The 272,613-nt window shown below is 42.7% G+C and overlaps 1 protein-coding gene and 1 long non-coding RNA gene across 7 annotated transcripts; both read right to left on the reverse strand.

The window, feature by feature from the left end:
• Positions 1–39,834: 39,834 nt before the first annotated feature.
• NEDD9 (neural precursor cell expressed, developmentally down-regulated 9) lies at positions 39,835–238,687 on the reverse strand. 6 transcript variants are annotated; one of them, XM_063812771.1, is made up of 9 exons: positions 238,363–238,651; positions 196,831–196,907; positions 162,537–162,700; positions 69,784–70,230; positions 50,111–50,212; positions 48,883–48,984; positions 46,491–47,732; positions 44,745–44,834; positions 39,835–42,211 (listed from the first exon to the last, which is right to left on the reverse strand). In XM_063812771.1, exons 3-9 carry the CDS (start codon positions 162,546–162,548, stop codon positions 41,702–41,704), a joined length of 2,505 nt encoding a protein of 834 aa, XP_063668841.1. In that variant the 5' UTR covers positions 162,549–162,700; positions 196,831–196,907; positions 238,363–238,651; the 3' UTR covers positions 39,835–41,701. The 6 variants fall into 6 exon arrangements, with proteins under 6 accessions (XP_063668841.1, XP_063668842.1, XP_016810391.2 ...); XM_063812772.1 differs by lacking the exon at positions 196,831–196,907 and adding an exon at positions 172,861–173,073 and having other exon boundaries at positions 238,363–238,530; XM_016954902.4 differs by lacking the exon at positions 196,831–196,907 and having other exon boundaries at positions 238,363–238,687.
• On the reverse strand, positions 127,569–128,902 carry LOC134810262 (uncharacterized). The gene is made up of 2 exons (XR_010157891.1): positions 128,705–128,902; positions 127,569–128,381 (listed from the first exon to the last, which is right to left on the reverse strand). It is a non-coding gene; the product is annotated as an uncharacterized LOC134810262 (long non-coding RNA).
• Positions 238,688–272,613: the final 33,926 nt, after the last annotated feature.

The raw sequence follows: 272,613 nt of genomic DNA on the forward strand, positions 1-272,613 counted from the left end.
GGACTACAGGCGCACCACCATGCCCAGCTAATTTGTTAATTTTATTGTACAGACAGAGTCTCGCCATGTTGCCCAGGCTGGTCTCAAACTCCTGGCTTCAAGCAATCCTCCTGTCCCGGCCTCCCAAAGCACTGCGATTGCAGGCGAGCGCCACTGTATCTGGCTCCCCTAAGTAGTTATCTCTGTGACTTTGCTGACATAAAATCTGAAGGACATTCTCGAGCCCTCACCTTTGACCTCCGGCAGTGTTTGTTGTGGTTGCTCATCCCTTGCTTGAAACATTCTTTTCCTTGGCTTTTATGACACTAAATTGCCCTGATTTTACTGATTTTATTCCTGTCTGTCTGGTCATACTTTCATCTCACTTATAGGCATATCTTGCAAATAAATGTCAGAGTTACTCAGGGCTAAATTCTAGCCCTCTTTTTCTTACTCTGTGCTGTCTCCTCAGGCAATTTTATTTGTGACTTCAACTACCATCTCTTCACCAGTGGGACACATATTTCTATCTCTCTCTCTCTCTTTTTTTTTTTTGAGATGGCTTTCACTCTGTCACCCAGGCTGGAGTGTAGTGGAGCAATCTTGGCTCACTGCAACCTCTGCCTCCTGGGTTCAAGCGATTCTCCCGCCTTGGCCTCCCCAGTAGCTGGGATTAGAGGCATGTGTCACCATACCTGGCTAATTTTTGTATTTTTAGTAGAGATGGGGTTTTACCATGTTGGCCAGGCTGGTCTTGAAATCCTGACCTCAGGTGATCCACCCACCTCGGCCTCCCGAAGTGCTGGGATTACAGGTGGGAGCCACTGTGCCTGGCTCCATATTTCTATCTCTTGAGCCAACTGCCTTCTCAGTCAGTTAAACACTGGTTAAACTCAGCATCTGCAAGGTCAAGCTTATGACCTTCTCCAAACCTGGTGTTCCTCCAGTGTCCCTATCCAGTGGCTTAAGTCGCCAGCCTGGGTATCATTCTTGATACTCTCTGGTGTCCTATATCCAGCACATCATCATGTCTTGTTGATTTTTCTTCTGAAGTAGCTCTTGAAACCATATACTTTCTTCCATTTTCTTATTACTGTCTGTAGGCCAGGTAATGTAGTGGTCATAAAATTAGACATAAATTGTGGTCTGTGAAATTAGACTTCTGTATGCCTCTTTTTTCATCTGTAAAATGGGTATTAATAGTAGTACCTATCTCATAGGGCTTTTGTAAGGCTTAAATGAGTCAATACACAAAGCATCTGGAAGTGTGCCCAGCGTATATCGGTTATTCCCTACCATGATAATGCTCACTTGGGCCACTGCAGTAGTGGCTGTTTCAAATCACTACAGCCCATCTTTAGTATTTTCTCTTATCGTTACCGAGAATGAGCTTTTCACAACTCAAATTTGTCTTCTTGCTTAGAACATGTGAATAGGTTCCCATTGCTCCTAGAAAAAAGGTAGAAAAGCTTCGACATGCCAGTGACATGCTGCACGGCTTCATTTGCTGCCTCATCATCCTCTTACTCTACATGCTCATGGCCACATGAGTCATCGTTCAGTTGCGCAAACATGCTGTCCTCAGACATCCCCACCCTACTCACTGGATCCTTCCACTGGCTGTGCCCCTTACTCACAGACTTGCCTTCTCTCTCCTTATCTTCCAGTCCTTCTTTCAATTTCAGCACACAAATCACTTTCTCAGGGAAGTGTTCTTTGAACACAGCCCCCTTTCCAGACAAAGAGTTTGTCTGGAAAGACAAACTGTCACAGAGAAGTCTTCCTTTCCCTCAGTGGCCTGATCCCAGACAAGAATTGAACATTTGTTGGTGGATTTCTTTAAATTAAGTGCCACCATTCCCACTATGTTGAATTAATTAAACAATATTTCAATATAAAGTAGAACTTATATCAAAATAACATTTTAGCCTGCAATCTTTTTATTGGAATCTGAGAGTGTAAAATATAAAAGATGCCTTATTCCTGCCTAATGAGAATCTCCTGAAAGTGGCGATTTTCTTTAATCAGCAAACACAAAAGTGTATGTTAATGAGATACATATTTTTCAAGCCCCTAATTCTGCATCTTCTGTGTCCATTTCACTCCTTCATCTCTTCTGCAAAGGTCAAAGGATCCTGTCCAGTGCTGCTGGAACAGCAGCTTGTGACCACGAGGTGGCGACAGTTTTCAAGAGTTGGCAGGTGAGGACGCCTTCTATTCAGGTCTGGTCAGGGGTGTGCTCCTTTAGAAGGGTGTCACTGGATGGAAATTTGTTTGGTAATTATGTGGCACCCTGTTTTGTGTCATAGGCATTTTACCTAGCCTTCTTTACCTAAAGCGGCTGGGGCGAGCATAGAAGCTGTTGATCAAACTGGAGCACTTGAGAGTGAATGGGAGGAGAGTGGACTATACATCATTGGGCCAGGACAACAGATACAAACCAGGATTGTTCTGGCCACACAGGGGCATCTTTTTTCTCCCTCTAAAGCCAAGTCAGGGGACAATATTTACAGTCTCTCTGACACCTACTGATGAAGGCTTGAAGTTGGAGAGAAAAGGAGCGCTCCCAAATAGCATTTGAATTTTATCTCCCTGTGTAGAACTCCAGAAAGCAAATCATTTCAGAAAATGAGTGAGGAGAGGATGATTGATTCAAAGGCTCACATATTTATTTGTTGGAGTCAGAGAAACCCTACCTTTGGTGAGATGTCTTGAAAATAATAAAGTTTATTATTTTTTTTTAATTTTGTTTTGAGACGGAGTCTTGTTCTGTGCCCAGGCTGGAGTACAGTGGTGTGATCCCGGCTCACTGCAACCTCCACCTCCCAGGTTCAAGTGATTCTCCTGCCCCAGCCTCCAGAGTAGCTGGGACTATAGGCATGAGCCACCACTCCTGGCTAATTTTTGTATTTTTAGTAGAGATGAGGTTTCACCATATTGGCCAGGCTGGTCTCGAACTCCTGACCTCAGGTGATCCGCCTGCCTCGGCCTTGCAAAGTGCTGGGATTACAGGCGTGAGCCACTGTGCCCGGCCTAAAATAGTAAAGCTTTGTATTGAAGTACCTTTCATTTGCAAACTCCTTTCTCGTATACTGCCTTCATTGAACTTCACAGCTCTGTGAGGGGTAAGGAAGGAAGGAAAAGTCTTATCCTTACTTTACGGGTAAAGAAATTGAATTGCAATTTCTTGGCCATGGATGTGATAAGTGCAAACCCTGGGCTTCTGCCTTGTTGCTTAGAGAAGGGGAGATACTTAAAGCATTCAAATCACTGTATGTCATTCAGCACAAAGGAAAATGAACGCATATTCAAATGCAAACACAAGATGAAACCCTAATTTATATGAGCATACCTGGCTGGATAAACTAATGAGAGAGTATTGGTGTAGCACTGGCTTTCCCTCACTCCATACGGACTCAACAGGTTTGGGCTCACTGGGGTTCTAAATCTGGATTGTCCAGCAAGGAAGACTTGCAAAGGGTTTGGAGGAAAGGTGCATTTAACAAGAGCAAGTGGCCTGTGAGCAATGTGGTTGGATTCCCAGGGGTTAATAGTAGAAACCTGCACCCCATGTCCACATAGTCTGGAAGGTGGTAGGTCTCTAATGAGGGTGGCTTGCGGATACTCGGGATCTGAATGCTAAGCTCTGGCTTTGGAAACTGTAGCCATGTTTTCTGTGGCCACCTTGGACCCAGGGAGTGATGCTTTGAGCAGTAAGGTGGACCCCATAGGGCCGGATGACGAGCATCTCAGTGACAGCGCTGACAACCTGAAGAGCGCAGGCTGTTGCTAAGTTTTCTGGATTGTGGAGGACCCTTCAGGCTCTTAGGGAGAGGGAGATATGTTGCCAGTAATGACTTATATTGAATGTCTCACTAACCCTGGTAAGTAGACTCAGAGTCACATTTAATTTGATTGAGAAACAAAACAAACCCAAATACATAACAAATCTTGCACTGAGTGTTGTCAGGTTAACTCATACTCATTAGTGATTACATGTAAAAACAAGTCCTCTGCTCCTGTCCAGACCAAAAAATGAAACACAGAAAGAAGCCCAGGGCCCTGGCCTGTTTTCCAGGCTGGTTCCTTCCTAGCCCACACCATCCATCCATCAGTCCTGCCCCATGCTGCTGCAAATGCCAGTCACCTTGCCTGGTGACCTCTCACCTTTAACTCAAGGGCCACCTCTTCCATGCAGCCTTCCCTGGTCCCCTGTATCCTGTGGCTTTCCATTGGCACCTCCAGGAGATCTCTCACTTGTCCCTCCTTCTAGACAAGTGTTCTCAGCATGCAGAATCACCTGGGTACTTGCTAAGTGCAGAGTCTTGGCCCTTTCTTATTGAAATCCACTGAATGAGAATCTCGGGAGGTCTGGACTAAGAAGCTGTATTTTTAACATGTGTCCCTGCAGGTGATTACTATCCTCTCTGTACCCCTTGTGCTGGCTTGAATAGTGTCCTTCCAAAATTCATGTCTACCTGGAACCTGTGACTGTGACCTTATTTGGAAATGGGGTCTTTGCAGATGTAATCACATTAACAAGAGGTTATACTGGATTAGAGTGGGCCCGAATCCAATGACTAGTGTCCTTATAAGAACAGGGAAATTCAGAGCCCCAGAGTGGCAACACCATATAAGGACAGAGACATTGACAAACCGTGGAAGGCCACAGACTGCCCACGCATTGATTTCAGACTTCTGGCCTCCAGACAGTGAGAGCATAAGATTCTGTTTTTTGTTTTGTTTTTTTGCGATGGAGTTTCACTCTTGTTGCCCAGGCTGGAGTGCAATGGCGCGATCTCAGCTCACTGTAACCTCCGCCTCCCAGGTTCAAGCGATTCTCCTGCCTCAGCCTCCTAAGTAGCTGGGATTACAGGCATGTGCCACCACGTCCGGCTAATTTTTTTGTGTTTTTAGTAGAGACGGGGTTTCTCCATGTTGGTCAGGCTGGTCTTAAACTCCCGACCTCAGGCGATCCGCCTGCCTCAGCCTCCCAAAGTGCTGGGATTACAGGTGTGAGCCACTGCGCCTGGCCAAGATTCTGTTGTTCTAAGCTGCCAAGTGTGTGGTACTTTGCTACTGCAGTCCTAGGTAACAAATACTACCCTGCACCTCTCTCTTCCTATCTTCTTTTGTCTTAAGTTATCCTTATTTCACCTTCTCCTCTACAGGAAGTTAGATTTCTTATTTAAATTATTTTCATGTTGTAGTGGACCTATGTCAATTTTTTGGGGTGGTTCAGTGGATGATCGCTTGAGGAAACGCGTGTGTCTACCCACCTCATGTGTCTTGGGAGGCCAAGCCCATCTCTCTCAGTAAAGGAAAATTAGGCTGAGGTGGGTGGATCACAACGTCAGGTGTTCAAGACCAGCCTGACCAACATGGTGAAACCCCATCTCTACTAAAAATACAAAAAAAAAAAAAAAAGCCGGGCATTGTGGCATGCGCCTGTAATCCCAGCTACTTGGAATTGCTTGAACCCGGGAGGCGGAAGCTGCAGTGAGCCAAGAGTGTGCCACTGCACTCCAGCCTGGGCGACAGAGTGAGACTTTGTCTCAAAAAAAAAAAAAAAAGACATAAAATTCCAGACCTTGTTTTCCTTCCCTGCACTGCAACGATGGTGCAAGCACATCACCTTGTCCCTACAGCCATATGTTCCCACCCATGCTTGAGGGGGTAGAAGCTCATAGCCCCAGGAGGCTGCCTGACAGAGACATTGCTCCGGATCTGCAGTGGCAGCTGCAGTGGCTTGAGTTGCCCACCCCGAGGGGTTCTAGGGTGGCGTGTGTGCTGATGTGGTGTGGGCCATGCAGGAGGTGAGGGCTGTCGTGTCATCACCAGGCCAGCTCCGTGCCCTGACCGTGGTATTGGTCCTACTAGTGCTTCCTTTGACTATATTCCTACTGATCCTGTGAGATATCCAATATTCTCTCTCTCTCTTTTTTTTTTTTTTTTTTTGAGACAGGGTCTCACTGTGTTGCCCAGTGCTGGAGAGCAGTGGTGTGATCTCTGCTCGCTGCAACCTCTGCCTCCCAGGCTTGACTGATCCTCCCAAACAGCCTCCTGAGTAGGTGGGACTACAAGCATGCACAACCATGCCCAGCTAGTTTTTATATTTTTAGTAGAGAGGGGGTTTCACCATGTTGCCCAGGCTGGGCTCAAGTGATCCGCCAGCCTCAGCCTCCCAAAGTGCTGGTATTACAGGCATGAACCACCATGCCTGGCCCAATATTCTTTCTAATAAACCTCTTTCCTGCTTAAATCAGCCCCAGTGAGTTTCTGTTGCCTGCATCTAAAAAGCCTGATTGTCACTGGTAGGCCTTTCTTTCTTTCTCTCTTTTCTTTCTTTCCTTTTTTCTTTTACTTTTTTTCCCTTTCTCGTTCTTTTTTCTCCCTTCCTTTCTTCCTTCCTTCTTTCTCTTTTCTTTCTTTCTTTCAACAAAGTTGCTCATTCAACAAAATCTGAAGACAGACAATAATGTTCGCTCCTCAACACCAGGACCTCAGGAGGTAGTAAACGTTTCATCCTATCCACCTTTCTTGTGATTGGGGTTGAATACTTTTGTTCACCTTAATTTTAACTAAGTAATTACTATTAGTCATTAGTTAGTCATCATTATCATTTTTGTTGCATATTTAAGAGTTGAAGCTTCTTGAGCTATACCGACATGTTTCCCGGTTTCTTTGCTCTCCATTGTTTTTGTTTTGTTTCGAGACAGAGTTTCGCTCTTGTTGCCCAAGCTAGAGTGCAATGGCGCAATCTCGGCTCACTGCAACCTCTGCCTCCCGGGTTCAAGTAATTCTCTTGCCTCAGCCTCACAAGTATCTGGGATTACAGGCACCCACCACCACGCCCAGGTAATTTTTTGTATTTAATAGAGATGGGGTTTCACCATGTTGGTCAGGCTAGGCTGGTCACTATGTTGCCCAGAGTGACCTCAAGCAATCCTGGCCTCAAGCAGTCCATCCGCCTCAGCCTCCCAAAGTGCTGGGCTTACAGGCGTGAGCCACCGCGCCCAGCAGATTCTTTACAGAGTCAAATATACTATTGGTATTTATTAAACAGCTCCTGGATTTGTAGTCTTGATTAAGAAAATCTCTGCCACCCTTACAGTGAATTCATACTTGTTTAGATTTTCTTGTAGGATTTTAATCTCACTTTCATATTTAAGTATCTAATCTATTTTGGGTTTATTTTTATATGATGTAAGATAGTGACCTGGGTTTATATTCTTTCACATCCACATATGGCAGATGCCTGGAATGTTTATTTTAGACAGGGGATGATTTTCCCCTTATCCTAGTCCCTGCACAGATGGCCACCTTTCTTCTATTTCCTGGGCCAGTGTGAAGACATTTCTAGTCCACCTTTCATAAACAAGGCTCAGGGATTCATGCCAGGGCTTGGTACATTTTCTTTGCCTTCTGCAGTCTGGAGGTCACATCTGTCCATGTGAGCTTATACGCCAGGTCCTAGGGCCTTTATCAGGGCCCAACCATAGTGAGCCACGAGGCACCAGGGATGCGTCTACTTCTCACTGCTCTGGGTTTGATTTCTATCTTTCTTCTGGCTCCTGGTTACCTCCCATTCTTTCTTTGTTCGGCTGGATTATGAATACTGCAGTGAAAATATTGCCATTATATCCAACTCCTCTATGGTTTGCAGTAGGAGGGAAGACCTGTCTGCATTACTTTAGTCTGTGGTATTTCCGGAAGAGTTCCCTAATATTGGATATATATTTTGAACATTGGAAAGCAAGTGTAGAGCACCTCTGGGTCCTATGTGAAATGAGTCCCTCTGTACCCGTCACCCCCATGGGGCTCTGCAGTTGCCACCTTCAGGTGCCGTTCTGTACTGCCAATTCCCATTAAATGTCAGATCCCGTTCCAATTGTATTAGCCAGCCTCCTGCCTGTAATCTGCAGGGTAGTTGCTTTTTTTTTCTTTTTCTTTCTTTTTTTTTTTTTTTTGAGACAGTCTCGCTCTGTTGCCAGGCTGGAGTGCAGTGGTGCCATCTTGCCTCACCGCAATCTCCGCTTCCTGGGTTCAAGTGATTCTCGTGCCCCAGCCTTCCGAGTAGCTGGGACTACAGGTGTGCAACACGAGGCCTGGCAGATTTTTGTATTTTAGTAGAGATGGGGTTTTGCCATGTTGGCCAGGCTGGTCTCGAACTCCTGACCTCAGGTGATCCGCCCGGCTCGGCCTCCCAAAGTGCTGGGATTACAGGCGTGAGCCACCTCGCCCGGCCAGCAGTTGCTTTTTAAACTGGAACGAAAGCAGCTGGTTTGAGTTTTTAAGTATTGTTGATAAGTGTATGAGGCATGGCTTTTGAGTGAACTTTGTGCATGAAAGAAATTAGATTGAGAAACCTGAGGATAGAGTCCCATGAAAATGTATATAGTCCAGGCAAAGGATCTTACATCATATTGTATTTGCTGGGACAATAAAAAAACACCAAGCATTTTCTTCCGTAGGTCAGAACACTAGAAGTACCCTATGCTGTTTTTGTTGTAGTTTCCTTCTCTCTCTTTTTTTTTTTTTGTTTGTTGACTTATTTTGCCTGCATTTGTGAGGAGAGTGATTGCCGTGAGGAAATTTACTTAGTAACAGATAAGAATCAAAGAATAGCTTCGCATTTTCTCTTTCTTCCCCCACCCACCACCTCCTCTTTTCACAGGTATTGATAGCTTCACATGTTGTAAGGAAAGAGTTCAATTTTTTATAAAAGAATAACATTTCCTGTGCCAGAAGGTAGGCCAAGGAGAGCCTAGGTAATATGTAAATTGGGTAAAAAGTAAGGTGTGGCTCTAAAGTTATGCTACTTTGGAGGACCTCTTATGGAAATAAATTTATTTTCTTAGTCATATGAATTTCATGCTGTTAGTGGTCTTTAGAGAAGTACCTGTTTCTAAAGGTAGTTTAGACACATCTGGAAATCTTTCAAATATTAAAAAATATGATTTTAAAAAGTCTGTTTGCTTTCTTTTTTCTCTTTATTGGTTTTAAAAGTTGTTGTCTCCATATAGGAGTTTCATTTTTGGCAATGGAGGACTAGGTAATTCGGACCAGATCTCTTGTTCATGATAACTAGTAAAAGCTAGATGCAATCGATAATTAAGTTTTAAAATCAAGAAGAGCAAAAGGGTCATAAGGATTTATTGGCCAAGATCTGGGAGAAGACACAAATCAGGAGAGTGAGCCTCATATTTAAGGCTCCTTTTGTCCTGGGGAACATTTGCAGATCTTCAAAGGGCAACTGAAAGACAGAGTTGCAGTTTAAAAAACCCCTTGAGCCAGAGAGAAAGAGCTGTGGTCTGGAGCCTGCCAGGGGCAGAAGTCTTGGGAGGTACCCTACACCTTGGGAGTAGAGCCCTGAAGAGCTGGCCCAAGAAGGAAGGGTGAAGATAACTGAGTGAGTCTTTATAAGACTCATAGCCTCTCTTCAGGTGATTCTGCAGGCCTAGAAAATCTCAAACTCTAAAATAAGAATAGGGCAAATCCAGATTGCTAATAGTGCCCCTGGGATTACGGAATAAGCAACAAGAATCCTCTCTGGAGCAAGATATATCATTCTAGTCCTCAAATTATTTCTGCAAATAATTTTTCAAAACCAAATGTCTAGCACACAATTTAAAAAATAGCACAGCCCTACTTCTTTAACATAATAAAATGTGTGTTTGTGTGTGTGTGTGTGTGTGTGTGTGCGCGCATAGCAATCCAAAAGCCAGCCTCATACTTAATCTTCAAATGTCAAACACTTTAGGGAAGATTCTCCTAAAGTCAGGAATAAGACAAGGATGTCCACTATCTCTACAATTGTTGAACATTGCACTGACATGTTAGCTAATGCAATTAAACAGGAGAAAACAATTTGAAGCATAGAATTGGAAAGGAAGAGACAAACTGTCTTTGTTCACAGAATTTAACTGTATAGTTGGAAAACCCAAAAGAATCAATGGAAAAGTACTAAAACCATAAGATAATAAAGTAGCAGCATATAAAATAAGCATACAGAAATCAATAGCTTTCATATATATAAACTAAGCAGTTTGATGAGAACACCCTATGTATAATAACAAAAATGTAAATATCTTGACATAAACTTAATAAGATAGGCAAAACAATAGGAAAACTGTAATACATTCTTGAAGGACTTAAAAATTTTGAACAAATTGAAAAACATACTATATTTCTGAAGGAAAAATTCAACGTGATAAAGATGATACTTCTTCCTAAAATAGTTATAAATTTAGTGCAACCTTAATAAAAATCTCCTCAGATACTTTTTTCCTGGAACTAGACAAGTTGATTAAAAAGTTTATATGAAAGAATAAACAAGTGAGAATAACCAAGAAATACTTGGAAAGAACACTAATGTAGTGTGTGGCTAATCTGGCTAATCCTATTAGAATGTACTAAAACATTTTAAATCCTCTAAATTAAAGCAGTGGGATACTGGCTCAGGAAAAGACTTATAGACCAGTGGATCAGAATAGAATATACAGAAATACATGTAAGGATAATTTAGCATATGACAAAGCAAGCATTGAAGTCAGAGGGAAACATTAACTTTAAACAATGTTTGGGCAGCTGGATAGCTATAAAGAAAAAGATAAAGTTGTATCTTTTTCTTAAAATATACTCCAGGATAACTTACAAATGTGTTAGAGGTCTAAGTGAAAAACAACAACAACAGAATCCATATAAGAACTAGAAGAAAACATGTATTTTGTTTTTATAATCCAAGAGTGGAGATTTCTAACTATGACTAAAATAAATCTAGAGGTAAGAGAAGAGATTGATAAATTTGACAACACTGAAAAACAACATAAGGAAAGTCATAAGATAATTACAAATTGGGAAAAATTTGGCAACCTTTATCACCAAATATTAACATGCTTTAATATGGTAAGGATTTCCTAAAAATTGAGACGAAAAGGACTCCCTTCTACACACACACAAAGGGCAAAAGTATGAATAGAGAGTTCACAGAAGAACATGCTAATCACCCTCATGCACAGTAAACAATATGCATGTCAAAAATACTGAGATACTGTCTCATCTGTCAAATTGACAAAACTCCCTGTTTGACAATGTAAAATTTTTGATGAAGCTGTGGTAAAACAGGCCTTTCATATACACTGCAGACGAGGACATAAAATGGTACAAATTTTGTGATGGGAAATTGGCAAATCAGTATATGCAAATTACATATGCACGTGCCCTTTTATCCACCAATCACGCTTCCAGGATTCGATCTCAAATATCCAATGGCGATATACGCAGACATGTGCCACTATACTCTATGGCCTTATCTGTTATAGCAAAAGGCTGCAAAACAACCCAAAGGTTTTTCAGCAGAGAATGGATTGAATAAAAACTACAGTATATCTAGAAAGTGAAACAAGGAGACACTTTCCATTTTCAGATATGATGGAGTGGTTAGTAGAAAACTGATGCTTCCAGTGAGAACAACAGAAAAAGAGAGATCCAATTGAAAGGGATCTGTTTGAAGTCTTCAGAGAGTCACAGAGACACCCCACAGATGAAGGGTCAAAATACTAGAGAGAAGGGAATCCCACTGAAGTGAGCCCAACATTCTGAATGTTGATTTTCTCCCTTGGCATTTGCTAATTCTTGGCATGAAGAAAGAGGTTGAGAGGCTTGGTAGAGACTTGGAAGGGGAGGAAAAGCAGCAGAGTTCTCACGGTCTTACAGTTTGAGGTGATAAAACTTGGAGTGTGGAGTTTCCAAGTCGGCTGGGTTCAAGAAGTCTTGGTTCCAGAGAGAAGGGAGGTGCAGAGGAGTGAGCCTGACATCTGACGGTTTCTCTCGGAAGTGCGTGGTGTTAGTCATGTAGAGTGACAGTCAAGCTGGGAAAAGCAACTGGAAAGCAAGGTGGAATTTTAGCAGTCTTGTGTTGTAACGGAGATAAAAACTAGAGTTTGGGAACTGACAAGGAAGTAGCGTTTTATTTTATTTTTTTGAGACTGAGTCTCGCACTGTCGCCCGGGCTGGAGTGCAGTGGTGCGATCTCGGCTCACTGCAACCTCCGCCTCCCAGCTTCACGCGATTCAAGGAAGTAGCGTTTAGCAAATGCGCCAGGCTTTCAGGTGAGACCATTGGAAAGGGAGTGCATGAGTGTTGATCAAGCCTTACTGCAACGCAGACTTCGTCGTCTTAGTCCCTGATTGGATTGAGATAAACTGACCTTACTCCAGCAGCCTGTCAGACCACGGGGTAACCCTTCTCCAGAGGAAAGTAACTCCATCCAGAGCCTCTAGACCCAGTGATCAGCATTCAATTCAAAATTAGTAGGATTCAAGAAAGAGGATCAAGACACACATACTCACATGTGTCCTAGATTGTTGTAGCTATCAGATGCAGACTTTAATTGTAATTATCGTGATCAAGAAAATAAATTACAAAATGAAGAATTTTACTAGAAAACTGGAATGTATATTTTTCTAGAGAGAACTGTAAAGCTTTTTTGAGAGAATTTAATAAGTCAAAATTTCAATATAACAACAGCATTTGTGGCCTCAGCTTGTCTTCTTTTTAACTTACAGCTGCCCATCCACCACCTTCTTCTGGAATTCTAGCACACTGTAGGTTAGGCAGAATCTTCCTTTTCACACTGAGGCCATCTGCATACTCACTCCCACTCTTTCCCAGACCCATTTCCTGGCAGTCACCTTCCAGTTCAGTTTCCTCCTCACCTTCAGCTACAGGTGCTCCTTCTTCTCTCTCTTGTCCAGCTTCAACATCCTGACTCTCAGCTGGTGGTTCCTCTTGTTGAGATTGTTAATCATGGCCTCTGGGCAGCCACAGATCCTTCTGGCCTGGAGGAATCTTGACCACCTCCTCTTCTGGATCCTGATTTTACCCATGCACTCATATTTTACGCTGCAGCTAGAAAACCATGAACTAGGGGCTGGGCACAGTGGCTCATGCCTGTAATCCCAGCACTTTGGGAGGCCAAGGCTGTCAGATCACTTGAGGTCAGGAGCTCAACTTGAGGTCAGGAGATCACTTGAGGTCAGGAGACCAGCCTGGCCAACATGGCGAAACCCCATCTCTATAAAAATACAAAAATTAGCTGGGCACGGTGGCAGGTGCTGGTAATCCCAGCTACTCAGGAGGCTGAGGCAGGAGAATCGCTTGAACCCGGGAGGCGGAGGTTATAGTGAGCCGAGATCACGCCATTGCATTCCAGCCTGGGCGACAAGAGTGAAACTGTGTCTCAAAAGAAAAAGAAAAGAAAAGAAAATTATGAATTAAAACCCCCTCTTGCTACCTAAATATGACCTCTGCAGTGTCAACTGCACCAGCTAATCTGGAATCTATATTTTTTAAAAAGCAAGTAGAAATTCTGGCACTGAAGAAAAAAAAATACAGTAAGAAAAAGGAGAACTCCATAGATGTGGTTTAACAGCAAGTTGGTCACAGCCAAAGAAAGGACTGGTGAGCTGGAGATAGGTCAGTAGAAAATATCTTGACTGAAGTACAGAAAGAAAAAAGGATGGAAAACACAAAAGTGTATAGGAGACATATGAGACATGGTCTATCATATGAAACTTTCTAACCTGTGTAACTGGAGTTCAGGGAGGGAGGAAGAAAAGAATGTGGCAGAAGCAATATTAGTAGAGATAATAAACAAGAAATTTCCAAAAGGGGTAAAAAATATTGAGTCATAGAATCAAAAATTACTAAGAACCTAAAGCAAAATAAAGGCAACAAAAATAACGCCTTGGCATACTATAATCAAATTAATAAAAATTAAAGACAAGAAAATCGTAAAAGCAAGTAAAGAAAAAAGATACATTACTTCAAGGAAGCAATGATAAGATTAATAGCTAACTTCTCAACGGAAGTGATGAAAACTAAATGATGGAATGACACCTTTAAAAGGCTGAAGAGAGACAACAGCAAGCCTAGAATTCTATATTTGGTGAAAATATCCTTCCAAAATAAAAGCAAAAGAAAGATATTTCCAGAAAAACAAAAACTAATACTAATATGAGTGTATGTCACCAATAAACTTCTAATAGAAGAAATGTTAAATGGAGTTATTTGTGTTTTGCATCACAATTGTTGTAGGGCTTATACAAATTTATACATGCATTAAAATTCATAGAACTGTATGCCAAAAAGTCAGTACTTCTTTTTTTAAAGAGGTGCTTTAGGCACAAGGAATGTGGTCCCAGATGGAAATCCAGAGATGTAGGAAGGAATAAAGAGCAACAGAAAAAGCAAATATATCAGTAAATATAAGTGACTATTGACTATCCAACAATAATAATATCTTTTGTGGTTTAAAATTAATGTTGAATTGAAATATATGACATCCATAAAACGAAAGACAGCATGGGGCAAATAGAGAAAACTGTGCTGAGGAAAGAACATTATCCAACAATAACGCTGGATATTGTGGTTTAAAATTAATGTTGAATTGAAATATATGACAGCCATAAAACAAAAGACAGCATGAGGCAAATAGAGGAAAGTAACCTAAGGAATGAACATATTCTGGGGAAGTGTAAGTACTAATTTGTATTTAACAGTAGTAAGTCAAGGATTCATATTATAATCTCTAACATAAACACTAATATATAGTAAAATACTCTATAATTGAAAAGCTAATAGAGGGAGAGACTATTAATACTTAATTCAAAAGAAGGCAAGAAGGGAAGGAAAAACATAAAATGAGCTAAATATATAACAAATAATAAGTATAAATGAGCCCAAATATATCAGTCATTACTTGATATTTTACTTGGGGTAGTTTATAGGTTTATATTACTGAGATAAACACATGAAATACCCCCATATAAATATATAAAATACCCCAAGTAAAATATCAAGATTGTCAAACTAGTTTGAAGAACAAAGCATAACTATATGCTACATTTTTGGATTTATTCCAAGAATAAAGCTTGATTAATAGTTTAAAAACTAATCAGTTTAGCTCACTACATTAATGGAATGGGCAAGGAGGAAACATTTCTAAACTCTTTTTATGAAGCTAGCATAATGTGTCAAGGAAATTACAAAAAAGGGCATTCCTGAGTTAGTCTTTCTCATGGACATGGATGCAAAAATTCTAGACAAAATATTGGCAAATTGAACCCAGTGGTATATAAAAAGGATAATACGATACAGCCAACTTGGGTTTAAATAAGAATGCAAGGTTGGCTTAATATTTGAAAATCAATCAATGTAATTCCCCACATTAAGGAAAAAAAGGGAAAAAATCATATGATCATCTCAGATACAGAAGATATATTTGCTAAAAATTGACACCTATTTTTTATTTAGAAACTTTAAGCAAAAAAAGAAACTTTCAGCAAACCAGGAATAAAATAGATTTTTCAAAATCTGATAAAGTACTACAAAAATTATTCAGAAAACACTATACATAATGGTGAAATACTGAAAGTTTTACCTTGAATATGGAAACAACTAAAGAATGTCAACTCTTGCCATTTCTATTCTAGGTTGTACTGGAGTACTTTTCAAAAAGAAAAAAGTTGACAGTTAAATCAAAACTAATAAAATAGTTACTTATGGGGAGGGTAGAAGGGACATGAATGAGAGTGAACCTCTGTGAAAATAGCTTCTTATAAAACCCTATAAATATTTAATATAATTAAAATACAAAAATTAAGTTTTAAAGAAGTGAAAATAATCAATAAAAATGGTAAATGAATGGAAACAAACGAACCTGTCTATCAAATTGGTGCAAGAGTCATAAAGAGGAAAACATTCCAAGTGAATTTAGGATATGGTAATTTGACTGTACATCTCAAATAATATATTCTAATGATGAGAATAACTACTAAAAAATCTCAAATGGCATTCAGTATCTAATTGTTAGTAGTAATATTGTCATTGTTGCTTGGAAACTGCTATATGAATATTCAAACTGTTACTTTGAGACTGTTATATGACAAATAAATAATTATATTACTCCTAAAAGGAATCAAGGTTTTCAGTGTACAAGAAATGAGATCAAGGTTTTCAGTGTACAAGAAATGAGATCAAAGGATAAAATAAAAGAAAATAAGTAAAACTTTATTTTTTTATTTAAGTTAAAAATATAACTATGAATTTGTGGCTTTTCCCTTTTATTAAATAACAACATCACCATCTTATTTCCTAGCCTTGTCAAATATAGGATCTAGATGCAATAATTACTCATAGCACTGGTCACTTCTAATATCCAGATTGTGGTCTCTCAGTACTGTTTCCAACGTAAAGGAAATGAGTTTTTGGGAAACTGAATGATGCTAGGTCTGGGGCAGGAAAACACTAGTTGGATCTGGGGCACACTATTGCACCAGAAAGTGAGGAAGCAATCAAAGACTGGTGTGATTACATTAAAAGACCATAGGAATTAAGTAGAAGAAGCTCCCACTGGCCAAAAAATGGGAGAATTTGAGTTCACAAAGAGAATAATGACTGCGATTGATAGAAATATATCAAATATCTAAAAATCAGTAAGTTCAGAACAGGACAAGGATGTCACTCTTTCCATTTCCACATTGTACCATAGAACATTCTGGCTAGGACAGCTAGGCAAAAAAAAAAAAAAAAAAAAAAAAAAAGAAAAGAAAGGAAGATTCACATTGGTAAGTAAGAAGTAAAATTATTTATATTCACAAATGACATGATCTTGTATATTAAAAAGATCAAAGACTCTACTAAAAAACAATGAGAACTAACACACAAGTTCAACAGATCAATATAAAAAATCAATTGTATTTCTATACAGTAGTAATAAATAGTCTGAAAATGAAATTAAGAAAACCATTCTCTTTACATGAGTGTCAAAATGAATAAAATACTTAGGAATAAATTTAACAAAGGAAGTACAAAACTCAAAACTTGTACACTGAAAACTACAAAATAGTATTGAAAAACATTAAAGAAGATTTAGATAAATGGAAAGGCACTCCATATTAACAGATTGAAAGACTTAATATTGTTGGGATGGCAATATTCCAGTTCATCTACAGATTCAACACAATTTCTATCAAAATTCATATTGGCATGGAAGGAAACCAGAATGGTCCAAATAATCTTTAAAAAGAACAAAACTGGTTACTCATATTTCCTGATTTCAAAACTTATTACAAAGCTATAGAAATCAAGACTGTTTTTTACTGTCATAAGGATAGACATATTGACCAATGAAATATAATTGAGAATCCAAAAATAAATTCATATGCTTATGGTCAATTGATTTTTGACAAAGCAGCCGAGACCATTTCATGGGAAAAGAATAGTCTTCAACAAATGCTGGAAGAACTGAATAACTGAATATCCACATGCAAAAAAATCAATTTGTACCCTGAAATCCTACCATACACAATAAAGTGAATCATATATCTACATATAAAAGCTAAAATCATTAAACTCAGAAGAAAACACAGTAGTAACTCTTTATGATCTTGAATTAGGCAATGAATTCTTAGTTATGGCAACAAAAGCACAAGGGATAAAAGAAAAGATTGATAAGTTGGACTTCATCAACATTAAAAAAATTTTGTGCTTCAAAGAATGCCATCAAGAAAGTGAAAAACAACACACAGAATATTCTCAAATCATGTATCTGAAAAGGGACTCATATCCAGACTATCTAAAGAATTCTTACAATAATAAAAGACACATAAGCCAATTAAAAAATGGGCAAAGGATTTGAATAGACATTTTTCCAAAGGAGATAATGAATGAATAATGAGCACATGAAAGATGCTCAGCATCACTGGTCATTAGAGAACTACAGCTGAAAACCCCAAGGAAATACTACTGCACACCCGCTGCAATGGCTGTCATAAAAAAAGACAGCCAGTAACAAGTGTTAGTGAGGATGTGGAGAAAACTGGAACTTCATACATTGCCAGTGTGAATGTAAAAGGTGCAGTCCCTTTGGAAACGAGTTTGGCAGTTCCTCAAAACCTTAAACATAAAGTTACCATATAACCTAGCAATTCCACTCCTAGGAATCTACCCAAGAGAAATGAAAACATGTCCATACAAAAATTTGTACATGAATGTTCATAACAGCATTACTCACAATAGCCAAAAAGTGGATACAATCCAATGTCTATCAACTGATGAGTAAACAAACTGTACCATATCCATGCAATAGGATATTACTCAGCAATAAAAGAACTGAAGTACTTACATATGCTACAATATGGGTGAGTCCCAAAAACATAAGTGTCACAAAAGTCCACATATTGTGTGATATCATTTATATGAAATATCAGAAAAGGTAAATCTTTTTTATCTTTTTTTTTTTGCTAGACTTTTAAAAGCAAAAATCTTGGTTTTACTCATCAATTCTACTTTTTGTTTGTTTTTAAATCCCTTACTTTTGTTTTTATCTCTACTAGTATTTCTACTTTGTTTTGGTTAATTTTGTTGTTTTTTCTTACTTTTGAGTGAAAATGAATTAATTTGGTTTAGTTTCAAGTTTCTAAATTTCCAGTTGCTTTTTGGAGGGTGCTGTCTTAATTTAAAATATGAATATGAAGACAGATACCTTCTTGAGAGACCTGAAAATGTTATTTCCAAATTCCAAATATGACACTGTATTAATTATGTTGTTCTATTGAAAGAATCAATCTGAGATAATTCACATTAAAATATGAAGTTGGATCTGCAGGAGAGAAGATTGTAGTTAGTCTTGTAAATTTAAAAGTTGTCTTTCCATGAAAACATTAAGAAAAGCCGATGGCCATGTTTTCTTTCTATTATCCCTGCTTGAGCCTAGGATTATCCAAATTCCAATTTCCCAAAACTGCTAATACAAAAAAGGTATGCGCCTTCAAGGAACGTCTTTCCTTTAAAAACCTCATCCCACTCATCCAAAATCTTATTAAAGTCATTTGACAGCCTTCATTCTTTTTTGACCAATCAGTTCCCCAAGCTCAACCAACTTTGTTCAGAAACCTTTTACATTTCTTATTATGTGGGAAAATGATTCATTTTAATTGAAGAGAGCTTGTTCGGCATTTTCAAAATGAAATTTGAGCTCAGACAAAGAAAGCCTCAGACAGAAAGGGTAATTTTTCATCAACTACTGAAACCAGGGGACATAAAACGAATGTCTGTCTATGCCCTTAGCATTCATGGTTTCTGCCATGGAACTGAATGCCCATTCTTCATTGTTGATCTGTGACTCAGCCCTTGTGCATGAATGCTTGCATGGAACAGAGACACACAGCAGGGCAATTCTTCCCTAGTTTAAATTGTTTATGGTGCCTTTTGTACCTATAATTCACAATTTAAACATTCCTCTTAAGTGCATTTGTTTATATGCTACTCAGGCTTAACAATGGGCTTTTGAGAAGCTCTTATGTACTATTACACTACGAAATGTCTCCTTACCATAGAAAAGAAGGTGGTGGGGGAGTGGGGATGGGAATATGACCTTCTGCCCTGAGGACTTGTGCAAAGAACGCAGACTGACTGTGGGAATCTGGGGAAAGAAATGATTCCTCCAACAACTGAAGGAGGAGTGTGAAACAGGTGCTCCAATATTGAGGCTGTACAGGAGGAAAGAGCCTGGGCTCAGGAATGATACAGAGCACGAGGTGCTTCATGAATGTCGTGGAAGAGTTAGGCCGGTGAAGCACAGGTAAATGTGTGCCAGGCAGGAGAAACAGCAGGAACGATTTAGGAAGGTATGGCAGGTCTTGTGCGTGTAGAGGGGTTTCATGCAAGACTGAAGCAGGTGTGGAGAGGACAAGATGCAGGAGATGAGGTCCACTCAAGGAGGGTCTTGTAGGCCACACCAAGAGAGGGCATTGGGGTGCCCTTAGGGGGTGGCAGGATTGTATCAGAATCGGGGGATTGTCTCCCTGAAGCAGGGTGGAGATGAGATGGGAAAGGGCAGGTTGTGTGGAATCAGGGAGGTCAGTTAGGAGGCCTTTGCAGTTGCCCAGCTTGCAATGATGGCACCTGGCAGTAAGGAAACAGCCATGGGAATAGTGAAAGTGAGCAGATCCTGTGATGTTAGAGGCTCACTTCTATTACTCTTGGCCGTTGGTTGGATATGGGGCCTGAAGGAATGGAATGATTTTCATTTCTGCCTTCACAAACTGGGTGGATGGTAGTGGCTTTTGCTAGGCCAGACCACACAAGCAGAGGTTGTCTGCAAAATGCAGGCAGAGTGGTTATGCATGCTGGAAGGTATGGGAAAAGTGGACAAGGCTTGAGACAGATACATAAAACAAGGCAAGCTGACCAAAAGCATGCTCAGCAGTCTTTGGCTCTCACAGAGTATGGAGACCATGACTGGCATGGCCTGCGTGGCTGTAGGATTTTTTTCCAGGCTCATGAGAGAGGTGGGTGCTGACTGATGCCCTGGCTTGGGCAGATGTCCCTCAGATCAGAGCAGGACATACTTAGATGCCAAAGTGTCCTATCTAACAATAGTCAAGAGATGTCCACCAATGTAGGAATAGATAAACAAAACATGGTATAAACATATCATGGAATATTATTCAGTCTTAAAAAGGAAGGAAATTCTGACCCATGCTACAACATGAAGGGACCTTGAGGACATTATGCTATGATAGATAAGCTCGTCACGAAAAGACATATACTGTATGACTTCAAAATTCATAAAGACAGAAGGTGGAATGATGGTTGCCAAGGGCTGGGGCAGGGGAGAGTGGGGAGCTTCTAACAGGTTCAGGGTTTCAGCTTTGCAAGGTGAAAGTGTTCTGGAGGTCTGTGGCATAACAACGTGAATACAGTTAACACTACTGAACTGAACACTTTAAAATTTTCACCACAATTAAAAATTTAAAAAATTTTGGCTGGGCATGGTGGCTCACGCCTATAATCCCAGCACTTTGGGAGGCCAAGGCAGGTGGATCACTTGAGGTCAGGAGTTCAAGACTAGCCTAGCCAAGATGGTGAAACCCCGTCTCTACTACAAATACAAAAATTAGCCCGGCATAGTGGTAGGTGCCTGTAATCCCAGCTACTCGGGAGGCTGAGACGAAGAATCGCTTGAACATGGGTGGCAGAGGTTGCAGTGAGCCGAGATCGCACCACTGCACTCCAGCCTGAGCAAACAAGAGCGAAACGTCATCTAAAAAAAAAATTTTTTTTAAAGAAAGACATGCTATAAGCAGTAAAGAAGTTTAGCTTGACTTACAACTACTCAGGAGGCTGAGGCAAGAGGGTCTTTTGAACCTGGGAGTCTGAGGCTGCAGTGAGCTATGATTGTGCCACTGCACTCCAGTCTGGCAACAGAGGGAGACCAATCTTTAAAATGAATGAATGGGCCGGGTGTGGTGGCTCATGCCTGTAATCCTAGCACTTTGGGAGGCTGAGGCAGGTGGATCAACTGAGGTTAGGAGTTTGGGACTAGCCTGGCCAACAGGGTGAAACCCTGTCTTTACTAAAAATACAAAAATTAGCTGGGCATGGTGGCATTCACCTGTAGTCCCAGCTACTCAGGAGGCTGAGGCAGGAGAATCACTTGAACCCGGGAGGCGGAGGTTGCAGTGAGCAGAGATTGCACCACTGCACTCTAGCCTGGGAGACAGAGCAAGAGTCCATCTCAGAAAAAGTAAATAAGTAAATAAAATGAATGAATAAATAATAAAATTAAAAAAAATTTAAAAGTGTCCTATGAATGCCTCTGAGTGGATAGTCTGCTTCCCTCTCACCTTGTTTGCCTTCGCTGTGGTCCTGAGGCTGGCTCAGCCTGATGTCTGCTCTCCTGTCATCTGTTGACTGACTTTACCTGTGACCTGGGAATTCACACCTGCCTCCTGCAGAGGACAGGATGTTTTCTGTGGCCACTGCAGCACTGACTCAAATAGGGAGAGCATCTGGGTTTGCTCTCCCCACTTGTAGTTGGTGAATGACATGGAGGACTGATTCCTCTTGTTCCCTGCAGAAATCTATCTTGTGCTATTTAGCAAAAGCCACCTGCCAATGTATTTACACACCACCACATTTTAATAAGGGCTGAGAAAGGCTCAATGATGCATTCAGCCTTTTATAAATATTTCTTAAGATGAGCAAATCGGTACAAGAGGAACATAGGAGGGAAACATCAGGCCAGGGCTGCGACGGGTCCCTCCAATGCACAGCGTAAGGTCTGGTGCAAGTAGGAGAAGTGAGCCTTGCCTTTGATCCTAAGTGTCCTAGGGATCATAGCAATGAGAAAATCACACATGGAAATTAAATCTACCATGCTCATAAGACTCATTCAATAAATGCTTGTTAGCAGATATCCTATTCCAGGCACTTTTTGGCTGTGAGAACACAGCAGTGGATAAGACAGGCAAGTTTTCTTCTCTCGTGAGATCACATTTTAGGTGGAAGAAGAAAGAGAGAAAAAGGCAAGCGATGAGCATTCTGAGAGACTCTGGAGACCACTGTGTGCTGCGAGGTGGCTGGGGGGTACTTTGGACTGGGAAGTGTAGGTGTCTGGGCTCTGCGTGACGTTAAGGGGGCTCCTGAGTGGCCAGGAGGGGAGCCGCAGGGCAGCAGGGTAGCTGGTGCAAAGGTCTTGAGGGGAATGCCTTTGGCTTATCTGAGAGACCAAGAAGATGCCCCCGTGGCTGGAATGTGGGAGGCGAGGTTGAGCTGAGGTCAGATGTCAGCGAGGCAAAGGGCAAAGAGGAGGACTGGCTGGCATTGAGCAGGTGAGGCGTGGGATGTGGTTCGTGTTTGTAAAGGCTCTCCTGGCTGCTGTGTGGGACTTGCATTGTATCCGGCAAGTGGGGAAACAAGGAGTCCAGGTGAAAGGCCTTGGCTGCTGTCGAGGACAGAGACGCCGGCAGTTTGGAGCAGGCTGGTGGACTAGGTAAGCTCCCTTAGGGAGAACAGAAGGGGCCACAGAAGCAAGCCTTGGGCCCTGCAGCAACCAACACAGCCATTCAGGAGAGCTTGGCTTTAATTTCTCAAGGGGATCCTTAGAAAGAGACACTGGTGTGTAGCTGAATACTTAAAAGCATCACTCCCTCCTCCCTTCTTCCTGGTGCACCTTCCTTGGCTTCTCCCATGCTCGTGGGGTGCAGACCTGACGTATCTTTTGTGGCGTGGCAACCAACCTCAGCCATCACCACGACTGATGCAAAACCCAAGGAGGGTCAAAACAGGAAATGACATCAAATTCATTAGAAGGAGGTAGGATGGGATCATTCTGTTGAAGAGGAGACACAGAGCACTAGTGACTAAATATAAACCTAGTGTGAAGGCCAGGATTTGTCAGCGAGGCTGATCATATTCTAATTTGGTGGGCGGATAATCAATGAAACAGATGCACCTGCACAGTTGGAAATGAAGGATGAAAATGCACATGATAGGCCGGGAGCGGTAGCTCACATCTGTAATCCCAGCACTTTGGGAGGCCGAGGCAGGTGGATGATTTGAGGTCAGGAGTTCGAGACCAGCCTGGCCAACATGGTGAAACCCCGTCTCTACTAAAAATACAAAAATTAGCCAGGTGTAGTGGAGCGCACCTGTCATCCCAGCTACTTGGGAGGCTGAGACAGGAGAATCGCTTGAGCCTGGTAGGTGGAGGTTGTGATGAGCCGAGACTGCACCACGGCACTCCAGCCTGGGCGACAGAGTGAGACTCCATTTCAAAAAAAAAAAGAAAATGCACATGATTCACTACCTTACACCAGAACCCACAGACACAAAAACACTCTCAGTTAGCAAATTACAGTTGGAGCCCAGCCCATCCTGACTTGTACACATAATTCTCTCTATCCCATCATTTGTTCTCTCCCTTCACTGTACATCAAGTAACTGACATATGTGATCAGATCTATTGTATAACACTATTATTATTTTTTTAACTAAATGGCTAGTGATATAGACAATAAAAGAAAATGAGGTAGAGAAAAACCTTCTTATGAAAGAACCCCTTAGGCCGGGCATGGTGGCTCATGCCTGTAATCCCAGCACTTTGGGAGGCCTAGATGGGCAGATCACCTGAGATCAGGAGTTTGAGACCAGCCCGGCCAACATGGTGAAACCCCGTCTCTACTAAAAATCCAAAAATTAGCCAGGCATGGTGGTGTGCTCTTGTAATCCCATCTTCTCAGGAGGCTGAGGCAGCAGAATCACTCGAACCCGGGAGGCAGAGGTTTCAGTGAGCCGAGATCGCACCACTGCACTCCAGCCTGGGTGACAGAGCAAGACTCTGTCTTGGAAAAAAAAAAAAAAAGAATGCATTAGTGGTGTGCTTGTTCCACTTTTATTTTTGTTTCCCATTTAGTTTTTTACTTTCATTGTTTGACAAACAATAGCAATGACAACAACAGACTCCTCTGCATACTTATTTGATTAGAGAATTCCAATATGTTTCAATTATCATTGTGAAATCAAGGAGAATCTTATGACTTTTTGTACACAGCTGTTACATGTACGGCAATCAGTTTTTAAGGTGGGATAAATTTCTCTAAAATAAATGATCCTAGATAGCTTTTCTTCAAGTCAAGTGTCTTGCTGTTTAAACCCATTTCTTGTTTAAAGTAATAATATAAAAAAGTTCATCACTTTATCAACAGAACAGTGAAGCTATTTCTTATAACAGGAGCAGGGCTGTCATATCATGTCAGAGAGTAAGAGGAATTCTATGAGATTTAAGAGGCCAAGACAGTGTGGTCCAGGTGCAAACTCATGGGTGGATTGGCTTGATCAGGATAAAGCTTAGCATAGCTAGAGGGATGGATGAGTTGTAAATCTTTGCAGAAACCTCTGTGAACGTTCATCACATTTCTTCAATGCAGTCACCTTGACCTGCCATCCACCTGGATGCTTTAGGTAGTAATCTTCCTGGAATCTGGGGGATTAACCATGTGGCTTCCCAAAGATGCCTGCAGCTACCTGACCCTGGGAGGTTTGAAGACAGTGCTCACTCAGGCCCTGCTGACAGGAAGGCTTTCCCGGCCAAATGGCCAGAGACTTTGGGAGCTTTCAAAAGAAACTCTTAGTTGCCCCAACTCTGCTCTCCTCCAGGAAAAAATTATTGTAGAAGCCAAAGGTAGGCAGTTTTTGCCTTTCCTTTTCCACGTGTTTGGTATGTAATAAGTCATTCTCCTGTGAGGTTTAATTACTTTGCATCCTATAGCAAGGCTAGGCCATATAGGATATTATCATATTTCCCCCCTTGATTTCCTGAAAGCTCAGTATTATACCAAAGATGTGTTTGGAAGATTACTGAGTAGTTATTTTATCTGTGCTTATTTTAACTCAATATCTACTTAATATATCTCACGGCTTTTGCAAAAGTGAAATGCATGAGTAGCTTAAGCTCGCCCACGTTTCCAACCCTGCTTGATCAACTGTACTTGATTCTGCTTGGTCACCCAACAATTAACACACACTTCATGCTCGATCTATGAAAATGTTGACTTAACATTATTTTAGTCAGTCAGCAGATCCCAAGAGGAAATTCTTAGATTTGGAAAATTTTTGTGTGCTTCTTTTGTTTTCAATTTCAGAATGGTGGCAATATATTTGTTAAACATTTATATGAAGCTGACTATGTGCCAGACCCTGTTCTCAATGCTTTGTAAAGTTTAATTTGTAATTTTCAGTCTTCTAACAAGTCTATGATACAGCGACTATGATTATGCCCATTTTATTGGTGAGGAGATCAAGATCTGCAGAGAGTGAAGTAGCTCATTGAAGAGCCAGAGATGAGATTTAAACCCAGGTTCTATTACTGAGGCCAAACTCTTCTAGATGAGATTGAACTGTTGTTGTTGTTGTTGTTTCGACTTTTCATTTGGAAATAATTCCAAATTTTCAGAAAAGCTTTGAGACTAACAATAGCACACACCCTTTACTGAGATCCACTTACTGTTAACACAGATAAAATTGCTTTTCTAAAACGCGCATGCCTATATAGTCACCTTTACCCTAGAATACTTGAGTGCATCTTTGCTAAGAATAGGAATATTCTCTTACAGAACCACCGAGTATTTATCCACTTGAGTAAATTTAACATTGATTTAATTTATTCAACGGTAGTCTGTATTTCCATGATGACAGTTGACCCAATAATGCCCTTTCTTATTTCCTCTGGGATGGGATCCAGTCTAGGGCCCGACATTTGGATCTAGTTGTCATGTCTCTCTGGCCTCCTTTAATCAGAAACATTCCCACAGCCTTCCTTTATCTTTCATAACAATGACAGGCAGCAGAATAAGTTTCCCTGTGCCTTTTAAAGACAGAACAAATGTTCTTCATTGTGTTTGTCTGATGTTTCCTCACGATGAGGTGAGAAAATGAAATACTGCGTAAGTGATCCTGTGTCCGTCTCAAAAAAGGTCTCATTTCTGGAGACACTGATGTCCTTCTCACCTCATTGGCGGTGTTGATTTTGATCATTCCTCCCCTCCAGGGCGTTGACTGATTTCCCCATGGTGTAAATTACTACTTTTCCTTTGCATCTAATAAGCAGCCTGTGGGGAGCCTGAAATATGTTTCTTGCCAGGTGGAGGCACGGTCATAAGGAGCAGTGTGTGTGTGTGAGGATGGAGAGAAGACCTTCCCTTCTAGGGGAACGTGAGGAGAGTGAAGGGTGCACTTCCTCCACCTGCAGCTGGAAAGTCTGTGCGCCTTTCAGTGATGAAGCTTACAGATGGATGTTGCAGGGCTTTGGGTAGGGCCTGGACCAGGCTCCAGGTAGAGTATTTCGGGCTTGGATGTTTTCAGGCACCAATAAGTCAAGCTTGCATTGATGATATTACAAAGTGGCAGAGGCGCCTCCTGAATGAAAAAGAAATGGAATCCTAACCCTGACTGCTGTCTTTGAGGGTCGAACATATAAAAACATGTCTGATGCCGGATTTCTGGGAAGGGCATTGGTTTCTGGAGGGGAGATTGATAATGGCAGAGATGGAAGTCTGGGCCAGTTTCACACCAGAGGCAGGGGGAAGTTGCAAGGAAAGATTGATTTAGGGTGTGAAATTGCCAACAGATGAAGTTGTTCCACCTGGCACCCTGGTGGTGGATGTATATGGAAGAAAACTTGCTATGAGCCGCAGTTCTGGAGCCCCTCCCTTTCTACTGTGGAACATCTTGGCTCAGCACACGGAGGAGCAGAGCCCATGCTTCTTTATACATTCAGCGAGCATCAGAGCTCTCACATGTGGCTAATCACATGTAATCAAAGATAGTAGCTAAAGGCTGGGCGCAGTGACTCATGCCTGTAATCCCAGCGCTTTGGGAGGCTGAGGTGGGCAGATCACTTGAGGTCAGAAGTTTGAGACCAGCCTGGCCAACATGGTGAAACCCCGTCTCTACTAAAAATACAAAAATTAGGGGGACTTGGTGGCGGGAGCCTGTAATCCAAGCTACTCGGGAGGCTAAAGCAGTGAGGAGGCGGAAGTTGGCGGAAGTTGCGGTGAGCCGAGATGGCGCTGAGAGGTGACAGCCTGCTGGCAGTCCTCACAGCCCTCGCTCTCGGCACCTCCTCGGCCTTGGCGCCCACTTTGGCGGCACTTGAGGAGCCCTTCAGCCCGCTGCTGCACTGTGGGAGCCCCTTTCTGGGCTGGCTGAAGCGGGAGCCGGCTCCCTCAGCTTGCAGGGAGGTGTGGAGGGAGAGGCGCGGGCGGGAACCGGGGCTGCGCGTGGTGCTTGCGGGCCAGCGCGAGTTCCGGGTGGGTGTGGGCTGGGCGGGCCCCGCACTTGGTGCGGCCGGCCGGCCCTGCCGGCCCCGGGCAATGAGGGGCTTAGCACCCGGGCCAGCGGCTGCGGAGGGTGTGCTGGGTCCCCCAGCAGTGCTGGCCCACCGGCGCTGCTCTCAATTTCTTGCCAGGCCTTAGCTGCCTCCCCGCGAGGCAGGGCTCGGGACCTGTAGCCCGCCATGCCTGAGCCTCTCCCCTACACCCATGGGCTCCTGTGCGGCCCAAGCCTCCCCGACGAGCGCCGCCCCTGCTCCACGGCGCCCAGTCCCATCGACCACCCAAGGGCTGAGGAGTGCATGCGCACGGCAGAGAACTGGCAGGTAGCTCCACCTGCGGCCCCGTGCGGGATCCACTGGGTGACGCCAGCTGGGCGCCGCCAGCTGGGCGCCTGAGTCTGGGGGGGACTTGGAGAACCTTTATGTCTAGCTAAGGGATTGTAAATACACCAATCGGCACTCTGTATCTGGCTACTCTTGTGGGGACTTGGAGAACCTTTGTGTCCACACTGTATCTAGCTAATCTAGTGGGGAGGTGGAGAACCTTTGTGTCTAGCTCAGGGATTGTAAACGCACCAGTCAGCGCCCTGTCAAAACAGACCACTCTGGCGCTCTGTAAAATGGACCAATCAGCAGGATGTGGGTGGGGCCAGATAAAAGAATAAAAGCAGGCTGCCCGAGCCAGCAGTGGCAACCCGCTCGGTTACTTTTCCACACGGGTCTTTCTACGCTTTGGAAGCTTTGTTGTTTCGCTCTTTGCAGTGAAGCTCTCTACTGCTCACTCTGTGGGTCCACACTGCTTTAATTGAGCTATAACACTCACTGTGAAGGTCTGCAGCTTCACTCCTGAAACCAGCAAGACCACAAACCTACTGGGAGGAACGAGCAACCCCAGACAGGAGCAACCCCAGACGGGTCGCCTTAAGAGCTGTAACATTCACTGCGAAGGTCCGCAGCTTCACTCCTGCGCCAGTGAGACCACAAACCCCACCAGAGGGAAGAAGCTCCGAACACATCCGAACATCAGAAGGAACAAATTCCAGTCACGCTGCCTTTAAGAACTGTAACACTCACCGGGAGGATCCGCGGCTTCATTCTTGAAGTCAGTGAGACCAAGAACCCACCAATTCCGGACACAGCTCCACTGCAGTCCAGTCTTGAGTGTCTGAGGCAGACTCCGTCTCAAAGAAAAAAAAAAAAAGGATCCTCCAATGTGGGATGGGGCGGAGGGGCTTGGAGGTGGATTCATTCCTTTGGGTTCAGTTAGCCAGTCAACAAACATGAATTGAACTCCTTGTGTTAGTCAGGTAGTGAGATGGGAAAGATGAACTCATGGTCCAAGATGCCCTGTGTCTGAAATATAGAAGAGGCTAGGGAGATGTGCAGCAAGGAAGTAATCGTGCTGCTACGTGGTTGTGGAGCGCTTAAGAATTATTTTGAATGCTTATTTTCACAACAGCGAATCAGGTCTGCACTAGCATTCCTATTTCCCAGGCACGTTAGAGATGAAATCGGTTGTAAAAACCAATTGTCCTCCACCTTTCATTTCCCATCAGACCACAAGGGGGCGCTGTGCGAGGCGAACACAGCCTTAGGTCTGCAAAATGCTGGGCGCTGAGTGAGGGGCTTCAAAACATCCTAGGTGGTGCCCAAAGACCTTGTTGGCTGAGCTGAATAGGTGCTAGCTATTTGCACTGTCAGCGCTCTAAAGGATTTCTGGGGGCCCCCTTTCAACGGGAAGCCACCTGGCACGTGTAAACACCCACAAGTTCACTCCCCTTTGCAAGCGGCAGAGGACCTAGTAACTTTTCTCTAGAGCGCTCTCCTCTGCACACAGGTCCCTACATGTCCCCTTCTCAGTGCTCCTTGCCGATCTTTTGTTTTCTTGCTTGTTGATTTTTCTTTTGCAAACAGGTTTGGGGGACCCATTATTTATCCAAAACCTTCTTTTGTCAAATCGTAGGTCCTTTCCAGTGTAGACTGGATGTCTAGACAGAGAGGTAGAAATAATTGCCCAAGGGCAAGGACAACCTTCACTAAGTTGTCCATTTACATCTTTACATCCTTCTAAAAATACACCCACACCAGCCCTTTGTCTTGATATTTTAACATTGGGCAAGGCTGAAATAAGTTACTTCTCTGACCACTGTTTAAAATGTCTCATTCACAACCATTGTTCTTGGAGACTTCAACTTCTTTAATAGGAATTTAAATCACAAAGGGCCCAGATGGTTCTGAAAAAAAAAAAAAACCCGTTAGGCTGCCTGGGTCATAAAGAAGCCTCATAAACTGCGCTTGGATGATGACTGGGTGAGGGGCTGTGTGGGGGATAGACAATGTCTGGTGTCTGGTGGTCTCCTGACTGCCAGGCAGGCCAGAGAAAATTAGGGGTATGTTTTCATTTAACATCATTCCCTGCTGACTCTTGTCTCTCTGGAAAATTGACAGTTAGGAGACAAAGTAAGGTGCCCTTTCTGTTAACTCAGTTTTCTTAATTATAGTTGTTGGGAGATGACTTAAATCATGCTGTGAGGTATGGTGGTGGTTCCTGCCCCTCAATGCCCCCTCCCAGGCTGCAGAGGAATTTGCTTTAGAGACTGGTAATAGTTGAGTCTGAGATGAAGGTCAGTCAGTGTGCTGAAGCTTTTCAGTTGCCCTTGTAGAGGTTTCTCCCCCTGCAGGCTGGCCTCTACTCATTAAAACCCTTTCTTTCTTTCTTTGTTTCTTTCCTTCCTTCTTTCTTTCTCTTTCTTTCTTTCTTTCTTTTCTTTCTCTCTTTTTTTCTTTCTTTCCATCTTTCCTTCGTTCATTCGTTCTTTTTTTTTTTTTTTTTTTTCTGAGTCTCACTCTGTTGCCCAGGCTGGAGTGCAGTGGTGCGATCTTGGCTCACTGCAACCTTCGTCTCCCAGGTTCAAGCGTTCCTCCTGCCTCAGCCTCCTGAGTAGCTGGGACTACAAGCTCCCGCCACCATGCCTGGCTAATTTTTGTATTTTTAGTAGAGACAGATTTCACTATGTTAGCCAGGCTGGTCTTGAACTCCTGACCTCATGATCCCCCCGCCTTGGCCTCCCAAAGTGCTGGGATTATAGGTGTGAGTCATCGTGCCTGGCCTAGAACTATTTCAAGGCTGTTTTTCTCTTTTCTTTTCCTTCTTTTTTCCCAACCATAAAATAAGCATGTGCCTACACATCCACGCCCTAGGAGGAAGTAAAGTGGGCTTAACTTAGCCTCCTCCAGATAAGAGTCTGGAGGTTCTTGCCCAATGTTGCTCCTCCCTCATGTGCTTTGCTCAGTGCCAGGGAGGGGGAGTGCAGTAAGTGTGGATTGCACCCCAGGCTGGTTCCATGGAGATGGAAATAGTGTTGGCACATCCTAGCTCATGAATGGATCCACATCCATCCAGATGCCCAGCCAAGAAGCCCTTCCCCGGGCTCCTCATCATCATGCACCAGGTGCTGTTCATCACTTTTCCTACGGACTTGCCCTCCCACGTCCCTGGAACCTATCTGCATCTCCCCATCTCCACTCCTCCATTCTAATCCAACGTATCTTCACTGCTTCTCCTAGAACTGATTCAATGCCCTCCTAACTGAACTGCCAGGATCCACATGGCCCCTCTTCACCACTCTCCACACTGCAGCCAGGGAGCTATTTTCAGAGCAAAAATATGATGGTGTCATATAGCTGTTTAAAATTCTTTAATTAGGCCAGGTGCAGTGGCTCACACTTATAAGCCCAACATTTTGGGAGGCTGAGGGTGGAGGATCTCTCAAAGCTAGGAGTTTGAGACAAGCCTGGGCAACACAGATACCTGTCTCTCCAAAAAAAAAAAAAAAAAAAAATTAGTTGGGCATAGTGTCATACACCTGTAATCCTAGCTACTTGGGAGGCTGAGATGGGAGGATTGCTTGAGCCCAGGAGTTCAGGCTGCTGTGAACTAGGGTCTTGCCATTGCACTTCAGCCTGGGCAATAGAGCAAGACTTGTCTCTTAAAGAATAAAAATAGGGCCAGGTGTGCTGGCTCACGCCTGTAATCCCAGCACTTTGGGAGGCTGAGATGGCGGATCACAAGGTCAGGAGTTCAAGACCAGCCTGGCCAACATGGTGAAACCCCATCTCTACTAAAAACAGAAAAATTAGCCGGGCGTGGTGGTGTAGGCCTATGGTCGCAGCTACTCGGGAGGCTGAGGCAGGAGTATCACTTGAGCCTGGGAGGTGGAGGTTGCAGTGAGCCGAGATCACACCACTGCACTCCAGCCTGGGTGACAGAGCTTTTGTCTCTAAATAAATAAATAAATAAATAAATAAATAAATAATCTTTCAATCATTTAATGTGGCCTTGAAGGCCTTGCATGGCCAGGTACCTGCCACTTCTTCAGCCTCATTTCTCACCATTCTCCCACTTCTCTGCTGTGCTCCAGGCACACTGGACTCTTCCTGGTCCTAGAACACAGCAGGATCCTGGGGTTCTCAGGGCCTTTGTCCTTACTCCTACTTCTGCTTGGAATGTCCTTTCCCAGCTTTGCTTAGATAAAGTCCATTCACTCATCAGATCAAACATCAAACATCTTTTCCAGAAGAAAGCCATCCCTGCTCCCCACACTGTGTTAGGATGCGCCAATATTCCCTCTTATGGAGCTATGTATCTTGACTTCATAGTGTTTCATAGAGTTGCGCTTTTCTTTTCTTTTTTGACAAAACCAACATTTTTTTTTCACTCACCAGATTGGAAGTTTCATAAAGCAAGGAATGTATTAAATTTTTATTGCTTCCCTTGTACCCTCAGTGCCAGGTACATAATAGGTGTTCAATAAATATTTGCAGAACAAATGAATGATTGAAGTTGTATTGATAGTAGTGCAAACTTGGAGGAAAGGCTAATAAAGCCTGTCCAAAATATACCACCCACCAGGTGTGTATAACTTACTCTCTGCCTTTCCTGACTTGTATTTTGAATGTCAGAGATTAAGGTGAATAACAATGAATAAATAGGATGAAAGAACAGAAAAATCAAAGATACTCAGGAATGACTGAGTGGCCCAGAGAGGCTGTTCAGGAGAATTCATGAAAGGATATAGTAGGAAATGAGAGTGAAAGAGCCATTTGGGGTTAGATCATGGTGGGCCTTAAAAGCCACATCATGTACTTTAAAGTGTTAGACTTTAGAGAAAGAATAATAGCACATAAGTGATGCTGTATTAGAAACAAGCTGTGGTCTCACTATATTTACCGTAAAGATGATATGTCATGATGCTGTATGATTTACTGTGTTATAGTAACCCGTTATGAAGACCCTGCTGAGAAATCTCTCTGAGGTCCCAGTATGGGAAACAGTGGGCTTGATTTCATTTTATGGATACTTATAAATCATATAACGGATTTCATTTTCCTTCCTTCCTTCCTTCTTTCTTTCTTTCTTTTTCTTTTTCTTTTTTGAGATGGAGCCTTGCTTAGTCGCCCAGGCTGGAGTGCAGTGGCGTGATCTCGGCTCATTACAACCTCCGCCTCCCAGGTTCAAGCAATTCTCCTGCCTCAGCCTCCCGAGAGTAGCTGGGATTACAGGCTCCCACCACCATGCCCAGCTAATTTTTGTATTTTTTAGTAGAGATGGGGTTTCACCATGTTGGCCAGTCTGGTCGTGAACTCCTGACCTCAGGTGATCTGCCCACCTTGGCCTCCCAAAGTATTGGGATTACAGGCGTGAGCCACCGCACCCGGCCAGATCTCATTTTCTTTATCTCATGGGCTGTCCAGAAAACTCAAGGCCAAAGTTCACAGGCCTTTGCAACATGCATTTTGTGTATGAACTACGTTAACAGCTACGTCTTATTTTTTTTACCTTTATTTTCTTTTTATTCAGTTGTCTTCTTCTAAAACGAAAATATTGTATGCACCTTAGTCTTTGTGGGGAGAAAGAGACTAGTTATATGAATTAATAAATAATGTGAGTATTTTACTATTAGGAAAATTAATTGCAAAGAGGACCATATTCAAAATCACATACAAATGTCATAATATTTAAAATTGCACGCGAATATCTTTTGTCCATGCCTCTTACCTGATTTGGGGTAAAGCTACCAGCTAAACCCTGCTCAGGTCATGACTGTAATGCAATTACCCAGAGAATATCCTTTGTACACTTTTCTACCTGCAGCTCCCAGAATGCTTGTGTAGTATAGGGAAAGCGCTACTTCCATTTTCCAGCCTTGAAACTTGGGCCAAGTTGTTTAATTCCCTTCTAGCTTCAGCTTCCTCCTCTGTAAAGTGAAAATAAGAACTATCTATAAGAGGTTTGCTATGAGGGCAAAGATAATGTGCTTGATGTAGTGTCTGCTGACTCAAACTAGACACCAATAAATGGTGGCGATTGATGTCATTTACACACTAGCACATCTATTGATCTTATGCCTTAACATAGCCAGGGTTTAACCACTTAAATCATATTTTTTCAAAGTATGTATTTGTCCTTATCATTCTTGCCACCTTCAAAAGCCTTTCCATGCATCAAGCACCTCTTCTTAGATTAAATTTCTAGCTGGGCCAGACAATGTGTCTCTGACTCTATTTATCTTCCCATTTGTATGTATTTTATTTTTCTTTCACTTTTTTGGTTCTCTTCTGAGAGATATTTTTATTTTAAAACTCTTCATATAAAATTGGGCTTTCCAAAGCATTTCTACAAAAAAATCCTGGTCCCAAGGAGTTGATGGTTTGGGAAAGCTCATCCAAATTAATTATTGGTTTGTTTCCTCCATGTTTATTCTAAGACAAATATTCAGATAATCAGAAATGAATGGGGGAAATAATAAAGTATCTTCACATATTTATTTAGAAGCTTTGTACAGATTCAGGGTGAGTATGGGTGCTAAAGGTCAGAACAGGTGCTGCCCCGTAGCCTATTGGTTCTAAAAGACTGTTAAAGACAGAGGACTTGACCTTGATGAATGTAGTCGAGAACAACGATTCTGTGAGCTGAGTCACATTGGCGGGCCTCACCCTTTTGTTGGGGGAGGAAAACGAAAACTATCTGAATATCCTAGACCAGGTTTTTATAAATGTTAAGAGAGAAAACAGCTTTTAGGGTCAAAATAATTTTGTGAAGTAGTAGACAAGGCAAGTTTTTATATTGTAAGACTTTTTGGAGCCCTTTTTTTTTCTTTTTTTCTTTTTTTTTTGAGACAGAGTCTCACTCTGTTGCCCAGGCTGGAATGCAGTGGCGTGATCTCAGCTCACTGCAACTTCCGCCTCCCGGGTTCAAGTGATTCTCCTGTCTCAGTCTTCCGAGTAGCCGGAATTACAGGCGCCCGCCGCCAAGCCTGGCTAATTTTTGTATTTTTAGTAGATATGAGGTTTTGCCATGTTGGCCAGGCTGGTCTTGAACTCCTGACCTCAGGTGATCCACCCACCTCAGCCTCCCAAAGTGCTGGGATTACAGGCGTGAGCCACCAAACCCGGCCTAGAGCCTTTTACATGCTCACGAGTATTAAGTCTCTCCAAGAGACTGATATACGATGTTGTATTTTTCAAAATGACAATGCAGCCCTGTTTTCAAGTAATATGTACTGACTGTTTGTTTCTGACTATATCTTGAGAAGCTAGATGACCTAAGAACATAGCATTTTGCTTTAGCATATACTGTGTATCTCTTGCAGTCTGTTACTTGTTTCACTGACTCTTTTCTAATCACCCTGTGTCAGGGTCTTTCTTGCTTCTTCTCTCTGTCTCTCTCCTCTGCTCTTTCCTCTCCTCCGCTCTCCATCCCCTCCCTTTTATCCTTTCATAGTCTTCACTATCTTTATCATCTTTGTCTCATCCAGGCTCCCCATCCTGCTTTCTCTCCTTTCTCTTCTTTGAAAGGATATGATGCCATCTAATGCCCAGTTTCATTAGGCCAATGAATATTTGGTATGTCTATTCTGAATGAATTCTCTGAAGGTACAAAATGCAAAGCCAAAGTCGCTGCGGTGTGATTCTAGAGAGCCCCTCATCACCTAAACTCTCCACTGCATCTCTGCAGCATGCCATCCTGGCCACCAGCCTTTGCCAGGCTTTCCTCTGCCATCCAGTTAGCCTTTCTGGTATGGTCTGAATGTATCTCCCAAAAAGCGTGTGTTGGAAACGTAATCCCCCTTGCAACAGCATTTGGAAGTGGGGCCTAATGGGAAGTATGGAGAGCTCCAGCCTCATGCATGGTTAATGGGGATTATAAAATTTTGGGCTTGAGGCTGCCAGTTCAATCCCTTGCTCTCTCATGCTCTCTTGCCTTTCTACCTTCCATCATGGGATGATGCAGCAAGAAGGCCCTCACTGGATATGAGCCCTCAACCTTGAACTTCTCAGGTTCCAGAACTGTGAGAAATACATTTCTGTTCTTTATGCATTACCCAATCTTTGGTATTCTGTGATAGCAGCACAGTACAGACAAAGACACCTTTCTTTATGATGAACCTCTTCAACCCCACCCTTGGCAAAAAGCTCTTTCTCACCAGCTAGATCACTTTGATTTTTCTCATTCTCTCTACTTTAAAGTCTTTGCCTGTAAATTGCTTAAACATTTGTCTATAATCTGCCTTCAATTGTTTAAAGGACATGTTTACTTTTTATTTCAAACAAAGGAAGGCAGAATCCACGTCTCCCTTCTTCTCCTGTCCCTTTGGTCCACAGCACGTTGCTGAGCACACAGAGACACTGGCTGTGAGGTGGGGCCAGCACCTCTGGCGGAGACAGCTGGGGTTCTATTGATACGCAGGGCAGATTTGCCTGCTCTGGCCGGCCAGGCAGGAAATGTTCAAGAATAAGTGAATCCTTGTTGTTTTTTATGTTCTTTGGTGAATGACAGTATTTCTTTTGTCATAATCCCTCAAAAATATAAAGAATGTAGATGTGGTTTATGGGGAAGCATCTAAAACCCAGACAGGCTTTTACCAACTCAGGGTTAGGAAGCCACATTTGTCTTCCTGGTGGGATATGAACGAGCTCAGTATCATTGACTCTAAAGCAGTAGCCTGCTAAGGATTTAGAAGCTTGGCTTTCCAGTTTGTTCTCTTTCTATGGAACTGCCAATGTTTTTGTGAACTGATGATAATATTGACTTGAAAAATTGGAGCATTAGAGTTAGTTGGGAAATGCTTTGCCTCTTTTTAAAATCAACTTTATTCAGGTAAGGCTTATATACAATCAAATGCACCTATTTTTAGTGTATTTTATAATAAGTTTTGACAGATTTATCCATGCACACAATTACTGCAACAATCAAGATATAGATACTGTGCTGTCCAGTAGAGTAGCCACTAAACACGTGTGGCTATTTCAAGTCTAACGAGCTAAAATTAAAATGAAAAACGTCGTCAGTTGTACTAGTTATGTTTCAAATCCTCAGTAGCCATATGTGACTGTTATTCAGCATATTAGACAGTGCAAATGGAAGACATTTTTACCATTGCAGAAAGTTCTGCAGTGTTGGACAGTGATGATATAAAACATATCCATCCTACCAAAAGGCTCCTTCATGCTCTTTCCCAAATAATCACCAACCCCTACCCCTGGCCTTAGGAAATCACAGGTCTAATTTTTGTCACTACGGATTAGATTCCTGCCTTCTGGAGCTTCATACAGAATTCCTCTTTATTTGCCTGGCTTTCATTCAGCATGTTTCTGAGGTTGATCTGCTCATGTTGTTACATGTCTAATTTGTTCACTCCTTTTCATTGCTCAATAGTATTCCATTGTATAAATAGACCACAATTTACTTATCTACTCACCTGTTGATGACATTTGGGTTGTTTCTATTTGGCACAATTATGAATAAAGAAATTAGCTTTTCATATGGATATATGTTTTCATTTTTTGGGGGGGTAAATATCTATGATTGGGATTGCTGGGTTATGTTGAAAGCATATGTTTAACTTTATTAGAGGTTACCAAACCATTTTCTAAAACGATTGCACCATTTTACACTCCTATCAGCAATGGAGGAGAGTTCCATTCTTACCAATTATTACTGGTTTTATTTTGTTTTGTTTGCTTGTTCTATTAATTACTGAGAGACAAGTATTGAAATCTCTACCTATCATTATAGATTTTCTATTTGTCCTTTCAGTTATATCAGTTTCTGCTTCATGTATTTTGAGACTTCGTGATTGGTACATACACATTTAGGAATGTTTTGTCTTTTTTATGAATTAATCCCTTTATCATGAAATGCCTCTCTTTGCCCTTGTTCTGAATTCTACTCTGTCCGTTAATAATATAGCTGCTCCGGCTTTTTAAGAAAAAAATAGAATGCGCATGGTACATCTCTTTCTATCCCCTTGTTTTTAATTTATCTGTGTATTTTTATTTCAAGCGAGCATCTTTTAAATAGCATATAGTTGGTCTTGCATTTTAAAATCCAGGCTGAGAATCTCTAACTTTTAATGGGAGTGCCTACACCATTTACTTTGAAAAAATTAACAAAGAATAAACTGTACATATTTAAAGTGTACAATCTGAAGAGGTTTGGCATGCATACATCTGTGAAACCATCACCACAATCAAGACAATGGACATTGCTTTCATTCCCAAGTTTCCATGGACTTCTTTGGAATCCATTCCTTCCACCATTTCTCTCTAGGCAACCACTTATGTGCTTTCTGTCCCTATAGGTTAGTTTGAATTTTCTAAAATTTTGTATAAATGGAAACATAGCATATGTATTCTTTTTGTCTTGCTTCTTTTTTGCGTCATAATGATTTTGAAGTTCATTCATGTTGGCTATTTGTTGCAATATTTTTCCTTTTGATTTCTGTGTAGTATTCCATTGTGTGGATATACTGCAGTGATTTTATTCATTCATATAGATGAACAAACATCTGGGTTCTTTCTAGCTTTTGCTATTACAAATAGAGCTGCTATAAATATTTTTATGTAAGTCTTTGTATGGACATATGCTTTTATTTCTTCTGGGTAAATACCTAGAAGAGAAATTGCTAGGTCATAGGGTAGACATAGGTTTAACTTTTTAGGAAATCACCAATCTGTTTTCCATAGTGTTTGTACTGTTTAACATTCTTACCAGTGATATTCAAGAGCTATGTTTGCTCCCCTTTCTTGCACCAACACAGGGTATCATTTGTCTTTTTAATTTTAGTGATTCTATTTGGTGTGGTGTTTATTTACTTTTTCCATTTACCTACATAAGTCTTCTTTTATGAAGTTTCTTCTCCAAATTTTTGCCGAGTTAAAAAAATTTAGTTTTTTTGTCTCCTAAGTCTGATGTAAGTCCTTGGCTGATAGATGTGATGTATTTTCTCCCATTTTCTGGCTTGACTTTTGGTTTTTTAATGGTATCCTCAGAAGAATAAAGGTTTTTAATGTTGACAAAGTCCAATACATCATTTTTTTTCTGAGTTAAGTTTTTAAAGTGTTTCAAATATGGAAATTTTGTCTACCTAAGATAACAAAGATTTTCTCCTATGTTTTCTTCTAGGAGTTTTAAGTTTTACATTTAGGTCTATGATCCATTTGGGTTAATCTTTGGGTGGAACGTAAGGTACGCATTCATTTTATTTCATAGATCTAGTTGTTCCTGCACCACTTTTTTTTTCGGAAGAGTTTTCATTCCCTCCTTGAAGTGCCTTGACATTTTGTCAAAAATAAATTAATGCTTATATGTGTGGGCAAAATGGTACATGATACATTTAAATAATTTGTCTGTAAATCTCAGTGGGATACCTGAATAAAAGAGTGGGCCAACCATTAAAAATGATAATTAGATGATTACGAATCTCTTATTTTCATTAAATATAGTTTGCTTTAAATTATTTCTTTATGACTATTCCAAAACAAATAGAAAAATTTTCTTTGATTCTAAAAACCACATGACTGGTAACATCCATATTATGAAAACAAATCATCCTATATGTTACTGAATGTATGGGTTTTTTGGTGAACACAAGTCTTGTTGCAGATATTTGAATTTGATAATGTTCACAGATTCTAGAATTTTCTTTGAATGCAAATACACTTGGAAGTGACACATATACAGAAAAAACCAAACCCTCAATTTTCCTAAAAAAATCCAGACCTATAGCATTGCTAAAATAATCATAATTTAACTTTTTATATTAGGAGTACCAAAGTAAGCCAATATTTAATTCTGTGACAGAGGAGTATGAAAAAGAAAACCCAGTGGCTATGAAAACAGAGATCTAAAAATTTAATGATTTAAAAATAGCCTCTACATACAAGATGGCAAAGAGTAATACAGATTGAACATTTGGTTTTAAAAATGTGAAATGTCTCCACTTAGCGTAGATCAATCAAGTCAGCCATCTCCTAAGAAATACACATTATACAATGAAATCTACAAAGACACACTTTTTAACTTCAAGTGTTGTTGATTTTCAGCAACCCTCTTCCCACATGAACATTACCTTGTCATGTAATGTATGACTTTTAATCTTCTTTTGGCAGAGTAGGACTTTGAGAATTATAATAGCAGTTGTTTTGAAAAGCACCTTCTATGATCATTTATTTCCACTGATTTTTTTTTAACCACGCTGAGATCATGCATTCTTGTTTTTTAAATCCTTTTCTGTTCCAATGATTTGGTTGTTTAAAACAAGCAAGCTTAATTCAGTCAGGCATATATTGCAAATAAAAACATGTTTCCAAGTAGGCTGGAATAAAAATGCTAAATAAGAACTGGGCCAAAAGATCATAGATAATGTGCTTCTTCTCTTGGTAATATGTGAATACATTTACCCATGGGGTAGAAGTATTTCACCTGCCCCATGAAGAACCTGATGGCTTGTGGTGTCTGTGCTGTGTCAATACTAACAGATGTGAGGAGACAGACTATGGAATGGACGCTGTGACTATCTGTGAGATAGTGGAAGGGGTTATACACACTGGCCACAGGAAGTTGCAAAAATTAGATGGACTCTGTGTAGCTAGCCACTCTTGAGTGTCAGGTCTGCATATGTGAGTTTTAAAGAAGGTGCAAGATAGCAATAAATTCCCTTAGAGAGCAGGATATGTCCTGGTAGCTCTATAGTTCCATGATCAAGGACCTGGCCAGTTTCCCTCAGGTAATGGGGGTAGTAGCACCAAAGTGAATATTAAGAGTCAGAAAGGCCTCTACTTGCAACTGGCGGATCAAACCATTCCCCTATTTTGGTGAACAATCATAGTCTGATAAGCCTTTGTAAATCCTTGCTGCAAATATGGTTTTTACAACTCTAAAAACATCTTTTGGAAAACCTCATGACTGAACCACTCACAAATGCAGAAGATTGAACAGCCCCAGGGAGGCAATTGCTCTTCTTTTATTGTAGCTGTCTCTCAGTATTGAAACAACCCAATCCTAACTGTGGTCCTGGCCTCTAAACACACAGGTCTCTCTTCCCTCCAGCACCTGAACTATCAGAGCTTGGATCCACATATATATTCTGAAATTTGCTCTGCAAGAGGGCTTTTGGGCACTTGGCCATCATGTGTTTAAGATGGTCAATTTTGAAAAGAGTTTTCAAAACAAGAATAAGTCATGCTATGCCTCATGATTTGGAAGGTGAACACTTGCAAATAAACTATGCTTCCCAGATTTGGGAGTGCCAGGCTCAGAATCATCACAAGGACATGGAGAACAATATTATAACCGGCTGGTATGTTTTTAACAACAACAACAAAAATGCAGCATTAGAAGGTGCTTACTAAGGTGCTTCTTAATTCATGTTTTTTTTTTTTTTAATGAAATGCATCAGACAAACATCTACAAACAAACATGAATACATGGGCATACAAAAGCACGTGGACAAGTTTCTGTACAGTTTATGTCTCAGATACTTCTATGTATACATAAGAACCACTCAGGGGGGAAAAAAAAAGATTTCCCTCTCCAGCTCCCTGAATTTCTGAAAGTTGTCTAACCCATAAAATGTTAAAATATTTCATTTTTATATAAAATATCTACAAAAATAGATAACATTTACAAAAACCAGACAGTATTTCCAGTTTTCCTTAGTAACCGTTAACGCAGTCCCCTTCCTCTTTTTTCTCTTCTCAGAACGTTGCCATCTCCAGCAAAGAGCGCTTGAACAGCTGGGCATTTCTAGAAAGGTCTGTCACTTGGTGCACCATTTCCTGCAGGGCCGTGGTGCTGGGGTAATGGAGGGCGGCCATCTTGGTTGCCATGACTATAGTCTTGAGCTGCTCGCAGAGCTGGTTGCTGGAGTTCATGACTTTGTTGCGAATGTCCTGGGCAGTCACCTGCCGTGTCAGTGTGTCTCCAATGAACACCAGTTTGTGTGCACTGAGGATGACAAACTTGCTGTGTGCCACGAAGATTCGCGGGGGCTGGGCCGAGCTGACACAACTGAAGAGTGCGTCAATGGCGTTGAGGAGGGAAATGAAATGGGTCTCACATTGGTCATAGTAGAAGCACAGCAACTGCCGATCCTGAGCACTCACGCCACTGTTTGTGGTGGGTAGGCTCTGAGAGGGCTTCCACTTCGAGATGTCATTCTCCACGGGCTTTGTAATCTCTTGTTCCAACAGCTGGAACTGGCTCAGCTGCAAGGAAGACGAAAGTAGATCTCATTAGAGCAAGGGAGTGTGTTGCAATGGAAATTCACCAGGGCTTGGAGTTAAAAGACAGGGATTTTAGTCCCTAGTAACTCTCAGATGCATGTGAGCTGTAAAGCCTGGGTCAAGCTGCCTTGCTTTCCTAAATTGTAAAATGTAGGCGTTGGGAAAGATGATCCTCAAGCTCAGACCTTCTATGATTGGACCACTGGTCTCTTGTACCCTCTGGCTAGAAGGTAGCATAGTGTTTAAACCGCAGCCCTGTTACCTACACCTTTATGGAGGTTAAATGAGTTAACGTTTACAAAGTGCTTATAATAAATAGTTTGGTATGTAGTAGGCTCTATGTAAATGTTTATTAATGTTGAGGGGTGGCAAGGGAAAACCAAATGTAGTGACCTCCTTGTCAAGTAAGTCACTGACAGTTTGCTCCTTCTCGGAGAAAGCCTCGACTATCTCAGGATGCTCAGATGAAATGACCATTCATGACCCCTTTCTGTTTATCCTACTCTTTCTGTCAAGATTGATAGACATGTTATGATGCAGCACTACAGGAAGATTAATGCATATAAATATATGAGCACTTAAGGAAAAAAAGTTTCTAAGGCAGTCTGAATGGGAATTGTGCATCATAATATTTAGTCCCCCAGAGCTGTTAAAAGAAGGGGGTTTTACCCAGAGCCAGATGCATCAGGTGCTGGCTTTCTTCCTTCTTTCCTCATTGCTACCAAATGGTGTATTATTTAAATTGCAATTATAATAATTTCTAGGGATTCCACTAAGACTCAAGAGAGACCTCTCTTCTGCAGATAAGGACTATCTGTGACCTGAGCTTCGGACTCAGTTAATCTCCCACCTGGACATAGAGATGAGCTGGAGCAGTGATCACCTCACCCAGCTTCCCCAGCTTCTCTGAGAGATGCACAGCCAGCTTTACTTTACTTTTCTTTTTTTTTTTGAGACAGAGTCTTGCTCTGTCACCCAGGCTGGAGTGCAGTGGCACGATCTCGGCTCACTGCAAGCTCTGCCTCCCAGGTTCACACCATTCTCCTGCCTCAGCCTCCCAAGTAGCTGGGACTACAGGCGCCCGCCACCATGCCTGGCTAATGTTTTGTATTTTTAGTGAGATGGGGTTTCATTGTGTTAGCCAGGATGGTCTCGATCTCCTGACCTCATGATCCGCCCGTCTCGGCCTCCCAAAGTGCTGGGATTACAGGCGTGAGCCACCGTGCCCAGCCTTCAACAGCTTTACTTTTCTAGAATCTGTTTTCTTCTTAGCGAATGCTATGGTTTCTACAAGTTCCCCAAAGCCCTGTAGTCTTACCTTGCCAGATGCCAAGGCAAACATAAATAGGTACAAGGTGATATTCCAAGGTATTTAATCATAATGGATTATATTTTATATATCTTAGGCTTTATGCAAATATGTTCATCAATATATCATGTCATTAGATGGGGGGGGGGGTACTTTCCCATTTTATAGGGAAGTAACTGAAGCTCGGGGAGGTTACCTGACTTGACATAGTTGGTTGGCCAGAAAGGATTAGAACTCAGATTTCCTAAATACAGCATGCCATTTTACTTCATTTCATCTTAAAAGGCTTGTAAATAAATCCTCAATCCATCTCTCTTTATTTTTATGCCCTTGTTCTAGCAATACTCGTCATTATCTCCCCTACTCATACCCAGCTTTTGAATGAACATGCCCCGCCCAAAGTCCTCAGTAGATAGGCCTGGATATATGTTGAAAACATTGAATTCTGCTCTCCTACCTTTAGATTGGACCAAGGCCAGCCAAACCATAGGCTTGTGTTGCTGGCGAAAGAGAGACAAATAGCGAGGTAGAGACAGAGAGAGAGAGAGAGAGAGAAAGAGAAATGGCCCAATCAAAGTGGCCCAATCAGACTCTTTCTTGGGAATCTGATGAACAAGAGAAGGGAGCTAACCATCGGAAGAGGAAGCCGAGATGAGAAGCCATCTATAGAAGTTCTGAGTGGCCATTTATGGGTTCTGCAAAGTTACAGGGGAGCCAAATGAGTAGATAATTAGAGAAAACCAGAAAATAGGGGAGAGTGAAGTAGATTGATAGAAAGAAGCAAAGGAACTACAAGAAGGGGAGATAATTTACAGTTCTAGTTCTCACCAGACCTGGCTCTATCTTCACTTTCTGTTACTGAATTCCCCTACTATGGCTTTACTATAAACCTGCTTGCTTAGGCTAGCTTGAATGGGTCTTGTTTCTTGAGACCAAATGCCTTAACCCAAATAGTCCTCATATGTTAGATATGCAGGTTTAGCCTTTAAAAAAGTTGCCGTTTAGATGGAACCCAGGTACACCCAGATGAACTAACAAGGTCATAAACCTTCTCTTTGCTTTTAAACCCCATTCCGTGCTTTGGAGCTGATTCCTGCCAGTGAGCTGGAAGAATCAAAATCATAATCTCTTGAAGTGATACCTTTCCTTAGTGCTAGGTGGGAAATCTTTCCAATGCCAAGCAGTTTTTGCTCTGATTGAACTTACCTGATGATGTTCCAGCTGCATCTTGTTCTGTTTCATGATATTCTCTTTTTCCAATAGCTCTTTCTGTTGCCTCTCAAACTCCTCCTTACCCTGTTAATTTTCAACATAAAGAACATATTATGTCATCACTGTGATTCACTTATGCTAACAATTTCATTGACAGATGAGTAAATGCTCTTTATTTTCCACTGCCTTGGCAACTTCTCAAATGCCCAGTGAGGCACTGTGAACCCTAGACGACAGGGGTGGCAGAAAAATAAAGCCCATTGCCATATAAGGTGCCAGCTTTCTGGGGCACCTTAAAATTTTCGGAGAGCTGCTCATGATTCCCTTCAAATCTCATATATAAATGTTCTTTTTACAGTCTCTGGGTTCTTTTCTCATAGATTATATGTGAACCTGTAAACCCCCAAATGCAGGTCTAAATGTGGTCCACCTCTCACTTCTGGTTCCCTCAAATCATCTATAGATTTCTGCTCCAAGGCAGTATTTCCCACTGTGCAGGGTCAGACAACCAGTAGGATGAATGTTCAATGCCTCCATCCTCTCTCTCTCCACTCCCTTCCTCAGCACCAGGTGGGGCTCAGTTCTCCTTGCCACACTTTCTTGCGCTTGAGGGAATTTGGCATAATAGTTACGTAGTTCTCAGTATAATCTGTGACTCTCAGTCAAATTAAAAGAATGGCAGAATAAGATAGTAAGCCTAGTCCTAAACAATGGATCTTGGTAGATTTTTTTTTTTTTTCTGAGACAGAGTCTCGCTCTGTCGCCCAGGCTGGAGTCCAGTGGCACGATCTTAGCTCACTGCAACCTCCGCCTCCCAGGTTCAAGCGATTCTTCTGCCTCGGCCTCCCAAGTAGCTGGGACTACAGGCGTGCATCACCATGCCTGGCTAATGTTTGTATTTTTAGTAGAGATGGGGTTTCACCATATTGGCCAGGCTGGTCTTGAACTCCTGACCTTGTGATCCACCTGCCTCAGCCTCCCAAAGTGCTGGGATTACAGGCGTGAGCCACTGCACCCGGCCAGTAGAATGTTTTAATCCCTCAAAGTGGAAGGGAAAGCTGTCGGAATCCCAGGTCAACTTGGAGCTTGGTAGAATTCCCAATTGTAGGAGGCCAACTGTGACTATCCAATGTCCCATACACAGATTAAGCTCCTAGGACAACTAGCTAATGCCCAGTGGTCCTCTAGGTAAGTCTGAGATGGGGCTAAGTTTTAAAGCAATTATACACACACATACACAGAGTAGGGCTAGCAGGGGCCTTAGAAATTCTCTGGTGCAAAGGTCTTCTGTTCTTTTTCTTAATGACGAAAACTTTTTTTTCAAATAAAATATTGCATGGAACTATACATCAAACACAAATAGAAGTGGAGCTGGTATTATTATTAGAGGGCCTATTATCCTACTTGGTGAGTCTCCTCTTACCTGAGGTATATCAACGGGATCTAATCCAACCCCTTACCCCATTCATTTTGCAAATGAGGAAATTAAGGCCCAAGGAGGCTGAATAAGTTGGTCACACAGTAAATGTCAGAGAAAGGGCTAGATCTGAGTGAGTACCCAGGACTCTCAGCCCAGCGTTCTTACTACTCTACAACACTCCCTCCAATTTGTGAACCATGTAGATTAACATTAATTATGTTCTCTCCTTTGGCAGTCCAACCCGACATCCTTATAGGCATCTGTCTCAGGCTCCCTGCATGTGAGTGAGTGTAGGTGTTTTATGAGTTCGGCTGTTTTACCTGTAGGTGGACATAATCGTAGTCATCCATCCAGCTCCTCTCAGAACCATCACTGCTGCTACAGTCAGGGGCCTGCTCCTTGCTCAGGCCTGGGGGCAGTGCCTTGTTGTGGGCCTGGGCCTTGTGGTCACCAGGATGCAGCAGCTGCCCCTGGGAGCCACCGTGTGGGTACTCCGTTGAGTTCATGATGCTCTCCGGCCCGTTCTTCAGATGCAAGCTGCCAGGGCCGGGTCTGAAGAGGGCCTCTGCGTTGGTGTTGATGGTTGTGGTGAGCTGCTTGGCGTCATCGGGCACCGTCTTTGCCACCATCACAAACCGGTCCAGATCGTCACACTTGTTCTGGGGCTTGTTGATGGCCAAGATATTCAGGGACCAGCTGCACTCATTTAAGTCATGGCTGGTTTGACTCAGGATCTGGTGGGAGTCTTCGACTCGTTGCAGCTCCCGCTTCATCTTGTTGTGGAGGATGAGTTCCGGGAGGCAGGCAGCATTTGCAACAGCTCCCTTGACAAAGTGGAGGTACTCCTTCAGGAACAGCTCCACCTTGTCCACTGCTGTGCGTATCTCATTGATGTGTCTTTCCATATATCCGTAACACCGCCAGTCGGTAGTGACCAGTGCCATTAGGCTGGAGACACCCATCTCAAGGGCCTGCTGGAGCCGCTGAAGTCTCTCAATAGCTGTGTCTGGATCCAGTAAGAGCCTTTTGTCCTGAGCTGGGGAGGCTGACAGTGAGGACTCCTTGGAGGAGGTGGAGGACGTGGACATGTTACTCCGGGTGCTGCCTGTACTGGAGAAAGACAATCGGTTGATCCCATCCACCAAGTCCCGAGAGCCTTTAGCATCTGGCGGGTTATGCAGAGGGACATCATAAACACCATCCCTTTCTTGGGGGTTTGCTTTCTCACTGGTTTCTGCTGGTGGCTCAAGAAACTGAACGCCTCGGGGGACATCATATGCGTCGTTCTGAGAGCCCACTGACTGTCCGAGTTGCGGGGGTGGGTGATTCGGGGACAGGCTCTGGTGCCTTCGAGCCACCGGTTCTGCAGCTCCTGGAATGTCACAGTTGTATTTTACATGAAGGTCCTTCCCTGCTGGCTTGGTGCAGGTTGGAGGAATGTCATAAACCCCCTCCGGTCTGAGGTCCGGCCTTCCAGCTTGTCTCATGGGAGGGGGGAAGTCATAGTCTTTTTCCCTAAGCCCTGCTTCATCCCGGCAAGCAGAGGGCGGAATGGCATATACCTGCAAAGCAAGTAGAAAGCGAAACGCTATTTATTGAGTTGGTTCATGGGAACCTGTGGTCCCATGTGCTCAGTCCTATTTGCTGGCACTTTTTCGGTCGCCCTCCCCCGCCCCAATGTGAGGCACTTCCAAGGTTCCCCGCTATTCTGCTGTCACTTCCCTTGTCCTTTGCCAAGTGTGTCCAACCCCACGTTCTTGGCGCAGACTCGTATGTGCAACCCTCCTGGCTAAATTGCTCACCCCTGTGTTCCGGTCCTGTGTTTCTGACCACCTCCTGGGTATCCTTTCTCTGCTGATCTGTGCCGAGAGGCAGAGTAAGACCAGAGTTCTCCCCCGGTCTTTTCGGTTATCACACCAGCTGTGTGATGCTGAATGAGCTGCATAGGCGTCTGAAACACAGTCCCCTTGTCTGTAAAGTAGGGATTACTGTGCTTTCTGCGCAGGCATACCCCATAGGGTAACAGAGTGAGTCAAACGAGTTCACTCAAACATACACACTGAGGAAACTGTCAAACCCTCTACAGGCCAGGCGCGGCTCAGCCTGTAATCCCAGCACTTTGGGAGGCCAAGGTAGTAGGATCATTTAAGCTCATATGTTCAAAACAAGCCTGGGCAACATAGGGAGACACCGTCTCTACAAAAAATAAAATTTATCCAGTCATGGTGGCGTGCACCTGTGGTCCCAGCTACTTGGGAGCCTGAGGTGGGAGGATTGCTTGAACCTGGGAAGTAAAGACTGCAATGAGCTGTGGTTGCGCCACTGCACTCCAGCCTGGGTGACAGAGCGAGACCCGGTCTCAAACAAAATGTAACAAAACAAAACAAAACAAACCCTCTACAAATATATATTAGTACTTGCCAAACTGATCTAATTATCTTCCCTGCCAAAGGGTTATCCTTATTGGCCACCTAGTGCTTTTTAGTTGGGGCTCCTCAATATGAAGTCCCTAGAGCTATCTTTAATTAGTGCCTTTCCTTTTTTGCTTCCTTCCTTTGCTCTCACCAAGACTACATTTTCCCCTTTTGGGTTTGCCTTTCTTGTTTTATTCCAGTGAACTACTTACCCACCCTCCCAACCCTGCACCCCCCGACACACAGACACACACACACACTCACACTCCTCTTTGCTGCTTTGTAGTCATTCACTTACCCCTTTTGTAGGCGGGATATCATACACCCCTTGAGGTTTTATCTCTCCCACTGGAACTGAAAACACAGGGCCTTTTGCTGATGAGGGAGGGATGTCGTATACCTGAAGAGAAACCCGTGAGTTACCCAGAATGGAAATGTCTTATACTTGTCATTTTTTATGCTCCTAAGCACTTAATTATGGATTTATTTACCAGGTTATGTGCAAGCTTGATCTTTGGCAGTGCTCCATGTTATAACAGATTTATTGCCTTTTTAAAATACATTTTATGGTTTTTAACTTACATTTAATATAAAAATGATTTTGGCCAGGCACAGTGGCTCACGCCTGTAATCCCAGCACTTTGGGAGGCTGAGGTGGGCAGATCACAAGGTCAAGAAATCGAGACCATCCTGGCCAACATGGTAAAACCCCATCTCTACTAAAAATACAAAAATTAGCTGGGTGTGGTGGTGCACACCTGTAGTCCCAGCTACTTGGGAGGCTGAGACAGGAGAATCGCCTGAACCTGGGAGGCAGAGGTTGCAGTGAGCTGAGATCGTGCCACTGCACTCCCAGCCTGGTGACAGAACAAGACTCTGTCTCAAAAAAAAAAGATCTTATGTGAAATATGTACGCTGTCTGTACTTTAAAGTGTAGTTTAAATTTTCTACTTTCCGGCTGGGCGCGGTGGCTCACACCTGTAATCCCAGCACTTTGGAAGGCCGAGGTGGGCAGACCACTTGCAGTCAGGAGTTCAAAACCAGCCTGGCCACCATGGCAAAAGCCTGTCCCTACAAAATACAAAAATTAGTCAGGTATGGTGGTGTGTGTGCCTGTAGTCTCAGCTACTTGGGAAGCTGAGGCAGGGGCAGGAGAGTTGCTTGAGCCTGGGAGGTGGAGGTTGCAGTGAGCTGAGATAGAGCCACTGCACTCCAGCCTGGGCAACAAAGTGAGATTCTGTCTTAAAAAAAAAAAGAAAAGAAAAAAGAAAAATCTACTTTCTGAAGCAAAATTGTAGAAGAACATAAGCTCTCTTGGGTGAAATACTAGGATTTCCTGATAAAGCAAATCCAGAAAACATAATTTAAATAGCATTGGCTAAAGTGGCTACTGGGTAGTCAACCTAAATAAAGCTTCATATGACATATATTAATACGTAATTTGTGAACTCCCTTTTCTCTACAGCCCTGAAGGAACGCTACCCTTAGAAGCGCTTCTCCTCTTGTGACCATGTTCTGGTACTCACCCCTTGAGTGGTATGAGAAGGAGGGATATCATAGACGTCCTTTTGGTATCTGGATGGGTACTCGTATACGTAGCCATGGCCTGTCCTCACGGGGGTTATCACCTGTGGGAGAGAAGGCACAGAGGTGTAAATTTCCAAGCCTGAGTCCTTGAATCTCCTTGCCTCCTAACTAAGCACTCATCCCTCAACTCTCCCTCATAAAAAGATAGAAAGAAACCGAAGAAAGAAGACACAACAGGAAGGAGACAAGTAGACACCACATTAGTAAACTTTTTTTTTTTTTTGAAATGGAGTTTTGCTCTTGCTCCCCAGGCTGGAGTACAGTGGCACAATCTCAGCTCACAGCAACCTCCGCCTCCCGGGTTCAAGTGATTTTCCTGCCTCAGCATCCTGAGTAGTTGAGATTACAGGTGCATGCCACCACGCCCAGCTAATTTTTTGTATTTTTAGTAGAGACAGGGTTTCATCATGTTGGCTGGTCTCAAACTCCTGACCTCAGGTGATCCACCCACCTCAGCCCCCCAAAGTGCAGGGATTACAGGTGTCAGCCACTGCATCTGGCCCAGGTTAGTAAACTTTTAAATCCCTCTTGAATCCCAATGAGAAAAAAAATCCCTAAAATATCTCTATCACCCTTAATTGTGATCATCTCAAAGTTCATCAGATAGAGTTGATGCACTGCAAGCATATTTCTAAAATATACTTTAAGGGATACTTGTGTGTAACTTATGAAAGTCCTAGAGGAGCATTTTGCATCAAAGTACCGCATACTGAAATTTGCTTTAAGGCTCTGAAACGATTTGTAAAATGAATAATGCAAATAGAGTTTAGCCACTTAAAATTCCTCTCATGCCTTCCTCAGTATGCCTCTTCATTGCACATTATTATGATGATTATAACTGTAATTCCACGGGTCACCAGAGTACTTTTACAAAGCCAATGCTCAAACTGTGCTGTCCTTAGAAACCTCTGGAAGCTTTCATTCTAACTTATCAAACAAACAAAATACTGAGTCAGGGAGGCACCAGGAACAGAGTTCAGGTCTCCTGACCTCTGGTCTCTAATCATTTTCCCATTTCCACCAGGAAAGAAAACATCCCCAACAGTACCTACGTCAAGGGATATCAGAAGTCAAATAGCGTTCATCGCGATGCTGGCATCTGGAACCAGTGCCAATAAAATGAATCTTACCTAGCAGCCTCCTGTTTTCATATCTACATACTTCATTGGTGTGCTAAGCACCAGCAAAAAATTATTTGAACTTAACTCATTTTGAAATATATGTAATAGTCCAAGGGCTTCTAAACGCCCAGGGTCTTGTTTCTGCCTAACCCCCACCCTTTGAGTCATTGAGTGCCCATCTCAAGCGTTGCCCACGACATCTTCGAGGAGAACAGACATTGCAAATGAGGAAGAGTTGGTTGTTCCCTAAGAAACCGTCAACTTTTATCCTTTCTGTGAAGTGAAAACTCTGGCGTCAGGCTGCCTACAAAACTATGTGAAAAATGCTCCACGTCCATCTTATGCTGAAATGGGTGGAACTCAGCCAAATGCACCAATGCCCTTCTCCCCAGGCGCTCTCAAAATGCCTGAGTTCAATTTGGCTTTAAATCTCTAGTGCTTACAACTGATTGTTTCTTGCAATGAAGTAAAAGAGATTAGTATGCACTCAAAATTTCCATCAAGTCTCTCCACTGTCTCGGGTTTAAAAAAGGAACCTATTGCTTTGAGGTCTGTTGGCATGGAGCATACGGAACCACTTTATAGAATGGCCACTGTATTGTGCATAGCAAACCTTCCTTTTTAAAGCAGGATGCTCTTTGCTAAAGAAAAACACACTGTGTTCCTAATGCCCTTATATGATTGTTTTTTTTTTTACTCGCTATTGTCCAGGAGAGAAATGAAGATCTCCCCTTAGGCTATTTCATCAGCCCCTCTACTTAGAGCGCTGTCTTGGCTTTATCATAGCACCTGCTCATAGTGCAGCTTTTGTTCAGCTTAAAAGTGTCCAAGAGTGGATTTTATCCAAGGTTGCCAACTTAGCAATAATGCTAATGGAAAACCAAGGCTAAGTCCAGCTTAACTGTTCATCTTTCGTTTAAAAAACAGAAGGGGGCATGTTGGGTGCAGTGGCTCATGCCTGTAATCCCAGCACTTTGGGAGGCCAAGGCGGGAGAATCACCTAAGGTCAGGAGTTGGAGACCAGCCTGGCCAACATGGTGAAACTCCGTCTTTACTAAAAATATAAAATTAGCCGGGCGTGGTGTCATGTGCCTGTAATCCCAGCTACTCGGGAGACTGAGGCAGGAGAATCGCTTGAATTCGAGAGGCGGAGTTTGCAGTGGGCTGAGATCTTGCCACTGCACTCCAGCCTAGGCAAAAAGAGTGAAACTCTGTCTCAAAAAACAAACAATCAAACAAACAGGCTGGGCGTGGTGGCTCACGCTTGTAATCCCAGCGCTTTGGGAGGCCAAGGATCGCGGATCACGAGGTCAGGAGATCGAGACCATCCTGGCTAACACAGTGAAACCCCATCTCTACTAAAAATACACAAAATTAGCCAGGCATGGTGGCGGGCACCTGTAGTCCCAGCTACTTGGGAGGCTGAGGCAGGAGAATGGCGTGAACCTGGGAGGAGGAGCTTGCAGTGAGCCGAGATCGTTCCACTGCACTCCAGCCTGGGCGACAGAGAGAGACTGTCTCAAAACAAAACAAAACAAACAAACAAACAAAAAACCCAGAAGGGGATTGGGAGCTAGAGTGGGTGGCGTTGGTGTCTGAAAATAGCACTAGGTGACATATAAACACATAGCACGACCTCAGAAAAGGAAGGCAGAGTCACCGCTAAAGTGTTTCCTTGCCTTTGTGGATCTTCCCTGGCAGAAAGCGCTAATGCTTCCCGGTATTTAACATTTCACTTCCTGACAAATGTCACAGAACCCCAACTTGCTCTCTCTTTCTCATTTAGAGGATGCCTGTGGTCATCTGGTTTTTTGAAACTCTGCATTCCAAACCAGTCATTTTCCTTGTTTATGCATTCAAAGAAACAGATGGCGAAAACCACAGGGGGAAAAAGTCAACCAAATACAGCACCCCCTGCCCGCCACCACCGATTCCAGCCTTCCTGACGTTACCATCTAATTCACGTTGGTCCACAAATGGCATTTAAATGGGACCAGGATGCAAAATGCTGGTCCCATTTAAATGCCAAGTCCAGTGCAGCAATCCGCATTGTGACGTATGGAAGATCAGGGAGCTGGAAGTCTTCTACTTTTGGACATTCTCTGCCTCGACCTGCTGCTTGGGTCACTTTCATGCCAATTGTGTGTTCTCTCCTCGGAGGAAAAGTGCTGACTGAGCTGTACCTTACAAAGTCTCCAGTTTTGTGGTTCATTAAGGCTTTTTCTTGCTGCTTGACATAAGTACACAAAAACCTTCCAACGATCTCTCCTCATTCCACCTCCCAGAACTGCTGAATTTCAGCCGAAGACGCACACCAAGGTCTGGTTAAGGGGACCTCAAGTTTGGAAGAATTCTCCTAGGCATTTGTTCGGTGAGGCATTAAAGGAATTGCTACACAAAGGACATTTTTAAACTAATTTTCTCAATGAAATCAAGTCAGGTTTTTCATTTCCTTTCCCCCTCTGTTTGCTTTTTTTTTTCTACGTTCCTTTCATTCTATGCATTTATTTATAGTTACAAAGGCTTAGCCTTTGGAATTACCAAACTGACCTCTTAATTCATTAGTGTTGCCAGGAAGGGGGCTGAATTGTGAGGTCTCCTGGGGCTCTATGATCCAATGCTACTGCAACTGCTTTCGTGATTACCCGGCACAGGATTTGCACTTTCCATATGTGGATTTTCTGTCCCTAGGAGGAATCCAACCTTTCTCAGATGTTAGTATACCATTCTCAGTAACTAACGGGAGGGTCCAAGACAGAGACTTTGAGAAGAGCTATGAAGCCGAGAAGGGCAGATTGCAGACATTTAGAAAAGGAAGAATCCATTTAATACATCTCCAAGTCTGGGTCCTGGCAGGATAGGATCAAAAGCCCAAAGACTGGCGTTATGTTAGTTCTCTAATTAATCTGCTTACATAAAAACAAGGAAACAAACTCGAATTGCCCCACCCCACACTTTGATGGTGTTTGATCCACACTGTTTTGAGTCTCAGATCCTGGCGGCATGAGTTTCTGGAGATGCTTTTGACACTTTTCATGCCTCATAATTTTGAAAGCCATGTATGCTGAAATTTTAAAGAAGAGGGTCTGTGTTTGGGTAGCAGAGAGAGATAGGGAGGTCTGAGAACCAACATGATGACAGTCAGCAAGTTGGATGAGAGGCCCTTGGGATTCTTTCTGATGTTTCTGCATCTGTGTTCCCTGAGCTGGTACCTATAGCAGAGCAAGGGTCCTATACTCAGATGCTCACGGACCGAGCAAGCAGGGTGTAGGGAAGAAACAAGCCAGGCTTTGGTGCCGGGGAGACAGAACTCCTTCTACCGAAACAGGGAAGACATTGCGCCCTGTGTTGCCAGATCTTTCACGTTTTCAGAAGCCAGAAATTTGGAATTTTATGTGAAACCTGGTTTTCAAAATTGACTTAAATTTTAAAAACAGTGTCTTGGCCAAACTAAACGCATCTTTGGCCTCCGGGCTGCCAGTCTTTGCCTTCATCTGTGTATTTTTGCCCTCCTTCCTCTTGGAAATCTTCTGAAGGCAGGGACCCCAGGGTCTGCACCAACTCCCTCCCTCGGCGAGAACTGAGCTGTCCATTTCCACAGATGCCCTGCACGCCCACACCTCTGTGCCTTCATCCATGCCATGTCCTTGTCTGAGATGCTCTTCTTTATTTCCTCATATTCAAACCTTAATTGATTTTCAAGGCCAGGCTAAATGCCTTTCCCCCACTAAGCCCTTCCCAAACAGATAATATGTCTCTATCCTTGGAACTCCCTGAGCCAGTGATCCACACATCTCTAACGGCACTTTTCACTTGTGGTTTGACGGTCTTGATGCATCTCATCTCTTCTTCCAGCATTTTAAAGTCAGAGATCATTCCCTCTTCATTTAAATATAAACCACAGGGCCTAGTACAGTGCCTAGCAGAGTAGGTCTTGCATAATCTATTGAGTGATACATTAATCAACTAAAGGAAAACTGAAGGCTATTAAGCAAGATGGCGTGAGGTCTGCCAGTACAGAATAAGCTTGGTTTCCAGGTAAGCCAGCTCTGGGTTAAGTAGAACCCATGGGATATGGGGCAGAACAGTGCCCTATCAGCCATGCATGGTAATGTTGGGCAAGAGAGGGAGCCAAGAAGGCAAGGGAATGTTAGGTGAAGTTGAGAAATCAGAAACCGTAGAAGAATGCACCCCAAGTTGGGTGAAGCCACTATTGGCGGGCAAGGAGGGCTGCTGGATGGTTTCCTTTTCCCCAGTTGAGCTCATATGTGACATGAACACCTGGGTTCTTCTTAACCACAAGCCAGAAACATGTGGGGGAGTGTTTTGGAAAAGGGAAACCAAAACAAACCCTGCTTTTTACCTCAACATCAGAAGGAACATACGCTTGCTGTAGTTCTGGGGATGTGTGATAGGCTCGTTTATGAGAAGCTGTGTGCCAGAGGCCATGGCCCCACTGGGTCTTTTTCTGTTGCTTATTGGAAGAATTAGGTCTGAAGAGGGAAGTAATTGACAAACAGAAGCTGGACTCAGGCAGAGCTGGATCTAAATCCCGGTTCTACCACTCACAAGCTATGAGAACCAAGGTTCCATTCTAAGCCTGTTTTCTCATAGGTAAAATAGAAATTATACTTCCCTCATAGGCTATATGAGTATTAAATGAGATCAAGTGCATAAAGTACCTGGCATAAAGCCATAATAAGCCTTAGCTATTGTTATTGTTATTGTAATTGTCACCTAGGCTATATAGATTTTACCTTTTGACTTTGACTTCCAGAAATCATGGACTAGGTAATTGAGATTAACCATCTTGCTGAAGACAACTTAAAAAAATGAAGAAAAGCTAGGAAAGATCTTTTTTTTTTTTTTTTTTTTTTGCGACAGAGTCTCGCTCTGTCGCCCAGGCTGGAGTGCAGTGGTGAGATCTCGGCTCACCGCAAGCTCCGCCTCCTGAGTTCACGCCATTCTCCTGCCTCAGCCTCCCGAGTAGCTGGGACTACAGGCACCCGCCCACTGCGCCCGCCACCGTGCCCAGCTAATTTTTTGTATTTTTAGTAGAGACGGGGTTTTACCATGTTAGCCAGGACGGTCTCGATCTCCTGACCTCGTGATCCGCCCGCCTTGGCCTCCGAAAGTGCTGGGATTACAGGCGTGAGCCACTGCGCCCAGCCGAAAAGATCTTCTTAATAGTGTCAAGAGTTAAAGGATAATAAAGAATTACTAGGTCAAACTTTGGGAGAAGAGTTAATAGAGGTGAGATTGCTTTTCAAGCCTGGGGGCATTTGCTATTTTTTGCTGATCTGAAACTGGTGCCTGGGAGGCTGTGCTGGGTTTTCTACAGCTTCTTTGGGTAAGGGGGAACATTGGACTATAGGGCTCACCAAGGTAGGGACCCCAAACCACCCCCGACTTTGGGTTGGAAACCTAAGGACTGTATCCAAAATAAGGATTAACTGGAAGTAAACCCACCCTTGCACAGGCTGAAGACATCAGGGTTGCCAGAACAGCTCAAAGCATGGAATCAGGTGTATGCTTGCCTATGAGGCTGGCAGAAGGAAACAAAATTCTCTCTGGAGGCAGAGAACATCTTTATAGGCTTCACATTATTTCTACAAATGTACTGAAAATACAATGCCCCACATACAATCAAAGATAAACAGGAATTCAGGGGACAAGACAACAGGAACAAGACAAGCAACAGTCAATTCTTGCTTTCTAATGTGATAAGAATGTTGTGTGTCTTAGTAATCACAGATCTCAAGGCTATTTCCTTTCAAAATGTTTTAGGATCAAATCATGGGAGAAATGAAGATTTAATCATTCCTAAATTTAAGTCAGATAGAAAGAAATCAATCTTTAGGAATGTATAGTGCTCAAAATGAGATCTACGAGGCCGTGAGAATTTCAAACCAAAGCAGCAAATGGTAAGAGACAGTGGTCCTTGATGATCATCTGTAGAGTTCTTGGGGTTACTGTTTTCTGCTGTTCGTATCAGTATTGGCATTATTACGGTTATCACCAGAGCAGCTCAAGACACGCCAATGGGAAACCCCAGGAGAAAATGTGTTTTTCCAAGTCTAGGAGATGAAGATATTTATCCAAGAGAAAGACGGCAAGGCTTCAAACTCAGGACACTTTATTAAAATGCTCATCAGATGAGATCTTTTCAGTGGAGGTTCACAAGCTGGTTTGTTTAGAGGCTGTCACTAAGAAATAGGACACTTGCCCATCTCTCTGGAACACCTAGAGACAAAGCATTTTCTGTCAAGACAAGTTCTGCTCACATTGTGTCACTTGTTCAAGGTCTCAGCAAGTCTCCTTGGGGGCACTTCTTTCCTTGGGCATCCACTTCACCTCCTTAATGCAGAGCTGGCTAGGTGCCTGGGATGGGACAGAGCAGTGGCAGCAGAGGCCATGTGGTCAGAACTTCAACTTCTCAGCTGCATGCTGCTAGTTCAATGGAGCACTAAGGGAAGCGGGAAGGGAGCAGATGGCTGCCACTCACAAAGGCCAATCCCCCTCCCCACAGCAATCCTCATATCCACCATGTTTTGCTATGTTTCCTTCTGATGCCAGCCCTGTGGGTCACCCACCCACCTACTTATCATGATTTCTCATCTCTCCCCTCACAACACTGTCTTGTTTTGACTACTTCCCTCCTTCCATGTGCTGCTAGCAACCCTAAGTAAGAACAAAGCAGTAAAAAAACGAAGCAGAAAAATCCTACTCTTTGAAAGGAAGAGTTGGGTAGAGTGGATGAGAGACAGAGGGATGGGATGGAGAGGAGACTGGGTAACTTCACTAGTTAGTCATGCTCTAGTGACTTATTATTATTTATACTTCTACATTATCTATCTGTGTCTATCTTTGTATGCATCAAAATTTTAAAAATTACAAATATATATATTTTATCATTTTAACAAGATTTTAAAAGATAATAAGAAATATTACTTGAAAGGTTTTCTTTTAAGAGAATGATGGGACACAGACCTGTTCTAGATTCTATGTCCCGTGATTCCTCTGAGTCTAAGTCTCTACAATCCAAAGCAACATTACAAATAGCCTGAATTGTGCAATCCTTTGCCTCCAATATAGAGATAGTGACTTGATTATTGACCAGTGGAATTTACCCATGAATTTAGTAGAGTACTAATGTGTGGAGTCAGCTTCTTGTGTCCTTCCCTAATGCCTAGTCAGGAGCTAGGTAACCCAGGATGTGCTCAGGAAATAACAATGGGTAATTGATGAGAAGTTAAAAAGTGTCCCCGTGCTGTAATGATTACAGATTTATAACCTCACCATTCATAGTACCTACGATTCTCTGAATTTAAAAGTAGGTTTTACTAAGTAACAGCCATGTATTTGCACTTTTCTTGGCATATGTGGGAAGTAAAATTTGACTGCTTCCTGTCTATCTCTAATTCCTCCCCAGCCGCTGATTTATTTATATTATCTCTCTTTGCGTTTCATGAATTAACAAGAGTGTTTAGCTTTCCAAAACTGCCTGTTGGAAAGGACTTCTTTCACTTAAATGCCCTTGAAAAGCATTAACAGAGCTACCACAGTATTTATTAGACTTTATAATAACCTCTTTGTCTTAAATGAACTATTTGATCCCTTCCCTTTAAAGAAAACCTTAGGAAAAGAAACATTACCATTATCACTGCCTGCCCATTAGAACTGGGATCCAATTTTCAGAAACTGTAAAGCTACAGAGGTTTGCCTGTTTAAAATCCAAGAGTACTAGTTGCTTTTCTATGGCCAGAAGAAAAGCCACATGTTGCCTACCCTGGATTTATTAATTCTCTGTAAATTCATTCTGCCCAGCTTGGGTGTAGCAGTGAGCTCATTTATTTACTTGCATAGCAACAATATAATGAAAACTGAGTCTGGCCTTAAAAATACACCCTCGTAAGCCATGTCCAAGGTTAACTCTTCCAAATGCTTCTCTGGTGCTCATGAAGTTTTTCCCCATGTATTTTTCGAGGTGAATTACTTTCTTTCAAAGTCGTTCTGATGCCTGATTTTATGCCAGAACTAAACCTTTTGCTAGCCACATCTAAATCACAGCCAGCTTCTTTCCCCAATGAGGAAAAAGTCACAAGTGGAAGCTCAGAAGTGGAGCAGTGGTGCTCCTGGGTCACTTTCATTTGACACAGCATTGGGCAGCAAACCCGCTCAATGGAAACAGTGCCCCTATTGTTAAGCCCCTAGCATGTCTCCCCTGCTGCTTTCAGGAAGCTCTTTGTGTAGCAAGTGCTAAAGCAATATTTAGTTATAGAGTGACCAAGCACCAGCGAGCAGCTAGAAGCATTTAACATGAAAGAACACGACGGGAAATGACGTCTGGGTTTCACAAGTGGTTGAGGTCTTTCTCAGAACAATGCCAAATACAAGCCTGTGACAAGTTGGATACAGCAAAGCCATTTTTTTTCTGTCTCATGGACTGAAATGTTCTTTGAATGAAAACTATAAAAAAGCACAAGTATTTTGGCTCTTTTGATGTCCAAATAAATTCAACAGGACTCTGAGCACTACATCTAGATTGGGAAATGGATTATAGAGAGATGCCCACAGACTGGCCTAAGGGGAAAGGGACTGTGAAGAGGAGGTGAGAGACGAGAATTTTGGGACCCAAATGCCGATTGGTATCATTTCTTCCTAAAGAGGAGAACGCTCAGGTTTAGTTGGAAGAAAGGATGCAGTGGCTGATGGGGCAAACCACTCACAAGGCAGAACTCGGTGCCAGCTCTGAAAGTAGTTGTCGTGTCCAGAGACAACAGGCCTAAAACGTCTTCTCCAAAATCCAAGAGGATTACATAGGGGAAAATGGGCAGAAAACAATGAGTTCCAGGATGAAGTGCTTTCTTAGCTCTTGGTAACAAAACAGGGATGAGAGTGCTCCTTAATGGGGAACTCTGGAAGTTTTTTTGGGTACAGGACCCAGGTCTGTCAAACACTGATTCTTACTGGCTCAGCACACTCCAGTCCCTGCCTCCTTGTGTCCCTGCCTGCTCCTGCTGTCTTTTGGCATAGCTCTGTCTTCCAAAGGGCACTGTGGTTCTGGATGGGATGGTGGGCTGGATCCTAAAGGAAGAGTAGGAAAGATCTGCAAAAACTTAAGGGTCAAGTTGAAATTTATAATCAATGCTTGAGTATCTTTTCTTTAAAAAAAAAAAAAACTCTTGATGTCAGGCCGTTTTTATTAAACTGTTAAAGTGATTCTGAGAAAGAATCAGATAAGGATATCTGGATCATAAAATTTTAGCAAAGATCATTAGAGATAATCTAGCGTCACTTGCCATTTCACAGTTGAGGGAACTAAAGTGGAGTTAGTTACTCAGGCTATTAATGACAAAGAAGTGAAGGAGACCCTTGGTTAGCTGGGCCAGCAGTGCAGCGGTATACGTTTCTCAATGCCCTGCGGCCTACGCTAGCAATACATGTTAGACATTTTCCAGAAATTTACTACTTTTCTAATTTCACAAGTAAATACTCTCAAAGAAAGTTACTTCCTTATATGACAGCCACAACTTGAAAGCTGGGTAAGTTGTGTTTTGGGAGGTGCCCCCACCTGGTTAAATGAAGTTACCCATTTGAAGGAATTTGAAGTCATTTGGAAAGACAGTCTTAGGCCAGGCGTGGTGGCTCACACCTATAATCCCAGCACTTTGGGAGGCCGAGGTGGGCAGATCACGAGGTCAGGAGTTCGAGACCAGCCTTGCCAATGTAGTGAAACTTTGTCTCTACTAAAAATACAAAAATTAGCCAGGCATGGTAGTGCGCACCCATAGTCCCAGCTACTCGGGAGGCTAAGGCAGGAGAATCACTTGAACCCAGGAGGTGGAGGTTGTGGTGAGCCGAGATTGTGCCACTGCACTCCAGCCTGGTCAACAGAGGGAGGGTCCGTCTCAAAAAAAAAAAAAAAAAGAAAAAAGAAAGAAAAGAAAAGGAAAGAAAAGACTTTTCCGTGTGGCAGAGAAAGCCAACATAGCAACGTTCTCAGTGGTACTGGAGTCTAGACATCACCCTAGTGACCTGGTCAGGACTCCTGGATCAGCCCACTCTGAAACTGCCCACTACAGCTAGGTGGGGGGAACTTCCAAGCTCCTTAATTCAGATTCCCTCAGTATTGAGGCTACTCCCTGGACCTGAGGTGGGAGCCCTGGGCAGCAACTTTAATTCATCCTGGCCAACAGGGTATGATTTAGCGCCCAAATTGCTAATGAGGTGTCCAAATATGCCTTCTTCTTTAAGGGCTTGGCAATATCATCCTTCAGCCGGGATGTAAAAATCATTAGCATTGGAGTCAGACAGACGTGGGCTCAAATATCAATCCTGCCTCTCACTGGAGGCAGCAAGTTAACTTCAGCAAGTGAATTTCCTTCTCAGACCTCAGTTCCCTCCTCTGAACAGCAAATGCTGTGAGGTGCACCTCACGAGGCTGTGGAGAGGATCAGGTGGTAGTACCTCTATGGGATCCCTAACATGGAGCCAAGGCTCAAGGCGCCTTGGGGTCACCCCTACTTTAGTTCTAACGCTATCTTGCAAAATGAGACGGAAGCATGGGGTAATGACACCAGTGAAGGCTGCACATTCAATTGGTAGTGACTTTGAAAACAAAAACTATTCCAATAAATAACTGGTTTAAGTGTGCCATGCTTTAAGAAAACCAAGTATTACAAAAATTAATCAAATAAATCAGAGGCGATTGTGGCATTGCTAAAGGCTTCTTTGCTTCAAAAAACTGATATACTGTAGGATCCCTTTAAAGAGAGGACTCCTTGGCACTCTTCAAATGTTACTGGAGTTACATCCTACTTTTTTTTTTTTTTTTGAGACAGAGTTTTGCTCTTGTTGCCCAGGCTGGAGTGCAATGGCGTGATCTCAGCTCACTGCAACCTCTGCCTCCCAGGTACAAGCGATTCTCCTGTCTCAGCCTCCCAAGTAACTCGGATTAACAGGCATGCACCACCATGCCCGGCTAATTTTTTTTGTATTTAGTGGAGAGGGGGTTTCATGGTATCAGTCAGGCTGGTTGCAAACTCCTGACCTCAGGTGATCTACCCACTTCGGCCTTCCAAAGTGCTGGAATTACAGGCATGCGCCACTGCGCCCGACCTACATCCGACTTTTGAGGAACACACATTGTCCTATGTGAGTGGCACTGACACACTTTAAACAGGAGCAGCACATCTCTCTAGAAGTTATCTTGACAACGTTTAAGGCACAGCTAGTTGTAATGAAGTGCTTTTGATTGCTGACAGTTTCTAGTTCTGCATTTTGCACAATGTAGTCAAGCAAGTCTTTTTTTAAAGATTTGTACAACCAGGCCGGGCGTGCTGGCTCACGTCTGTAATCCCAGCACTTTGGGAGGCCGAGGTGGGCAGATCACCTGAGATCAGGAGTTCGAGACCAGCCTGACCAATATGATGAAACCCCGTCTCTACTAAAAATACAAAAATTAGCCGGGCAAGGTGGTGGGCACCTGTAATCCCAGCTACTTGGGAGGCTGAGACAGGAGAATCGCTTGAACCTGGGAGGCGGAGGTTGCAGTGAGCCAAGATTGCGCCACTGCATTCCAGCCTGGACAACAAGAGTGAAACTCCATCTCAAACAAAAAAAAAAAGATGTGTTCAACGAATATTGTTTATCATGAAATTAAATAAATTTATTCTGTTTTCTCTCTCTCACAAATACAGTGTTCTCCTACTTAGCCAGACATCATATTAAAGCAGTCTCTTACCTCTTCACTCTGATAAGCACAGTCATTTAGCATGAAATCATTGAAAAAGGAGGGTTAACCTCTGTTTGCTTTGGTGTGGGTTTATAAGAAGTTACTAATGCACTCTTAGAAATATGCATTATCTATAAACTTTAGAACGAAGTGCAACTGAGTTTGAAGGCTTTGGCACTGGCCAAACAAAAAGGACCTTTGTTAATTTTTAAGGAGGGGTGTTAGAGTTTGCTCATTGCTTTGGCTTGGGTGACTTGTCTGAGAAAAGATACTTCTCATTTTCAAAGTGAGCTCATAAAGTCCTGCCCTTCAAGTGCTGAATGACCTCCAGTTTTGTGTAATGTTAAAATGTATCTTGAAACTTCAGGGGTGACATTTTAGATGGCAAGTACAGTTCTCTGCATAGCCCCAAAACCCATGTATCGAGGCAAACAATTCATATACATTAGGATTATCTTTATGTAGAAATGTACAATTCTGGAACATAGTTGTTCTTTATTGATTTATAAATGAGGAAACCGAAGTACCCTCTGCCCTAGGAGTATTTTTTGGGTGTGTACGTATTTTGTGTGTGTATAGGCAAGGAACAGGAGAAAGTGAGGTGAAGTCAGAATTTAACTTTTCTGGAAGCTTTCATTTCCTCTAAACCTATTTTTTGCTTGTTGTTAGACAAGTCATGCTGCTAATATATAGCACTTAGTTGGCTAGTATCTGAGTGTTGCTCTGGGCAACCAGATTGCACAATGCCTCAAATTCCAATAAGGGAAGTCCTTGTTCCTTAGCCAACAGCTTATGGGTGTCTGTGTGTGTGTATGTGTATGTACGTGTATGTGTGTAATTTGTGATGACTCAGTGTCTAGGAAGGTACAAACATTGTAGCTAATCTATTTCTGTTTCTTACATTACCTTTCAGGAATGGGCCTGGAAGACCTGGCTAAAACCTTTGAATCATTTCCTGCCAACATTTGGCCATGACCCATTTTGGAAGGTAGAAAATGGTCCTTAAAGATGATGTTATAGGATCTTGGTAAATCTGAATATTACTTCAGTTTTCCAAGTGCCACCTCAAAGCAATACTTACCCCAGTCCAGACCATCACACACATTGCAATGGCAGACCATTCCATTTTTAAGAAGCCCTTGAGATCAATGGAATATACAACATATTCTGGGACCATAGAGAAGGGAGAAACTGCTGGGTTGCAGAGAGGAAGCTTCATGAAGGGGATGAACCTTGGAGTGGGTTTTAAAGAATGGATAGGAGTTCACAGGGAAAATAGAAGGGAAAGGCATTCTAGGTAAATCATAACATATGCAAAGGAAGTTCTGCCACTCAGTAGAAAAAGTTAGGCCAGGCGCAGTGGCTCATGCTTATTATCCCAGCACTTTGGGAACCTGAAGCGGGCATATCACCTGAGGCCAGGAGTTCAAGACCAGCCTGGCCAACATGGCAAAACCCCGTCTCTACTAAAAGCACAAAAATTAGCCAGGCTTGGTAGCGCATGCCTATAGTCCCAGCTACTAGGCAGGCTGAGGAATGAGAATCGCTTGAACCCAGGAGCCTGAAGTTGCAGTGAGCCGAGATGGCGCCACCGCACTTCAGCATGGGTGACAGAGCGAGACCCTGACTCAAAAAAAAAAAAAAAAAAAAGTCTAGTTTTCCTCCTTAGGTGACCACAGAGGAGTTAACTAATCTTGTCTAAATTGGGCAAAATGCACAGAAGTTAAACTCTCAGATAAGCCCTTCTTTACATCACTCATGCTTTGCATCAAGGTGCTCATTGATTGTGTATGAATAGTTACCCTTACAGGACACAGGCAGTGACATTCTGAAAGGTCTTTCAGCGAGGGAAATGACTGTATATAATCTGACACCTCTCATACCAGATGGTAATGAGCTGAACCATGGGATTCGAGCAGCAGCGTGTGAGGGTGGATGTGTGATAAGATCAGAACCACCTTTCAGTTAATTAAAGGTTAACTCTAATTTAACACTTTGATTCTTGCTTCCACCTGTTCATTAGTTCACTGGGCTGCTATCTGTGGGCTGATGCTCTACCAAGTGCTCAGCCTACAGCAGTCAGGAGGCAGCCATGGCCCCTGCGCTGATGGAGCTTGTAATTTAGCCCCAAACTGATCTTCAGAAAGAGGTACAACAAATAGTTTCAGCAGTTAGAATAAAAGCGACACATCCAAAGAAAAATCAGAGAAGCACATATAATTTTCCATGCAGATCAACTGTGAAATGGATGAACTCAGGTAGCAATTTCACTGATCTTTGAAGCAGAGAAATGAGACTATTTTAGATCTTTTTAGGCTTTTGGTTTTGAACATTTGTAGATTTCATTTACCCCAAACCATAATCCCATATTAAGTAGAATTTTTGCTGTTAAAAATTGAAAACTTTTTTCTTCCTTTATAATTCAGTTTTTCAAATTATTCGACTATGAGTAACTTATTTAATTTAGGATTGCCTGTGGGTTCTTGGCAATCATGATGCATATTTAGAAATCTTTGCAAAGTGAGAAAAATATAACCTACATATTGTTTTCTAATATGATGAAATAGTTATAAGCCCTAAATAAAACAATTAATGGGGCAGACATGATATGGTTTCCTAGACATTGACCTAAATGTTTATTAATTTCTATTTTGCAGTTTTTGTGTTTCATATTTTGGAGTCAAAAGATCTTTTATTCAGCTCCCAAACATTCTTATAGGCACTGGGCATGTTGCCTACAACGCCTAATGGATAAAACAGCCCTGTGCACAAAACACAGAGTGAAAAAGACCAATGAAATTAAGTAAAGGTGTCAGCGTATATGGTTTTCAGATAACTTGGAGAGTTTTTTTCCACCCTTTGCAGAATTCTTGCAGAACCAAAGAGAAAGCCACACACTCAAAAAACACAGCATATGTGTTAGCAAGAAAGCACTTGTACCTTTGGTGTGTCGTAAGAAACACAACAGGGCTGATGTAGTAGGAAATAAACTCTGAGAAAGGAAACACAAGGTGAGGGGAATGCATTCTTTTAAGCCCCTGCCATGCTAAGCACTGAGCCAGGGACTTTCTATGTACGCTTCCGTTTAATTCTCACGACAGCCTATGAAGTAGTTAGTATCATTCCCATTAAACAGATGAAGAAACCAAGGCGTAGAGATGGTCAGTAACTTACCAAAGGATATACAGCTATGGAGAAACAACCCAGCATCAGCTGAACCCTGAAGGCCTTACTCTCTCCACAATTCTCACACTGTCTGCTTGTTTCCTAAAAGGGTGGGGATTTTATGACTATATTTCTTTCTCTAAATGCTGATTTAATATGTGATGAATGTCAGTTAGTGTGGAGGGGACGCAAGAGGGTGGGTAGAGGTTGGAGTTTCCAAGAGAGCAAAGATGAAGTGATAGAAGGCAGAATTCACTGTCTTTTTTTTTTTTTTTCCTTAAGTGATTCATTAGTAGAAAAAAGCAGTGCTGGGTAAAACTTCTGAAGCCCACAGTCTGTAGCAATATCAAGGGAATTTTGAACTATGGAAAGTCCCAAATCATAATCAGATTGGAACATGTCCCAGCCCCTTCATGGTCCCTTTACAGTGTTTCTCAAAGTCTAATCCTAGGCCACCACCCACAAAACTATGCAAGGAGCTCAATAAGATGCAGATTCCTGGGCCCCCAACCAGACCTACTGGATTAATTTCTCCGAGGGAAAGACCTGGGAATCTGCATTTAAACTCACTGTCCCTACCTCTCTGGGTGATTCTATGCCCATTAACATTTTTAAACCCCACCCCGGTGGCTCAGAATAAGATACCACTGCCTCCTTATTTTCTTACTCAAGAGCTTTTAAAGACCATAGCTTAAACTATCAGGCATATCTAGTTCTGGGCTCATATTATCTTACAGATGAAAAATTTAAAGAGGAAACGAGCAAATTGCTTTATTAAGCCAGTCAGTAAAACTACTAAAATGCAAACTCAGAAAAATGAAAAAGCCACGCCTGATCCCCAGTGTGCTGGGATTATCTCTTAGGGCCTAAGCTTAAGTCATTAGAATGATTCCCACCCACTGAGAATATCCTATACCCAGGAAGATGTTGACAGATGTTTTTTAAAGCAGTTGCAATTGCCTGGAAGGCTAAAATCACCTCCTAGCAGCTAAGCCATCTCCACTATGAAAGAAAGGAAGGAAGGAAGGAAGGGAGGAAGGGAGGGAGAGGGAAGGAGGGAGGGACGGGGAGAGAGAGAGAGAGAGAGATAGAAAAGAGAAGTGAGGAAGGGAATGAAAAGAAAGGAAGAGGCAACCACACTCCCATGGATGTGAACCACTGGTCCGGGGTACATGGAGAGAGGCAGCCTAGAGACCCAGGATCAGGATACTGTGGAGAAGCCCTTGGTATTTGGCAGGGAAGGTGCCAGGGCCACCCTCTTGCCCTCCCCATCCTGGCCATGTCACTACCCCAGACCCTGACTGTGTGATGCTTTAGGCACGGCCTACTCTTCAGCCCTGGCTGCACCTCCTGGAAGGGCTGGCACAGGTCATTTTCAGAAGTTGATTTCCTCCTGCAGGACTCATCTACCTTTTGCTAAACAGAAAATGTTCTACTGAGTGTAGACTTAAAAAAAGCAAAACAAAACGTGGAATGTGAGTGCCCGAGGGTCACCCCAGCACCCCAGCCCTTTGACATCAATCCAAGGGAAGATGAGTCAGTATCTCTGCCCTCTGGAAGGACGGGGAGCCATGGGGAAAGCCTGCAGGGCAGTCCCAGCAGATACAAGGGGAAGAAGTCTGAAGGCTTAGGCTTCTCCGACTTGGAGCTGAAAAGGTTGGGTCTAAAAAGGAAAACACGCTACCTTCCTGCCAAAGTCAACTGTGATGAAAGTTTAGAGCCCACCACCTCCCAGCCAAGCATTTCCTGTTCTGGCCTCCCCTTCTGCCTCACACTGGCTCAGATGTGGGAGAGCTATTTTTAAGGTGCAAACAACCAGGACTAAGAATGAGAGAAGTTACTTATTTATAGTTACACCTTTCAACTGTTATTTTTCCCCTCTGGAGATAGAAGCCAGGTTTTGTTTTCCCTTTGAATCTACAATTCCTAGGACAAGGAAGACTGAAAAGCCACAAGTCAGTTTATCACCTCTAGGCAGCATCGTTGTCGTGGGCAGTACAAGTCTAAAAGCTGTGCACCACCCTTGAGGAATCCCTCTTAAGGAACATATGCTCAGTTCATGCCACACGCGTGCTCTTGAGAAGTATTTTTGTAAAACATACTTTTTATATCAAAGGTGATTTAAAAATGCATTAGTGCTTTGTTGTTTAAAGGAATCTACCCACACAGGGTCAGGGTCTGGGGTGGTGACATGGCCAGGATGGGGAGGGCAGGAGGGTGGCTCTGGCACCTCCCCAGCCAAACACTAAGGGCTCTCCGCAGTATCCTGATCTTGGGTCTCTAGGCTGCCTCTTTCCATGTACCCAAAAATGCATTAGTGCTTTCATTGTTTAAAGGAATCCTTTGTTTTTTCAACAGAGGATTCTAATACATCAAATAGATATTCCCTAATTTACAGAGGTTTGTAAAATCAGACTTCATATTAGATTTACTTGGGGCAGGACACATCTATAGTTAGTGTTCTAAGGGTCAACAAGCTCTTTCTGGTATGTAATTGCGTCTTTCCTCTTGTAATTCAGGGATATCTTCTTATCCAGTTAAATTTGTTCATTCCTAATACCAAACCTTGTAGGACCCATTGGAATTTGCCAGCAAATGAAAGAGAAAATCCCTCCCTTGTGATGCTCACATAAGCATCACCTTGGTTGTGGGTGTTACCCCCGATCAGTCCACTGACATTATTTTCCTGATAACACGTGTCCCTACCTAGCATTCTCTTGGTTGCTTCTGTCTCCCCCACAGCAATGTAAGCATCACCAGGGCTTTGTTTATCTTTAATTAATCACTGTATCACAAGCATCAAAAATATATTAGATGCTCAACATTCATTGTTCAATTAGTGAATTTCTACTGACCTCAAATTGCTAAAGTATTTGGGATTACACAGGGTGTTGCAGAGCTCCCCACACTGTATTTTTAAATTAATTCCTTCCTAAATATCCAAGCTCCACTGTTTTCACCCACTGCCTCAGGCATTATTATAAGAATGACTTGAAGGACAGGAGGATGGCTTCATTCCAATTCCACTAGTATCTATGCATTTTTAAATGAGTCAAACTAAGCTGATAACTCTATAGAACGAGTTGGTCAGCATGACATACTCCCAGCTTCCTCACTCTCGCTACTTTGGGTGGGTTCCTTGTCCAGCCAGGCCACTGAGGTCATGATTCAGCTTTTGGCCAAGGGAGGATCCTTGTTGCATCATCAGGCTTGTACGAGATTTGGTGTTTGTTCCACTCAATGAAGAAACAGAAAAGATAGGAAACGATTTGAGCACAGAGTGAAGGCTTAGAAGCTGATATATGAGAAAGATGGAGAGAAACAGTTTAATAACCCTTGTAACCCAGGATGACACAGGAACTTAGGAGGGCTGGAAATCAACTGTACTCAGCACATGGTAGTTCAAAGAAGTTTTGCTGAATGATGGATGAATGGCAAAATCATGCAAACATGATGCCTGAGCTAAGGTATTGGTTATATCTACTTCTTGGCAGCTTCAAGTTATTAATTTGGGAACATTTCCAAATGCTCCAAGTGTAATGGGAAAAAAAATAAGTAGGAACAAAAATTTAGTTAGTCATTTACTCACCTTTTTACCCACGTGGGGCCCACTGGTTCCCCCAATGCTTCTCTGCACTGATGGTGGCACCTGATATACCTCTTGTTCTTGGGTGCTGTGGCCAGTGGGGACTTGGTAAATTCCCTGATTTTGGTAGGAAGGTGGCACTTGGTAGATGGTGTCTCGGGGAGCAGCCTGTGGGTTTGGCACTTGATAGAGCTTCTGTTGGCCAAAGGTCTGCTGCATCAGTCCAGAGGCAGGCTGCTCGTGACTGGAGGCAGTCTCCTGCATGGGACCAATCAGAAGCTTCACCCGGTTGCCTGGGACAATGCCTTGCCGACCGTGTAACGAGCACAGCCACCATCCTTCCAGTCCCCCTGTGTTCTGCTCTATGACGGTCAGGATGTCTCCCTTGCGAAAGGCCAGTTCCTCGGCACACTCTGGGACATTGTCATATAAGGCCCTTGCCATAAGATTCTAGGAGGGAAGGAAGAGAAGGAAACCATGTTAGAATATTGGGTCGGTCCCTTTATCACCTAAGGCCCGTGCTCTTATGGAAAGGCACACTTCCTGGAAAGAGAGAAGCATAAATCTGAACAATAGACTGTAAGGAGAAAAACAGATGGTGCAGACAAAAGACAGATACATATACACTGCATCTGCCACCAGTGACATCAGACTGCCTCCTTGGAAAAGCTCAAAACACCAGAAGAGTTCTTTCCTCTAGCAGGAGATGCCGTGCCAAGGAATTATGAGTAGCAGTGTTACAGAGTTAGAGCATGGTTCACTATACAAAACATTTTTCTTCCTTTTTCAAAGTGAGCTTAAGGAAAAAAAAATCCCGAGATATTCAGATGTTCGACAATGAACATTTCTCAATATTGTTCTATATTGGAGGTGAAAAGAGTAAAAGAAAAATCCCAAATAACACACAGTACAAATAGCATTTATATTTGGAGTTGAAAAGCCAATAGAAGTACACATATATATGCCTTGGCAGGGCTTAGAAATTCTTGTTCTCAGATGACAGGAGCCTTGGATCCAGAGAGAATCCACCAGCAAGGCATGTAGACATGCCATCAAGCATGGAGCATAGGCCAGCAGCCATATACATCTCCAGCTTTGACAACGAATTTATTAACACATAGGTGGATGCCAACTCTTCTCTCTCGGTCTTTTATGCATACCTTTCCTGAGGGCCCCTCCTCGCCCTCCCCTTTCGTCACCTACTTCTTGAATCTCGCCATTCACATCAGAAAAGCTGTGCCTTCCCCTTTCATGGGCCCAACACACTCTCCGTCTTTGTATGAAGGCCTGTCTGGCACATTCAGTACTAAGCAGACAGCCAAAGTAGGCATTCAGCAGAGAGTGGGCAGGCAGTACGTGCTGACATTCTTGGAGGCCTTTCAAAGGCTCAGAAGATTTCATTTCTTGGCATTAGTAAAGTTTCCCAGCACGCAGGCAGCCATTCCCGCATGTCTGCCCCCTTCCCTGAGCTCAGCGAAGTCGGGGACGTTGTTGATTCAGCACAAGCCCTCGGAACACTAAAAGTGAACTCTAATGCTTTGTTAAGATGTTTGGATGCACTTAATGCCATGGAGGTGGGGCTCATTTATGGAAGAAAGGATTATGGATTGGATGGGGCAGGTTCATGACTTTATTTTATACCATGACATATTCATGGGATTTTCAGCTGTCATTGTCTGAACTTTTGCTGTCTATTTTCTTCTCTAGCAACGTGGACTTGATCATTCAGCCTCGTGCTTTTCATTTCTTTGCAGCTGACTTGCACTACTCGCGTCCCCTTGTGCTAGCCCCATTGCCATGGGTCCTGTGTGTTTTCCGCTCTGGAGGGCTGTGCAATGGAAGGGATCTGCCCTCTATTCAGTAGTTGGGACGGGTCCAGTTCTGCTGCTGTGAGCCAGGTTCCTCTTAGCCAGGGCAATTAAAAGAGATAAAGCCACAGAGGACAGTCCTCAGGAAGCTTTGTGATACTCTTCAAGAATAAGGTTGAAGTCCTTTTTCTTGACAGTTATGAGATCCAGGAAGTGTGGGACACAGAGAGGTGAGCGGCCAGGGAAGCTAAAGGGAAACTGAGGAGTGCATATTTCAGGGGAAGGTTTCACTGGGTAGTTAATATTCCAGGAGGCGCTGGGTTTCATCTAACAATGAAAAGTTCACATACATAAAGATAAAATCAGGCAGCAGTTTCCCCTGTTCATGGAACCATTTAAGGATGGTATCATAATCTTAAAATTGTCTCTGTTTCTCTTCTCCCATCTTTTGGGTATTCTGTATTTTACAAGAGAAGTCATAGAGTTACAGAGGACAAGATTCTGGTCCTTTTACTAAAATGACCTCCAGGAAATGACTCCACCAGAGCTGTACTGAGATTATTAAGTGAGGAGATAGCTGACCACTCTGGCCTCTGTCTGTCCCTTTCTTCTGGGCCCATTCAGCAATCGGGAAGCCCCTACATGAAATCAGAAGCAACAGAGTCGGGCTAGTTGTATGGGAGCTGAGGGTTGGTAGCTGTGCAATTATACTGGCTACAAAGAAGGGAAAGAAGAGAAACAGAAAACAGTAGAAAGGCAAAGGGCTACAGATCTAATCAGCATAAATCAGCTCAAGGCATTCGGAATTGGGCCACTTCCAACTCCAAGAGCACCATGAGGCACTGAAGTGGAGCACCGGAGCGTGCTTGATCAGAGGCAGATAGAAATCCCCGTGCGAGAGTCGTCCTGGGCGTTCTTTGTCTCCTGCCCCAGTAACCTTCTTACCACCTGGTGAGCAGCCGGCTAATGTTTCTACACTGGCCTGTGAGCTGCTTCTTGGGGGAAACTCTCAGAGCCCCACAGTCTGGGCTAATGTGGGCACCGCAGGTGAGTCCTCCTGACGGGTTGTCAGGACTTCCCAGCGGTCCTCCTCAGTGCCCATAGAGGTTAGGTTGCAGGCACAGCTTGACAGTGCTGTTAGTAGCCAGGACCCCGGCACCAGCCTATTCACACACCGATACATATTCTCAGCCTTGGCCGAACAGGAGTATGAGTTATTTAATATCTGCGCAAGCTACAGAGAGCCAATGTCTACATCCAGCCACTCTCCTAAACCGAAGCTTACGGCTCCAGGGACCTTTAGAGATCACCTGGACACAATGCCCTTGTGTCACAGATGAGGAAATAGATTTGAAGTTTATCATTTGCCCAAGACCACACTGTTGGCAGCGACGGAAAGAGAATTGCATTCTTTCAGTTTAATCCTCTTTCCAGAACTTTAAGCTACCTTAGCTCAGCCACGCAGCATCCTTGTTACTGGGCTCGGTTCCATTATATGATAAAGTTCTGAAGAGGAGCGGTTCTTCTTTTTGTGTCTATGGAATAAATTGGATATTTGCGGTCTTGGGTTCTAGCTGTGTTACTTTGCCAGGCAACAGCATCCCTTTGGGCCTTAGTTTCCCGGTCTTTGGTAAGCTATGGTGATGTTTTATTTAATTTGCTAGATGGCCCTTGGGCTTCAGGCTCCCTCCCTGCCTTGCCTCCTTTCCATTTGCAGTCCAGGCTTGGTCCTATTCCAATGATGCTATTATATATGTTTTGTACCTATCTGATATTTATCTTGCTCAGGATTACATTTCAGAAGAAGTGTTATCTTAAAGCAGTATATTTCTGAATTATGAATGAGTTCTTGTCACTGCAACCTTTTGTTGAGTATCTGCCTACAAACAGCAATAGTGAAACCATTGGTTGCATTCAAGGGAACTTCTGAGACAACATATTAATAATGATACTACCTGATAAATTATGGATAAATGTCATCAGATTCCAACACAGATAATACATCAGCAGGTAGGAAAAGGCATGAGGCAGGAGTTGGGCTTTCGAAAAGATTTGGTGTTGGCGCAAGGTTTCAGTAAGACCATAACAGCCAAATGAATTTCAGCTGGACCATAAACCATCTCATTCAAAAGTGCACATCACTCGTAAGTAGGAAAATCAAGACTGAATTCTTCTGGCAAGGAAGTGGAGGGACCCTCTCCTTCAGTGCAAAGGTGTGATTCCTTGAGCCACAAAGTCAGAAGCTGATGATCTGCTATCTTAGAAAAACCCCAGAGAGGCAGTTTAATCTACTCAAGATGTACTCTTTCTCCTGCCCACTCACCCCCTTGGATATTTATCTCCAGGGTAGGGAAGGTCAACACAGAAACAAATCAAGGAGAGATAAGAGAGCTATGTAACTCTATATTCAGTTGGATGGTTAGTCTCCAAAGGCTGGCAGTTAGCAGTGCAGCTAGAGCTTGGCAAAAAACCAAAACAGTTAGGGCACAGAACTTGAAAGCCAGAAGGAACTTTAAACAATTACCGTCCAACCCTTTCACTTTACAAAAGAAAAAAATGAGCCTCAAGAAGTTAATGATTTGCCAGCTCATCTGGCAAGAAAGTCTTAGAGCTGAGACAGGAATTCAGGCCTCTTGTCTTCAGGTCTAGAATTAGGACAGAATTTAGTCAAGTGAAATACAGGTGCAACACAAGCTGTGGCTCTAATCAGGATTGCAAATCAGCATTTAGGATCATGAGCCCTATCTGAGGGAACCCTGATTGCAGCAGCCTCTAGCCTTGATCCCCAGCCCAAGCTTCCTTGAAACTGTCTTCTTCTGGCCTCCACGATACCACTTTTTCGTTCTCCCTCTTCTCTTGACCACTCTCATCCTTATTCTCCACTGGAGACTAAATCTTTTTCCCATCCCTAAAGTGATCATGTTCCAAAGAGATTTGTCCTTTGCACTTTCCTCTTCTCAGCTATGTGCTTACGCTCTACAGGAAATCCCATCTATGGGATGGCATCTGAACACACAGATAATTCCTAAAGCCATAGTCTTCGCTGGATATTTCTTCTGCATTCCAGTCCCTTATCCAGTCTAATGGGCATCTTCCTCTCTAAAAGCAAGTGCAAACACCTTTTTCTCCTGCTTTGCTTTGCTTGGTTAACAGCATGCACACAGCTGTGCAGTAAGAGCCGCAGAGGTTTGCTGTGTCTCTTCATGACCTGCAACCCATCTGGGGCCCTGCTTTCCACCTCACTGCCACCCTTCATTCAGGTCTTCAGCAACTTTTTTTTTTTTTTTTTTTTTTTTCTGTAGCACAGAAATTGCTTCCCAATTGGCTTTCCTGCATTAAATTCCTTCCTCCCTCGAAACCCATCTTTCATTTAACCAGAATGGGTATCTATTCAAAGGCTGTTTCCTTTCCCAGTTCTCGATCATACTATTTCTTTACAGTACAACTTGGATTGCCCTGTTCAAGACTGTGAACTCCTTAAGTTCAGAGATGCAAATTCCTTTTGCATTTCCAGAACTTTACCCCAGTATCTGAAACAAAATATAGACTCAGTAAATGTTTGCTAAGTTGAAATGGATTCTGGACTCTGATTTCCTCATTGTCTGCAGGGAGGGTGAAATTGTTTTACTTAGAGAATTCAGCAAGACATTTGGTTAGAATTTTCAGATGGAAGTGGGGAAAATGAATGAACCAGAAAGAGAAATGTCATGTCCAAGTCACTCAAGCCTCACAGCCAGAGACTATGGGAGACAGACAGCAGGAAAGGGCCTGCCTCTCCCTATTTAAACAGGATAATGACGCAGATCGGGAGCCTGACCCCCCTGAAACTAGTGTTCGCAACTACGGAGCAAACAGGAAGGCCAAGAGGAACTGACCATCCCAGTGAGATTAAACACAATGGTCTCTTTTAAGAGCCTTTCTCCCTTCAGTGTAGCAATCTGCTTTTGGCACTAGGTGACAGAGCACCATTCAAACACTTTGCCAGACCACTTGGGTTCTGCTGTTCCTGGTTCCCAAGCTATGCCTGAGGAGTGGGAAGAAAATACTGTACAGTTGACCAGAACGCTGGTACAGAGAGCTCTAGGTCACATGACGACTTCTACTCCTCACCCCACCTCCAACTCCTCCCTGCCTTTTTTCCCTTCCCTCACTGCTATCAAAATGTCAAGAAAGCTTATTACTCCTATGTCAGAGAAACGATCTGCTTTTCCAAATACGGAGGGGTGTGACTTGTAGTTTCCATGACCACTCATGCGGTCGTTTGAAGAGAAATGAGACACAATGTCTGGTGGATCACCCCACTAAGACCGATAGCATCATCAATGGCCCGGCTTCCTCTGATTATTTTTACTTCATTCTATATTTGTCATGCAGGGGATCCTGCCATGGCCTCAGGGTTGCCCCATTCTCAATGACATGATTTTCCTGTACCCAATCCCCCAAAACTTTAGCCTGGACTCTTGTGGGTTTGCATGCCTGCATGCGCAAATGCATGCATGCAGAGGACAGACCCTGAGAAACAGACACATTCAAGGAAATGGCCATCATCAAGGAAGTCAGTCCTAAGGCAGGCGGCTGAGGGATGAACATTGTCAAGGTCAGTCTCAGGGCACAACAGGGAAGAGAAAGAAAGGCTCACGTGCTTTTGTGCATACTGACGAAAACCGGCTTTGGTCTGAGAACTGCAAACCATTTTGGCTACATTTCTCCTTTCCTTCCCACCATCACCTTTGGGATAGAGGGGGATGTGGGCTTTCTCCAGAGAAGGAAACAGCCATAGTCAGAAAACATGGATATCTGTAAGTGTCAGGATTTTAATTCTCAGAATACTTGGTTTACACTTAGGTTCTTGCATCTGAAGATCTGGAATGTTGAATTTTTTGAGTTGGTTCCTCTTGAGATTATGAAGTCACAGGCATGAAGCTTTCAATACAGGAGACAGAAGATATGATAAGTTATGATATAATATAAGATATGCTAATTTTTTCCCAGTACTATTTGTCGACTGTGTTCTGACACACGTTTCACTAGGTGAGCTGAATGGAGCTCACAGAAAGGCAAAAGCAGGACCCCACTTTGTCCCACTAATCCCTGGCATCCTTCTGCCCACTGCTGAGGGGTGTTCAACATTTCCCACAAGGCCTCCTGTGGCACCCAGACTGCATTTCAGGCAGTAATTTTTATTTTCTGGGAAGTGCTTCTTCTAGACCCCTATGACAGTTACAAAGCTTATAGGAGTATCTTGGACCCCCCCCCCCCGAATCTTGACGTCATTCACTTTGCCCCGAGTCCTCAAGTTTTCTTAGATTTTCCAGCTTTGTGAACTTTAGCTATAGCATTCTCTTTTGAGCATGTCTGAGTGGGAGAAGGTTTGAGAAATGTGACATTAAATACTTGCCTCCCGAAGGTGCTCTTTGACATGGCAAGAGAAGCTGTTAATACTCCCTGGATGTGCTGTGGGGCAGCGCCCTGTGTGTGGTTGTAGATCCAGGGCTTGGAATCTTAACATCTCTTCCACACTGGCCAATCCTATCTGATGAAGGATCATTTGGAGCCCAGCACTATTTTGGTGGCTCATATACCAAAGTGAAGTTACTTTTTGAGGACTGGTGAAAAGATCTGATGCTCACTGCAAATTTGGATATTTGGATCTCAGAAAGAAATCTCTCTCTGACCAGATTTGGTAACATGATATGGACAGCGTAGCTGTGCAATTACAAAGGGGTTCCTTAAAAGCTGGGTTCCTCTCCTTCCCCATACTTGAATGAATGCCATCTATTCTTGCTTGATTTAGGGTTCGTGCTGGACAGACACATTCATATGCTAGGATTTGTTTACTATGTAACCAACAAAATCTTAGGGCAAAGAGTTAGTAGGCAGATTTGCATATATGTGTGTATACGTGCAATGTCACAGTCAACTTCTATTATTTCCTGGCCCACGGTGGAAGATGAATTTGACTGCTGAGTTCTTTTTCACTCATCTGTGGTCTTTGGGTTTACCGAAGCAACTCCTGAGAGTCTTAAAGAAGGCGGAGGCTGCGCACGGTGGCTCACACCTGTAATCCCAGCACTTTGGGAGGCTGAGGTGGGCAGATTGCCTGAGCTCAGGAGTTTGCGACCAGCCTGGGCAACATGGTGAAACCCCGTCTCTACTAAAATACGAAAAATTAGCCAGGCCTGGAGGTGTGCACCTGCAGTTTCAGTTACTCGGGAGGCTGAGGCAGGAGAATTGCTTGAACCTGGGAGGCGGCGGTTGCAGTGAGCTGAGATCACGCCATTGCACTCCAGCCTGGGTGACAGAGCGAGACTCTGTCATAAAAAAAAAAAGAAAAAGAAAAAAAGAAGGGGGAATAACACCTAGGTTTTTTATAGGTATTAGAACCAGAAGTCACCCATACCTTGACCAGAGTTGATTAGAGTAGAATTTCAGAGTAAGAAGGAACCATTCTAACCCAATCTCCTTATTTTACAGCCCAGAGGGTCTCTTATTAGATTAGCGGCAGAGCCAGAGCTAGCATCTTGTTCACCTCTTAATCTAGAATTTTTTCCCACCGGACAAGGATGCCCTTCCTGAGAATCTTCTCCATCTTAGAAGTCAGCACTGTTGCTATTAAGCCTTGGAATCTCGAAGCATTTGTCCCAGGTTGCCTGATTTTGATAGATTTCAGTACAGTATCTTGGCAAGGGGTCAAAAATGCAGGGTAGGCACAAGCTCTTTTCAGGGTTCTGTCTGTAGATAAATCTGACAGGCACCATATAATGATGAAGGCCTGACACCCACCCACCCACAAGATAGATTTTATTAACAATAAAACAACCATCTGGATTTCAGCCAGCATTACAGTGTTGGCACTGGATCATATCTATCTGCCTGTCTAGACAAATCCCTCTAACATCCAGGTACTCAGGGAAGAGAAATAAGAATTAAGTTTTAATGGAGTAGGAGACTCCAATCTACTATATTACAATATACTTCCAAAAATGATGTCATTTCTCAAAGTCAAAATGCACAAGTTATAACATCTGATAAGGTGTTTGAAAGAAGAAAAAGAGGTTCCTAGTTTTACACTCCTGTCTATCTTATCTTCCTTCACCAAGCTATGCAGCCCAAGGTTATATCTAAACCCACCAATACAAATGCATACACATCCTGGCAACTGTTGTCCATGTCCCAGCCAGAACCGAGTTGATGTAAATAGGATGCAACCCTACCTGGAACTCTTTTAGATGTCACCTCACCTGGATTTGGTGCCGGATTGGTATTATCTACTTCACTTGTGAGGTCCTCAGAGAGTTTTAGAAAACAGATTCACACACTTGGCTGAGAGATGTTTACAGTCATACACTGTCAGCAATGCAGCCACTAAGCTGTCTCAAGAAAGAGTTTTTGAAGCTGCAGCTTCTTAGTTAGAAGACAGGGGAAAGGTGGCAGGAGCAAAGGGAACAAAAAACCTTCATTGTGAAATTGTTCAGTGCCGAGGTGGAGAGACAAGCTCTTACACGCACATGTTATACACCAGTTTATGAGAATAAAATAGCTTTCTTAAAGACCCAGCTCTAAATGCATGTTCCATCATGAGGTACATATTGTAGAGAGAGAAGCCAGAGAAATACTTTAAAGTTGCCTTAGAGATGGTTTGATGGGTTTTACATTTGACTTGAATGAAACTCTGCGCTTCTTAGTATTTTGTGGTATTCACTGAAACAAACTGGGGCTAGGCCTGTAAGAGGAAGTTGCTTTTTGGTTAGGACCTGTTACATTAAGCTCAACATCAGTAATGATAAAATTATGGCAATCAGTTCTATGGGGGTATTTTTGAGTAGGGCAGTTATTTTTAAGGAGAAGGAGTAGAAGAGATTAGACCACTGCTTCTCAACTAGGAGGATTTTTGTCCCTTCTGGGTACAGGCAATGTTTAGTGGCATTTTTTGGTTGTCACTGTGTGTGTGTGTGCATGTGCACATGCATGCACACGTGTGTTACTGGCATCTAGTGGGTAGAGTGGCCAGGGATGTTGCTAAACATCCTACAGTGTGCAGGACAGCCCCCACCACAAAGAATGACCTGGCCCTAAATGTCAATAATGCCAAGGTTGAGAAACCCTGGATAGAGGAATGGACACCAGACTGAATTAGGAGGGTCTAGCTTCAGACTTCACATTTTAAGACTAATGACCATCAAATCTCTGCCTTTTGTGCCTCTGTTTCCCTGTCTGCAAAATAAATATTAATAGACATGTTCTTTATAAAAATATGAGGAATCATGAGATTATTTACTCCAAATGCTCTGATTTCTTCAGAAAAAAGAGTCTCTATAAAATCAAAGCACAGTTATTATTACTGCGCCAAGATGAGCTCATGAAATTGTGTCTTAAGAACTTTATTCCTCCCCTTGGAAAAAAAAACTTCCTCTAGGAAAAAAAAAAACAACAAAACAAAAAACCCAGAAATGATCTCATCATGATTACACCTGCCACACCAAAAAACAGACACACTTCAGAGGAATGAAATTCTTTCCCTTCAGCAATGAACTAAGCTGAGTCTGTAATTAAGATCTTAATAAGGGAGGCAGGAGGCTTGATTCAGGTGCTGCGGGCTATGAGACGAGAGCGCCCATGCCAGGTTTAAAGCAAGAACAATTGGATGCAAATCCCCCTCACTGCTTAACACTCTCAGGTGTTCCAAACAAGTTCTTATTTCAAAATGGGCATGGCTTTATTTCTAAAAATGCCTATTTCTGCAAAGAAAAGGAAAGAGAGCACCTTGTTATTTACAAGTCAATGAAAAAAAAAAAACACAACATCTTAGATAGTTTCCTGCAAAAGGCTGCTGTAAGGGAGATGGGATAATGCCTTCGACAGTGGATTAATCTCAGGAGCAGCCCTTGATGACAGTCTCTAGAGTGACCATGTGCTTCCGGACTCTCCCAGGCAGTCCCCAGGTTCAAATATCCTTCCCTTTGTCAGACCATATGTCCCATTTTTTTGGTTTGTAAAACATGGATACATACTCACAAAAAAGAAATATTTTTGAAACCAACAACAAAGGATGGGAATGCAAGTATATTTCTTGATTATGGATCTGCCGTGGTTGAATTTCGGATTTGGGAGAAAAAGAGCTAGGCACTGATAAGAATCTTAAATTCAATCAATGTTATGTGTTCTCTAATTGACAAGGTGATGTCTGTAAGGAAATGAGATCTATTCCAGTGCCTCTGGGCCTCTGTGAGATAGCCTAGAAGTCCAGCTCCACAGTGACAGGGGTTATCAAGAGAAAGGAGGCTGTCGGGCTGCGTTCATTTCTGCTGTTCCCTTCCTTGAACCCATTTAAAGGTGTGCTTGTCATGCTGGGCTCTGAGTGGAGAGGGTCAGGGAAGCGGAGATAGCACTGGACTTCTGCCCCCAGGGGAGCACGCAAGGGAAAGAGGGCTCAACATTTTGCTAGGCCCATGCTGCTGTGGTAGTGCGACTGTACTACGGGTCCACGAACCCATTTCCTGCCAAACTCTCAGTCATGCCACAGTGACTAGTAACAAGAACGAAAGAACAAAAGGAAAAGAAAAAAAAATCTCATCGACAGATGACTGATGTGTCCTGACACTAAAGACTCAGAAGTAGCTGGAGTGTCTAGAAGTCCACTTACTGCCATTTTCTGTGTGCTGGCTTTGCCTGTTATGGTTATTTTGGGAGGCGGAGGGTGTTGGGGGGCAGATAAGCCCAGCTCATTCTTAAAGAGTCCTCTAGATGAGTCCTCAGTTAGCCTCATCTCCTGTGGGAGTGAGGCATTAAATTAAGGAAAACAAGTGGACTGTCAGGAATCACTGAGATTAAGGCTAACTCATAGTTACCAAGAGATAGCACAGTGTTTCTGCCTAACCAATAAAACCTAGGAAAAACATGAATGACATATCCTACTATCTAAATGCATAATGCCTTAAGAAGTAGACAGGAGATCTGGTTCAAATCTGAACTTTACATGTGTTTTGGTTACTGCAACTTTCTATTGGGTTTCACAGATAATTAATCCATCCACCGCCCCCCTGCCCCCCAACCACACATACACACAGTAAAAAAAGGAATTCAAATTAATTTCAAAAGGGCTATCAAATATTTTTGTTGCTTGAAATGGTTTCACTTTTACATATTTGTTGCTAAATCTTTGTTTCCTGTGGGCATAAACATAACATTTCACGTGAGGGACATTTTTAGTAACATCATATAACTATTACCTTGATATGTTAGACATATCAGGGGGAATTCTAATTCGCAAGACTGAGATTTGCAAAGAAACATGACACTTACAAATCACTGGATCCAGCCTTTGAATAAGGATCATGAACTACCTACTTAGACACCGTGTAAGCACCAGAAGCACTAGTAGTGGTTAGTGAGGGGATTAGGGAGAAAGAGACTAGCTGTTTTGTTTGTTTGTTTATTTGTTTGTTTGTTTTGTTTTTGAGACAGTCTCACTGTCGCCCAGGCTGGAGTGCAGTGGCGCAATCTTGGCTCACTGCAAGCTCCGCCTCCCGGGTTCAAGCCATTCTCCTGCCTTAGCCTCCCAAGTAGCTGGGATTACAGGTGACCACCACCATGCCCAGCTAATTTTTTGTATTTTTAGTAGAGACGGGGTTTCACCATGTTAGCCATGATGGTCTCGATCTCCTGACCTCATGATCTGCCTGCCTCGGCCTCCCAAAGTGCTGGGATTACAGGTGTGAGCCACCGCGCCCGGCCTTTTTTTTTTTTTTTTTTTTTAAAGAATAACTGGGATTTAATAGTCCATTGTGGGGCCCAGGAATATGTATTGGAAAACATTCCACTGGCAACTTTAATATCTCCATGACAGCTGCCTCCACTCCCTACGTCAACCATGAAAAACTGCTGTCAGCTCCACCACTATCCATATTTCTGGAGTGCCCGTTCTATCTTCCTCAAATTCACCTAGATCTCATTGTTTGGTCAAACTGTCTTCAAAGAGAGTCACCCTTTCCAGTGAAGGGTAGAAAAGGTTACCAACAAGGTGACTTATCTTAAAATGCAGATTGTTCAGGAAAATAATCCTTTGCAGGCTGTCATGTTCCCTAGCTGTGTGGAATCCTCATTAGCCAGCAGGAATTACTGCAGAGAGATGGCTGGAATGTTCAAAGTAAATAAGATGGAGGGGGGTGTTGTTGGCAAAGTATAAACAGGGTTTTTTTTGTGTGTGTGTGTCCCCTTTTCATGCCCGTACTCTTTGCAACCATCTATCACCTAGGAAACCGTCAGTTACTCTCTGGCATTTTAAGTTAGAAATATAGTATTTCTTCCCAATGGCCCTGTTTCATTTGTCTTGGCGAGAAGTCCTGGTAATTCAGCCTATATGTTCTTGCAGAGTATTGCCTTGGTCCTAGTGGTTGGCATTTCAAACCAATTTGTTTAGATTTCTTTCTGACCCTAAAATGATCTAAACATAGACAACCAAGACCTCTTACTTTACATTTATGTCATTCTAATTGACTGCAATTGGATAAGAGAGTTCACCCTGAACTTCTCATGTACTCCCAACTTACATTCTTTGGATTTTATCTTTGGTTTTTTGAATTGATGACTTTCTCTTCCTCACTGATATTTCTGTTATGGGTAAACAATTCTAGTGAATGTTCCCTTTAAACACTTTTATCTATATAAAAATTCCATATCTATATATCTGTATATCTTTGTGGGTATGTGTATATAACATCATATAATAGCTGCCATTTATTAAATGCCTAATATCTGCTAGAAAGGACAATTGTCATATATTATATCCTATAACTATCTGACAAGACAGGTATTATTCTCATTTTATAAATGAGGAAAAGAAGGTTTAAAGTAGCTAGCATAAAATTATACTGTTAGAAAGTAACAAAAGTGGGATTTGAAACAAAGCCCATGTTTTTTGTTGTTGTTGTTGTTTTTTTTACTATGCCATATAGTGTTAAGATCCTCTTAAATGGCTATTTGTGTATACATTTTGTCTTCTATGAGCAAAGTCTTGTAATTTCAGGAATATTGAGTCCAATGAACAACAATGAAGGAATCAAGTCATGAGTATATTAGCAAGTGGGGCCATATGCTGTTAGGGCCCTATGCTTACAATACACATCCAGGCCCACGGAATACTCAACAATATTCAACCATCTCAACCTAGTAACTGGGATTTTGACATAATTCTGTCACCAAGTCTTGAGTACATACCATCCTTTCAACATCTATTGAGCATCTACCATACAAAGAGAGCTGGAGCCAGCTTGCATTGTCTGCTTACTATATGCCAAGAGCCATAGTAAGTACTTCATTCATATATTATCCCAGGTCTTCGAACAATAGTATGAGGCAGTTATTCTTATCCCTATTTTACAGACAATGCTGTAAAATGAGGCTTAGAGAGCTTAACTTGCCTAAGGTCACAGAGCTATAAGCCATAAGGAACAGAAATGCCTTTCTTCAAAGCCCATGCTCTATCATGTCTCTAACCCAAGAGCATAAAACACCAAGTCTTGGCCCCCTCAAAACTTCACAGACCCTAGATCATGTTTTTCATTCAAGGACTTTTTGATCAATCTGCCTCTACATACAAATAGAGGGTGGGTCTCTCATATTCAGTGGGGTTTACTTAAAACTAAACAGGCCCAGTAGGCAACCTATCTGAGTTACAGGTATCCTTTAGATAAGGATTTGATTGAAAGAGGTCAATAAGTAAGGTAGTGCTAACAGAGTAGGGCAGAGGTGAAAAGCATAACAGCCTATTTTAGGGATTATAGGATGGTCCAGGAGACACAGGTTTCAGAGTTTGATTGTTTAAACAGAGTGGATGGCTGAGGAGACTTTACTAGCGGGACTGACAGGCCGCTCAAGTCATGTAAACGCAAAGAGAGAGGCAGATGAATGGGGGCAGTGAGGGACCAAGATTTCCCATAGCAGAGTCTAAGGAGAAGGACAAATGAGGGCTACAGAATGTGCATTAAAGGTGTCACATCTGTGTGTGGGGGGCGAGGGGGCAGCGGTAGATAGGTGCGGGTGGGGGGCCTGGGGGGTAGGGGGTTGGAAGTAAGACCTACGGAAGTCAGTATTAAAGAAGCATAAGGAAAGCCTGAAAAGAAGAAGAAGAAGAAAAAAGGAGAACCAATGAGGTCATAAAAGCACGAAAGTGGGAGGGAATTTGCAAAAAGGCCGGGCGCGGTGGCTCACACCTGTAATCCCAGCACTTTGGGAGGCTGAGGCAGGTGGATCACCTGAGGTCAAGAGTTCGAGACCAGCCTGACCAACACAGTGAAACCCATCTCTATTAAAAATACAAAACTTATCCAGGCATGGTGGTGGGCACCTGTAATCCCAGCTACTCAGGAGGCCGAGACAGGAGAATCACTTGAACCCAGGAGGCAGAGGTTGCAGTGAGCTGAGGTGGCGCCACTGCACTCCAGCCTAGGCGACAGAGTGAGACTTGATCTCAAAAAAAGAAAAAAAGAAAAGTGGAGAGGAAGGTGTTTTTTTCAGAAGACTGGAGTGAAGGGAGAGACAGGGAACCACTGAATTCTGAGAACAGAACTGACGTGTATTCCAGCAAGGAAAGGATGCTAAAGGAATCCTTGGTATGTTACGCACTGTGCAACTTGCTAAATTTGGTATTATCAGGCACCTTCAGTTCTCTAAAGGCTTTTATCTCTGTGTAGGTAAGCCATTTAGCTCTGCAAATGGGTTTGCTAAATAAAAAAATAAATGCATAAATACATAAATAACCAAGCTGATATTTTTCAAACCATGTTTTAGTGATTTTAAATCCATAGATCTCATACAAGGTTTAAAAAGGAAAAGGACAGGAGTCCTACATTTGGATTGGTTGCAAAAATCATATAGAGAAAAATAAAGCATTTTAAACCAAAATATCAAAGCAAGGAAATAATTGGGAATTTTATAGGTTATGCATGACCATATTGACTAAATTAAAGATCCTCTGTCATTATTTTCCTCAGTCTTGCTTGAGAAAATACAAATACTTTCAAAGTCCTTTCCAAACCGTTTCACAGCACACAGGTTCTCCTTTCCCTGACCTACCCCATTCAACCAGAACACAGGACTCTGACTTTCAGAATGCAGCTTTCTTAATGGCATTGTAAGTTCCGTCTGTAATTTTTCTTCAGTCAAAACGTTAAAGAATGAATTTGTTGTATGGTAGACGAGATAAATAATTTAGAATTTTAATGTAGGCACGTAAGGGCTCAGAAATTTGGCAAAACCACAAAAGCGTCTCTGCTCAGCCATTAGCGGCCAGGCCAAGGGGCCGCTGAGCCCCCGCCAGGGCTGGGCCTGAGGTGGGCGGGGCCTCGGGCCTGGCAGGCACAAACGGGGCGGGGTCTCGGGGCTTCTGCTCAAACACAGCTGCGCAGAGACCCTTCCATCACCCTCCTGGCAAACAGCACAGCCATACACCTCCAGACCCTCAGGAGGGAGCCTTCACTGGGTAAGCAAACCAAGGCCATCGAGGCAACCACCTAACCCCGCCAGCCCCCGCCCAATTAAGAACATGCTCTGTATATGATGGGAATTTTGTAGAAAATTCTTAATAAATGAAGCCCCCGTAATTTACTATCACATAACCACAGACTGAATCCCTTCTAAGAGAAATGGAAAATTAAGTACATATGACAGTGACTGCAACCTTCCTGTGGACAAATAACATACAGGGAAATAAAGACAGATTAGATACGTGCTAACCAGAAATGTCTGTCCGGAGTAATAGCTTACATTCCACAGTTCTCAGGATTACTGCAAGTACCTTGCTGCCTGGCCTGAAGCTATGTATATTAAGTGCAAAATAAGTGAAGGTTTGTTGTTCCGTAGTTGTGATCCCTGGGGCAGCCAAACCAGATAATCAGGTTAACAACGACAATCTTATAGGGCCTGATTCATAAGTCTTTCAGTAAACATTTTAAGGTTTGTGCTAAATTTACAGTGCATAGAGCAATATAGTATTTTAGAGATAATTTCTGTCTCTGGGATTTTACCATCTAATAATTATCTGGTTTTACTACCTAAGTGGCTCAAATTAAACAAATAACTGCCAAACATGCATTTCATTTTGCTTTGTAGAGTTACTATCTTAAAAAGAAATTATCCTGCAGGAATACTTGGGATGAAATAGTCTTAAACTTTCTGGGAGAAGAAAACACTGGCCATATTTTAGAGAGGTCAACGATAGTTCTTTCTCTTTCTCTTAATAGTGGTTAAAGTCATGAGTTCTGGAGCCAGATCGCCTTAGTTCTAATCCCAGCTCACCACTTTCTAGCTGTGTGGCATTAGATAAATTACTTAGCCTCTCTGTGTCATTTGAAATTGAGTATAAAAATAATACCCACCTTGTAGAGCTATTGGGAGAGTTGAATATGACAATCTTGTGTTGTCACAGTAAGTCTCAATTAATGTTACTTCATTACTTTTGTGTCTCTCCTCTACTTACAATAACAAAATCCTTTCCTGAAGTAAAGTTGTTCATTATTAACTAGAGAGAAAGAAAACTTTATAAAAAAGGAAAGTGGATTTCTTCAGCTATTGGTTGATTTAATAGTCATCATAGGGCATAAGTCATTTGTTCGGTCGGAGAAGTTAGCTTTTTTGCTGGTGAAGGTGCCTACAAGGTAATAAAAATCATGTATTTACATCATTTGGCAAGGTGTTCAACACCAGTAAGGCCCAGTGGAGAAGCAGGTTTCTCCATGAATGCCAATCGCAGTTTACGCTGTCAGTCACTTTATCAGTTGCCTTTAGATTTTCTTTCCATAAAGAGTAAAGCTAAACACGATGAGATCATTGAATAAAAGTGACTTGAGACTTTGTCACTTTCGTCACTTTCTAGATTACAGCACTCAATGTTAATTTCAGCCATTTATACTTTCCAATAATAGACATATGAACATACTCTCTCTTTTTTCTGCAAGCCAGTTCTTATTCAACAACAGGGAAAGGAAGAGCAAAAAAGTCACTCCAGGCTGAGTAATATCTGGTCCTATCATTGTTCTAAATAAGGAAATATGGGGTGAGCCACTTTAAGAAAGATAACTTTCCTGCCAAGTAGAGGGATTTGTTTCTGGTTGCATCCTAAAGTCAAATATTAATAGTCTTCAGGATGACCCTTTCCTCTGATCTTCCCTACTGATGAAGATAATAGAAAGCTGATGAAACGGAAATAGCTGATACCTGTGTCTTCAGACAGTGGTAACGTAGGCATTACTATAAAGACTTTTGACATTTAGACTTAAAGCTTTTGAATAAGATTCATAGTTTTTGAACAAAAGCTTTATTACTGAGGCTAGTCAGTGGCTATCAGTTAGACCAAGTATTTACAACCTTACATCAAAAAAGGATGGACCAGAAAAATTTAGAAAAAAAGCGAAGTAGCTTCCAGCTAGTGTACAGTTAATATAAATTGTCAATCCACAAGCCTAGCACCCTTGCCCAAATCCATCTTAATAATAACACTTTTGTTTAAAATAGCATAAAATAAAATAGTAGCACTAGCACTCATGTCTATTCATCATTCAAGAAAAATTCATGTCCAATTCATTGCAGTCTGCTTTCTTTGTGTCCCCTGGAAGCTGCTTGCCTCCTTAGATGGGAGTGACTTAAAAGAAAAAGGGGAGGGGGGAATATACGGAGCAAGTCAAAAATCCTTTTGGCAAGAAAAATCCACAAACAATGGTGTAAAATGCATTGGAAAATAATGCTGCTGAAGTACTATGACTATGACACTCTGTAAGCTTTCAGGCACAGTGAGCCAGCCTGAGCCTTCGCACTCTCACCCCATTCAAACTCCAATAAAAATGTTTTCAAGAAATGGCTCATACTTATTTATTCCTACATCCAATATAACATAAGGATGTCAAAATTTTCCATCCTCAGCTGTGTAATCTGGGCTTTTAATTTCTCCCACCAAAAGTGCATATGGCATACTCCTTCCGAGACCAAACGATTAAAGCAAAGTCTGGAAAACTTTGCACTAAGAGCCAGTCTGAGACAGACTATGCAGTCCTCATTCCTCTCTTATTACAGTTCCCCAGGGCAGTGGAAGCCAGGCCTAAGGAAGCCAATGAGACTTGAGCCAATGCCTGCCGCGATTCAAGTCAGACACCCTCTGATCTCCAGTGGCTGCTGTGAAGCGGCTCCAAGTCTTAACTTCTCACCGAGGTATTTCGCCCGGCAACTTTCAGAGCAGATGGACTCGGGTGTACTGTGAACCCCTGGAGTGGGTCTCAAAGACCGGGTCTCTGCTTGCTTGCCTGCTTGCATGTCAACCTCAGTGACCGAGACTCATCTTAGAACTCTCCGGGACACACAAGGGACTGTCACAGTAAGGAACACGCATACACAAGCACACACCCGCAGGCACAGCTTTCAGCTTGCAAGGAAACCTGTAAAAGGCACTCTCTTACCTTATACTTCATTTCGGCAGCGGTGGGTTGAGCCGTTTTCCTACACTAGTTAAGACAGCATTAAGCGCTGCGGTGCCCGCCCCTCCATTGAGTGCAGCGCTAGATGAAAGCGAGAAGGTCCCGGGCAGAGCCGCTTGTCAGTCGCAGCGCCTCCCTAAAGTCTCTGAGCTCACTGTTGTGACTGAGGCAGGCTGATCGCGGACCTCATTTGCATGCCGCCCCGCCATTGGCTAGTGGGACAAGGTAATGCTCAGGCCCTGCCCACCCCTAATTCTGAAAAACTGACAAAGAACTTGTAATGTGATCGCTTCTTTTTGCTTTATCAGACGGTGGAAAATAAAACAGAAAGTGGGGAACCGTCTTGAACCTTACTCTGTCCTCCCGCCCCCGCCAAAAAAGAAGACAGAAAGAGAAAGAACAGGAAAAGGAGATACATTCTTTTTAAGATTAACCCAAATTTTAAAGAAACTGAATTCACAAAAGCAGTCTGACAGTCGCGCTTCCTGTGACCTAGCAACTCCTTCATAAACCCATTTCGTTTCAAAGCCATTCACCTCACAATCTCTACATGAAACGAACTCCGGGAACAAAAGGTTTTCTGTCTCCGGGCCCCTTTTTACTAACCACCCCTGCTGATACCTCTCTCTCTCTCTGTCCCTTTTTCTTTCCCCCTCCTCCCGCCTACTTTTTGTGTGTGTGTGACGGTTTGCTTTTTTTGTTCTTTTCAACGTTCAAAGTACTTTGCGATGTCAGTCTGCAAGGAGCTGGAAGACAATTCTCCCTTAGTGAAAAGGAACCCTCTAGCACACCCACCAGCGTTTTCCTGGACAGCTTCTTACCAGGGCCTCAGAGTTGCGGGTCACACATATTGAGCGACCTTCAGTGGCTTTGCTGAGGATAAAGGTTAGATGTGACCTCTCGGATGGGGTTGGCCAGTGCACGCCCTATACATCATCACCGTCCACTGAGTTCTGTGTTCTTTGACGGCTGGCATTTCTAGCTCCAGCTTTGAACACTGCAGTGTTTTTCCTTCTGACCTCTGTCCTGAGGATGACCCATTAACCCACCAACACTTATTATCCAGGAGAACGAAAATGCCCACTGTTTGATGAGCCTGGTTAAAAAGACCAGTCTCTCTCCAGCGAAGCACAGAACATAATTTCTATAAAGGTTCCATTTTAGGATTTCTATAGAGAAAGAGAATCACCCAGAAAACAGAAATGGTCACCTTCTGCAACTCTTCTCATGGATAGAGCAGTGAGGCGAAAAATTCCTTTTTCCCGGGCAAGACTGAGACTCGGTGAATCCAGACAATAGCTGTCCGCGAGTGGGATGCACTCCAACCAGACTACATGACTTGGATGGAAAAATCAGCCCTTATTTTTTTTTTTCCTGACCAAGTTGGATCAGAATCTGATTCCCTTCGCCTCTAACACACAAATTCCCAATGGATGAAAACTCTACTTTTATGATCTAAGCAAAAGGAATGAGAGAACAGCTGTCCTACAAAAGTGGTTTCCAGATACAGGGTTGGCAGGTTAGTTTGCAGTTCAGTGTGACACTGATTCCAGGGACATGACCCCCCAGGCCATCCTAATGAGGTTGACATACCTGTTCCAGCCTGTATTAGGCCTTGCTTTTCCTCATTTGTCCTTAGAGCAAAAATAAGCCTCAGTGATTGTGCAAGGCCTTTCTGAACACAAATTAAGCACGCGGCATATTGCATTGTAACGATCTCCTTAAGAATCCTGCAGACTGACCAGAGAGTCGTTAGTTTGCAGGAAATTGTTTTTGGTGTCTACCTGGATAAAGGAGGACAATGATTCAAAGCCCTTCCCATCTGTAGGATAAGTCTTGCGGCCTCCAAGAGATCTAGATAACATTCCTTTGGCTTCCTAAGTGGTCAAGCTGAATCCTTTTTCTGTTTTGTTTGATGAATATCATTGAGTAAGTGAGTGCTGTCCCATCCTATTTTAATGTTTTCAAACAGTTTCCTAAAGTTTGTGCTGGGGTTTTTTTGTAATTTCATTCTCTAGCTAGTGGCCCTCCTGCTTTCCTGTTTCTGTCCTGTAAGGTAAGTAAGACACATGTAATCTACCCGAAGTTCATTTCCAGAAGGCTTGGGTCAGTATATAGTTAGCTGCCTAAAGGAAAGCACAAGGGTGTTGGAATCAGGTAAACCTGTGCTGGAACCTCACAACATTTTTAATTTTTTTTTTTTTTTTTGAGACAAAGTTTCATTCTTGTTGCCCAGGCTGGAGTGCAGTGGTGCAATATCGGCTCACTGCAATCCCCGCATCTCTGGTTCAAGCAATTCTCCTGCCTCAGCCTCCCGAGTAGCTGGGATTACATGTGTCTGCCACCATGCCTGGCTAATTTTTTGTATTTTTAGTAGAGACGGGGTTTCACCAGATTGGCCAGGCTGGTCTCGAACTCCTGACCTCAGGTGATCTACCTGCTTCAGTCTCCCAAAGTGCTGGGATTACAGGCGTGGGCCACTGTGCCTGGCCAGTTGAACTTCTTAATTTTGATGTCCTTCAGTATGAAATAGAGAAAATAATAATACCTGCTAGCCTCATAATGAGGATTAAATAAGATAATGTGGATAGAATTTAATAGTACTTGTTACATTGTAAGACCTTAAATGGTTGCTTGTTCTTATTACTGTTGTTATTAGTTATTATTTTAATTAATATCAGATTTATGATATATTATTTTGTTAATATTTTATGACATTATTGCTATATTCTATAGATTATTATTTAATTATTATATTAATTATAACTAGTATTAATATTAGACTACTGTTGATAAGTGTGGTAGGCATTCAGAAGAAGTTGGAGGAACCCCTTCTCTGTGTGCCATTCTTTCATAAGGCAGCTTTCTCACTGAACTGTTATCACTAGAGCACCTAGCATGTGCCAGGTACCTTTCTAGGAGGGGAGGATACAGCAGTAGCCCAGACAAAGTTCCCATCTTCATGGAGCTTACAGTCTAGTGAGAGTTGAGGAAAATAATTAAATGAATGTATAATATGATTTGCAGTGATAAATGCTATGAAGAAAAATTAAGCAGGGAAAATTGCTGGAGGAAAACAGACCAGGGTGGGACAGGAGGTGTATTATTTTAGATAAAGTGGTCAGGGAAGCTCCTCTGAGGAGATGATATTTAAGCAGAAATCTGAATAGTTTCAGGGATCCAGCCACTCAGAGATCTAGGGGATGAGCATTCCGGACAGAAGTGACCCAGGGGAAGGGCCCGCAGTAGGCACGAGCTTAGTGTGTCTAAGGGCAGCAAGCTGTCTAGTGTGCTTAGTGTGGGGTACACAGGGCTGGATGGAGAGGATGAGCTCAGAGAGGTAGGTGGTAGGGAGCTTGGATTTTTTTCCTGAGTGTGACATGAAGCCTCTGCAGTGTTTTGACCAGGGAGTAATCTGTTTCTCTCCGGTTTGTTAAACACTCAAGGACAGCAGGCTACTAGTTAAAATATTGAGCTCTGGTCTTAATGCAGCTTAAATAATGCAGATAGTTGTTACTTTATTAGTGTCATTTAGTATGTTGCCCTTAAAACTCTTCAGGGAAACACAAATTGTCTCAGTGAATACAGAAACAATTCCCTTCCTCATTTATTACTATCAGATGCAAAAATGATGTTTAAACTGGGCTATGTAATTGATTTATGCAGCAGCCCTAGTATTCCCATAGAGACCCTCCTGAAATTGGCTAGAACTCTGGGCCTCCGGTTCCACTTCCTGCACTTGCCAGCACTCCGGTGGGCATCCCCTCCTGTCATCCTTGCCGCCTGCCTGCTCTTCAACCAAGCACTCTTCCTTCCAGATGCTTGTGCAGACAGGAGTGAGGGAAATGACACCGGATGCCATTCTAATGATTTTCCAGCTGCAACTGGGCACTGCCATAAATACAGCAAAAAATCAAGAGGAGGCTAGAAGGAAGAAATACTTCTGTTGACAACTTGGAATGAACCCACGTGACTGCTCTCTAAGAGTGAAGGGCAAAGAGTGAAGAGCATGTGAGGGCAGGAAATGACTTTGGAAATCACCTAATCCAGCCACTCATAGAGAGGGCAGAGCTGTCTGTCGCTCAGAGAGGTTGAGTGCCTCACACAGGGCCCCACCAGTTTGAGTTATAACAGCAATTGGTGGTGAGGTCAGGCCCCTGAATCTCTTGGTCTGGTCTATTCTAATGATTTCTTTTTAGTTTCTTTGCCTAACTCTCTCACTGCTGTCATCTATCTTCCACGTTGCTCACTACGTGTTTAATTCCTGGAATACAGAGTCGATCACATTACTACCATGTTTAAAAACCTCTAGTGACACTTCAATGGCTTAACAAGCAAAATCTGGACACTTTGGCATGGACCACCATCTGAACCCACCCTTTCTTTCTCCCTCTACCCCCGACCCCCATCCCACCCTCTAGCCATACTTGGGAGTGTGGGGTTGCCGGGAACTTACAGATTCCAAGACGGACTTGCACCTTCCTGACTTGCACAGGCAGGCCCCTTTGCTGAGAATGACCCCCCTTCACTCTTCTGCTGTCAAGTTTGGCCTCAACACTAACCCTTTTGTGTATCCTTGTCTACAACCCCCACCCTGCCCACCTCGCCCTTTCAGAACTAATTCCTCCCTCCCTTCACTATGCCCCCATTGTACTGGAACACGGCCCTATTATAAGGGCTTTCCACGTTGTCTCATAATGATTTGTTGATGTCTGTTTCCCCAGCTCCGATGTGTGTTCTTGGGGAACAGGGTGGTATCTTGTTCATCTGTGTCCCCTGTCCTGTTGTATACCTTAGAGGTGCATAAATGCTTGCAGCATCAATGAGTAAGAAGATAAATGTAACTTCAAAGAACGTATGTTTATCATGAGGTTCTGTTTGGTGCCCAGGAAGGGAACAGGGAAGACATATTCCCCCGTGTGTTTGAGTTTAGCAGTGAGTTTTCCATTTATTTAAAATGGTGTTAGGATGCACCTTTTCAGAACCAACTCAAGGCCTGTTGCTAGTTCTGCATCTATGAGCCAAGAATAGCTTTTACATTATTAAGTGGTTGGGCAAAAAACCAAAGATGAGACATGAAAATGATGTGAAATTCAAATTTCGATGTCTATAAATAAAGTTTTATTGGAACACAGCCATCCCTATTCACGTAGGGATGTCTTCTGAGCTGTAATGGCAGACTCTGAGCACATGCCACAGAGATGGCAAAGCCCCCAAAGCCGAAGAAGAAAAAGTATTATTTGGTTGTCTCTAGAAGTTTGCCGACCCACACTCTAGATTAGTGCAAGGTACATCTATGCCTGAGTTCAGAATAAAGTATAGATCTTTCCACATCTATGGGGAACAATCTGGAAGCTGAGTGAGTGCTAGACCAGAGGAACAAGCCCAGTCCTAAAAAGGAACCATTCTAGGGCCATGTTTTATCATTTCTAGTTTGACATTAGTTTTTAAAATCAATCTACATATACCAAACTTATTTCAAAAATAATTAGAGGCAGCAACTTTTCCAGTCTTTTGCAAGTCTCCAGAAACCTCCTCAAAGACCAGCCATTGAGAGTTTTCTCCTTCAATCCAACTGACTCTTGGTTCATTCAGCCTTCACCGAAACCCTCCGAGGTGCCAGGCCCTGTGCCAGATGTTTACAAGCAGGAGTCCATTTAATATTCATCTCACGTAACAGCCCTGTGAGGTAGCTTGTATTGTTCTTACTTTACACTTCACAAAACCAAGACTGGAGAAGTTCTACAGCATGCGCCAACTTACAGGGTGATGGCCCATTTTGTTTATGAACCCAGGCTTTCTGGTTTCTGAGTCTGTGTGGCCCTGACCATGGAGCTATATTGCTGCCATTCTCTTCATATGAATGAATGAATTAATGCACTTCGTTATCTGAGCACATGTTTGTCTGCTCAATAAGGTTGGGTCTCCACCCTTGTGGGACTAAGCTCAACTGAGAAACAGGTATTGTTCTTGAGTTGTGAGGAGGGCTGATGCAGCCGTGTAAATACAAATGCACACACCCCTTACTCACGTGCACGTTGGAGCCTGTGCGTATGTAGTTCTTCTTTCATCACTCTGCCCCACTTCGTGGCTCTGCTTGCCTACATCCTATCGTGCCTCCCGCTTGTACCCCATCTTCTTTATAAAACCTTTCCTAGAAAAATCTCTCCATTGTTGCTCTCCTCCCTCCAATCTTCCTCTGTATCTCTGGACTCCCGTCACCTGTGGCCTAAGTCAATGCTTCCCAAATCCAATTTCCCTTAAGAAACAATTAGGAATGCTTAGGCCTCTCTCCTTTAAGTATGAGCTGCAGTAGGCTTAGTATGAGGCTATGGAATCTACCCGTTTAAAGTGATCTTCATAGCTGTGTGTGGTAGCTCACACTTGTAATCCTAGCACTTTGGTTGGCCAAGGCAGGAGCTTGAGCCCAGGAGTTTGAGACCAGCCTGGGCAATATAGCAAGACTCCACCTCTACAAAAATAAAAATTAAAAAAAATTAACCAGGTGTGGTGGTGCATGCCTATAGTCTCAGTTACTTAGGAGGCTGAGGGGGGAGGATCACTTGAGCCCAGGAGGTCAACGCTGCAGTGTGCCATGTTTGTGCCACTGCACTGCAGCCTGGGAGACAGAGTGAGACCCTGTCTCTAAAAAAATAAAAATAAAAAAAATCTGCATATGCTCTCTAGTCAGTTTTATGTATATAACACACCATTTAGTGCTTGGTATTCCCTTACATGGTTTCTTTTGTGAGAGTTTCTTTTCCACAATGAGATTTTGAGCAATTTATAGAAGAGGGTTCTGTCTTTTCTTTTGTTGTAGCCCGTTTTGCACTTATGTAGGTGACTGAACCCCATCTTTTGTCCTCTCAAAGCCTGTGTCTTGTCTGTGCACACTGCCTTCACTGAATTCAGCAGGGGGAAAAAATAAGCCACTTCTCAGAAGGCAAGGGAATGAGCTCCTCTCACTTCAAGGCAATAAACCTCTTTTATCTGTTGAACTGGTCAAGCTCTTGGAATGAATGAAAGTCTATTATTAGAGAAAAGCCCAAGAAGAGTTTTAATGCTTGATTCTTTATATACTGTGAAATGGGGCTTTCATTCACTTTCCCTCCACTAATATTTTGGCACAAGAGACCTCATGAAGGCTACCCGACCTTACCCCGAACTACCTCGTTAGCAACAGTGTCCTAGGAATACATTCTATTTTCTGAAAGACTTGTTAAGTTCGTATTAAAAAAAATAATAGGCCGGGCACGGTGGCTCACACCTGTAATCCCAGCACTTTGGGAGGCTGAGGCAGGTGGATCATGAGGTAAGGAGATTGAGACCATCCTGGCCAACATGGTGAAACCCCATCTCTACTAAAAATACAAAAATTAGCTGGGCATGGTGGTGCACACCTGTAGTCCTAGCTACTTGGGACGGTGAGACAGGAGAATCGCTTGAACCCGGGAGGCGGAGATTTCAGTGAGCCAAGATCGAGCCACTGCACTCCAGCCTGGGGACAGAGCGAGACTTCATCTCAAAAAAAAAAAAAAAAAAAAAGAAATTTGTTTCTGCAGATGGAGGTGGAGGGTAGTGTCTTCTAAAAAGGCTCCTTGACTCGTGATCCCTGAATTTTTTCTCATTTGGTTCCCTCCTAACTCATTTCGATCTCAAGGACAAGCTGCCTGGGGTGCGTGGGGCGCTAGGCAGCAGAGAATGGAAGCAGTTTCTCTAGATCTTCTAGGTTACAGCGACGCGGTGGGTCTCCACACTGTGAAGACTTGACGAGGACCTGGTGCCTCTTACCACTTAGCCGAGCTTGAGCAGGCTGTCACTGTACAGCCCCTTACAACCACCACTCCTACTGAGCCCTCTTCCTGCTTCCTTCCATCTCTTTGAGGTGGCTTTTAATTATCCCAAGGGTGAAGTGCTAAAATGGGACGTCTTAGGCCCCTCTTAGTTCTTGATAAACCATGAAATAGAACATGTAAAACCGTGTCACTACCATGCTACTAAAAACCTAGCCAGACCACCTTAAGTGGAGTGACTATGGCTAATATCTTGACTTGATGTTTAAAAAACTGTGCGATTGTGAAGTTTTGGTGTTTAGTGTTATTATAACTTTGGAATACTTAATTACTACCTTTTTTTCTTCAAAGAATTGAAAAACGTTGACAGATTAAATTAGGTGTTAAATAAATTCACTCGACTCTAGTGAAATGTGACAAGCAATTGTGACGCTCCATTTTAGCATTTTCTTTATATGAAAGACTTGGATGAATTAACTTAAAGGTGAAGTGATAAGAAAAATTAGAAATGCATAAAGATTTAGGCTTATCTCCATAATTGTGCAAGGTTCACATTTCTACTATTTATGTGTCCCCAGCTAGGTAAAGGCATAGAGTTCAGTGGAACAAAAGGAGTTTAATAGTAAAATTGTGCAGACTGCCTGGCAAAGCCTCTCTCTCCTGTTTTCTCTAGCCGTGAGGTGTTCTGTTATTACATGCTTTAGTTTGTCCAAATAAACAACTTGTTATATGAAACCGTCATGGAAATCTTTTCTGCTGATAGAAACTTCACACTGTGGATTTTTACAAAGGTTGAAGTGATCTGCCAACATCAAATAAACAGGAATGGACTCTCATGGCTGAAATGAGAGTGGCCGTCTCCTCTTTCCAGAGGCACTGCCCAAACACAATCATCTTGGTGCATACTACCTATTAAATGAAGGGGAGCAAAGGCATCAGGTCTTCTTCTTGCTAACCTTTGTGCTTCCTCTATATGTTCTTACATTTGAAAAGTCTTCCTGACTTCTCTGGCATACACTTTCTATGTGATGTCATGTGGTATAAGACATGATCTTTCCTACTTGCCATGGCATGACATCATGTGATATGATGCGACTTTGTAGCCCTCTTCCCCTCTCCACGTCTTGCTATTGTCTAGTTGGACTAAGCAGAAAAGGCTTATGGATGGTGTGCCCTAGCTTCCTAGATGGGCTGGATTTTCTGTTTCCAATCTACTTCCGAGCTTTGCCATTCTCCAGCGCACACTGGCCTCCGGAAGCCATCTTCCACACCAGCCATCCAGCATAGCTCCGGGGGCGGAGGTAGGGACAGTACACAATGGGGGAGAAGGGAGTGTTTTAAACACCAAATGGCCACTAGTAATGCCCAGGGTACCTCATTTCTTCAGGGGTTGGAGATGCATTTTCTCCCCCTTGTGCCTTAAAAGAACCCAGCTGACCCAGCCCTCCAAGAAGGCCTCCCTCCCGTGCCCCGCTGCCCTCATCGGCTGAGGCCGGCCAATGTCCAGCAGGCCCCGGGCCCAGAGCCTCTGGCCTGTCCGGCCAGCCCAAGCAGCCGCCAGCTGGCGCTCGTGAGCGCATGAAAGGAATCTGGATAATACAAGGCCTGGTGGAGAGGCGGGTGAGAGGAATGTGGCGGGAACACAGCACACCCTGCATGGTTCAAGCCAAGCTTTTGAAGAGTTTGACTCGTTTTAGAAAGCAAACAAAGTGCTCCAGCTATCAGCAATCTTTTATTTTGTCTGCTAGAGGAATGCCTTGCCAGTGTGGGCCGAGGACTGGGTGGTGATAAAGACACCAGTGTCCACCCTTGACTTGCCGAACGGAGTATGGACGGAGCATTCCTTTCTGCCCACTGAGCCCGGAAATAAACAGCAGCTCTCTTCTTTATACAAAAAGCCAAAGGGGGTCTGGCAATGAGCATGCACAAGACTTGAAGTCTCGCTCACTGGTACCCCTGAGCTTTACAGGCACTAAGTATAAGTTCTCTTAACTTGCTGAAGGCCTGGCACCCTGTGATTTCAGACTTGACGATGTAGACAAGGGAGTGTTGCAAGGGTGTTCTTGAACCCAGGGCATGCAGTTCTCCTGATTCATGCTCTAACCTGCTTTTGGAGCTTCTGGTCTTAGGAGGGGTGGAGAGTAGTGACAAGAAGAAAGGCTGTGCCCTCCTGGCCCTAGCTGATAGAGGCCATGTCTTCCCCCAGTTTTCATTTTGCCATCTTAAAATCACTCTACATTTTCAAAAGTCATCACCTGTGCAGTTCTGGTCAGCAGGCAAAAAAAAAAAATGTCTTTCCTTTTTATCCAGACAGCTCTGTGCATTTTTTTTCTCTCCTCTCAAGCCCACTCTGGGACTCAGCTCCCTAACCATCCCCTCTCTGATGTGCCCCCTAATCTTTCCCACCCTGCTCTCTGCAAGTAAGTTCTGGCCTTCCTCACCCTAAAAACAGATTCACAGTTCCTTGTTCAAAAACCTGGAGGCCAGATGAGCTTGTGGAATTCAGAATATTTCAGATTTTAGAAAGAGATTTAGAGCATATACCACATATTACAAGACACTCCCAGCAAAATCCATGGCTGCGTCCCATAAGCAAAGGCATGCATGTTTCAGCAATTGAATCTACAAAGAGTCATGCCAAGTGGGTAAAAGAATACATATCACCTCAGGCCAACTCCAATCAGGCTGTGCTGCTGAGTGTGCTATCAAAATACTCCAGATTTTTACATTTTGTTACTGTGGATGAGCGAATATGAGCCACAAACAACATTCTCTGGGTCTTCAGGATCTTCCCTTTGCCACCTCTCCTTCCCCAACACTGACCAAGTGCCCTCTATCTTTCACTTGCCATGACCAGAGAGTGGGTGGTCCAGCATCCTGGCCTCCTGCTCAGTCCTCCAGGCATCTGCTTCTGACCCCTGTTCCATCAATAACCATCAAAGCCATTGATGCATAGAATAGGAGTAGTGTTGAAATTACTAGAAAAAAGAAATGAAAAAGACTGGCAAAATACAAGCCTTGATGATGATGATGATGATCATGATGATAATTGAATTCAGCTGCTAAAAAATCACTCTTGTCTAATGGCTGTCAGAGCTTCTAAGCACTAGCTCTCAATTTCTGCACCTACCTGTTGGTGGGCCTGTCCAGTGTGTGGCCTGGTGCAGGTCTGCAGATCACATTTTGAGGAGTCCTGCTCCAGGGGAACCCCCAGCCTCCATTGTCCAAGCCGGGGACTCTTCTCTGCCTGCCAACTCTATGATCTCCCCTCAACTCCTGAAACTCCTTGTTATTTCCCCTGTTATGAAATCAACTCCTTCGGTTTCCAAAGCAGTGGGCTCTTCTGATTCTTCTACTTCTCTTGCCAATGTGTTTCAGTCTTCTTTTCAGGAGCCTTTCTTCAAGGTTCCATTCTCAGCCCCTTTTCCTTGTGTATTTTCTCCCTTATCTATCTCATGCTCTCCAATGACGTCTACTCTGATGACAATCACATCTCCCAACCTGTGTTCTGAGTTCCAAGCCCTCATTTTCTACTGCACCCAAATATTCCAGAGGCGTCTCATAAGCTCCTTATAGTCAAATATTGGGATGATTAATTTTATGTGTCAACCTGGATAGGCCATGCATGCTACCCAGATATTTGATCAAACACTAGTCTAGACGTTGCTGTGAAGGTGTTTTAAAGAGGAGATAACATTGAAATCAGTAGACTTTGAGTAAAGTAGATACCCTCCACCATGTGGGTGGGCCTCATCTAATCAGATGAAGGCCTTCAGGGAAAAGAGACTGAGGTCCCCTGAGGAAGAGGGAATTCTGTTCCACCAGCCTTCAGACTCAAGCTGCAACATCAGCTCTTCCCAGGGTCCACATGCTGTGGGTCTACCCTGCAGATTTTGGACTTGGAGACAACTCCTTGAAAACAAACCAATCTTTTACTCTCTTTCTCTTTACACACACACACACACACACACACATGCGTGCACGCACACACACACATAGATACACACATGTCCTGGAGAACCCTGATTAATACACCTATGAATGATAAATTCCCTTTAAAACAGTGTCTGTTTTAAACCATTCTCTTTCTATTTATGTCCCTACCAGTCACCTAGAATCAAAACCTCAGACTGATCTTTTATTTCTTTCTCCCACCTGCTTCCCACATCCAATCAGCTGCCAAGGCACATCAATATTTAAATATCAATATTTAAGACATAAATCACCTCCTTTTCATTCATCCACAAAGGGAGAGTCCCAGCCACCTCTCAGGCCTGATTGATCATAGAATACATCCTCTTTTCTACAGTAATTAATCTGAGAACTTGACATGTAACTCAGAGTCAATCCAAGATCTCTTTGAGATTTGTATATGAAGCCTGGGAGAGAGACAACTTCTCTGTCTTTGGATCATAGACTGTAAATGTTTGCTTGGTGGTGAATATGTTTTTCTCCTTGTAGAGAGAGTCAATAGCAAGAGAGAATGAGTCCATGTGCAAAAAGAAGCAAAGGCATTTAGAGTGGAGAGATGGAGAGAACCCTAATCCTGTTGTCTGTGCCTCTGGATCTAGCCATGCCTGAAGTCTGCTCTTAGACAACTCAATTCAGAAGGCCGTAAATACACCTTCCTGACTAACCTAGTATAAGTTAGATTTCTTTTACATGCAATGACAGTGTGCTGACTAACCCTCTACCGGAAAGTATTTTCCTAGAAGGCAAAGACTATACCTTATTCGTTTGCACCCCCTGTGGCAGCACATACAGGGTCTTGGAGATTATAGGCACTCAGTCAATATGCTGTGTTGAACTCCCAGCTTATCTTTCAGGTATTAGCTACATTGTGAACTTGTGTGTGGGAGGAGAGGGAGACATGACCAAAAGGAGCATTTTCTGTGGCTGCTATGATGGCAGAAATAGAAATGAGACTTATGTATTAGGAACATTCCAGGGTGATGGTGGTTTGAAGCATGGTGACCCAAAGGCGAAGCAGATCCACCCTTTTATTTCAGGTTCATTGATTTTAATCCACAGCTTTAACAATGAAAGGAAAAGCAACACATATTTTCACTATTATGTGTGGGACAGCAGCAGTGTTTTGTCTACCTGTAGATCTGTATAAATATTTATATTACATTTCCTTGCCAGTTAACTAGTACTTGTTAATCCCTGCTGAGATTTCATTCACCCATCCACCAATACTTACTAATTGCCCAATATAATGCTAGGCACCTTGGGAGCTACGAAGATGAATAATACCTAGAGGCTGCCCTCCTTCTTAAATACCTATTACAGTAGCAGCCAACGCGGCTGCAGGAAGATAAACTTGCGTTGGGGGAAAAAAAATCACACCGTAAAGTTATGTAAGTTTCTATTTTAAAATCATCTGGTTCTAATTTACTAAATTTAATGCTTTAGAGCCAATGCCAAAGTGCTACATTTGATTTGTGGAAATACTTTAGCACATTTTTCCATCGTGCTCTTGTACAATATATTTACCACCCTTTTGTTATGGTTAGGAAGATTATGGACCTTAAAAAAAACCCTCTTTATGAGCTTGCTGATATTTTGTCATAAAATGCCATAAGATGGAATAAGTCTAGTAAACAATAATACTCACTTAGGAGCATTCCACACGGTTTAGTTTTTTTTTTTCTTTTTAAATTTAACAAGGATATCCATCTGGAAAATGGATGTTTAAAAACTTTCACTATGCCAAACCACTTCTTTTCAGTGCAGACAGTATTTTTTTTGGGTGGGGGAGCGGGCAGGGATGGGGATGGATGTTTAAATAGCAGTCGTACTGAGCTATACTGCTAACACAATGATAATGTTAATAGCAAAGGATAAAAGAATGTCATGGACCCAGAATTCCAAGAGGGAGCTTACAGAACATTACAGCAAAATGGACTGAATGTAAGATATCAACCTAAGTGCCATTTCTGTACTGGCTCGGGGCCTGGCACAGGGCAGCAGGGAAGAGGCACAACTTGCCTCAGGTTGAGAGAGTTCCTGGGCTGCTTCCATCTCTCTCGTCCTCCCTGACAGGCTCAGTCCACTGCTGTCATGGGTTCCAGTGACAGGCAAAGGCAGATGGATCCCAGGGCCCAGGAATGAACCATCACGATGTGGTCCCCCAGGCCCCGGGCCCCACCAGTTACCTGGCAGGGCAGTACGGCCACTGTCCTGTGGCCTATTATAGAAGAATCAAGATCTCATGCCAGCATTTTTGCTGAAGCCTCCCTGACAGGCTGCGGTTTAACCAGTGAAGCCTGCCTCGAATTTTCACAGTGGCATTTAAAGCTCCAGTGTGGACCGATTTTGCTCCTGCTTTTGGGCTTTGCTCAGCTTACCAAAAATGAGAGGTTTTTCACTTCACACCCACAGAAAACAAGATGGCAGCCCGGGAAACTCCCCCTCTCCCTTGCAGTATTCTATTTCTTTAAAACAAAGAAACCTCATTTCTTTCAAACAGAGCTTAGACATCTCTTACAAAGGAAAGGCTGCAAAGGCTGGGCCAGTCAACATGTTTCCTATCCAACAGGCTCTCGTTGCCTCCAGTTACGTGACTTAGGATGCAGGAGTTCAGACGCATCAGAATGAACGACATGTGACTGTTCCTGGCTCCAGGGCTTCAGACGACTGCCCTGCAACCTCCCACATCAAGATAAGGGCTGCTCGTGAAGGGACACTCTAATGTGGCTCTTCCCTGCCCAGCCAAACAAGATTTTGCCTAGAAGTCCAGTCTTCCCATCTCCCCTTGAAAACACTGCCACATGAAATGAAAGTTTAGAACAGTAACCAAGTAAAGAGAGCATCATGATCTCTCCCTCCTTCTGAATTCCTCTTTGGAATGTCTTTTACTTTGCTCTTCCAGTCCATTCATTCCTCCCTGCATACTCAGCTCAAGTCTGTCCTCCTAAAATTGACGCCAGCCTCTCTAGATGAGTCCTTTTTCCTGAATTTGTACTATGCTCAAAGTCAGTTCTGCTAGTTCAACACGGGGTCCTGGTGCCATTGTCTGCCATGTATGAATCCCTAATGCTGCCCCGCCTTTCATAACACTTGACCTTAGAAGTAGGCAATCCACTATTTGACCCAAGCGATAGAAATTTGTTTTTATTGGGACATAATTCACCTACATAAAATTCACAATTTTAAAGTGTACTCTTCATTGTTTTATAGGATAGTCACAGAGCTATAGCAACATCATCACTATCTAATTCCAGAACTTTTTCATCACTCCAGAAAGAAACACCATGCCCATCAGCCATCACTCCCCATTTCCCCCCAGGCCCCAGACCTCTGGCAAATACTCATCTCATTTCTGTTTGGCAATAGCAATTTATAACTGACTTCATGCATTTTTATTTTCAGCCTGATTTCAAAGGCTAACACAAACACGAGATTGGCTATTTACATTTTTGTATGTATTTCAAAAGATGACTTCAGTTGCATGAACACATGTATACATTTAACACATGCAAGGGAACATGGAGTGATAACAGCCAAAAAATGGTAATAAAATAGAAAAGAAAAGCAAAATTTGGGGTGTGTTGGTGATGCTTTAGAAGGCTTTTAGAAAGAAAGGAGAAAGAAGGTCCCATGAAGATGGGAGATTATTCCTTTGTAGGCTTTCCACTGGGACACATCTATTTTTCAGATTATTTTGATTTAGGCCAGGTATATTATCTTCATTTTTAAGGGTTTTTTTAAAACTCATAAAGAGTTAAAAAAAAAGCTCTTCATTTTAAAGAGTTTTTTAACTCTTGAAAGACAATTTTTGGGATATAGAGCTGAAAGTTTCAGGGTGCCATTTTTCTATAAGATCTTCCCAAAAGAAACATTTAAAAAGATGACATATATACCACTGCTTACTTAAAAAAAAATAAAAACAATAGATTTGAGAAGGAAAAAAAAAAGAAAGAAAGAAAGGAAAGCCTTTACCATGTAGAAGTCATGTGCCAGATACAGCTAAGTGCACCATCTCTTCTCCGTAATGGTGAATCAGGGAGGGGTTAGTAATCCTACATATGGAACCTGATGCTCAGGGAGTGACTGCCTTGCTCAGGATCACAGCAAGGATCTAACCAAGGCCCACCTGGCTTCAAACCTCATGCTTATAACCTTGTTACTGCCTTTGAACAAAATTGCAGTTCTATATATTCTCAAACTGGTTCCCCAAAAGTATCCTAATAAGAAAATTGATGTTGTACAGAAAACGGCAATAGGCATTACATCTTCTGGTCTTGGAGAACAGCTGGACAGGGAAGGGGCTTGGCTGTTCTGCTGGCTGCTCAGGGTCCTGGCTTCTGTGGCCCTCCATTCTTCATTGTAGAAGCCATCGGAGCCTTTGGCCTGACACGTCCCCAAGGCCAGGCCCATCCAGAATGGTCAAGCACTGATTGGCACTAAGCCCCCAGCACACCAGTGCTACCCTGATCTCACTTGGTTCTGGAAACTTGCTCGATGGGAGACTGAGGCCCCACCTTGGCCCTGGGATGGCTCTGCTACCTGCACACAGCTCTCCCTACAGTACTGGTATCTGAGGACTCGATGAAGTGTCAGCTGTCTCCTTTGCCAGCTACCTGCCCTCTCCTCCATCTGATCATTGAATAGTGATGTTCCTTAGGCCCTGCCTTCTCCTTCTCTTCTCTCTCCCCAGAGTCCACAGTCATGCCAGCTATTCATATGCCAGTGACTCACCAGTTTTCATCCCCGTGATGGGTAATTTCATATGTCAACGTGACTGGGCTGCAATGCCCACGTATTTGGTCAGACATTATTTTGGATGTTTCTGCGAGGGTTTTTTGGGAGGAGACTTACATTTAAACCAATGGACTTTGAGTAAAGCAGATTGCCCTTCATAATGTTGGTGGGCCTCATCCAATCAGTTGAAGGCCTAAATAAAACAAATATATATTGAGTCCAATAGGGTTAAGTTTGACTGTGAGTAACATAAAAACCCTAGATGAATGAGTTTAAAAAGAAGTTAATTTTCTTCTTATTTGTTAGAATTCCTGGGTTGGTTCAGGGCTGTATAAAGTCTGTAGAGACCCAGGTTTCTCCTCTCTTGTGCTTTGAAATCCTCAGTACAAGGTCCAAGGTGGCTCAAATTCTAGACATCACTTCTAAATAACATCTTCCAGCCAGCAGGAAAGAAGAATTAGGTGAAAAAAGTGCCTCCTCCCTGAAAGGTGCTCCTAGAACCTCCATTCTCATCCCATTAGCCAGATCTTGGTCACATGGTCACAGCTAGCTGCAAGGGATGCTGGGAGGTGTAGTCTCTATTCTAGGTGGTCATTTCATGACTAAGGAAGAGGAGAATGGGTAGTAGAGGATGACTGCTAGTGTTGGCCACAAGTACCTACTAGGTAAATACGTACAGTGGATGCTCCATAACTGTTTGATAAATGTACATGTGCCAGGTTTTTTCTGCCTGTTTGGATAGACCTCTGCTCATGGTAGGTAGTCATGCTAGGGTACTGGGCAATAGAGTGCATTTCCCTCTTCCTGCCCAGAGGTTATGTTCTGTTGGCTCGCGTGGGCTTCCTTCTGGCTCCTGTGTCTGGATCTGCCCTCCTGGTACACACGTGGTGAGTGTGGAGATCATGGTGAAGGGGCCCAGAGATTCCTGCCACAGGCAGGTCCTTTCCAGCTTTCTCCAGCCCACAGCAGTGCCTGGACCATGGCTGTCTGGGTCCTGAAGTGGGCGGTGAGCTCCCCCACTGCCTGTCACTCCACAGGAACAGATGTGCAAATGGCTGGCTGTGGCCAAAGACACAGTCAGACGTCCACCTCAGGAGCACAAGTTCCAGAAAGAGGGAGGGAGAGAGACGTTGAGACTAGAGGAGGAATGAGCCTCTGCTGGTCTTTCTCCCCACTGGCCCTTGTCCTTGGAGGTCAAAGTCAGTGTAAAGTCATAAAATTTTGTGAGATGCTGGCCCTGGGTGAGAGTTAGAGCCCCCATGACAAGCACAGTAGCCAAAACCTAAATCTAATTTGACATACCATGAAAATGAGGCAATTGTATGTTGGCCTTGCTGGAATCCCCATGTCACCCTCCATTAATTTCTTTGTCAGGGTAGTTTCCAAAATCTCTTTTCCTCAGCATCATAAATGCTAAGGGAAAACATCCTCAAGTGTTCTTAACACACAGCAGGGGAGAGAGGCTGCTAACTGCCCAGAATCATGTCCTGAATCTACCGAAGCAGTCTTGCTGCCCGTCCTACGACCAGAGAATTCTCTGGTGTCCCTTTGCCGGCATGCCATTCTCTGCTGACATTCACCCAGTGGGAATCGCTCCTCCCCAGGTCCCCAGGAGACACCTGTAAGCTGAGTCCAGACCTGGCTTTTGAGCTTGACAATGACTGTTCCTTTGGGATAAAGGAGCTGGAAATGCACTGTGGCTTAGGCACAGCGCCCCACATCCCGTCTCTCATTCCTTTACACTTTGCCACTCCAGGATGTTTCAGAGTTCCCATTTGCAAATCAATTTAACAAGGTCCCAGGCTGAACCACTGATTAACAACATTAAAATGATTCTTTTTACTGACTGGGGGATAAAACTACACACCTGCAAATTCCTTACTACCTTTAATTATGAACTTTGAGCCAATGTTCCATATTTTAATTTCTCTAGGTACTGGGCCTGGATTTTCCACCTTTGAAAATGTCTCCAGAATTTTTCTGCTGTAAGGAGACTTAAAGAGATGATGGGGTATAGGATAAGTGGCTGTTTAATTTGAGCTTTAAAGAAATATAACCTACAAAGGAAAGAATACAAAAATGTTGTTGTATAAAAACTGGCTGGCTATTAGTTCATTCTCTTGACCTTAATTCTCTCAACATGGAAAAGTCAATTCAAATGTAACCAATAGGGTCAACCCCATACTAACATTTCAGGAAAGATAGTGGTTCTAGGAATCAGTAAATGTGTTTTGCTGTCGGGGATGGTGGCTGTTTTGATTAAATCACCTTTGTCTCTTGTCCTCTACTAATGAGATACCTATGGTGGAGACATTTCAGAGAGCTTAATATTAAACAGATAGGGATACTGGAGTCCAGGTTGGTTAGGTGAGGAGCATAAATCCATACTGCAGAGGAAATTGACAACCTTCCCTGTGCAGAAGTTATGTCCTGAGGCATCTTCCTCGGTCACGGTCATGGTTTTCTCTCTCCTCTCTAAGGTGAGCAGGACTCACATCAGGATCTCAGTTTTGGTTGTGAGAAAGCTGAGGCCCACTCATTACCTGTAGGAGTGATTTGCCAAGGCGGCAGGGCAGGTCAGACCCGATTCCAGCTTTCCACGTTCCAGTCCAGTTCCTCCCCCTCACTAGGCTCTTTTCTAGTGACCCACGAAAGCTTCTGGCCTCAGACACAGTGCTCAACCACTTCAGGGATTTAGAAACAGTGCTACAAGAGGAAAACAAAGCAAAACAAGGAGCTGGCAAGGTTTAGCTGGAGAATATTGTCCTTTTTCTGGTGTTTCTAAAAACAAATGACCCTTTGTGCTCTAGCTGCCCTCAGAGCCTTTGACTAATTTCTCTGTGGCTCAGTGCCAGGGATGGCTGAATGCTGGGGATTCTGTGCTGCTTCATGCTTTGGCATGACTCTATGTATGTGTGTGTGGGGGGGGGATGGTGAGTGATGGGCAAAATTCTCCCCTCACCTCCTGCTTGCACTTCCCATCAATGCAAAAGCATATCTGGGTGCTTTCGCTCCACCTCAGGGTTGAAGGCTGTGTCGATTCCTGTCACACACAGATTATATTTTGCTGTCCCATGTGAATCAGAGCTTGTGTTAATATCTTCTAGCTGGGCGCTGTAGTGCTCTCTCAGCCAGATCTTCATTTCATGTCTGTCCTGGGGCTCTTAGCTATGCCAGCAGAGCCCTCTGGAGAGCCGACTGGTATTCTCATTTTCTACTAGCCTGAGCATGTCATGAAATTTCTGGCTCACTGGGAGCTGAGAATACAGATGAACATAAAAATTGAGAAGAGTTATTGGAGGGTCTAAGAGGATGCCAGTCAAGCAAAAGAATAGTAGTTTCCTATTGCAATATCGGAACCAGCTCTCACGTCCCGATTTCACAGTAACTCATGTATTATCTCTGCTTATTTTGAATGCTTCAGCAAGATCTATGTTAATAGAATTCTCTATGGCTCTCCATCCTTTAAACAAATTAACACAGCCCACAGCTACCTCCCATGCCTCCTGGAAGCACCCCCCTCCATGGTCAAAGAAACCCTGTAGAGAGCAGAAAGGAGCTGGTAGGAAATAGACACCTTAGGTCCATGTCACTTACACTATTTAGTTATATAGAGCCTTCTGCACAAGCAAAGCATTATTATCCTAATCAAAGTTGAAAATGACAAATAGAGGACAGAAATGAATTCCTAGCCTGCAGTTTCATTTTCCCAGAAAAAAAACAACAACTCTGTCTCTTAAATATAGGGTTTGTTTGTGAGTAAATTGGTTGTATGCCCCAGGGCCTAACTATTCTAAGAAAATACATACTTTACATATTCTAAAAATAAATGAATAAAAATTAGACACAGAGAAATGGAAGTGATAGGAATGTATTTTTTTTTTCTCCTAAACTTCAAACAAGAAATCATTCTTTTGGGAAAATTGGGCTTGTGCTAGATGTTTTTAATGCTTTCCTGGCAGTTGCCTAAGAACAAAACATTATCTTGTGGGAGAGGAGTAGGGGCACGAGAATGTTTAAATATGTCTTAATGATCTAGGGGTCTTACAAACATCTGAGTCATAAAAAAGTCAGGTCATAGTTTTTTAAGAACATCTAGACAAGGATCAGGGTACAGTCAAAAGAAAACGCTTGGATTTTAGTCCTAACAGGTTCCCATCTCTTTGGCACTTTCATGAATGTGCGCAGTCGTTGAACTTACAACCCATGTTGATAAAAAAGAGAAAGTATCACTTTGCAGGATTGCAAAGGAGGAAAAGATATAATGAAATCAGACAAGGCCTCCCCGCTTGTAGGAATCTGGCCTCCTCCATTGAGGTTGCGGGGAGTAAGTGTACTGTAGCAGTTAATATTTCTGAAGGTAAAATTTGATCGGGGATATGTCTCATTCTTCACTTTTATTTCCTCTTGCTTGAAAAGTCACACATCTCCAGGAAAATTGCTGGAGAATATTTGCCTTTTCTTTCCCTGCACAACCCCGTGCCCCAGGACAAACTCACACCACATGGGAATGAAAACCTGAACTTTTATGTTAACTTATTTCAAATGTTCAAAACTAGTTTCCACGTTTAAATTTTATGGTGTTTTTTGAAATGTAAAATTTTAAGTGTGGGAAACTATGGTATCATTTTGGAATTTAAATCTTCTGTGGGAACATTATAAAAACTATTACCAAAGTCCATTCCTTCTTCTGGACATCACAGGCAGCAAGACAAATATGCTTTAAGTGCATATGTGAATGCAACATCAGGATTCTATAAAAAGAATAAAATAGATCCAGCACCCACCCTCTAAGACAATAATGACTCAGGCAGTGATATTATAGACAGGCAGACAAACAAGGATACAGTGAGAAGGAGTTGCACACGTCTGGTCATTTTGTACTGGTATTTTTTTTTAAATGAATTTTCATTTGGAGCCACCAATTAATATTATGGCATCTTCAAGCTTATGCTAAAAGCATGAAATTACAGATAAAATACACGATGGCCAATTACATTTGAATTTCAGATAAACTATGAACAACTTTTTAGTAGAAGTACATGCCATGAAATATTTGGGTTATATTTGTGCAAAAATGTATTTGTTGTTTATCTGAAACTTTTCTTTCTTTTTTTTTTCTGAGATGGAGTCTCGCTCTGTCACCCAGGCTGGAGTACAGTGGCATGATCTCAGCTCACTGCAATCTCTGCCTCCTGGGCTCAAGCAATTCTTCTGCCTCAAACTCCTGAGTAGCTGGGATTACAGGTGTGTGCCACCATGCCCGGCTAATTTTTGTATTTTTAGTAGAGATGGGGTTTCGCCATATTGGCCAGGCTGGTCTTGAACTCCCAGCCTCATGATCTGCCCACCTCAGCCTCCTGGGATTACAGGTGTGAGCCACCAAGCCTGGCTGTTTTTCTGAAGCTGAAGCTTAAATATAACTGGGAGCCCTGTATTTTTTAAAATTAAATATTTCTATTTTTAAACTTTTATTTCAATAATGTTTGGGGAACAGGTAGTTTTTGGTTACATAAATACATTCTTTGGTGGTGATTTCTGAGATTTTGCTGCACCTGTCACCCAAGCAGTGTAAACTGTACCTAAAACCCTGTATTTTTATTTGCTAAATCTGACCATCTTACATGCAGAGAAATAGTTACTGCCATGACAGCCATCTGGAGCAAGAGGAGAAATCCCACTGGGCCCCAAAGGTGGTGGTAACTTACTGCTAATTAGAAAACTCTCACAGCATTTCTAGCTGCTCTCTCCCCATGGAGAGAGACCCTCTTCCCAGCTACATTCTACATCCTCTCTTAGAAGTCGGAGTGGGTGGAATGAAAGTGGCATTGGTGTTTTGGTGTGATCTTAAAGTTGCCACCTGCGATTATTCCTATCACCTGAGCTTTCACAAGTGGTATTTCAGTTCAATAAATACTTATTAAGTACATGCTGCTTTGCAGAACAATATGTTGGGTTGAGTCTCTTTTCTCAAGGAGTTCAGAGCCCCAAAGGGAAGACTAGCATGTCTACAGCTGATGCTATTCAAGGCAAAGTGTGGAAAAATAGAGAAAATGCAACAGGATTCATAGAGTGAGACAAATAAGTTCTGTGAGGAGTAGGAGATGAGAGAAGGGTTCATGGAGAAATGAGTGGATGAATGGGATTGGCCAGAAAGGAAGAATCTTATGGGCAGAGATACAAATCAACAGCTAACCATGCTGAGAGGACAGAACCACCAAAGAGATGGAAGTAAGAATGTGTGGTCGGAGGGATTCTCTGTTCCACCCCAGAAGGGGGTGATTCATTCATTCATTTGTTTATTCAGTAGATATTTATTGAATTCCAATGCATAAATTAATGTAAAACTGCAATTTTGTAAAGAACTACGTAAAAGAAATTCGCGTTGCCATGATAGGTGGTGTATGAGGCATGATCTGGTGAGGGAGGTTGGCCAGGGCCTTGTGAGAGAGGTAAGGACTGAGGAGAATAGAATTAGTCTGGTGACAAGAGGTGGTGAGGGCCTGGGAGGAGAAGAACTAAGGCAGCTGAAACAGCATGTGCGAAGGCCCTGTGGCAGAAGGAAGCTTGGGGCATCCAAGGAAATGAAAGCAAGCTTGGCGCATGGTGGGATGTTAGGCTTGAGAGGCAGAAAATTCCTTAACAGATCCCAGAAGGCCTTGCCTGGATCCACATAGCCGCTGGAGCCACGCGAGGCCTTTTGAGATCTGTTAAGGATTTTTCTCTTAATCCCTGAGCACTATGGAATCATTTTATGTATTTAAGCAGGAGTGTAACAAATTAGCTTTCAGTGTGAAGGAATCCCTCTGGCTGCATAGGAGGGGAGAGATTGGAAGGGAACCAGAGAGCTATAAGGAAACTGGTTAGGAGGCTACTGCAGAAATTTGGGCAGAAGTTGAAGGGACGCTGTATTCTCCTGATCTCCCTGTATCTCTCCTAACACTATTTTTTTGCTACGGAGGAATACAGGAGTAACACCACTAGGCCCCCATCAGCATGCCCACAGAGCATCTGGGTCTTGGCCCAGCAAAGTGAAAAGAATTTCCCAAGTCACTATGTATGGTTTTTGCTAGAGGCTAGTAGGGCATGGGGTATCATAACTGAACAACAGCAACTCTCTGGAGCCCTGAGGGGATATTTCAAGCCTCAGAGAGTTAGGGGAATGTAGGCAGATTCACAAGCCACCTGCCTTGGTGCTTCAGAACCACCTTTCCCATGCCAAGCACCTGCCAAGGCAGGGCCCCCATCTGGCTGGAATCTTCCCGGCGAGACCTTCTCCCGTTGGTTCCTCTCCTGCCAGGTGTACGTGCAGCAGGAGGGCAGGATATTTCTGTAATATTTGGCAAACTTGTGGAAATGCTCCAGCCCACTCTAACACCACAGAGGCGCCTCTGCTCTTGTTGGCTGTATTCACCAAACCATTACCAAGAAGCGTAGGTGGTATCTCTTTCACAGTATTTATTAGTATTTAATTTTTATTTATTTATTTTTTTGAGACAGGTCTCACTCTGTCACCCAGGCTAGAGTGTGGACCTTCCGGCTCAAGTGATCCTCCCACCTCAGCCTCCTGAATAGCTGGGACTACAGGTGCGTGCCACCATGCTTGGCTAATTCTTATATTTGTTTTTGTAGAGACAGGGTTTCGCCATGTTGCCCAGGTTGGTCTCAAACTCCTGGCCTCAAGCGATTCTCCTGCTTTGACCTCCCAAAGTGCTGGGATTACAGGTGTGAGCCACCCTGCCCGGTCGAATTCTGATATACTTATTACAAACCCTGGATTCAATAGAGCCTTTGCAGTAGGCTGTTTGTATCAACAGATGTGAATTGATTTAGCTGACATTCTGTCCTTTGTGCAAACTCAGAGCAGCCCCATGTGGATGGCATATTTGTAGGCTGACCCACTCTCACTCACCTTTCAACTTGAGTGCAGGCCAAGCCTCTCTTAGAGAATCATTTTTCAACCTCCAATGCTCATGAATGCCAGAAAACAGGGTAACATTTATAAGGATCGTAGGTCACTTTGGCCCTCAGGCCCTGGAAAAATGTAAAGTATGGCCATTGGACTCTTGGTCCCAGACCGATACTCTCCTGGGGGACCATCGATCACCTGCATCAGATCCTTCAAATGGTGGAGCCAGGGTTCCTCAACTTTGGCATGATTGACATTCTGGGCTGGATAATTCTTTGCTGTTGGAGAGTATCCTGTGCATTTCAGGATGTTTCACAACAGCCATGGCCTGTACACATTAGATGCCAGTAGCACCCACCTCCTTCAGTTTTGACAGCCAAAAATATCTCTACACATTGGCAAATAACCCCTGGGAGGCAAAATTGCCCCTAGTTGGGTGTCCCTGGTGTAGTCCTCCATCCTCATTGATCTAATGGGAAGACTAGGATCTGGAGAGGGAAGAGAGGGAAGAGTGCCTTCTGAGGGCCCATGAGTACATGGAGGCAACCCTGGAATTAGCCTAGTCCAGGTCTGTCTAACAGCCCCCCAAATAGACCATTTGTTCTGACTTTGCTTCTTTTTGTCAGTGTTCCCGTTCTAGACACTGCTCCTTACTTGTTCCTTTTTGTTCTAATTTTTTCTGGGGTCCCCTTTCTCCCGAGGTCAACCTGGAAACACTGAGATTTGCAAAGTTGAATTCGAATGCAGCAGAAGAGCCTGGCCCAGGCAAAACTCTAAACAAGATGAGGGCTGAGGCTTCTCATTTCTGCCTTCCAGCAGCCCCGCAGAATGACAGAAACAATGTAGATTCTGTGTGTGTGTGTGTATGTGTGTGTGTGTGTGTGTGTGTGTATGTAGTGCGGCATCAAAGGTTATCTTGTCTCATATCTTGTCTCTTTTTATTTCTTGTCTCTAGTTATTTGTCCCCTACTCATAAGCACATGTCCTTATGTCCATCTCTTGTTTTTTGAAACTGACTCTGAAGTTTTCATTTACTGTCAAATATAAATAACTGATCATAATCGCAAATGATCACCTTCCACAGAGTTGGAATATCCCCAAAGAGGCAAAGGCCAGAAGAAAGAGGACTCTATTCTGTTACAGCCATGGAATTGCACTCTTGAAGCACACAATTATGGACTCTTTTCTAAACGAACCAAAGTGCAAACAGAAGGTAGAGAAACTCAAATTTTATCACAGCATCCCATAGCATACTTAACAGTTGATTTCCCATTGTAACTGCATTTTTACAGGGCTCAGAGCATTCAGTTATGGATGTTCTGAGCCTGCCGTGTGCTTACCAGGGAGGCTCAGGGGCTGAACCAGGCCACCAAGGCTTTTACATCGGCATTTTTCTCAAGAGCTGAGCCCCAGCACCCTGGCTGGCTGGCTCTTCTATCAAAGGTGTGAATGCTCTTCTCTGAATTTTGCTTAGATTAAGGTTCACTTAATGCTGTAACATGTTTGGTATCAAGAATTTTAAAGGAAGTGGTTTTGTGGGTTTTAATGCATTTTTTGCATTTAAATTTCAGGTCACTCAGCTATTGGTCTGAAGAAGCCTTTTTTTTTTTTCTATTTGGCCTTCTTTGGAAGCCAATTTATCGTCTGAGTTCTTCTCCTGTAATCTGAACTACAGGTTGCAGGTTCTGAACTACCTGAAGCCATGCAAGTCATAACACATCATTACTGACTTCTAGCTCTTTCCTTCAAGTGAGTGTGAAGCTGAGAGGGGTCATTAAACTCCCCCAGAGGGTAATGTCCATTGGGTTGAAGGACACAAAGCCATAAACTTGTCAGAACTGATTGCACCTCAAAGCAAGGTAATGCTTGTCAAGAGCTGGGGGAAAGGTTGTTTATTACTTCACAGGTCTCTGGCATTGCAGATGTTATTTCTGTCCTAAGAAGAGCAAGAGGAGCTGCAATATGAAACCAGAAAACAGACACACTTCATTTCTCTCTGCTGTTGGTGTTTTCTGGGGAGACCAGTGGAGTCACTCTGGGCAGGACTGAGGGGGACCCGGGTATATGACCAAGCCCTGGACAGTTCATGTGAAGGAGCAGGACCCAGCTTCCAGGTCAGGAGGGAAACATGCCTGACCTTTGTGCTGCTCTGCCAGGTGAGGTGTCCTTTCCTCTCCTCACCCAGTGGCTGCAGGCAGGCTGAGAAGCCTAGCAAAACAAGACCTTCTGGCAGCAGGAGGGCTCTTTCTACTGCCTTTTCGCTGATAACCTTGCAGGGAGTGTTGTTTTGGCAAGTGAAGGTATCTTGGAGTGTACCCTCCACCTGGAGCCTGCTTACTCAGAAATATTCTCCAGTTTACTTAAGCTCAAAGACCTTTCGCTTCCAAAGGCCAACCTGGAAGGGGGCAGCAATGGCTAATCTCAAGTTTTTAACACAGCAAATGATTTCGGATTCCTGTAAATTAAGCATTGGATTGTATCCTTGGAAACAGCAGGACCCTGCAAAGGCTTGAAGTAATAGGGTTGACTTTGAAGATGGGTTCTATCCTGTTCCCTAATACCAGCATTACCAAGGAGTACTACTGTGAATAATTTTATTAGTATGTGTAATAATTTAATCTGAGTGCTCTAGGCATGTGTTATTATTAGCAAAATTGACTGCTTATACAGTGGAATTTTGTTTGTATGCTCTCAATTTGAAGCAAAAGAAAAAACCACCTTACAAAAACAAATAATACACAGACATGTATGGTCTGAAACATATTCATTCACTTCCCTTGGAGTTAGAGAAACAAATTGTATCTTTAGGAACAATAGATATAATTTCTAATTTTCCTATTAACAGAGATAGGTATTGTTTTAAGATAAAGCAACCAAATACTAATATTAATTAGCAATTTTAACGTGTAGGATGAGGATATTGAGAATGATGCCAATACTGTCAAACCTTTTGAGAGATCAGATTAGATGGTTGTCTGCATGGTATGGTACGAGTAGTGCAGTGCTTGACTGCGCCCTTAACACACACACACACACACGCACACACACACAGACACACACCCCACGACAGAAACAAAGATCCTTCTCCATCTGCTAGACTCAGTGTCAGAAATCGTACCATTAGGGATTCATTCACTTGGCTTATAGCATATAGCCTTTCTTTTAAAATACAAATAACCCAAAAAAAGGAAATTAAATAACTGGTAGTCACTTACATTATAGAAATAATTGTTTTTAATATTCTTCCAGGCCTAGCATCATTGGCCATATATAAAAAAGGGTTCAAAAATATATGTTGGTATATAGACAAAAATAAACAGAGTAGAGAATGTACATTGAGAAGCTCCCGGAAGGCCTTGCAAACCTCTGTCCTAGCACACCAAAGATTTCCTGTGATTAAGAACGCTCAGCATTACAGTGAGGTGGTTAAAAACATGGTCTTTAGAATCAGGTGGAATTGGTTTCAAATCCAGAGTCTGTCACATTAGGGTGTGTGCCTTTGGGAAAATTAATCATTCTGAGTCTTGACTTGCCCATCTGCAAAATGGGGTTAATAGTATATATTTCATAAGATGTTGTCACAATAGACAGAGATGATGAATGTAAAGCTACAGAGTAAGTGTTCATGAAATGATGAAGATCACAAAGATGGTGATGAAGAAGGTGATGACTTCTCATCCCACCCGTTGTCACTCCAGTTCTGGGCATTGAGTGAATGGGCTTGAATTAAATGACTTACAGAAGTGGTAGAAGTTTAGCAACATGTATGCTGGGTCCTAAGTAACTTGAAGATCCTGGACATCTGGGGTAAGGATGGTATTGAAGAGGAAGATGATATAAAAAGTGTGTTAGTCACAGAAATAGTCACACACTATTTCTCAGTTTTCTGTGGGTGAGTCTTCACACCTACTATTAACCATTCTCAGTGCTGAAAGGATGTGTGATATTGTGTGTGAGCATGTATGTGTGAGCATGTGTGTGAGCCTGTGTGTGTGTGTGTGTGTGTGTGTGTGTGTGTGTGTGTGTGTGTGTTGTAAAAGAATTCTTCCTGGGATTCATGCTCCATAATTCTCCACATTTGATCATGTCCTGGTTGGCTCACTAGGGACAAAGAATGACAGGTTTTGAGTTGTGTTTTAATGACTATAAAAATGAAGCCATTTTGGAAAGTAAGCTCACATGTGGCACAAGATGTTTTGTGGCTCCCAGCAGTTTTCTTTTTGCAAGATTTGAGAGGACTGAGCATCCCTGAGTACAAGAGCCGTGATGATTGGTAATAATAACGATAATGATGAAAATGTACGTTGGTACGCATCTTTTCAGATTATCAAGCGTTTTCACATTCAGTGTCTCAGGTGGTTTACATAACAACTCCATAACATAAGCTAAGTCAGGGAAGTTATTAACTCCATTTTCTATATGGCAAAACTGAGTCTTTGGAGGATAAGTAACTTTCTCCCTGGTATTCTGCAGAACCACAATTAGAACCTATGTCTTTGCATTCTTAGTGTATGTTAAAATCAGTCATAGAGGTAAAACAATAATGCTTAATACAATAACTATCCTCCCATATTTCTGTTGATTTTCACTAGCATATTTATGTTTCAATTCATTCATTCAACATAAATTGAGCTCTTTGTCATGTGCAAGTAAGTCATTAGAAACACGAAGATAAATATGGCACAATCATTGCTCTCAAAGAACAATAGAGTTCTGTCTTACCTGTTATAAACTATACCAAGTTTATGCTTTTAACTTTTCTAATTCTGGTGAGTATGACTACTTTTATGGGAACAATCAGAGAGATTATATGGATGTGGATCATGGAAAATCCAGAATATATGGCTGTTGTGACAACGTGAACCTTGTTTTTACCTTATTTTCTCTCTTCCCCTTGTTTTTGCTCTGCTAAAATTCCCAAACAACTAAAGTCTGTGTGCAGTGAAAGAGCACTTCAGCCCAGCGGTGAAGCTTGCAGACCACCAGACAGTCATTATTGCTATGATGTGTTAGATTCTCATCTTACCCTGAGGATGTCAAATTTGGAACTCAGCTCCTTGGAATAATTATTCCTAGTGGAAACCTCCACCTTAAACACCTTTCAAATTCCTTAACTTTATCTGACTTTGGAGAATTTCTTTTAAAGAAACAGAAAAATTGAGAGCCTTATGTATTTTGGAATATGCCCCAGTGTAGAAAATTGGTGCCAAACATGTGCCCGGACCTGACTTGCAAAGGGCTGTGGTTTAATGAGACCCTTTGCTTTGCAGCCTGCTGGCCCAGCTTCTATTTGCTGAGAGTTGATGGTACAAAAGCTCTAGCTCTCAGATCGCCAGGGAAGCAGAGGAGGAAATTAGCAAGAAACTTCCAAAAAGAAGGCACAAAGAGCCTTTGCTTTAAAGACTTACTTTCTCGGCAATGTGAAAATTTTGGCAGCTGCGTTAGTGACAGATTGGTGGCAACATTCTACTGGCCTAGCTGAACATTTGCTCTCCTTACCACCCCATACCCTCCCAGACTGTGCAATCAAGAGCATGCGGTCTAAATTCCCTTCCTGTCCTAAGGTGCCAACACACAACCCACACTTTGGAGAGTAGAAGAGGGAAAACATAGGCTTTGTTCACTTCCCAGATTCTCTGTGTGAAGCAAGTTTAGGAATTTATGTGTGGTTGGAACGGGGAAACATGACTATTCTGGAAGCTGTATATCAGTGTGGCTCCACATTTCCAATTTGGCTTCCCTATCCCAGAATAGGGTTCTTAGAGAAAAGCATTTCCATCCTCACATCTCAGAAAGCTAAAATAGAAAAGTCTGAGTTAAACACAGTATACATTCATTAAAAGAATAAAATAAGTTAAAGCTCAGTTAAATACATGGAAAATGGGTATGTGGATGAACAGAGCTATTCATGGAATTCAGGTAAATTATGACATCTGCTTAATGTGAAAATCACAAATAAAATCAGATGACATTTAAAATGCAAAATCATACATTAAAGTGTAAATTCTGGGCCAAATTCTCACCCAATACAATTTGATGGAAATTGTCTTATAGAAAATGAGTTATTCAATTTTTTTCCCATTTCCTGATGGTGAAAATCTGGGGTAACCGTGTTTTAACAGGAAATCTAAAGGAAATGAACAATATGACCTTGGCTAATTTTTAATTCTGATGATTTCATGACATGCATAGTAATTGCATTTTTGGTTTTGTTTGACTTTATTTCAAAGCTATTAAATATATGTTCGATGCAGGGGATATGTTCCAGATAAACCATTGTTTGAATGTTAAAATTCATTTAAATCAGATAACCAGGCAGGATTTTGTAGCTTTTTTGTGTGTGTAAGGGGGAGGATTCTGATTAAATGTGAAACAACTCAAAGAGGTTCAAGAGTCTGGCCTTCATGATTAATAGTCTGCAGTAGATATTAGAAATCCAGACAGACTGAAGGCAAAATGCCTTCTCTTGGTAGACAGACTGTATTCTAACCTCCAAGGACTCTGCATATTTAGCCACTCTCAATTCAACTGCCTTTGCCAGCCCAGGCTTCATTGGATTAGAAAGTAGTGGAAAAAAACCCTCCCAGGAGTGATCGTCTAGAATTCCTTTAGTGTTTAATCTGTCTGGCGCATGGATGGCCCTCTTGAACTGCAGGGAGCACATGGCAGAGAGAAACGTCTTGGGCTGGCTGGCTTGTGCTTGGAAAGTGAAAGCAAGCTGTTATTTTCGCCTTCCCAATTCACATTCCTGGCCTTTGACATCATGAGGTCATTGTTTGGTTGGCTGGAAGGGTGTCACACGTGGATAGGTGCCATGAGGTCACATGTGCATAGGTGCCATTTTTGTCTGGGACATTTACACAGGGTACTTATAACCTCTTTTGGTAGACTGAGCCCTGTTGCCCTCAAGAAAGGAAGTTTGTTCTTAGTCCTAACCCAAATTTTAATGTATGCTTCTGTAAGCCTACATCCTTGCAAACCTTAGTCAAGACAGAGACCATTTATCTCACAATAATCCATGTAGATATCAGAGCATCTCTTAGTCTTCTTAGGTTCAAGTCTAGACTTGAGCTTATTAGCTATCTGAACACAGGCATATTCCTTAATTCCTCTATGTCTCAGTGTCCTCATCTTTAAAATAGGGACAGTGGTAGAGCCTCCTTCATGGAAGAAGGGAAACGGCAACCATCAGAGTTCCCCGGATGTGGAAGGCAGGTCTGGGGCAAGGAAGGAGGGTCAGCCTCTGCTGCCATTCTTGTAGATGGGGAAGGGGCTTTGCAACCGGCTACCTCCCCACTGGAAATGCAGATTGAGCCCAGGGGCTGGGCAGTGGCGAGAGGGGGCCCAACAAAAGCTGGACTTCCATCACCTCCTCGAGGTGACAGGAGCATGCCCAGGCTGCAGTCTGAGTGAGATGGCGCCCCCAGAGGAAGAATCAGGGCTCTGTGAGGAACCACACGCCCCAGCATCCCGCGCTCATAGGTCATTGCTGGGGGAACCACCAGGGATAGTGGAGTGGTGTCTATAAAGATTGAGCAAGAGAAGGGGCCACCAAGAATTCAATCTCTAGCCCAGTTGTTCCTTGAGTAAGAAAGCAGGAGGCAGATATTTAGGAACGAATCAAACCTCAAGGAACACAGCATCCATGGGTTCTTTTTGCAAATAAAAAGTGTGTCTTGAAAACCAATCCAGCCAAATAAAAAATGAATCAAAGAACTCAGAAACTGAGAGGCTGTGGATTCGTTTAAAACAGAACTGAGACCAAACAATTTGGGGAGTAAGGCTGAAAAAAAGAATTTAAAGGTCACAAGTAAGTATTTTAATATAACTAATCATACTGGTAAGAGAAGAAAAGAGGTTGAAAAAAATATGTTAACTGACTTCCTCATCTTTCCTATCAAGGAGTCAACAGTGAAAAGCACAGTTTAAAAATAACAATAACTTCAGCTCTTTTAAGTTTTTCTGTTTTTTTTTTTTTTGTTTCTTTTTTAAGAGATGGGGGTCTTACTGTATTGCCCAGGCTGGTCTCAAACTGCTAGGCTCAAGTGATCCTCTAGCCTTGGCTTCCCAAAGTGCTGGGGTTACAGGCGTAAGCCACTGCTCCCAGCCAGCTCTATAGGTTTTGCACATTTTCTTAAATTATAGGGACCTTTTAAGAACTAATATCTCTAGCAGTGAAGAAATGTCCAAAGTTCATCAGATTCTTCAGTTTTCAGATTTTTTAATCTGTTAATTCAAGGAAAATTAAATCAAATACTTCAAGTTTAAAATTGCATGAGTATCCTCTCATTATTCTAAATGTCAATATGAAACTACAGGATAATGAATCCTGGGTTATTTCATAGAAGAACTTCTTTGTGTCTACCAGGCTTTATATCTGTTATATGGACAAGGAGAGATAAGTGGAAAAACGCTCACCAAATATCAGCAATGGTTATTTCTGTGTGGTTTCAGGTGAAGATTTCAGATGAGTTTTAAATTTTCATTTTTTTCTGGTTTTCTCGATGACTTGAATATTGCTACAGTATTTTCTGGACTTTAACTTATTTTGTTCTTTCAATAAATCTATGCTTAAAGTTTTCCAGCATGTATGGATGGAAGCACTTTTCTCTATCCTGAAAGAACAATTGGATCAATTAATGTATTGTCCTTATGACTAGTAATATTGGCAGAAAAATTGTTCAAACTAAGACTGGTCACCTTTTTACAGAAGAAAAGGCAATTCTTTTGGAGGCAATTCTTTTGGAAGGAAGTACTTTTGGAGAGCAAGGAATCAGGGGAGAGGTGTCATTGGTACAGATGAAATGTGTTTATTAAATAATGCCCTAAAGATAACCGTATTTACATGTTTATCACAGCACTATTCACAATAAGAAGGATATGTGATAAACTTAAGTGTCTATCAATGGAGGATTAGATAAAGAAAATGTGGTATATAAATGCAATGGAATACTCTTCAGCCATAAAAAAGAATAAAATCATGTCTTTTGCAGCAAAATGGATGGAACTGAGGCCATTATCTTAAGTGAAACAAGCCAGACACAGAGAGTCAAATACCGCATGTTCTCACTCATAAGTGGGAGCTAAAAAAACCATGTATGCATGGACATAGAAAGTAGAATGATTGACAATGGAGACTTGGAAGGGAGAGGGGGTGGGAAGGGAGGGGACCAAGAGAAATTACTTAATGGGTACAATGTATATTATTCAAGTGATGGATAGGCTAAAGCCCTGACTTGTCCTCAATGCAATCTATGCATGTAACAAATTTGCTCTTGGACCCCATACATTTATACAATTAATAAACAAATAATGCCCTAAAGCAGTGGTTCTCACCTGTGGGTGATTTTGCACCCCTCCCCCCTCACTTACTCCAGGGAACATTTTTCCATATCTGGAGACATTTTGGATTGTCAAACTTGGGTGGATTCGGGGGGAGGGGGAGACATAGTGCTATTGGCATCTAGTAGCATCTGGGGATGCTGCCAAACGTATTACAATGCACAGGGCAACTCCACAACAAATAATTATTTGTCCCCAAGTGTTAATAGTGCTGATGCTGAGAAACCCTGCCCCAAACTCTGGAAAAAGAAGCCATTATATACACAATTCCCTTACAAGAGTGAGCCTGGAAGCAGATCCTATTTTAGCAACGAAAGCTAAGATGCTAAATTTATTCTCTCTGGCCACTGAAATTTTTAGCCAGGTGTATTTATTATTATTTAAAAAAACTTTTCTGCTTTTTATTGGTCCTTAGTCTTCAACTACTGTATGGGTTTATATTTGTCACCTAGGAATGGGAAGTTGTAACCAGTGGTCTAAGTCTAAGCCAGGATAGTTGTAGTTTCCAATGGTACCTTCAGTGACCTTGATGTAGGGGTCTCTGATCTCAACCCTACTGGCTGAACAAGCCAAGTCAGGCTATTTGAAGTCTCTGGAAAACCAGCCAATGGTCCGGATCAATTGCATTCAGCAAGAAGTTAATGCAAGAAGACTGGGCTCATCTTGGTGTGTGTGTAGGGAATGAATTACCCTCCTCTCATTCACTTTAAGGACCATTTATTGCTGTGAATCAGGAGCAAAGTATCAGTAGATGGGAGTGAGGATTGCTTCTGTCAGGTAGAGATTTTGCTTTTAGCCCAAGAGTTTTTATAGCACCATGTCAAAGAGAATCTGCACATGCTGGAATTACCTGCTGGCTTATGATTACAAACATCCCTCATATGAAAATCTCAGCATTTCTGGCTGCTGCCTTCAATCGCTTTTTCTGAAATAGGTATCCCTTGATGTCGACTATTTGATTTCAGTCAGTCGTTTCTCTCTGGCAGTGCTCCCTGCAAATGTGTCCTTTCAAGAAAACGAAACCTGCAAGTGGCTTGTAATGTACCATGACCTTATCACGTGAAGGACAAATGGCTCTTGTGCTTATTAGATAGCAGATGAACTGATGAACTGAATTCTTGGTCTGAAGCTTTGATAAGGTCAGATGTCTTTGAAAAAAAAAAAAAAACCACCACTTCCTTGGCTGCAGGGATGTAGTTCCCAAGTATCTTTTCATAATGCCTTAAGATTTGTACTTAGACTTTATTTTACATGGCTTAAGAAATGGTTTATTAATAAAATAGAATATTTTGATATTAGAAGAGAAAGCTGGGCTTTTAAGGCTGTTGGAGACATTGGTTTTCAACTAAATACATATGCTGATTGCTGCATATATTTTCAACAACAATCCTAGGGAACAAGGGTATGGGCAATTAATTAGACATAGCACTAATCAGCTAGTCAGAAAAAAAAATTAGGAAGCTATTGTCAATGCCTGTGGAGATACGGGTCTTGTCTGGGGGAGAAAAATGGCCTTTCTCCAGTTCTCCAATAAACTGTTTAAAAAATGGCCTTTCTCCAGTTCTCCAATAAACTAATTACCTTTGAATATTATATCTAAGGCTTATAATAGAAAGTTTATTTCTAAGTATTATGCCGTAAGAATAGATTGAATTTAAGTAGAGAAAAGTAAAAGAGGGCACCAAACTGACCCTCAGGCTTCACCCTACAACAGATTTAGACCATAGCAGAGTTGGGCCTCAGCTTTGCTGGCTCTGAAACTGGATGTCAGTGAGTCAAGGTAAAAACGGCATCTATAATATACTTTTATTTTGTTTCAGACAGGGCCCCACTCTGTCGCCCAGGCTGGAGTGCAGTGGCGCGATCTCGGCTTGCTGCAGCCTCAACTTCCCAGGCTCAGGCGATTCTCCCTCCTTACTCTCCCTAGTAGCTGGGACTACAGGCATGCGCCACCGAGACTGCATGACTTTTGTATTGCTTTTTAATAGAGTCGGGGTTTCGCCATGTTACCTAGGCTGGTCTCAAATTCCTGGGCTCAAGTGATCTTGTCTTGGCCTCCCAAAGTGCTGGGATTACAGGCGGGAGCCACCACTCCTGGCTGAAGTCAGTATACTTATAGAAGCATTCATTGAAATACAAGAAGAATGAAAGAACAGATATATAGAATAAGACTGAGTCAAAATTGTTGGCTTTTAATGATAATAAAGAATTTACCAGCTGGGTGTGGTGGCTCGTGCCTGTAATCCCAGCACTTTGGGAGGCCGAAGCGGGCAGATCACCTGAGGTCAGGAGTTTGAGACCAGCCTGGCCACCATGGTGAAACCCTGTTTCTACTAAAAATACAACAATTAGCCTGGCGTGATGGCAGGCACCTGTAATCCCAGCTACTTGGGAGGCTGAGGCAGGAGAATCACTTGAACCCAGGAGGCGGAGGTTGCAGTGAGCCGAGATTGGGCCACTGCACTCCAGCCTGGGCAACAAGAACGAAACTCCATCACACACACACACACACACACACACACACACACAACCAATATTTGGGGGAAAAGGGCTAAATTTATATTTATTTCAACTGGCCCAAATGGGAGAACTATATCATATCCTAGGTTTTAACCTAGTTTCAGAGGTATTTAAATCAGCTTGATATTAGGAAGAGGGATTTTACTTCTCTGTAAGACATTTCAGTAAAAATGAAAATTAAAATGGGAATTTGTGAACTTAGAGAGGTCAAGCATCTGAAATTTCTTATTACATAAAAGTGCTATTTTCCTCTCATCTTAAAACATTTAACAAAAAACCCAAACGTCTGAGGTTAACTGCAATTCAGTGAAGTTAAGCCATTCTCTACAAACAAAGTATCTGTTAAAGGTTTTGGGCTGGAAGTGAGTGATGGCAGTGCAAGGTAAACCTTCTAAGAACTTCTGCTCCTTCAGTTCTGCTCTGGACTTTGTCTGGTTAGGTGACAGGTCATTCTAGCTGCTGTGACAATAAATTTCTGACTTTCTCTGGTGTCTTAGGCTATTTAGGGAGCTGCAGAGAATTTGGGGATGAGGATTGAGAGAACTATAGCTATGCTATTTGTTTTGGTTTTCTTTTGTAGAGCGTGGAAAACCTTTATTTTACAACATTATTACCAGATTTATAGTCAATCTAGTTTATGGACTATTTCATTCACTAAACACTAATATCTAAGTTGAGATTGGCAGAGGGGATATCACAGATCTCCTTGGGTATCTGAATAAAGTATGACTTTTCTTTCCAGAAAATGCATACACAAAATTGCATACAAACTTAAATACAGGTTTCCAATTGCCCTTATGGGGCCATGCACTCAATTAAATAACTCTTTTTTCTTTCTTTCTGGTGATTTCTTTCCTTTTTAATTCATACAAAATAGATATATGTAGTTTCTGGGTTGTTTCGGTCTGTCATTATTTCCAAAGATAAATGTAGTTTGTAATAGTAAAATGGATCACTTATTAATTGGGTTGTGCCAGGTTAAATACCCAAGGGTGTTCTGCAGAATAATCTCTTTACTTCCTCTGAATTAAACCTAGAGTAAACCATTAAAAAACAAACAAACAAACAAACACTCTTGGGCGGATGCGGTGGCTCATGCCTGTAATCCCAGAACTTTGGAAGGCCAAGGCGGGTGGATCACCTGAGGTCAGGAGTTGTAGACCAGCCTGGCCAACATGGTGAAACCCTGACTCTGCTAAAAGTACAAAAATTAGCCAGGCGTGGTGGTGCGTGCCTGTAATCTCTCAGCTATTCTGGAGGCTGAGGCAGAAGAATTGCTTGAACCCAGGAGGCAGAGGTTGCAGTGAGCCGAGATCGCATCACTGCACTCCAGTCTGGGCAACAGAGTGTGACTCCTTAAAATAAACAAACAAAAAATCCACTCTCTTGTTGATAAACAAAGATAAAACACTCTCCTGATGAAAGGGGTTTGCCATAGGGCGCTTTCTCGCATTCTGTCAACTTCAATTAGCAAGCAAAGCTACAGTGTTCATTACCTTAGATTACAAAATAGTAAGTAGTGATTAACTGTAATTAAAGGGAGCTAGAATTACAGTATCACCAAATGCAGACCATGTGGTTTCTCTCCCTCCCCCCAACCTTTTTTTTTTTTTAAATGTTCCAGGGATCTCAATATATCTTCACAGAGTGATTTCTTGCCCCCGGCTTTTCCTACCATCCCAGGAATAATAGCAACACTTATCTACCTAAAATAAACAAGCAGACACTTTTATGACAGCTGGAGACCTTGAACACACTTGGCCATGGCTTATCAGCCTCCAATGACGTAGTCGTGAAGCAAAGAACCTCTTGGACCCTTAACTTTATCACTAATAGCAACATCCCCAGCAGCCTCACGTCCGCATACAGGAGCTGGCAGAACCCTAGAAAAGCAGCTGCTCTAATGCTCTCATCTGGTTCAGTGAAGTTACTTAACACAGCACTTAGAAGGGTCTGTTTCTTTCCATGCAGATACCCTCATTAGTTATTTACATTCAGTCTAGCAGGACAGACAAACCCAAAGAGACAGCTGAGGCTCCAAAGAGGGAAGTCAAAGAAAGAGAACTGCTTGAGGATTTCAGGGAAGGCTTCTAGGAGGAGGTAATGCCTTAGCTGAGTATTGGAGGAAGCAGAGGAGTTAGATGACTGGAGAAGGGAATTGGGGGTGGGAAATGGAGAATTCCAATCCCAGGTGACGGCACAGGCAAAGAGGAATCGCAGTCAAGTATCACTCTTTTTTGGCCCATTCTTCGAGTTCAGATTCCTTTATTTACTTTTTTTGAGACAGGGTCTCACTCTGTCTTCCAGGCTGGAATACAGTGGTGCTATCATAGCTCACTCCAGCCTCCAACTCCTGGGCTCAAGTGATCCTCCCGATTTAGCGTCTCAAGAGTTGGCACCATAGTTGCCACCACACCTGATTAATTTTTTTTAACCTTATTGTTTTGTAGAAATGGAGTCTCATTTTGTTGCCCAGGCTGGTCTTGAACTCCTGGCCTCAAGTGATCGTCCCACCTTGGCCTCTCAAAGTGCTGAGGTTAGAGAAATGAGCCACTGCGCCTGGCCCAGATCCCTTTGCTGATCCATTTTCCCTGCTTCAGCTGCCTTTGGCAGAACAGAAAGGTCTGCTCAGGCAGTGTGAAGCTGGCCTTGTTGCAGAAAGATCTGGTAGCCTGGCCAAGTCTGGTCTTAACAGTTAGCAGGTGCAATCTGAGCTCTTGCACTTCTTGGAAGGCAACTTTCCAGCAAGAGAAGGGCCAGTAGGTTCAGTCTAAGCATGTACAAGGGCCCAGTGTGGGCAGGGAGTAAACCTATCCAAGGAATTGAAGTAATCAAGATAAAGTCTTGGGCCTCAATGGCTTCATCTTCATAGTCCTGCATTAAGTTTACCCCATACTTCTGTGTTTGGAAGGAAAAATGCAGTCTTGACATGGCGACATCAACTACATGTGGCTGAATCTGCAGCTTCATTCATTGGGGAAGTGGTACGTCATCCATTCCAAGGTTTTGACTTCCTCTCTACCTCTGCTCCCTCCTCTCCAATCTCAGCCATTTTCTCCAGCTGTTGTTGGTAAAGAAATGATAAACACGCACATAGCTGAAGTATGACAATATTATACAGAGCTGCATTTGGGCCCCTGCTATGTAAACTAGGCTCATGTATTGAAAAACCACAGTAAGCAACAAGACACATCCCTTCTCTGAAAGCATGTTTCCGTCTAGTTCTCCTATCAAGGTATTTTCCCAAGCACTTCTTAGGTGGCCCCACCACAGAAGAGAGCTGTCATATCAAAGGACAGCCCTGTGCAGAACTCGTGTGCCAACTCAGAGGACTCTCTCCCTCTGCTCCTTTCCATGGGTGCTGAGCCTGGGGACTTGGTTTACCTTTTCTCTCGTGCTGCAGATGAGGATCTCTGTGTCTGAAGGATTACTCATTATGTGCAGAAAACAAATCAGGTCTTGTCACTCCCTCCACCTGCAAATCTGTCTTCGTCTATCACAAATGGTAGTTCCTCTTGCTTTCTAATGTTCCACAGAAGAGAGGGGCGACTCAGTACAAGATGTAGTATTCACAGTCAGTACCTGATAGATGTTATACTTTTTAAAAAATTCAAACAAAACAAAATGATCACCTTCTACTTTTAAGGTTTCTGGCTACATGCACATTTGTGCGCAGCTTGGTCTAGATTTGCTTTTTACATTTCTCTTTCATTGCAATGTTTCAAATTAAGGTAGGATGTGTGAGCAAAAGAAGGGGCAAAAGAAGAAGGAGAACGCTATCATCTGATGAATTTATTTCAAGATCAGTAACTGGGAAAATTCTCGTTTTGCACTAATAGTAGAAGGTGTGTTTCCTTTCCCCCACCTAACCTCAGATTGCTCAGTTCCTTGCCTCCCCTTCCACCTGCCTTGGTGTGCACAGACCCTGGAGGTGTGGGATGAGAATGGAGCTGCAGAGGAGTCTCCAAGGTGCAGAAAGAAAAGCCATGCCTGGGAGCCGCAGTTGGAAGCATCATTTCTTTGTTTTCGGCTTCATCCTGGTCACACTTCATTGCATTCTCCAGTGTGCAAACGGAGCGTTGTTTACCCATACAGATATTGGGTGGTTGTTGTTTTTATATGTTCTTCATAACTGTTTGCTGGATTTTCCTCTGTCTTCTTCCCAGTTTGATTAATCACTTCCCTCTTGACCCTGAAATCATCAGCCTGTCTGTGCCAAAACACCACCTCCCACAGAGATAGGGTCTGGTGAATATATCCGTCACATAGCTCTGCTTGTTTTCCAGTCTTCATGATTAACAGGGACAAGTGGCTCTGTGCTGGCATCTGAAAAAAAGACACTCCTATTGCTTAACCGTTGCCCAATTTAACTCACTTGAGGAAGTGATTTCTTGGGAATTGGCTAGGTGAAGGTTTATTGAAAGGAGTGTCCAAGATTATGATATTGGGAATTAAATAGCCAGGCAATTAACCATCTACTTTTCCTTATGTGAGTGTACTTTACCTAATAGATACATTCTTGAAAATGTGTATCCAAGTTGAGATTAAAAAAATTATAACTAACACAGAGGTGTCAGTTACTTAAGACTTTGGTTAAAATGAACAATTTGTTTGTAAATGAATAATCCCTCTCTAATTTAGTTTCTATAAAAACAAGCATTCAAAAGGGTTGAATTTGCTAAAAGCAAGGGCAACCTGAATCATGACAAGTGCCACACGGTGCCACCGATGCTGAGGTGCGAACGGCCAAGGACTGCGCCTATCTGTGTGCGTTCACCTGTGTTGCCCTCCACACAGTCTCCGCCTGTGGTCTAGCCTTCTACTCCCTTTCCGGCCGGCAGATTCCATCTTGCCAGTGGCTTGATATGACTTCATTTATTTGAGGTTGTGAGTCAATGTTATCAAGATCCGAATTACCCTGGGCATTGTTCATACAATGGAAGGCCGAAATGGACACCCATGACATGTAGGGCAACCGTGAGTAGAGCCTCACTCAATAAGAGATTGTTCCCTGGAAAATTCCTGTGTTCACCCGACAGCAAGTGATTCAGATATCAAGATTAAGGAAAACGACTGTGGGGGTGGACAGGTACTTTGACATACTCTGACCTCTTTTTATAGGATGGGTTTCTTCTTCATTAGCATTTTCCCAAGTTGAGCAAAGAAATGTTGCCTACCTGAATGTCACGTCAACATCCAAATGTGCTTTTCCTCTTTCTAATGAAAGAATTCAGCCAAAGGCTGCAATGAACATGCTACGAGATACTGTTTCCAGGCAAAATCCAAAAGTTGTTTTGAGACCAAATCCTTTTTCCACTCTCTCTCCCTCTCTATGTCAAGCCCAAGAACCAGATGAGAATTGGAGTTAGTATTTGTTAGGAGCTTTTTGGAACATACCCTCATTTGCACATATCTCAATTTCCAAGTTTTACGGAAGTAATAATAGAGTATTTTGTTATAAAGGGGTATGAGATAGGGCTAAATGACCTGGGCTGTCCCTGTGATCAGGGAGTGTCCATGTCTTATGTTCTGAAGGGTGATGTGGGCCCCACTCTTCACATTCTTCCCTGGACCAGGAAGGGGTACCCAGTCACATCTCACTCACCTGGCCCTCAGTGCAGACAGGGCTACAGCTGGTGCCACACTCTGGGCCCCTTTCACCAGGCTGTGAATGCTGTAGATCAACCTTGGTTTCTCACAAGCACCTCTAGGTCTATCCTTGCTCTCTGGGAGTATTAATGCCTTCCTTATTTCCCACTAATCAGTTATTCAATCAACTCGTTAATCCACTTCTGGGCCTGCTGGGCACAGAGCACTGTACTCTCTGTTGGGAACTGTACTCTCTGCTGTACTCACTGTACCAAGCTGAATAATACCTACTGCATCACAATAATATATGACCTCAGACCTGTTAGAATTGCTATTACCAAAAAATAAAGCATGAAAAAACCAATGATGTGTGTTGGTGAAGATGTGAATAAAAGAACCCTTACACACGGCTGGGGAAAATGTACACTAGTACAGTCCTTATGAAAAACAGTGGGGAAATTCCTCAAAAAATTAAAAATAGGACTACCATATGACCCAGCAATTCCATTCTGGTCTAGATATATACACACTTCTAGGTACAAATCTAAAGAAATGAAATCAGTGTGTCAAAGAGCTCTCTGCACCCCCATATTCATTGTAGCAGCATTGACAAGAGCCAAGTTATGGAATCAACCTAAGTGTCCAATGGATAAATGAATAAATGTAGATGAATAAAGAAAACGCAGGACATATAGATAGTAGAATACTATATATCCTCAAAAAAGGCCATCTTGGCATTTGTGACAACATGGGTGAACCTGGAGGACATTTTGCTCAGGGGAATAAACCAGACACAGAAAGACAAATACAACACGATCTCACTTACTTGTGGGCTATAAAAAAGTGGAACTCATAGAAGTAGAGAGTAGAAAGGTGGTTATGAGAGGTTAAGGTTGGGGAGAGGAGGTACAGGGATTGAGGAAATGTTAGTAAAGGGATACAAAATTTCAGTTAGGAGGAGTAAGTTCAGAGAATCTATTGTGTGTCATGGTGACTATAGTTAATAGTAAAGTATTGCATACTTGAAAATTGCTAAGAGAGTGGATTTTAAATATTTTTACCCTAAAAAAATGATATATGTCAGCTAATGCATATGTTAATTAGCTTGATTTAGCCATTGCACATTCAAAAGATCATGCTGTACATCATAAAATATACGCATTTCTTATTTGTCAATTAAAATACACACACACACACACACATATATATACAAAAATTTTTTTAAGACCTCCTGCATGTTCTCAGCTAGTGAATGGTCTAGCAAGGAGGCCGACATGCCCACAGGCAGCAAGCTCAGCACTTTGTCAAGGGTGCTAGGATAGAAACAAGCACAGAGCAAACAGAGCAGGTGTGACTGATGAGTTAATGGTTTACTTGTATTAATGCTCGTTCAGTATAAGCTGCAAGCTGGGAAATTCTTCCAAACCACTCAAATCACTCAGCATTGGACTTTTGCTTTTCTGGTGACACATCTACTCAAACTGGGGGAGGATGTTCTTGTAGTTATTGGCTTTGCTAAAGCAGCACCCACATTAAAAGAAATGAGAACCGAAGATAGGAAGCACATGTTTCAACCTCCCCGAACGGGAAGTTAGATTCTACTTTAGATAATCACTACTTTAAAGTGTTTTAATCATAAGAAATCATCTGAAGACATCATTAGATACTGATGGATCAATCTATAGTAAATTTGTGGAGATGTCATAAATTCAAAATTTCAAACAATACGCTAGATTTGGAAGTGGGAGACATCTTTCAGTTGTGCAAACAGAAACAGAGATAGATTAAGAAATCTAATTAAAACCTCCACCAATACCAATTAAAATGGAAATTACCTGGGAGAAAATGAGTCTTGATTAAGAGAAATGCCTGTGTTACAGATTTTTAAATGCAAGTTAATTATTATTATTTAGCTACTACTTAATTGGCATTTATTCTATGCTAGCCTGCATTATTGGCTCTGTGTGTGTGTGTGCATGTATGTGTGCATGCATGTGTGTGCACATGTGCACGTGTGTGCGCATGCGTGCATGTGTGTGTGCACGTGTGTGTGCGCGCACACACACATGCTGAGTCTTCTCTCCTTATCTAAAATGTAAGTTCCTTGAGGGTAGGGACTGATGGAATTCCTAGGGCCTAGAACAGGGGTTTGCAGGGAGTGGGTACACAGAGGGTGCTGCTGTTGCTGCTACTCACGCTTTTGGCCCACCTGAACCCAAATCAGTGCTTAAAATCCTGCCAAGTCAAACCTCATTAGGATTTTTTTTAACTTCAAACCCAGCTCTTTCTGGAGGTCCTGGTTCCCTGATTCTGATGCTTTTGCAGAAGGGCATCTGAGTACCAGAGGGGAACAGGATTGGTTCCACCTTCTCTCTTTACTCAGGAGAGCACAGTAGTAACATGTGCCAGGCTTCCAAGGGAAAACAGAGCCAAATAGTGGCCATTATTATAGCATAATGCATATGTGATGGGAAAGAGGGATTCAAAGGAATTTGGAAGGAACATAATGGAGTAAGAAGGATGAATAGTTCAATTAGATCCTGGCAAAGGAATATCTCTTTGGTTACAGGATCTGGAAAAAAACAAACAAACAAACAAACTAGTGATGGAAATGAAAATAGAGTCACTGCAGAGTTTCCAAGGCAGCGAAGCAAGTGTACCAGCACAGTACAAGAGGGCTCTGATGCCCAGGGGGGTGCACCTGGAAGTGACTAATTTTCATTTGTAATATGGTGCAGTGGCAAAGCACGGGGCGGAACTATCACGCTGCATAGACATCCACTGGGAAAGCCACCAGCCACTCTGAGCAATGTCTCTTGTCCTTACACTTAAAGTGGAAGCTGCTGGAAGAAAAGGGTTTCTGCCTCTACTTACACCACTGAGTACTTGATAGGTAGTGAGACTATGGTTTTGGAGAGCAAATGTAAACACAGACAAGAATGGCTACTTAAGTCAATAGTGGGAGGTTGGAAGAATGAAGCTTTTATTAGACAAAAGGTCAACATTCATGAGTGAGAAGAGAGAGGTGGCGTTTGGGGGTGGGGAAGTGGTGGAGGAAGAAATTCCAAAGCATGTTACAAATGGGGCTCAGGAATGTGTTTCAATTAGCAAAGGAAGTGAGCTAGGAGGTCTGAGTTCTGACAGGCATGGGCAGGGGATGGAAAAGAGACAGAGGCCAGCTGGTGAGAAAAGCCTCAGAGAGCAGCGCGAACTAGCCCACAGGGATGAGGCACGTTGCCCTCAGCCCTGAGATTCTCAAGGAGGCTAGGACATCTTAAAAAATTGGACTTTTGCCCATAGCAGTGTTGAACCATCTCAGCTTGGTGCTAAAGGTCTGTGGTGAGGGCACATTTCTTCCAGCATGTGGGAGCTTGAGGGGCAATTCTCTTTCTGATTCTACAGCGGATGTTGTGTAGCGTTCACCCACTCTAGGGCAATAGGGACTTTCTTTGGTGACTTCCCAGCTACGGAATGATTAGTAATAGCTAACTCGGCTGGTTCTTCTCCATTTGCCTGCCTCCCACCCACCCAGATTCATTCTCTTTCTTCCTTTGCTTTGCCTTGCCTCTTGAGAAGCTGAGCCTGAGGGCCACTTCTTTTCCACTCCCTGGCTTCTCACTGGATCCAGCCAGCGGGAGGGAGCCTCCTGCAAGAGGTCGGAGGCTGGAGGGAGAATGGGAGTCGGGTGCTTCCTCTCTGCTGCCTCCCTGCTTCTCTCCACAGCCTCAGCTTTCCCTGGGATCTCATAACACATCTTCTTCCCCTCCCGCTTCCTGTCCAGGCTAGTCAAGCTTCTCACTGTCGCCAGCCTCTGGGGACCACAGTAGCCTTGAATTGCGCTCTTTTCCCAGTTCACACCTCTGCCTCTCCTCCTTGTTCATCTGAAGCGAATTCTGTACCCTGCCAGACCCTGCCTGTAACGCTGACTGTGCTGAGTGTTGTGACGCACCAGACCCTGTCCCCAGCCCTCTCTGTGCACTGACTCACTGAGTCCTTCCAACACTTATAGATGAGGCTGGGGTTCAAAAAGGTTAAGATACTTGCTCGAGGCCACAGAGTTGAGGTTTGAACCTAGGTAATTGAGCTCTAGACCCCAAACACTTAACCACTGGTCCATTCTACCTCTCTCCTAGCTTGAGGTCACATTGCTGAGGTACAGCTAAGAATGAGAAAGTTGCAGATTCGAAGAGCTCAAAATACATGCCAAAGGTTTACACACTAAAGCTTATTTGTAGGAAAATCTCTCAGATCATATTAACTCTTATTTTGTGCACAATTCTAACAGATAAGATACTGGATTTCCCATCCCAGTGGTTCTCAGCCTTGGCTACTCAACACAGTCACCTGGGGAGTTGCAAACTGTCCTCTTGCCTAGGCCAGTGAAAACACAATTCTGGAGATGGGACCCAGGAGATTTCAGCATGCTGCCAACATTCAGAACCACTGTCCTAGCCCACAGCGGCAATTACTAGAAGGCAGGGATTACAGATGGACAGGTCGGGAGATGTAAGTAAAGAGTAGCAGCTGACAGCTACACAAAGGGAGGATAAAGAGTTAAAAAAAAAAAAGCAGGGGGAAAAAGGTTCTGATCTGGGTTCATTTAATGTCTGGGCAAACTACCCCTAGGTCTGCAGACATCTTATTATTTTTATTATTACATTATACTCATTATTCTGAGCCAGTTAAAAAATAGAAATATTGTCAATATACTTGATTGAAGTAAAGGCAATAGATACCTTTTGGAAAGTTGTCTTCACCCTAAAAGGCTACATCATTAAGGATATTCTTTAATAGGGTGAACTTGAGCTATCTGGAAGATTCACTTAAAATATGATATTTCCAGCTGATCTGCTGATGCCAGATAAATGAGGAATTGCTGCAGGACTGCAGATGTTTGTCAGAATACTCACACCTGCTGACTTTCAGCAGATGAGAAGTTCACTTGCTCCTGATTCATGCTCACAGATGACATTTTCATATTTCTTGGCCCTAATGCGGGTGCTTGGACAAACACTAGAGCTCCCCAGGCCATGGCAAAAGCAGAGGACGATGCCAACGGCGCGTTCTCCTGGAAACGGTCCGCGGCACCGGGAAAAGCGAAGGCTTCGTGTGTCTCAGCGTGGGCTGCGGTCTCCCGGTTGTTATTGTTGGTTGTTCTTTTTGGACTGGGGTTGGAATATTCCAACAATCTGTTCCTGACAGCAGACCAAACAACTTTTATTTCTTTCTTATGTTTCTCGTGGCTGGTCTTCTTGTTTACATGCTTGCCTGCGAAAGCTGATGTTGTGATGTGAGGATGGCTGGCAGGATATCAAGGGTGGCTCAGGGCTCCCCCTTGCATTAGTTGAGAAGCCGGGGCCAGGTAAGGGGAAATTCAACAATTGCCATTCCCACTGCAAACAAATAGCTCTCATTTCCTCCCGCTCCCCGCACCCCTGAAACTCCATTGCTGCTTATTCCTTCCCTCCAGTTCTTCAAGGACTCTAGCACTGTTTTGCGTTAGCTTACCTTGAAAACAAAGATTTCAGCATTAGCTCACCTTGAAAACAAAGATGTCCCAGAGAAACATCGTGGGTGGCTCCCGGGAAAGGTCTTGCAGCTACAGCCTTGTCCAGGCTCAGCTCCTGCCTGGGCAGGATTCTCATCCTTGGCCTATTGACATTTGGGGCCAGATCATTCTTCATGGTGGGGGCTGCCTTGTGCATTATAGGATGTTTTGCATCATCCCTGGTCTCTACCCTCTAGATGTCAGTTGCATGCCTTCCACCATTTTTGACAGTGAAAAATGTCTCTATTCATTGCCAGTGTCTTGTGGGGGATGCAATTACCTCCAGCTGAGAAACAACATGCCAAGGGGAAGATGTATGGAGACCTTAGCTTTCCAATTCCATCAGACACTGGGTACCCTGGGGCCAAGGAACTAAACTAACATCTCAAGGTTGTTCGCTCCACCACTTGGCTGTGAGGTGTGTGGGCTGTTGTCCTCTATCTAAAGTATTTTCATATAAGTGAAGAGTTAGACCTGTTTTGCATGGACCCTGGATTGACTGGGAACTTTCCAGCAGTCAGAACTGGCCAGCGGAAATGAGCAGCCTGAGGAGTGGCTGGCCCCCATCATGCGGAGGACTGGGTGTCTTCCATTTGCTCCTCCGGTACCATCTCCACCCTCTTCTCCCCTGCTCTGCACCCCAGAGTCTGACCTGCAGATATTCCACTGGGCGGCTCCTCTGCCCTATGGCTTCCAGTTGAGTGGAGAAGGAAGTAAAGTCTGGACATTTTCCCCTGCCTCTCCCATCCCTACAAGGCCACTGTGGCTTGGCTATGTCCCTCAACCAATGGTCTTGACTCCTGTTGGGGGCCCCACGCTTGGAGCCCTCTTCTGCCTCCTAGGCATGGTGAGGGAGGTTTCCCTGACACTAGCCCTGGCCACTGCATTGCCCTTGGTGTTTGCCAAGCCCTGGCCTCACTTGTAGCTAGTCCTGGCATCAAATCCTCTGAGTTCCTGTTACATTAGGATAATTTGAGTGTGTCCTGTATGTCTTGCTGGGATCTTTTCTAATACAAGAAGTCATGGGGATTTTATATTGAGGATACATGGACCTTCAAGGCCTCTTTGAACCCACAGATTCTACGACATGCATAAGCGTTCAATGGTTGCTCAAACACTAGCCTGAAAAGGAAAACCTTGTCCTCTTGGCTGAGAGATAATGAATATTTATTCATAACTTCCTATATTTGTATCATTGCTGTGGAAGAAAGATAGGCATGTTTAGAATGCCCAAATGCTTGTGTTGCAGATGGTATCAGTTGTTGAACCAAGAACTACCCTTTTAAGTCTTCTTTCTTGCTTACAGAACCCTGACTTCTTCCACCTTCCTCAGAGCAGCCATGTCCTTTGAGAGGCCCTGGGCTCTTCCCCAGCCCTAAAGTGTGATATCGATTTCTATCATTCTGCCTTCCAGGATTGTCGTAGACATGGGTGCATGGTACAGTTCTGGGTTCGTTGAAAAGATAATTATGCAGGAGGTTGCTGGTAAAGTTTCTTCACTCTTAGAAAGAGACACAATGAAAGGCTATTCCCTTTATTCCACCTCTGGACATTGGTGTGAGAAGATGTGATATCTGGAGCTACAGCAGTCCCCCCTTTTTTTCTTTTGTTTTTATCTTTTTAGAGACAGGGTCTCCCTGTGTTGCCCAGGCTGGTCTCAAACTCCTGCACTCAAGGGATCCTCCTGCCCTGGCTTCCCAAAGTGCTAGGATTACAGGCATGAGCCACCACACCTGGCCAACAGGGTGGCAGAGCCCAAAGATGAAGAAATCTTGGTCCTTGATATGTTTGAGCCAATGAGATAACCAACCTCAGGATTACTCTTTTTTTTATATTTTTATTTTTATTTTTATCTTGAGACAGAGTCTCGCTCTGTCACCCAGGCTGGGGTGCTGTGGCGTGATCTTGGATGACTGCAAACTCCTGGGTTCAAACAATTCTTGTGCCTCAGCATCCTGAGTAGCTGGATTACAGGCACACACCACCCCAACCAGCTAATTTTTGTATAGATAGGGTTTTGCCGTATTGACCAGGCTTGTCTAGATCTCCTGTCCTCAGGTGATCCACCTGCCTCAGCCTCCTAAAGTGCTGGGATTACAGGGATGAGCCACTGTGCCCAGCCCTCAGAATTACTCTTCTCAGAGAATTATATTATGTGACATCATGAATGCTTTTATTGCTTAAGCTATTTTTAGTCAAGATTTCTGGTACTTGACCTGTAGCACAAGGTACTTTAATACATGGTTTCAGGTGTTCATCTCCTTTAATTCAGTAATAAATAGTAGAGATTAAAAACGCCATCTGAACCTCTCAGCGACTTTTGCTCACTCCCTCCTTGGAGCATTTTTACAGTTTGGCTTACGTGTTACCATGCTTTCCAGATACTCCTCCGACAACCCTGGCTGTTCCCTCTCACTGTCTTTTCTTGGCTGCTCCTTTTCTCTTTTCTAGCAAGTCACCACATGGTGCCAGTGCCATGGCTTTAATGGCCATGCAGACAGTGATGACCACAAACGGAAGTCTCTCTAACCTTGACTCTTCCTCTGAAGCCCAGCTGTGTGTAAACAACTGCCTGCTCAACATGAACCCTGGATATCTCATAGACAATGCCAACTTCACATGTCCAGAACAGACTTGCTGTCCCTCCTCCAACCTTCTCCATGGTTCTACATCTCAGTAAACGGCATTCTCCTTTGCTATAACCAATTTTAGAGTCATTTTTTACTCTTTTCATGGCATGGAACCTAAACCTTACATCCCATCCTTCAACATATATCACATATCTGTTTCTTGCCTCTTTGACTACTACCTTCCTTGTTCGTCTAAGCCACCAATATCTCTCTCCTGAGCTACGGCAACAGCTCCTCGCTGGCTGTCCTGCTTTCCCTCTGGCTCCCTGGTGATCTGTTCTAGGTATATCGGCCCAAGTGATTTTTCTAAATAAGGTCAGATCTTGTCACTTTCCTTCTGGAACTGTCCAGTGGTTTCATATCTCGCTTGGAATATACAGAAAAGTCATTATGATCACCTACAATGCCCTATATGGTTTGGCCTTTGGATGCCTCTCCAGCGATCTCTTTATTGCAACCATACAGGCTTCTTTTATTTTCCTCAAACACTTTGAGCAAACTTCTACCTTATGACCTTGGCATTTGCCACTCCCATACCTGGAATGTTCTACTAGCTGCCCAGCTGTCGCCTCACTCACTGTTTTCAAGTCTCTATTCAACCATCGCAGCCTCAGAAAGAACATCCTTAAATACCCTATCTAAACTAGCATTCCCTGGCATTCTCCATCTCTTTACCCTATTTTATTTTTATTCTTGAAATCCCTTACTCCTTGACAACCTATTACAACCTTTGTGTTTATTTGCTGATTACCTGTCTCTTTGGCTTGGATATAAGCTTTGTGGGAGTAGGGATTTTGTTTTGTTCACTACTGTGTCCCCTGCTCTTAAAACAATACCTGACCATGGTGAGAGGGTGGTCAGGATTTGCTGAATGCATGAATGAACGAATAAATGGCTCAAATGCCATCCTGTTATTGTAGATCAGGGAACTTGAGTAGAATCTTGGTTACAGAGGAGGGAAAAAGGCATTTGAGACCATTAGATTCCAGAGTTTTCCTCTCTAGCAATAGTCACCACATGGATGATGACCTCACCCAGTGCCATGGCTTCAATGACCATGGCAAACTCTTCTTGCAAGAGAGGAAAGATTTGGGATCTAATAATCTTGAATGCCTCTTTCTTGAATCTTGAGTGCTTGCCTCTTTCTTGAATCTTGAGTGCTTTTCTCTTTCTATTACTTTAATACTGTCTTCTACACACAAAGGTTAATGATTGCTTTTCCTTCAAAGATAATTCGTATTTTTATAGGGAACAAAGTCATCAAGCACAGAAATGGATTTCCAATTAGACAGATTGTGTCAGCAAGCCAGGAGGGAGGGTTCATGTGTGTGTGTGCAAGGGTGGATGGTAGTAGTGGTGAGTGATGAGAGGCACACAGAGCCTTCCTGGGTTTGGAAATCATATCACAATATAAAACCAGTCTAGTATGTATGAAAGGTGATCTGGTCACTTCTTTACTCTAGAGAAAGGGCCAGAGTTAGTGTAGATGCATCCTTATGAAAATGTCATCTCTCTAAGGATTGCAGGAGCAATGAGGAAATATAATTCATACAATCTCCTCCAGGGTTTTAGACCTCAAGATAGGCCAGAGAGAGATTAAGGAAGCCAGTAGTAAAGCTAATTGTGGTGGAGATTTGCCTATCATGGTGAGATCCTGCATAGAGATGTCTGACATAGCATCTTAAATACAGCATCCAAAGAATGGAATGTTCCTGTTCAGGGTCAGGCCTTTTAAGAGCAAACCTACTGGCTGGGCGCAGTGTCAGTGGCTCACGCCTGTAATCCCAGCACTTTGGGAGGCCGAGGCAGGCAGATCACGAGGTCAGGAGATCAAGACCATCCTGGCTAACACGGTGAAACCCCGTCTCTACTAAAAAAAAAAAAAAAAAAAAAAAGTAGCTGGGCATGGTGGTGGGCGCCTGTAGTCCCAGCTACTAGGGAGGCTGAGGCAGGAGAATGGCGTGAACCCGGGAGGTGGATGTTGCAATGAGATAAGATCGCGCCACTGCACTCCAGCCTGAGCGACAGAGCAAGACTCTGTCTCAAAAAAATAAAAAATAAAAAATAAAGAACAAACAGACCTACTTCTAGCAAATTCAGTTCAGCTTCGGTTATTCAAAACAGTTGAGAAGCATACCTGAAGGTGTTAACCACTAGTTTGCTACATAAGCCAATAATATCTACCCTTTATTGGATACTCATTATGTTCCAAATACTATGTTAAGTGCTACTAATAATAAAATCAACAATGATTGCTAATATTTATATATTAATATAATAAATATAATATAAAACTTGCTAAGATTTATATATTAATATAACTAATATTTATTAGTTCTTATATGACAAGAATAGTTCTAAGTCTTTAGTGAGCTTATTTTATTCTTATGAAGACCCTTATGAGGGAGGTGCTAGTATTTTCTGCATTAAGCTGATCAGAAAACTGAGTTCTAGAGAGACCGTGAATTTCCCAAGGTGATTCAGTTATAAGTGGTGCAGCTGGGATTTGAACCCAGGCAGTTTACCTTCACAACCGGTGTTATGTTAAACTGCATAAATGTTAAACTCACTTAACATTCGTGACTTTAGGAAATAGGTGCTATCGTTTGCTTTTTATAGTCCCTGCATTGTGTTGCTGTAAGAAGCCTAAGCCTCTGGTGCCTTTAGCTTGTCAGTCTTGAAGGGGAAATTGATCATTTTCCTGACAGTCTGATACTGAGAAGTGGTGTACTTTGAATACTTTGATACTGAGAAATGATATTTTGGTGTACAGTTCTCTGTACACCAAAAACCATAAAACAACTGTTGAGAAAAATTAAAGAAGATATAACTAAATCGAGAGATATAATGTGTTCATGAATACAAAGACTTATATTGGTAAGATGTCAGTTCTTCCTAAATTGATTTATAGATTTGATATCACCCCAATCAAAAGCCCAGTAGGCTTTTTTTTTTGTAGAAATGAACAAATCGATTCTGAACTTCATATAGAAACACAAAGGACCTAGAACAGCAAAAACAAAAAGCAAAACAAAAATCCTCAAAAACAAAAATCTTTATAAAAGAAGAACAAACTTGGAGGATTAATACTGCTGGATTTCAAGAATTGCAAAACTATACTAATCAAGACAATGTGATATTGGCTTAAAGACTGACAAATAGATCAGTGGAATAGAAAGAGGCCTACACACCTATATGGACAACTGACTTTTGACAAAGGTGCAAAGAAACTTTAGTGGAGAAACATAGTTCTTTCAACAAATGGTGCTAGTACACTTGGATATCAGTATACAAAATAGTGCACTTCAGTTCATATCTTTCATTATATGAATATTAATTCAAAGTGGATCAGAAATAAATATAAAACCTAAAACTATAAAAATATAAGAGAAAATGTTTGTGACTTTGGGTAGGCAAGGATTTCTTAGTTACCACACCAAAAGCACAATCCATAAAAGAACAAATTAATAAATAGGACTTCATAAAAATTAAAAACACCTGCTCTTCTAAAGACATTGTTATTAGACTGAGAAGACAAGCCAGACACTGGAGGAAAATGCTTACAATATATAAATCTGATAAAGTAATTGTAGCCAGAATAGATAAGAAACTCTCAATACTGAATAATAAGAAAACAAACCAAATAGAAAATGGACAAAATATTTGACCAGACATTTTATTAATGAGGACACACACAGATGACAAATAAGCATATGAAAAGATGCTCAACATCATTAGTCATTAGAGAAATGCAAATTAAAGCCACTAGAAGGTACCACTACATACCTATTAGAATAGCAAGAATTAGAAGGAAAATCTGACCATAAAATGTGTTGGCAAGGGTGAGGAGGAACTGGAACTCTCAAACACTGGTGATGGGAACATAGTTAGGCAGTTTCTTAGGAAGTTAGGAATACACTGATCATATAATCTAGTCATTGATTCCTAGATTTTTATCCAAGAGAAAAGAAAGCCTATGCCATGCACACCCTTTTACATAAATGTTTTTAGAATTTTATTTCTAATTGCCCCCAACTGGGAACAAACCAAATATCTATCAAAGGTGAATGGATAAACACACTGTGGTCCATCTGTATAAAGAATAACACTCAGCCATAATGAAAATAAATGAACTATTGATACATATTACAACATAGATACAAATCAAAGTAACTATTCTGAGTATAAGAAGCCAGAAAAAGGGTATATAAGATATGTATCATTTATATAATCTTCTGGAATATCCAAACTGATGTATAGTGACAGAAAGCAGATTAACGGTTGCCTAGGAATGGGGCTGGGGGTAGGAAGCAGCAGAGGTGGGATTACAAAGGGGCATGAGAAAACTTCTGGAGGTGATGGATGTGTTTGTTATCTTGGTTTTGGCGATGGTTCCACCAGTGCATATCTATATATGTCAATGTTATCAAAATTTACTTTAATTGGAGGCTTCTCTACTCAGTACAATCATCATTAATATGGAACTTTTCATGATTATCTGGTTGGGCTCACACAATTTTTAAAAAAATAAAGGTGTAATTACAGATTAAAATAATTTATATTTTCAGTATGTGTAGTGTATTGTATGTCAGTTATGCCTCAATAAAGCTGTTTAAAGAAGCCAAGTAGGCTGGGCGCGGTGGCTTATGCTTTTAGTCTCAGCACTTTGGGAGGCCCAGGCAGGCGGATCCACTTGATATCAGGAGTTCGAGACCAGCCTGGCCAACATGGCAAAACCCCATCTCTACTAAAAATACAAAAATCAGCCAGGCATGGTGGCAGGTGCCTGTAATCCCAGCCACTCAGGAGGCTGAGGCAGGAGAATTGCTTGAACCTGGTAGGTGGAGGTTGGAGTTAGCTGAAATGGTGCCACTGTATGCCAGTCTGGGTGGCAGAGCGAGACTCCATCTCAAAACAAAACAAAACAAAAACCAAGTAGTTAATGTCTGTGGACATAGGTTTATACGTGTGTGACAAGCTGGTATGAAGGCATAGTAGTGCACAAATCCACACACACACACACAGAACACATAAATAAAAAGTGTTATAAGGGCTACAGATAATGGTCTTGAGTTTTTAGGCAATATTCTTCATCCCCTTCATCCATTCTCCTCTACGTACTTTCCCTACACATTCCTACTTAATGTTCTGTTGTAAAGCCTTCTGACTTGGTTTCATGTGAAATCTACTGCCTCAAGTGCACAAGCTTCCAGATGGGGTTGGACTTGGGGGCAGAGAGTAGCAAAGGGATAAGGTTAAGACGCTAACCCATCACCCAGCAGTTAAGAGGTGTCACTTAACCTTCCAGCTTCTGGAAGTTGAATTTTGTAATGAGCTGTCACTGTCTTTATCACCTAACAATTACTGCAACTGAGTCGGGTGGGATAAAACCTGGAAAACATTACTCTGTCAACAGCATTGATATCTTTGATGAAGCTGTCTATGGCGGGGTCCCGGGTACAGTTGAAAATTGGCACATGGCCTGTTAAAACGGTTTAGGTTCTTTCCATTCCTCCACTCTGCAGACTGCTCCTGGCTTGTGATATGGCAATTGTTTGGTCAGATCACTAGAGGTGGTCATGTTGTTAGAACATCCTGATCTTGACTTTATATGTGGCTCAGTCAAAATTACGCAGGCTGGTTCAGCCGCAGTTCAAGTGGCATATGGCGTGTGGCCTGGGGTGTTGCTGGGCAACATTACTGCCTGTCCAGCTGCATGCCGAGGGTGGTGTTTACCTTAAAGAGTACACCCTGGTCTAAGGTCTGTTAGGCTCATAAAAGTGATTTTGTTGGCATGCTTAGGGTGGAGTCAGCACACCACGTCAGATATAATTAAATTAGTCTATACAACTGACAAGTAGACCAGAATGCGTTGAGGCAGAGCTGCCAATAGTCTCACTATGTGAGGAGCCAAATTATCACAAGGTTGCTTGGTGTCCACAGGATCAGAACAAGTGCTCTTAATGGATCTTAGAATGCTGCTGTCAATGGCTTGAGGCACTCTTGCTCACAACAGGGAACGTCTCATAAAGGGAACCATATTTTTGGTCAATACTGCCAAGACTATGTTTTTCTTAGATGCTTCCATGTCCAAGGGCTTTGCCATCTAGAGGGGCTTTCTGACCCTCTGATTCTCCCTCTTTCTTGCTTCTTTGGCTGACCAGCCCCTTCTGTTCACATACCTTTCATCCAATCAGATAACATGGATAACATTTCATCCAATCAGGCACAATGCAGCCACTTGGCATTCTGCTCACTGACTTACAACCATATACTCATCTTCCTCATTACTATACCCCAGATCAGTAGGACTGAAGTTTAAGAAGTTCCCACACTCTTCTATTTTACAGACAGATGGATGTTTTCTTGGTTTACTTCCATAATTGACTAATTGCAGCCCTTTTGTTTTACTCGTGTGTATGTATTGAATGTATGCATTTTGCTAATTTAACTCTGAAATCTTCCTTATGTCCAAGTCCTTTGGAGGTATCTAACTAGCTTGCCTCTCCTCTCCTGCCATTGATTTGAGTCCAGACTTTGCCATAAACTAACCTATGCTCAGCAAACGCATTCATCTTATTGGCTTCAAACAGGCTGTTAATAAAATGGATACAATATTTCTGACTCACAAGAACAAACATTTTTTGAAGAGCTGGAACAGCTAGCATGAAAAGAAGAGCTTGAGATGAAAAAGTGAACAATGAAGGCACATGTGATTGAATTCTTCCGTTGTACTCTTTTATATCTGACCTGTAAAATCTAGGAAGTGTGATTATATTTTGGGAAAAGGCAGCTAAATTAAGTAATATAATTCTGGTACTGCTATAAACCTATTTTCTATTATTATTGTTATTTGATTTTATGTGGTAATATTCAGGTTAAATCAGCACCATACTTTGCAGCCAAATGGCAGATATTTTATTTTATTTTATTTATTTATTTTTGAGATGGAGTCTCGCTATTTCGCCCAGGCTGGAATGCAGTGGCACGATCTTGGCTCACCTCAACCCCCACCTCCCGGGTTCACGCCATTCTCCTGTCTCAGCCTCCCGAGTAGCTGGGACTACAGGCACCTGCCACCACGCCTGGCTAATTTTTGTATTTTTAGTAGAGACGAGGTTTCACCATGTTACACAGGATGATCTTGATCTCCTGACCTCATGATCTGCCTGCCTCAGCTTCCCAAAGTGCTGGGATTACAGGCGTGAGCCACTGTGCCTGGCCAGCAGATATTATTTGTATTTATTTTCTCTCCCTAGCTGTTATAGGTCAGGGGTGGGGAGGGTAGGGAAGGAGAGAAGGAGATCTCAGACTGTTAAATAATTTCTCCAAGATCCTTAAGAATAAGAGGAACAATATGCAGCATTTAATTATTCCATACCAGATCTCCAGGTGAAAATCTAAAAATTCAGGCAAAAAATCCTATAGATATATAACCTCTGTAATGGTAAAGTCAGAGTTTAAAAAAATAGGTATGTAACGAACTGCTCCGTTAGCACTTGTGTAGACGGTTCCACGGGGGCAAAGATGCATGCGGATTTTCACACAGGAGTTCTTTCCACTCGCATTACCTCCTCCAGACAGCCTTCCGATTCCGTTAAGGAGACTCCATTTGCCTATTTGCCTGTGTCCATTTCCTCATTCTTTAGCAGGTATTTGTTGGAAGCCTCTGTTGTTTCTCACATTTGCTCGGAACTATGAGCAGGACAACCTTTCAAGACATATGTTTTCATGAGCCACAGCGACGCTTGCAAGCCAGGCTGATACCATCCAGACCTTCATTCCCCCCAAAGGCTGTCTCCACCTTTTAAGCTCTCTTGACAGAATCAAACACAAAACACAAGCCTTAGTATGTGACTTCTGGCCTCCAAATAAAGCATTATGGGGTATTCTGTTTCTATTTTCCTTGACTTTCCCCAAAGTAATTTTATATCCCTTAGGAGCCAAGAAGCATTTCCCGTAATTACGGTTGGCTACTGGCACTTGCTCCTTGAGGTATTCATCTGTGCAGCTCCCAGACCAAGAGGCATGGCCCTGGAACTGCGGGTTTTGCAGCAGAGTGGTCGTCTTCCTCCTCACCGTGGAGTCCTGCATAGAAGAGCAGGAAACAAAGCTCCAACTGTACCTCGAGACCAAATGAGCCCTTTTATCCATTAATTGGAATTAATAGGGGTGGGCAAGAGGCCCCTGGGTGAACACTGCGCTGGGCTGTCACTGACTAGCTGTGGGTAACATGTCTTCCGAGTCTCAGTTGCCTCAACTGCAAAACCTTAAAAAGGGGTTGAAAGAAAGGGGCAGCTAACATCTCTCCGAGGCAGGCACTATCAGCAGCTGTGCTCATCTCTATATCTCCCTGCTTTCTTCGGATTTAGGTTGATGATGCGATTGAGTGCTAGACGGTAGAGTGCCAGTGGAAGTGATGTACTCTGCTTTCTAGCCTGCTCCCTAACGTGTCCCACACACTCCCTCTTGAAGAAGACGGAGTGTTTCACATGCTGGAAGTGAAAGGCCCTGAGATACTGGAGCCCCATGATGGAAGAGACCCAGATCCCCGAGGACAGCTGTCCAGGAGAGTCCCTGACTGGACCACGAGTGAGAACAGTGTGCTGTGCTGAGCCGCTGAGCTTGTACGATTTCCTTGCGACTGCGGTTCACTGCAGCACTATCCTCGTGAAGGTGCTCTACTGGGTCCAAAATTCTGTGTATCTAGGGAATGGCAGAGCACAGGGCAGAAATAGAATGAGTTTTTTTGGTGGTTTTTTTTTTTTTTTTTTTTTTTTTTTGGAGACGGAGTCTCGCTCTGTCGCCCAGGCTGGAGTGCAGTGGCGCAATCTCTGCTCACTGCAAGCTCCGCCTCCCGGGTTCACGCCATTCTCCTGCCTCAGCCTCCCGAGTAGCTGGGACTACAGGCGCCTGCCACCACGCCCAGCTAATTTTTTGTATTTTTAGTAGAGACGGGGTTTCACCGTAGTAGCCAGGATGGTCTTGATCTCCTGACCTCGTGATCAACCTGCCTCGGGCTCCCAAAGTGCTGGGATTACAGGCGTGAGCCACCGCCCCCGGCCAGAATGAGATTTTTAACACGAGCAGGAAGCACTCCATGTAAACCTACTGTTTAATTGGATATTGTACTCAAAGGTGCTTCTCTAAATGAGCCAGTGAAAACCCAAGTGGGCGTTGGATAATACTTAACAGATAGGGATGCGTAGTTTCAGTGTAACAGTGCCTCTGTGGGTTACAGCACCATGGTCAAACCTGGAAAAATAGTTTCTTAGAAACGAATAAAGGCAAACTATGGGAAAATGGTCATGGAAGGCTCTCTCACTAATAAGAAGAAAACTCAGAATGTCTTGTTATTAGCAACATAGATCTCCAACTAAAGGGCTTACTCATCCCTGCACTTGTGATGTCTGCATGGAGATGGTGAGTATGGGGTCACCTTTGAGTTCTCTGTCATTGTCATATTTTTGCTGTGCTGCTTCCGGAATCTTTTTCATCACATAATCAGAGATAGTGATTAGGTCTGGGTGGTTATTGATCATTTGGGGAAAATAGACTTACTTTAATCCTTCTTCAGAATGGATTCCCACAGATAAGGTTTTCATTTGGACTTATTTTTACTGAGTGAAAGTGCCATTTTCAAGAAACCCCCAAAGCTTTATATTTTACAATAAGTGAGGCCCATCTATGGGAAAAGAAAGCCACAGAAGACACTGAAAAACCACATGACCTGGTGTTAAATCAAGAAAAGCGTCTGGTAGGCATGGGAAAGCCTGTTTAAACTTCGAGGTCACTTTCTGCATCTCAGCTCCTGTTTATTTTCTGGACCTTGGTCAGCGTCTTCTTGACAGTGTAATTTCTGCAATGCAGCTGGACTTTGTGACCCATAATCAAACCCAGAAAGCCTTCAGCAATCCCATCTGGGTGAGGGGCTCCATTTTGTTTGGTTGAAATGAAAAAGTTAAACCTCCATCCAGACATGCCTCTTTGCAGGCCCAATGACTCTTCCACCAGCAGGACACTTCGTCTTTGAATAGGCTTCTCATTTTCCAGACAAGCTCAGGGGATCTGCATCCTCCAGTAAAATTTCTGTCTGCACAAAATTGCCTTTTAGTGGTGATTTATAACTCAATAAAATGACATCTCAAAAAGGAGAATTGGTTTGAGTCTATAACTGATGTGATTTATGCATGTTTTAGTTTTGGAATACACAGAATTTATGCAATGGAGAGAGGTCTCTGTGATGTGATGTGGAGATGTACATCCACAGAACTCATGACAAGGAGGGAGGTGCAAATGTCCTCAGGCATCCTCTAAGCACAGACTTCCCTGCGTTCTAATATAAAGAATATTCTTACTGAGCTCAGCCTCAAGCAGAGGGCTTCATGATTTTCTGGGTATCAGAAACATCCATGGAACTTGCTAAAATTATACATTCCTGGGCTCCACCCTAGAACCCATGAACTAGATTCATTAAGAATGGGGTGGGGTCCAGGGATCTGTAGTTTAACAATCTCTACAGGTGGTTCCAGTCACATACTTGAGAAACCACTCCAAGTTGAGAAACACTTGTAGTTTGTAATCAGTCACCGCCAATGAACTATTTGCTGTAAAACGGGGAAGGGAACAAACGCTTTTTAAATGCCTTCTTTGTGTCAAGCATTGTTGCTAGACAATCCATGTTTTTTTTTCTTTAAATCTTGCAACAGTCCAATAAGATGGGTATTATTATATTCATTTTGCACAGGAGAAATTGGAAGTTCAGAGAGGTTAAGAAATATTAGCAAACAGCAAGATAGAGATTTGAACCCAGACCTTTCTGGCGCCACAGTGCACTTTTCCACTAACCCATGTTAGCAGCCCAGGGTTGGACCAAATATTTTCGAGTTTTTAATATGTTACCCTTAGATCTACTGAGAGACATTGTGAGAAATTTCTTTGTTTTCTATCCCCCACTCTCAGCTTTATCGAAGCATATTTGACAAATAAAAATTGTATATAGTTACAGTGTACAACATGATGCTTTGATATACATATACATTATGAAATAATTACCACAACCAAGCTAATTGAAATATCTGTCACCGCACACCATGACCGTCTATGTGTGTGTGTGTGCGTGTTGAGAATATTTAAGATCTACTGTGGTAGCAAGTTTCAAGTATATATTAAATACAGTATTTTTAACCATGTCACCATGTTATTTATTAGATTCCCAAAACTTGTTCTTCTTGTAACTGAAAGTGTGTACTCTTTGACCAACATCTTTCCAATCCTCCCAGTCCCCCAACCCCTGGTAAGCACAGTTCCACTTTCTGCTTCTATGAGTCTGTCTTTTTTAGATGCCATATATAAAGTGAGATCATGTAGTATTTGTCTTTCTGTGCCTGGCTTATTTCACTCAGCATAATGTCCTCCAGGTTCATCCACATTGTCACAAATGACAGGACTTCCTTCTTCAAGGCTGAATAGAACTCCATTGTGTAAGTGTGTGTGTGTGTGTGTGTATGTGTGTGTGTGTATCACATTTTCTTTATCTGCTCATGTATTAGTAGAATCAACACTTAGGTTGATTCTATATCCTGGCTATTGTGAATAATGTTGTAATGAACATGGAGGTGCATAGAACTCTTTGAGGTACTGATTTCATTTCCTTTGGATATATACCCAAAAGTGGAGTTACTGCTACATATGATAATTGTATTTTTAAATTTTGAGGAACCTCCATGCTGTGTTCCATAATGACTATACCAGCTGATATGGTTTGGCTCTATGTCTCCACCCAAATCTCATGTTGAATTGTGATCTTCAGTGTTGGGGGACGGGTCTGGTGGGAAGTGTTGGATCATAGGAGTGGATTTCCCTTTTGCTGTTCTCGTGATAGTAAGTTCTCATGAGATCTGGTTGTTTGAGAGTGTGTAGCACTTCCCCCTTTGCTCTCTCCCTCTCCTGTTCCAGCCATATAGGATGTGCTGGCTTCCCTTTTGTCTTCTGCCATGATTCTAAGTTTCCTGAGGCCTCTGCAGCCATGTTTCCTGTACCGCCTGCAGAACTGTGAGCCAATCAAACCTCTTTTCTTTATAAATTACCCAGTCTTAGGTAGTTCTTTATAGCAATGTAAGAACGAACTAATATATCAGTTTACATTCCTACCAACAGTATACGTGGGTTCCCTTTTCCCACATCCTCACAGCACTTATTAGTGTTTTTGATGATAGCCAACTGGGGTAAGATGATATCTCATTATGGTTTTGATCTGTATATCCCTGATGATTAGTGATACAGTTTGGCTGTGTCCCCACCCAAACCTCATCTTGAATTGTATCTCCCATAATTCCCACATGTTGTGAGAGGAACCTGGTGGGAGGTAATTGAATCATGGGGACGGGTCTTTCCTGTGCTGTTCCTATGGCAGTGAGTAAGTCTCACAAGATCTGATGGTTTTGTAAAGGGCAGTTCCACTACACGAGCTCTCTTGCCTGTTGCCATGAAAGACATGCCTTTGCTCCTCCGTTGCCTTCTGCATTGACTGTGAGGCCTCCCCAGCCATGTGGAATGGTGAGTCCATTAAACCTCTTTTTCTATATAAATTACCCAGTCTTGGGTAGGTCTTTATTAGCAGTGTGAGAACAGACTAATACAATTAGTGATATTGCACACCTTTGTATGTACCTCTTGGCCATTTGTATGTCTTCTTTTGACAAATGTCTTTTCAGGTTCTCTGCCCATTTATTTAGCCAGATTATGTTTTATTGTTATTATTGTATGAGTGCGTTTTATTTTTCTGACTATTAACCCATTATCAGATGGATGGTTTGCAAATATTTTCTCCCATTCTGTAGGGTGCGAGAAATTTCTTAAGAAGATAATGGTAAGTCCTTCCACTCACTTGAGGAAAGTAAATTTCAGATTTGTAGTGGACACTGGGGTCCATGACCTGACACCCCACTTCAGGCTTAGTCAATCATTCTGTCAGCTATGGAAGGATTGGCACCTAGCAGCTTGCTTCAGAGTCCCCTCTTGAGATTGTCCCCAGCTGAGGCACAGCACGCCTCCTCCCTAGGGTGGCCTGTTTACAGTGACTGTCTAGGAAGGGGCATAAACTTCCAACTACCTTGCCTCAGTTCAGACAACATGGAAGGACATCCCAGCTTTGGAGGGCCTCTGTGACTTGCTGGGGTCTTTATCCTGATTTCAGCTTCCTCCTCTGCCTAATCCTGCTTCCTCTCTTGCCTTGACAGTTTCCCAGGAGCACTCTCCACAAACTTCCAGCATGCCAATCTCCATCTCAAAATTTGCTTCTCTGGGAATGCAACCTGTGGTGTTGCTCAATCAAACTGTTTCTGTAGACACATTACACCCACATTAGGTGTGTGATGGACTGAATTGTGACCCCCACCCCAAATTCATGTTGAAACTTTAACACCAAGGAACTCCAAATGTGACTGTGTTTAGAGATAGGGTCTTCACAGGAGTAATTAAGTTAAAATGAGGTCACATGGGTGGGCCCTAATCCAATATGACAGGAGTCCTTATAAGAAGAGGAGATGAGGACACAGCCACCCACAGAGGGAAGACCACACAGGGAGAAGATGAAGGTCTACAAGTCAAGGAGAGAGGCTTCAGGAGAAATCAACCCTGCAGACACCTTATCTTGGACTTCCAGCCTCCAGAACTGTGAGAGAATAAATTTCTGTTGTTTAAGCCCCCACTCTGTGATACCTTGTCATGGCAGCCCAAGCAGATACAATAGGCGGATTTAGAGGTTCTTCATTTTGATCCTGATTCTTTCACTTTTATACTTAAGGAACAACTCAGAAATCTGAACAGGTTAAATTCTCTTTTAAGTATAATGAAGCAGGATGGTAAGTCTCACTACATAGTGTTTTCATATTCCCTACAATACGTCAGGATAATCATGTTTTTAGAGAGGTGATAAAGAATATGCATTACCTCTCTTCATCACATCTCTCTGTTTACAGCATTTACTACAAACCTGAGGCAGATGTAAATACACGGTGTAGATAAGTACCTTGGAACTGCAGTGAACTTGTATTTAGTGGGAAAGAATGGCAAAATTTCCTTCCTTCCTTCCTTTCTTTCTTCCTTTCCTTTCCTTTCCTTTCCTTTCCCTTCCTTCCTTCCTTCCTTCCTTCCTTCCTTCCTTCCTTCCTTCCTTCCTTCCTTTCTTTTCTTTCTTTCTCTTTTTTGAGACAGAGTCTCGCTGTATCACCCACGCTGGAGTGCAGTAGCGTGATCTGAGCTCACTGCAACCTTCACCTCCCGGGTTCAAGCAATTCTCCTGCCTCAGCCTCCGGAGTAGCTGGGATTACAGGTGCACATCACCATGCCCGGCTAATTTTTGTATTTTTAGTAGAGACATGGTTTCGCCATTTTGCCCAGGCTGGTCTCGAACTCCTGACCTCAGGCGATCCACCCATCTCGGCCTCCCAAAGTGCTGGTATTATAGGCGTGAGCCACCACGCCCAGCCAATTTGGCTTTTTTTCTTTAGATAAACTATAACACGCCATGCCTGGCTGCAGGCTTCCTGCCCTAATGCAAAGGTGAAAAAGCTTTGCAGTTTAATTAGTTTTTTTTTTTTTTTGGTTTTCATTTTTTTCTGAGCCAGCCCCTTTATCCTTTATTGTCTTCAGTGGAGCAATGGTAAATGTTTAACTACCAGCTCTTTGAAAATGAAATAAAACAGAACCATCCTGGGAAAAGAATGCTGCAGGGTGCCAGCCTCTCTGCAGCCAGGGACAGCTCTCCAGGTGTGAGGAGACCTCTCTGCCTTCCTCCTCACACTGATATTAGTGCAGTTCCCTCAGGGCTTGCTTTTATTTGCTGAGGCTTCTTGTATGGGGTTTACTTTTAAGAGTATTTATGAGTTTAGCACAGGCTTCCCCAGTGAATTTTTCTGTCCATGCCTTCACTCATGGTGTCTTCATTGTCACCTCTGGAACCAGAAAAATCACAGCTTAAGGAAGTTCAGGTGAGTGACCAAGTCTAGCCCCATCCAGATTCCCAAGGCTCATTCTCCCACCAGGCCTTTCCTTATGCTCTGCATCTCTCATCTTCTCCCTTCAATGATTTCTTTTAGCTGCACTGACTTGACTTTTTATGTGCTATAAAACTCAGAAAGCTTCTATTGAGGGCTTAGTACATGCCAAACACAATTCTAAGCAACATGCATGTTTAATCATCACAAACCCTTTGAGGTCGGTACTATTCTCATTCTCATTTTGTAGATGAAGAAACTGAGGCACAAAGAGGGTTAATAACTTGTTCAAGGCCCTATTACTCAATAGAGGCAAGACTGGGATTCAAACTAGGCAGTATGGCTTCTAGTCCGTATTTTCTTTTCTTTTCTTTTTTTTTTTGGAGACAGAGTCTCGCTTTGTCGCCCAGGTTGGAGTGCAGTGGTGCAATCACAGCTCACTGCAACCTCTGCCTCTGGGGTTCAAGCAATTCTCATGCCTCAGCCTCCTGAATAGCTGGTACTATAGGTGCGCACCACTACACCCAGCTAATTTTTCTATTTTTAGTAGAGATGGGGTTTCACTCTGTTGGTCAGGCTGCTCTAGAACTCCTGACCTCAACTCATCTGCCCGCCTTGACCTCCCAAAGTGCTGGGATTACAGGCATGAGCCACTGCACCCAGCCCCAGTCCATATTTTTAACCAGCATCCTACCTGAAAAAGAGCAGTAGGAATATATGTATGCGTAGTGTGAAGTGATGTGTGTGTGTGAGTGTGTGTATCTGTGTGTATGAAAAGTTAAAATAAAGTTTAATAATGGGGGAAAAAATCACCCAGAAGTCATGAAATTAAAGACCTCAAAGGCCCTTTTGACTCAACATAGATAATTCTAAAGCAAATTAAAAAATTGAGGTGGTGAAATTATATGGTTTTTAGGTTTAGAATTCCAAAAGTTGAGAATCAGCATGTATTGGAAATACCATAGAACTAATGTTAATTGCAGAGTTACAGCTGGAATGAAATACTGACTTGCTTCAGGGAATGTTTTATCTCCCTGTATCTCTCTGTTTTTGTCTCAGTTTAGTAATGCTGGCTGAGTAGGTATAACAAATGAGAAGAGAGACATTTTTTGTTTCACTATTCATAGAGAAATTGGTATTTATATTGAATGGATTGAGGATTCACAAATAAATATAGTTTGTTCCAGTTTGGATTACTAATTTGGTTTGGTGGAAGCCTCTGAAGTATCCAGTTCTGTGACAGACTTTTGCCATAGAATCTAGTACTAGCGAGGATTGTTAAGAGGTCATTACCTTGACCTTAAAACATCACAGTAAGCGGGCTATTGTCCAAGATGGACGAATAGGAACAGCTCCGGTCTGCAGCTCCCAGCAAGATTGATGCAGAAGATGGGTGATTTCTGCATTTCCAACTGAGGTACCTGATTCATCTCATTGGGACCGGTTGGACAGTGGATGCAGCCCATGGAGGGTGAGCTGAAGCAGGGTGGGGCATTGCCTCATCAGGGAAATGCAAGGGGTTGGGGTATTTCCCTTTCCTAGCCAAGGAAAGCCATGACAGACTGTACCTGGAGAAACAGTACACTCCTGACCAAATACTGTGCTTTTCCCACAGTCTTAGCAACCAGCAGACAAGAAGATACCCTCCTGTGCCTGGCTCAGTGGGTCCCACACCCACGGAGCCTTGCTCACTGCTAGCGCTGCAGTCTGAGATCGACCTGTGATGCTGCAGCTTGAGGGGGGGAGGGGCATCTGCCATTGCTGAGGCTTGAGTAAACAAAGTGTCACAGTGAAAACAAAGAGCCCAGGAAGTACAAACTGGGCAGAGCCCACCACAGCTCAGTAAGGCCTACTACTTCTACAGATTCCACCTCTGGGGTCAGGGCATAGGAGAACAAAAGGCAGCAAACAGCTTCTGCAGACTTAAACGTCCCTGTCTGACAACTCTGAAGAGAGCAGCGGTTCTCTCAGCATGGCATTTGAGATCCAAGAACGGACAGACTGCCTCCTCAAGCGGGTCCTTGACCCCTGTGTAGCCTAACTGGGAAACACTTCCCAGTAGGGGCCAACAGACACCTCAAACAGGTGAGTGCCCCCCTGGGATGAAGCTTCCAGAGGAAGGATCAGGCAGCAATATTTGCTGTTCTGCAGCCTCCGCTGGTGATACCCAGGCAAACAGGGTCTGGATTAGACCTCCAGCAAACTCCAACAGACCTGAAGCTGAGGGGTCTGTAAGAAGGAAAACTAACAAACAGAAAGGAATAGCATCAACATCAACAAAAAGGACATCCACACCAAAACTCCATCTGTAGGTCACCAATGTCAAAGACCAAAGGTAGATAAAACCACAAAGATGGGGAGAAACCAGAGCAGAAAAGCTGAAAATTCCAAAAAAACAGAATGCCTCTTCTCCTCCAAAGGATTGCAGCCCCTCACCAGCAAGGGAACAACGGGACAGAGAATGAGTTCGACTAGTTGACAGAAGTAGGCTTCAGAAGGTCTGTGAAAACAAACTTCTCTGAGCTAAAGGAGCATGTTCTAACCCATTGCAAGGAAGCTAAAAACCTTGAAAAAAGATTAGATGAATGGCTAACTAGAATAAACAGTGTAGAGAAGACCTTAAATGACCTGATGGAGCTGAAAACCACGGCATGAGAACTCATGATGCATGCACAAGATTCAATAGCCTATTCAATCAAGTGGAAGAATGGATATTAGTGATTGAAGATCAAATTAATGAAATAAAGCAAGAAGAGAAGTTTAGAGAAAAAAAGAGTAAAAGGAAATGAACAAAGCCTCCAGGAAATATAAGACTATATGAAAAGACCAAATCTACGTTTGATTGGTGTACCTGAAAGTGACGGGGAGAATGGAATCAAGTTGGAAAACACTCTTCAGGATATTATCCTGGAAAACTTCCTCAACCTAGCAAGGCAGGCCAACATTCAAATTCAGGAAATACAGAGAACACCACAAAGATACTCCTCAAGAAGAGTAACCCCAAGACACATAATTGTCAGATTCACCAAGGTTGAAATGAAAGAAAAAATGTTAAGGGCAGCCAGAGAGAAAGGTCGGGTTACCCACAAAGGGAAGCCCATCAGACTAACAGCGGATCTGTTGGCAGAAACCCTACAAGCCAGAAGAGAGTGGGGGCCAATATTCAACATTCTTAAAGAAAAGAATTTTCAACCCAGAATCTCATATCCAGCCAAACTAAGCTTCATAAGTGAAGGAGAAATAAAATCCTTTATAGACAAGCAAATGCTGAGAGATTTTGTCACTACCAGGCCTGCCTTACAAGAAGAGCTCCTGAAGGAAGCACTAAACATGGAAAGGAACAACTGGTACCAGCCACTGCAAAAACATGCCAAATTATAAAGACCATTGATGCTAGGAAGAAACTGCGTCAACTAATGGGCAAAATAAACAGCTAACATCATAATGACAGGATCAAATTCACAAACAATATTAACCTTAAATGTAAATGGGCTAAATGCCCCAATTAAAAGTCACGGACTGGCAAATTGGATAATGAGTCAAGACCCATGGGTGTGCTGTATTCAGCAGACCCATTTCATGTGCAAAGACGCACATAGGCTCAAAATAAAGGGATGGAGGAAGATCTACCAAACAAATGGAAAGCAAAAAAAAGCAGGGGTTACAATCCTAGTCTCTGATAAAACAGACTTTAAACCAACAAAGATCAAAAGAGACAAAGAAGGCCACCGCATAATGGTAAGGGGATCAATTCACCAAGAAGAGCTAACTATCCTAAATATATATGCACCCAATACAGGAGCACCCAGATTCATAAAGCAAGTCCTTAGAGATCTACAAAGAGACTTAGACTCCCACACAATAATAATGGGAGACTTTAAAACCCCACTGTCAGTATTAGACAGATCAATGAGACAGAAGGTTAACAAGGATATCAAGGGCTTGAACTCAGCTCTGCACCAAGTAGACCTAATAGACATCTACAGAACTCTCTACCCCAAATCAACAGAATATACATTCTTCTCAGCACCACATTGCACTTATTCTAAAATTGACCACTTAGTTGGAAGTAAAGCACTCCTCAGCAAATGTAAAAGAACAGAAACCACAGCAAACTCTCTCTGACTACAGTGCAATCAAATTAGAACTCAGGATTAATAAACCCACTCAAAACCACACAACTACATGGAAACTGAACAACATGCTCCTGAATGACTACTGGGTAAATAACAAAATGAAGGCAGAAATAAAGATGTTCTTTGAAACCAATGAGAAAAAAGATGCAACATACCAGAATCTCTGGGATACATTTAGAGCAGTGTGTAGAGGGAAATTTATAGCACTAAATGCATATAAGAGAAAGCAGGAAAGATCTAAAATTGACACTCTAACATCACAATTAAAAGAACTAGAGAAGCAAGAGCAAACAAATTCAACAGCTAGCAGAAGGCAAGAAATAACAAAGATCAGAGCAGAACTGAAGGAGAAAGACACAAAAAACCCTTCAAAAAAATCAATGAATCCAGGAGCTGTTTTTTTTAAAAGATCAACAAAATAGATAGACTGCTAGCAAGACTAATAAAGAAGAAAAGAGAGAATAATCAAATAGATGCAATAAAAAATGATAAAGGGGATATCACCACCGATACCACAGAAATACAAACTACCATCAGAGAATACTATAAACACCTCTATGCAAATAAACTAGAAAATCTAGAAGAAATGGATAAATTCCTGGACACATACACTCTCTCAAGACTAAACCAGGAAGAAATTGAATCTCTGGATTGACCAATAACAGGCTCTGAAATTGAGGCAATAATTAATAGCCTACCAACCAAAAAAAGTCCAGGACCAGACAGATTCACAGCCGAATTCTACCAGAGGTACAAAGAGGATCTGGTACCATTCCTTCTGAAACTATTTCAATCAATAGAAAAAAGGGGAATCCTCCCTAACTCATTTTATGAGGCTAGAATCATGCTGATACCAAAGCCTGGTAGAGACACAACAAAAAAAGATAATTTTAGGCCAATATCCCTGATGAACATTGATGCAAAAATCCTCAATAAAATACTGGCAAACCGAATCCAGCAGCACATCAAAAACCTTATCCACCACGATCACATTGGCTACATCCCTGGGATGCAAGTCTGGTTCAACATACACAAATCTGTAAATGTAATCCATCACATAAACAGAACCAATGACAAAAACCACACGATCATCTCAATAGATGCAGAAAAGGCCTTCGATAAAATTCAACAGCCCTTCATGCTAAAAACTCTCAATAAAGTAGGTATTGGTGGAACGTATCTCAAAACAATAAGAGCTATTTATGACAAACCCACAGCCAATATCATACTGAATGGACAAAAGCTGGAAGCATTCCCTTTGAAAACTGGCACAAGACAGGGATGCCCTCTCTCACCACTCCTATTCAACATAGTGTTGGAAGTTCTGGCTAGGGAAATCAGGTAAGAGAAAGAAATAAAGGGTATTCAATTAGGAAAAGAGGAAGTCAAATTGTCCCTGCTTGCAGATGACATGATTGTATATTTAGAAAACCCCATCATCTCAGCCCAAAATCTCCTTAAGCTAATAAGCAACTTCAGCAAAGTTTCAGGATACAAAATCAATGTGCAAAAATCACAAGCATTCCTATACACCAATAATAGACAAACAGAGAGCCAAATCATTAGTGAACTCCCATTCACAATTACTACAAAAAGAATAAAATACCTGGGAATCCAACTTACAAGGGACATGAAGGAACTCTTCAAGGAGAACTACAAACCACTGCTCAATGAAATAAAAGAAGACACAAACAAATGGAAGAACATTCCATGTTCATGGATAGGAAGAATCAATATTATGAAAACGTCCATACTTTCCAAGGTAATTTATAGATTCAATGCCATCGCCATCAAGCTACCACTGACTTTCTTTACGTAATTGGAAAAAACTACTTAACAGAACAAAGCTGGAGGCATCCCACTACCTGACTTCAAACTATACTACAAGCTAGAGTAACCAAAACAGCATGGTACTGGTACCAAAACAGATATATAGATCAATGGAACAGAACAGAGGCCTCAGAAATAACATCACACATCTACAACCATCTGAACTTTGACAAACCTGAAAAAAACAAGCAATATCGAAAGGGTTCCCTATTTAATAAATGGTGCTGGGAAAACTGGCTAGCCATATGTAGAAAGCTGAAACTGGATCACTTCTTTACACCATATACAAAAATTAACTAGAAGCATTAAATACTTAAATGTAAGACCTAACACTGTAAAAATCCTAAAAGAAAACCTAGGCAATACCATTCAGGACACAAACATGGGCAAGGACTTCATGACTAAAATACCAAAAGCAATGGCAACAAAAGCCAAAATAGACAAATGGGATCTAATTAAACTAAAGAGCTTCTGCACAGCAAAAGAAACTACCATCAGAGTGAACAGGCAGCCTACAGAATGGGAGAAAATCTTTGCAGTCTACCCATCTGAAAAAGGGCTAATATTCAGAATCTACAAGAACTTAAACAAATTTACAAGAAATAAACAAACAACCCCATCAAAAAGTGGGCAAAGGATATGAACAGACACTTCTCAAAAGAAGACATTTATGCAGCCAACAGACATATGAAAAAATGCTCATCATCACTGATCATCAGAGAAATGCATATCAAAACCACAATGAGATACCATCTCACACCAGTTAGAATGGCCATCATTAAAAAGTCAGGAAACAACAGATGCTGGAGAGGATGTGGAGAAATAGGAATGGTTTTACACTGTTGGTGGGAGTGTAAACTGGTTCAACCATTATGGAAGACAATGTGGCGATTCCTCAAGGATCTAGAACTAGAAATACCATTTGACCCAGCAATCCCATTACTGGGTATATACCCAAAGGATTATAAATCATGCTACTATAAGGACACATGCACACGTATGTTTATTGGGGCACTATTCACAATAGCAAAGACTTGGAACCAACCGAAATATCCATCAATGATAGACTGGATTGAGAAAATGTGGCACATATACACCATGGAATACTATGCAGTCATAAAAAAGGATGAGTTCATGTCCTTTGTAGGGACATGGATAAAGCTGGAAACCATCATTCTAAGCAAACTATCACAAGGACAGAAAACCAAGCACCGCATGTTCTCACACATAGGTGGGAGTTGAACAATGAGAACACATGGACACAGGGTGGGGAACCTCACACACTGGGGCCTGTCAGTGGGTGGGGGCCTGGGGGAGGCATAGCATTAGGAGAAATACCTAATGTAAATGACGAATTGATGGGTGCAGCCAACCAACATGGCACATGTATACCTATGTAACAAACCTGCACGTTTTGCATATGTACCTTAGAACTTAAAATATAATAAAAAAACCCACAGTGATATGAGAATCAAACTTGTTTTTCATGCCTTCCAGGGAAATCCTTTTGTTACTTACCAAATTATTTAAAGAAAGCATTTCTTATTATATTTACCTTGGAACGTTTGCCCAGAAAGGAGATGGGGCTGTTCTTGGCTTGATACGGTGCCCAGAGCTTTTTTATTTGTGTGCAGTTGATGGTTGATTCTCTGAGATACAGAAAACAGTTGATCGATCTCAACAGATAAGGGAATTTACCTTTTTTCGTTTTGAGCATGAGTTACTCTATGTGCATTTTCTCATTTCATCCTCTGAACAATCTTCCTGTCACCATTTTATAAACGCAGAAACAGAGATTCAAAAGGGTCAGGTCACTGGCTCCAGGTCAACTCTACTACTAAACAGAAAAGCAAGGACCAAAATTCAGATCTTTGTGACCCTCAGTGCCACTATGCCATGCGATGATGCCTGCCTCCTTTAGAGGCCAACTAATAGGTAAAATTACACATCATTTCTTCTACTGAATTTTCATAAAACCTTTAGGAAGCCTTGGTTAGATAGAAAAATTGATTATTTTCATCCTACACTCTACTCCAGGCCAACTTGATTTTCTTGCGGAATGGCCGAATGGAAGTTGAATGGTTGAAGGTGACTGGCAAACAGAGAAACAAGGCACCAAGAACTGGCTATTTCCAAACGTGGGCAATCAGCTTCTGAATGAATAGTTCAGTGAGTGTAACTTCCAGGCTTGCTCGGGCACCATTATGTTAAGTGGAATAATCTATCTGCATCCCAGAAGACTGCTTCCCCAGAGATTTCTGGATGGAATAGGATGCCCTGTGGGCATCAGTGCATCCATGTAAAAAATTCACCTAACAGAGCAAAATCTGGCAGTCTAAACTTAACAGTATTTTCCCCAAATGTTAGTTGCAGGCCTGTATGACAAAAAAACGTGATTTGTATTATTATTGCAGAGAATTTAGGCTGAGCAAACTGGAAAAAGGGGAATCACAAATTCTCTGCTTTTTTTCTATCAGTACTCACCCTTGTCCACATTTTGCCCCAAGGAATGATGCAGCTCTGGATGTTGGAAAGGACAATTCCGGCGTTTTACTCTTCTGACCAGTTTCTTCGTTTTCATAACTCTACTTGAAGAACATGTGATGTTTGCCAGTGTCTGACATTACGGACCTCACAGCTTACTGAATCTGAAAACAGGAGATAGAGATGGAAAGGTTGGTAAACTCTGAAAAAAATTGAGATGCTTTTCATCATTTAAGGGTTGCATCATAGCAGTTGGAAAAGCCAAATCCATAGTCTTGTGAATGGAATCCATCATCCATTCATTCATGCAATCAAAGAAAGCATTTATGGGGTTCTTACTATGCTTTAGTTGGAACTTCAAAGACACATAAAATATAGTCCTGTCCTCAAGGATCCCACAGTCTCACCGAACAAATAAAAATACAGCACAGTAAAATGTTACATCATTTCGGGTCAAATGTGCAGTGGGTCTGGTGAGGGCACAAAGGAAGGTCAATCTTGGGTGGAGTCTTGAGAGATGGGTAGACGTTTGCCAGATGTTTTGTATGGATAGTAGAGGTGAGAGTGAAATTTCCTTGCCTATAACCTACAGTTTTAGTCTTGTCATTGATTTCATTGATTGTTTTCTACTCTCCCATCCCTGAGGCCCCACCATCCCCCTTTAAACCAACTTAATATGTTACCGCTTTTATCATTTTGAGCCACAAGATGTGCCTGACTCTACCTCTTACCAGCAGCTGGTGACGGTCACTGGAGCCATATGCTTTTCTGGTTTCCAGAAAAGGAGAAAAACTAGTGTTTTGGAAATGTGGCTTTTAAATAGCTTAGATGCAAAGCCCAGAATGTGATTTTTTGGGAAAAACATGGACTGGGCTTTCGGTGAGTTAGTACGGGCCAATTTTTCAGTCTCTTTCAACATCTTGCAGCTGTAAGGCTGTTTTGAGATGGTGTGTGTGTGTGTATGTGTATGTATTTGTAGGCTATAGTTGGGATATATATCCTTAGAAAAACCCTGATATTTAAACCACACGGGGCACGTGAATATCTTTTTGAGAATTGGTAATGTGAATCTTTGTAAAAGGACAGTGTTTTCCTATCAAGAATAAGTAAGAGTTTGTTTTAAAAGGGGAAGCAGAAAAATAAGAAGTGTGTCTGGCACATAATAGAAGCTCAGCAAAAAAATTAATGAACCTATGCAGCTGCCCTTAGGAGGAAGAGAAGTCCTCCTAGAACTCCTTTCCAAACAGGATAATTGGGAGTTGGTCTCCTTTCACTTCTACCGGGATGGGAACAGCCTCCTGTAATTTCAGTTTGATAAACGCAGTATTTATAGTCTTGGCTAAGAGGGGGGAAAAAGGAATTTTCCTCCGAGGCACTTGCAGTGGCTAGGCAAGGGGACACAGGCCCATGACTCATTTGCTCTGCCTGAACCCATGTGTGGTTACCCCGGTGTCTTGGCCCCACACAGGATGGAGAAACAAAAGGGAGATTTACTGCGTTTCCAGCACCCTGTCTGTCTATTGCTTCTTTAGGTACTCACACCTTGAGGCATTTTAACTGCCCAAGGTGTCTGTGCTTATAAGACAACCTCTCAGAGCTGATTTGTCTATGGGGATACCATAAACTACAGTACCAGAAATTATATATATATATACATACACACACGTCGTTAATTCTTTACTGGGAAATATAACACACATATAGAAAACTGTATAAAATAAATGTATAGCTTAATAAATTGTTATAAATTTAACTGCCACCCAGGTCAAGACATAGAGTACTGCCAGGACTCCAGAAGCTTTCCAAGTGCCCTTTCCAGTGCAACCCCTCTCTTTCCCATAAAGGTGGTACTACCCTTACCCCATGCACCGGGGTCTCTGTGTTGGGCCTTGTGCTTTTGGGCTTCTGGCTGTCCTCCAGCCATGAACTTTCTCAAGGGGAAAGACGTCTGTGGGGCCAAGAGACCATGCCCACCTGAGATCCATGTCTCCCTTTCTAGACCCCGTGCCAAGGACCAGGACATTGGGACTTCCTGTTCAGACGATTCCAAACCTACTTCCTGGTCTTTGTGGGCTCTTCCTTAAGTCCTTATTCCTGACGGGGGGCCTGGAAGCAGATATTCGTAAAAGCCCATGGGTGAAGGTAGACTTGAGGGCTCAAGAGTGATACATATGAGCACCAAGGCCCTTGGGTTATGGGATGGAGCAGGGCTGGGGCATGAGGGTAGATGGCTGAGTCTAGGGGCGGCTTCTTCCTGTGGCACATGTTACAGCAGGAAGACCCAAGCAGTCCAAGAATTCTAAGGTCCAACGTGGTTTCTCAGGTCACTATGAAGAGACATTTGTCCAGGTAGGAGGATGGGACATCTTTTTTTTTTTTTTTTTTTTTTTTTGATACGAAGTCTGGCTCTGTCGCCCAGGCTGGAGTGCAGTGGCGCGATCTCGGCTCACTGCAGGCTCCACCCCCTGGGGTTCACGCCATTCTCCTGCCTCAGCCTCCCGAGTAGCTGGGACTACAGGCGCCCGCCACCACGCCCGGCTAATTTTTTGTATTTTTAGTAGAGACGGGGTTTCACTGTGTTAGCCAGGATGGTCTTGATCTCCTTACCTCGTGATCCGCCCACCTCAGCCTCCCAAAGTGCTGGGATTACAGGCGTGAGCCACCGCGCCCGGCCGGGACATCTTTTATTTAACAGCTTGTTAGTTTAATTTATAATTTTACAATATTTAGACCCATAATATGCAGTTCTCCATCTGTATTTCTACCTTAAGCCCCACAAAAAAATGTTTTTTGTAATGCTCCAAGGAATCCTGATAATTTATTATTTGGGAGAATATCAGGCATTGATCCTTTGTTTTAAACTCATGATAAGAATCAGATAATATACATTTTGAAGTGATGTCAAAGGAAAAGAATAATTCCATATGATATATATTGCAGATTTTTATTTGTATATAAGCAAAGCAGCGTCTAAAGTATATTTATGTGTCCTCAATTACTGAATGTGCCAGTTGTCTGTTAACGGTGGGCCTGCCTACAGGTGACTATCTGGACTGTTCTCATCATTCCCTCCTTAGTTTTCTCTGTGCTTTACTATGTCACTTGGCACTCCTATACAATAAAGTGACTTCCCCTGTTTTTAAACTGGATAAATGGATCACAGCATATGTTCTTTTGTGTCAGCTTCTCCCACTCAGCATTATGTTTGAGCAATGCATCTGTGTTATTGCCTGTAGCTGTAGTTTGTAATTTGCATTGCTGTATGGTATTCCACTGTATGGATATGCCAACATTTTTCCATCCTATTAATAATGTTCACGGACAATTGTGTTGTTTCCAGTACTAGCCCATTATGAATAATAATGCTACGTAGATCTTTATCTGTTTCTGTTGTGTTTATGTGGAATTGCTGGATGATAGGTTTCCCTCCATCCCTCCCTGCCTTCCTGCCTTCCTTGTTTCTTTGTGTTGCCCAGGCTGCCTCAAGGGATTCTCTTGCCTCAGCCTCCTGAGTAGCTGGGACTACAGGCTCACAGCACCTTGCCTGCTTTGTTTTCAGCTTTAACAGAAAATACCAAACTGTTTCCAAAGTGGTCGTATCAATCGATATTCTCATCAACAAGGTATAATAGCTCCCATTGCTTCTGACAATGTTTAGTATTTTTTTTAAATGTTGACCATTTTGTACTAGGAATAACATTAGTGTGTCACCACCCCTCTAAAACATTTATGGGTTTTTCTTCTCCTTTATTTGTATATGAAGATACTGAAGTGAATATGGTAACTTGGAGTTTCAAGTTGACTGCTAATAATATCAGTAGAGGTATAGAATAGTAATATCAATAATATTTATAATAATATCCATAGTTTTTATTTGAAATATGGCAGCTAAGGGAAGATTGGTAGTCTTAGAAGATTACAGTAATAAAATCCAAGATGTAAACAGAGTCAGTCCATACTGCATTTTAAAGTAACAGAGAAATGAGCTGACTGACCCAGGGATACATTGACACGCCACTAGGAAGGCAGCTGGTACCAACCTCATCCTTTCACAGGGGTGTGTGTCCCCAGAGCATGCTCTGAGCGTTGTGGCAGCACTGAGCACAAATTGCTGAATTGCCCAGCTGGGACCAGTCAGGACCACTGCAGAGGAGGGAGACCAGCTGGGGAGCCTGTCAGCCTGCAGCTCATTAGTATGGCACATCTGGCAGCATCTGTTCCTCCAGGAAGCAGCAACAGCCATGCGCTCCGAAAGCAAGGGGCATGAGCAGGCCTCTTCAGCAGAAATAGCCACAGCCTCCTCACATGCCCACTTCCCTCTCTGCCCACTGAAACCCCTGAGCTTCCCTACTTCACCCTCCTCTTGCCAATATGCTCAACCTCCTTGCCGTTTGTCCTTTTAATGCATCGCCCTGGCCAAAGCCCAGCTTTGGATGAACTCAACTGTTTACTTACTCTGCATCAATCACCCAGCTATTGAGCATGGCTGGCAAAACCACACACCCTGCAGATGGTGCCACTGCAACCTCAGGGCCACCAATGCCATCTAGACCCTTGTTACTGTCAGGCAGCCTTCTGTAGTTCCCTGGCCAGCTCACCCTCCTGTTCTCCTATTTTTCTAATTAAAATGAGAGTAGATTATCTTCTGCAATGCTACATTGAATGGGGCCTAGTCTAGAAACAGCAGCCTGTTGCAGTTTATACACAGCGGATGTTTCAAACTTTCCCCATGTTTTTCAGTGTCTCTGGTTTTATTTCCTGTCTTTCTTCTGAGCCCCAATCTTAAACCCTGCTGTTAACCTCAGTAGGCAGTCTCCCCACCTGCTCCACAAAGAAAGCAGGGGCCCTCTGAAATGAACTTCCTCTACTTCCCTCCTCCACATCTGCAGATTCACTTCACATTTCAACTCATCCCTTTTTCCTTCCCTCATCCTTGTAACAATAAGGAAAATGTGTCCTCTCATGCCCAAGTGAATCCCTCCACCTGTCACCTGCCACTGAATGCCATCCTGTCTTGCCTTCTACGGGACTCTTCTCCATATATGACCTCTCTCCTGACTTGCTCCCAGCAGTCACCCCTTTCCTTTAAGACCCTGAAGTCAGGTTTTCCCCTAGCTGACTGAGTCCTTCAGCTCACACGGCCTTCATCCAGGCAGGGCAGGAGGGTTGAATTGTGTACCCCCAAATTCATATGTGAAATTCCTAACCCCCAGTATCTCAGAATGGGACCTTATTTGGAAATAAAGTCATTGCAGATGTAATTAGTTAAGATGAGGTCCTGCTAGAGCAGGGTGGGCCCCTCATCCAACTGGACCGATGTCCTTATAAAGGGGAGCAATATGGAGAGGAAAGCTGATATGAAGAAACATGGGCAGATTCTTTCCTTACAGCCCTCTCAAGCCACCAACCCTACCGACCCGTTGGTCTCTCCCAGCCTCCCGAGCTGTGAAACGATCGATTTCTGTTTAAGCCCTGCAGTCTGTGGTGCTTTGTGACAGCATCCCTGGGAAACTGCATTAGAATTCTCCTTACTGACTTTTCCTTCTTATGCAAGTTAGTTTGTTTCCCTCGCTAAGCTTCAATCTCTTCATCAAGAAAAAGGAGATACAGGAGCACTTACCGCATGAGATGTTTGTGAATATTAAATAAAAAGAAGGAAGTAACATCTTAATCACAGTGCCTGGCTGTATTAGTTTGCTAGAGCTGCCATAATAAAATATTACAGACTGGGTCGGGTGCAGTGGCTCACGCCTGTAATCCTAGCACTTTGGGTTGGGCGCAGAAGAAATTCCAGTTCCTCCGTTTTCACTGGTGACAGTCTGGTGCTTGCTTTCTCTCCCTCACCAACCGGGCTCTTCCCAACATCCCTTGCTCTAAATCCTTTTTCCTAAACCCAGTGGACCACTTTGAGTCTGACTTTACTTGACATCTCTGCAAGATTTCACACCATTGACCATGTTTCCCCTTTTAAATGATGCTCTTTCCTTGGTGCTAGTCTGTCTGGGTGTTTCTCTTCACCTCCCATCATGGCACTGAGCCTCCAGTTCTGTCCTCAGCCTCCTCTACTTTCACCACCTGCAGCCACAACTTCAGTTTCCACCTACAGCTTCAGGACTCCTGAACCTGTCTCTCCAGCGCAGGCCTTCTCTCCAACTGGCCCTGGACAGCTCCCCGTGATGCCCCTCTCCCACCTTGTGCTCCACCTCTCCAAAAGACACACCCCATCTGTTAATCCAAATGGATATTCTCAGCTTTGGTCTCCTCTCAGTGAATGGCACCACCACCCACACTAGATGCTGGGCCTCATCCTAATGGTTTCCATTGTCCATCTTCCCCATGGCCTCATCCTAATGGTTTCCATTGTCTATCTTCCCCATGGCTTTCAAGATGTCCTCTCGACGATGCCTGCTGCAGTGCTCTTGTACCTCTCCATTCCTCTCTGTCCCTACTGCTGTCATGTTCAGGCCACTTCCATTCTCATCTGGATTACTGCATTGGCCCTTGAGACTTGGCTCATCTCTCTATAACCCTTTCTTCATGCTGTAGCCAGAGCTGATGTCTCTAAAATGTCAACTGTGTCATGTGAGTTCCCAATCTCTAAACTTTTTAGTCAGCTAATGAAATTTTTAATATTATGGAATTACTATGGAAATATTTTAAGTTTGATAATGGTATTATGATTTTATTTTATATATATTATATATATATTTTAAAGAGTCCTTGTCTTTTGAAGATTCATACTGAGTATTTGCAGGCCAATAACCCAGTGGGGTGGGGAAAATGGGGAGGCGTAAAACAAGGTTTTCCATGTGCTGAGAATTATTGAAGCTAGGTAATTGATACTACTCTTTCTACTTTTGAAACATTCTACAATAAAATGTTTTTAAAAGAAAATCCCTAAACTCAAGCAAAACAAAAAGTACTGCAATGTCTTTCTTATTGTTCTTAAGACAATGTCCAAAATTCTTAAGGTGACTCATAAGGCCATGCATGGTCTGGCCTCTGTCTACTTGTTTTTCAAGTGCAGGACCCCCAGGACTTATTGAAGGTTTGTGAAGTGGATGGATGGATAGATGGATTAGTGGGTAGATAGATGGATGGGTAGATGAATGGATGGGTAGATGAATGGATGGATGAATAGATGGATGGTCGGTGGATGGGTAGATAGATTAATATCTAGATGGGTGGATGGATCAATGGGTAGATATATGATGGATGGATGGATAAATGAATAGATAGATGGTGGGTGGATGGACGGATGGATGAATAGAAAATTGGGTGGATTGTTGAATGGATGGGTGGATTAATGAACAGATGGATGGGTGGATAGCTAGTGGATGGATGGCTCAGTAGATGGATGGTGGATGGGTGGATGGATAGGTGAATGGGTGGATGGATGGATAGATGAATAGATGGATGGGTGGGTGGGTGGATGAATGGAATGATGGATGGATGGATATATGAATGGGTAGATGGATGGATGGCAGATGAATGAATAGATGGATGGGTGGATGGATAGGTGAATGGGTGGATGGATGGATAGATGGGTGGATAGATGAATAGATGGGTGGGTGGGTGAATGGAAGGATGGATGGATGGATGAGTGGATGAATGGATGGGTGGAAAGAGAATAGGAAAGGATCCTATGTTCCTACCCTCACTCTGCAAGTAACTTTCTTTGAGACCTTTGACCTCTCACTCTCTTTGGATCTCAGTTTCCTCATTTGCGACGGGAAGAGTAAACAAGCTCATTTTTTAGGAGAAAGGTGCCAATTTTAATTCTTTTATTATTTTGGAAGTCACGGTAATATTTGTTTTTAAAAATTGTTTCATTGTTAAAAAATAAAAAATTTACATCTTCTGGATTAGGTGACATTTCAGATCCTTCCCAACTGCAATAGACTGTGATTATAGGGAGGTTTTACAAGTTAAAACATATGGATTTGGAGAACACACAGCACAGATTTTTCTCAAAAATCCTGATTTAATAAAATTTATTTTTTTCTAGTAAAGGAACTTGTTATAGGACTTACTAACACAATTCAATTTGTAAGCCTTTTAAAGACACCCTTATAAAACATTCGCAAATTAGAAAAGCAGTCTTTTCTTGGACCATATGTTGAGATTTGGGGTTTAGAAGTATGCTCACTGTCCACATGGTGCAAGCAAGCACTCTATATAAACAGGACCTTTGGATGAGGAAATACTTGTGGATTATAACTGTGGCTGCTCCGTCTTTGTTACCCCAGCTCAGCGCCTGGTGCATAGTAAGTGCTCAGTAAAATTTTGCTTTAAACGAGGACCTAGGATGAAGAAGACTCTCAGTGGGGCTCTGTTAGAATTTTCAGTGATAGGAAAGGAAAATAACTTCCGTCCAAAGAAAGGAGTGGGTGGGGAGAAAGCTAGAAATATGGATGAAGGAAGGCGTACTCTTGGCCCAGGCATGGGTAAAAATGGCAGGGCTTCTGCCTGTAGGGCGTTTCTCTCTATAGATTGAAATAAGCACAATTGAGCAAGGCAGCTTTTATGCCCTCCTCAAAACAGCCTAGGTTCCTAATTTCCTGGCTAATCCACTTCATTTCCTACACTGAGGCTTGTGGACCATCCAGTCTATGTTTTTTCTCATCTCTCTTTGGATGTTTCTCTAGTCTGATATCTGACCCAGGTTTTCCAAACTTCTGTAACTCCCATTCAACCATGTGCAGCTGGCAGCGCATGATGGTATTCACAGCAGGAAGAACTGTGGCCTGCAAGTCAGGAGACCTGGGCTCGACTCTCAGGTGTGCAACTTCAGGCAATTCAGCCATTCCTGAGTCTCAGTTTCCTCATGCATCAAATAAAGAGATCAGACAAAAATGCATCCTCAGTTTTGTATCTTATTTAGGTTATAACCGGGATATATAATTAGTGGGATACCAGAAAAGGCCTTTATCAGTTATGAATATTATAAATTGAGTGAAGCTCTCTGGTTACCTTGTCGCCAAATGAATAGTGTCCTAAGGGAATGGAGACTGATCTAGCTCTGTCTCCCTGATGGTTCTGCCTTAGGGTAATTCTGGGCCCAGGATCAATGCCGCCAACAGAACTACTTCCTGGGCTGCTAACAATATCTGAAGCAGAGGTCTGTAGAAACTACAGGATCACTGACTTGTCTTCCTTAGCAACTTTATTTCCTCAGGCTGTGGAGCCCTACCAAGATTTTGCTTGACAGTTAATGAGGGAGTCCTTCTACCACGTTGGGATTCACACAGTTTATTTTGGTAGGTAACTAAGGCAGACAGAGATCATTAAACCCTTCACAAAACAGCCCATCAGCCACCTGCTTGCAGAGCAAAAGGCTGCTCTTTGGCAGGAAAGATTGTGTTCTTCAGCCCACTCTTGGGTCCCATGCAAGATTCTAACGAGGTTGCCTGTGAAAACTTTTTGGTTATGATATATTTCTTTCCATTTGTATAAAAGCAACCAATAAATACCAGTGATCTTGTCAGGCCATGCCAAAGAAGAATTTGTTGGGGATTTAATATCCCAATGCATTGGACATACTTGAATTTGGCTGAACAGCCAAATTGGGTGGTTTGGCTCAATTTAACCAGTTTAAATGTTGTTGGTGTATAGCTTTGCAAATGACTTTGGTTCTTACTGAATGATCACTGGAGGGGATTGGCTTATAAATGAATTCAAAATCCTCAGGTGTGTTTTAAAGGTCTACAAAACAAGCCTCTCCTTTGTTGTAAATGGGCAAGACTCAATAAAGAGAGTGAGATGAAAAGAGCTATTAGTTCATCTGTTAGGGCATCCAAATATGCACCCAGAAGGCATAGCAACACATAATTCATGCTTTAACATGTTCTACAAACAGCAAGATATCCCAAACTACTGCCAACCACCTGACCAGGAAAAAGGGCATGGTGGTGATCATGAAATAATTGAGGGTAAAAGGCAGGGTTATAAGTCCTTTAAACCCTTTTGAGCTTAGGTAATGTCTTGCTGGGCACGTGGCTCTGATTCTTTCTCTGGTCTTTGCCAGCAGATTTTTAGGAATCTCCTGGCAGAAGAGCATTGTTTGTGGCACCTTCCACTTCTGCAGCACTCTTGGATGCTGACTATTTACAAGGACTTTCAACTGCCTCCTTCACCCATCTGGTATTAATTTTTATTTCTTCGTTATTGAGTCTCTGATTCATCTCTACGCAGACCTTTGAGTTTCCTGAAGGCTTTGCTTCCCCAGACAGGGTGCCCCACCCAAGTAAGTTCACTTGCTGTTTGCTTTGAGGAAAGTCAGGATCTAGAGTTCCCCAGCTCAGAGAACAAGACTGTGACTCACTTTATCATCAAAGTCAGGATGGAGAGGATTTCCTTCATCTCCCTTTACTCTCACTCCCACGTCTGATCGTCTCATTGGTAATGGGGTCTTGGCATTTCTAGCTTGTAGGATCTCCCAGCTCCCTTCATTCTGTCCTGTGTCTCCATCTCAGTTGCCTCTGTCTTAGCTCACAGTCTCTCTCCCGGACTGTTGCAATTGTCTTCATATTGTATCCTAAAGGCAATGGGGTAGGCTTGGAAATGCTTTCATTGGGAATTAACTCGATCACATTTCCTTGCATAAGAATCACACTGAAAATAGTCACTAATTCATTGAAGGGGCAGTTGAAATGGAGGTGGAGAGAAATCCATTATAAAGCTGTACTCCAGTTGAGAATTATAAGGAAGGTTCGGATTAAGCTGGAGACAGGGACAGTGAAGAGGAGAGGAAATGGATATTTAGCAAGGAGAACCGAAAGAGCATAGTAACTGATTTGAATTACAAGGTGAGAGAGGGAGCCGTTGGTAATAAATGTCTCCTGGATAAAACCTTTGGAGACTGCATGGATGCTAGCATCATTCTGAGAAAGAAGAAATTAAGAATTAAGTCTATGGGGGAAATGGTGAATTTGAATGCGGCATGTTAAGTTCCAGTTTTCATGCGGAGACTGTCCAATGGGGAGAGAATCTGTAAGCAGTTATATATCCCAAGTCTGAGATTCAGAGAGAGAGAATGTTGAAGACAGAGATTTTATAGTCATGAGCTTAGAGCTGGCAGTTAAAGCAAGAGCGCTTATAACATCTGCCAGACAGAGCTTGTTAAGTGAGATAGGGGGCCAGGCACGGTGACTCACGCTTGTAATCCCAGCACTCTGAGAGGCCGAGGCGGGCAGATCACCTGAGGTCAGGAGTTTGAGACCAGCCTGGCCAACATAGTGAAACCCCGTCTCTACTAAAAATACAAAAAATAGCTGGGTATGGGGGTGCGGGCCTGTGATCCCAGCTACTCGGGAGGCTGAGGAAGGAGAATTGCTTGAAACTGGGAGGTGGAGGTAGCAGTGAGTACTCCAGCCTGGGCTATAGGGTGAGGCTCCATCTCAAAAAAATAAATTAAAAAAAAAAAAAAAGAGATAGGAAGATGGTAGGATCCTGGGGACTATCACTCCTAGAGGGCCACACAGAGGAGGGAGGCTTGAAGGAGATTCAGGATGGTGCGTTATTACACAAAGAACAGAGGAAAGAACTTGACAATTAGATTATGGAGATTCTTGAGATCAGTTTCAAGAAAATGATGGGGAAAGGCGCCAACTGCTGCTGGGTTGACTTGTGAATGAGAGATGAGAAACTGCAGACAGAGTCTAGACTTCTCTTTCTAGAAACTTGGCTGTAAAGAAAAGATGATAAACGGGAAACGGGTGATAGCATGCGTGGCCAGTGCACCCGAGAACAGGAAGGCACATGTGATAGTTAATTCTATGCATCCACCTGACTAGGCCACAGGATGTCCAGACATTTGGGCAAACATTATTCTGGGTGTTCTGAGGGTGTTTTGAAATGAGATTAACGTGTAAATCAGTAGATTGAGTAAAGCAGGTGGCCCTCCCGATGCAGGTGGGCCTTGTTCAATCAGTTGAAGGCCTGAATAGAACAAAAAGGTGGACCTTCCCCTGAGCAAGAGAGAAATCCTCCTGCTTGGTCGTCTTTGAACTAGAACATTGGCTTTTTCTCACCTTTGGACTTAAATGGAGATATCAGATCTTCCTGGGTCTCAAACCTGCTGGCCTTTATGCTAGAGATATGTGATCCGCTCTCCTGGGTTCCAGAGCCTCAGACGCAGACAGGAACCGCACCATCAGGTCTCTTGGGTCCCCAGTTTGCCGACTCATTCTGCAGATCTTGGGACCTGCCTGCCTCCATGATCACATGAGCCAAGTTCTTACAAGAAATCACTTTCTAAATATATATGTGTATCCTATTGGTTCTGAGAACCCTGAGTAATGCAGCACAAAATGGAAAAGAAAAGAGAAAAATAGAAAAGAAGGAAGGAAGGAGGGGTGAGAGGAAGGTGTGGAGCGGGGGATGAGAAACACAGCCTCTGTGCTTTGCAAGTGTGGGGAGACGGCGGGTCACTGCTTCATTGTCTGTGATCGCTGACGGCGTTGATGACTCATTCATGTTACATAATTAGAATTCACCTTCAGACTTTGCTGTCTTACCATTTCGTCTCATAGAAACAAGGCTTCCTAGCTTGGCTTGTTTTCTTGTTACTCAGGGGCTGTTGCTAGCATAAGGTCATACTTAGAAAACTGAACCCTCAATAAGATTACTCAGAGACTTGGCAGCTTTTTCCCTGGCCATTTTGTCTTTAAGTTAAAAAAAAAACCAAAAAAAAAAAAAAAAACCAGCTCACTCTTCTAAAATGACATTACACATCACTTTGAAATATGTCCTGTAGGCCAGCCCTGAAATGTATGGTCTTTCTGGACATTCATTGGAGAGAAGCTTTGTTTTCAAAAATGTAAAAAAAAAAATTGTTTTACTCTAAAAGAGCGTCTCTGATAACCCAGTTTTTAGGAAACTATTGGCTGAAAAGAAACAACAGGAGAGGTGAGAATTTGTCCAGTTTATACCTAATTCATTTCTGCCATTATCCCATTCTGGGATAACTTCAGAAACCCCGAGGGCCATTTAACCAAGAGATTTATTGGGCCTTAGAGTTCATTATGTTTCTGCCTTGTTTTTATAATGCTTTTGTTATAATATTAAAGTGACAAAGATAAACAACTTTATTTGTGGTCGTGCAGATGCCATGTGGAATATCTGCCCAGCTTGAAAAGATTCCCCTGGCTCTTCTGCCCACTCAGAACAGCGGGACCCACATTTCAGCTTGGACAACATGACCAAGCTCTGCTGTTCACAGCTGCCTGGCCCAGGCTGGGTGCCTGGCCCCAAGTTCAGGGCCAACGCCCTTTTCTGGGAATGGGGAATCAAAGCAGAAAAGCATCCTGTGCACTCACACTCTCACACACCCACACACTGACATACACACTCACATGCACACTAACATACACACGTCTCACACACTCGTGCACACTCACACGCACACTCACACACTCATGCACACTCACATGCAGTCACGCACACTCACACACTAACATGTACACTCACACACTGGTACACACTCGCACTAACAAGCAAATAATCACACACACTCATGCACACACACTAACATGCACATTCACACACTCACACTAACATGCACACATTCACACACAAACATGCACACTCACACACACGCACTAACATGCACACTCACACACACTAACATGCACACTCACACACTCATACACACTAACAGGCACACGTGCACACACAGTCTCCAACTGTGAATTTGGTCACTGTGAGCTCCCACCTTTACCTGTTGTGAGGATTGAATAGAAGAGAGGAAAAAAATATTTCAAGAAAGAAGATCCGAATAGAAGCAGCAATGGGTGACAGGCACTGTATCCTCGGCTGTCCTGTGGTCTCCCAGCTCCTGGATGCTGTCCCTTCTGGGAGCACGGCTGCACTCCTGCCTACTGTACCATGAGATGAGTCCTTCTTCTTAGAGTTACCACGCCCTGCTGCTCTTTCTCCGGCAGCCCACCGCCAAGCTGAGTTGAACTGTATTTTGTTACAGTCAAAAAAATTCTAATTCATTAGGTTACGATTTTAAAAATAAAAATGTATCTTTCTTGGGTTGTATCATAAAGAATCAGGTTTGAGAATTTTGATGGTTGTGGCTTGGGAAGTGAGAGGGGGAACCTGGTCTTCTAATTAAATAACCTTCTATACTCTCTCGCCTTTTTCTTATCCCAGGAAAGCCTCAGGAACTTGTTGCAATAGGGACTGCCAGGCCCCGTTGCACTATTGGTGGAAGAGAGGTCCACACAGTGCCTACGATGAGCGATTTGTTCATATCTATCCAGACTGCAGGTGCATACAGCCACTCGTCCTCAAATGCCATCCTCAGGAGTTTATGCTGCACACAGACTGGCACATGTGCAGGAAGACATAGTGCAGGGCTACTTGCTACAACATTGTTGGTGATGGCAACATATTGGAAGCAACCTGAATTTTTGTTAATAGAGGATTGGCTACATAAATGATGCTAATCTATACAACTGGAGAACTATGATGCCATAAAAAAGAATGTACAAGGTCTTTACGTTTGGAAAGATCTCTAAGATATAATGGTGAGTGAAAAGTGTAAGATGCAGAGCACTGTGTTTTATAGGCTGTCATTTGGGGGCTGACAACATCTATTCAAATGTGCTTTCATATATATTTTCAGCACTTTGGAAGGAAAAACATTAAATCAGTACCAATGGTTTACTTGTGTGTATGAATGTGTGTATGGCAGGGGTGGGGTGGGGGTAGGTGGCTTAGGTACAAGACAGGAATAGCAAAGAGACTTTTTAACCATATACCTCTTAAGAGGTTAAAAAAAAAACCTGTTGAAGCATGTGTTGTTAACCATGACAGAGAGAGAGAGAATGAAGGGAGGGAGATAGGGAATGAAAGAAAAAGAGGGAGGGAAATGGAGGGGCAAAGAAAGGAAGGAAGGAAGAAGGGAGGGACAGAAGGAAGGAGGGAGGGAAAGAAGGAAGGAGGGAGGGAAAGAAGGAAGGAGGGAGGAAGGAAGGGAGGGAGGGAGGGAATTGGCTCTTTCCTGAAGCTACAGCTTAACAAATAAAAGCGAAGGCCACCAGCAGCGATGGTTTGAGAGGTGAAGGATGACGTAGTCATGACTCCGAGAGCTGAATTCCCTGCGCATAGTGTGAGTGAAAACCTGTGTGCGTTACATCACAGAAAGCTATTCAAAATGCCATGAGCCCAGTGAGGTCTGCAGGACAGACATACAATTGCTTGCAAACAAGTAGCAGGACAATGAGCTTTGTTTCGTGTTTATCGGCAGATTTTCTTTGCCTCTCAAGGGAGCTGGGAGAAACTCAAGTCTGAAACTCAAACCCATCTCAGTCATTCCTTTCCCTTCAACTAGACCTGAACCTCAGGAGATCTGGAGTATGTGCTGAATTCTACTGGGAACTGAGCCCTCTGAATATTATTATTGTTTTGCTAATACTTTTTGCTGGAAAGTACATCAAACCAGGATGTGTTGTACCTCTTGCTTTGCCAGACTATTTAAAAGCAAAAGTGACCAGATATCCAACTTAAGGCTGATCCAGGTTTTTCATGATCTAGCCAGGGGAGACAAAGCTTCCAGGAAAGTCTCTAGGGAAGGCCAAGGATTTTAGAAAGTATCTGTGGACAAAGAAATGCAATGTTAGTGGGCTAATTTCCATAATCAAATGAAGCTGATGCAAGTGCTTTGTGAATTGATGCCCATCAACGAGAGACTGGATAAAGAAAATGTGGCACATATACGCCATGGAATACTATGTAGCCGTAAAAATGAACGAGTTCATGTCCTTTACAGGGACATGGATGAAGCTGGAAATCATCATCCTCAGCCAATTAACCCAGGAACAGAAAACCAAACACCACATGTTCTCACTCATAAGTGGGAGCTGAACAATAAGAACACGTGAACACAGGGAGGGAAACATCACATAGCAGGGCCTGTTGGTGGGTCGGGGGCAAGGGGAGGGAGAGCATTAGGACAAATATCTAATGCATTTGGGGCTTAAAACCTAGATGACGGGTTGATAGGTGCAGCAAACCACCATGGCACATGTATACCTATGTAACAAACCAGTATGTTTTGAACATGTATCCCACAACTTAAAAAAAAAAAAAAGAAATGCTTTGTGAATTAGTCAGGTTCACTGATGGGAGCTTTGGTCCTGGCACCCGAGGACTGAGCTGGGGGAACCCACACCCAGGCTGCCCAAACACACAGAGGCAGGAGAGGTCAAGGGGCATCTCGTGGGTGTGGAGTTTTGGACACGGTATTGCCATTGTCAGACATGTGGCTAAGCCTGCAAGGATGAGAGAGGAAGGAGGAAACCAACTCCTCTCAACCCTGCATCAGCCTGAGTGCTTTCAATCTCTCTCAACCTTTCTCCTCTCTTTTCTCTTCTGTCCTTCCCTCCTTCCCTGATGGTTTGCCAGGAAGCACAGAATAATGGAGTTCAGTGTTACTCAAGGGGCAGTCACCTGCACCGTCATTACCGGAATGACGTGTTTCATCGGATGTTTCAAATCCCGATTCTTGGGGCCTGCTCTAAACCTGCCTACCAAGGCTCTAGGGGCGAGGCCTGGGAACCTGCATTGTTTGCAAACACCCACAGGTGATTCTTACATGCACGAAGCCAGGGAAGCATTGATAGAAAAGGTCTTAGATCAGCGGCCAAAAAACCCAAGTTCAAATCCATTTACTACCTGGGTGGTCTTGGGCAAGTTACTTATTAATTCCCGGCATGGGAGTCAATACTACTTTATAGGAATTTTTTATAAGTTATAGGAGATACGCTGTTATGTTATAGGAGTTATTTTTTTCTCTTTGAAGATTAAAAGAGACAAAACATATGACAAGGCTGGCAAACATTGAGCTCTTGCTACGTAGTAGTACACAGTGCCCTAGAGAGTTAGAAAAGGGATGGTGAGCTCACAAAAATCTTTGTAGGCCTCAGGATATATATATTTTGCAGTGACTTTCAAGGCTGATCTAACTCTCTTTGGATGAACACAGAGCAAGGAGACTTGCCCACTGAGTGACTTTACTATACCCCCAGGCCTTACTAACTTGCCCAGGAGTGGGGAATATAGTGCTAGAAGGAAGCCAAAGCAATAAAGAGACACTTTCAGAAAAGCAGGCACTGCAAAGACAACCATTCCAGCTGGAAGAGCATGTGGTGGGAGTGGCGTCCTCTCAGACACAATCCTCTGCAGGGCTCATGGGCTCAAAGTCACAGGTTCTCACCAAGGGTGATGATTTCCCACAGGGAGCATCTAGCAAGGTCTGGAGACATTTTTGTCACAGGGTAGGGAAAGGGGGTTGCTACTAGCATGCAGTGAGCAGAGGCCAGAGAGGCTGCTAAACATCCTACGGTACACTGGACAGTCTTCCACAACAGAAAACTGTCTGGCCCCAAATGTTCTTGGTTTCAAGGCTGAAAAACCCTGCTCTAAGCTAATGCAGAAGACTTAGTCATGGGTGATAGAAGGAGGCCCCTAGGTGGCTACAAACCTCTGAGGGACAGCCTTCCGCTGTGGTGTTGCAAAGTCTCACAGTTGCACAAGGTCCTGGCGTCCTGCTCATTGGTGGATCACCATTAACCACCTTGCACGTCACATGTTCAACATAGCTAGTTTCCCACCCATTCTTAACGATGATAAATCAGGAAAAGCATTCTTAGAACACTAGAAAAGCAGAAGTGTGGCTCTCTACAGGGCAGCGGGGAGGTTGCCTCAATCCTAGAAGATGTCTTGTTTTTACCAAGAGGGTAGAGGGATGAGAGGAGCTGGAAGACCACGCTGAGGAGCCACGTCCAGACACATGAAACGAACCTCACAGCCCCACAGGGATGCCGGGGAGGGCACTCAGTGCTTGGGATCAGAGCCACGTGGCCACTGGTTTCCGATGCCCCTTTGCTAGTATCTCGCTTCCGTGATTCCCTTGCCTTCATTTTGTGGCTCTCTCCTGACACTGCCGGCTGAGTGTCTTAGTTAACCAGTAATCCGGCTTTTCTCCCTCCACTTTGATCTTCCTGTCTCTGCCTGTCTCCTCTTTCCTGGCATGGCATGTGCTCTCGGGCTGTACCTCTGGTAGTGAATCTCTGGCTGCCCTGGACTCCTGCTGTGCACACTGCCCTGTGTGCAGGTCTGGATGCCTGGTGTTCCTTCTCAGTGCACCGCCCGATCCCCTGGGATCTCTTCACCATTTTCATGCATGGTGCCACCCCACGTGCAGGGCCAGCTCCATGGCACATCACCTGTGTGCTTGCATAGGACTTGGTGCTCAGAAGGACTTCTTGATGGGTTTCATGCTCTGCGGCCACCGTATTAAAATTGTGATAATTTCCTCTTGAAACTTGTATTTTGTAAGTGACTTCTGATGAGATAGCATGGAATGAGCAGAAACACAGGAGATACGTGTGCCTGTGCTTTCTTGTCACCCCATTCACATGGAGCATTCGCCATGAACTCAGAATTCTGGTGTATTCACAATGTGTGGGAGTTCATGAAGCTTCTAAGTGACTCCCAAGTGTGTTTTGTCTATGACTGAGTTAGCTGGGGAGGGGGAGGGACACTGACAGCCCTGAGAGGCCACACTTTCCATTTGAAAACCAAAACTTGCTTCAAACACAAAGGCAGCAGTGGTATTCTAAGAAACACATATGACCAAGGAAACTTGGTTTGACCTTTCTTACTCATGTTACTTCTTTGCATTTGCAAACAACTTAAACTGAAAATGAAGACACAGAAAGAAATAGAAAGATAAGGCAACCCATAGGCCTTTTTTTAATTCTTCCTTACTTGTCAGTAAGCCAAAGGTAGAGAGCATTGATAGAACGTGCATGTATCAGGCCGGGCACGGTGGATTACGCCTGTAATCCCAGCACTTTGGGAGGCCGAGGTGATGGATCACCTGAGGTCAGGAGTTTGAGACTAGCCTGGCCAACATGGCAAAACCCTGTCTCTACTAAAATACAAAAATTAGCAGGGTGTGGTGCCGGGTGCCTGTAATCCCAGCTACTTGGGAGGCTGAAGCATGAGAATCGTTTGAACCCAGGAGGCAGAGGTTGCAGTGAACTGAGATCATGCTACTGCACTCCAGCCTGGGTGACAGAGAGAGACTCTGTCTCAAAAAAAAAAAAAAAAAAAAAAAAAGAATGTGCATTATTGAGAAGTGAAATAAAAGCGTTGAATTAGTTTTGTGCAGCATTTTCCACTGTTCTGGTAAGAATGAAATATGCAAATTGCATCATTTGGAACAATTTAGCATACAAATTAAATGCTCTTATATTTTCTTTTAAAGCTGGCTTTGCACAATATAAAGATGAACGGTAAGATTCATGCTAACAATTTAAAATTTTAATTTTCCTTTACTTAGAGTGGCATTAAATAGCGAATAAGAATGATTTTAAAAGCCTTGTGACAAGTCAAAAGAGAGACTGCAGAAGAAAAAAAGCGGCTTTTATTTTAGTACCTTTCACAGCAGAGGTTGTTTTTGTTCCTGCTTTTGAAAAAGGGCTCCTACGTTTTCGGTTTGCACTGGCAAACCTTTTAATGAAACAGTAAAGCAAAGTTCCTTACATTAAAAAGGAGTCATTTTTAATCTCCCAGTCTACATAGACCCAATTTTCATTTTAACAAGTTTTTCGGCTGGGTGCAGAGGCTCAACGCCTGTAATCCCAGCACTTTGGGAGGCCGAGGCGGGCGGATCACCTGAGGCCAGGAGTTCGAGATCAGTCTGGCCAACATGGCGAAACCCCGTCTCTACTAAAAATACAGAAATTAGACAGGTGTCGTGGCACATGCCTGTAATCCCAGATACTTGGGAGGTTGAGGCAGGAGAATCGCTTGAACCCTGGAGGCGGAGGTTGCAGTGAACCGAGATCTTACCACTGTACTCTAGCCTGGGCAACAGAGCAAAAACTCCATCTCAAAAAAAAAAAAAAAAAAAAAGGAAAAACAAAACAAAAAACAAAAAACCCCCAAGTTTCTCCCAAGTCCGCTGGACTTCGTTATCAGAAGGTCTTATGAGCCGGGTATTTAGCTCTGCTGTGAGTTCAAAGCAACACAGGAATAAAGCACAGCTGCTGAACCCAGGTCCTCCCCGCTCATGATTATAGCTTGCTGTGGGACTCCACCAAAATTGCATTCTGTGTTTATGGCATCTAAGAAATTCTTGAGAGTGGTACTGATCTACCAATTAAACACACTGGTATGTTTGGCCCCATGTGGCAGACAAGGAAAAGGGTTTACATTTTCTTATGGGAAATATTTTCTTTCTCATGCTTAACTTTTATTGTTCACAGAGGTTTTCAAAGTATTGCCAAAGTCTATGAACACCATTCTGGAGTCACCTGGACATTCTAGACTTTCAGAGCAGCATGGGTGGTGTTTTACATTGTATTTTTTTCTATCCAGTGTGGATTCATATTTTTTAAATCATAAAAATTCACCAGCTTCCCTCTGCCCCTCCCGGCCTTTGTCACTGAGAACATAGGAGCACGTGGGTGGCTGTCTGAGGCTTGGGCAAGGCCCTGGGCTTGCCTGGGGCCCAGCTGCCCCTGCCCCGTACCATCTTCCTTCCTCCTCCACTCAGGAACAAAAGGTCCCACGGTTCAGGCCATCTGGATTTGGAGCTGTCATTTATAGTCGCCCAAACTTTGAGGATGACTTACTTGTGAAAACATAAGAGATGCATTCAGATAGGAGAAACAATTTTGAGAACCAGGAAAAAGAGAGAAAGAGGTAGAGTTGTGTGGTGAGGAAAGGGATGAATTGGCAGTTGGAGACTTGGGTTTTAGGTAGAGTGACCATGTAACTTACTAATCAAACTGGATTTCTTTTGAGAGCAACAGGGATTCCTACTGGTGATGATGCTGGGACAACAGGAGCACATAGGGACTGTACTGGTGTGGCATGGCCACCATAGTTCTAGGGCATTAATCATCCAACTGTCAGCAAGTCACTTAACATCTCTGGGCCTCAGCTTTTGAAGAAAGAGACAATCGGACTACAATTTCCTTAGTCCTTTTACCACTAAGGACCTCTTACTAATCTCTCTCCACAGTCTTCCTGATTTCAAAATTATCATATCAATTAGGTACTGAGTGATATATAATGAGTGCAAGTTCTGTCAATCAGAACTTTTGTCAGCATTGAAATAAGCAGTTATTGCACCATGTTCATACAGTTTTAGGCAAAAGAAAGCTTGACATTTTAATACACCTGTGAGTCCTATTTAAAGTACATTGAACAGTTCTGACACCATTTTTGAAAATGATAATAGCTTTTGAGTCCCCTCCAGTATCTTCACAGTCAATAGACCTCGAAGTCTGGAGGTTGAAAGCCACGTTACTCGATGATCTGTTGGTTTATATCCAGTTCTAGTCTTCTCTGATCACCTGATAACTTCAGTGCCTCATGCTATAAAACACAGACAGAGAAAGATGATGGAAAATGAAAGAGGGCCTGCTGGAAATCAGAAGATGCCATCCATTAATGTGGGTCCAGCAAGAGGGCGTGTATGAGGATGTTAGATGGGAAGGCAATCCCTCATGCTAGGGTGCCTGGACAAAGTTTCTGCAGAGGGAAAAGAGGATGCTTTGCCTTGGGGCAAGTTTCCTCCTGGCTTAAGTCGTCTTAATCCACACCTGGGAGAATTCTTAGGGTGTATTCACAACATTAGGAGATGAACAGGGAGCAGGAATGGAACACTGTGCAACAGCTATCTCTTTGCTTCTCTTCCACTTATATGAGCTCACCCTAGGGGGAAAATGGACAGTCAAAAGCCTTCCACAGATCAATAACAGTGGGTAAATCTGAGGTCTGCAGAATCAAAGAATGAAATAAATAAAGAACAGGCCTGCTGCCTGCTCCCGTGGGTAGTACTAGCATTCTAGTTTCTATGGCATTAAGCTTGCAATGTGCTCAGTGGGGGCAGTGCCACCCACCACGTGGTGCCTGGGAATGCGTGCATTGGTGGGTGGACGGTTGTGACAATGACCAGAGGAGGACACCACTTGCATTCTGTGCCCTGTTGTGTGCTGGAGACACTCCCATAAGGAAGATTCATCCCACCCAAAATGTCAAAAGTATCTCCACTGAGAAACGCTGAATACAAGAATGGGCTTTACATTCACACATATCAGGAATTACTTGGATCCTGTAACAGGGTTAAAATCATCCTGGACAACTTCCTATGGTGCCAGACCCTTGGGCAGAACTTCCAGATGAAGCAGATTGATTCTAATTGCTCCTGGATAAAAGAAAAGAGCACAGGTCATCCCAGAAGGCACTGGGCAACCCACCCCAAGCCTAACAATATATTAAGTGTTGGGTGTAGGGATGGCTTCTCTTTTCTCTCAAAGTTGACAGCACTGTTGAATCATTGTCTTCATTTATTTATGAGATGATTGGCATTGTCCTTTAAAGCAGAACAACTTGAGCTAAAGCTAAAGGCCGGTGTGCAGCAGCCGGGTGACCCTTCGTCTCTACTTTGCCTTCCATGCTAAGTGTTGACTTCTGCTGAGTTTGATTTCATTCATTTCAGCTAGACGTGTCTGGTGAATAAACTTCTTACCAATCTTCCCCTGGAATGGTTGAGTCAGCTCTGGTGTGAGTTAGTGGCCCCAGAGGGGAGCAGGCCAAGACGCCCTCTCCATGAGATACCTCCTAAAAGGAAAGAGGTCATTGATGACCCACAAAGGAGGCCAGGACCATAAACATTTCAGAATTCAGTTGTCTTAAAATCTTAAATAATGAAAAACATTTGCTTGTTTGAGCCTTTTAAGTCTTCCCGTCTTTGGACTTGAGCCCCAGTGCCTGGCTGCAGAATTCCATGGTGAGGCACAAGCATGACATCATGTTCAGGAGGAATGCACAGCACGTAAAGTCTTGCCTGGGTCAGAGAGAAGTGCTAAGCCCTCAAGAGGGCCCTAAGACAAATACACAAATATGGCCTAGCACATGTCAAACACCCGTGCAAGGGCAAACATCTTTATGACTTTGGTCCTGGGAAGAGAGACCTGGCTTGGGATTAGAAATTACAGCTGACAAGCTGCTGATGAGGCAGTAATGCCATACAGCGTGGGAATGGTCACTTTGGGAACTGGGAGCTTAGCACACCAGGCTCCAAGTCTCAGAGTGAAGCCCGGGGGCAACTCCTTCACCTTGGCTGGAATAAGTTCACTCACCCCACAACCTGTCCCCCAGGACCTTTCTCTGCCTTCCTTTGCAGTTATAGGCTTCCCTGCAGTTCTTTAGGGTTTCGACGCACATGACAATTTAACATCAAGGGAATGCCCAAGTTGGGGGAAGAATATCTTTCTTGGCTATAAATGTTACTCTGAAATTCTTCTCAACTGTAATGTTTTAAGAGCACTTACAATGTGCCTGACCTGCCCTGTGCAATGTCCCTCCCCTCTTAGAGCTTACCACTCATAAGCACGCTTACAGATGTCCTCCCTGATCCCCAGAGCTCCAGCCAAGTTCAGCGTAGGGGTCCCCTAGGGGACATTTAGCAATGTCTCGAGATGTTTTTTGACTGCCACAACTGGGTGGGGGTGGGGGGGGGTGGCTGTTACTGGCATGTAGGGGATAGAGACCAGGGAGGCTTCTAAACATCCTATAATGCACAGGACATCCCCACCCCCAACAAAGAAGAATCCAGTCCAAGATGGCAATAGTGCTAAGCCTGAGCAACCCTGCACTGGGGAGGGCCTTGCCTTTGCATAAGCCAAGAAGGAAATTATTTAGATTTGCACCATCCAATGGGGAGCTTCCTGTGAGACCAGAAATGATCAGTATCTGTGCTCTCTGATGTGGGAGCTACCAGCCACATGTGGTTATTGAGTGGGTCAAACGTGGCCAGTGTGACTGAGGAAGTGAGTTTTTTATTTTATGTAATTTTAATTAATTAAATTGTAATCGTCCCATGCAACTGGTAGCTACTCTGTTAGGCAGCACGAGTCCATACAGCGGGAGCTTAGACACACTGAGATCACCTGCCCCCTAGTCAGATGTCCTTTCCACTGGTTTATGACTGAGAATCCACAGTTAGACACTCCTTCTTTAGCTAAGACTTTAACCCATGTTGGTATGACATTATCTGTGGGAGGGAGAAGACCTTTAACTTGTAAAGAGCTGTTGCTAATTTAATATGACTAATGGATCTGAAAGATATTTTGGCGGGAACAGAGAGCACTAAGAGGCCTATGGTGAAAAACAGGACCCCGTGAGAATGACCAGGGGGTAAGCTTGGGGAGGGGCTAACTAGGATACACGGGGGGAGGTGGAGACATAGGCTAGACGTAGCAAAGGCAACCAGTGCTTTCTTTCCTCATATACACTCTGCTGAGACTGGAAGCCAATTACTCAGCATTCTCATCAGACTCATGTCTGTGAAAACCAGAGCCAAAGAGTGCCAGGAAAGACAAGGTCCGTGACAAAGGGCAGCCTGTTTCCTGCTTTCTCTCCACCTCCTTGTGGCTTTTAGTCTAAGTCCCCAAGCACTGAAATATTTTGGTGCCTCCTCCCATATATAAACCCAGATTAAAGCAATACTAAACCACAAAACATAAAATGATTTCTTTTTATCAGTTATAAAATTCTGGATAAGTCCATGAAAGCCTCATTGTTCTGACTTTGGCTGGCACCCCAAGCAAGTAAGCACCTTGTTGTTAACCTAGCACTGCTTTAGGGTCTGAGTATTAGGGCTGTTTTCTCCGTAATCCATTGTTTATCTAGTCTATTGTGCAAATTTTCACAGATGGAATATTGTGTAGATACTCTACTCTAAAGACTCTAGAGAAGAAAGTCAGCAACCTCACCTGGTAAGCTCCATCTACCCATGTTTCTAGAGAGGGGAAAAAAATAGCTGAAACAAATCAAACCAAACCCAAAATGCTCTCTTCCTCAATGTTCTGCAGGGCTCAAATGCGAGCTTCTGGTAGTATCGGCTTTGGTGATCTCCATGGGGAACAGTGGAGACTGATCTCAAACAGTGGGTTCACCAGAATTATGGCAGTGAAGGGGAACTGCGGTATAAGAATTGTTAAAAAGATAAACATTGTTCTGTCCAGAGAGATGCAAGTTGAGAGAGATGTAGGGCTGAGAGAATAGATAGTTGTGAGCATTTACTCCTCCACAAATCATGAGTTTTTCTGAAGCAACAGGGTGAGGCGGGGGTGGGGGGTGTGGACAGAAGGTAGATAAATTTAAAACAGTAAAATAGTAAGAGGAAGTATTATATAAAACAGTGCGGTGGTGGTGGGAGTGGGGAGGAGATATGACTTAAGAATTTTTTATCCCAACGCTAAAGGGTGCAAAAATAAAAGAGTTCAAAAAATGTTGAAATGTAAAATGACAGTTCCATAACAAATTATTGACTGGAGGAAACTGAAGATGTTTAAAGCTAATCTCATGAGATTAGCATAGGAGGTGCTCCATCTCCTTCCCAAAACGACCCCTTGCCATCCTCCAAAATGCAACACTTAGACCTGCCTGATCATGAATCTTTGGGTTTATTTCATATGGCCACCCTTGTTGTGGAATAAGGTCAATTAAACCTCACGGGTAAGTTTGCAATTAACTGACATTTGACATAAGCAGCTTTTACGGGTTGGTGCTGAAACAGGCTGAGAAACACAATCCCTCCCTGGGTAGAACTGGGAGCTTTCCTGTGGCAGCAGCAAGCCCAGACATACGGAGGGCTGGAGGGCAGCTGTAGTTCAAATGCAGTAATAGCTGTTTTTAAACTGATCCGCTCTAAGTCTTTGAGTGCAATGGCTGATTATTGGGTCAACAAACATGAAAAGCATTGTCATTGGCCCAAGTTTGAACCAGAAGCAACATGTCTTTCATGAGCATTTAGGATGAAAGATGTAAGATTAGAAAAAAATGTTGGTAACCGTGAGCATCATTTGAGGGTCTTTGTAATGTGTGTTTTGCCCTAAGAGGAAAAGTAAGGCGAGATCTATGAAATGTCCTTGATCTTTTTGCAACCTAGAGTTGTAGGCCCTGCATTACCTTCATGTTTCCATTTCAAGAACTGCCAGGTTTGTTTTCCAATGAAACTTTCAACTCTCAGCTTAATAAGACTGTGACCGTGTGGTGCAGTGAACAATGGTTCAAGGACTACTTCACTGAGTGTGAATTTGACTACATTATGCCTATTCTTAAAATCCTTAAAATTCATCAATGGTTCTCCATTACCTCCAAGACTGGGAGTTTCCTTGCTAGGATGTACCACTCTCATCTCTCGCCTCACATTGCGCTACGTCCACTTCTCCAGATGCTCCAAGTTCTCTTGTAACGCCACAGCCTTGCACGTGCCGTGCCCTCATTTTAGAATCATACATGCCCTCTCTACAAAACCATCCTAAGCAGCTCTTGAATTAGATGCTCCTTTGCACTCTGTGCTTAACTTGTTTACAGCACACGTCGTGTTCTATTTAAGTGACCTCCCAACTAACCTGTGAGATTCCAGAAGCTGGGGGAGTGTGCTCTGGAACTGATTCTTCTGCTAGATGCTGAGAACATGTGGGCAATGGCACATTCTCAGCATCTAGCACCATCCCAGGCACAAGTGGAGCAGAGGTAGATCTGTGCTTGATGATTGAATGGATGAGTTTCAGTGAACTGTGAATGATGGGGAGCTTTTCAACAAAGCCACACCCCATGTTTTCTCTTCAGCAGAATAAATGCTGCATAGAAGCCGTTAATAGTCCCCCTTATGTCAGCTCAGCACATAGATATATGAGGAGTCCCACGGTTTCCCATAAGCCAAATAAGACAAAGTAAAAGCAATAATGGTCCATACACTTCAGAAAAAGGAAGGAAGGAAAAAAGGAAGGAAGGGAGGGAGGGAGGGAGGGAAGGAAGGAAGGACAATTTTCCCATGAGTCTACTGTCAGTGAAAGATATTATTTAAATAGCATTTTTTTCCGAGGCTTTGTCTATGAGCACAAAGAAGAAAGTGAAATATATTGGGTTCCATCCACGAGATTAAAAGAGGAACAACTTTCAGCTCCCAATCAATCAAAAGACACAGGTTGTGTTTCAATCAGAAGCCATTTCTGAAGAGGCACAGGAGCGTAGGAGAGTTGTGTTAGGCAATGGAAACCAAACTGAGCCTGAAATGAAAGCCTGGGTCAATTAGTCAGTTTCTTTCCCAATATCTGCCCTAACATTGTCTTCTAAGTTTTTGGAAATGAATACGCTTTATTATTCACCTCAGTTGGATTTATTGTGCCTCACAGGTATTGACCCCTCTTGCTCTTCCTCCTCTCGCTATGGAAAGACTGAGCAGAGGAAGTGCTCGGACAGGCATGCCCTCCCAGAATGCAAGAAAGCCATCAGGCAAGCGGCAGGTGCAGAGACCACAGCCAGGGCCACACAGCCTGGAGAGGGACTCCCTCCTGGCAGGGAAGGCTGTCTCTACTTGCTCCTCTCTGAGAATGCTCACCAGGTGTGGCTGGGGGTTTTGGCAGCCTGCAGCTGTGTTTAGGAGGGCATTTGCTTTATCTACCACATCCTTTGAGGATTTCATTGCAGGCCATTTTATCCACTTTAATAAATGTTCTGGCAGCTTGTGAACCTGGGGCTGTGTCTGCATGCCCTGAACAGTGCTTATGTTCACCATCGTTGAGGTTGAATGTAATATATATTCACAGATCCTTCTGCCACCTCCTTTTCACAAGATGGACTCTCCAATTCTGGCCAAAACAAGAAGAAAGCTGTAAAAAGAAGGGCTTTAGCCCAAAAGTTGGGGTTGCTCAGTTTTTTTCCTTTCCCTCATACCCCATCAGCTAATAATCACCTCCTACTGCAATTTATAATTCCTTAACAGTTTTCAAATCTGTCCTCTAGATTAGCTAAATAAATATAGCACATCAATCAAAAATCAAGTTCTATAAAGTTACTAATAGGGAAATATATAAAGTGGAAAAAGCTGTTTATAAAAGTCTGAGTAAATGACTATATATGTACATAGATATGATTTTGAAAAGAACTTAATAGGATACACAAACATTAATAAGAATGCTTATTTCTGAGTAATTAAGGGGCGATTTTGTTGTATTCCTTATACATTTTAAATGTTTTAATCCAAAATTTTTTACAGTGAGTATGTATTATCTTTTGTCATCTGAAAAATAACACAAATAAATAAGTTAAAATAGAATTAACTGAATTTGTACAAATCGGGGAATATAAGGGTGCCCCTGTTTTCTCTATTCATGCCACCGCTACCACTGTTTAGACTATTGGTCATAATTTTTTTCTCACCTGCAAATATCTCCTTGCCTGTTACTTTCTCTTCAATTTCTTTCCCCATTATTCATTCTCTCTGAAAATATTAGGTTGGAGCAAACGTTAATTGCATTTTTGCATTGTTGGAATTTGCTGTTTGATATTGGAATACATTCTTAAATAAATGTGGTTATGTTATACATCATTTTAATGGGCATTTCTCGCTTTATGTTTTTTTTTGCTAATGACTTACTACTTGCTGTTTATTTTATGTTTATTTTAGACTATGGAAATGATGTTAAACAAAAAGCAAATTCAAGCAATTTTTTAATTCAAGTTCAAAATGAGTTGTAAAGCAGCAGAGACAACTGGCAACATCAACAACGCATTCGGCCCAGGAACCACTAACAAATGTACAGTGCAGTGGTGGTTCAAGAAGTTTTGCAAAGAGGACGAGAGCCTTAAAGATGAGGAGTGTGGTGGCCAGCTGTTGGAAGTTGACAATGACCAATTGAGAGCAATCATTAAAGCTGATCCTCTTACAACTACACGAGAAGTTGCTGAAGAACTTAACATCGACTGTTCTACTGTTCTTTGGCATTTGAAGCAAATTCAAAGGGTGAAAAAGCTCGGTAAGTGGGTGCCTCATGAGTTGACTGAAAGTAAAAAAAATCACCATTTGGTGGTGTTGTCTTTTCTTATTCCACACAACAACAATGAACCATTTCTTGATCGGATTGTGACATGCAATGAAAAGTGGATTTTATACAACAACGAGTGATGACCAGGTGAGTGGTTGGACCAAGAAGAAGCTCCAAAGCACTTTCCAAAGCCAAACTTGCACCAAAATATGGTCATGGTCACTGTTTGGTAGTCTGCTGCCAGTCTGATCCACTACAGCTTTCTGAATCCTGGCGAAATCACTACATCTGAGAAGTCTGCTCAGCAAATCAATGAGATGCACTGAAAACTGCAGTGGCTGCAGCTGGCATTGGTCAACAAAAAGGGACAAATTCTTCTCCACAACAACACCCAACTGCACGTCATACAACCAATGCTTCAAAAGTTGAGCGAATTGGGCTACAAAGTTTTGCCTCACCCACCATATTCACCTGACCTCTCGCCAACCGACTACCACTTCTTCAAGCATCTCAACAACTTTTTGCTTCCACAACCAGCAGTGTGCAGAAAATGCTTTCCAAGTGTTCATTGAATCCCAAAGCACAGACCTTTATGCTACAGGAATAAACAAACTTATTTCTCATTGGCAAAAATGTGTTGATAGTAATTGTTCCTATTTGAATTAATAAAGATGTGTTTGAGTCTAGTTATAAGGATCTAAAATTCACAGTCCCAAACCACAATTCCTTTTGCACCAATCTAATATATTTCAAAGAAGGAAATCTGACCAAGTGGCTCCTCTAAATCTTCCAGGGTTTCCTGGAGGATAAAGAAGTCCCAAATCCTCAGGCTGAAGATAAACTCCTTCAGAAGCTCGTGGGCACTTGAGATTTACTTCCAACTCCTGTCTCCATTCCTGGTAACCAGGAGTCTGTCTGGGCTCCCCCGCTTGAGACACGACATGCCACAGGACTCCCTTTTCCCTAGTCACCTCCTCCTGCCCTCACCTCCCTCAGAGTCAGCCTTTCACAGTCATCTCTTATGACACTTCTCATAGGGCACCTTCCTTGGCATCGCCAGGTGGAGTTAAGGGTTTTCTTTCTGCCTTGGTCATGGCTCTACATTTACTATACTATATTGATATAATTATAGCCATGTGCCACTTGACGATGGGGACGTGTTCTGAGAAATGCATTGTTAGATGATTTTGTCATTGTACAAAGTGCATAGAGTGTACTCACACAAACCCAGATGGTAGAGCCTACTACTCACCCAGGCTATTTGGTCTAGCCTATTGCTCCTAGGCTACAAAAGTAGACAGCATGTCACTGTACTGAATATTGTAGTCAATGGCAACACAATGGTAAGTATTTGTGTATGTAAATACTTCCTACCTAAACATAGAAAGTGTTCAGTAAGAATATGGATATAAAAGGTAAAAAGTGGCACATCTGTATAGAGCAGCTACCATGAATGGTGCTCGCAGGACTGCAAATTGCTCTGGGTGAGTCAGTGAGTGAATGTGAAGGCCTTGGACATTACCGTACACTACTGTAGACTTTATAAATACTGTACACTTAGGCTACACTACATTTATCAAACAATTTTTCTTACTCCAATAATAAATTACCCTTAGCTTACTACAACTTTTTTTACTTTATAAACTTAAGAAAAATTAAAAGTTCTTTCCTCTTTTGTAATTAAAAAGAAAGACACTAGAACATGTATTAGCCTAGCCCTACATGGGGTCAGGATCAGCAGTATTGCTGTCTTCCACCTACACATCTTGCCCTGCTGGAGGATCTTCAGGGGCAATGACATACAGGGACCTGCCTTCTCCTAGAATGCCTTCTTGGCTGGGTGCGGTGGCTCACACCTGTAATCCCAGCACTTTGGGAGGCTGAGGCAGGCGGATCACGAGGTCAGGAGTTCGAGACCAGCATGGCCAATAGTTGAAACCCTGTCTCTACTAAAAATACAAAAATTATCTGGACGTGGTGGAGCATGCCTGTGGTCCCAGCTACTCAGGAGGCTGAGGCAGAGGAATCTCTTGAACCCAGGAGGCGGAGGTTGCAGTGAGCCCAGATCATGCCACTGCACTCCAGCCTGGGTGACAGAGTGAGATTCTGTCTCAAAAACAAAAATGAAAACAAAACAATGCCTTCTTCTGGAATACTTCCTGAAGGACTTGCCTGAGACTGTTTTAAAGTTAATTTTTAAAAATAAGGAGAAATTGTACACTCTAAAATAATAATTAAAAGTATACTATAGTAAAAACAAACTAGTAACATAGTAATTCACTATCATCAAATATTATAGACTGTACACAATTATATGTCGTGGCAATGCAGTAGTTTTGTTGACACCAGCATCACCACAAACACGTGAGCAATGCATTATTATGTGATGTTAGGATGGCTGCAATGCCACTAGGTGATAGGAAATTTTCAGCTTCATCATAGTCTTGCGGGACCACGGTCCTATATACGGTCTGTCGTTGACTGAAGCATAGTCACTTGGTGCATGCCTGCATTACTTTATGTGTCTTTTCTCCACCTGAAGGGCAGGAGGATGTTCTGTCCAACTCCGTCCCTGGCTCTCAGTGCAGTATCGGGCATCAGTAGGTGTTTAATAAACATTGCTGTGTGCACATGCCTTTAGCTGGCATGGATGGGGAGGGAAGAGCAGGGGATCTGAGTTTTGTTTCATGGATTTATCTCTCCAACAAGCTGTTGTTCTTAGTTAAGCAAGTTTAAGCTCTCTTCTTTCCTCAGAGGATGGTAGTGCATTAAAAAATATTAAGGTTTTCAATCATACCAGCGTGTATTCACTTTATACATCTGGGGCATGAGGAGATGCATGTTACTATCTGTGCTTCATAGACACATAGCAAAATACCTCCCCTCAGTAAGCAGTTTAACTCTGGGTAAGTGTCCCTTGGTGTCATGAGTTGAGTGCTGTCCCCTCCAAATTCTTATGCTGAAGTCCTAAGCCCCAGTGCCTCAGAATGTGATCTTATCTGGAAATAGGGTTGTTGCAGATGTCATTGGTTAACCTGAAGTCACTAGAGCACACCCCTAATCCAATGACTGGTGTCCTTATAAAAGTGGAAAATTTGGACATAAACATACATGCACACAAGGACAGTGACACATGAACATGAAAGCAGAGATTAGGGTGATGCCTCTACAAGCCAAGGAATGCCAAAGATGGCCAGCAAACACCAGAAGTTAGGAGAGAGCCACAGGTTCTCCTTTGCAGCCCTCGAAAGGAGCCAATCCTCCTGACACCCTTGATCTCAGCCTTTTAGTCTCCAGAACTGGGAGACAATAAATGTTTGCTGTTTAAGTCACTCAGTTTGTGTTTTTGTTTTTTAACAACAGCCCTAGCAAACTAATACTCTCAGGGACCCTTAGGTGAAGCATCAGAAAGAAGCACTTTATCCTAAATCTCCCTTATTGAACTATCATTTTGAAAGCCATCATCCGGGATGATTCTGGAGCCCTTTGCAAATGGGAAAGGAATGGACGCATTCCAGCTCTTTTAAAAATTAAATTAGGCTGAGTGCAGTGGCTCACGCCTGTAATCCCAGCACTTTGGGAGGCCAAGGCAGGCAGATCACAAGGTCAAGAGATCGAGACCATCCTGGCCAACATGGTGAAACCCCATATCTTCTAAAAATACAAAAATTAGCTGGGTGTAGTGGTGTGTGCCTGTAATCCCAGCTATTTGGGAGGCTGAGGCAGGAGAATTGCTTGAACCTGGGAGGCAGAAGTTGCAGTGAGCAGAGATTGTGCCACTGTACTCCAGCCTGGCGACAGAGCGAGACTCTGTCTCAAAAAAAAAAAAAAAATTAAACTATGGTTGTTATTTTCTTTTTTCCTATTCTTTTTTAATTTTTTCAACTGAGAAATAAAACTATCTGGATCTAGGTGCATATACAAATAAATTCAAAAGATATAAACTGAAACTTAAGTCTCCTGTTTATCTTTATCTTCAGTCCCAGCTACCCAATTTCCCTCCCCCAGAGGCATCCTTTGTGTGTGCAACCTTATGTATGTGCAGACGTACATTTCATTTTTCTCATAATTGTCATACACTATATAATTATCTATATATTGCATTTATCACTTTATTATAAACATTGGAGATAACTATTAAAATACCAAACATGCCTCATTCTTTTTGATGACTGCATAGTATTTCTTTGATAGATGTATTTTCTGCCTATTTAAAATACATTCTCAGCTGACTTTCTCAATCAAAACAAACAGCATTTCCAAGGTAATCACTTCTCAGCCTGGATGAGGCTGAGCCTTTCCACTGCTCTCTCCCTCATTAAAAAAATGGATACTCTTTTTCTACTTGAGGTTGTTAGATATGCCTCAACTTCTATGAAAACCTACTTTTCTCATGTTTTATACAGGTGTGGCCAAAGCGGAGCAGCTTATGTCTGTTGTGCAACTGGTGCACCCTGCCCCACCAGATCATATTTCACCAAGTTTTTCTCCTCTGATGAGCTATGCTAAAAATGATCAATTGGACACATGTTATGCCAGATGAAATGTGAGACAACATTCATTAATCACAACCTTTGATTAGCGTATTCATTGCCTTCCTGTGACCTGTGGGCCATTATTCACTTTCTCAATTCTGCTGCACTGAGATCTCAGGACTTGACTGGGTCCTCTCTATTTGCATTTCTAGAACCTTTCTTAAATTCTCATAGAAACAACTGGGAAATGCTTCTTGTTAAACAAGACTGTGCTTGCATTTGTCCTCTAATTTCCAAAAATAAGTTAATAAAGCCATTCAGCTGTACGGTAATGATATCCTACTTATGGTTGATTCCAAATGTGAGCTTAAGGGATAATAACCATGTTGAACTCATAATTTTTCACTTTGAATTTAAGAAGCTCTTTAAACATTAGTGATGGCCGCAAGTTCAGGTGACCTTCAGAATTCCCTTCCCTTTCCACAGTCTCTGTATCTAATCCATTCTTCAAACCCTAACTCATTGCCTCTCAATAGTCTTCAAAGATCTCCTCAGCCCGAATGAATAACGCCTCAGCCTTCCCTCCTTATGCAAGAGCTGACAGCATGGACCTCTACTTGGCTCTTATTTCCTTCAGTCTTGTTTTTGAGATATTTTTTCTATGCCAGTTGCACATATCTCTTGAGAATCAGAATTGAGTGTGGTACCCTTTATTCACAGAGTAGATCAATGTCAATGTCCACAGGGTACAGTAATAATCATCAGACATTCAGCCTCTCAGATAGTAATAGTTAACATTTGTAGAACGCTTACTTCATATGCACCAGGTATCATTTAGAGAATTTGACAGGAATTATCTCATTTAATTGTCATAATATCTTTTATGTAATAGGTATTCTTATTATTTCCATTGTATAGAAATAAAGAAAGACAGTTGAAGTCACTTGCCTGAAGTCACACAGCCAATCAGACTTCAGATGATGTGATCTTCCACACTAAGGTACTCTCCTCGTGAGCCCCAAACTCTAGGAAATGAATAAAAACTCAGCCATCGACCTTGAATAATTCAGAATTTTAATTAGATTTGCAAGTTTAGTCAATAGATTCTCTCAATGGCCTTCTAATTCAGCACCCTGCTTTTGTCCTGGAGGTGTTTCCAAGAGCTAGTGTGATTCTGTTAAAACCTAAATCAGTTCTTGGCCCCAAACTTTCCAATGACTTTTCATCTCACTAGAGTAAAAGCTAGAGTGCAGATAATGGCCTATGAAGCCAAACAGTGTCTTTCCCACCACCATGCCTCTCTGACCTCCTGTCCTACTCTCTCTGTCCTCAGCTCTCGTGCTCAGCCATGTTGCCTCCCTACCGTTCTAAGTCAGGCAGGCATGCTTCTGCCTCCCACCCTTTCCATTGACGTCCCCCTGTTTGAAACTCTCTTCCCCTAGTTAGTTATCCCACAATCTTCTTTGGATTATGACCTGAAGGGACACTTCTCAGGCTACTGACTGTGATGGAATGACTAGTTTCAGACTATTTCATCTCCTGTAAACAATTAGAAAACAGGACAAGGTATGTGAAGCAAGATAGTTTTCAGACAATGGAAAATAAACAACACCAGACTGCAAAAATGGGGAGATGGGAGTGTGAGGTGAGCCCCACAGTAGTCCAGCTGTCTGCCTGGAGACTTGAGTTTGAGCAGAGCACAGGACTCTTGCTGGGCTGAAGAGGCAGGGATCAGAGTCTGAAGCAACTGAAATAGCTGGAATCTGTGCAAAGACAAAGCCCTAGAAGTCCTTGCATGCGTATGGGAAGCCCCTCCATCAGTCCACAGCTGAGGGCTTGACTGTATATGTGCAGGGAAAACCATCAGAGGCTTGCCAGATGTCAGCTTCTATGAGGTTGAGACTGAAACAGTATAACAGAGGTTGAGAAGTTCTGGGGGTAAATATGCGAACATTTAGATTAAAATTAAAATTGAGTTCCTCAGTCACACTAGTCACATTGAAGTGTTCAATAGCCACATGTGGCCAGCAGCTGTCCTATTGGATGGTGCAGACACAGAACACTTTCTTCATTGCAGGTACTATTGACGAGTGCTGAGCTAGACCTTCTACAATGTAACATTCACAATGCCCAGTATTCAATGATAAATCACTAGACATAAAAACCAACAAAAACCATACAAGGGTAGTGTAATCCATAGTAAAAAATAAAAGCAAAGGAACTATTCTAAGATGGACCAAATCTTGGATTTAGAAAATAAAGACATTAAAACATATATGTTTTACAATATATATTCAAAAAATATATTAATTAATTAGAGACAAATGGCCCTAAGTTGTGAGTGAATGAGGAATTTTTAGTAGATAAATGGGAACCCTAAAAAGAAACAAATGGAAATTCTAGAATTGTGCAATGCCTGAAGTGAATCATTCACCGGAGGAGCTTGCCAGCAGGTTGGAGATGATAGAAGAAAAAGTGGAGTTGGAGACATAGCAGTAGAAAATATCAAATCTGAAGAACAGAAATAAAAAATACTAAGGAAAAAATGAACAAAGGGTCATAGACCTATGGAACAATATCAGACAGTCTAACTTACGTCTATTTGGTGTCCCAGAAGGAGGAGAGAGAGAGAGAGAGAGCAGAAGAAATATCTGAAGAAATAGTGGCCAAGAGCTTCCCAAAATTTTAAAAAATGACTTAAAAATCCATGAAGCCCAAGTAGGATGAAGATAAAGGAAGCCCCACCTAAGTACATCAGTCAAATGACTGAACACTGAAGATAAAGACAGAATGTTAAAAGCAGCCAAAGAAAAAGACACATACAGAGGAACAAAGTTAAGAATTATTACTAGTGCTCATCAGAAACAGTAGAGGCTAGAAGACAATGAAACAACATCTTTGGAGATGTAAAAATCCTATTCACACAGAATTCTATACAAATTGAATAAAAATAGTCTTCAAAATTGAAGGTGAAATGAAGACATTTTCAGATAAGCAAAATCTGAGAAGATTCATCACAAGCAGATCTGAACTACAGGCAATGCTAAAGGACGTTCTTCAGTATAAAGAGAATAGTACCAGGAAGAAACCACACAAAGAATGAAGAGTATTAGAAACAATAAGTAACTGAGTAAACAAATTATAAAACATTCATACAATAGACTCAGTAATAAAAAAATAATGACTGATAAATGCGGTAACATGGCTTCAACTAACCAAAGGAAGCCACATTCAAAAGACTTAACATGCATAGTTGCATATTAAATTCTAGGACAGGAAAAACTAACCTATAATGATGTAAATAGTATCTGTGGTAGCTTGAGTGGGAGTAGGAGACTAAATATGAAAAAGAAAGAGGGACGTTTCAAGGAAATGGAAATTTTCTGTAGCTTGATTAGGGTAGTGGATGTATACATTAGTCAAAAGCCACTCATCTGTGCACTTCAAATGTGGGAATTTTACAGAAGATAAATTACACCATGGTAACATTGGCTGAAAAAAAAAACCTTAAAAAAGGTAACTTCGGCCCAGTGCCGTGGCTCATGCCTGTAATCCCAGCACTTTTGGAGGCTGAGGCGGGTGGATCATGAGGTCAGGAGTTTGAGACCAGCCTGACTAACATGGTGAAACCCCGTTTCTACTAAAAGTACAAAAAATTAGCTGGGTGTGGTGTCATGCGCCTGTAATCCCAGCTACTCAGGAGGCTGAGGCAGGAGAATTGCTTGAATCTGGGAGGCAGAGGTTGCAGTGAGTGGAGATGGCGCCACTGCACTCTAGCCTGGGCAACAGAAGGTGGCTCTGTCTCAAAAAAAAAAAAGTTCCTTCTCAATGAGGCTTTCCCTGAGTACCCTATTTAAAACTGCACCCCACTACTCCACTACTCCCTAGCACATATCTCTGTCTAACCCACTGGATATTTTTGTCTTGCTTTATATTACCTCCTAGAATGTAACTTCCATTTGGGCAAGAACTTTTGCCTGTTATGTTCAGAGCTGTGGACCATACCAAGAACAGTGCCTAGCACAAAATGCATGCTCAATAAATTTACATGAATGAATGAATAAAGGAATATATGAATGAATGAATTTACCTTCTTTACTGTTATCAGATATAAGATGAGTAGACAGGCTAAAATCATACTGTACTAATATGCTGTGAAACTCAAGACACCAGATTTTAGTCTAATTCCAATTTACAGGGCAAGAAACCTAAGTAAAAGGGTATTAAACATAGACTAAATACACGGGCCAGCAGTTGGCATGCTATGTGAGGTGCTTCATCTAGGCTCTTGGGTGAACTATAGATGTTTACAATAAAGGTAACCAGATATCTGTCTGTACTTTATCCATTGGAAGATAGGAGTGTTTTAGAGAATTAGGATAAGGGGGAGAGAAGTGAAGTTATTTCTCAAGAGACAGGGTGAGTAGGCTGCTATCTATCACCAAGCAATCTACTACATCCTGGCCTCTTTTAAGTTTTCAGGGAATTAGTAAGTCTAAACTCTTAGGTGTAGTGGGCTCATGACACTTGGGTTGCATACATCTCTGGCTACAAAAATGTGCTGATAAGAATATGTGATAGACATAATATTCTAACATGAATGTGAGCACAATTCCACAGTTAGAAATCTCACATAACATCAAATTCCAGAGAGTTAAAAAAATTCACCTGGTCCACTCTGTTGGAAAGTCCCTGTTGTTGAAGATGTTTATCCTGGAGAAAGAGGGCGCCTTCAAAGTGGCGAAAGGCTAAGATAGGAGTGTGGACAAAATATCAGCAGCATCCCATGGCAACACATTCCTGTCGTAAGCATCACACTCTTCCAAAGAAAAGATCAAGCTGCATTTAAGTTTCAGGTGGGGCATGTTTATTTCAGGTAAGCAGTTGATAAAATAAGATTCCAATCTACAAAGTCATGTGGATGACTCTGCAGTGTGTGACCTCAATGCCACCTCCTTCGGGGCAAACTCCAGCCTATGGCTGATCTCTATTGCACCTAGATGGCATAGCACACGCTTTAGCATGTGACTACAATCTGCTTGGTGCTGTGTCCAGGTTGTTAGCCAGCACTGCACCTCTCCTCATGTGTCCATCATGAGCATCAGCCTCTCCAGCCCTGATGTTCAGAACACAGTTACCTTATCTCCTCATTTGCTTTTATTACTAAAAATCCCTTTCATTTCTTGTTTTCCCATCTCTCTTTCTTTTCCCCTACTCTCCACCCATTATAGTCAGTATTCAAAAAAACCTGGAGATTGGGAATCAGGTGTGGAAAAGAGTCGGGAGTACTCATACTTCTCATTTCAAGCCCTTCTGCTGGTTAAAATTATAAATGCCAGGAGTCAGCCCTTTCAATAAAAAGGAAAGGAATCTGGGGGAATTCTTGTGGAAGTAGAGAAGATATTATGGAAGAAAGGTATTTTTGTAAGATCTTGTCTAGAATAGGGTGGCGGAGAAGAGGGCTTAGAAAGAGGGACCGGGGTGAGGCAGGATGAGAAGGGGAGTGAGAGTAAGAGAGAAAATAAACTTACAGATTCTTAGAGAAGAAGGAGGGAGAAGAAATCCACCCAAGGGAATATCAAAGATAACTCAGCAGGGAAGAGCTGGGGCTGGGGAATGAGAGATGAAGATGAGCTGATTTAATGCTTTAAATCTAAGCCAAGAAAACTGAGTGACAAGGAACTGTGACATCTGTGACTTATTTTGACAGTGTCTTGTTTTGGGCAGTGTGAGGGAGTGTCAGGGTTTTGAGTTACTTGTACATGGAGCTGTCTTGGTTCTCAGAACAGCAATAGAAGAGATGGAGCATCGAGCAAGACAGCAGGTGAGAGAGAGAGAGAGTGTGTGTGTGTGCTACATTTGAACACCTTAAAGGAGACTCACCTCCTGCCAACTATATGTGGAGCCAGGATCTCCGCACATCCCTATGCTGTGATAGCTGCAGGGGATCGTGGCTTCACGTCCAGGGGAACCTTAGATCATACAAGATGGGAACTGCTCTTAGCTCTCCTGTCTTCTGCCACCAAGTTTCCAAAGAGACTTCCTGGAGTAGGAATGATCTTTTCACCCTCATCAACACTGGTAGAGGACTTTTCTCTGAGTAGAAAGTACATGACACATCATGCATTGGTTGCAAACACCAATACAGTAGGAAGTAAAGCAGCATTTTAGCTGAGATCAAAGGCCAAGTAAGTGTGAGAGATAGAGCATAAACAATTTCCAAGCTTATCTTGTACCACCATTCCCTGGCTCATGCCTTGCAGGCCAACTGGCCTCCTGGCTGTTCCTTGAACACAACTTCTGCACCTGCTCTGTTTGCGTAAAAGCTCTGATCTCAGACCTCCAGGTACTCTGCCCCCAGGACCTCCCTATCTAAGGCATCTTCTACAACACCATATCTCATTTTCAGGTTCTTCATGGCACTTGCCACTCTCAGACATGGTCTAGTGTGTTTATTTATTTCTTTGGCTTTTTTGTGTCTCCACCATTAGCATATAAGCTCCATGATAACAGGGATCTTGTCTATTTTCTCCAGCACTGGGGACAGTGTCTGGCACACAGAAAGTGCTCAGAAGATGCTCTTTGAATGAACAAACACGGCTGTGAATGTAATATTTGTACCTTTTATGTTCCACGGAAGGGTTTTGTTCTGCACTAGGTACTGATTCAGTACATTCTCTCAGTCCTACTATTCCATGTCATGATGGTGGCAGCCCTTAACTGACTAAAGAATGTGGGAGACCAGTGCTAACAGTTCAAGACCCACCCGAAAGAGCAACGCTGTTAATTAAGGGAACAAATGTCTGTGGTTCACTTTTGTTGTGCTGTTATAAGAAGGCTCGGAGGCCTCCCCCCAGGTGAGTTGAAAGCCCTCTCTTTACTGGGTAAAATAAACCCAATTATGATGGATACACTAGAATTCACAGGCAAAGATGTCTTGGCTCTGTCTTTGATTCATCTCCATAGTTTCTGTTTGAGGCTGGCCTGGACTCTCGTCAGGGAAGGAGGGGGCTGGGGAGGACTGGAGTTACAGATAGGATCTGGACTGACTGCTGGTTGAGCAGCCACTTTCAACTTTTCAAGGCTCTTGACTTGCTTTGATCACTCAGCCAGTAGCTGCTTAGGGCAGCAACCCTGAATTTGTGCTTAGTAGGGGCCTGGCTCATGGGCACCCATGTGGAGAGGATGTGCAAACCTCTTTTCTCTGTGGGAGCTCATGCTCAGTTGGCTTCAGCCCAGAGCATCTTAGTTAGGACTGGCCTGAAATTTGTGTTGTGAAAGGTCAGCCAGCTTCTCCTGTTACCTGCTCCCCAAACTCCATTTCTATGCTCCAACCCCTTCCCCTCATCCTTCATGTATCTCCATGGGCTAAGAGGCCCCAAAGCACAACTCACCAGCTGCTCTCCTCAGCCCTCTCCACCATCCCCTCCACTCTCCAGCTTCACCTCAGGTCCTTGTGTTTCCACCAGAAGAGCAAGCCCAAGAGGTGCAGGGTGGAGAGGAGCACTGGGGTACAAAGTGGAGAGGAGCACTGGGGTACAAAGATCGGATGTCTGGCCACTTCTTTTTATCTTCATAAGCTGCAACTTTGGGCAAGTCACTTCTCTCTGAGACTCAATTTCTTTATTTATAAATCTGGGATAAAAATCCCCAGCCTACTACAAACCAAAAAAAGCCCAGGACCAGATGGATTCACAACCAAATTCTACCAGATGTACAAAGAAGAGCTGATACTGAAACTGTTCCCAAAAATTGAGGAGGAGGGACTCCTTCCCAACTCATTCTATGAAGCCTGCATCATCCTGATACCAAAACCTGGCAGAGACACAACAAGAAAAACAAAACAAAACAAACAAACAAAAATAACCACTTCAGGCCAATATCCTTGATGAACATTGATGCAAAAGCCCTCAGCAAAATACTAGCAAACCTTATCCAGCAGCCATCAAAAAGCTAATCAACCACAATCAAGTAGGCTTTATCCCTGGGACGCAAGGCTTGTTCAACATGTGCAAATCAATAAATGTGATGGGTCAAATAGAACTAAAGACAAGACCCACGTGATCATCTCAATAGATGAAGAAAAAGCTTTCAATAAAATTCAACATCCCTTCATGTTAAAAACTCTCAACAAACTAGGTACTGAAGAAACATACCTCAAAACAATAAGAGCCATCTGTGACGAACTCACAGCCGGCACATCACTGAATGAGCAAAAGCTGGAAGCATTCCCCTTGAAAACTGGAGCAAGACAAGGATGCCCTCTCTCACCACTCCTATGCAACATAGTATTGGAAGCTCTGGCCAGGGCAATCAGGCAAGAGAAGAAATAAAGGGCATCCAAATAGGAAGAGAGGAAGTCTATCTCTGTTTGCAGATGACATGATCCTATAGCTAGAAAACCCCATAGTCTCTGCCCAAACACTCCTTGAGCTGATAAGCAACTTCATCAAAGTTTCAGGATACAAAATTGATGTACGAAAATTACGAGCATTCCTATACACCAACAACAGTCAAGCTGAGAGCAGAACACAATCCCATTAACAACTGCTACAAAGAGAATAAAATACCTAGGAAACAGCTAACCACGGAGGTGAAAGATCTCTGCAATGAGAACTACAAAACACTGCTCAGAGAAATCAGAGATGACACAAACAAATAGAAAAATATTCCGTACTCATAGATAGAAAGAATCAACATCATTAAAATGGACATACTGCCCAAAGCAATTTACAGATTCAATGCTATTCCTATCAAACTACCAATGACATTCTTCACAGAACTAGAAAAAACTATTTAAAAATTAGTATGGAACCAAAAAAAGAGTCTGAATTGCCAAAGCAATCCTAAGTTAAAAGAACAAAGCGGGAGGTAACACACTACCCAACTTCAAACTATACTACAGGGCTGCAGTAACCAAAACAGCATGGTACAAAAACAGACACACAGGCCAATGGAACAGAATAGAGAGCTCAGAAATAAAGCTGTGCACCTACAATCATCTGATCTTTGATAAAGTTGACAAAAACAAGCAACAGGGAAAGGAGTCCTGTTCAATAAAGGTCCTGGAATAACTGGCTAGCCATTTGCAGAAGATTGAAACTGGATCCCTTCCTTATGCTATATACAAAAAATCAACTCAAGATGGACTGAAGAGTTAAATGTAAAACCCAAAACTATAAAAACCCTGAAAGACAACCTAGGCAATACCATTCTGGGCTTAGGAACTGGCAAAGATTTCATGACAAAGATGCCAAAAGCAATCTCAACAAAAGCAAAAATTGACAAATGGGATCTAATTAAACTAATGAGCTTCTGCACAGCAAAAGAAACTATCACCATAGGGAACAGACGACCTACAGAATGGGAGAAAATATTTGCAAACTATGCATCTTACATCTATCTAATATCCAGAACCCATAAGAAACTTTAACAAATTTACAAGAAAAAACAACGCCATCAAAAATTTGGCAAAGGACATAAAAAGATACTTTTCAAAAGAAGACATACATGTGACCAACAAGCATATGAAAAAAGCTTAATGCCACTAATCATTAGAGAAAGGCACATCAAAACTACAATGAGATACTATCTCACACCAGTCAGAATGGCTATTAACAAAAAATAAAAAAATAACAGATGCTGGCAAGACTGTGGAGAAAAGGGAATGCTTATATACCATTGGTGGGAGTGTAAATTTGTTCAACCATTGTGGAAAGCAGCGTGGTGATTTCTCAAAGGCCTAAAGACAGACATACCATTTGACCCAGCAATTCCATTACTGGGTATATACCCAAAGAAATAGAAATCATTCCATCATAAAGACACATTCACATATTATGTTTATTGTAGCACTATTCACAATAGCCAAGACATGGAATCAACCACAATGGCCATCAATGATAGACTGGATAAAGAAAATGTGGTACATATACACCATGGAATGCTATGCAGCCATATTAAAGAATGAGAGCATGTTCTTTGCAGAAACATGGATGGAATTGGAAGCCATTATCCTCAGCATACTAATCGGGAACAGAAAACCAAACACTGCATGTTCTTACTTATAAGTGGGAGCTAAATAATAAGAACACATGGATACATGTGGGGAAACAACACACACTGGGAACTAACTGAGGGTGGAGGGTGAGAGGAGGGAGAGGAGCAGAAAAAACAACTAATGGGTGCTAGGTTTAGTACCTGGGTCACCAAATAATCTATACAAAATCCCTCATGACATGAGCTTACCTATGTAACAAACCTGTATATGTACCCCTGAACCTAAAATAAAAGTTAAAAAAAAATCCCTGGTCTATCTAGCTTAGAGAGGCTCTTAGTTTGAAAGAGACAATGGATGGTGTGCAAATTGAAGGTCACATTATCCTTCTAGGCTGAGATGTTCATAGTTCACAGTTCTTCAGGAGCTGGCCTGGGCAATACAGTTTGATCTAATACACAATAAACTAATTGACAATTGGCTGTTAATGGCCAAAGAGTGCAAGGTTTATACCATTTACATGGCATATAAAAAAGGTACATATATATCTCCAATCTTTTCATGTATATCCAGTCCTAAGGAGGAAATTATTACAGGTACAGGATTTCAGTCTGACCTCAAGAGGCAACACCTTATGGGAAAAGAGGCTTTTGAACACTTAAGCCGTGGTTTTGACAATAGTCCTCTTGGCCATGCTCAAGGGTATACATACAAAGTCTTGTATCATCTGGGCAGGGCCAAAGATGCTACCACAGGCCACCATCACCATTACATAACTCATTATTTTGCAACTCTTGCCTCATCCAAACTGTGTTTTTCTCTCAGTTCAGTTTCTCTTTCAAAGGACCTGATTACAAATTGCAAAGGCCAGGCAGACCTGGGCAACCCCAAACAGAAGTCTCATCATCTGCTTTGGCAACTTCCTCCGTGACTAACTGTGGGAGCAGAAATACAGACTCACAGACTCTCAGAGTGGACAGGATCTTAGAGGTCGGCGAGCTTGGTCTTCCCTCAATGTCACTGGTACATCAACACAATGATTGGCTTATTGAGCCCCTACTTAGTGCCAGAGGTCATGGTGGGTGCTGGAGGGGATATGACTAAGACACTGAACAAGGCCCTGCCGCTGACCTCACAGTGGGGAGACAGGTGAGTGAGCAAGTGGTCGGGATGCCCTGATACACATAGCGTAGGTAAACACTCGGGGGCTCATGTCAGGGAGTGTCATCCAGGGTCGGGGGGTGGTCAGAAAGGTGTCTTGACAGAGGTGCAGTCTTTCCACACCTCCTTGTCTTTCTTGACATATAATTGACAAACACAAATTTATACATGGTAATGTGTACAACTTGTTTTATATATACATTGTGGACGCCACAATGATCAAGCGAATCAGCATTTCTGTCACCTCACAGAGTTGCCATTTTCTTTTGAGAAGTGGATTCTTAAAGGGAGAAAAGAAGTGAGCTGGCAAGAGATTCATAGGTGGAAGGGAGATGTTCCAGGAAGAGTTTGCAGCATGTGCGAGGGACATGAGCCAGAAAGGAAGAGAGATGGGAAGAAGGAGGGGAGAGACAGAGAGGGCCAAGTGACCAGGACCAGGAAAGAAAGCTGAGCTCTTTGCATATTTAGGGAACTGCCAGGAGTCCCCAGGCTGGAATGTGAAGTTCAAGGCCCGGAGCAGAGGGAGCTGAGACTGGAACAGTAGGATGGACCAGTTCAAGAGGGGCTTCATGGAGCTGGGGCTTCATCCTGATGGGGTTCAGGACATATTGCCCCTGAAAATAGAAAATTGGCATTTGAGAAAACAGCAAAAGCAGAAAGGCCACTCTCACCTTCCCTTGTTCTACCCTTCTCTCTGAGGCAGGTCATCAGTCCCAGGAAGTATTTCCTGACTTTCCCCTGAAGTAGGACATTGGACCCTGGTGTGAGTGATGCCCGCATACTCAGAGGAAAGGAACATCCTTTTTCTGAAGACACAAGGACACAGAGGAGAATCTGAGCCAACAGATGTGGTGACATTCCCTCCAGGTTATCACCCGCTTTGCTCGGTCATGCCTCTCCATGACTGTCCACTCTTCATCCAATCTAGCATAGCAAATACACAGGTTTCCCTGTTTCTCTGGTTCTTCATTTCCCCTCAAAGGCTTCTGTGTCATGTAAAACTTATATTCTATGCATTTGTATGTTCTTCTCTTGTTCATCTGTCCTTCATTATAGGGGCCTCAGCCATGAATCTAGCAGTGGGTGAAGACATCTTGCCAGCCCTACAATTCCAAAAGCAACAAAGGACTCTTGAGGGTTGTGAGCAACACAGTCATTGGGGAACACCAGATGGCTACTGAGGTTTCTCCAGTGGTCCACAGGTGCCAGCTTCTTTCACTGTAAGGTGGGTCAAGTGGTTCACCCGTGTGTGTTCAAGTGGGGCCCAGAGCTGCCTCCACAGGCAGGGTCCCTTTCCAGTCTCCCTGCTCTTTCACGGGCCACATTCCCAACCTCTGAAGACTTTCTGAGCCTACCCTACCCCAAGTTTCCTTTTCTTCAGGGTTAACATGTCTAATCCCTTCTCCATTTCTCTAGAAAAGTGAGTTGTCTACACCACAGGCATTCCTTCAGCCTCTGGGTGTAGATGGAGCATACAGATCTTGTCCTCATGGGCAGTGTAGATGTTTACAGACACTGAGCCCACTTGCTCTGCTGTTTCATTATCCAACTCAGACATTTGCTCTTTGGTTAACTCATTCACCCACAGCCGCTCGGTGGCCGGCCTCTTTCTCTTCTGTTTTGCCCATTCCCCCGAGAACATACACTTTTTATATTGCTTTAGTTAAGCCTCAAGTATAATCATTTGGTTTCTTTATACAGCTTCTTTCTCTGAAGCTAGGACTACCCTAGTTTAGATACCCTAATGTCCACCAGCAACATGGCATCATGGTAAGGAATGGTCCTGCCAGTCAGAAAGACCGGAGTTTAAATTTTGGCTGAATTATGTAATACTTGTGTGACTTCAGGCAAGTGATTGAAACTCTTTGAGCTTCTGTTTCTTCATCTCTATAAGGCCATCAATATCTAGCTTTGTGAGCTGTGAAGATCTCAGTTAACATCCTTGGTGTATAGTAGCACAAGAGATCCAATGCCTATTAAAAACAGAAGTGACAGCGGTAATAGCAATCATGATCTCGCTTTTCTACTTATAGGTGTATAATCTGGGTCTCATTATGTAATCAGAGCCTCAGTTTCTCCATGTATTAAAAAAGAATAATAGCAACTCTTTGGCAGAGTTATTTGAGGATTCAATGGGATAAAAGCACATGTGGCACACAGTAGGCTCTTCAAGCACAAATGTGTCCTTGGCTTTTGCCCTCCAGTGGATTCTCCTGCCCTCTTGAGCGATCACCTTTGCTGCTAGGCTTTCACCTCCATCTCCAGATATTCCTGTTGGGGTCCCAGGCTCTTTCTGGGTGAACATCCTCTGAGAACATCAGGATCCCCTTTTTGGTTGACCAAGATCAAAGAGTTATTTTTCTGTCCCTGTTTTTCTCTTTCCTGGCTGCTAGGGGTTGAATTGTGTCTTCCTTCCCCATGAAAGGGTATGTGGGAGTCCTATCTCCTTGCATCTGCGAATGTGACTTTATTTGGAAATAAGATCTTTGCAGATTTCATCAAGTTAAGATGAGGTCATGAAGGCGAGCCCTGATCCAATATGACTGCTGTTTTTGTAAAAGGGGAAGAGAACGCTGTGTGAAAGAGATGCAGAGGGAGAAGGCGGCCCTGTGAAGATGGAGGCACAGGTGTGAGAGATGCTGCCACAAGCCCAGGAATGCCCGGGGCTGCTGGAAGCTGAAAGAGGCAAGGAAGGATCCTCCCCTTGAAGGTTCAGAAAGAGCGTGGCCCTGCCAGCACCTTGATTTCAGACTGCTGGCCTCCAGAACTGTAAGAAAATCTATTTCTGTCATCTGAAGCCACCCAGTTTATGGTACTTTGTAACAGCAGCTCTGGGAAGCTGACACAGTGGCCCCACTACTAGTTAGAGTCCATAGGACTGGAAGTTTTATTAGTTTGTAAAATAAACATTCCTAAAGCCCACCTTTAACGTGGAAAACCTGGTGACTCAAATTAGAGATGTATTACATGATTATATAGAAATTGAAATAGATTGGATGGAATAGGGGCAGGGTGATTAAGAAGAAAAGAAAATTGCCTAAAGAGACCCAAGCCACCACCTTGCTCATGGATAAGAGAAAACAACTTGTAAAAGTTGAAAGGGACTCAAATGAATGTCAGGGCAGGAAGAGTGATGGGGGCCATAATTCAACGGTCTTGGGGGAGCTGGCATTTTCATGCTGATTTAATCTAAGATTTCGGCTTGAACAAGGGATAAGGTTTACAGACTAAAAATTAGCCACAAGGTATAACTTTACCTCTGGCTTAACATTAGACTGAAAGAATAAAGCAAGCAGCTGTGTCAGAACTTGCCAGGCAATGTGAAATACTGTGGTTTGAACAAAGCCGAGTTGGGCTGAGAATGAATTACAGGAAGAAAGGCAGGAAGAAAAAGAAAGAGCTCCGGGGCTATTTATTCTTTGTGTACAGGACGCATTGAAGAAAGTACTGAGTCCCACGTCACCAACCCAGCTGGAAAACGTGGGGGCAACCAAAGCACAGAGAACATGAGTCACCAGCTCCTCACTCTCAGGAGCTCCATATTTGGGGGCCCAGCAAAGGGCTTATCATTTTTCGGATGGAGTCCCATGGGTTCTGGGGCTGCTGCTAGCTTCAGCTAAATGTGGTGCGTGTCTTCAAAATTAGAACTGACAATGATGACCTTGGAGTCTTGCAACCTAGTGTTTCAGGGGAAAATAGTACCTAGATCTCAGCAGAGTGGGGATAGAGGAAGACATGGGGCTGCATGCTGTTGCCCGTGCATCAGCCAATCAGTTGGTCAGCCCTCTTGAACTGTTTAAGACTACCATGGACATTGGCTGTTTTCACCTACCCAGCATCTGTTCCTCCTCTGCTTCTAGGAACCATCTTTTGACTTTATTTTGGGAGACTTGCATTTCTCTCTTCTTAGACCCTGGTGCCAGGGGTGGGTGCATGGCCACAGTCTGGACAATCAGAGTATTCCATTGTCCTGGGGGCTGCAACTGGTTTAGGGAAGGGTCATAGCACAAGTCAGCCCAAACAGAGTTCATCCTAGGGACTTTTACAAAAGCTGCTGGGGACAAGATGCCGTCAGCTGGGTTGCTGGGAGGATGCGGGTGTGTGGAGCTGCATGTGACCATCTTGCTATGGGTTCAAAGAGGGACCATGTTCTGATGAGGTGGAGACCCTGTATCCACTTGTGCCTGAAGCTCTTTTCTGCTACCCAAGCTGACATGCTCCATCCTTGTTTTCTTTTACTGGCAAGCTAAAGAGTTCTGACTAATACACAGATCTCAGTAGGGCACAGTAGGTGCCATAGCAAACATCACACAAATATATGGAAGCCAAAGAGAAAATGCACATGGTGTGGTGGGTCTGAAGTCAGATAGAGGAGACATGGACACAGGAATAGTCCAGAGTATTTTAGAATACTTACAAGTATTTCAAAACACATAAAATAAGGGTATTACTCCCTTAAATCCTTCTGGAATGAGGGAATAAAAACAAATATGGTTTTTAAAAGAAAACCATAGTAATTTAGTAAGAACTTCTCAAGGGGCTAGAAAAATTTTTTTAAAAATTAAAAACCAATAGTAATTTGAATTCTTGCAGTAATATGGCATCATAGCAACAACAACAACAATCATAAATCAGCCAAAACGCAAGAACTGTGGGTGTCGTGACGTCTCCGACCTAGGGTGACGAATTCATCCTGGTTGGTCTGGGACTGTCCCTGTTTTAAAACTGAACGCTCTAATTTCTGGGATGCCTTTAGTCTTGGGCAGACCTGAATGGTCAGTCACACGTTTTCAGGTCATTTTACTTTTCTGAGCCTTGGTTTCTTCATCAATGAATGGGTCCTATGTGGCAGGAGGAGGAGGTGGTGCTAGAAACATCCATGGTTTTCAAACCATATTTTTGAGAGCTTTAGGTTTTTTTTTTAATTATTTTTTTGAGACAGAGTCTCGCTCTGTCGCCCAGGCTGGAGGGCAGTGGCTCAATCTCTGCTCACTGCAAGCTCTGCCTCCTGTGTTCACGCCATTCTCCTGCCTCAGCCTCCCCAGTAGCTGGGACTACAGGCACCCGCCACCACGCCCGGCTAATTTTTTGTATTTTTTAGTAGAGACGGGGTTTCACCGTGTTAGCCAGGATGGTCTCGATCTCCTGACCTCGTGATCTGCCCACCTTGGCCTCCCAAAGTCCTGGGATTGCAGGCGTGAGCCACCATGCCCAGCTGAGAGCTCTAGATTTTTACTAAGGGCTGCAACAGCCACTGCAGAAAGGAAAGTATGAAGCAACCTTCACTCCATTTGTGCTGCAGTTGGAGTTTCTCTTGTATGTGTTTCAATTGAGATCTGCCTAACATTTGTTAGTGGAGTGGGGAAACCTGCTCTCCGAGGGACTTCCCTCTAGAATTCCATGATTTTTTCTCTTTGTTATGGGGCAAATGGCTCTTATAGACCACTGGTTCCCCCACCTGACTGATCCTAAGAGTCACCTGGGAAGTCTTAAAACTAAGTACTGGCTACCACACCTGGATATTTCTACTCCATTGGAATTGGGTGGAGCCAGGGATCTGTATTTTTACAAAATCTTTGCAGGTGACATACATATAAATTATTCACAAATGTCGGTATGCTAACTATCATTAATAATATATTACTTTCCACACATCTCGCAAATGGCCAGGACACGTCATTGTTTGAGACACCATGTTCCCATACATCTTAAATTTTCCGTGCATCAGGAAAGCTTGTTAAAACACAGATGGCTGGGCCCCACCCCCAGGGTTTCTGTTTCAGTAAGGCTGGGCGGGGCTGGAATTTGCATTTCTAAGATACTCCCAGGTGGGCATCTGCCACCTTCAGTAGCATCATTTTAGACCACAGGCTCACTTGAGTGTCTTGACTGGTCTCTTTAATCGTTGTCATCATTGTAACCCACCCCCCACCCTTTCTCCTCCCCCTGGTATAGCACTCAGTAAATTATTGATGAATAAATGTGTGGATAAATGTTTTATGGCCTGAATGACGTGACCTTTCAACCATCTTTCTAAAGAATATTGTGAATTACACCCCTTCGCATGTAAGAAAAGTTTCTGCTGGTATCTAAGGAATATTGTCTCATGGGACCTCAGCTGAGGACATGGGTGGGGCAACAGGATTTCCTGCTCTCAGCTTTAGAGACTGTGCTGAATACAATGAGGTGACTGAGGCCTTCTGTTCCGGAGCCTCTAGCCAAGCCCACTGGGCTCTCGTCGAGCCACCATTTTTTGGAGCTCCATCTTGCTTCGTTTTTCACTTTTGAAGGCCGGCAGATTTCCTTTTCACCCACCAATTCCTTCCAGGCTTTCTTTAGCATGTTGTCATATTTAAGTCTTTAAATTGATTTGCTGGGACATTACACAAGCGTCTTCTGGCTGCTCTAACACTTTACTCCTGTGGATAAACTTGTCATTATCCCTCTGGAAGCCCCAAATGACCACTCCAATCCCTGTGCAGGCCCTGATCACACCCGCATCCTTTGGCTTGTTTTTCTTCTCCGTTGGTGCTGCCACAGCGGCAGGCAGCTTGGCACTGTCTTTCCACACATCTTCCGTAGTCTGAGAAATGTTTCTTGGACTACAGAGACCTATTCATGGCCACAACCCAGACCTCAAGGCTAGGCACACCCCAAATAAAGTTAGAAAGGAAGAGAAAGCCACTGACCGTTATTAACCACTAAATAGGGAGCGCCCGGTCCAAGTTCTGCAGGAACATTCAGAGGGTGTTTAACTGGCTTTGCAACTTTTATGTAACTTGTTGGAATCAGAAACAACACCCAGAAAATAAATACAAATAATAAAGTAACTTTTAAAAAAGATTCACTCTCTTTTCAGGCGCTTGCTTCCGTGCTGATCATGCAGACAGTCGATTAATTAGTATTCAGTCCCAATGCCCCTAAGAAAACAAGATGTGTGCACAAACAGGCAGGAAGCCGTCCTTGGAAAGAGAGTTTGGTTCTGACCAGAACCTATACTTATGGAGAAGTAATCTTTTCTACGTCAGTTCTACAAGATCGGCCTAGCTGAATGGCAGTGAGTCTGCGGTGATGAGTGAAAGCAGCCTTCTCTGCCTTTCTTCCACCCAGGCAGTCCCTGTGGGTCCCGCCTCCAGAGGCAGCCATTCAACTAAAGAAGCTATGGGGCCGCATGGTGGCTCACGCCTGTTATCTCAGCACTTTGGGAGGCCAAGGCGGGCGGATCACAAGGTCAGGAGATCGAGATCATCCTGGCCAACATGGTGAAACCCCGTCTCTACTAAAATACAAAAAATTAGCCGGGCGTGCGTGCTGCGTGCCTGTAGTCCCAGCTACTCGGGAGGCTGAGGCAGGGGAATTGCTTGAATCCGGAAGGCGGAGGTTGCAGTGAGCTGAGATCATGCCACTGCACTCCCAGCCTGGCGACAGAGCAAGACTCCGTCAAAAAAAAAAAAAAAAAAAAAAGCAATGGCTCTGCTGTTACATAACGTCAGCAGCACTGTAGGAATAACACCTTTTCCCTGATGTCAGAAGCTGCAGAAACGCCTGCCAGTGCAGAACGCTCCTCCAGTGCAAACTGGTCTGGAAGGCTTGGCCATGTGTGCCCTGGAACGTTCTGGAATCTTTTTGGTGTTGGATTAACGGCATTCATGTTTCAGAAAACACCTCCAAACCTAGTTGACAGGAAAACTGTTAGAGAATAAATAAAATGGAGCATTTAAAAAGTTTTCCACTGAGAAGCAGTTTGAAGAGTCAAGTCACCCTAGAGGAAAGCTGGGTATTTTCTTGTAGGTAGCCTTGGAGGCTTTTGTGAACATGGTGGGTGTTGGTTGACAGGGTGGTTGGAGGAAGGAAGAAAAATGACCGGCGTGCCACTCTTAATAATTGCCTCTTGATTTAGAATCAGGACTTTTCTCCCTGGTTTTACAAAATACATGCAGTCTTCCATGTGAAAGATTATGGGATGAATGGTGGGTGGGGGAGTGTTGCAAGGAGAGACTTAACTCTTACCATTCATAAAGACCGAGGAAATTCAAATACTGAGAGAAGGGCTAAGATCACACCATCGGCAGGCAGCAAGAATGAGAAAGGTAGCCTTGCTGTGGCTTAGCTATGCATATTATCATGGGGGAGAGGCAAACTGTGCAATTCTTACAGTTCATCTTCTTAGTGGTGAGTCAGGAACAAATATTTTGTACGAGACACGTTAAGTCTGAAAAGCTTAGAGAGACTTGAGAGAGCTTCTGTATATAAAGGAGAGAATTGAAAATTCCTGTTCTACTCCATCCTGTTCTGTTCTCCAGGTGGAGTAGCAAGCTGGCAAGTCCCCTAGAAAGGAAAGGCTAGAGGGGTTACAGAGACAGAGAGCCAGCAAGGGTTTCACGTGGGGCAGGGTGGAGAGATGTCAGGGGAAGGTATGTATTTATCTGTGTTAGGAAACTCTTGGAGAAACAAGCTGAAGCTTTCTATAAAGCCTTCCTGTTTACCCTTGAAAGAATCAGAAGCAAATGGGCCTTTGCCCAGGAAGCTACAGGGGTCATTTGCCATATTTGGATTTCTCTGAGAAAGAGGATAGAGGAAGCCTCTGCCCAATGTCCTGGGATTATGAAGACATACCCAAATGGCTTCAGAAAACAAATGCCTATCTGTCCCTATTTCACTAGTTAACTTTTTGTAAATTCACATTAATAGAGATAACTACAGATATGCCAGTTCAAAGTTATCTGTAAGTTCCTCTCATTCTCTGTACAAACTTCACTTTTGCCCCACGTTCTTCTAGACATCTTCCTTTAGAAGGATGACTGGAAGTCATGACAGCAGCTCCTCAAGGGCTGCTTCCGCCATGGTTAAGGCAGAATTGAATACTTTTCTCTTTCATAATATCCGAAACAAGTTGCCACATGTTGTTAACCCTGGACTCCAAGGAAACCCATCCTATAAGATTGGCGTCCAACCTGCGAACCACTGTCTTTGTCATGAAGATGTTCTCCTGTTGAAGGAGTTTAATGTGTTGGTGTACCATTTTGTTGCCAGATTGCAAGTCGTTTGAGACCTGTTTCATGCCATGAGGGACAAACCACATCTTGAAGTGGCGTGGTTGACAGTTGTGTCAAAAAAATAAAACAAGGCATTATCAAATAATCTTCTGAAATTTCTGCCTATATCACAAAAGGAGGATGTTTGATGAGCAGAAGTTGGTGTGGGATTCATAACTAAACTGTCCATCTGTGGGAGAATTCTGCAGGCTTCCATCACTAGTGTGTGACACAGCAAAGAGATGACAGTCCTATTCAGCTCCCAAATCTGTGGTTCCAGGGCACTGCTATTGGAATGAGGCTCAGTCTTGGGTGCCACTCAAAAGGGAAAGTACAGATGGATTAAAGAGTGATCAAGCAAAATAAACCCCCATTGGGGTGAAGAGGGTGTGACATATGAGGAAAGGGTTCAAATACAGAAAGCATCATAGAGCAGAAGAAGAACTCCCAAAGGAGAGCATGAGCAAGAGTCTGCCAGGAATTTAAGGAGAGTCTTAGGGAAGAGCAGAAAGTGAATAACCCACACACAGGTGAGAACTGTGTGGTCACCACTTAGCCAGGTGACATGGTTTCCTCTGTGTCCCCACCCAAATCTCATGTCAAAATGTAATTCCCAGTGTTGGAGGTGGGGCCTGGTGGGAGGTGATTGCATCATGGGGGCAGATTTTTCCCTGGTTGCTGTTCTCCTGATAGTGAGTGAGTTCTCATGAGATCTGATTGGTTAAAAGTGTGTGGCACCTCCCTGCTCTCTCTCTTCCTCCTGCTCCAGTCATGGAAGATGAGCTTTCTCCCCTTTCACCTTCTGCTGTGATTGAAAGTTTCCTGAGGCCTCCCCAGAAGCTGAGCAGATGCCAGCATCATGCTTCCTGTATAGCCTGCAGAACCGTGGGCCAATTAAACCTCTTTTCTTTATAAATTACCCAGTCTCAGGTATTTCTTTATAGCAGTGTGAGAACTGACTAATACATCAGGGAAGTCTACCACTCCTTGCCTGCATGCAGAATTCAAGAAGCAACAATGAACACTTTGGTCCTCATATTCTGTGGACAATGGAAGAGAAAGAACAGAAAAGGCATAGAGCAGACTGTCCACCCAGATTCTAGAGGTGAGCCAAAGTAAAACTAATGTATCAGCTTGTTTGTGTGTATGACTGTGAGCGTACATGTGTGTGAGGCATGTATGGTACATTTTTCTTATTGCCATTTACTTTTGGTGTACTCAAGCTTTATTCAAAAAGTGAAATAGTGGAGGAATGGTCTCCAGAAATAAGCAGCTTGTTCTGGAAATAAGAAAACAAGGCTAAACGTGCTAAAGGACAGCTGTGTGCTCAGACAGCAGTGTCATGGGGTCAGAGTTGTAGGGATGGGGGCTCTGGTTAAAGTCCAGTCAAACTCTAGATCATATCCTCTTTATCTTCTGTATTAGGGCATTCTTGCACTGCTATAAGGAAATGCCCGAGACTGGGTTAAATTGGCTCATGGTTCTGCAGGCTTTACAGAAAGCTCAGAGGCTTCTGCTTCTGGGGAGGTCTCAGGAGGCTTACAATCATGGCAGAAGGTGGAGTAGGAGCAGGTATGTCACATGGTGAAAGCAGGAGCAAGAGAGAGAGACAGAGTGTCAGGGAGCAGGGGGGAGGTACCATACACTTTTACACAACCAGATCTCACCAGACCTCACTATCACAAATACAGCACCAAGCCATGAGGGATGCACCACCATGATCCAAACACCTCCTACCAGGCCCCACCTTCAGCACTGGAGATTACAATTCAACATGAGATTTTTGGGTGGGGACAAAAACCTAAAGTATATCATCCCTATTCACAGCAGATGGTTAGGAAATGCTTATAGCTGATGAGAGAACAAAAACCATGTCATTTTTATTTAAGAAACTTAGGAGTACAAGAAGAACACCTATACAATCTAATTGCGACCCTAAAGAACAACATTCAGCGTCACAATGGAAGCTCTAGGAGTTTGTAGGAGGGAGAAAGCATGGGGGCTGAGATGGGCTGGGGTGTTCAAGAAGTAGGTGGTATGTGAGCTGAGCCTGGCATATGGAGAAAAAGAAGAAATTAGTCTGAGCAAAGGCAGAGGTACAGATATTCAAGGAATATTTGGGAGATTGCATAGAAGAAAAAAGTCTTCATGAATTGTGCTGTGCTGGTTGCAATGAACTGAATGCTTGTATCACCCCCAAATTTATATATTGAAGTCCCAACCAGCAATGTGATGGTGATAGGAGGGGAGGGCTTTGAGAGGTGATTACATCATGAGGGTGAAGCCTCCTGAATGGATGTAGTGCCCTTATGAAAGAGATCCCAGAGAGCTCTCTACCTCTTTTGCTGCCATGTGAGAATACAATGAGAAGGCAGCAATCTGCAACCCAGAAGAGGGCCTCAACAGGCACCCTGATTTCAGAATGTTAGTCTCCAGAACTGTAAGAAATAAACATATGAGGTTTACAAGCCACCTAGTCTATGGTACTTGGTTCTAGCAGTCCAAACTTATGAGTACACTGACATAATTCCATTTTCATCCCTCTCTTTCTCTCTCTTCTGTGTGTTCTGCCTCTTGCTTTGCCTTTTCATGTCTTCTGCCATTTATTAGCATCTGTAGACTCAGCTAGTAGCAACCAGGGCTACCATGAGCACTTTGATTCTTATATTCTATGAGCTTCACATCTTATTTTTTTCTAGATGCCATTGTTTGTTCTTCAAATTATGGTATGAACTGCAGTCACACTATTCTTTCACTATAACTCTTGCTTGCTTTTCTCACCAAAGGGAGATATTTGTGTAGGTGTCAAAATCTGGCACTGCATTGACTATAGTCATCCAGGAAATAGTCTCCTACTCACTTGGGATATGTCATGAGCTGCCAGACCCAAAGATGAAGCTCTTTTATTAAGTGGAAGTGCATTAGCATTTGAGTGTTAATGGAGCAGACCTTTAATAAACAGTCACCATGTGTGAATTCTATTCTTGGATCTATGGGGACAGAAATGACTAAGAAGTTTACAAAATCTTCATTTATTGGAAGTGACAGATGTATAACAACTAACAATGCTAATGCTGAAATAAACTATTGCTGTCAGACTCTGTTTCATCTTACTCTACAACCATATGGCAATCTGCATTGATGATGCATATTTTTTAACTTAAAATTGAAAGGATTCTTCTAGCCCTGTTCCCATTTTGAAATCCGTCTTTAAAAAAAAATACTAAAAGATACCTCTAAATTGGTTGACGTCAATGACTTCATTTCAATGCATAGACTTTGGTGGTGCAACTGATTTGGCATCTACTACAGTTGCTTAGCATTCACAGCTAGCTATTGGACATTCTGCTGCCCTGCCCATTGATATAACCCAAAGACCAGAAAACCTGGTGAAAGATAAGATAGAGGTAATCCCATGATTAAAGAGATTGATTAACTACTTTGCATTGGGAGAGGTAGGTGGGAGAAATTTCTTTGTCAGATTTTTTTTTAAGCCTAAAAATGGTTTACAATGGGATGATTTCAATTACGGTGAGATGATTCACTATCTAGATCTTATGGAAGAAAATTCTTATGGATTTGTGGATATGTATCCTGAAAAATGAAGGACATCAACAAAGCAAGCCTCATGGAATGGGGGGGAAGTCTAAAATATGCTCATGTGGGGCATTAAGTACCAGACCATAAATGCACTCTGAGTGGTTTAACCTGAGAAAGAAGCAACCTAATGGTGCTTATAGCTCCAAGAAGCTCTGTCTTCAGAACACAACTGGAATGAAAGGCTCCATCTTCTCTGAACCTGAAAAGGGAGGGACCCACCAACTCCATCCCCAGTTACGGTTTGAAGAAGGATGCTACTTTGCTCATGTTAGGGTGATGTGAATAGATGCATGAACCTTTTTTGGGGATATGTGAATTCAGATTCCAGTTTGTTCCATTTTGACTGTGTAGTCATTCTAAACCTGAGTATTTTTTTTCCGCATAATAGTAAGGGCTAAAAAAATCTGTAGGGCTTCCCACAAATTAAGCACTGTTGTAAGCAACAGATATATATATTACCTTATGTAATCTCACAACAATCAAAAGGTAGCAAGCAGTAAAGAGTTCACATAGCAGGTCTGAGACTGCTATCTCAATCCTGCTTGCAAGGCTGGCCCTTGGCTGGCATCTGGGAACATGTGAGGGGTTCCTGCTGGTCCATGATATGAGTGGCTCACTGTGACTTAACTGTGTGTGCAAACAACATGGTTTATGCTGAACACCTGCTTTCCTTCTGGGAGTCTGGAATTTGTGTACATGCCAGACAGAGGGTGTCTAAGTGACCAGCTCCAAATCAAAACTCTGGCACTAAGTATCTACTGAGCTTCCCTAGTAGACAACATTTCATACCTGTCATAACTCATTGCTGGAGGAGTTAAGTATGTCCTGTGTGACTCCCCTAGGAGAGGACTCTTGGTAGCTCATGTCTGGTTTCTTCTGTTGCTTTCCCCTTTGCTGATTCTGATTTGTCTTTGAGGTAATAGAACTTAGCTGTGGGTATGTCTCTATGATGAATCCTGTGGGTCCTCCTAATGAGTCATTGAACCTGGGGGTGGCCTTGGGAATTCCCGCCAAAGGTGTGTGACATTATAATTATCTCCATTTTAAGGTGAGGAAGCTGATTCATGGAGAGGTTCAGTAACTACACCAAGGCCACACAGCAGGTACATGGCACAACTAGGATTTGAACCCAGGCAAGCTGGCTCCACAGCTTTTGCTTGTAACCCTTAAGGAGGCTCCAAAGTTCCCTCATTAAGTGGTTGTGAATCAAAGCAGGTGTGTTCGCTCAGTACATATTAAGTGCTCAATAAAACAGTTACCCTACTGTATTAGGATGTAATCTCCCGTCCCTTCTACCTACTAACTAGAAATCTATCATGCATTTTTCGCCATCCCCCTAACAAGCAGAAAGTCCCTGAGGCTGAAATATCTTTGAAGAAGAGGGAGAGAAATGGAATGGATGTCATGCTATTTTTTTAAACAATAATAACTATTATGGTACAGTTCCTTTATAAGCCAAATGGAGCCTCTGCATTTCCTCTCCTCTTTCCTTACCTGCTCCCTGGCCTCTCTCACCCTGGCACTGGGGTAAGAGCGGTGAGGGTCAGTGTAGCAGGCTGGGCACTCAGAAAAACTGACTGGAGCAAGAGTCGGAGGTGGGTGGGCAGATTTAGGGGAGCTCTTCTCATGATGGCGACTATATTTTCTGCCACTCACCCCCCAGATGGGAACACGCTGTCTGACAAACAGAGTACTTAATGTTCTGTTTGTTGAAATCATTATTTCTCAATCACCCTCACCCCTCCTTACCTTTCAAGTGTTCTAGTTAATGCAGAAACATCCCGTTTCTTTCCATTGAGGAAACCAAGTGACCCCAGCATTCCATAGACCTATTCTTGTCCTACTTTCAAAGAAAAACAGCTCTTCCTGCTGACCGCCTGCCTATAATAAGTCATAGCTTAGTTAGTAGATCTGAATGTCCTAGTTAGAGATAAGTTGGCTGAAGCACAGTACATCTACGTGTAGAATTTGGAGGAAAGGACTGAAGAAAGATACCGTGATTTAAAAACCTCATCTTCACCCTACACTCCTTGAAATAAGTAGAGAAGCAAAGCTTCTTATGTATAGTAAGAAATATAGATTAAAAGGTAAATAGCAGAAGAGTGGGGGCTTGGAGTTACATTAATTGAAATCAACGAGACCAAATCCTTCCCTGCAAGCACATTTTGATGAGGTAAAACTGGAAGGAGTCCATGGATATTCAGTACTTAAAAAAAAGGCTTGATCATAACAAATGCCAAGAAAAAGAAGAAAGAAAATAAAATGGGGCCGGGTGCAGTGGCTCACGCCTGTAATCCCAGCACTTTGGGAGGCCGAGGCGGGCGGATCACTTTGAGCTCAGGAATTCAAGACTAGCCTGGCCAACATGGTGAAACTCTGTCTCTACTAAAAATACAAAAATTAGGTGGATGTGATGGCATGCATCTGTAGACTCAACTACTCAGGGGGCTGAGGCTGGAGAATCGCTTGAGCCCAGGAGGCAGAGGTTGCCGTGAGCCGAGATTGTGCTACTGCGCTCCAGCCTGAGTGACAGAGCAAGAGACACTGTCAAAAAAAGAAAGAGGCTGGCCGTGGTGGCTCACACCTGTAATCCCAGCACTTTGGGAGGCCGAGGTGGGCAGATCATGAGGTCAGGAGTTTGAGACCAGCCTGACCAACAAGGTGAAACCCAGTCTCTATTAAAACTACAAAAAGTAACCGGGTGTGGTGGCATGTGCCTGTAACCCCAGCTACTCAGGAGGCTGAAGCAGGAGAATCACTTGAACCTGGGAGGCAGAGGTTGCAGTGAGCCGAGATTGTGCGTGGGTGACAGAGTGAGAGTCTGAGAAAGAAGGAAGGAAGGAAGGAAAGAAAGGAAGGAAGGAAAGAAAGAAAGAGAAAGAAAGAAAGGAGAAAGACAGAAAGAAAGAAATGAAGAAAGAAAGAAAGGGGGAGCAAGACAGAGAGAAAGAGAGAGAAATAAAAGAAGAAAAGAAAGAAAAAAGAAAAAGAAAGGAAGAAAGAAAGAAAAAAGAAAGAAAGAGAGAAAGGAAAAGAAAGAAGAAAGAAAAGGGATTTAGGATGAAAAACTGGTAGTACCAAAGGGTCACTTCATACTTACAGTAGATTTTCTCATGGGATAGCCATTAGAGGTTGGCATTTTAAAAGCAATGTATGAGAGGTGGAAACCAAAACAGAAACTGCCTATCTTGAAGTAAGATGCATTTTAGTCTGATGAAAACCAGCGTCTTCACACCAACAGCGTGTGCTGAAAGGATGCACAGCAAGGAGTTGCCTCGTCATTGAATGAGCTCTAAGCAAATGACTTAGGAGACCCAGGCTTCAGTCCTAGCTGTGTCATCTGATCAGTTGCCCAACTTCATGTGAGTTACCTCATCTTTCCCACCGTGATCTCCTCAGTTTCACTATCTTTAGAGTGGGAGATACAATAAACATGCCCCAGGACCACTGTGAAAGTGAAATAATATGATGTGAGTCAATGTGCTGTGTTAATTGTAAAATAATATCTAAATCTTGGCTGTTAATATTTTGATCCAATGTTGTTACCTAGCACCAAGATTGAAGAGATAAATCAAACATTAAAAAGAAAACCTAGATTATTTTTTGCTGTACTGAACATTAAGAAAGGAGGGTTACCTCGAGAGGAGAGCCTTATAAAGCTCAGTTAAAAATGGAAAGAGCACTGCAATGGACTCTATGATTCGTCAAAATATTAGCCTTTCTTCATTAATCCTTCCTCCTGGGTTTGTCTGGTTAAAATCACACACAGTGGTCTAAAAGGGCAGTGGGCATCAATTAAGATTTAGGTCAGAGCCTCTGAGGTAGCCAGTGATTTAGTTTCTGGGATTAAGGAAGACAAAACCTTACCGATGGCTGGATGAGAATAACATTCCTTTCTATTGTGATCATCCTACATCAAGGAAATGTTTGAAATTTAGGGAGTCTGTTAAAGTTATTATATGGCCGAGCTTTTGAAAAACACAGCAGCACAAATGTGTTTTATCAGTCTTTACTGTTGGTAAGAATCCTGGAGAAAGGAAATTTGATCAGTCTCCCAATGCAGTTTACTCCAAAATGGATCACTAGTCTAGAGGACCAACTGCATCTTTCAGAGTCAGATCTATCTGCCAAGACTCCCCACTTCCCTCACCATCATTCACACATCCTGTGCTTTCTTTGCAAATGATACAGGTTGTCATTAGGTTTAGAGTAACCTGCAATTAGCAAGTCTCTCAACTTCTCTTACAAGGAACTTATTTTTCAGTGGAAAGTTTTGTAATGGTTCCTGTCTAATGTTTAACTCTTCCCTGGAGACCAAACTCCCCAGCTCAATCATTGACAGCAGGATTCCAGGAGTGAATGGCATCCCTTTGAACCAACTAGTGACTGTAATTGCTTAAACCTAGCTACTAGCCATTTCGGCACCTTCTACACAGCACCCCTTGCAAATAAGTCCTGCAGAGCTATGGAATTTTGGCCTTTTTGTCTGAACTCTCGGGATTGTATGAGACTGGACCTTGGTTCTTAAAAGGGCTCTTCAGTGTGGTCAGGGCTGGTGATCAAAAGCATCAGTCTCAGCACCTAGTCACATGTGTTTTTCGTGTTTTCGTGGATGAGGCTGGTCCTGTGCTTGCCAAGGTCAAGCAACTCAATTACCCAGGGCCTGCTTGGAAGCTACTGTGCGCAGTCTGGCCCTTAGTGGCTTCTCCCCTTGCCCTTGGGCCCTGATGGCTGTTTGCAAGCTGGGAAGAAGACAGCAGGGCTGGGGGGTACCCAGAAACCCAAACAGATGGAGAAAAGGTTAAAAAAGGCAAAACAATGAAGATTTGCTTAATTTACAGATAAAATAAACATAATTTAATCTATCGACTATATTTATTCCTGTGGTTCTTCATTAGCACAGAAAAATTAAGAATTGTTTATATTTTAAGAGTAATACAATGAATCTTTTTTCTATTCCTGAATGAGTCACACCGAAGTAACTACCACAACTCTTGGATACGGTACTAATCAACACACAATAAAACAAATGATCGCCATGGTTTTCCAACTTTAAACCCACTTGGTGGGAGCTACACCACCACGTAGCTCCATACGAATTTGTTGACTGATGACTGACACACAGAAGGGTCTACAGAATAATAAAGGAAAGCTAACTTTAAAAAACCCTCCTTCTATTTCATTTGAGTGCTTGTACATATCTGCTTATGTTTATCATCTAGTCATGAAATATCATTTCGGCTTTCTTTACAGAGGTTGGGCTGAATTTAACTGGATCATTTCATGTATCCTATAAGCCTTTGGGTTTTGTTTTTTTCTTGATCTTCTGGAATCCTTTTTTCTGTCAAACCCTACTCATTCTTTACATCCCTTCTCTTTTACGAAAACTCATTCCCTCTCCTCCTATTCCTCCCACTAGCTAATATGTATTGAGCACTTAATGTGTCAGATACCACTTTAGGTGCTGTGTGTGTGTTGACTCATGTAACATTCAAAATCATCCATTGACTCATAAAACCTTCAAAACCACCAGTGAGGTAGGGCTCTTATTACCTCCTTTGTGCAGATGAGAAACTGAGAAACAGAGAAACAGAAAAGTAAAGTAATTTGCTCAATAGCACATGGCAGGTGGGTGGTACAGGTTGGATTTGAACTCAGGCAGTTGGTTCTCTCTTAAGCACTCCAACCTTCTTGAATCTGTCCATTTCCTGAACCCTGATGATCATTTCCCCAACTTATGTTGCTTGATAGTTGCTTTGTGAATGTTCCCATGCTGCAGAGAAAGAATCTCCTTAGAGAGTATGCCCATGACTTTCTTACATTGCTTAGAACTTTTTTTGCTTTGCCGTTTATTTTTATCAATTATTTATTAACAAATTAACAAAACAAGAAAACAAGCCAAAACAAAAATGGTCAAAAGATAAGCCTGACGAGGGGAGAAGAATTATTATTTTTAAGTAAAATAATCTTAAAAACACATTCCTACTGTTAAATTTTATTAGGAACTCCCCATTTCTCCAACCATTGCTCCTGTCTACCACACAACCTGGCATGCATGAGTGATTGTGCATGTGTACACACACAGAGTTTTTAAAATTTGAGCCAGTTTTCAATCACAAAGCAACGTAAACTCATTTTTAAATATCTAAAGACAGACAATGTCTACTGCAGAAAGTGAACCTGTCTTATAAACCCAATCCCAAAACATTTAAAAATATTTGGGAGTCTATATTTTGCTAGACTTTTATTCTACAATGAGATAGATAAAAATGGGCTTGTACTGTATTTCTTTTGTATTTGTTGCTTTGTATTTGATTCACATCTTTTCATATCTTTGTGTATATCCTCTTTCTTCTTTTTCACCAGTAGCACAGTATTCCAAAGTGTGGATTGCCAAATTGTAATAAGGACCCTACTGATGGACTTTTGGATTGTGTTCATGTTTTCGATATCATGCTCAACTGCATTTCACATAGCCTCAAAAGAAAGAAATCTCTGCTAGGTCGAACTCAAATAGGGAGTGTTGGGCCAAGTGGCTCTTCTGTGCAATTAAGAAAGAAATTACTCAGCAGATAGAAAGTATGACATAGAAAAGGCTAACACTTCTCTAACTGGGTATTCAGGGAATATCATTAGGGATGTCAGCTGAGGTACATAAAGAGTCTTTTCCCTAAGGAACATTTCGTTTAATGATGAAATAGACACATCTCTCTGCTAAATCATGCTTGTGGGAACCCAGGAGGCCAGCCCCTGAATCACAGGCCTGCTTAGAGTAAAACGCTGCACCGAAGCTCTGCTGATGTTTTCCTATGCTGAAGCAAGAAGTGAGGAACATTGTCTTTGAAAAATGCTCTGACCAAAACCATTCTTTGTTCTGCTATGTCGAGTAGAGCTTTGTTTTTCAATCAGGCTGTTATTCAAATGCTGGAGCGGATTCAAATTTGCTTTCCTGAGGAAAAGTCTGCCTTTGCCTACAGCACGCACACACGGCTGGAGGACGGCTCCCACCCCTGTCCTCCCAAGACCTGCATTCCAGTCCAAAAGGTTCCCTCACAGACCCACTAGGTGCACAAGGCTCTCCTCAAGCCGCCTTTTCTTCCCCTCACAATCTCCTCATGCTTTTCTATGTCCTTCCCGTTTTGCAAGGGCCATACCAGCTTCACTTCTGAGCAGGCTTCCCTGCTTACAGAGCGCTTCTTTCCCTGCCTGGTAGCACCCGTCCCTCACGCTCACTGGATGATCCACTCACTGGCTCACTCACTCGTTCCTTCAGCAGATGTCCCTCCAGCACCTGCCATGTGCCAAGAACACAGCAGGGGACAAAACAACGTCCTTCACCCACCCACGGAGCCAACGGTTCAGAGGAAGAAACAGACCATAAGCCAGTACGTCAGTCTGCATGGCGTCGGGTGGTGTTGAGGACAGGTGACAACGGGGAGGGGGACAGAGGTGACCCCGTGGCCATTTTGCATGGCATGTGAGGGAGGGCTGGTGGGTTGGGTGACTTGTGGCCCAGAGCTGAATGAGGAAGGGGACGGAGCCTGGCAGGGATCTCCCAGAAGGTCCTTCCAGGCAGAGGGACTGTCAGTGCAAACGTCCGGTGTTGGACACTTTCTTGGCCTTTTGGGGGAACATCAAAGAGGCCACTTAGCTCCTTTTAAAAAAAGACTATTTTTTAGAGCACTTTTGGGTTCACAGCAAAATTGAGAAAAATGTACAGAGGTTTGCCATATACCTCCTGCTCCCACATGCACACAGGCTCTCCCACTGTCGACCTCCCTCCACAGACTGGCACATTTGCTACAATCAATAAACCTGCATTGACACATCATTATTACCCCAAGTCTATAGTTGACAGTAGGGTTCGCACCTGGTGGTGTACATTCTATTGGTTTGGGCAAATGCGCAGTGACACGCTTCTACCACTATCGTATCATGCAGAGGACTTTCACTGCCCTCAAATCTTCCATGCCTCACCTATTCATCCCTCCCTCCCTGCAGTCCCTGGGAACCCCTGATCTTTTTACTGGTACCCTAGTTTTACCTTTTCCAGACGTTCTAGTTAGAATCATACAATATACAGCTTTTTCAGATTGGCTTCTTTCACTTAGCAACATATTTAGCTATTTTTTAAATGTGATTTTTGTTTTACAAATGTATTTCTTCTTTCTTCAACCCAAATGTAAGAATTTTTAGAGCAATGGGTTGAAGGTTGTAGATAACAGGTGAGAAATCATGATGATGCTTTCTTAGAAGAATTCCCCTCTTTGAGGTACATCAACGTGTGCTACACATCCCTGTGTCCTCCAGCCCTTACCTAAAACTTTAATTGGATTATTAGCCCTAGCCTGTGACATGCAAATATTCTAATTAAAGGCTGTTTTTTTTCTTTTTAAAAAAATTCAGTGGATACATAGTAGGTGTATATATTTATGGGTTATATGAGATGTTTTGATACAGGCATGCAATGTGTAATAATCACATCAGGGTACATGGGGTCTCCATCACCTCAAGCATTTATCCTCTGTGTTACAAACAATCCAATTACAATATTTTAGTTATTTTTTAATGTACAATTAAATTATTTTCGACTACGGTCATCCTGTTGTGCTAGCAAATACTAGGTCTTACTCATTCTTTCTATGACTTGTACCCATTATCTATCTCCCCTACCTGCCCCCCATAATCCCCCACCACCCGCCACAACGCTACCCTTCCCAGCCCCTGGTAACCATCCCTCTATTGTCTGTCTTTATGAGTTCAATTATTTTAATTTTTAGCTCCCACAAGTAAGTGAGAACATGTGAAATTTGTCTTTCTGTGCCTGGTTTATTTCACTTAACATAATGACCACTAGTTCCATCCATGTTGCTGCAAATGACTGGATCTCATTCTTTTTTATGGGTGAATAGTACTCCATTGTGTATATGTACCACATTTCCTTTATCCATTTATTTGTTGATGGACACTTAGGTTTCTTCCAAATCTTGGCACTTGTGAAGAGTGCTGCAATAAACACAGGACTGCAGATATGTCTTTAATATATTGATTTCCTTTCTTTTGGGTATATGTGAGTGGGATTGCTGGATCATATGACAGCTCTATTTTTAGTTTTTTGAGGAACCTCCAAACTGTTCTCCACAGTGGTTATACTAATTTACATTCCCACTAACAGTATATGAGGGTTCCCTTTTCTTCACATCCTCAGTAGAATTTGTTATTGCCTGACTTTTGCATATAAGCCATTTCAACTGTGGTGAGATGATATCTCATTGTAGTTTTGATTTGCATTTCTCTGATGATCAGTGATGTTGAGCACCTATTCATATACCTGCTTGCCATTTGTATTTTTCCTTTTGAGAAATAAGCCTGATATTCTTTCAGGGCATAAACTAAGAATGCAACCCTCCTCTGCCCATGGCCACATATATCATGTAAGAGCAATCTGGCATAGATACTCCAATTCTTTTTTTTTAAATGGATTCTCAGTTCTAAACAACATAAACCAATGTCTTTATTTTTAATGCTTGTCTTTGCTTCAGTCAAAAAAACCCCAAAACACAATGAAGGAAGAGGCCAATTGAGTAAACCAGTTACTTAAAGCTAACAAAGAAACAGACATCATCAAGCAGTTCTGTCTTCCCACATCAATTCTTTTGAAATCAAACACCTTCATTAAGTGGTTCCTTGAACTGTTTTGCCATAAAAATTAAAAACAAAAACTCATGAAGAAAATGAAATAATCATGTACAAAATACCTTTGTCACTTTATTTTAAATACAATTGTATGCAATTTATTAATTTTCATCGTCCTTTATAACTGAATTATATATGCTTTTGAAAGCTACATAATGAATAACATGTTGTATATAACTGTTAAAATGTGTCTATGGTCATCATATAATTTAGACCTGAGGTCCTCGGTAGAAGACAAAGTCCAGGAAGTCAGAACCTCTGTTCCTCTTTTCACTATACCCCAATACCATATGTATATGGGAGAATCGATTTGATTGACTTGAGTTGTATCTGCAGTGCTTCTTGAAGGCATGAAAACTACTGCAAGTGTTTTTAATTACTCAAACCTCCACCCTTCCATATGTAAGCTTCTTGAAAATAGGGATCTTGTCTGGCTGGCTTTCCTGCTGAATCCCCAGCACCTAATATGGTGCCTGGCCCATACAGAGTCCTTAACAGATGTTCAATAAATATTAATATCTACTAAATTATTTTCTGAAATGGATACAGTATCTGAGATGGTTAATTTTACGTGTTAACTTGGCTAAGCCAAGGTACCTAGATATTGATCAAACATTCTTCTAGATGTCACTGCAAAGCTATCTTTTTTAAAAGATTAACATTTAAATGAGTAGGCTTTGAGCAAAACAAATAACCTTCCATAATGTAGGTGGGCCTCCAATCAGTTGAAGGCCTTAATAGAAAAAAGAGCGACATCCACAGAGCAAGAAGGAATTCAGCCAGCAGAGTGCCTTCGGACTCAAGTAGCAATGTCATTTCTTCCCTGATCTCCAGCTTGCCAGCCTGCCTTGCTGATTTTGGACTTGCCAGTCTCCATAATTGTGTGAACCAACTTCATAAAATAAATCTCTCTCTCTCTCTCTCTCTCTCTATATATATATATATATACACACACACATTCCATTGGTTCTGTTTGTCTGGAGAACCCTAATACACCCACCTTACTCCTTTGCTCACTCAATGAATCAATCAATATATGTCATTTGCCAGGGATCACTCTCACCCATCAAGATCTCACAACTACTAAAGCCAAACCAGTTGATACAACCCCTGAAGTACACTCTTGACTTTAACTTCTCCACTCCGGTGGAGTGACAAAGAGCATTACTTCCTTAATGTTTCGACGATTCTATGATGCAAAGCACCTGCAAGAGGAACAGGTGCTGAGAGGACACTGTACTTGCTAAAGCCATGTCCTGATAGTGTGACAGAAGGCACCAGCATACTACTGTGCTTTGAGGAGAAAATGCTTCCCATGGTGAGGCTGAGCTGCTGATAGTCTTACTTCCTCTAAATATTTCCGCTCTTTACAAGTGAAGCTGTGGGTGGGGAATTTCAGAGTCATGGAAACTAGTCAAAGGTTACTAAAGGTTCATGGACAGTACTATTTGATAACTGTGTGGTAGCTGCATAGTCACATATGCTATAAAAAAGGTGAATATAAAAAATACATCAATAGGAAGCTTATAGATGAGCACTATATGAAATTTGGTTCTCTTCAGGATCAAGCAAAGTGATGGACCTCCATGGAACCCAATCTGCTGGTCTGGGGAACAATACTTTTGTAAATTAAGTATTCATATAGAACTTTTCCCCAAGGGCTTATCTGGAGGGGAAGTGACAGTGAGAGTGAAAGCCTTAATTTGCCCACAATCAGCATGGGCTAGCCCAGTCACAAATTGTCTGTCCAGGAAGATTCTTTTTTTTCTTTTTGTTTTTATTTTTTAATCTTGGGGAGTCACTTTAGCCCTTTCTTCCTCTCCCATTTAAGACCCCTTCCCTCCTTTGATGTCCCCTAGCTAAAACCTGTTTCTAACTTGAGGCAAAATTTTCACTTCTCTGCTCAAGTAGTTTGTGCATGAAACAGGGATAAATTTGGTGGCAATTGTGCCTTCTTGAAATCCTAACTCTGAACCATCATTTTTGTCAATGATTTAGCACTGCCAACTAATAGAAATGATAGATTGTCATACATTCATGCAATAGGATACTATACAGCTGTGAAAATGAATTATCAACATCTCTTGGCATCAACATGGATAACACTCAGAAATATCATGTTGACCCTAGAGCAAGTCTTGCAAGAATGCATATGTATGATTATATTTACTTACAGTTCCCAAACAGGCAGAAATTGACTATATGCAAATTGTATATATACCTATGCATATATGTCTATGCATACACTTAGACCTAGGAGGCCAATCAAAAAGTAAAGTAAGGGAATGACTAACAAAAGTTTAAGACAATAGTTCCTTTTGTGGTAGGTGATATAATTTGGATGTTTGTCTCCTCCAAATCTCATGCTGAAATGTGATCCACAGTGTTAGAGGTGGGGCCTAGTAGGAGGTATTGGATTATGGGGGCAGATCCCTCATGAGTGGCTTAGTGCTGTCCCTTTGATGGTGAGTGAGTTTTCACTCAGTTAATGCACCCAAGATCTGGTTGTTTAAAGGACTCTGGGACCTCTCCCTTCTGTCTCTCTCTCTCTCTCGCCATGTCATATGCTGGCTCCTCCTTCCGCCATGATTGTAACCTTCCTGAGGCCTCACCCGAAGAAGATGCCAGCACCATGCTTTCTGCATACCCTGCAGAACCATAAGTCAATCAACCCTTTTTTCTTTTTTCTTTCTTTTTTTTGAGACGGAGTCTCACTCTATCACTCAGGCTGGAGTGCAGTGGCATGATCTCGGCTCACTGCAAGCTCCGCCTCCCGGGTTCATGCCATTCTCCTGCCTCAGCCTCCTGAGGAGCTGGGACTACAGGCGCCTGCCACCATGCCCGGCTAATTGTTTGTATTTTTAGTAGAGACGGGCTTTCACTGTGTTAGCCAGGATGGTCTCGATCTCCTGACCTTGTGATCCGCCCATCTCGGCCTCCCAAAGTGCTGGGATTACTGGCGTGAGCCACCGTGCCCGGTCCCCATTTTTTTTCTTTATAAATTACCCAGCCTTGGGTATTTCTTTATAGTGATGCAAAACGGACTAACACAGAAAATTGAAATTTGGTACTGAGAAGTGGAGCATTGCTATAAAGATAACTGAAAACGTGGAAGTGACTTTGGAACGGGGTAAGGGAGAGGCTGGAAGAGTTTAAAGGACTCAGAAAAAGACAGGAAGATGAGGGAAAGTTTGGAACTTCTTAGAGACTGGTTAAATGGTTGTGACCAAAATACTGATACAGATATGGACAGTGAAGTTCTGGCTGATGAGGTCTCAGATGGAAATGAGAAAGTTTTTGGGAAATGGAATGGGGTCATTCTTATTATGCCCTAACAAAGAACTTGGTTGCACTGTATGCTCTAGGGATCTGTGGAAGTTTGAACTTAAGAGTGATGACCCAGGCTACCTGGTAGAGGAAATTTCTAAGCAGCAAAGCATTCAAGAGGTGACTTGGCTACTTCCAGCAACCTAAATCAGATATGGGAGCAAAGAAGTGACTTAACATTGAAATTTATATTTAAAAGGGAAACAGAGTGTAAAAGTTTGTAAAATTTGCAGCCTCGCTCTGTGGTAGAGAAAGAATCCAAGCAGGTTGTGAAACAATCACTTGCTAGAGAGATGAGCATAACTAAAAGGAAGCCAATATCCAAGACAAGGCAAAAACCCTCCAAAGGCATTTCAAAAATCTTGAGGACAGCCCCTCCCATCATAGGCCCAGAGGCTTAGGAGAAAAGAATGGTTTCAGGGGCCAGGCCCAGGGCCCTACTGCCCTGCTGAGCTTCAGACTCGGGCTTCAGCCTCAGCTCAAAGGGGCCCAGGTACAGCTCTGGCCACAGTTCCGGAGGACACAAGCCATAAGCCTTGGTGATTGCCACATGGGGTTAAGTCTGCAGATGCTCAGAACACAAGTGTGAAGAAGGCTCGGTGGCTTCCACCTAGATTCCAGAGGATGTATGGGAAAGCCTGGGTGCTCAGGCAGAAGCCTACTGCAGAGGCAGAGGCCCCACAGAAAAACTCTACTAGGAAAATGCCAGGGGAAATGTGGGGTTGGAGCTCCCACACAGAGTCCCCACCAGGGCACTACCTAGTGGAGCTGCGGAAAGGGGGCTACTACCCTCTAGAACCCAGAATAGCAGATTCACTGGCAGCTTGCCACTCTTTGACTGGAAAAGCAACAAGCACTCAACTTAAACCCATGAGAGCAACCATGTGGGCTGCATCCTGCAAAGCCACAGGGCCAGAGCTGCTCAAGGCCTTAGGAGTCCACTGTTATAACAGTGTGCCCTAAATGTAGGACTTGGAGTCAAAGGAAATTGTATTTTGGACCTTTAAGATTTAATGACTACCCTGCTAGGTTTCAGATTTGTGTGGGGCCCCTATACCCTTTCTTTTGGCCAATTTCTCCCTTTTGGAATGGTAATGTTTGCCCAATATGTGTACCATCATTGTATCTTGGAAGTAACTAACTTGTTTTGGTTTTAGAGTCTCATAGGTGGACAGATTTGAGTCTTAGATGAGACAGGACTTTGTACTTGATGCTGGAATCAATTCAGACTTTGGGAGACTACTGGGAGAAGATGATTGTATTTTGCAATGTGAGAAGGACATCAGATTTGGGAAGCCAGGGGCAGAATGATATGGTTTAAACGTTTGTCCCCTCCAAGTCTCATGTTGAAATGTGATCCCCAATTTTGGAGGTGGGATCTAGTGGGAGGTTTTGGAGCATGGGGGTGGATCCCTTATGAATGAATTAACACCATCTATTTGGTGATGAGTGAGTTCTTCTTCAATTAGTTTACATGAGATCTGGTTGTTCAGGCCAGGCGCAGTGGCTCATGCCTGTAACCCCAGCACTTTGGGAGGCTGAGGTGGGTGGATCACCTGAGGTCAGGAGCTCAGGACCAGCCTGGCCAACATGACAAAACTCCATCTCTACTAAAAATACAAAAATTAGCTGGGTGTGGTGGCACGCACGTGTAATCCCAGCTACTCAGGAGGCTGAGGCAGGAGAATCACTTGAACCCAGGAAGTGGAGGTTGCGGCGAGCCAAGATTGCACCACTGCACTCCAGCCTGGGCGACAGAGTGAGATTCTGTCTCAAAAAAAAAAAAAGATCTGATTGTTTAAAAGAGTGTGGCACCTCCCACCTTTCTTGCTCCCACTCTTGCCATGTGATGCTGGCTCCCCCTTCATCTTTCACCATGACTGTAAGCTTCCAGAGGCCTCACCAGAAGCAGATGCCAGCACCATGCTTCCTATACAGCCTGCAGAACCATGAGCCAATTAAACCTTTTTTCTTCGCAAATTACCCAGCCTCAGATATTTATAGCCACACAAACATAGACCAACCCAGTGGGCATTGGGGGAGAAGGATACAATTGTTTAGGGGCACACAGCAGGCTTTCAGGGTTGGGTAGTGGGGTAACAGGTGGATGTGTATTTATGTTTTTATTCCTATGATTATTTAGAATATATGGATACCTTATATATACTTTTTTGTAGTATAAAATGTTACAATATTTAAAAAATTTTTCAAGCTAAATTTATCTAAATTATTCACCCTCATGTATCACTTTCCTTGGAAAGTAGAGGGTTTTGTAGCTGTTCAAAAAAAATTCTCATTCATTGACCTCTAGTTAAGTGAATTACAGACCTTCATGAACCAGAGCTGCTAATCTGAAGCAAAAGTGAAAAGGAATGCAGATGAACAAATACCTCCACCCGTCCCCTCAGCTCACATTGCTGAGTTACGTCGGAGCCTCATGGATTCTTACTTAGGGTGGAACTACCATACAATGGAGCTTGTGTTGTACCCATTTTTAGGTGTCTATACTACCCTGCATCACTGCTGGGACGTTTGGGAGCCACTGTGGGCAAAGTGAAGTTGTATATTTTGAAGACCAAAAAAGCCTGTAGCTAACAAGGGCAGCTTGGACCCCTGCTTCCTGGGATATCCAAAATCCATACAATTCCAGCCCAGTGGCACAGGCCAGGCAGGCCCTGGGTGGAAGGCATTGGGATATGCAGCCGTGCCCTTAAAAAGCCTGCGTTCTAGTGGGGCTTTCCTAGTCTTCTCTTAGTCAAACCCTATTTTCCAGGGTTTGCCATATTCTGTGTGCTGTCAGGACTGTCAGCAACGTTTTTTCTTTAAATTAACTCACTTTTGGGCCGGGCGCAGTGGCTCATGCCTGTAATCCCAGCACTTTGGGAGGCTAAGGTGGGCGGGTCACCTGAGGTCAGGAGTTCGAGACCAGCTTGGCCAACATGGTGAAACCCCATCTCTACTAAAAACACAAAAATTAGCCAGGTGTGATGGTGGGCACCTGCAATCCCAGCTACTTGGGAGGCTGAGGCAAGAGAATCACTTGAACCTGGGAGGCAGAAGTTGCAGTCAGCCACACTGCACTCTAGCCTGGGTGACAGAGTGAGACTTTGTCTCAAAAATAATAATAGTAATAATAAATTCACTTTTTTAAAACTTAAAGATTTATATTTTAAAAGAAATGTTTATACCATTCCTACAAATTAAAAAAAAAAAACAGGCCATTGTGGTTTAATATAAGGTAATCATAAAAAGCAAATACAGGAAAATAAAGCCATGCTATTAATTTGTAGCTAGCTACCGGTGCCTGTTGATGGCTCCTAGCCTTAGATCGACTTTCTCTTGTTAAAACAGTAAGGAGCCAAGAGTTAGAGTAGCTTTAAGATCAGGTTCAATGTGATTTCATGCTCTATCTATGTATCTTGTGCTACATAAAATTCTCCTATTTGTGTTCCACACTTCAGAAATTTTGATCAAATGAGTTGTGAAGGTGACAGATAAGCAGGACAAAGTGAAGGTCATTTGCAGTAGGACGCATCTTCGTGCTGCGCGGGTTTGCATGGAGACATGTCAAGCCTAAGGTGCTCTCCATGCTGTGCCTGTGCCCTTTCTCCAAGCCAAATCCAGAAGAGGAGGAGGAGGATCTTCCCCCACTACAACCCTTGAATGGATATGTGGGAAATCAAAACTCAGAGTCTAAGGTCAAATGGAGATGGAGCTGATCATTGGAAAACAGACGACTAAACTCTTCAAGTACCTACAGTAGGAGGTGGCTGGTGGTCTTAGTTTGGGTTCCCCCAGAAGTAGACCCCAATGCAGAGTTCGAGGACATGTAGTTTAAGAAATGATCCCAGGAAGCATTGATGGGGAGTGAAGGAGTATCCAGGGAAGGAGAGAAGCCATGAAGGGCCCCGCCACTGTGGGCAACTGGAGCTTGATTCCTTGTAGGTTATTCCACTCAAGACTGAGGGAGCTGGAATATTTACAGCCTTTGAGGAGTTCATTTCTGGGAATTTTTGTCTGCCCTTTGGGCAATTACAGTTGTTCCTGTGTGGCTTGGAGAAAGCTCTCAGGTCATGAGATAAAGACTCAGGTTGTCAGCAGCCAGCTCAGTCACAGTGAGGCCTGGAGGAGGGAGGCAGGACACTGACTACTTCGGATACCCCTTCTCTGCCAGATGCTTAAATGTTTGCTATCCAATCTAATCCTTACCACAGCCATTCAAGATAGCTCTTTCCCCTTATTTACATGTAGAGGAAGAGGCACCGGGAATTACATCATGTGACACTTACAGCCTGTCCTCTCCTACACCTCTGCTTTTATATCTTCCTAGTCTTCTTCTTCTTCTTCTTCTTGAGACGGGATCTCACTCTGTCACCCAAGCTGCAGTGCAGTGGTGCAATCATAGCTCACTGCAGCCTCGACCTCCTGGGCTCCAGCAATCCTCCCGCCTTAGCCTCCTGCATAGCTGGGACTATAGGCATACACCACCGTGCCCAGCTATCTTGTTTAAGTGGTGACGTACAAAGTGACAGCCACTAAATAGCTGTTAAATAAATTAACCGATTAACAAGAAATGGTGGAGCGCTAGCTAAACACTGATTTCACATCCTTTCTTTTCCACCAACTCCACTTTCCGCATTCTTAGAACCAGGAATGTCCTTGAAAGTAACCAAGCTTGGAAGAAAACAGAAACAAAGAAGAAAACTATTTGGCGGATTCCCAGTATTCTGTCATGGACAATTGCTCTTCACACCCAATGCTGGGTGGGAAACCAGCTTCTGGGCAGGGGAAGGACGGACTCCCCATGCAGGAGTTTAAATGACTAGAGCGCCTACTCTCACTTCTCAACACAAGCAAAGGGAAAAGATTGGTGGCCGATCTCTGCATAGCTTAGAATTATGTATAACCCTTTCAGAATGATTGTCCCCTTTATGATTATAGATGGTCTTCGTTTTGAAATAATTTCAGCAAGATAAAAAATTTGCCTCAAGTCCTTTGTGGAAGAAAGGTAATTGAATGAATGAATGAAGGAAGAAACGAATGAATGGGCTAAGTGAAAGAATAAACATAGAGAAAAGTAAGGATGGAGCTCTTGGGCGGCTCACTACTGACAGGGAGAACACAGTGTGCTGTCACTTGTCCTCAGCCCCTTGGAGATGATGCTAATGACTACAGGGATAGGACACACACAGAATCCAATTCTCAGTCACCATTTCTCGCCAGTCAGGACTCATGTCCAAAGAGGCTGAAAAGGACGTAAATGATTCTAATCCACCATAAAGAATAAGTGACGGCCCACACTTTGAAGTACTGAAATAATTCAGGAAAAATAAAAGCTTAGTTGCTGTCAGGTAAGCTCTCTGATGACCGTAGGAAGAGGGGAGGGGCCATGTAGTCACACACCAGGAAGCATCTACCCAGAACAATTTCAAAAGTAGAAATCATGCGGGTTTGAATGTTGCACTAAAACCAGCACCTCCAGGTCAACTTGGAGACCGGGAGTCACTCATTCCTCTTCTGGGGCATGTGGAGGTCCTCCCTGCCCCAGTTGAGGAGTGTTCACAGTGGGGAAACACCACCAGATGTCTGGCACCAACTCAGGAAGTAGGAGCCTGAATGAGTCCCTCCTCTCCCACAGGCCACAGCAAGTGGCTGAGAACTCACCCAAGTGTAGGATGGCACCGTTGGTGGATCATCTTGCCTCCCTGACGCTCTGGCCCTCTCTGGGCAGGCGGGCGGGAGGTGACAGCTAGTCCTGCTGCATGCTCATGTTTCCCTCTCCATGCAGCGAGCGGACTTGCTTCTAGAGGCAGCTGTAAGCATTTCCCTACTGAGCAACCACACACGTCGGATGTGAGTGGCGTATGTATGTGTGTGTTTTTCCTTCCGGTTGCTGTGAGGTGATGTTGTCTTGGTTCATTTCCTCTCTGTGCCTCTTCTTCTTTTCTCTGTCATACTTTCTGATTCGCTGAGGACACTTTGTAGTTTAGGGACAGGTAAGAAAGCTTGTTCTCATCTGGCCTCTTTGCTATTTTTAGAAAGGTAGGTGATCTTTAAATTCGTATTGCAAGGAAATTTGTCAAAATGTATTCTTCTAAGTGGCATAAGCTCCCTCCTAGGCTGCACTGAAGCAAAAGTTAGGCTATTTCCAAGCCAACTGAATTGGGATTTTATGGTTTTATGGACTCAGTATGTTGCAAAGGGTTCCACTATTAATTGACATGAAACATTCTTTCCTATGACAAGTATTTATTGAGCTTGTACACTGGAATAGACACCATGCTAGGGGCTAGGTGCTCAGAGAGTTTCCTACTTACAATGTGGTATGGAAGCCTAGATCTGTGTATGTAGAAGGGAATTCGAAAGCCCAAACCCTTTGTCTGCTTCATTCTGTGCTTTCAAGTAGCAGACAAGTGGCTCTGAGACAAGCCTCCTGGGTTTGAATTATGGCTCTGCTCTTTAAACACTTCTGGCCTTTCTGTGCCACGGCCTCCTCATCTGTAAAATGGGAACAGTCACAGGATTGTTGTGAGAATTAAGTGAATTAGTACATGTAAAGCACTCCAAGAATGCCTGGCACAAATAGAGTAAGCACAATATAAGTGTTTGCCGTGATCATTCGTGGCAACTTTTTATTATTATCAGCTGAGATCTTTGCTATTTTCCTACCCTTCCTCATTTTCCACTCCTTGCTCATGCCTAGCAAACGACTTGGGGACATAGAGGGTTGAGAGGAAAGAGAGAGAGGTGGTTTGATAATGGATGTTCCCCAAATGATCCTGTGGTGCTTGATGTTTCTGCTCCAACTCCTTCCTGCTCCATCATGAAGACAAAGAAAGGGCTGCCCTTGGTCCCACCCATCAGACTCAGCTCATGTATGTTGCACTCTTGTGGCATCTCTTTTGTTGTTGTTGTTGTTGTTTTGTTTTGTTTTAATTTTCTGTAAGACTTCTCTGAAATTCATTTATTTTTAAATGTTTGAGCTGGTTCAAATCTTGCTAAAGAATATTCTGCTCATACAAAGGTGCCACACTTAAAGCAATAAACACTCAGCTCAGTGCCATGTACACTGGGTCTTATGGATAAATCAATGACAAGAACATCGATATTAATCATCATGTATTGTATATATTGTATACATATATTGTACCTGTTAAGTGCAATTAACAATATTCATCAAGGTATGCTTTTATTCTTCTTTACTCTCTTTCTCTCTCGTTACAAAACCATTCTTGAGTACATGCTATGTATCCACATCGTTCCAGATTTGAGCTAGAATTATTCTACTCTGAAGTTTTTATTTTATAATACAGAGTGTTTATAATAAATTGATGGAGGTAGAGAAGTCTGGATAGTACATGTTTTATCAAAACGTCCTTTTATGCTTTTCCCATTATACCGTATCAGGTAAGGAATTATTTTCTTCATCAGGCATTTAATTAGTATAACTTTAAATGTACAAACTTTAGAAAACATAATAATTTTGTAGTATGACTTGAATATTAATGCCATCAAATTGTCTGCATAACTCAGTTACACTCTAGAGATATTAAAAATGCTAAGCTTGGGCTCCTTTTACATAAAATACTTGAGATTGACAACCTTATTATCCTGAAGTCTGTTTTTTCATCTTCATCCTATGGCTGGCTTCATTTCCCACTTCCAGCTGCCTGGACCTCCCACTGCTGAGTTTTTCAGAACAGAGGGCGAGCGAGCATGTCCTTCAAGGCAAACTCAGGAACTGAGACTTTGTCCAAAAACAGATCAGACTTATTTTAGAAAAACAAGTTAAATATTTTTCCCATTTGCAAAGATGCCGGTTTTCTATGTCTGTTTTCCTACTTACGGTGTTAGATTTTCTTCTTCTTCTTTGGTTTATTTTCTTTTTGATTAGTAGCAGGTTATGCTGATGTCAACATTTTGGCAAACCACAGATGATTCTGACAAAAAACAAACAACTTTAATTTCTAATCACTCTATTCATTGAGGACAGGGCTTACATTTTCATCTTCATTTAAACCAGCTTCTTGACTGCTTTAATTAGCTCCTTCATGCCATCTCAGTTAGCTGGAATCTTAGCTTGCACCACAAAATGCTTTATAACTACCTGTGAAGCAGTAGCCAAACCCCAGGCAACTGTTTTGAATTTGTTATGGAGGTCTGGTCCAAGGAGCAGCTGTTGTATGGAGTGGAGGATGAGGGTGGGGGAAGGAAAAGTAAGGAGAATTTGAGAAGACTCAAAGGTTGAGAAATCTATGGCCAAAGTGTGTGCACATGTGTGTGTGCATGTGTACACGCATGCACATGTGTCTATTTATGATTCCATTTGCTTGACTCATTCCCCTCCACGATGGAAGACAGTATGAGCCATGGGGAATCAACTGCCCACTGAGGAATTTAAATGAAAATGCTCAAGGGCTGGTCTGGCAAATTTTAAGAACAAAGTTGTCTAGAATTAGAATGGATGCCTCCTCCCTTCTTGGGAATGGGAGTTTGTCTTGTGGTTTTCATTTTTAGATGAGGAAATCAGAGCTCAAAAAGATCCCGTTCATTTTTTCCCATTCATTAACTATCGCATACCTGCGAAGTCTCCTGAGCTTTCCTGGGCATTCTCGATACCTCGCTCCACAGGACACCCTCCAGAAACCTGTAGCTCAGTGGGAGATAAGCCAGCAAGATAGCTGTTTCTGTTCATTAGTTAATTCATGATCTTAAAAGCATTATTTAACATGGGCTAAAATAAATAAAAAAGAAATGAGAATCAGTTTCTCCCCTAAGAGAGATGATAGTCTGGAAGGCATGGAAGAATGAGCCTTATTCACCTTCCTCTTCTGCTCTCTTGCCCTTATAAACCTCCTTTTCTCTCTCCCCTAACAGGACACCTTTGTCTTTTGCCTGTCTATTCTCCCAGTCCCTCAGCCAAGTCCTGGGCTCTCTAGCCCTCCTACATTGCCAAAACTCCATGACCTATTTCAGCAATGTGTATAATGTAGATTTCCTTGCTGTTGTTCTTCCATTTTCCATCCCTGTCATGCACCAGAGCTATCCAGACTTACTGGGGAAAGTTAATAAGGCAACTTGTTTCCTTGCAAATTCTCCCCAATAATCTTAACTGAGGCCCTTCTGCTGCTCAAGAATTTTCCTTCTCATCTCCTGCTGTCTGTCAGGTCCCCTGTGGTATCCCTTCTAGACCTTTCTCATGTTCTAAAAGCTCTAAGCCTAGCTGTTGCCTCCTGTTATGCCTGGGGTAAGGTCTCATGATGGGAACTCTTTCAGGATGCCTCAAGATCCCTGCAGTTTCACCATTTCTTCCATACTGTTCCCCATTCTCTGTCCATTCTTCAGTCCTTTGAATTACAGCTTCAAGCATCACCACCCAATTAATAATGATAGTAATAGCTATCATTTTAAATTTATATCAGCAGGAGGCAAACAACATTGGCAAAGATGAAACCATTCTTCTAGTCATAGAACAGCTGTTTGAGAAAACACGGGCACCTGGGAGAGCAAAAGGAAGAAAGACTGAACACTTTTAAAGACAGAAGTGATGCCAAATTGTAAAGATTCTGACTTATTGGAAGCATTCATCGCATTTAGGCATCTGGCAAGCACGTATTTCTCCATGGTTTACACCCTGTTTGCCTACCCTTCCACTACATAATAACCATCTTTGACTTCTCAAAAAATACTTGGTAAAACTTAATTAGTGCTAATTTCTCTATAACTTTAAAATAAAATTTTAAAATCTACAAGTAATAAATTTATCTTGTAAAGAACTAACATTGCAGATGAGGTTCTCCAAAGTGTCTTTGCCCATCAGCCCTAGTTTTAATTTTCTCTCTTGCTTTGCCCACAGAGAACCTTTGCTATCGGTTTGAGGTACATTCTACTAAGACATTTTCAGGCATTCATATAAATATATGTCACCACTGCCAATTTGCAGTTGTGCACATGTGTACTACCCTTGCCCTTGAGCATGCATGTGCACACAAACAGAACCTGATACTGAAACCATCATACTGTACTATCCTCGGTTTCTGAGGGAACTGTATAAACTGCCGTTCTGGTTTCACATGAAACAGCAACTTGAAAACAACATCTTATTCACGAGAATGTAAAAAACAAAACTGCATTGCTGCTTTAGATGGTTGAAGAGGTGAGGCTCCTCAGTTTTTCTGAATCTTGTCCATTTGTTTTCTAAATACATAGAAATGTGGATTCACATCCAGCTGATTTACCTCTGGGTAGAGATTCCTGGATCAAATACTAAAGATCCATTTGCCATTTGATAAAGTGATTTTTGGGATTGTTCCTTTTTGCCTTCACAATCACCTAGCTAAAAAGTCAAATCACAACCCTCCCCTGATATATACATAAGCTGCCCCTGACAATGACCCCAGACACGGGGAGGGATGCCAAGTGCTGGGATTATTTACATCCACTTTTTTCTCTACAATGACTGACTGTTTACCTCTCTCCTTCCTTGGGCGTTTCCCTTATCCTGACTCTCATAGCAGCCTCCATTTCACAGTGCCATACTGTGGGTTAACTACTTTCTAAATTGAGAAATATTTTTTACTGATCCCTAGTAGTTAAAACTCCAGCACTCCCTGTTTGTTCCCTTTAGTTTTTATACAATGATTTTTTTCTCTAAGACAATAGAAATTTAAACTGGAAATCCAACTTACCCTTCCTCTATTTTCACCACAACTTTTCTTATAAACAAACACCTATGTCCATATTTTCCTGGCAGTCCTAACTCAGTTCCTTGGTTCCATCTTCTTCTTTGCCTCTTTCTCTTCTTTCTTTCTTTCTTTCTTTTTTTTTTGAGACAGAGTTTTGTTCTTGTCGCCCAGGCTGGAGTGCAATGGCGTGATCTCGGCTCACCGCAACCTCCGCCTCCCGGGTTCAAGTGATTCTCCTGCCTCAGCCTCCCAAGAAGCTGGGATTACAGGCATGCGCCACCATGCCCAGCTAATTTTTTGTATTTTTTAGTAGAGACGGGGTTTCTCCATGTTGGTCAGGCTGGTCTCGAACTCCCGACCTCAGGTGATCCGCCCACCTTGGCCTCCCAAAGTGCTGGGATTATAGGCGTGAGCCACCGCGCCCGGCCTCTCTTCTTTCTTTCATACTCAGTTTTCCTAAGAAATTTGTCTACACTTCATACCTCCACTTCCACACTTTCCATTCCTTCCTTCCTCACTGCATTCCTTCCATCCTGACATCTGGTCCATGCCTCCAGCTCTCCGCTGAAATCATCTTTGCTAAGGTCACCCTCAGGAACCTGGATGATAAACCGGTAGACACTACAAAGACTTTTTCTCTGCTGCATTGAAAGTGGTTGACCAATTCTTTCCTCTCAGACCCCTCTCTACTTCTTTGGAGGACACCTCTTGCCTTGGTTCCCCTCTTTCTGGTTCAGTACACTCCACCACTTACTGCTACGGTGATTCACCCTTGGACCTCACACATTTTCGCTCTTCTGCTTTCTGTATGGGTAGGTTCATCCCATTTAAAAGAGGGACCTTCTCTTCCCACACTTCCATTTGTCCTAGTTCATTTGTATTGCTGTAAAGGAATACTTGAGGCTGGTCATTTATAAAGAAAAGAGCTTTATTTGGCTCATTGTTCTGCCGGGCTGTACAAGTCGCATGGTGCCATTGCTTCAGGGAGGGACGGGAGGGCCTCAGGGAGCTTCCAGTCATGTTGGAAGAGGAAGGGAAGCTTGCATGTGCAGAGATCAGGTGATGAGAGAGGAAGCAAGAAAGGGCGGAAGTGCCAGGCTCTTTTTAACAACCAGCTCTTGTGGGAACTAATAGATTAAAAACCCACTCACCACCCTGTCAAGGGAAGACACTAATCTAATCTGCACTAATGAAGGGTCTGCACCCATGACCCAAACACCTTCAATCCAGCCCCACTTTCAACATTGGGGGTTAAATTTCATCATGAGATTTGGAGGGACAAACATCCAAACTATTGTCTTTTGCCTGTCTGTTCTCCCAGTCATTACCCATGTCATTACCGTATTCTCAGTCTCTCTGCCCCAAAACACTGCAGATCTTTTCCCCACTGCATCTTCAATCCAACCAGTCACCATATTCTGTGTTGTTGTCTTTTTAAATTAAATCTCAAATCCAATCTTGTTGACGCATTCAGTTCCCTCTCTGTGTGTCCCTTGCCACTTTCTTAGTTTAGACATTAATTGCTCAGACTGTTACAACAATTCCTAGCTGTGAGGTCCTCTTCTAGCCTCTATAGAACACTGTTAGGAACACGGTAGGTGCTATGGTTCAGATTTTTGTGTCCCCCCCAAAATTCATATGTTGGAACCTAATTCTTAAGGTGTTATTATTAGGAAGTGGGGCATTTGAGAGGTGATTAGGAGATGAGGACAGTGTCCTGATGAATGGAATTAGTCCCCTTATAAAAGAGGCCTGAAGGAGTCTTTTGCTCCTCTCACCACATGCAGACCCAGCTGGAAGGCACTATCTATGAGGAAGAGGGACCTCAGCAGACATTGAATCTGCTGGCGCCTTGATCTTAGACTTCCAGCCTCCACTACTGGGAGCAATCACTTTCTGTTGTTTGTAAGTTACTCAGTCCTAGTTATTTGGTATAGCAGCCTGAATGGGCCAATACACCAGGTCCTCAGGAGATATTAATTGAATGAACATCTTCAAAATATTAGATATTTCCATAGACAAACTTCATATCTTCTCATGTTCACTTTCTGCTTAAAGACTTTTACCAACTTCCTGTTGCCTACAAAATAGAATTGAAATGACTGTGCTGGTGAATGGCAGTCCACTCTTCTCTTTACATTCTCTCCTGCCTTGTCCACCTCTGCAGTGCCCTTCACCTTCCCATCACATCAAACTGTGATTCACCCTTGGGCCCCACACATGTTCATGCTCCTGCTTTCTCTGGATAAGTTCATCCCATTTAAACCAGGGGCCAGCCTTCTCGTCCCATACTTCCATTTGTCTCAGTCCATTTGTGTTGCTATAAAGAAATACCTGAGGCTGCTAATTTATTAAACATTGAGGCTGCTCTCGGTCCCCTCCTATTCCATAACTTCTCATGGTTATGGCATTGTAAAGGCTGTTCCCCTGCCTAGAATGCCCTTTCTCCTTGTCTTTCTGGCAACCCCTTGGTATCCCCTGGACAGAGTCTTCCTTTCCTCCTTCACTGTCACCAGGCCCTCTATTAATCACATAATGTCACAATAGTGTATCTCCATTCCCTGGACTTTGAGGCTCCAGAGGGCAGGGAACTGTTGTTTATTCATTCTGGAGACCAAACTAAACATTTTACAAAGTAGTCCATGGAGGTCTCTTATCAGAATCACCTATGAGGCTGGTTAAATGTAGATTCCCAGGCTCTGTGACTCAACTGCCAAATTCTGTTTGTCTTGGTCGTGGGACTGTCCTAGGTAAATCTTACGGACATGAATGTTTGAGAACACTTCTACAGCATCCAACAAATATTTGATGAATAAAAACATGATTAAAAAAGTACTGAGATCCCTGCTCCTAAAATTCTGCTCTATTTCCTTCATTCCTCTGGGGTGTAGTTTGGCTGGGGACAGGCCCAGGTATTTGGCTCAGTCATAGATCAAAGTGACCTAAATGGGAAACAGCTGTGCGTTATTCCCCAACCATGTCATGCAAGTACCTATTGTCCTGTCCAAAACGCCAAATTAGGTTTAGGGCCATTCAAATTCCGGAAGATGGTTGGCTGTGATAAGAACTAACAAATTCTTGCTCAAGTGGAAACTGGTTTTGCAGGGCATACTCTGCATTTTTAACTCACTAAAGCCAAGTTCTTAAGTTTAAGTGGTTCGTAAGTATCTTCTAATGAGCTGCACGGTTCCATTTGCTGTGCCTATCATCGGTATTGATAACTCTAGTATCAGCTAGTAGCCCTCACCTGTTGACACTGAGTGGATTGTGAATGAGCTTTTTTAGACTTTAGATGAGGCTGCTGGGAGATTGTAATGATAGGCAAGCCTTGTTTTGGCCACAAACTCTCTAAAATGTCCTTTTTAATCTTGAGCTCTAGCAACACAATTTTGAGATCTGTCATAATGCACCACACCAGAACCCACAAAGACTTTACAAAACATACATCATCTGAATGACCTCAAGACTACACGACAACACATATTTGTTGTATTTGTTATTTACCAAATGTGTATGTATTATGTATCATTACTTACCGACCAATGAAATCTTTTCTTTTTTTTTTCTTTTTTTGAGACAGAATCCTGCAGAATCTTGCTCTGTTGCCAGGCTGGAGTGCAGTGGCATGATCTCAGCTCACTGCAACCTCCGCCTCCCAGTTCAAGTGATTCTCCTGCCTCAGCCTCCTGAGTAGCTGGGATTACAGGTGCAAGCCACAATGCCCGGCTAATTTTTTTGTATTTTTTAGTAGAGACGGGGTTTCACCATATTAGCCAGGATGGTCTTGAACTCCTGACCTCGTGATCCACCCGGCTTGGCTTCCCAAAGTGCTGGGACTACAGGCTTGAGCTATCACGCCCGGCCAATGAAATCTTTTAAAAAGTCCATATAGATGCAGCAGTTCCACTTCGGGATATATATATCCTAAGGACTTGAAATTATGTTGAAGAGATATCTGTACTCCCATGTTTACTGCAGCACTGTTTATAATAGCTAAAATAGGAAATTTTCCTGTGTCCATCAGTGAACGAATGGATAAAGAAAATGTGGTATATACACACAATGGAATACAATTTAGCCTTAAAAAGAAAGAAATCCTATAATTTGCAACAGGGATGGACATGGAAGACATTATGCTAAGTGAAATAAGCCAGGCACAGAAAGACAAATACTGCCTGCTCTCACTCATATGTGGAATCTAGAATAATTTAACTAATAGAGAGCAAAATGATGGTAAAATGATTTTTGCTCCAAATAATGTAAAAATACCAGAGGCTGGAGGTCAGGGAACGGGGAGGTGGTGGTAAAGGGGTAGAAAGTTAGACAAGAGGAATAAATGATAAGTATTTAAGGGGATGGATATGTTAATTAGCTTGATTCCAACATTCCTTGTTGTATACATACACCATAACACCACTGTGCACCCTATAATTATATCTGATTATAATTTGTAAAAAAATAAATAAAAGGACACATAAAAATGTAGAAACACACTGATATCATATACAGGTGAATACATATTTGTATCTGAGATATGGAAAATAGAGACACCAGGAGTGATTTGAAATTGCTCTTTCTGGTTCCTTTGTGGAGGAGTTAAGACCTGTCTATGGCATCCAAGAAGAAACAGGATATGGATTGGCAATTAAGCCACCAGCTGGATTGCTCAGATAATGCCACAGTTAGGTGGAGCCTTAGAGGTCATCTAACTTAATTTAGTACATATTACTTATTCTTTAACATTTCCATCATTTCTTTATTACACAAATAACACACAGTCGTTATTGAAACCAGAAAAAAGAAATAATTTGAAAAGATGACAAAACCAATGTTACATTGGAGAATATATTCTTTTAGACATTTTCCCATGCATATGTAGTGTTAGCCATCAGAATGTATTAGTTTTCTATTGCTGCTGTAACAAGTCACTGCAAACTTAACAGCTTAAAACAACACAAATCTGTTATATTACAGTTCTATAGGTTAAAAGTTTAACACAGGTTTAACAGGGCTAAAGCTGGGGTGTTTGGCAGGCTGTGTTCCTCCTCTTTAGGTTGGGAAGAATCTGCTTCCTTGCCTTTTTCCAGCTTCTGGAGGCCATCCACAGTCCTTGGTTCACGGCCCCTTCCTCTATCTTGAAAGCCAGTAGTGCGGCATCTCTCTGACCATTCTTCCCTCATCACATCTCTCCTTGACCACAGCTGGGAAAATCTCTCCCTGATTTTAAGAACCCATATGATTAGACTGGGCCCACATGTATAATATAGGACCCTATCTCAAGGTTGTAACTTAATCATATCTGCAAAATCCCTTTTGCCATGTAAGGTAACATAGTCTCAAATTCTGAGAATTAGGATGTGGACATGTTTAGGGCTATTATTTTGCCTATCACACATAGAGATGAAACAACTCACGTTTGTGCAGGATACGTGACTTACCCAAGATCACAAGCTGGTAAATATTGGATCTATTAGTTAAACTTTTTCAGAGAGTCTGATGCAATTAGATTCTCTAATGGAAATTCATGATGAAAGAGATGTAAGGAACTAATGGAAATTACTGATGAAAGGGACATAACAAAGAAATGCAGAGCTTGAATGGACTTAGTTCTGAGTCTCACACTTTGTTCTCAGTCTACAGATACCATGATCTTGATCTCTCAAAAGCAGGCATTGGCACAGGAGGTGCCTGTCTGTTTCTGCTGCCACTCTTGACATCTCTCAGATGACCCCTTCTGGCTCCTTTCAATTTCCTTCTTTTGCTGTTTGGCTTGGCTTCTGCTGTCTCCTGCTTCCACCGGCTGCCTCCTTTCCATGAGTCTCTCGGTTTCTGGATCCTATTGCCACTTGCATTTCTCTCTGTGTCATTTTCAAGTTCCCTAAAAGAAAATATCTGATATAGTTCATTGTTCGCTACAGGGCACTAGGCGACCCTTATCGTGTAGAGATTCCCACTGTGTTATCTCCCTGGCTGCCAGCCAGTTTGCTGATGGCTGTCTTCAAAGACAACTGCCATTTCCTGGTTTCATTAGCCAGGATCATAGGGTCAAACGTGACAATCTGCACGTACGAAATCACTCATGGTCACCTCCCTCAGCATAGCATCACGGGCAGGGTAGGCACAGACAGACTTTTCTCCAAATCCTGGACTGGAATTTTCTTCCTGGCTCACCCCTGCATATACTGAAGCTGAGCCATATCGGGGTACCACAGCTAGAATGATGTAGCTGAATGAATGAGCATGAGAAGGGGCCAAAGGGGAGGAAGACATCAGTCCCGAGAACCAAGACTGAATATGGGCATTTGGAAAACAGTTTAGGTAATTGCATTCAGTACTTCAAGGCTCTAATTGCTGTTCTTTAACAAGGAGGCCACATTGGCTTATGAAAAGTTCTAAAATTATATAATTTTTATCAGTAACCAGGACCTCAAGTTGCTCCCACAAACCACATAGGGCCTTGCAAAATGAGGCTTTGGGAAGGGGACTCTGATGTTTCTAAATTTCGCACCCTTTGGTTTCTCCAGCTACATTAGCTCTGAAAGGGGCACAAAATGGCCTCATTAACTGGGGAAGAACGAGTCTAAACGAGTTTCAGAAGAAGAAAAGGTCTCTTTGGTCCATTGAGCCCTGCCACCACCCCCACCAACCTTCCTAATGGAAGAATGTGCTGGAAAAGTGTCATCCGATATTTCCCACAAAAATGTGTGCTGTGGTCACAGCTCAGAGATGCCAACACAAATCTCCAACACAGCCACCTCCTGACTGAGAATACATTCTGGGCTGTTTTTAGTTTGAGCCTCAGTAATCGGGGACAAAAGCTGATTTCAATTTTAATTAATTACATGGGAGTGAACGGCCATCCGATCCATAGGGGTCATAGCACATAATGCCCTCAGTGGCACTATGCCGGCAGAGCATTGGGAGGAAGTTGTCTTTGTGGTATGCTACATTTTCTCTTCCTGTTGCACTTTTAGAGAAGATTCTCTAAAAATGATTGTGTCCTCAGCCTCCTACACTTTATAATAATTAACCAAATTCATTCATTTTTACTTTTTTTAAATAACAGTCTTCCTGCTGCCAATCAAAACATATTTTTTGAGCAATAAGCACTCTGTTCAGAGCTGGAATAAACTGGTGAGTAAAAACAGACATGGTCTGGGAGACTACACAGATTGGATATTTTTGCTCCAAATAATGTAAAAATACAACTTACAATGGGTTGAACAATAGATATTTGCTGCCTCATCAAGCAAGAATCCAGGGGGTAGGGTGGGTCCAGCATTGGTTAATTCAACAGTTCCATAGAAGTCTTCATATCAGCTTTGGTCTGAAGTTCTTGGTTCCCTCATGATTGCAAACTGTCTGCAATAGCTCTAGGCGGTGCATTCCCAACCACATCTAAATGAAAATAAATTTAAAAACCCAAAAGGAAGGCTCACTGCTCTTCGGATCTCTATGCTTCTTTTTGAGAGATGATTCCTTTCCTAGAAAAACTCTTCCTCCAAGGCTCACTCTCCAGCAGACATATCCACAAGTCTTAGAGGCAGAATTGCATCCCAAGCCTGTTCCTAAGCCAGTCAACAACAAAGCAAATGAAATGGTCCTAAATGGTTTAGGACCGTCACATTTTACCTCCTGGGGTTAAGAAAAGGCTCAGTCTGCAGCCATAAAAAGGAATGAGTTCATGTCCTTTGCAGGGACATGGATGAAGCTGGAAGTCATCATTCTCAGCAAACTAACACAGGAACAGAAAACCAAACACCACATGTTCTCACTCATAAGAGGGAGTTGAACAATGAGAACACATGGACACAGGGAGGGGAACATCACACACCAGGGCCTCTCGGTGGGTTGGGGGGCAAGGGGAGGGAGAGCATTAGGACAAATACCTAATGCACGTGGGGCTTAAAACCTAGATGACGGGTTGATAGGTGCAGCAAACCACTATGGCAAATGTATACCTGTGTAACAAACCTGCACGTTCTGCACATGTATCTTGGAACGTAAAGTAAAATTTAAAAATTAAAATTAAAAAATAAAAGGCTCAGTCTCTCCCAAAGCACAAAGATGCCCCATTCAGAAACACAATTCAGGACCCTTAGCAGGGAGAAAGGATAGTTATTGGATAAGAAACCAGCAGTGGCTGCCTCAATAAGAGACTTTCAGATGACCTGGGAGGGAGGGGAAGAAACACTACCCACCCCCAACCCCACTCCCTAGTAAGCGCAGAGTCAGGAAGATCAAAGTTTTAGGGTCAGCATTGCTACTTAGTAGTTGTTAGGTCTTGGATTAGTTATTTAGCTTTGTGGAACCTCAATTTCTGCATCTTGTGAAGTGGGAAATTACACCTATCTCACTGGGTTGCAGTGAGAATCAAATATATTAGTATATGCAAATTACCTGGCAGGCACCCGGCCCATAGATTTGTCCAGTAAATACCATTCCCTTGCCCAAAGCCCTTGGGCAGCTTACAGTCTAACTTGCTGGGTAACTGACAGGTCAGTCCGCTCACATTCTGATTATTAAGCACTATGGAAAAGGTATGTAAAGAGGCTTCCTAGGGGAGGGAATACTATCACAGTTCCTAGGAGCCACTAAGGTCCTCCAAATGCTTTTCCAGATCCAATGAGTGCTTTCCATTTCTTTGTCCTACCTTACCTTTCTGCAGCATCACTTATCTTGGCAATTCCTTTTCTTCCTTTTTTTTTTGAGACGGAGTTTTGCTCTTGTTGCCCAGGCTGGAGTGCAATGGTGTGATCTCGGCTCACTGCAACCTCTGCCATCTAGGTTGAAGCGATTCTCCCGCCTCAGCCTCCCAAGTAGCTAGGATTACAAGCGCCTACCACCGTGTCTAGCTAATTTTTTTGTATTTTTAGTAGAGACAGGGTTTCACCATGTTGGTCAGGCTTGTCTTGAACTGCTGACCTCAGGTAATCCACCCACCTCAGCCTCCCAAAGTGCCGGGATTACAGGTGTGAGCCACCGTGCCCAGCCAGCAATTCCTTTTCTTCTAAACTCTACCTTGCCCTCTTGCCCTGTGTTCCATTACAATTTTCTCCTGGTTTACTATCTACCTCTCTAGCAACTCCTTTTCATGCTCCCTTCCAGGGTCTTCTTTTTTTCTTTTTTCCTTCCCCAAACTGTGTTTCAATCTCACCTGTCAATTCCCCTTCTGTTTCAATCTCACCTGTCAATTCCTGAGGTGAGATCTCATTGTTTCCTACACTTTCAACTCCTATTTATATGTTCACGACACATAGGAGACATTCAATGCACATTGTTTTAATTCATTTTTTATTCAACAAATATTTATTGAGTGCTTACTATGTGCCTGGTGCTGTTCTGTGTGCTGGAGATAGAGCAATAAACTAATCAGACCAATCCCTGCCCTCATGAAACTTACATTCTAGTGAAGAGACAGACAATGAATAAATGAAATAAACATTTCACATGTTAGATGGAGGAAATGCTTTGGAAAAATATAATGCTGGGTAGGTAGGATGGGTGGCCATGAGCAGACCCTTCTATTCATTATGGGGTCCCCGGGAATGCCTCCTTAATAATGCAACATTTAGGCAGAGACTTAAAATAAGGGAGGGATTATACCATGAGGCTGGGCAGGGGCAATAACAAGCACAAATGCCCCGGGGTGGGACAGTGTTTGGCATCTTGAAGGAATCATCATGGGGCTAGAATGAAGGGAGAAAGGATGAAAAGATCAGGAAGCCAGATCAGGTTGCAAGGGCAATGTTAGGGCTTTGGCCTCTACCGTGAGTGAGACAGGAGCTATTGAAGATTTTAAGGAGAGGAGCAATATGATCTGACTTATGCTCCTAGAGACCACTGCAATAATCAAAGTGAGAGATAGTGGGGGCTTGGATCAGGGTGGTGGTGGTAGAGTAGTGAGAAATGATGAATTTGAGTCATAATTGGAGGTGAGACCAACACTATCTTCTGCTGGATGTGGGGAGTGGAAGAAAGAAATCAAGATGGAGCTCAAAGGTTTGGCCCCAGTAAAGAGAAGGGGAGTTGTCATTTTCAGAGGTAAGAAAGACCGACCAGCAGCTGTGACTCACACCTGTAACCCCAGCACTTTGGGGTGCTGAGGCGGAAGGATCACCTGAAGTCGGGAGTTCGAGACCAGTCTGGCCAGCGTGGTGAAGCCCCATCTCTACTAAAAACACACACACACAAAATAGCTGTGCGTGGTGGCACGCTCCTGTAATCTCAGTTACTTGGGAAGCAGAGGTGGGAGAATCGCTTGGACTTGGGAGGCGGAGGTTGCAGTGAGCCGAGATCGTGCCACTGCACTCCAGCCTGAGCAACAAGGTGAGACTACACCTCCCAAAAAAAAAAAAAAAAAAAGAGAGAGGGACTGTGGGGGAGCACATAGTGGGTGAAAATACAGAATCAATTTAGTGTAAATTAAATCCTACATGGTTATTAGACATTGAAGTGTAGCTGTTGAGAAGGGCATTTGATATGTGAATTTGGAGTTTAAGAAATAGGTCTGGATTAAAGATAAAACTTTGGAAGTCATCAGCACCTAGTTGATTTCAAAAGCAGTGATGCCAGATGAGGTCGTCAAGGGTATGCACTTAGAACAGAGAAGCAAACTGAGGACTGAGAATCGGGCATGCCAAGATGAAGAAGTCAGGGAGAGGAGGGAAACCAAGAAAGGAGACTAAGGAGTGGCCCGAGAGGAAGGAGGACAACCGTGACTGTGTGGGGTCCTGAAAGGCAAGTGCAGAGAGAGAGGCCAGGAGGAGGTGAAAAGTGTGTCCACTGCTGATAGAGGAAGTGCGATGGAGGCTGAGAACAGAGTGGCGGATTTAGTGATGTGGATGTCATTGATGACCTTGACAAAGCAGTTTCAATAGTGGGTACAAGAGAGAATGGGAAGAGAGAAGTTGGAGGCAGAAGTATAGGCAACTCTGTCAAGGTGCTTTGCTGTAAAGGAGAGGAGAAGAATGGGGTGATAGCTAAAGGATGGTGTGGAGTCAAAGAAGGTTTACATTTGCTTTTAAGATAGGAGATTCAATATGCTTGAACAATAATAGAAACAAGCTAATAGACACTGACATTTTTATGATGCAGTGGAGAGGGAATAGAATTATTGAAATGAGGTCTTTGGGAAAGGGAAAAGGGATGGGACCCAGAAAACTAACAGAAAATTTGGTTAGTTTTCATCAAGAGAAAAGGCAGATTATAGGTGTGGGGGTGTGAGTTCAAGCACATCCTCTTCTGGCTGCTTCTGCTGTTTCCACGAAATAGAAAATAAGGCCATCGGCTAAGACCTAACTCTGTGCAGGAGGTGAAGAAGGCTCAAGGAGAAAGAATGGGGTGTGAGATAACCACCTTGGAGGGTAGGAGAGTAATGGACTCAGGGAACGTAGTAGGATCATTGATGGGTAAATACTGAGTCAACATTGGCTGTTGCATGTTAGCTCTACAATCTGCTTTGAACCCTGATATCTCTCCTGAGTTCAGCCTGATCTTCCTACAGTCCCTGTTTTAGAGACTGTCACTCCCATGCACCCAGTTTCCAAAGCAGAGAACTGGGAGTCATTTAAAATTCCTTCCAGTAAATAAATCATCACTCCAATTGGTGACCACATTTTGTCACTTCTAGCTCCTTAATATTTCTTAACTTTTCCTCCTGAGTTGAGAGCCTTGCCAGTTTTCACTGGATTAGTTAAGTAACTGTCACATTGTTATTGCTTAGGCTATTTCCTCCGCTAGACTATAAATTTTTAAAATTCAGCTCAACACTCTTCAATAAATGGTGCTGGACAAACTGGATAATCATATGCAGAATAATGAAACGAGACCCCCATCTCTCACATATACAAAAATCAAATAAAAATAAATTAAAGACTGAAATCTAAGACCCGAAAGTATTAAACTACTAGGAGAAAACACTGGGGAAATGCTCCAGGACTTTGATCTGGGCAAAGGTTTGTTGCGTAAGACCTCAAAAGCAAAGGCAATCTAAGCAAAAATAGACAAATGGGATTACATCAAGCAAAAACGTTCTGTACAGCAAAGGCAACAATCAGTAGAGTGTACAGACAACCTACAGAATAGGAAAAGATATTTGCAAACTATCCATCTGACAAGAATTTTAAAAACAGAATATATAAGGAACTCAAACAACTCAAGAGCAAAAAAAAAAAAAATTAAAAAATAGACAAAAGATCTGAATAGACTTTTCTCAAAAAAAAAAAAACCCTACAAATGGCCAATGGGTACATTTAAAAATGCTCAACACCACTAATAATCAGAGAAACACAAATCAAAACCACAATGAGCTGGGCATGGTGGCTCACGCCTGTAATCCCAGCACTTTGGGAGGCTGAGGCAGGTGGATCACTTGAGTTCAGGAGTTCCATACCAGCCTGGGCAACATAGTGAAACCGCATGTCTACTAAAAATACAAAAATTATCCAGGCATAGTGACACATGCCTGTAGTCCCAGCTACTTGGGAGGCTGAGGCATGATAACTGCTTGAGCCCAGGAGGCAGAGGTTGCATGAGCCAAGATCACACCACTGCACTCCAGCCTGAGCAACAGAGTGAGACCCTGTCTCAAAACAAAACAAAACCCAAAAAACAACCACAATGAGATGATATCATCTCATCCCACTTAAAATGGCTTTTATCAAAAAGACAGGGAATAATGGATGCTGGCAAGAATGTAGGGAAAAGGGGAACCCTCATACACTATTGGTGGGAATGTAAATTAGTACAACCACCCTGGAAAACTAAATGGAAATTCCTCAAAAAACTAAAAATAGAACTACCATGTGATTCAGTAATTCCACTGCTGAGTATATCTCCAAAAGAAAGGAAATCAATATATCAATGAGATATCTGCACTCTCATGTTTACTGCAGCACTATTCATAATAGTCAAAATATGGAATCAACCTAAGTGTCCATCAATGGATAAATGGACACAGAAAATATGGTATATGTAGACACTGGAATATTATTCAGCCATAAAAAGAATGACTTGAGCCTAGGAGTTTGAAACTACTCTGGACGACATGGCAAAATCCCATCTCTCCAAAAAATTATAAACTTAGTGGGGTGTAGCGGCACATGCCTGTAGTCCCAGCTACTCAGGAGGCTGAGGTGGGAGGATTGACTGAACCTTGAAGATCAAGGCTGTAGTGAGCCATGATTGCGCCTCTGTACTCCAGCCTAAGTGACAGAACAAGACTCTGTCTCAAAAAAAAAAAAAAAAAAAAGAAAAGAAAAGAAAAAGAAATCTTGTTATTTGCAGCAACGTGGATGGAACTGGAGGTGTTTATGTTAAATGAAATAAGCCAAGCACAGAAAGACAAATACCACATTTCTCACTCTCATATGTGGGAGCTAAAAAAAAAAACGGATCTCATGAAGATAGAGAGTAGACTGGTGGTTACCAGAGGCTGGGAAGGGTAGGAGGGTGGGGGGACGAAGAGAAGTTGATTAACAAGTAGAAATATACAGTGATAGAAGAAATGAGATCTAGTGTTTGATAAATCACTAAGGTGATTACAGTCTACAATAATTGTTTGTGTATTTCAAAATAGCTATAAGAATAATTTGAATGTTTCTAGCATAAAGAAAAGATAAATATTTAAGGTAATGAATATCCCAATTACACTGATTTGATCTTTACATATATGAATGGGCTGTGCGTGGTGACTCACGCCTGTAACCTCAGCACTTTGGGAGACTGAGGTGGGAGGATCACTTGAGGTCAGGAGCTCGAGACCAGCCTGGACAACATAGTAAAACCCCAAGTCTACTAAAAATGAAAAAAAATTAGCCAGATGTGGTGCCACGTGCCTGTAGTCCCAGCTACTGGGGCGGCTGAGGCAGGAGAATTGCTTGGACCTGGGAGGCAGAGGTTACAGTGAGCTGAGATCATGCCACTGTACTTTAGCCTGGGAAACAGAGCGAGACTCTGTCTCAAACACACACACACACACACAAAGACCAAATTATATAAATGTATTAAATTCTCACAGGTACCTCTAAAATATGTGCATCTATTATATATCAATTAAAAATAAAATAAATTCAGCTCAGCAAACATTGAGGACATTCCATGTAGGAAACGAAGGTGAATAATACTGAGTTTGTGCCTTTGAATAGCTCACAAATTATTTTAGGACAATAGCTCTCAATTTTTGAGAACACTGGAAGAGAATCACGTTTTTGGGAGGAATAGTATTGTTCGGTTTTGGACACTGTCAGCTTGAGATACTTGGGAGACGTCCAAGTGGGAATATTGAGTAGTTTAGCCAAAACACATTGGGTGATTGTGTGATCCAGTATTACTCCTTTAGTAATTATGAGGTGCGGCCCAAGGTGCCTTCTATTTACCTGGGCTCTTGTTAAAGTAGGAATGGGGGAGTCAGTAAGTCTGCAGGTGTCAGGAGCCGTAGCTCTAATGAACACCCACATGATGCCAATGATACTGATCCACCAACTTCACCTTCATGTGTATATTGTTGTAATAACAAGAAAGCTACCTAAGCATAATTCATTTATAGCAAGTGTATTAAGACGAAACCATGCAAGTCCTTCACTGGCAGGTGGAGGAATATGTACTTGATTCTGAAAAAGATGTAGAACTACGAATGTTTCTCTAGAATTAGCAGATTCTTAGTCTCACTGACTTCAAGAATGAAGCCGTGGATCCTCATGGTGAGTGTTACAGTTCTTAAAAGTGGCGTGTCCAGAGTTTGTCCTTTTTGACGTTCAGATGTGCTTGCAGTTTCTTCTGGTGGGTTCATGGTTTACACTAGCTCAGGAATGAAGCTACAGACCTTCGTAGCGAGCCTCACAACTCATAAACGCAGTGTTGACCCAAAGAGTGAGCAGTAGCAAGACTTATCACAGAGTGAAAAAACAAACCTTCCACAATCTGGAAGGAGACTCCAGTGAGTTACTACTGCTGGCTCGGGCAGTCTGCTTTTATTCTCTTCTCTGGCCCCACCCACATCCTGCTGATTGGTAGAGCCGAGTGGTCTGTTTTGACAGGGTGCTGATTGGTGCCTTTACAATCCCTGAGCTAGATACAAAGGTTCTCCACATCCCCACCAGATTAGCTAGATACAGTGTCCACACAAAGGTTCTCCAAGGCCCCACCAGAGTAGCTAGATACAGAGTGTCATTGGTGCACTCACAAACCTTGAGCTAGATACAGGGTGCTGATTGGTGTGTTTACAAACCTTGAGCTAGATACAGAGTACCGATTGGTGTATTTACAATCCCTGAGCTAGACATAAAGGTTCTCCAAGGCCCCACCAGAGTACTAGATGCTGAGTGCCGATTGGTGTATTTACAATCCCTAAGCTAGACATAAAGGTTCTCCACGTCCCCACCAGACTCAGGAGCCAAACTGGCTTCCCGCAGTGGATCCCAGACAGGGGCTGTAGCTGGAGCTGCCTGCTAGTCCCGCGCCGTGCACCCGCACTCCTCAGCCCTTGGGTGGTCGATGGGACTGGGCGCCGTGGAGCAAGGAGCGGTGCTCACTGGGGAGGCTCAGGCCGCACAGGAACCCACGGAGGGGGTGGGAGGCTCAGGCATAGGCGGGCTGCGGGTCCCAGCCCTGCCCCGGGGGAAGGCAGCTGAGGCCGGGGGAGAAATCGAGCGCAGCTCCGGTGGGCCGGCACTGCTGGGGGACCCAGTACAGCCTCCGCAGCTGCTGGGCTGGGTGCTAAGCCCCTCATTGCCCGGGGCCGGCAGGGCCGGCCGGCTGCTCCGAGTGCCGGGCCCGCCAAGCCCACGCTCACCGGGAACTCTAGCTGGCCCGCAAGCGCCGCGCGCAGCCCCGGTTCCCGCTCGCGCCTGCCTCTCCACACCTCCCTGCAGGCTGAGGGAGCCGGCTCCGGCCTTGGCCAGCCCGGAAAGGGGCTCCTACGGTGCAGCGGTGGGCTGAAGGGCTCAAGTGCCGCCGAAGTGGGAGCCCAGGCAGAGGAGGCGCCGAGAGCGAGCGAGGGCTGTGAGGACTGCTAACGATGTGAAAGAGGCATAATATGGTTCTATGCAGAATGCTTTTTGAAAGCCAGCCGTGTGTCAACTGCTATCTAGGCAGCAGAGGTAACAACAGTGAACCGTGAACAGGAAACCCAGGGAGCTTACATCCTGGAGGGAGGTGGACAGATAATAACAAGAAAACAAATAAGCAAAGTCATTTCAGATGATAGAAGTGCTGTAAAAAAATAAAAACAGCATAATGCGATGGATCCTGGGGTGCTGCTCTAGTGGGAGGTAATTGTTGAGCCAAGAACTAACCATGCAGTGGAACCAGTCATGCAAGGACATGGGGTCAGAACATTCTGGGTACAGCAATAATGTGTTCCTTTTCCTTGCAAGGGAAGAGGAAGGCAGCGGCCTTGAGGCAGGAGTGAGCAAGGAGGTAGGTGAGGATCAGTTACGTGTTACTGGACCCTGGGGAGCAGGAGGGGAAACAGTAGGAAATGAAGTCAAAAGATCAGCAAGGACCAAGTCATGCGGGGGCTCTGAAGCTGCAATAGAGAGTTTACATTTCATTTTAAATGTGGGAACAAAATAATTCAATTTTTTAAAAAGATAGCCAGGATCATAGATAGCCCTTGCTATCTTTTTTAAAAGGTGGCAAGCAAGCTCAGGACTGTGCTGTAGGAAGGTGAATCTGTCAGCAACATGTGGAACGGCCGGCAGAGGAAAGAGAGGCTCTTGAAATGCCTGCAATTGACGGTTAAGGAGAGCCTAAATGGGAAGTCAGACTTGTGCTTCCAAATGAGGTTACAAGAAGTGACATACAAGATTCAAATAATACCCAACTCTCTTGATCCTAGGCATGCAAGGCCAAGAGCCTCTCAATAAGTCCCTCATTTAATCTCCACGACCCCACAATGCTTGTTAGAAATGCTGGTTTCCAGGGTTTTAACCTGGACCTGCTGAAAGAGAGACCACAAGGCCTCTGGTTGTCAATACATAACTGAGGCGGGAGAACAGGGTCTGGAGCTAGGGAACGTAAGTACTTCCTCGAACTAAATCAAATGAAAAACTCCAAGTCTCTATGACCAAGTAAGTAACTTTGTAACGTCACTTCATCCTCTTCATTTGCATAGGGTGTACACCAGGTAACCAATGGGAAACCTCTAGAGGGTATCTAAACCCCAGAAGATTCTGTAACCAGCTCTCTAGAGCCGCTTGCTCGGTCCTGCTCCCACCCTGTGGAGTGCTTCCGTTTTCAATACATCTCTGCCTTTGTTGCTTCATTCTTTCTTTGCTTTGTGTGGTTTGTCCAATTCTTTGTTCAAAACGCCAAGAACCTGGACACCCTCCACTGGTAACATAACTACTTTGGGCAATTTTTAAATTCAGGGGAGGTTGGAATTAATGAGTGGGCCTCCACTTACTTCTGCCAAAAGGGAATGAAGATGCTTATTATTTTCTGAGCGCTAGCATAGCTCTCTCTTACCCTTGGTGCCTTTCTTTAAATGCTGCAGCTCAACTTACAACCTGAGTAGTGAGATGGGAATTCCAGGATGAATCCACTTTAAACATACCAAGTAGCACACGTACCCCTGAACCTAAAATAAAAGTTAAAAAAAAAAAGATTACAAAATATGTTCATGTATATTAACACTTCTGGTGATAAGAACATTATGTAAATTAACTACTCGCTGTCTCGATTCTGGACAGTGTTATATAAACATTGCTAAAATTAAAAAAAAAAAACAACAACTAGCAGGATGCTGGTGCCTCCTGAGGAAGCTCTGCTGCCTCTTGCAGGCATTGGTTTATTTAAAGCTAAGGCCAACCTTAGGGCAACGCTTTCCACTGCAATCCTCACGCCTATTTTAATGTAAATGAGTTTCAGATCCTTTTTGAGAGAAGATTTTGCCTGGGAAATGGGACAGATCTGGGCCTAGAGTGCCTGGTAACGAACTTGGGGGAATAGAATGGGGAAGGGGATAGGGGAAGGAGGTGGCCTAGGGCACTGCACTTCACTTCCTTCACACATTTGCCCAGAGCCAGGAAACAGCCCTCGCCCCCTTCCTGAGCAGAGGGCTCTTAAAATAATGAAGAAGAAGAAAAAAAAGTGGGTTTATAACTTTGCATTATTTGTGCTTGATTAGATTCTAACCTTAAAATATATATTTCTTTAAAAAGAAAACTCTTTGATCTGCATTTTTGACCATTTTTCCCTTGGCGTAGCTACTAGGCTGCCTTCTGCCATCTCCAGACCAGAAAAGCTTTCCTGGGCACAGGGAAGCCACAAGGCACAGTGGGGAGAATTGTGCGCTTCAAATTTAATGTCATAGAAATAGGGAGATGACAGAAGCAGAAGGAAGGAAAGTCACCACTCACCATGCACTGACAGCGTGCCCTGCTCTGTGCGGACATCTCTCCTGTAGATTAACTCAAGGGCTCCCCACTTTCCTCTGGTTTTCCTTTGAATCCCCACGATCGTAGATTGGCTCAAATGGTGACCACCCCTCCTGCCGAGTCATCTGTGTAAGCAGTAGCAATACCTAATATTTACGGCCCTTGTAACACACGCTAGGTGTTTTCCAGGAATTCCTTCGTTGAATACTCTCAGCACCTTAAGAGATGGGTCCTCATTTTCAAATAAAATTACTGACCCCTAGAGATACTGAGTGTCTTGTCCAGAATCAACAGTGCCGTGATTTGATCCTAAGCCACTGGGTTCTAGAGATCATTGGTTTAGCTCTTACGTGATAGTGCTTTGACTTGTCAGGAAAGGCACAAAATTATACTTGCTCTGGTAAAATTCCCCGCTAATTTTATGTTTGAGGTCTTCAGGCTTCTTCTTTTTTTTTTTTGCTCCCTTTTCTCCCTAAAAGCATCTCCTCTTCAACTTAGGTACCCAAAGCCTTGTCATATTATACATGTTATATTACATATCCCACTACCACCACCACCTCTTTTCTTAAAAGATTTACCCAATAAGATTTACTCATTCATGCTGCTATGCCTTCTAGGCACAAATGCATTTTTGGACTTTTCATCTCTATGAAACATTTTTTTCTTCTGAGAATTTTCAGCTATCCAGTAGCAGATCCATTTGCCTCTTGACCATGGTTTTAAGATGTCTTGGAATACCTGGGTGTGGAAACCTTCTCTCAAGGGTTTCCTGCTTACCTGGAGAGGGTGAGCCTCAGAACCAGACACTGGATGTATGTTCTCTGGGAGATGTTGAGCATTTACTCATTCATTCATTCATTCATCAAGTATGTATGATTGCTCTGACTGGCACTGGAGACTCTGGAAATCAAAACAAACATTGCTCCTTCTACCACAAAGCTCACAATGCACAGTCAAAGACAGACATTAAGTAAGAAACTTCGATGAAAAATATATGGTTCTCAAACTACCTATTGGGTACAATATTTGGGTGATGGGTACACTAGAAGCCCAGATTTCACCACTATACAATTCATCCATGTAAGCAAAAACAACTTGTGCTTTTAAAGCTATTTAAATTTTTAAAAAGGGGTTTGTAACAACCTTCTTGATTAAAAAAAAAAAAGAAGAAAGAACACTCCTCACCCCCATTTGTCGTTTCTTTTTTTGTTGAGACAGAGTCTTGCTCTGTCGCCCAGGCTGAAGTGCAGTGGCACGATCTCGGCTCACTGCAAGCTCTGCCTCCCGGGTTCACACCATTCTCCTGCCTCAGCCTCCTGAGTAGCTGGGACTACAGGTGCCCGCCACCACACCCGGCTAATTGTTTGTATTTTAAGTAGAGACGGGGTTTCACTGTGTTAGTCAGGATGGTCTCGATCTCCTGACCTTGTGATCCGCCTGCCTCAGCCTCTCAACCATTTGTCTTTTCTTTCCTCTTCCTTTCTCCCACCATTGGCATACCTTTGCCCCAAGGCTCCCAAATGCTGTGTGTTTATACCCTACTTTCCTCCCTGGTGCCAGTATCCTGGCTTGGACCTATCTCACTTCTGCCTAAGGGATGATCATCATGTTTGACCCAGCTCACTGTCAGCCAGGAAACCCATGGTTTAGTGGCCATTTTTCTCTGCTATGAAACTTCTGGTCATTTGAAACATGCAGGACAGGGTACAGCAAAAAGAACAGAGAGTAGTTGGTGGTCAAGTTCACAATGCCCATTAATTCATTCATGTATTCATTCAGCAAACATTCATTAAACAGTATCTGCCAGGAATTGAGACATAGAAAAAACACATAATTGTTGCATAGTAGAAAGGCTATAAATGTCTAAAGGTAAGAATCCCCTGTATCATCTTCATGCCTCTGTCCCTGATATTTAACTCGCTCCTTAGCACAAGGTGGGCACTCAATAAATATTTGTAAAATAAAAGAATGAACTCATATCTTGGCAGAAAATACAGGTATGTAAAGAACTGTAATAAAGTGGGATGACCATTCATTCAACAAATATTGATTGAACGTCTACTAAGTGCTAAGTACTACGTCAAGCCAGACAGATGCAGTCCTTGGTCTTAAGAAGTTCACAGTTAAACATTTGCATTGTAAGTATTAAAGCTGTGATGAGTGATGTGAAAAAGGCCAAGGCCTAGAGAGCATGTAACAAGATGTTTGCCTGGCACATGTGAAAGCCCGGTACCCCCAAAAAATGTCAGATTACATTTCAAAAATGGAAAGATTGATAGAGTTGAAACATTTTAAATGAGGGAAAAGAAAGAGTAGGAAAAGATGAGGTTAGAAAGAAAGCAAAGATTGGATTCCCAGGGCAAATGAGGAATGCAGGGCTTATCTCAAGAACAATGAGAAGCTTTTCTAAGGTTTTAAGCAGAAGCAAGGTATGGTAAGTTTTAAATTTCATAAAGTCACTCTGCCTTGAGGACAAAGAATGTCAGGAGATCAAGAGTGTATGCTGGGTTCGGTGGCTCACGCCTGTAATCCCAGCATTTTGGGAGGCCGAGGTGGGCAGGTCACCTGAGGTCAGGAGTTCGAGACCAGCCTGGCCAACATGGTGAAACCCCTCCTCTACTAAAAATACAAAAAATTAGCCTGGTGTGGTGCTGGGCACCTGTAATCCCAGCTACTCGGGAGGCTGAGGCAGGAGAATCACTTGAACCCAGAAGGCAGAGGTTGCAGTGAGCCCAGATTGCGCCATTGCACTCCAGCTTGGGCAACAAAAGCAAAACTCCACCTCAAAAACAAAAAAAAGAGTGGACAGTTGGAGACCAGTTAGGATGCTACTGCAGTAATCTAGGTGTGGAGTGACATTGTTTTGAACTACAAGGGCAATATTGCAGACAGAAAGAAGTGGACTGATCCTAAATATATCTTGGATGTAGAATTGATAGATCTTGATAATTGGATGGTGGGTGGGCTAGGCAATAACAGCAGGGAGAGGGACTGTCAAGCATAACTCTTAAGTATCTTGGCTTGAGAAATTTCATGAATGTTTATGTCATTTTTTGGCATTTAAAATACTGGGGAACAATCGTGTTTTTGGATAAACATTATTGATTAAGTTGTGGATACTGTCAACTTAAGATACCTGTGAAAGACCTAGATGGAAATGTTGAATAGTTTAAATGATATTAATTAGGTGACTGCCTGACCCAATATTATTCCTCTAGTAATTATGGGTGTTCATATGGCCCAATTCAAATCAATCAGAATATCATCATGCCCAGAACACAATGACTGATTCCTAGAAAAGCCATATGAGCCTCACTGGACCAATCTAATTACTTCTCTTAATCTGAATGGGGAGAACAGATTTTTATACTCCGGTTGCAGAGCTGTGACCCTGTAAGTTCAGAGCTGTTGAAGAACGTGTCACCTCTTGTGGGGATGATGTTGGCTTGAAAAAATGAGGGTAGCATATAGAGAAAGAAGAGGCAGAAGAAAAGACTGCTGAGAATATAGGCATTCCCTTGCTTCTGCCCCTGGCTTGGTTACATGAGCTGAGTTGGTATTGGTCTATTAATACATTTCTTTCTCTGTCTCTCTCTCTCTTTCTCTTTCTCTCTCCGTGTCTCTGACTCTGCTTTATTTTAGCTAGTTCTCAGTGGTATTTTATCATTTATAATCATTCATGATGATGCTAGCAATTTAAGTATGCAGTTGGATTTGCAATTTCTCTTACTCAGAAAGAGATTAACTGTAGACATGTTGTTGAAAGTTGTAGATATTGATTTAGAATTTGAAGCCAGGGAGTGAATTAGATCACCAAGAAAGAAAGAGGAGAACTGAGGTATAAACTCTAAGAATTCTAACACTAAAGTTTCAGGAGAGGTGGATGAATTCTCAAGGAAATTGGAAGAAATGCCTCAAGTCATTGCAGGAAAACCAATAGATTGTGGTGTGTAAGAAGCCAAGGGTGTTTTAAAGACGTGGTGGTCAACTGTATAGAATCTTCAAGACAGGGAAAAAGTGCAGTAAGAACTGGCAATCAGCCATTGGATTGGGTAGTGCAGAAGTCATTGCTGCATTTTCCAAGAATAATTTCAGCAGAGTGGAGGGGTCAGAAGCCAGTTGGAGTGAATTGAAAAGGAAATGGAAGTGGGGAAGTAAAGCCTGAATATGGAAACAATTCTTTTAAGGATTTTAGCTGTGAAGGGGAGAATATGGAAAGGATGGCAACTGGAGAGGGAGCTCCAGAAAGGGTATTGTTTACTTTTTTTTTTCTTTTGGATGAGAGGGACTAAAACCAAATTATATTTGGTTTAAATCTTTAAATCTAATAGATGGACTAAAACCCAATTATATTTAAAGATCTATTAGATCTTTAAATCTAACAGAGGGACTAAAACCAAATTATATTTGGTTTAAATCTTTAAATCTAATAGATGGACTAAAACCCAATTATATTTAAAGATCTATTAGATCTTTAAATCTAACAGAGGGACTAAAAACCAAATTATATTTAAAGATCTATTAGAACACACAGGAAGGAGCAGCTAACTCTGCCTAGGTGAGTAGAGAAAGATTTCCTCAAGGAAGCTGGGTCTTAAACGGCAAGTAAAAACTTTCAATAAAAGAAGGCATTGGCCGGGTGCAGCGGCTCACGTCTGTAATCTCAGCACTTTGGGAGGCCGACGCAGGTGGATCACCTGAGGTCAGGAGTTCGAGACCAGCCTGGCCAACACGGTGAAACCCTGTCTCTACTAAAAATACAAAAATTAGCCAGGTGTGATGGTGGACGCCTGTAATCCCAGCTACTCAAGAGGCTGAGGCAGGACAATCGCTTGAACCAGGAAGGTGGAGGTTACAATGAGCCGAGATTGCACCACTGTACTACAGCCTGGACAACAGGGCAAGACTCCATCTAAAAAAAAAAAAAAAAAAAAAAAAGAAGAAGGCATTGCATAGAAAAGGAAGATTGTATGCAAAGACACAGTGGTGTGTTTGGGGGATGTTCAATAGGTCAGGGCATGAAAAACTTTAGCTCTGGACCTTGTTAGGGAGAAAGAAAAATGCCACAAGGCTTTCTGTACCTTTTATCTTTGTTCTTAACTTCATCTTTAAAATAATTAGATCAGGCCTGATTATGTTTAAGGTCTACTCCACTATTAAAATCCATAGTGACTGTTTCGTTAGATTAATAATACTCCCAGAAATGAATAATCCACTGCAGATGTTTCCTGAAATTATGCTATATAATGTGTGGTGAGAGGCTCCTAGGAAGTTGGAGGCTCAGCCTAAAGTGGCCCACTTAGAAAAAAAAATTGTGAAGCATATTTGAAGTTTATTGTGTTTTATCTTAAAAGATCATGTACATCCTATTTCTGAATAGATCTGGCAGGATTTTCTTAATAAAGTGTTTTATTATTATTATTCACTGATGTCCCAGGAAGATAGGCCAGCCTCAGCCTTTAGATTTAATTATTTCCTGGTAGCTACTTACATAAACTCTGAGTAACAATGAAAGTCCATGCCTGGAACCTATTTTCTACTCTGAGTCTTCTCACTTGCCCACTCACTGCCAGCTTCACAGAGGCACAGTCTGAGCACCAGCTCTCTGCAGAAGTGAAATACAGTGGAATGTGGGGATGAGAAGAGGAGAGCAGCAAGAGTAGTTTCACTGGGTTAACTGATCTGTATCAACGTCCTGGGCTGGAGAGAATCAAGTAATGGCATGATGAGCCTTAGCATCTTAGCTGCTCACATATCACATTATTCACATCCACTTGGCTATATGAATTTTCTTTATAAAATAATATGAGAGGCCAGGCACGGTGGCTCATGCCAGTAATCCTAGCACTTTGTGAGGCCAAGGCGGGCAGATTGCCTGAGCTCAGGAGTTCGAGACCAGCCTGGGCAACGTGGTGAAACCCTGTCTCTACTAAAATACAAAAAAAATTAGCTGGGCATGGTGGTGGGCACCTGTAGTCCCAGCTACTCAGGAGGCTGAGGCAGGACAATTGCTTGAACCTGGGAGGTGGAAGTTGCAGTGAGCCGAGATTGAGCCACTGCACTTCAGCCTGGGCAACAGAGCGAGACTCTGGTCTCCAAAAAAAAAAAAGAATATGAGATATAAAATCCACATCATATTGCCTGAAAGAAAAACGCAACACACATTAATTAGATTCTTGGCAAAAGACTGAAAAAAATGTCCCAGAACTGTTGAAGCAAGTTATTTTTAGACAACTTTACTCTAAAATATGTTGGTTCCTCTGAATGAGTTCACAGCGTATACTGCATACCCCTTTGGTCTGATCCTCTTGAACAAAAACACCTCCATTTTTCCTTTTTATTACATAATAAAATAAAATGAGCAGTCTCCCAGCGCCGTCCCAGAAGTACTCCTCCACTGAATGCTCTTTTTTTGTTGGCTTCTATCTACACATTTGCCTTCCTGTGAACCCTTTGCCCTACTTTTGTAACCTAAAGACATTAATAGAAACTTAAGTTCTTTCCACCATTCATTTTGTTTTTTGGTTGTCCCCATTTTTAACTCATGAGGTCACTCTGTGTTTCATCAGATTTCCTACACTGCAGCCTTCTGCTATTTTTCTACTAGAACAGCCGAGGACTAACACTTTATATGGCATTGCAAGGGAAGAAGGATTAAGCCATTGGTAGTTGCAGAGATCTGACTTGGTGATAAGAGATCTGCCAGTGATGAGAAGACCCCAGCTAGTTGGTCTTAAAATGGAATTAGTCCAGATGGTGCCAATGGGAATTAAGGGACTGCATGGTCCCAGAGCAAACACAATACCTGTCTTTTGGATGCTCTTAATCTCAGGGGCAAAGGAGGGAAATGGGGCTTTCAGAGGCTGAGCCACACATTCCCCCGTGATTATAGTGGTAAATACTTGTGATTTAAAGTGACTGTTTATCAGATACTAGAAATGTCTTTTAAATCATTAAAGGGGTATAAAGGTCTGTTTGAGAGTCGCATGTTATTGAAATTAATAGGCGTTTTAAAGTCATTTATACATATTTCTGAGACTGCATCTACAAAGGTTTTCAATAATCTTCATTAAATATATATCTTTGGGACGAAACACAAGATTCATCTAGAAAACATGACTTGCAGATAAATATGTTTTCTTTGTGTACCTTTTTTGCTTACAGAACCTCTTCTATGTATAGCTGGACAAATTTCAGGCGCTATATGCAAATAGGCATACTAAGAGTGCTTACTTCTTTGTTTCCAGTTTCCTAGAATTTGGCATCAGAGTTAAAGTAAATTCTTGGTAAATGTACTGTTTTTAGGTACTAGGAAAATCAGAGGCTGTCTGTACTCACAAGGTTTTTCCCCTTAAATTTTTCCTTATCAACTTGTCTGATGACAGGAGGGGCATGGTGGCTCACGCCTGTAATCCCAGCATTTTGGGAGGCTGAGAAGGGAGGATTACTTGAGCCCAGGAGTTTGAGAACAGCCTGGGCATCATAGCAAGACTCGACTCTACCAAAAAATAATTTTTAAAAATTGTCTGATAACAGATCAATGTCCAGTCTTCAGCTTTAAGCTCAAGTCTTTGGTGAAATGCACATAATCTGACTGAAATATTTTTTTGTATTGTTATTCATTACACTTTAATGTAAATGAACATTCTCAGAGACTTTGACAAGGAGTGGAGAGGAAAGCTCAGGGGACTGAGTTGCTGTGGGTGATAATGAGGAAAGCGTCTCTGAGAGTGAAAATGAATACATCCTGACAGCTTAGTTCAACAGTTATTCATGGGGTGGCCTTGCTCTCGTTCATGAAACTAGCGCATTTCCTTCAAAGGGGAGGAGCTTCCAAACTTTAACATGCTATGTGTGCAAATAGGAATGGAATATATAGTGTCATGGAATCTAAGTCCAGCTGCCATTTTTGGAGGCTCCCTCTTGTGGGCATGCACCCATCTATGTCAATGTGGGCAAATCAAACTTGCCGCCATTAAGAAGTCTTAGACGCGCGCATATAATGCACGTTCTTCACGGTCAACTCTCTTACTGCTGGATGACAGAATTGACTTTTGAGGCTGAATGATGCCAAAATTTCTTGTCACATTACAGAGTTTGCATGTAGTTTTCCTTTCTTTCGATATCTTTGGTTTTGGTGTCAGGTAATACTGGTCTTATAGAAGAAAGCCTCTCATCTTTTATTTTTTGGAAAAGTTTACGAAGGGTTGGCATTCTTCTTTGAATGTTTGGTAGAATTCACCAGTGAAGCCACTTGCACCTGGGCTTTTCATTGTGAAAAGTTTTTGTTGTTGTTGTTAATTTTTATTACTATATGTGTAAGGAAAAAGAAAGATTAGTGGTTGTCTAGTGACCTCTACGTAGTGACTAATTGCCTAGTGATTTCTAGGAGAAGCACAGGGTTTCTTTTTGGGGTGATGAACATATTCTATAATTAGATTGTGGTAAGGTTGTGTAATTATGTGAATATACTAAAAATCACTGAATTGTTCACTTTAAATGAGCGAACTAGTATGTGAATTATATTTTTGTAAAGTCATTTAAAAAACAGGTATTGATTCTTTTCATCCTCTCTACTGCTTCTCTTTTTTCTATATTATTAATTTCTGCTTTCTTAAAACTTCTTTAGATTGCTCTTTCTTAAACTTAATTATATTTATTAATTAATTTAATTAAAATTACATGTTTACCTTTAAGAAGCACTTACAGCTATCATTTTTATAGGTAGTACTTTTATTCTGTTGTAAATATTTTTTAATTCTGTCATAAATGTCTATGTCCCTAAAATCATAGGCTTAAAATACATAGCTATTTGAATATTTTGCAACATTTACTGTGATTTCCCGTTTTGTCCTCATGAGTTACTTAAGAAGACATGTCAAAAGTTTTCCAGATATGTTTGTGTTTCCTATCTCTTAGTGAATTTCAATTTTTGTTATCATGTGTACTTATCTTTACTCTTACTAATGCGTTATGTCTGAAATTCTATTTTGTCTAATACTGATATTGCTACACAAAATTTCTTTGCTTACGTTAAAATAAAAACTTTAGACTAATTAAATTTGGCAGACTTTATTTGAGCAAAGAAAGATTCATGAATCAGGAAGTATTCAAGCCAGAAGGGGTTCAGAGAGCTCTGCATAGCAATGCAAGCAGCAAGCTTTTACAGGCTGAACACAGAAGCAAAGTAGAGAAATCACCTGATTGGTTACAGGTAAACTTCAACTTTATTTGAACCTGGTGCGATGTGGCACTTTCCTGTTTGGGCATGGCATAATGAGTTGGCTGCCTGTGATTGGCTGAAACTCAGCTATTTGTTGAACTCCTAAATTAAGTTTCAGTTTGTTTATGCACTAAGTTAGGTTGCAGTTTGTTATGTAGGAAGTCAAAGTATCAACACAGCCTCAGGCTAATGGCCTTCTACTTATTTAACAATTATTAATTGCAAGTTTCTACTTTTCCCATTACTTTCAATCTTTCTGTGTGATTGTGCTGGAGATTTTTAGTGTTTCTTATAGACATCAACTAGCTAGCTTACAAAGCTCTAATCTGTTAGTTTCTGTCATTTATCAGATGCATTTAATTCATTTTCACTGTCATAATCACTGATATATTTGCATTTATTTCTACTACCCTATTTTCCTTTTACTATCCATTTTTATTTGATTTAAAAAATGTATTTCCATGCCTTCTTTTGGATAAAGCTGTTTTTTAATAATATCCTCCATGAATATTACCCCCCACTGTTGGCTTGGAAGCATTTCTATTATTTTAAGGTATTTCAATTACCATCTCTAATCTTCAATTATAATATTTTTCCTAACATCTAAATTTATTGAGAAAATTTCTGAATGTTACAAAACCCCTGGATATATTTAACTACCTATTAAATAACTACCTCCCACAGATTTTAAAGATTTCCCAAAATTGCTAAACTAGCTTTTAAAATTGTCAACATTAAATTAATAAACTGACAATTTGTTAATATTGTGTTTACCACTCTTTCTTGTATCCTATGTGCCTTCCCTCTGGGTTGACTTTTCTTTTTGCTTAAATATATCCTTTGATATTTGTGCTCATGAGCATCAATTAATGGTAAACTCTCTAGGCTCTTTAAGAGTCTAAAGTTGCCTTTGTCTTTTTTTTTTTTTTTTTTTTTTTTTTTTTTTGAGATGGAGTCTCAAAACTCTGTTGCCCAGGCTGGAGTGCACTGCTGTAGTCTCGGTTCACTGCAACCTCTGCCTCCCAAGTTCAAGCGATGCTCCTGCTTCAGCCTCCTGAGTAGCTGGGACTACAGGCACATGCCACCACCCCCAGCTCATTTTTTGTATTTTTAGTAGACACAGGTTTCCTCCGTATTAGCCAGTACGGTCTCAGTCTCCCGACCTCATGATCCACCCCACCTCAGCATCCCAAACTGCTGGGATTACAGGTGTGAGCCACCCCACCTGGCCTATTTCTTCTCATTTTTAAAATCATAGTTGTGGAATAAAACTTTAGTCTGAGTTAATTTTACGTAACATTTTGAGCATGATTCTTTCCTGAAATCTTCTGGTGTCTGAAATCGGTGGGTTCTTGGTCTCCCTAACTTCAAGGGTAAAGCCACGAACCCTTGCAGTGAGTGTTACAGTTCTTAAAGGTTGTGGGTCTGGAGTTTGTTCCTTCAGCTGTTAAGACAGGTTCAGGGTTTTTTCCTTCTGGTGGGTTCGTGGTCTTGCTGGCTTCAAGAGTTAAACTGCATACATTCCTGATGAATGTTATAGCTCTTAAGGTGATGTGTCTGGAGTTGTTCATTACCCTCTCACGGTCTTGCTGGCTTCAAGAGTGAAACTACAGACCTTTGCAGTGAC

This window comes from Pan troglodytes, chromosome 5, assembly GCF_028858775.2.
Source record: "Pan troglodytes isolate AG18354 chromosome 5, NHGRI_mPanTro3-v2.0_pri, whole genome shotgun sequence".
NCBI lineage: Eukaryota > Metazoa > Chordata > Mammalia > Primates > Hominidae > Pan > Pan troglodytes.

What these genes read in the sequence shown, in the direction of transcription:
- NEDD9 (XM_016954902.4), bottom strand. An exon ending in CTTCTCATACCACTCAAGGG is followed by an intron (nt 48,985 to 50,110) that starts GTGAGTACCAGA and finishes GTTTCTCTTCAG; the next exon opens with GTATACGACATCCCTCCCTC. An exon ending in TGCAGCTGGAACATCATCAG is followed by an intron (nt 42,212 to 44,744) that starts GTAAGTTCAATC and finishes TCTTCCTTGCAG; the next exon opens with CTGAGCCAGTTCCAGCTGTT.